Source organism: Mustelus asterias, chromosome 25 (assembly GCF_964213995.1).
Source record: "Mustelus asterias chromosome 25, sMusAst1.hap1.1, whole genome shotgun sequence".
Taxonomy (NCBI): Eukaryota; Metazoa; Chordata; class Chondrichthyes; order Carcharhiniformes; family Triakidae; genus Mustelus; species Mustelus asterias.
This window is the reverse complement of record NC_135825.1, coordinates 13896041-14151285: the sequence shown is the minus strand read 5'-3', so window position 1 is coordinate 14151285 and position 255245 is coordinate 13896041. Positions and strand designations below refer to the sequence as shown.

At 47.3% G+C, this 255245-nt stretch overlaps 2 protein-coding genes across 3 annotated transcripts; both read left to right on the top strand.

Moving 5' to 3' along the window:
• The first annotated feature begins 29900 nt into the window (after positions 1-29900).
• On the top strand, positions 29901-83436 carry LOC144511712 (hyaluronidase-4-like). Its single transcript, XM_078241938.1, has 7 exons — positions 29901-30854; positions 38819-38908; positions 44284-44591; positions 60944-61104; positions 72670-72746; positions 76557-76889; positions 83266-83436. The coding sequence occupies exons 1-7, from the start codon at positions 29901-29903 to the stop codon at positions 83434-83436; spliced, it is 2094 nt and encodes a 697-aa protein (XP_078098064.1).
• A 23149-nt stretch (positions 83437-106585) lies between these two features.
• Positions 106586-202078, top strand: LOC144511812 (N-fatty-acyl-amino acid synthase/hydrolase PM20D1-like). Of its 2 annotated transcripts, XM_078242161.1 has the most exons (13): positions 106625-107103; positions 135077-135185; positions 138532-138764; positions 143175-143261; positions 153793-153926; positions 159154-159273; positions 166752-166827; positions 176314-176375; positions 179422-179500; positions 188895-188966; positions 191367-191532; positions 194514-194613; positions 199612-202072. In XM_078242161.1, the coding sequence occupies exons 2-13, from the start codon at positions 135179-135181 to the stop codon at positions 199739-199741; spliced, it is 1266 nt and encodes a 421-aa protein (XP_078098287.1). In that variant the 5' UTR covers positions 106625-107103; positions 135077-135178; the 3' UTR covers positions 199742-202072. The 2 variants fall into 2 exon arrangements, with proteins under 2 accessions (XP_078098286.1, XP_078098287.1); XM_078242160.1 differs by lacking the exon at positions 135077-135185 and having other exon boundaries at positions 106586-107103; positions 199612-202078.
• Positions 202079-255245: the final 53167 nt, after the last annotated feature.

Sequence of the window (255245 nt, the reverse complement as noted above, 5' to 3'; positions counted from 1 at the left end):
TTACAGCGTGGACGCGGATCGGGCCAGAAGACGGTAAAGTGGGATTTGGCGGTAGGGTTGGGCACGCGGTTCATTAAGTCAATTTAAATGCATGTAAATGCATTTAAATCATTGGGCCGCCCGATTTGGGTGTCAGTAAAGCCGCGATCTGCTCAGAATTGGGTGCAGATCGCGGTATAGGCCCGACACCCAACTTTACTGCGATTGCGCGCCCAAAAGCGGGCGTGAAGTTTTGGTAAAATCGGGCCCAGTACCTCTGACAGTGCAATCCTTGAGTACTATGCTGGAGTGTCAGCCTTAATCTTTTAGGTCTTGGAGTGGGATTTGAAACCACAACCTTCTGGCTTCGAGGCAAGACTGCTACCAACTGATCCACTGCCAGATCTTAATCACCTAAATCTGCAAACTTGATTTAAATTCATTCAAGATTACTGTGATGGGCCTTTGATAGAGCTTCCCAATTAGTCCCATGCAAAATCCTTTCCTCATTTCCCTACGTATAGAAAGATCTTTAGACAGCACCTTCCAAACCCACAACCACTTCCATCTAGAAGGACAAGGGCAGCAGATAAATGGGAACACCACCACCTGCAAGTTCCCCTCCAAGCCACTCACCATCCTGACTTGGAAATATACCGCCGTTCCTTCGCAGTCGCTGGGTCAAAATCCTGGTATTCCCTCCCTAACAGCATTGTGGGTCAACCCCAGAGCACGTGGACTGCAGTGATTCAAGAAGGCAGCTCACCACCACCTTCTCAAGGGCAACTAGGGATGGACAATAAATGCTGGCCAACCAGCGACGCCCATGTCCCACAAATGTATAAAACAAAATTGACTGTCTAAGAATAGCCTTGCTGGAAAGATGTCCAATTTTCCAAGGTGAAACGTTCGGGTGAAATTTTCCAAGTACCTATGAGTGTGTTATCATAGAATTCTACAGTGCAGAAAGAGGCCATTCGGCCCATCGCGTCTGCACTGACCACAATCCCACCCCAGATCCTATCCCCATAACCCCATGCATTTACCCTAGCTAGTCCTCCAGACACTAAGGGGCAATTTACCATGACCAATCAACCCAATCCGCACATCTTTGGACTGTGGGAGGAAACCGGAGCACCCGGGGGAAACCCACGCAGACGCGGGGAGAACATGCAAACTCCACACGGACAATGACCCGAATTGGGAATCGAACTTGGGTCCCTGGCGCTGTGAGGCAGCAGTGCTAACCACTGTGCCACCCCAAACCCAGGTCAACTGCTTGGGAAGCAGCCATGCTCACCGCTACACCACCACCGTTTTGCTTGCCATTTTCAGGTATGTGCTGGGGGAAGAGAGTTTGGTTGCCTTAGGAATTATAAGCATTATTTGGTTGAATTGAGTGATGATTATTACTAGATTTCAACCTGCTATCAGCTAAACTCTTATCCCATGTGAGCACTTGCTTTGATTCTGGAGTGCGTGATATTCCCATTACCAGTTTACCAATGACTTTTCCACACATCCTCTCTTTCTTCTGGAAATGCTGTGGAAACAAACAACAAAGGCACAACCACGCCAAACTGCAAACATAATAACATCTCAACAACTTTTACAGATGCACCATAGAAAGCATCCTTTCCAGATGGCTCCTGCTCTGACCAAGACCTCAAGAAACTACAAAGGATCGTGAACGTAGCCCAATCCATTACACAAACCAACCTCCATCCTTTTACTCTGTCTACACTTCCCACTGCCTCGGAAAAGCAGCCAGCATAATCAAGGACCCCATGCACGACGGACATTCTCTCTTCCACCTTCTTCCATTGGGAAAAAAATACAAAAGCCTGAGGACACGTACCGACCGATTTAAGAACAGCTTCTTCCCTGCTGCCATAAAACCTTTGAATGGACTTACCTTATATTAAGTTGATCTTTCTCTACACCCTAGCTATGACTGTAACACTACATTCTGCGCCCTCTCCTTTCCTTCTCTATGTACATTAAACTTTGTCTGTATAGCGCACAAGAAACAATACTTTTCACTGTATACCAGTACATCTAATAATAATACGGCACGGTGGCACAGTGGTTAGCATTGCTGCTTCACAGCGCCAGGGATCCAGGTTCGATTCCTGGCTTGGGTCACTGTGTGGAGTCTGCACATTCTCCCCATGTCTGCGTGGGTTTCCTCCGGGTGCTCCGGTTTCCTCCCACAGTCTGAAAGGCATGCTGGTTAGGTGCACTGATCCAAACAGGCGTCAGACTGTGGCAACTAGGGGAATTTCATAGTAACTTAATTGCAGTGTTAATGTAAGCCTTACTTGTGACTAATAAATAAATGAATTTTATAAAAATCTTTTATAAAAATAAATCCAATCAATATAAGAAATAGGAAGGGCAGCGAATTCAGTCCCCCGCGCCTGCTCCACATTCAATTAGATCACAATTTAAATGTTCACTCAACAATTCTCCACAGTTTTACAATTCCTTAACCTATATTTTTTTCCATTTACTTCCTCCATTACAGGTGGTAGCATTAAATTCCTTTGGAGATAGTGGGCCCTATTTTGCCTCGTGCCCGTTTTCGGGCGTGAAAACGTGGTAAAGTCGGGTGAGAGGCCATTATCGCGATCCGCACCCGCATCCGCGCAGATCGCCACTTTACCGAAACCCGGGAATGGCAGCGATTCGATTCACGCCCGAAACGGGCGCAACAGCGATTTAAATGCATTTGCATGCATTTAAATTGAATTAATTAACTGCCCGCCCAACGTTATCAGCATTTCCCCACCGTGTTTGCCAATCCGGAACCGCGCCACAATGGACCTGCTAAATAAAAGTCTGAATCGGGCACTCCAGCTTCTGAAGGGCGCGTTCAGTGTTTCCAACGGCTCCCTGACTCAGATCAGTGGAGCGGGGGGGGAGGAGGGAGGCGGGTCAGATCATTCTCTGGTTGGGAGGGGAGTGAGGCCAGATCGTTGTCTGGTTGGGGGGGGGAGGAGGAGGAGGAGGAGGCGGGTCAGATGTATCCCTGGGGAGGGCGGGGCGGCGAGAGGGCCGACTGCTGTCTGGTGGTGGGGGGGAGGGCTGATCATTGCCTGGTGGTGGGGGAGAGGGCCGATGGTTGTCTGATGGTGGGGGGGGGGGGGGGGGGGGGGGGTCAGATGTTCCTCTGAAGGGGAGGGGGAGTGAGGCCAGTTCGTTGTTGTGGGGGGTGGAGGGAGGAGGGAGGCGGGTAAGATGTATCTCGGGGGAGGGGGGGGGAGGCCCGATCGCTTACTGGTGAGGGGGGAAGATGGATCTCTGGTGGGGGGGGGGGGGCAGATGGGTCTCTGGTTGGGGGGGGGCAGATGGATCTCTGGTGGGGGGGCAGATGGATCTCTGGTGGGGGGGCTGATGGATCTCTGGTGGGGGGGCAGATGGATCTCTGGTGGGGGGGCAGATGGATCTCTGGTGGGGGGGCAGATGGATCTCTGGTGGGGGGGCAGATGGATCTCTGGTGGGGGGGCAGGTGGGTCCACTGCCACTCTGCAGACGATCGGTGGGGAGGGGAGGGGGACAGGGGTGGCGATCGGGCTGGGTAGCTTGGGGGGTGGATACGGGGGACAGTGATGTGTGTGGGTAGTGGGGGTGTGGATAAGGTGGACAGTGATGTGTGTGGGTAGTGGGGGGGGGTTGGATAAGGGGGGCAGTGATGTGTGTAGGTAGTGTGGGTTTGGATAAGGGGGACTGTGATGTGTGTGGGTAGTGGGGTGGTGGATAAGGGGGACAGTGATGTGTGTGGGTAGTGGGGGGGTGGATAAGGGGACAGTGATGTGTGTGGGTAGTGGGGGGGTGGATAAGTGGGACAGTGATGTGTGTGGATAGTGGGGGGGTGGATAAGGGGGACAGTGATGTGTGTGGGTAGTGGGGGGGTGGATAAGGGGACAGTGATGTGTGTGGGTAGTGGGGGGGTGGATAGTGGGACAGTGATGTGTGTGGGTAGTGGGGGGTTGGATAAGGGGGACAGTGATGTGTGTGGGTAGTGGGGGGGTGGATAAGGGGGACAGTGATGTGTGTGGGTAGTGGGGGGGTGGATAAGGGGGACAGTGATGTGTGTGGGTAGTGGGGGGGTGGATAAGGGGACAGTGATGTGTGTGGGTAGTGCGGGGGTGGATAAGTGGGACAGTGATGTGTGTGGGTAGTGGGGGTGTGGATAAGGGGGACAGTGATGTGCGTGGGTAGTAGGGGTTGGATAAGGGGAACAGTAATGTGTGTGGGTAGCGGGGGGTGTGGATAAGGGGGACAGTGATGTGTGTGGGTAGTGGGGGTGTGGATAAGGGGGACAGTGATGTGTGTGGGTAGTGGGGGGGGGTGGATAAGAGGGACAGTGATGTGTGTGGGTAGTGGGGGGGTGGATAAGGGGGACAGTGATGTGTGTGGGTAGTGGGGGGGTGGACAAGGGGGACAGTGATGTGTGTGGGTAGTGGGGGGGTGGATAAGGGGGGACAGTGATGTGTGTGGGTATTGGGGGGCAGTGGATAAGGGGGAGAGTGATGTGTGTGGGTATTGGGGGGCGGTGGATAAGGGGGACAGTGATGTGTGTGGGTATTGGGGGGCGGTGGATAAGGGGGACAGTGATGTGTGTGGGTATTGGGGGGGTGGATAAGGGGGACAGTGATGTGCGTGGGTATTGGGGGGCGGTGGATAAGAGGGACAGTGATGTGTGTGGGTATTGGGGGGCGGTGGATAAGGGGGACAGTGATGTGTGTGGGTATTGGGGGGGGTGGATAAGGGGGACAGTGATGTGTGTCGGTATTGGGGGGGGGTGGATAAGAGGGACAGTGATGTGTGTGGGTATTGGGGGGCGGTGGATAAGGGGGACAGTGATGTGTGTGGGTATTGGGGGGGTGGATAAGGGGGACAGTGATGTGTGTGGGTATTGGGGGGGTGGATAAGGGGGACAGTGATGTGTGTGGGTATTGGGGGGCGGTGGATAAGGGGGACAGTGATGTGTGTGGGTATTGGGGGGGGTGGATAAGGGGGACAGTGATGTGTGTCGGTATTGGGGGGGGGTGGATAAGGGGGACAGTGATGTGAGTGTGTGTGCACCATCGCTTCCGCTTTTCGTTCCCGGGCCACTTTCTCCGTTTTCTGCGGCCGGGGAGCGATCTGACACGGGCACGCTTTTCCAAATTTTTTTCCAACTGCGCATGCGCAGTTCAGAGCTCCGATCGTTTTGGCCGCGCTAAGCCCCGCCCACAGCGCAATTCAGACCCGCGATTTTTTTTTCAGGCTGAGAGCGTATGGGGGCGTCTGAAAGCAGATTTCTAAGTCGGATCTGAATTACGCCCAGATTCAGCACTTAGAATAAAAATGGTAAAATCAGGCCCAGTAGTTCATTGCAAATCGGAGGAAGTATTGTTCTAGAAGAACAGAAGGAGTACATCATGTGATGGTGAAGTATTATTCTGCTGCTCAGGCAGCCCTGTATTCCTCCAAAGCCATAAGATCCAAATGCCATGAATACAAATATCATCAGATGAATTAGAGACAAATTTACATAGTTTAAGAAACGGAACAAAAATGGCTGTCTTTTCTTCCTTTCAGAATTGTTCTGCATTTATAACAAAATGGGAAGACTTCAAAGTCTTCAAATGGGCGGCACAATGGCACAGTGGTTGGCACTGTTGCCTCACAGTGCCAGGGACCCGAGTTCGATTCCAGCCTCGGGTCACTGTCTGTGTGGAGTTTGCACATTCTCCCCATGTCTGCGTGGGTTTCCTCCGGGTGCTCCGGTTTCCTCCCACAGTCCAAAGATGCGCAGGTTAGGTGGATTGGCCATCCTAAATTGACCCTGCTGTCAGGGGGATTAGCAGGGTAAATAAGTGGGGTTACGGGAATAGGGCCTGGGTGGGATTGTGATCAGTGCAGACGCGATGGACCGAATGGCCTCCTTCTGCACTGTAGGGATTCTATGAAGTGTGGCAGTCTCAAACCCATGGACCGACAAGACAGAGTGAATAAAATAGAACAGAAAATAAATGCTGGGGTTGGATTTTAGCTCTGGCCAGGGTCAGAAGTGGAAGGAGGTGGATGGTTATTTTGATGACCATAAAGGCCATAGGGGATCATCAACAGATCTCCCAATGGGCCTGGTGGATATGAGCTGCCTTATTGAGGGAATGGAGGCTCACACAATGGGAAGCAGCCAGTGGGGGGGGGGGAGGTTTAATCCCAGACTGGGATTGTAGGTCCCGCGGTGAAGAATGCCTGTCTGCAAGCCACAGGAACGGCCTTTTCCTGTGGTGCACAATAAGGCGACGGGAAACCGGAGTTTGGCTGAATTACTACAGCGGACATTAAACATTGCGCCACAGACCTGCGGGCTGCTTCATAAGCAGCATCTCACTCCTGGGCCAATTTTGTGGCAGGTGGATGGTCCAGCCACTTGAGGACAATCAATGGGAACTAACTGGAATTTCCAGTCTGCCCTTAGCGCAGGCAACAGGAGTCAGCTGAACAGTTTGGAGATGATATCCTGATTGGGGTTAAAAGAGTTTAAAGTTTAAAAAGTTTAAAGTTTATTTATTAGTGTCACAAGTAGGCTAACATTAACATTGCAATGAAGTTACTGTGAAAATCCCTTAGTCGCCACACTCCGGCACCTGTTCGGGTGCACTGAAGGAGAATTTAGCATGGCCAATGCACCTAACCAGCACGTCTTTCAGACTGTGGGAGGAAACCGGAGCCCCCGGAGGAAACCCACGCAGACACGGGGAGAACGTACAAACTCCACACAGCAAGTAGTCTCACAACACCAGGTTAAAGTCCAACAGGTTTATCTGGTAGTACGAGCTTTTGGAATGTCGCTCCTTCTTCAGGTGAGTGGCTCCCCAACACTCACCTGATGAAGGAGCAGCGCTCCGAAAGCTCGTGCTACCAAATAAACACGTTGGACTTTAACCTGGTGTTGTGAGATTACTTACTGTGCCCACCCCAGTCTATCGCCAGCAAACAGACAGTGATCCAAGTGGGGAATCGAACCCAGATCCCTGGCGCTGTGAAGCAGCAGTGCTGACCACTGTGCCACCGTGCCACCATGGTTGTGGGGGTAGTTCTGCAGCAAACCCCACACTCCTTGCATGGCCGCTCTGTAGATGGACTGTTCTCGTCACTCAATGGTGGCCTGGCTGCAAATAAAAAAACATTTTATTAGATTTTTGTTTTCAAAAGTTGCAAAGAGGGCGCCTCCATTTGGCAGCAAGCTCTCCCTCACTTACCTATCATTACAACCGACTGCTTGCTTGAAGTTGGAAAGCCCAAGGATTGACCAGAGGATGATGAGTGTTCATACCTCTCGGGGATATGCAGAGATGACACCAGTTTCAATGGGTGCAAGAGGCTATATTCACTGTACTCTCGAAAATCTACTCAATACGTCTCCCTCAGTCTTCCAGATCTTTCTGCAGTTATTTTTTCTGAGTCCATACCCAGTCTTAACCAACCAAGCACAGTGAGCACCAACAGTAAACAGACTTATTTTTTTAAGGCTTGAGTTTACTCCTGTGCCTTCCTGTCCACCTCCAGATTTTGAGCTTATTATCTATGGACATAAATTGTGATATGTTTGGAGTGTGTGCTTCTCAAAGGATAGAAAAAGCAAACATGATGCTCAAAAATGGGGTCCCGCTACCAGCCTTTATTAGTTATTTTTGCAATATGCTACCATTCAAAAATGTTGGCCCAACATTGAACAAAATCAACATCTTCTGAAGTGAGGAACATGCTTGGCATCTCTTGAAGCTGTCTCAAGTGTACAAAACATATACACTTGAGAACTCGTATCGATTTTGAAACCAGGTGTTCAGCTGTGAAAATAAGTCAGATTTTACAAAATAACAAAAATAGGTTGAAGAGTAAATTCTGCAAAATATTTAGGCAAGCGAGTGTAACCAAACATTCGGTGCGTTAATTGTGATTGAAGAATAACATTTACAGAGGTACTTTAATTAACGTCCAATTTAATAGTAAGGCTCATTTGTTTTTACCTTGCTTAACCATCTCCTTAAAGCAGCCACTTTGCACAGGGTGAGGAGATTTTCTAAGCCATTACCATGGTTATGGATCACCAAGCGTTGCGCTACCTCCGTCACGCTGCATCAGTCTCTGCCTGAATGCCAATGAGGAGTTTAAAGTAAAAAGGTCAGATGTGGCAGGGTCATGCTGGAACCCCGAATCAGAGTTGGATTTTGCTGGAAAAATAATGGCATTTGAATGACGCACCTTGTTGTTAATTTGCAAGTCGGTCAGCAACTTATGGCAAGGAAGGTGTAGCCTCTGAATTGCAAATCGCCACAAATTGCAGGTTAATTTACACTGCTCCATCATTAGCTTTGCAAAATCAGCATCTCGTGCTTAATGCCCTGTGATTATCATCACTTTGCTGCATTTTCACAGTAACTGCCTATTAAACTTGCCACGAAATGCACAGCCTACTAATTAATTTCCTTTCTGTCTCTCTCTCTCTCTCTCTTTTACTTAATCAAATCTTTTCTTTATTTCTCTTTCTGTGCCTGATTTGAAATTGAATTTCTGCACTCTGGGGCGGCACGGTGGCACAGTGCTTGCCACTGCTGACTCACAGCGCCAGGGACCCGTGTTCGATTCCCAGCTTGGGTCACGATCTGTGTGGAGTCTGCACATTTTCCCTGTGTCTGCATAGGTTTCTTCCAGGTGCTCCGGTTTCCTCCCACAGTCCGAAAGATGTGCTGGTTAGGTGCTAAATTCTCCCTCAATGTTACCCAAACTGGCACCGGAGTGCAGCGACGAGGGGATTTTCACAGTAACTTCATTGCAGTGTTAACGTAAGCCTACTTGTGACACTGATAGGCAAACACAAACTTAACTTAATTCACCCTCCTGCTCAGTCCTTCCCATTTATTTCCCAATACTTAAACCTGACTGATGTTACGATCCCCGTACAGACCGATAACTTTTAAAAAGAAACAATTTCGCCATGACTCCAACCAAGATAAGTTGAGGGACGATGAGGCCATTCTTCCATCATGCTGGGAGATTCAAGCAGCGCCCAATGCACGGGATCCACGCTGGGCGTCCCACCCCAATAGCGTCTCCCAACGCCAGATTTCCAGCAACGTCAGCTCCACTCCGGAAATAGGCCCAGAGTTTCATTCCCGATGCAGTATATAATTTCCCTACAATTTAAGTAAAGTTAACAGGCCCAGGACTGAAGTCTCCAGGCCGGCTCGCCTCTCCACCCCCGTCAGGAGTGTTTCACTCCAATATGGTTTACAATAGCTCCCCACTTTCAGGGAGCTGGCAGCCCGACCCCACTGGAGTGAAGGGGGCGCAATCGGGGCCCCCCCCAGAGGGACGGGCGCCGGGGGTGCCCCCTGGGTATTGGCACCTTGGCAGTGCCAGCCTGGGTCCCTTGGAACTGCCCAAGGGGCAAAGGCCTACCTGCATCTCAGCAGTAAGCTGTCTTCCATTCTGTGAGATACCGCAAAAGGTGATAAAACCACCACATGATACCTCAATGGGTTTCTATTTGAGTTTCCCTCTGCATGCCCATTGTATAGGGCATTGGTGAGGCCACATCTGGAGTACTATATGCAGTTTTGGTGTCTTTATCTCTGGAAGGATGTCCTTGCTATAGACACAGTAAGTGGTCTCACAACACTAGGTTAAAGTCCAACAGGTTTTTAGCATGAGCTTTTGGAGTGCTGCTCCTTCATCTGGTGAGTCATATAGTCATTTGCTATAGAGGATGCTATATTTTGCTGTATAGTCATTTGCTATAGAGTCATTTGCTATCGAGGGAGTACAGCGAAGGTTTACCAGGCTGATTCCTGGGATGGCAGGTCTGTCATATGAGGAGAGACTAAGTCGGTTAGGATTGTATTCACTTGAGTTTAGAAGAGTGAGAGGGGATCTCATAGAAACTTAGAAAATTCTAACAGGGTTAGACAGGGTAGATTCAGAAAGAACGTTCCCGATGGTGGGGGAGTCCAGAACTAGGGGGTCAAAGTTTGAGGATAAGGGGTAAACCTTTTAGAACTGTGGCGAGGAGAAATTTCTTCACCCAGAGGGTGGTGAATGTGTGGAATTCACTACCACAGAATGTAGTTGAGGCCAAAACACTGTGTGATTTCAAGAAGAAATTAGATATAGCTCTTGGGGATAAAGGGATCAAGGGATATGAGAGGAAGGGGGGAATCAGGATATTGAATTCGATGATCAGCCATGATCAAAATGAATGGGGGAGCAGGCTCGAAGGGCCGAATGGCCTACTCCTGCTTCTAGTTTCTATGTTTCTATGCTTCACGCCAGCCTATAATCACATGGGCACTTGGAACTGAGATGTTTATATTTTAAGTGGATGGAATTTTCTGATGCAATGATGTTAACAAACTAATGGTGCTAATTCTCTGTAATTTATCATATAATTTTTTAAAATGTGATTCTATGACCCAAGTGCTTTCAGGGAGGTGGGGAAGGAGGATGCCTGTGGGGGAAAGATTTGCAAATCTTGAAGACAGGCCAAATTTAACAACAAGGTCTCTTTGCCCTTTTCCCATTCCATTTCCTGCATGACCGCCAACCAAATCAATCCCACATTATGTCCTACCATCTTTACTAACATCCTGTGACTTTTAGTGACCCCATCCACCCCAACAACCTTTGACAACCTCACCTTCTGCCCCATAATATTTACTGACACCCATTGTACCACACCCTCCTTGCCAAACATCATTATGTGCCATTGTCTTTGGCAACACCCCGTTATGCGCCACAAACTTTACTGATCACCTCCTAAGCCCCAAGATGTTTACTGAGTCCTCCCCCCTCCCGCACCACACATTGCAATCTTTACCAGCACTCTCCACCCCAGGATCTCTGTTTAATTCTCAGGGACTGTCTCCAACACTCCCTTGCTCTGTCAGGCAGCCTTTCATTGTCCATCTTTGGTTGACTGAGTCACATCGGGGGAATTCCACCCCTAAACCCCTCTGCCTTCCACTTCTCTCTGCACCTTTAAGGGGCTTTCCAAAAGCCAGCCTTCAACTGAGCTTTCAGTCGCTGTGTCTGCACATTCCAGAGAAACCTGGCATCGATTCCTTTCTTCACTGCTTATTTTTATTGTTTTCCTCTGTAAAATACCTGATGCTATTCTGTAGGGCAGCACCGAGGCACGGTGGTTAGCACTGCTGCCTCACAGCACCAGGGACCCAGGAACAGGGTTCCATTCCCAGCTTGGGTCACTGTCTGTGCGGAGTCTGCACATTCCCCCCCTGTCAGCATGGGTTTCCTCTGGGTCCTCCGGTTTCCTCCCACAATCCGAAAGTCGTGCTGGTTAGGTGCATTGACCATGCTAAATTCTCGCTCAATGTACCCGAACAGGTGACAGAGTGTGGCGACTGGGGGATTTTCACAGCAACTTCATTGCTGTGTTAATGTAAGCGTACTTGTGACACTAGTAAATAAACTTTATCTTTAATATGTGATGCAAGTTTCTGCTTTTGTTGTTGTGGGCCTGAAAGGTAGCTTGCCTCTTCACCAGCGCTCCACAGAAAAGCAGTCATTTGAAAACATGTAAAAGCAGTCAAGGTGATGTTGTATTTCTGATTTTCCCAATATAACTGATGCGCGATATAACTCACGAGGCTAGAGATGCTCGAGGAAATAAAGGCTTTTATTGACTACTACAATAGAGCTACCATATATAATACACGATCCCAGACTGAGGGGTCCCAGACAGAGCAGTGACCTTTATACCTCTCCCAGGAGGCGGAGCCCGACTGGGATGTACCATAATGTGTGTACCATAATGGGATGTACCACAGTCCATAATGTGTGTACCATAATGGGATGTACCACAGTCAAAAGATGTGCGGGTTAGGTTGATTGGCCAGGTTAAAAATTGCCCCTTAGAGTCCTGGGATGTGTAGGTTAGAGGGATTAGCGGGTAAATATGTGGGGGTAGGGCCTGGGTGGGATTGTGGTCGGTGCAGACTCGATGGGCCGAATGGCCTCTTTCTGTACTGTAGGATTTCTATGATTTCTATGATAATAACTATATTACAGGTAGAACAGCCCAACCCTAACCCCAACAGTAACATGTAGAACAACCCAACCCTAACCCCAACAGCAACATATATACAGACTCATAGTACTGGCCAGACCCTGGCTCAGTACTACCTGGTGGGAACCAACGATGGTTCACCACAATAACCCATGCCCAATGCTAACTCAATGCATGGAGGACCTAAGTTGCAGTTTGTGGAAACCCAAATGTCCCATTACTACCCACATTTTAAGCTTTACTTTTAAGTGGTAAAAGCAACTTCCAAAATGGAGCCCAAAAAAATGCTTGTCTTTCTGGTAGACGCCAAGCATTTTTCTATTTTGTTTTTACGTTAATAGTCAGAATTTTATATGCGCAATTCCATTATTGAGTAAAATTATTGCAGAAAGAAAATAAAATGGAAAATTCAACCGTAGACGCATTCCTTTATACCAGCTAGGTTCACAGATCAATCTTTGCCTTGCTGCTGCCAGACACTTGATGTGTAATCCAGTGCTGACATCATATAAAGCAAGACATCCTTTTCTTGGAAGTAATTCGATTGGCGGAGAACTTCTTTCAGAGGTATTACAAATTGACAGAGAACAGCAGTCAGCTGCAAACAATTCTAGCCACCGCACTCAACTATAGCTTTGGAATGCTGCCTTTTGACTGCATGTCTCCAATTCCTTCATAATGTATTCATTATAATCGTGAGGCAGTGACTGAATATGTGCACCCCGAACATACTCTCTTCCACCTTCTTCCATCAGGAAAAACGTACAAAAGTCACATACCAACCAAATCAAGAACAGCTTCTCCTCTGCTGCCACCAGACTTTGAATGGACCCATCTTACATTAAGTTGATCTTTCTCTACACCCTAGCTATGACTGTAACACTGCATTCTGCACCCTCTCCTTTCCTTCTCCCCTATGTACTCTATGAACAGCATGCTTTGTCTGTATAGCGTGCAAGAAACAATACTTTTCACTGTATCTAAATACAGTGTCAGGGGAGGTGATGGCCTAGTGGTATTACTAATCCAATAAACTAATGTTCTGTTGTTTTTAGCTTTGACAAAGAGTCATCTGGACTCGAAATGTCAGCTCTTTTCTCTCCTTACAGATGCTGCCAGACCTTCTATCATTTTCTCTTTTGGTTAATGTTCTGGGGACCTGAGTTCGAATTCCACCAGGGCAGATGGTGGAAATTGAATTCAGTAAAAAAATATCTGGAATTAAGAATCTACTGATGACCATGAAACTATTGTCGAAAAAACCCATCTATTCAATAATGTCCTTTAGGGAAGGAAATCTGTTGTCCTTACCTGGTCTGGCCTACGTGTGACTCCAGAGCCACAGCAATGTGGTTGACTCTCAACTGCCCTCTGAAATGGGCTGAGCGAGACACTCAGTTCAAGGGCAACTAAGGATGGGCAATAAATGCTGGCGAGCCAGCAACATCCGTGTCCCGTGAAGGAATTTAAAAAAATACATGTGACAATAATAAATCAAACCAAATCAAAGGTACCTCTCGATTAAAGAAGGTGTAATGCAAAGTCTATGTTGGAAAATAAGGAATAATCAGACAGTGACAAACATAAATCCATCAGTCTTGATTCAATCCTGGCCATTTATCTCACTGATGCTGTGGGACAGTGGGCTGTGTGCAAGTTGCTTGTCACATTTTCCTACAACACATCAATGACATTGGATGTGAAGGACTTTGGGACATCCTGAGTTGTGAAAGATGTAACATAAATGCAAATTCCTTCTTTTCTTCCTCAATGTTTGGATCAGACTTGAACAGAAGAGAGGAGGAGGAAAAACTTACAGAATACTGAGAGGCCGAGATAGAGCGGACGTGGAGAGGATGTTTCCATTCGCGGGAGAGACTAGAACTCGAGGGCACGACCTCAAGGTGAAGGGACGCTCCTTTAAAACAGAGATGAGGAGGAATTTCTTCAGCCAGAGGATGGTGAATCTGTGGAACTCATTGCCACGGAGGGCTGTGGAGGTCAGGTCATTGAGTGTCTTTAAGACAGAGATAGATGATCAATAAGTTTAGAAGGATGAGGGGGGATCTTATGGAGACTTATAAGATAATGCGGGGGCTGGATAGGGTGGAGGCGGAGAGATTCTTTCCACTTAGTAAGGAAGTTAAAACTAGAGGACACAGCCTCAAAATAAAGGGGGGTCGGTTTAAGACAGAGTTGAGGAGGAACTTCTTCTCCCAGAGGGTGGTGAATCTCTGGAATTCTCTGCCCACTGAGGTGGTGGAGGCTACCTCGCTGAATATGTTTAAAGCGCGGATGGATGGATTCCTGATCGGTAAGGGAATTAAGGGTTATGGGGATCAGGCGGGTAAGTGGTACTGATCCACGTCAGATCAGCCATGATCTTATTGAATGGCGGGGCAGGCGCAAGGGGCTAGATGGCCTACTCCTGCTCCTATTTCTTATGTTCTTATGTTCTTATAAGGGGATCATGGGTTATGGGGAGAAGGCAAGAGCATAGGGATGAGAATCATATCAGCCATGATTGAATGGTGGAGCAGACTCAATGGGCCGAATGGCCTAATTCTGCTCCTATATCTTATGGTCTTATGGTCTAAAACAGCAATCAATTAAATATTGATTAAACGCCCCAAGGAATGGGGATTAGTGCGCACGGTCTGGGTGGATGGGCAGTGGTGAGATGAACACTCTTCCCCATCCACAGTTATCTTGTAGTCTTCTGAATTGAAAAGTTCAGCTGGGATGTTCGGATGGTTTATAATCAGAGCTCACTTTTTGTACAAATCGCCGATTGTGGCAAGGATGTGCACAGACTCCATACTGGATAAAGGATACCATGGGTGGAATTCTGAGCCCGCATTATCCGTCAGCATAAACCAAGGGTCGGGAAATGAGATTGTCAGTGCGGTTCAGGCGCAAGAGATGCAAGGGTGGGTGAGAAGGTAAGTACCGCTGAACACCAACCTCCAGGGCGTAAGACAGTGGCTGGTCAGTCGCTACCATGGTACGGGGTGGGGTGGGGGGGCTCCAATGGGCGCAGGGTTTGGGTGAGGTCAGGCTGGGCCTAGCATCATTGCTGGTTTGGGGCTTGTGTGGCCAGCATTCTCCCTATCCAGTGACAGACCTCCGAGGGGGTTCCAGAGGTCAAGTTTAAATCCCACTAATGTTGCCCCCTCCACCCTGCCATCTGTTGGAACGGCTCCATGATTTACCATGGACATCCCTCTCGCCAGGCAGGGGTTGTGTCTGGGGGTGTCAGAGGGATTTGAGGATGATGCTGGGTAGTGACTCAAGGTGGACATTCGAGGTGTGATGGATAGGATTGATGCCAGGACGAGACGGGTGGACATTCACCCTTGCAGCTCGAACGAGGTCATTCATTTTCTTCCGGCATTGCGCAGGGGGGAGCATATAAATGCAGCTATCCCTGGTTAAAGGCACACAGCTCCAGCCACTTTGGGCGAGTCGCATGCCTGGGGACTCCATAACGGCGTGTTTCACGGGGAGGCTTGTTCAGTGCACTGAGTGTCGGAAGATTATGGTGTGGTGGCGTGCCAAAATGACCAGAGTTGTTCACTCCCGTTTGCTCATCGTTGTGACACTTAGAAATTTTGTGGGAGAATTCCACCCATTATTCTCAGAATGTGGGTGGCAGTACCAAGATTGCACTAATTGCCCCTCCCTACTTCTGACAATCTGAATTTCACATAGATTAAAGATACTGGAAGTTGGAAAACACTAAGATAAATTGCCTTTATGATGATTCACTTGCATTTTTCCTGGAATTATACTTTCTGTGTTTAATTGGTAAGAGATGAGGAAGTGAATGCATTGCATTCTGACACGTGTGTTATTCAAATGTCAAAGAAACAAAGCATTTTTGAAGCCAAAAGGCAAGTGAGTGTCTCCAGGGTGGACGGCCCCGAGCTGTGCACTAGATGTTCCTGTTCCCTGTGGGTGCACGGGGGCCTCTTGGCTCCTCGATATGACGGAGGGTCAGCTGGAGTGAGATCCAGAAGCCCCGCCATCCACTGGCACTGACACTCATGGATTCCCACAAGTGCCTGCACCATGCATTTGATGCCCTGCACCGCGGAGTTCACACTCTCACCATGGGGGTGTATGACCTGAACCGTGGAATACACATCCCCCACCGTGGAGTACACCAAGCTCTCCGCTGCAGACTCCACCCTCACAGAGCTGGCCTCGTTCCCTCACAGTGTCGGCACCACGTACTTGGACAGAATGCGATGGGACTCCTCCAGGTGACCTTGCGGTCCGAGGAGTCCCTTCCTGGGATTCACAACTCTGCCTTTCTAGCTCCAGCAGCTGAGGGATGACCCAATCTTGGGTTACATCACTCAACCAGGATCATCAGAGTCCGGGGCTCCGGCATCCCTCCGAGTGCCTGGATCCCTGGGAAATCCCTGCCTCCGCCTGCTGTGGATCCTCAGCAGTGAGGTGCTCACCAGATACTGACCCAGCAGCCTGACTACAAGTTATTCCCAGTGAGGAGTGAGTATCTGCACTGGTGGAGGGTGCAGGTGGCAGATGTGATGCCTCTTCAATGCTATGGTCTGAGATATTTCCCTCAGGCCAGTCATGTTCTGAGTGGGTCAGGCTGGTCGACTGATTGACCTGTGGGGGAAGCAGGGTGGCATTAGTGCATGGCAGGGGCATAAGGAAAGAAGAAACTGATCTCACGTGAGGCTGGCACAATGGCTGAATGGGCTGAGGGTTCTCACTTTTGTCTCTTGCCCCCATCTCGCCCTCAGCACAGGTGACGTCCTGCTCCTCGCCAGCCAGCTCTTTCCTCAAAAGGAGTGAGGGTCTTCAACTAGGGCATCATTCGGCTGGCTGTGCCCACTCACGCCCATCGTGCTTGAGCCTGCCCTACGATGAGACAGATGGAGAGAGTGCAGGCAGGATCCATGCCAGGTCAGATGGTAAGGATGCATGGTGAATGAGTGGGAGCGGGGATGTGAGGAGGAGAGGATACACTGAGGGGGAAGAGGGGGATAAAGGAGTGGAGGGGGGTGGGCAGAGCGAGTGGTGGGACCCCCATGGGATGGCTGTGAATGAGTTCCCGTGGAAGTGTGATGGTGTGTACGTGAGTGGGTGCTTGGGGACAAATGAGATGGTTGACTGCACGAAGGGGGTGATTCATCTTTTTCCTGCACTGGATTCCCGTCCTCTTATTCAGAGAGCTGGCACTCACTGACACTGCCGTCGCCTCCCATGTGGGGTGGCCCACCTTGCTGGCAGGTCGTCTGGCCGTGTGAGGGTCAAGGACGTCACGCCTCTGCTGCACCCCATTCAGCATCTTTGTGAGGGCTCCCTCTGAGAATCGTGGGGCTGCCTTCCTGGCTGCCATCCCCCTGCTTGGGGTTAAGACCATAAGATATAGGAGCAGAATTAGGCCATTCGGCCCATCGAGACTGCTCCGCCATTCAATCATGGTTGATATGATTCTCCTGCCTTCTTCACATAACCGTTGATCCCCTCATTTACCAAGAACCAAGCGCTGGTGAGTGCTGGGGAGGCGTTTGAAAGGCGCGCCCCCAATTGTTGAGATCAAGTGATGCCAGAGAGAGTGAACCAGAGGCAGGTCACCATGAAACTCATGAAAGATTATTTTTTAAAGCGGCTGAAGATATGGCGACTTTTCTTACTGAGTCCATCTCTCAAACCAACCTCCCACCCATTGACTCTTCCCGCTGCCTCGGCAAAGCAGCCAGCATAATTAAGGACCCCACGCACCCCGGACATTCTCTCTTCCACCTTCTTCCATTGGGAAAAAGATACAAAAGTCTGAGGACACGTCCCAACCAACTCAAGAACAGCTTCTTCCCTGCTGCCATCAGACTTTTGAATGGACCTACCTCGCATTAAATTGATCTTTCTCTACACCCTAGCTATGACTGTAACACCACATTCTGCACTTTCTCCTTTCCTTCTCTATGAACGGATGTTTTGTCTGTATAGAGCGCAAGAAATAATGCTTTTCACTGTATGATAATACATATGACGATAATAAATCAAATCAAATAACGGCACTGGCGGGATTCTCTTTGGTTTTCTTCCTAAAACTGATATTTTGGAAAAATATTCGAAGTTTCTGCCTCGTGTGCTGTTTGTTTAAGACCAATCTTTAGTGCCAGACTTGCATTTACTACAAATTTAGACCCATAAGCACCATAGAAACTTATAGAGTGGTTTCACTTACTCTAAGGACCATGGGTAAGGAGAGCCACCATTTTGAGTAATGAACCTACACTGCCAATTTGGAGTTCTTAGTCACAACAAGGTCTTGAATTGCCGCCAATTGAACTGCTTTTGAATACACAGTTAACTGACATTTACTAAGTTGTCCTTGCAGAACAGAGGGTGCCACGACTTGGGAGGGAGAGAAATATTTATAAAAAAAACACTTCTCTTGAGGCTGCAAGGTTTGTCTACTTCTGGTCGCTGCTACCTTCCAAACCACTAGGAACATATTTATTGGAATGTTGTGTTATCCGGAAAATTCCAGTAAAGCCTCAGCTATGGATCCAGTGAACTAATTTCCAGCTGCACAAACTTCACATCCTGTGAAGTAAAACTCATCAGAAACATCAAGGAACTTAATAAACGATCTATAATAAAAAAATATGTGTAATAATGTCGTGTAATTTTAGATGCCTGATCTTTCGCAACAGCTGGAGCCAAGTGCTACTAATGGTTAACAGGTTTACAGTCATCCCACACATCTCTATTTAGCAATGTCACACCCGTCATCTAAATGATCCAACTTCCGACGCGGACTGACTCAAAGGGAATTATATAAATATGCTTACAACCTGACTTGATGCTCAGAACAATCTGAAGCAGGTCAACAAACACCAGGAGAGCTCCAAGTGGATACCTTCAAAAGTAGCCAGGGGAAGGTAAATTTAACATTCAATCTGATAGCTCAGTTCTCTGTCATTAAAGGGCAACCGTACTGCAGTTCCCAGTGTTCTTAAATGTGGTCTCTTGATTGATGTGTAAAAAAAAAAGGCTATAGATTGAATACTTTATCGATAGATTGACCTTTTTCAGGGCTAAAATGAAAGAGCAAGTTATCAGGACTAATTGGATGGTTTTACAAAGGGTTGTCCGGGACAGATTGGGCTGAATGGTCGTTTTTTGTGTGTTGTATGCTTCTACCTTTTGATAAAGCTAGCTCACAATTTAAGACGAAATGCGGTTGTATGTTTGGAACTTTTTAATGCAAGCATGAGCTGATCCGATGTATGTACCTTCAGTGGGTCTATCTGTGTATCCTGCGTCTGCACGGTTGAGCCAGTTCATTTACTGAGATGTTCTTCATCACTTTGTGCAGGGTTTTTGGTCGGTTGTGTTCTCAGTCAGAGTTTGAGTTAGTTACAACTAAAAGTTGTGCCCCATGGAGTCCCGGATTTAGTCACTGGGGAATACGTTACTTTGATAAATTTAATCTGTAGTCTTTATATTTATCATTGGTATATAGTGACCTTTTCAGGACTATAACAACAGAGGGATTAATTGGATGAGAAAACTTTTACAAAGGGCTGTCAGGGACACATTGGGCTGAATGGTCTCTTGCTGCACTGTATGCTTCTACTTTTTGACAAAGCTGATTTGGTTTTCAAATGAGTCCCTGCTTTGAAGCAGTACAGACAGGCAGCACTGAGTTACTGGGTGATAAATTAGACTCAATGTCACATGAATTTTGGGTGCCACCATTAGAGTTCTACAAAATTTTTTGTTATTCATTCGTGGGACATGGGCATCGCTGGCTGGCCAGCATTTATTGCCCATCCCTAGTTGCCCTTGAGAAGGAGTGGCTTGTTAGGCCAGACGGCAGTTAAGAGTCAACCATATTGCTATGGCTCTGGAGTCACATGTAGACCAGACCAGGTAAGGTTGGCAGGTTTCTTTGCCTGAAGGATGCTAGTGAACCAGATGGGCTTTTCTGACAATCAACAATGGTTTCATGGTCATCAGTAGATTCTTAATTCCAGATAGTTTTTGTTGAATTCAAATTCCACCACCTGCTGTGGCGGGATTTGAACCTTCAATGGGTGCCCAGAACATTAGCTGAGTTTCTGGATTAATGGTCTAGTGATAATACCACTAGCCCATCGCCTCCCCTTGTGGGGCAAATCAGTATTGGTGCAGGTTTTAGCCTGCACACCTAATGAATGTCTGTTAGATATATGCAGAGCGTATGGATCAGGACAATCAGTCGGGTGCACAACATGGATTTGATGCCAGGGCTACCATTTTTGGAGCTCAATGGCTCCAGTTAGTACTCACACTTAACCTCACACAGCTGAAGTTCAGCAGTAGGAACAACCCCTCAGCAACTCTATTCAAAGTGATTATCAACTGCTGATAGGTTAATTGTTGATTGATTTCTTCTAGTTGTTCCTATGACTCTACAAGTTGCGTTTCTTTCTGTATTTCATAGAATCATAGAATCCCTACAATGCAGAAGGAGGCCGTTTGGCCCATCGAACCTGCATCTACAACAATGCCGCCCAGGCCCTATTCCCGTAACCTCACATATTTACCAATTTGGCATGGTCAATCCACCTAACCCACACATCTTTGGACATTTGTTTCACTTTGCAGAGGTCTACAGGGAGCAGAAACAGAAGGAGTTTTTGATGACTTCAAGGCTCCTGCACAAAACCAGTTGCCCCCAGACGTGGAGGCAGTAGTCAGCATCCCCCTTTGAATCAAACTTAACTTTGGGGAGAGCAGCTGCTGCACAGAACGAGATAAGTTGCAGGAAGAGAGAGGGGAGGTAGGAGAGAAGGACTCTCAGTAAGAAGCAATATCCAGGTACAGGGAAGAGAATTTTCCACCTGAATGTCAGTGAATAATAGTGCACGAGACATCTGCTTTGGTAAGGAGATCCATCGTCTCTTTCCACGATTGCCATAACTGTAATCTCAGATAGAGCAAAAACTACATTGCCGGTGGTTCCGAAGGTTACCAGAGCGATGACCTTTATGCATCTTGCTCTTTCCAGGCTGAAACTGGAGATATTTGTAACATCACTCAATTTGCCATTGGCTGTTGTGTAAAGTATGTCACTTAAAGCTCTCTATTCAAACAGAGCTAACCAGAGATGCCAGTGAGGTTAGGCAGGCAGTGGGAACACAGGGTTTCATTAGGATTGCAGGCTTTCCCTTGTTACAGAGTTCCATTGGCTGCAAGTACATCACTTTTGCAGGTGTTTGCAGCCTGTGGTGCTTTGTAACTTTGCAGGTGCCGCATTTCAACTCTCCCCGATGCTGGAACTGAAAGGGATTCCACCCCCCCTCGCCATCCAGCTGATGTCTGACCACAGACAGCAAATCATACAGGTCAGGGCTGGTGCCTTGGCAGCAGTCAAGTTGCCGTTGCTCTGCACTAGCCCACCCTGCCAGCCGCACTTGAACCACCAATGGTAAACCAGACAGTAGCCACTAGGTGGCGAGGACTATCTGCTGACGACATGGTTGATGACACGAGTGTTGAACTCATGCATGCATGGGCACATGGGAATTGGTTAACAAGCTTCTGCTGCCTGGACTGCTTTGGTGAGCGTTAGCGGGAGAGCTGCAGTGCCCAGCAAAGCATGTGTCCACATTCACGGTGGTCTGCTGTAGGCTGCATAACCTCGGCTTTATGAAGCAATGTCACTTGCCACCTGTTGTATGGGGAGAAGCTGAGAAGCTTGAAACATGGGCAAGAGGAAGAGGAGAAAGATGAAGGGAGGAGACAACCTCCAAAATCCCCTTTTTTGCCTATGCTGCCCATCGGAGTCTGATACTAAGAACAACAAATTCTCACAACCATTCTCGTTACACTGTTACTTGGCCACAATGCAAAAATAAAAAAATCACCACAAAGTAAACATTCCAAACCAAATTTATAAATGAAAAAAAAATGCCACATTGCATCCAGAAGTCAGCAATGATACTTGTGCATTCCCTGAGTGCCTGCCTTCCCTGTGACTGTCTAACCGCGTGCTTCTAGGCAGTGTAAACCCAGTGGCTGCAGCACACCTGCTGACTGCTGGCTTCCAATGGACAAGACTGCAGAGGGCTCTGGAGGGCGACTACCTGGACATTTCAACTCAGAGGTCCTGTGTGGTGAACCATCGTTGGTTACCACTGGGGGTTGTTCTTATGTTACTGTTGGGTTAGGGTGTTGTCACTGTGGGGGTTGTATAATGTTGTTGGGTTAGGGTGTTTACCTGTGGTAAATGTTATTATGGCACATCCCGGTGGGGCCCCGCCTCCGGAGGAGAGGTATAAGACCCTCTGCTCCGGCAGGACCACTCCAGTCTGAACTGGTGTACTCGTGTTAGTTAGTTCCATTGTTTGATAATAAAAGCCTTCAATAACTGAAGCCTTGTTCCACGTGCTTGATTGTCGCGCATCAATTTTATTATCAAACAGAAAACTCTCAACAGTAAAAAGGGAGTATGGAACAGATATTAAAACCAGATCGTCTGGCGTTGGACCCACGTGCGGTCGGTGCCGCTAACACCTTCGACCACTGGTGGAAGTGTTTCGAAGACTACCTGGCAGCCTCTGTAGCTATTACTACAGACAGCGACAAACTCCAGGTCCTCCACGCAAGGGTAAGCGACACGATTTATCTTGCGATTCGTGCGGCCACCACTTACCCGAGGGCCGTCGAGCTCTTGAAGAAACGATACACGAGACCACCCAACGAGATACACGCTCGTTACCTCCTCGCTACACGACGTCGGCAGTCGGGCGAAACCATGGAGGACTACGCCAATGAGCTCCTGCAGCTTGCCAGGGGTTGCGATTGTAAAGACGTATCAGCCGAACAATATATGTACGACCTCGCCCGAGACGCGTTCGTAGCAGGGGTAGGGTCCTCGTACATCCGGCTTAAGTTACTGGAGAAAGGGAACCTCAACTTGACCCAAGCGATGGAGATGGCTGAGATGCTGGAAGCGGCGTCGAAAAGCTTGGCTCTGTACCCCGAGGACCACGTGGAGACAACGTGGCAAGGGCAAGCTCAAATCCCTCCTCGCCCCGCGGGCTCGCGCTCCCATATCGATCCGACGACGGCGGCAGCTCCAGGCGGCCAGCGATGCTATTTTTGCGGTGGGGCCAAGCATCCACGGCAACAGTGTCCTGCAAAAACGGCAATCTGCAGCCAGTGTGGTAAAAAGGGCCACTATGCTAAAGTTTGCAGGTCGAAGTCCAAAAACGGCAGTGCAGCTTGTAACCCTCCAGAGCGGAGACAATCTCCTTCGGCGTTGCAGTACCCACGAGGTCCGACCACGTGCGAATCCAGGACGGCGCCATCGTGGCTGACGGAGGAGGAGGAAGACCACCAGGAGTCGCTACGTTTGGCGCCCTCACCCACGTGCGATTCATGGGGGCGGCCATCATGGTCCACGACGACTAGGAGCGACCAGCAGGGGTCCTCAGCATCAACATCGGCTGCATGCAGTGACGCCCAGGGGCCAACGGTGGCGTCGATCTCCCTGGACCAGACAAAGCACCACAGGCTTGAGAATTCCATGATGAATATCAAGGTAAATGGTCGTACTGTGCATTGTCTGTTTGACAGTGGGAGCACCGAGAGTTTCATACACCCTGACACTGCAAAAAGGTGTGGACTCCAGGTTCTACCTGCCAAGCAGACAATTTCCATGGCATCATGGTCCCGGTCTGTACCGATCCAAGGACGCTGTATGGTAACCCTAGAGGTACAGGGCACAATTTACGAGCAATACAGGCTCCTTGTGTTACCTCACCTTTGTGCGCCAATTCTCCTCGGACTAAATTTTATGGTCCACATGAAGAGTGTGATCCTACAGTACGGTGGGCCACTCCCTTCACTGGCAGTAGGGAATCAGCCGCAGCCTCCAAATTGCCCAAAGCGCCCCGCATGCAATCTTTCCACTCTGAAAATCACCACACCTTCTTTATTTAAGAATCTGGTACCAGGCTGCAAGCCCATCGCTACTAAGAGTAGGCGTTACAGCGCTGAAGACCGGATCTTTATTAGATCTGAGGTTCAGCGGCTCCTCAAGGAAGGGATCATACAGGCCAGTGCTAGTCCGTGGAGAGCGCAGTCGTGGTAGTCAAAAGCGGGAACAAACCTCGGATGGTCATCGACTACAGTCAGACCATTAACCGTTATACGCAGCTGGATGCGTATCCCCTCCCGCGCATTTCTGATATGGTCAATCAGATTGCGCAGTACCGAGTGTTCTCTACCATAGACCTTAAGTCCGCCTACCATCAACTCCCCATCCGCCCAGAGGACCGACAATATACGGCTTTTGAGGCGGATGGTCGTCTATACCATTTTCTCAGGGTTCCATTTTGTGTCACCAATGGGGTCTCGGTCTTCCAGCGTGCTATGGACCGAATGGTGGACCAGAACGGGTTGCGGGCTACCTTCCCGTACCTGGATAACGTCACCATCTGCGGCCATGACCAGCAGGACCATGACACGAATCTCCAACACTTTCTGCACACTGCATCTCGCCTGAATCTGACCTATAACAGGGAGAAGTGCGTATTCCGTACGCGCAGGTTAGCCATCCTTGGATACGTGGTGGAAAACGGGGTCATTGGCCCTGATCCAGACTGTATGCGCCCCCTTACTGAACTTCCCTTGCCCGCTAGCACGAAAGCACTGAGGAGATGCCTCGGGTTCTTTTCGTATTATGCGCAGTGGGTCCCCAACTACGCGGACAAAGCCCGTCCGCTCATCAAGTCCACGACCTTCCCACTCACGCCGGAGGCCCAATTGGCCTTCAAGGCTTTGAAAAGCGACATTTCGAAAGCCACGATGCACGCGGTGGATGAATCCATCCCTTTCCAGGTGGAGAGTGATGCATCTGATTTCGCCCTAGCCGCCACACTAAACCAGGCAGGCAGGCCCGTCGCGTTCTTTTCCCGCACCCTTCAAGGCCCCGAAATTCGGCCCCGAAAGGAGGCTCAGGCCATTGTGGAGGCAGTCAGACACTGGCGCCATTACCTGGCGGGGAAGCGGTTCACTCTGATCACGGATCAACGATCCGTGGCGTTTATGTTCAGTAACACGCAGAGGGGCAAGATCAAGAACGATAAGATCTTGCAGTGGAGAATTGAGCTCTCCACCTATAATTACGATATTATGTATCGTCCAGGGAAGCTCAATGAGCCCTCGGATGCCCTCTCGCGCGGAACATGCGCCATCATGCAGGAGGACCGCTTGAAGGCCCTCCACAATGACCTGTGTCATCCTGGAGTCACCCGACTCTACCACTTCGTCAAAGCCCGCAACCTGCCCTACTCGGTGGAGGATGTCAGGTCAGTGACGAGAAGCTGTCGGATTTGCGCGGAATGCAAACCACACTTTTATCGACCGGACCGGGCACAATTGGTCAAGGCCACTCGCCCTTTCGAGAGGCTGAGTGTGGATTTTAAGGGCCCCCTTCCCTCAACGGACCGGAACGTCTATTTCCTCAATATAATAGATGAGTACTCCCGGTTCCCGTTTGTTGTCCCCTGTGCGGACACGTCGACTGCCACCGTGATTAAGGCATTCAGTGAGCTTTTTACCCTGTTCGGGTACCCCTGCTACATTCATAGCGACAGGGGCTCGTCGTTCATGAGCAACGACTTGAGGCAATTCCTGCTCTCATACGGGATTGCCTCTAGTAGAACCACGAGCTACAACCCTAGGGGTAACGGACAGGTGGAAAGGGAGAATGCTACAGTCTGGAAGGCTGTCCTACTGGCGCTGAAATCCAGGGGCCTTCCAGTCTCCCGTTGGCAGGAGGTCCTTCCAAATGCGCTCCATTCTATCCGCTCCCTCCTGTGTACGGCAACCAATGCTACTCCCCACGAGAGGATGTTTTCATTCCCTCGGAAGTCGTCCTCGGGGATCTCATTACCAGCCTGGTTGACGTACCCAGGACCCGTCCTTCTGCGGCGACATGTGAGGGCTCGCAGGTCCGACCCCTTGGTCGAACCGGTCCAACTCCTCCACGCCAACCCTCAGTATGCCTATGTGGCATATCCTGACGGGCGAGAGGACACAGTCTCCATTTGAGACCTGGCGCCCGCAGGGGACGTAGCAACTCCTGTCGCTCCCGTACCCCCTGTCACGAATCCCCTACTACTTATTTCTTCCCCAGACGTGGCGCGGTCAGCACCGGGACCAGTGCATAACAGTTATACTCCCATGTACAGCTTGCCTGAGACTCGGAGATCGGCGCCACCACAGAAGGTTCCAGGATCCCCTGCACCATCGCCTCACCAGGGTCAACCGGCCCGGGAGTCCTTGAGGGGACAGCCGGACGCTGTTTTGGAGAGTACGCCACCGCAAGCACCTGCTCCGGTTTCGCAACCGGTGTTGAGGAGATCACAGCGACGGTGCGGTCCTCCAGACCGTCTGGACTTGTGAATTTTGTACATATATGACCTGTTTTTTGCACCCCGCCGGCCTTTGTTTTTAAAGGAGGGGTGAATGTGGTGAACCATCGTTGGTTACCACTGGGGGTTGTTCTTATGTTACTGTTGGGTTAGGGTGTTGTCACTGTGGGGGTTGTATAATGTTGTTGGGTTAGGGTGTTTACCTGTGGTAAATGTTATTATGGCACATCCCGGTGGGGCCCCGCCTCCGGAGGAGAGGTATAAGACCCTCTGCTCCAGCAGGACCCCTCCAGTCTGAACTGGTGTACTCGTGTTAGTTAGTTCCATTGTTTGATAATAAAAGCCTTCAATAACTGAAGCCTTGTTCCACGTGCTTGATTGTCGCGCATCATCCTGGTTGCAGACTGTGCCTTCTCGCCTTGGGCAACAGCAGTCGGGGCTCCTTCCCCACAACAGATACAAGACGCCTCTCCTCCTTTCCATCTGCTCCCCCAGGGTTTACCAAAGGAGTCCATTCCCAGCTCAGACTAGCTTGTATTTCCACTGCTCTGGAACAGTGCGGTACCAGACAGGCATCTGCAGCTTGCTGTTTGATGTTAATGGAGCTCAACGTAATGCAAAGAGGTGAGGTTAAATCGATAATCTGCATCGGGGGGGCAAGGTGGCACAGTGGTTAGCACTGCTGCCTCACAGCTCCAGGGGCCCAGGTTCGATTCCCAACTTGGGTCATTGTCTGTGTTTGCACAATCTCTCCGTGTCTGCATGCGTTTCCTCCGGGTGCTCCGGTTTCCTCCCACAGTCCAAAGAATGTGCAGGCTAGGTGCATTGGCCATGCTAAGTTGCCCTTTAATATCCCGGGATGTGTAAATTAGAGGGATTAGCGGGGTAAATAAGTTGTCCCTTAGTGCCCCAGGATGTGTAGGTTAGAGGGATTAGCGGGGTAAATAAGTTGCCCCTTAGTGCCCCAGGATGTGTAGGTTAGAGGGATTAGCGGGGTAAATATGTGGGATTATGGTGATAGGACCCGGGTGGGACTGTTGTCAGTGCAGACTTGATGGGCCCACTGGCTTCCTTCTGCACTGGGTTTCTATGATTCTATGATCATCAGTGATGTACAATCAGGTGACAGCAGAGTACGCTGAGAGATAGTTCTATGTGGAGCTGTGGTGGGCAACACACATGGCCCATCTGGGTTCCAAGTGTGGCCCACAAGACATTTTGCTAACCGTTGCCTATTTGCAGGGTTGCCACATTCTGCTGGTTACTATCCATTTTTTTTCCTCTTGGTATTACTAAAGCGATACGCACATAAAGCAAGGGCAAGTGGAGTGAAGTACACCTTTAAACCCGTAGTCCAGACCCCATCAAGCCAACAGTGCAGATCCCTTCGAACCTGCAGTCTAGATATCCAGCCAAACTGGCACAAAACAAATTCTCGGCCTTGCTCCCAATAACTTTATAGAATCATAGAAACCCTACAGTGCAGAAAGAGGCCATTCAGCCCATCAAGTCTGTACTGACAACAATCCCACCTAGGCCCTATCCCCATAACCCCACATATTACCCTGCAAATCCCTCTAATTTACACATCTCGGGACACTAAGGGGCAATTTAGCATGACCAATGCACCTAACCTGCACATCTTTGGACTGTGGGAGGAAACCGGAGCACCCGGAGGAAACCCACGCAGACACGGAGAGAATGTGCAAACTCTGCACAGACAGTGACCCAAGCCAGGAATCGAACCCAGGTCACTGGAGCTGTGAGGCAGCAGTGCTAATCATGCCCCCAATTTCTCGGATCTCCTCCATTGCTGAAGCTGTATCTAAAAGATATTCAATTTCCTCTTTCATGCATTTCTTACCTCCCTTTGCTCAAGCCAATCATAAAGGTTTACATAGAGGTTTACAGCATGGAAACAGGCCCTTCGGCCCAACTTGTCCATGCCTAGATATGAATCCTAGATATGAATCTCGGTCCAATACACGAGGACACTCTTCCAACACCTTTCTCACAGCCCCTGACAGAATGCAATAAAAAGCTTGACCAGCAACCCATCTCTTACCTATAACTTTCAACATACCTCAGGCATAACCTAATTTAATTTCTTTATCTTATATTCATACTGTCATCCCAGCTCCACTGAACTTGTCTTTATTGCCCCCTCCAAATGTGCCACCCAACACACTCTTCATCATTGCTGCCAGCTCACTGTGTTGACATCCGCTGGAATTTTACCGGCACGCCCGCCCCGATTCTGGGATGGGCGAGGCTCGCAGAACGGCATTCTCCGTTGGCCTCGGGCGGGCGAGGCGATAAAAATCCGGCAATCGTCTCTAACTCTATCTCATGTCATCTAAGTACAGGCAGTAATCGGGTAAATGTCCTCCCTTTTGTCGAACTCATCTGACTTCTATTCCATTGATTGACAAAACATCAGCCTTGGGACCTGACTCCAACCTTGGCTCAGTCCACAACCCTGTGTAAAATTGGACTCTTCAACACCTGAGCAGAGAGTAGTGATGAGGCATTGCACATACAGGAAGAGCAAGCACAATTTTCCAGAACAACTTTACATGCTGCAACCAAAGTAATGCCATACATGTATATAGTAAAGATAGGAATCAGGTCTATATTGCCTGAAATCTCTGCAGTTACGTTTGGGAGAATGCAGGTATGTGGAAGATGGACTTGTGGACTTATGGACATTCCAAATGTGCTATGTTAATGCAAACTTTTTATTCCTTTATATATATACATATATATATATATAAAGGAATAAAAAGTTTGCATTAACATAGCACATTTGGAATGTCCATAAGTCCACAAGTCCACCAACCAGTTTGTACACAGTAAGTGCGACAACTAGCAATGAAATGCAACTTTTTTTTGTCATAATTATTATCATTCTATTAGCTTCTGTTTCTGTCGTGCTGAAAGACTTGAGGTTCTTCCTATATAAACATAGAACAGGCAGGCTTGATGGGCTGAATGGCCTCCTCCTGTACTGTAGGATTCTATGATTTGTATTTATACAGCACATTCTATCATCTCAAGATGTCCCAGAAACTTTCTGAAGTGCAGTCCCCGTTGGGACTATTAATACGAACCATTAATGCACTCAGGCCAAATTATTGCATGTTCTTTCTCCAAGGCAACTATTGAATGGAACGCACGAAAGTTTAATACGAGTACATGTGCCCACAGTGTATTTTGCAGTTCCTACTACTCAACCTCTCATTTGACCAACTGGGAGATTACATTCTTTTGTTGGTATATCAGGCTTGGCAATAAGGGGCAATTTGCTACACAATAATGCCTGGTTTTACATTTCAAATGGGGTTTAATGTGTACATTTTCAAACCATCTATTTTTGTTTCTGCCTACTTTTTCTTTAGGAGCTGCAAGTAAACATTCCCATGATGGACCCATTCAACCTTTTCCGAGGTTTCAGCGGCTGCACTTACGGCTTGGTCACTTTTTGGCACCTCTCGTTTTGTTTCAGCCAGCCCCAACTTCAGACTGCACTTCCACTCAGAGAGGACTTCCCATTCCTCGCGGTGTGGAATGCACCGACGGAGATGTGCACAAGGAAGTTTGGGCTGGCTTTTAACCTGACGTCTTTTCCAATCGTATCGACCACGCGGAGAAGCCTGTTTCAGCAGGATGTTCGGATCTTCTTCCACCATATGTTCGGTTACTACCCTCACTATGATGAGACGACGGGGCAGGAGATGGATGGTGGCATCCCGCAGCAGGTTAAGATGCATGAGCACTTGCAAAAGGCTGAGCAGGATATCCAGGACTTAATCCCGTCCAACAAGTCCAGTGGGTTAGCGGTTATTGACTGGGAACACTGGAGGCCCATCTGGAGCCGAAACTGGCACCACAAGTTAATCTACCAACGCCAGTCCATTGAGTTAGTTCAGCAGAAGGACCTTTCCTTAACTTGGCGAAGAGCAGCCACAATTGCCATGGCACAATTTGAAGAATCTGCGAAAGAATTTCTATTAAGGTCCCTGCAGCTGGGAAAGAAATTAAGGCCAAAACAGTTGTGGGGATATTACTTGTTCCCCAATTGTTACAACTATTTGCACAAGAATAGGAATGGAACCTACACAGGGATTTGCCCACCACGGGCAATATCACGGAACAATGAACTGCTCTGGTTATGGCAAGAAAGCACGGCCCTCTACCCAAGCATTTATCTGTCTAGAATATTCAAGTCTTCCGACAACGCAAAGCTGTTTGTACAGAACCGTGTCCAGGAGGCGATGAGGGTGGCAACACTTTCCAAGGAGAACTATTCTCTCCCGGTCTATCCCTACACCAGAATACTCTACCGTAACTCGATGAATGAAACCCTCTCTGAGGTAAGAAGAAGATAAAGGGTGAGCTAATGTCAGAAGCTAACAACAAATCGGGAGCAGAATTTAATGGCAAGCTTCATGAACAGTAAGAAGTCTCACAACACCAGGTTAAAGTCCAACAGGTTTATTTGGTAGCAAATACCATAAGCTTTCGGAGCGCTGCCCCTTCGTCAGATGGAGTGGAAATCTGTTCTCCAACAGTGCACAGAGACACAGAAATCAAGTTACATGTAGCTTATGGTATTTGCTACCAAATAAACCTGTTGGACTTTAACCTGGTGTTGTGAGACTTCTTACTGTGCTTACCCCAGTCCAACACCGGCATCTGGACCTGGGTTCGATTCCCGGCTTGGGTCACTGTCTGTGTGGAGTTTGCACATTCTCCTCGTGTCTGCGTGGGTTTCCTCCGGGTGCTCCGGTTTCCTCCCACAGTCCAAAGATGTGCGGGTTAGGTTGATTGGCTATGCTAAAATTGCCCCTTAGTGTCTTGAGATGCGTAGGTTAGAGGGATTAGCGGGTAAATATGTAGGGATATGGGAGTAGGGCCTGGGTGGGATTGTGGTCAGTGTAGACTCGATGGGCCGAATGGCCTCTTTCTACACTGTAGGGTTTCTATGATTCTATGATCTCCACATCAAGCTTCATGAAGCCAGTTGGTGAGGTTGTATGGTGCCTGATGTAAAATGACAATGAGTTGCATTTACGTGACACCTTTTAATGTGGAAAGGTTTCAAGGAAGTGCAATCGGTTGAAAGTTAACACTGAGATAAAGGAAATATTGGGGCAGGTAACCAAAGGCTTAGTCAAAGAGTAAGGTTTTAAGAAAGAGGGCATAGGTTTAAGGTGAGAGAGGAGAGATACGAAAGGGTCCAGAGGGCCAATTGTTTTCACACAGTGGGTGGTGAGTGTCTGAAATGAGCTGCCAGAGGCAGTAGTAGAGGCGGGTACAATGTTGCCTTTTAAAAACCAATTAGATAGTTACATGGGTAAGATGGGTATAGAGGGATATGGGCCAAACGTGAGACGAGCTTAGGGGTTAAAAAAAGGGGCGGCATGGACAAGTTGGGCCGAAGGGCCTGTTTCCATGCTGTAAACCTCTATGACTCTATAATTGGATTAGGGAGCAATAGAATAGTGGTAACGTTACTGGATTCATAATTCAGAGCCTGAAGTGATACTCCAGAGACTTGAATTCAAATCCTGCCATGGGGGAAAGATGGAGGAATATCTTAGAATTGCACAGTGCAGAAGGAGGCCATTCAGCCCATCGAGTCTGCACCAACTATTTACAAACTCAATTCCACTCCTAAGTCAGAATTCGGAAGATCACTAGCCCTGACATTCCTCAGAATATATACAGGTGAGGCTCCCTGATTGGTTAGGCAACCATTACCTCAATCAGGGAGCTCATACTCCAAGAGGCCAACCTCATGGACCTCGTTGGTCCCTGGCGCTGTGAGGCAGCAGTGCTAACCACTGTGCCACCATGCCTTGCCAATGATGATCACATGCTGAGAATGAATGAGAGAAAGTTGGAGAGAGATTTTAACAAGGTAAAATGCGGCAGTCATTCAATGAATCCTTGATCCTTGTTTATTCCCCAGTAGACAGGGGAATTCAGTCCCTCCTCTTCTTCTTGTCTCTTACCAGGGAGTGAAGTACAATTATCAGCAACTCCGAGATCCCTACCTTGGGCAGGAAGTCGTGCATGGCAGAAATAAAACTATGGAAAGGGAAGGATAAATAAAACTAGTAGTGGCAACCCATTTCAGATATAATAATATAGGAACTGAATGCCAAAACAAACAGGCTCTCAGGCTGCGGTTTTCTCATTATTGGTCAGCTGGGATCTAGCAGTAAACCCGGGCAGTGTGATGTATTATTTGTATAATTTTCAATTACATCTAAGGTCATCTTCCATGAACTGTGGTGAGATTTCATTTGTACTCTACTTGCTTTTTGATGCCACTGCACAGTGCCAGGGCAAAGGACAGTAACACTTAGCAATGGTAGCAACGTAACAGTTAGTGATTGACAGTGCCAAGGATTACAGTGGGCAGCCAGGGGCAGCCAAGGGTAGCTCTATATAGTGGAAGTGTCCTGTGTCAGGAGCAGGTAACTGGCACTGCCAAAGGACTTGTATTTGACTGGTATTCTTCTGGCATTTGACAGTGCAGAATATTTCAGTCCAGAAAGGCAGGTGGTGAAGGAATAATGCTGGCATTCAGTCTCTCCATTCATAAACTCTTCTTTACAGAGCCATCTCCCCTTCCCCCTTCCCCCTCCCCCTTCCCCTCTTCCCCCTTCCCCCTCCCCCCTTCCCCTCTTCCCCCTTTCCCCCTTTCCCCCTTCCCCCCTTTCCCCTTTCCCCCTTTCCCCCCAATTCCCCCCTTACCCCCCCTTTCCCCCCTTACCCCCCTTCCCTCCTTTCCCCTTCCCCCCAATTCCCCCCTTTCCCCTTTTCCCCTTTCCCCCCAATTCCCCCCTTACCCCCTTTCCCCCCATCCCTTCCCCCTTCCCATCCCTCACCCCCCTTCCCCCGCTTCCAGAGCCATTAAAAACATGCACCTCCAAAACCCAGTCACCACATGTTCAGTCTGCTCAGTAGGGGCACATGTGAATCCCAGTTGATGTCCATCACCTCAATGCGATTAAACCCTCAATTAATAAATGTAATTAACATTGAGGTGTATAAAATACTAAAAGGGATTGATAAAGTAAAGTTAGACCAAGCGTTTCCCCTTATGGGGCAATCTAGAACAAGAGGTCACACGTATAGGTTGAGAGGCAGTAGATTTAAAACTGAGATGAGGAGGAACTACTTCTCGCAGAGGGTGGTGAATTTGTGGAACTCGCTGCCCCATAGCGCAGTGGAGTCTGAATCGATGGAAGGTTTCAAGAAGGAGCTAGACATATTTCTGATTTTAAAAATGGGTGAAAGGAATATGGGGAACAGGTGGGGAGGTGGATTTGAGACCAGGGAGAGATCAGCCATGATCTGATTAAATGGCGGAGCAGACTGGAAGAGCTGAATTGCCTACTTCTGCTCCTAATTCCTATGTTCCTATTGAAGGGCTGAATCTAGTGTTTGACTGTGGTGTCATAGCCCTTTCAGAGGCATTTCCATGAAAGTTTCGTGTGAACCACTGATCCAATGGAGAGCTGAATTGGGGCTCATTTAGACTTGCCTGGACTTGTCCCAGCAGTCGGAGATTTGGGCCTGTGGAGTTTAAGACCCTTTTTCTTGCTCTGTAATGTATATGGTTGTTCTGTTAATTAAACTGTGTTAGTTCACGGATCGGAGTTCAAGCCTTACCTTGTTACACTACATTGACAATACCAATGGCACGGTGGCACAGTGGTTAGCATTGCTGCCTCACAGTGCCAGGGACCCGGGTTCAATTCCCAGCTTGGGTCACTGTCTGTGCAGAGTCTACGCATTCTTCTGTGTGGGTTTTCTCCGGATGCTCCAGTTTCCTCCCACAGTCTGAAAGATGTGCTGGTTAGGTGCATTAGTCATGCTAAACTCTCCCTCAGTGCACCCGAACAGGCACTGGAGTGTGGCAACTCGGGGATTTTCACAGTAAGTCCATTGCAATGTTAATGTCAGCCTACTTGTGACTAATAAATAAACTTTACTTTAAGGAGCTGCACCTGGTAACAGTTAATAGTCCAGACATACAATACTTAGAATTCAGGAAGAACACCAGAAAAGGCAGTATCAAATACTTTACCATACTGTGTGAGGAAAGTAAAACTCTCTCCTTTGGGTTTATATCGCAGAGGTTTTTGATTTGATGAGGCAGCCTTACTGCTCTGTGCAATCAGTTTGCAGGATCCCTCAGGCGGTGCGTTACTATGAGATCGACCCTTTTATTTTCACCTCTTCCCTTCCCGATGCCCATTCCCTGACCACCCACCCACTCTGCAAGTTATTGTTCATATTACCATACTGTGGTCTGAGGTCTGAGTTCCAGCGTTGGCTGGCGCTGAACCCAGTTACCGACATCCTTTTGATGAACTGCGCCAGCCAGTTGGCAAACATTATTCCAGTGTGGAAACACTTAACAACTTCAACCACAGTTGCCATGCCAACAAAGCTGAACCCTTAGTTCTTAGAATCGTATCGTTGGGATGTGCTTTTTTTTTCCAGTCAGTGCTGTCAACCTTTTCTCCGTGAGATAATCAGGGACCGTTTGTTTGCCTGGCGATTATAAAAGATCGAACAAACCCTGGTACAAGAGAAATCCATCAAAGTTCATCCCTCGAGCACATTAACTCATTTCCTTCACATTCAAACGCTCTTAATGATTTTTCCTGTGTTATTCCAAGTTTATTCCAAACATTTAGCACTCCATAAGTATTTTGTTTTCTGTTATCCGTTTGTCCCTGCTTCTCTGGCTTACTTTTAAGTAATATTGTGCATTTATCTTATCTACTTCACTGAATAGGGAGGTCTGGTGGAGCTATAAGTGGCTGACCTGCCTCCCACTTCAGAACTCAATGGCCAAGGTTTCTCAAGCAGCCAAAGAGGCTTAATATCAGCCTGCGAATCCTTTCAACAAGTATCGAAGACAGAGTGAGAGTGATTCCCGGTCAACCACACGATCATAGAATCCCAACAGTGCAGAAGGAGGCCGTTCGGCCCATTGGATTCTGCACTGACTCTCCAACACCGCATCTTACCCAGTCCCTTGACCGCACAACCCCACTGATTTACCCTGTTAATTCCAAAGTCCAAAGATGTGCAGGTTAGGTGGATTGGCCATTCTAAATTGACCCTGAGTGTCAGGGGGATTAGCAGGGTAAATATGTGGGGTTACGGGAATAGGGCCTGGGTGGGATCATGGTCGATGGGCCAAATGGCCTCCTTCAGCACTGTAAGGATTCTATGATTCTCGGGATTCTATGATAATTCCCCCAATCTATACAACTTGGGACACTGAGGGGCAATTTAGCACGGCCAGTCAACCTAACCTGCACATCTTTGGATGTGCTGGAAAGGACTTTGGGCCCCTACCGTCACTATCCATAACTCCAGACTGCAACATGCAGGTAAAATTGTATGTTGCCAGCCAGAGTAATTCAGATTCTTTGTTCACATGACCATACTATGGTTTGAGAACTTAGAACACAAAAGCCGGGATGTGCTGCTGAGGCTTTACAAGACTCTGGTCAGACCACATTTGGAATATTGTGAGCATCTTTGGGCTCCATATCTAAGGAAGGATGTGCTGGCCTTGGAGAAGGTCCAGAGGAGGTTCACGAAATGGTTCCAGGAATGAAAGGTTTGACGTATGAGGAGCGTCTGAGGGCTCTGGGTCTCTACTCAATGATGTTTAAAAGGGCGAGGGGGGGATCTCATTGAAACTTACAGAATACTGAAAGGCCTGGATAGAGTGGATGTGGGGAAGATGTATCCATTAGTAGGAGAGACTAGGATCCGAGGGCACAGACTCAGAGTAAAGGGACAACCCTTTAGAACCGAGATGAGGAGGAATTCTTTCAGCCAGAAGGTGGTGAATCCATGGAAGTCATTGCCACAGAAGGTTATGGAGTCCAGGTCATTGAGTGTATTTAAGACAAGGATAGATAGGTTCTTGATTGGTAAAGAGATCAAAGGTTACGGGAAAAGGCAGGAAAATGGGGTTGAGAAACTTATCAGCCATGATTGAATGGCGGAATGGACTCGATGGGCTGAATGGCCTAATTCTGCACCTATATCTTACGGTCTTATAGACTCTGGGTGCCCTGTAACCATTCCATTAAATATTTTTTGATACATTGGGCGGGATTTTCCAGCCGCCCTCGCCCTGAAACCACAGAATCCCACCCGAGGTCAACAGACCTTTCTATGGTCCTCCCCTCACCCGCTACGATTCCCGTGGCGGGTGGAATGGGAAAATTCACCCATTGAGTTCCACTCTTTAGTTGCCTCTCCCTAATTCGCAAGGCTTGAACTTCTTGAATTTTTCTTTGCAGTTTATCTGCTTGAGACTCTACATGGAGTAGTCTGTCACTCTTTATAGAATCATAGAATCCCTACAGCACAGAAGGAGGCCATTCAGCCACAATTCCACCCAGGTCCTATTCCTGCAACCCCACTTATTTACCCTGCTAATCCCTCTGACACTAAGGAGCAATTTATTATGGCGAATCCACCTAACACGCACATCTTTGGAGTGTGGGAGGAAACTGGAGCACCCGGAGGAAACTCACGCAGCCACGGGAAGAAAGTGCAAACTCCACACAGATAGTGATCCAAGGCCGGAATTGAACCTGGACCCGTGGCACTGTGAGGCAGCAGTGCTAACCACTGTGCCGCCCTGTATTCTCTGTTTGACTCTTTCCAATGCATGCAAAGTGCAGGTTTTATAACCGGCTAATGGTTGGAATGTAGTCTGATTTGGTACAAATGGCTGTGGAATGAGTAGGACTAGAATGCTGTTTTCAATCATGACATGTCGACAGCATGTTTAAATTCCTATTGCGAAAGAGAAAGAAGGGTTCACCAGATGTCTCAATGTGCTTTACAGCTAGTGAAATACTTTTCAACGTGTAGCCACCACTGTAATGTGGAAAACTTGACAACAAAATGCACCCAGGAAACTCCCACAAACAACAATGTGATTGTGACCAGATATTCTGCTTGTAGTGATGTTGAATGAAGGATAAATATTGTTTAAGTTTAAGCATTAGTGTCACAAGTAGGCTTACATTAACACTGCAATGGAATTACTGTGAAAATCCCCTAATCGCCACACTCTGGCGCCTGTTCGGGTACACTGAGGGAGAATTTAGCATGGCCAATGCATCTAACCTGCACGTCTTTCAGACTGTGGGAGGAAACCGGAGCACCCGGAGGAAACCCACGCAGACATGGGGAGAACGTGCAGACTCCACACAGACAGTGGCCCAAGCTGGGAATCGAACCCAGGTCCCTGGCGCTGTGAGGCAGCACTGCTAACTACTGTGCCACCCAATTGGTCAGGGAACCAGGGAGAACTTCTACAAAATAGTATCATGGGACCTTTTATATTCACCCAAACAGGACAGATGAGGCCTCGGTTTAATGTCACCTCCAAAAAAAAGCACCTCTGACAGTGCAGTGCTTCCTCAGTACTTCACTGGCTTGTCAGTCTTTTTGATTTGATTTGATTTATTATTGTCACATGTATTAGTATACAGTGAAAAGTATTGTTTCTTGCATGCCATACAGACAAAGCATACCATTCATAGAGAAGGAAAGGAGAGAGTGCAGAATGTGGTGTTACAATCATAGCTAGGATGTAGAGAAAGATCAACTTAGTGCGAGGTAGGTCCATTCAAAAGTCTGATGAAAGCAGGGAAGAAGCAATTCTTGAGTCGGTTGGTACATTACTTCAGACCTTTGTATCCTTTTCCTGATGGAAAAAGGTGGAAGAGAGTATGTCCGGGGTGCGTGGGGTCCTTAATTATGCTGGCTGCTTTTCCAAGGCAGCAGGAAGTGTCGACAGAGTCAATGGATGGGAGGCTGGTTTGGGTGATGGACTGGGCTTCATTCATGATCCTTTGTAGTTTCTTGCAGTCTTGGGCAGGGCAGGAGCCATACCAAGCTGTGATACAAGCGGAAAGAATGCTTTCTATGCTGCATCTGTAAACTCTGTAGCCTGGGGAGAAACCAACGTGCAATCACTACTTTTATTGGATTGGTTGTTAGGCAGTCAAAGGGTTTTTGTAGGGGCAAATAGGAATTCTTTTGGTTTATGCGGGTTCCCCGGTTAAAGCTGCCTGTTGCGATTGAAGTCACGGCATATCTTTGTGGTGGCAAGGCGATCAAAACACAACATAGACTTTGTAAGTTACGACTTGGAAACTCATTTGTTTTTACTTAAACAGTTTAGAAGCCTTTGCCAAATTGACTTAGTAAAGATTTTCCGTAACGGGTCTCTTCATATTAAGAATTAACTTCATGAAATCTTCCCCAGGCCGATCTTGTAAGTACCATTGGAGAAAGTGCATCTCTTGGAGCAGCTGGGATCATTGTTTGGGAAAGCTCAAACAGAACTCAAAATAAAGTAAGATTTTCTTCCAAGTTTTTCATTTTTCATGATCCATATTGCTAAGAGGATGGTCATAGTTGTATCCTTTTATGTAGTCATGCCAAAGTGAATGGAAATTTGTGATTACATTAACCTCTTCACCTGTAAACAGTCAACTAAACGGAAGCGACCCACTATGGCTCAATAACACTGGGTGAGTAAGTCTGAAATTTGTATGGTAGTCATGGAAAAATACCCTGGTGGTCAGAGTGTGCCGAACATTCACTCATAGAAGGAGGTCACTCGGCCCATCGAGTCTGTGCTGGTTCTTTCAGGGGCAGGCAGTGGTGTAATGGTATTATCATTGTGCGCCCGTAGGACTCAGCGGGACTGTAGGTCTGGAGTGCGTTTGCTTCAATGCAAGGAGTATAACAGGTAAGACAGATTAACTGAGAGCCTGGATTACTGCATGGAATTATGATTGCAATTACGGAGACATGGTTAAAGGAGGGACAGGACTGGCAGCTTAACATTCCGGGATATCATTGTTTTAGATGGGACAGAGGGGGAAACCAAAGAGAGGGGGAGTTGAACTGCTGATTAGGAAGCAGATCCTAGCTATGTTGAGGGAGGATACATTGGAGGGATCTTGCAGTGAGACATTATGGGTGGAGTTCAGGAGTAAGAAGGGTAAAATTGCAATGTTGAGAGTGTACTGTAGACCTCCCAACAGCCCGCTGGAGACAGAGGAGCAGTCGTGTAATCAAATACTGAAAAGGTGTGAAAAAAGCAGGGTAGTTGTGATGGGTGACTTTAACTTTAACTGGTTAGCACTGCTGCCTCACAGCGCCAGGGACCCAGGTTCAATTCCGGCCTCAGGTCACTGTCTGTGTGGAGCTTGCACATTCTCCCCGTGTCTACGTGGGTTTCCTCCGGGTACTCTGGTTTCCTCCCACAATCCAAAGATGTGCGGGTTAGGTTGATTGGCTATGCTAAATTAACCCTAGTGTCAGGGGGATTATCAGGGTAAATATGAAGGGTTACAGGAACAGGGGCTGGGTGAGATTGCGATCAATGCAGACACGATGGGCCGAATGGCCTCCTTCTGCACTGTAGGGATTCTATGGATTATATGAACTTCCCCCATATTGACTGGGAATCCCTTACAACCAGGGGCTCGAATGGAGAGAAATTTGTTAGCTGTGTCCAGGAGGGCTTTTTGGTACAGTATGTTGACAATCCAACCAGGGAGGGAGCCATGGTAGACTTGGTACTGGGGAATGAGTTGGGCCAGGTGATCGATGTTTCAGTGGGGGAGCATTTTGGGCTTAGTGACCATAATTCCATAAGATTTTGGGTAGCCGTGGATAAGGACAAGAGTGGCCCTCAGGTGAGGGCGCTTAATTGGGTGCGGGCCAGTTACATCCAAATTAGACAGGAACTGGGCAACGTGGCTTGGGGGTGGCTATTTGAGAGCAAATCCACGTCCGGCAGGTAGGATGCTTTCAAAGGCCAGGTGATTGAAGAGCAGGACAGGCATGTCCCCGCAAAAATGAAGGATAGAATTGGCAGGTTTCGAGAACCGTGGATGACAAGGGAAATTGTAAGCTTAGTCAAAAGGAAAAAGGAAGCCTATAATAGGTCTAGGCATCTAAAAACTACCAAAGCCCTTGAGGAGTACAGTGTAAGTAGAAAGGAACTTAAACATGGAATTAGGAGGGCTAAAAGGGACCATGAAATGTCTTTACTAAACAGGGTCAAGGAGAATCCCAAGGTTTTATTGCATATATTAGAGCAAGACGGTAGCAAGAGAAAGAGTAGGCCCACTCAAGGACAATGGAGGGAAGTTATGCATGGAACCACAGAAAGTGGGTGAAATCCTTAATGAGTACTTTGTATCGGTATTCAACAAGGAGAAGGACATGATCAATGTTGAGGTCAGGGATAGGTGTGTGAACACTCTAGAAAACATCAATATATCAAAGGAGGAAGTGTTGAGCATCCTAAATTGCACTAAGGGAGACAAGTCCCCAGGGCCGGATGGGATCTATCCCAGGTTGCTGCGGGAAGCAGGGGGAGAAATAGCTGGAGCCTTAACAGATATCTTCACATCCTCTTCGACCACAGGCACAGTTCCAGAGGACTGGAGAATAGCCAATGTTGATCCCTTGTTTAGAAAGGAAGCAGGGATAATCCAGGAAATTATAGGCTGGTAAACCTGACTTCAGTGGTGGGGAAGCTGTTGGAGAAGATACTGAGGGACAGGATATATGCACATTGGAGGAAAATGGACTAGTTAGTGACAGGCAGCATGGTTTTGTGCGGGGAAGGTCATGTCTCACCAACTTGGTTGAGTTTTTTGAAGAGGTGACAAAGAAAATTGATGAGGGAAGAGCTGTAGATGTAGATTATATGAACTTTAGTAAGGTGTTTGACAAGATCACACATGGCAGACTGGTACAAAAACTGAAATCACATAGGATTCAGGATGGGCTGGCTAAATGAATGCAGAATTGGCTTGGTTATAGAAGACAGAAGTAGCGGTGGAAGGATGTTTTTCAGAATGGAGTTCTGTAGCTAATGATGTCCTGCAGAGACCAGTGCTGGGACCTCTGTTGTTTGTAGTATTTGTAAATAATCTGGAGGAAAATGTGGGTGGTCGGATTGGTAAGTTTGCGGATGACATGAAGCTTGGTGGACCTGTGTCAAGGATTGTCAGGGAATACAACAGGATATAGATAGATTGGAGACTTGGGTACAGAAAGAGCAGATGGAGTTTAATCTGGACAAATGCGAGGTGATGTATTTTGGAGGATCAAATTTAGGAATGAATTATACTGTAAATGGCAGAACCCTTGGGGCATTAACTTACAGAGGGATCTGGGCGTGCAGGTCCACAGTTCCTTAAAAGTGGCAACAGAGGTGGCTAAGGTGATTAAGAAGGCATATGACATGCCTGCCCTCATCAGCCAGGGCATTGAGTACAAGAATTGGGAAATCATGTTGCAGCTATATAAAACCTTGGTTTGGCCGCATTTGGAGTATTGCGTGCAGTTCTGGTCACCACACTACCAGAAGGACAGGGGAGCTTTGGAGAGAGTGCAAAGAAGGTTCACCAGGATGTTGCCTGGTCTCAAGGGTGTTGACTATGAGGAGAGGTTGAATAAACTAGGATTGTTTTCACTGGAAAGATGGAGGCTGAGGGGAGACCTGATAGAGGTCTACAAAATTATGAGCAGCATAGACAGAGTGGAAAGTCAGAGGCTTTTTCCTAGGGTGGAAGTGTCAATTACAAGGGGCCACAGGTTCAAGGTGAGAGGAGGAAAGTTCAAGGGAGATATGTGTGAGAGGATTTTCCTGCAGAGAGTGGTGGGTACCTGGAACGTGCTGCCACAGGAGTTGATGGAAACAGGCACATTAGCAACATTTAAGAAGCATCTGGATGGGTACATGAATAGGGAGGGAATAGAGGGATACGGACCGAGTAAGGACAGAAGTTTTTTTTTAGTTAGAGCATCATGATCAGCACAGGCTTGGAGGGCTGAAGGGCCTGTTCCTGTGCTGTACTTTTCTTTGTTCTCTTTGTTCTTTGTAATGTTCTGGGGGCCCGAGTTTGAATTCCACCACGGCAGATGTTGAAATTTGAATTCAACAAAAATCTGGAATTAAAAGTCGAATGATGACCATGAAACCATTGCCAATTTCTCATAAAAACTAATGCCCTTTAGGGAAGCAAATCTGTCGTCCTTACCTGGTCTGACCTACAGGTGATTCCAGACCCACAGCAATGTGGTTGACTCTTAATTATAGTCGGTTGAGCAATAAATGTTGGCCCAGCCAGCAACATCCACATTCCATGAATGAATAAATAAAAAAGGGACAAAACTTCTGTTAAGATTAATGTTGTACAAACCAACATGAACCCTCATCATAGACCTAACGTCTATGTGTCTTCATCTATATATAAGCCGTGTTTGTAAACCCAACTCTCCACTCACCTGATGAAGGAGCAGCGCTCCGAAAGCTCGTGATTCCAAATAAACCTGTTGGACTTTAACCTGGTGCTGTGAGACTTCTTACTGTGCCCCACCCCAGTCCAATGCCGGCATCTCCACATCATTATTAGGGCAGATCAGCTGCAGGCAGTTTGGGCGAGTCACCCGCCTGTTAGAGCATTCCAGCGAGTTTAATGCAGTTTGCCTGGTTACCATGGAGGGGAAGCCAAGTCAGCACTTGCAGGTGTGCTGATGGAGGGGGGAGGTGGATTTGTGCCTCTGTGATGATCAGGGGCAGAGGAGAGGAAGGGCCATGTCACTCAGCAATCGGGGCCAGGGGCTGGAGGAAGAGGCGGGGGGGGGGGCACGTGATGAGGGGGCCATGTGCAAGGAGGTCCGGAGAGGGTGAGGGAGGTAAGGGGGTCCCCAATGTCTGTGAGGGGCGGGGGAGGCTGTATGTGGCCCGGGGGGGGGGGGGGGGGGGGGGTGCGGGGGAGGCTGTATGTGGCCCGGGGGGGGGGGGGGGGGGGGCAGGTTTCTGTTAGGAGAGCTGCTGTTTTTGTGCTTTTTCAGTGCATTCGCAGTTTGTGGCTCCAATCGAGCTGCTGGCTCAGAAAACTTGGCGAGCCAGGCATAGGCCCATTGACCTCGGGTGGGAACTTCCAGCTGGAAAATCCCACCCAATGTATTAACTTGCATCCTTCTGTGTCTTGGTACCTCTCTTACTAAGTATACCGTATCCCCAGTGAAAGGGTGGCTCAGGGGCCTACTCGCTGTTCAATGCTGCCAACATTCAACCGCTTGGGAGAGTGCGGGTATGACCAGTGGTGGCTTCCATTTCCAATTGCTATGTGAATTACTGTGGGGCAGCACGGTGGCACAGCGGTTGGCACTGCTGCCTCACAGCGCCAGGGACCCCGGGCTCAATTCCGTCCTCAGCTCACTGTCTGTGTGGAGTTTGGACATTCTCCCCCTATCTGCGTGGGTTTCCTCCGGGTGCTCCGGTTTCCTCCCACAGTCCAAAGGCGTGCTGGTTCGGTGGATTGGCCGTGCTAAATTCCCCCTTAGAGTCAGGAGTATTAAATATGTGGGGTTACGGGAATAGGGCCTGGGTGGGTCGCAGCAGACTCGATGGGCCGAACGGCCTCCTTCTGCACTGCAAGGATTCTATGATTCCATTAATAGAAGTGTCATGTCGGCATTTAAGGGGATGAATGCATGGTCTACCCTTGCAGTACTTTGGAGCTCTGGTGAGTTGTTCCACTGTCGCTCCCCGCCCCATCAGGAGTGAATGCTCCTTTTTAATTCGGATGTTGAAGCATAACTTGTTGTCGGGGACGTAATTGCAGCTGGCTAGATTTACTGCTTCATGTTGTAACCTTCAGCATGCTCACCAATCTTTGCTGTCTTTCGCAGCATACCTGCACACTGTTGCAGGATCTTGTCGAAAATACCCTGAATGGCTACATCTTGAATGTGACGCACGCGGCGAGACTCTGCAGCTGGGTGCTGTGTCGCAACAAGGGCAGATGCTTAAGGAAGAACTGGGAGTCCAGAGACTACCTTCACTTGAACCCCAACAACTTCAAGATACGCAGGGATAAGAACGGACATCTTGCAGTCATTGGCCAAGCATCGCTGAAGGATCTGGAGTACATGTCAAAGAAATTCACCTGTCAGTGCTACGTGGGAAAGAACTGCGACTCTCCTTCTCCTGAATACTGGTATGATTGAGCTCAGCGTTGATAAACCTGCAATACAGTCTTCAAGGAATGAATTACAATTATTGGGACTTTCAGATGTCAGATTTCATGTTAAAGACAGAGAAGGGATCATTTTCACAAAATACGCTATGGTTCACGAAGAGAGATCAGTTTGTTCAGTGGTTCTGGTGAAAAATAGGTCCGTGTGAATGTGGTACAAATCTTGCATTTATATCACAGTTTTCACTACTACACGTCTCACAGCATGTTACAGCCAATGAGGTCATTTTTGAAGGGTCATTTTTACTGTAGGAAGCACAGCAGCTAATTAGCACACACTCAGCAATGTTCAGGTAACCTGCTCCTTTCCAATGCTTCTTGAGGGATGAATATTGGCCAGGGCACCTGGGATAACTCCCCTGCTCATCACCAGAAGAGTGGCAGGGGATCTTTTACATCCACCTGAGCAAGCAGATGGAGCTTCAGTTTAAAGTCTCAGCCGAAAGACAGCATTGCTGACAGTGCGGCATTCCTTCCGTACTGTACTGGAGTGTCAACGTTGATTTTTGTTCTCCAGTCCCAGATTGTGTCATGTAGAATCCCTACAGTGCAGAAGGAGGCCACTCAGCCCATCAAGCCTGCACCGACAACAATCCCACTCAAGCTTTATCCCTGCAACCCCACGTATTTACCTGCTAATCTCCCTGACACTAGGGGCAATTTAGTATGGCCAATCAACCTACTCTGCACATCTTTGGACTGTGGGAGGAAACTGGAGCAGCCGGAGGAAGCCCACAGACACAGGGTGAATGTGCAAACTCCACACAGACAGTTACCCGAGGCTGGAATTGAACCCGGGTCCCTGGCACTGTGAGGCAGCAGTGCTAACCACTGTACCAATGTGCCACATCTGGGACTGAGAGGTGAGAGTGTTACCCAGTCAGTCAAACCTGCCACTTACACTCCTGTGCATCCTGGAGAAGTATTTAAAGATTTTTGCGTGCACTGTTAAAATGAAAAAGGATATTAAAATAGGCTTTGTTTTTGATACTGGCTTCATTTCATTGTCACTGCCAGTCAAGAAATTAGTTATTAAATTGCCATTCTGATTGACAGAAATAGAAAATAAAATGAAGGCAAATCCTTGAATTCCTTCACATCATTAAATTCTGAGGCAATAATATATATTTCTTAATCTTTTTGTTTTCAGTGTCACTGTAAGAGATTTTGATGGTAGAGGGATCATTTACTGGGTTTGGGAAATGATTCCTCAGAGGCCGTTGTCCATTCACCGTCCCTTTAGGGCAATGGCCTAGTGGTATTATCACTAGACTGTTAATCCAGAAACTCAGCTAATGTTCTGGTGGCCTGGGTTCGAATCCCGCCACGGCAGATATTTGAATTTAATAAAAAATATCTGGAGTTAAGAATCTACTGATGACCGTGAAACGATTGTCGGAAAAACCCATTATCTGGTGCTTCCCTTCATGTCCAAACTACCCATCTCAGGTGGTGCCAAGTGCAAAGGAGACTTATATCGGGCTGTGTGCTAAACACTTCCAAAAGGTTCGCAGTTACTTCCAGCAATTCCTGCCTCTTTTGATATAGACATCTGGAATGCGAATTATTAAATGGTTGCAAGGAGGAGATAACTATATCTCTGATTTTAAAAATGGGTAAAAGGGATATGAGGAACACGTGGGGAGGTGGATTTGAGACCAGGAAGAGATCAGCCATGATCTTATTGAATGGCAGAGCAGGCTCGAAGGGCTGCCTATTTCTGCTCCTAATTCCTGTGTTCCTATGACCTAACATCCGTTTGTCAGCAGTTCTTGGTTGGGAGTTTAGGATGGTATGCCACAATGTGGTAGGGTGCTCCATCTCAGGGAAATAGCTGACGGTGTATCAATAGCGTATTCTCTCAAACAATCCTGGGAGGGCTTCGGGGATGTTCTTCATTTCCCAGAGGTCAGTGAGCAGCTCCAATGAAGTGACCACAGGCAAAAGGTACAGAATGAAACTCTAAATTGGATCTCCTGTTAGACTGATGTATTGACAGTAAGAAGTCTCACAACACCAGGTTAAAGTCCAACAGGTTTATTTGGTAGCAAAAGCCACTAGCTTTCGGAGCGCTTGCTGCTCGTTCGTCCACCTGATGAAGGAGCAGCAAGCGCTCCGAAAGCTAGTGGCTTTTGCTACCAAATAAACCTGTTGGACTTTAACCTGGTGTTGTGAGACTTCTTACTGTGTTTACCCCAGTCCAACGCCAGCATCTCCACATCAAGACTGATGTATGCCATGGTTAGTATGTCCAGTTAACCAAGTTCCTGCCTTGCTTCATTATCCGTTACATGCTAACTAAATGCCTTTCACAAGTTTCAGCAGTTCCCAGTTAAGACTCATAAGAATGGCACATTACTTTCTCGGGGGATTGGAAATGTGCATATACAAAAACAAAGAACAAAGAAAATTGCAGCACAGGAACAGGCCCTTCAGCCCTCCAAGCCTGCACCGACCATGCTGCCCGACTGAACTAAAACCCCCTACCCTTCCGGGGACCATATCCTTCCATTCCCATCCTATTCATGTATTTGTCCAGATGCCCCTTAAAACTCACTATTGTATCTGCTTCCACTACCTCCCCCGGCAGCGAGTTCCAGGCACCCACCACCCTCTGTGTAAAAAACGTGCCTCGTACATCTCCTTTAAACCTTGCCCCTCGCACCTTAAACCTGTGCCCCCTAGTAATCGACTCTTCCACCCTGGGAAAAAGCTTCTGACTATCCACTCTGTCCATGCCTCTCATCATCTTGTAGACTTCTATCAGGTCGCCCCTCAATCTCCGTCGTTCCAGTGAGAACAAACCAAGTTTCTCCAACCTCTCCTCATAGCTAATGCCCTCCATGCCAGGCAACATCCTGGTAAATCTTTTCTGTACCCTCTCCAAAGCCTCCACATCCTTCTGGTAGTGTGGCGACCAGAATTGAACACGATATTCCAAGTGTGGCCTAACTAAGGTTCTATAAAGCTGCAACATGTCTTACCATATGTTGTCTCAGCTTCTGCTGCGTGACTATTAAGAATTTGTTAGAGAGGCTCACAGTTGCCTTGCCCAGCATATCTAGAATGGTGGTTAGCACTGCTGCCTCACAGCACCAGGGACCCGGGCTTGATTCCAGCCTTGAGTGACGTTCTCTCTGTGTCTGCGTGGGTTTCCTCTGGGAACTCCAGTTTCCTCTCACACTCCAAAGATGTATGGAGTTAGTTAGTTTGGCCATGCTAAATTGCCCCTTAGTGTCAGGGGGATTAGCAATGTAAATACATGAGGTTACGGGGATAGGGCCTGTGTGGGACTGCTGTCGGTCCAGGCTTGATGGGCCAAATGGCCTCTTTCTGCCAGGCAGCTCGCCCGCAAAGACTACTTGTATTTCGTGGTGGTGCATTAATGACTGTGGCCATCTGTTGCAAGGGAAGGGAGGAAATCGGAAACAAGGGGGAAGACCCAGAGTGGAACATATTGATTAGGAGAGAGGAACAACCCACTCATGCACCTCCCAGCTCCACCTGGAGATTTTTGTGGCAACTGCGAAGGACCTCATGGTTTCCTGAATGCAGCCAGTCCAGCATTCCACATTCAAAGTGAGGCAATTTGTTGAAGGAAAGGCCTCAAACAGGAACGAGGCCCTTTATCTGTAAATGCAAAAGGTCCTCTAAAGCTTGTTTTAGGCACAGGTCAAGGGCAACGCCTTTGATGTCTATACCAATATGGCAGGTGGCGCAGTTCTGGTTGAGAATGTGCACACACGCCACCCACCATGTTGGACACTATTGATAACTGCCATGTGCTCCATGGGGAATCTCCAATTGATCTGAGTGGGGCTTGTTGAATACAAGTTCCCTTGGTAACAGGTGATGGTCTGCCCAGGTGAAATTCATCACCTGAGCCCTTTATAAGCCCGATACCAGGAAGGGTCTGCATAACTATTGTCCCAGTTAGGACGTGTAGGAAAACTATTGTTCTGGTTGGGACTCGTGTTCCCTAGAAGGTGAAACCCCGGAAAGTGAAACCCCGAAGGCAAAACCCCGGAAGACGAAACTCCGAAAGGTGACAGATAACTTAACTTACAATGGACACCATTTTCATTGGAAGGGAGGTTGTTTGCTGTTGTATTAAGGAAGGTATATTTTCTGTTGACATTGTAATTATATCAGCTTGTTGTTTTAATAATTTATCACTGTGAAATTATAATGTATTTGGATTATAATTTATAATGTATATGGATTGTAATGTATTTGGACTTATTGTTTAAATAAAAAGAAAATTGGGACTTATGTATGTATGCCACAGAGTAGTGGCTTTATTTTGTGTTTTACAATAAATACCATTCCTTTCCAGTCGAGTTTCCTGAGTTACTACAGACACATCGTCGAATTTCTAGCCTACTGTGTCTTCCACCCATAAACTCAATTAAATTTAACTTTAAAACCACGAGCAGAACAAATCTCTCTGCTAAAGGGGCCAATTTCTGAAGCTTACTCCCTCTCACTGTAAGGCAAAGAAACAGAACTGAATGCATTCAGTGTCATTTCTCTGCCAGTTGGCAGCGATGTTGCACAAAGTAAATGAGCTTTGTCATGAGTTCATTATGAACATGTTGCCTATTTTAAATAAATCAATAGGGAGGGTGCTGGATTGTCCAGGTATCACTACAAGAAAGGCCCCCAAGCTGAGAAGGCACCATGATTAAACGTCAAATCTAATCAAAGTGAAAGAAGCACTGTAATTAATTATTACTGGTGTTTGTAAGGCACTCTTGTCCCTATCTGATGTACAATGGGGCCAGCTGTTTTCCTCATGGAATAACATCGTGAATTATTTAGGGGCCACGATCTGCCCGGCAGTTATCTTTTCTTCATTCATTCATGGGACATGGGTGTCGATGGGTGTTCAGTGACTCTGGTTTTTCACCAGAGCCACAGAGTTCCTGACCTTCATTACAGCCTTGGTTCAAACATGGACAAAAGAGCAGAACTCCAGAGGTGAGGTGAGAATGGCTGCACCTTGACATCAAGGCAGTATTTGAGTGAGTGTCAAGGAGCCCTAGCAAAACTGGAGTCAATGGGAATCATGGGGAAACTCTCAACTTACTGGAGTCAGACATAGCAAGCATGAAGGTGGTTGTGCTGGTTGGAGGTCAATTGTCTCAGTTCCAGGACGTCACTGCAGGAGTTCCAAAGGGTAAAGTCCATCTTCAGCTGCTTCATCAATAACCTTCCTTCCATCATTAGGTCAGATATGGAGATGTCTGCTGACGATTGCATAATATTCAGACTTGGGCTGCTAAGTGGTAGGGAAGGTTTGTGCCACACAAGTGTCAGACAATGACCATGTCCAAAAAGAGAGAATCCAACCACCTCACCTTGACATTCAATGGCATTACCATCACTGACGATGGGGAGGGCGATGGCCGAGTGGCATTATCGCTAGCCTATTAATCTAGAAACTCAGCTAAAGTTCTGGGGACCCGGATTCGAATCCCGCCATGGCAGAAGATGGAATTTGAGTTCAAAAAAAATATTTGGAATTAGAAATCTACTGATGACCACGAAACCATTGTGGATTGTTGGGAAATCCCACCTGATTCACTAATGTCCTTTAGGGAAGGAAATCTGCCGTCCTTACCCGGTCTGGCCTACATGTGACTTCAGAGCCACAGCAATGTGGTTGACTTTCAACTGCTCTCAGAACAAGGGCAACTGGGGATGGGCAGTAAATGCTGGCCAGCCAGTGACGCCTACGTCCCACCAATGAATAAAAAAAAAGAATGTCCTACTATCAACACCCCGAGATTTAGCATTGATCTGAAACTGAATTGGAGTAGCCATATAAATACTATGGCTGCAAGGTCAGGTCAGAGCCTGGGCATTCTGTGGGAGTAACTCACCTCCTTACTCCCAAAGCCAGCCCACCATCTACAAGTCACCAGGTCAGGAAGGTGGGGGAATACCTTCCATTTGCCTGGATGAGTGCAGCTCCAAGAATGCTCAAGAAGCTTGACATAACCCAGGACAAAACAGCCCACTTGATTGGCACCCCATTCACTACCTTAAACATTAAACATTCACTCTCTCCAACACCGTCGCACAGTGGCAGCTGTGTGCATCATCTACCAGATGCACTGCAGCAACTCACCAAGGCTCCTTCGGTAGCACCTTCGGAACCCACACCCTCCACCACCCAGAAAGATAAGGCCAGCAGATGCATGGGAACACCACCACCTGCAAGTTCCCCTCCAAGTTATATATAAGGGATATATCAATATTCCTTCACTGTCACTGGGTCAGAATCCAGGAACGCTCTCCCTAACAGCACTGTGGGTGTGCCTACCCAACACGGAATGCAGCGGTTCAGGAGACAGCTCACCATTAACTTCTCAAGGGCAATTTGTGGAACTCTTTGCCGCAGAAGGCTGTGGAGGCCAGGTCATTGAGTGTCTTTAAGACAGAGATAGATAGGTTCTTGATTAATAAGGGGGCCAGGGGCTACGGGGAAAAAGCAGGAGAATGGGGATGAGAAAAATATCAGCCATGGTTGAATGGCGGAGCAGACTCGATGGGCCGAGTGGCCTAATTCTGCTCCTATGTCTTATGGTCTAATTATGGATGGGCAATAAATGTTGGCCCAGCCATCCTTCTAAAGACTAGAGACTGAGAAAGAGATTGTTCATCTGAGGAAAGGGTTTTTATTGTATTGTATCTGGGAGAGAGAACGGCCGAAGTATCCTGCAATGGGGTTGGAGCCCACAGCATCATAGTCAGAGATTGGAGTGCTAAATGGGGAGCTAAGTTTCATAGGAATGTTATTTTTTTTCTGCCAAGTTAAATGGTTCCATCTCAAGGGCGACAGTATAAATCTCCCTGAGCTTGAATCTCACCAACAAAAAGACATTTGTTAAATGTGCAAGATACATCTACAGGGTTACGTTCTGTTTGAGTTACCCACCGCAAACGCAATCAGGAAATCCCATGCACCAATTTTCATCATATTTGGGCAACTAAAAGTTTAAGTTTAAAGTTTATTTATTAGTGTCACAAGTAGGCATACATTAACACTGCAATGTGGCATGGTAGCACAGTGGTTAGCACTGCTGCTTCACAGCTCCAGGGACCTGGGTTCAATTCCGAGCTTAGGTCCCTGTCTGTTGGAGTTTGCACGTTCTCCCCATGTCTGCGTGGGTTTCCTCCGGGTGCTCCGGTTTCCTCCCACACTCCAAAGATGTGCAGGTTAGGATGATTGGCCATGCTAAATTGCCCCTTAGTGTCCAGGGATGTGTAGGTTAGAGGGATTAGTGAGGTGAATGTGTGGGGTTGTGGGGATAGGGCCTGGGGTGGGATTGTGCTCGGTGCAGACTCGATGGCCGAATGGCCTCTTTCTGCACTGTGGGATTTCTATGATTCTATGATGATAATGAAGTTACTGTGAAAATCCCCTAGTCGACACACTCTGGCGCCTGTTCGGGTACACTGAGGGAGAACTTATCATGGCCGATGCACCTAACCAGCACGTCTTTCGGACTGTGGGAGGAAACCGGAGCACCAAGAGGAAAGCCACGCAGACACAGGGGAGAACGTACAGACTCCGCACAAACAGTGACCCAAGCCGGGAATCGAACCCGGGTCCCTGGTGCTGTGAGGCAGCACTGCTAACTAGGATCGATGTTCCATCTCCATTCCAGGACATTTAGGAATAGATTTTCCTCCAATCATACATCTCAGATGGAACAAAATCAGTTCCACACTTAGCAGACAAAATATCATGCCCAGAACATCAAAGGTGGATTTGTCCTTATTGATGAGTGGAAATGGAGTTAAGTATGAATCAACATCACCTATTCAGCTTCTTTATCAAGTTAACCAGTTCCGTGTCCCTCAGTTGTGTGTGACATGTCACTCTTTATTTTCCCCTTAACGCATGTAACTTTATTTTGTTGATGTATTGCTGTAACTCTTGCTGGCAAACCATTACTTTGTGCAGCAACTGAAATGCTGTGACCTTTGAAGTCCGCACGAAGCCAGAAAACTGGGTTAATTAATAACATGCATTCATTCTCCGCGAGTGCTTTTTGCTGAATCAGGGAATCCTTTTTCTTTTGTCCTAAGCAGTTTTAGTCCGGATGTTCCGATAATTAACCTTGTCCGTAATTAATCCATCCACGGACTGTGAGAATGAGTTATGAGACTTCATCTCGTGCTACCCGATTGCGAGAAAGACAGAAATCGCTTTCACCTAAACAATGCAGTGGAGATTTCATGATACACTCTCTGATCATTCATCAGAGCTTTCCTTGGACAAGGTCTCACATAGACACCGGTCGGACATTTCTGTTGATTCTTGTATTTATTTTGGCAGATAACCAGATTTAATCGGAATCTTTTTTTTGGTTTGGGCTGACTTATGATTTGATTTGATTTAATTTGATTTATTATTGTCACATGTATTAATATACAGTCAAAAGCATTGTTTCTTGCGCACCATACAGACAAAGCATATCGTTCATAGAGAAGTGTAGAAAGATAGAAAAATAAAGGGCCACTATAAGATTAGCAGACTCTGCTAGGGTTTTTGTATCATCATCTTAGATGTAGAATTCACTTTAAATCAATGGGGAGCAAGTTTGCTGGTAATTGTAATGAGGTGTTTTAAATACTTTGTAGTTTTAAAGGTACGTGTAATACCTTCAATTAATCCATACATATAAATATATCTCCAAACACAGATCAGCTAGATAGTCAATATCTTTTCCCAAAGGTAGGGGAGTCTAAAACCAGAGGGCATAGGTTTAAGGCGAGAGGGGAGAGATACAAAAGTGTCCAGAGGGGAAATTTTTTCACACAGAGAGTGGTGAGTGTCTGGAACAAGCTGCCAGAGGTAGTAGTAGAGGCACGTACAATTTTGTCTTTTAAAAAGCATTTAGACAGTTACATGGGTAAGATGGGTATAGAGGGATACGGGACAAATGCGGGCAATTGGGATTAGCTTAGGGGTTTAAAACAAAAGGGCGGCATGGACAAGTTGGGCTGAAGGGCCTGTTTCCATGCTGTAAACCTCTATGACTCCATACATTTTCAGAAATTAAACAAATAAACTTTGATGCACAGTTTGATGCACAGCCCCTTTGATACCAAACATATGTTAGATATATTCCTTTAAAGCTCCCACCTGTTGGAATCACAAGGCCATAAAAGAGACTTAATTGCCTCACCAGACACCTTATCAGAAACAAATGATACAAGAGTGAGTTTTAATGAAGCTGCCTTCACAGTTTCTAATCAAAACAGAGTCAGAAAGATATTAATGTCACAGCTAATGAAGAAGTTATGGTAGGGGACTCAGTGGGAACTGACAAGGATTAATGGTAACATGATGATACCCCTGGAAACCGTAGGTTGTGATAAAAAGCTCAGTCATTGAACTGATAAGCAATATATACATGTGTTTCATTATGTTGGCAATAAACAAAACTTATCAGGGCTATAATTGGGAAATATCCTGAAGGCAAGTTGGGTTGACCACATCCCTTAGAGATTCAGTTAACTTCACCTTCAAGGCCATAAAATACTAATGGCTTTTGTAGGCCTCCTTTATCAATTAAAGAATACCCACGTGAGACTGTGTTAGTGAAGATGCTTTGTGAGGCTGCTATCAAAAATAGAGACATGATGTCTGACTAACAGACTAGAGGACAGGCTTAGGGCTGATATATTGGTGTACCCACGAGGTATCGTGATCTCATAGATCAGGGTGGTTCAGTATTTTTCCTATTGGATCAATACGAAAAGTATGTCATTTGTAACACTTTTGATTGGATTGCGTCCAACTGACTGTGAGCTGCAGAACTGTATAAACCAGGATGATTTGGAGTGGTGTCTCTGACCCATTGTATCGAGAAACTACTCCCCATGCTAGCAAGTAAAATAAAGACAATCTGTCAGTTAAGTATCTTGTGTTAATGTGTGTTTGTGTTAAAGTCAAACTCGGAAGTCGAGATTTCGACAGAAGGAAACGAGAGAGTGCAGAATGGAGTATTACAGTCATAGCTAGAGTGTAGAGAAAGATCAACTTAATGCGAGGTAGGTCCATTCAGAGTCTGACAGCAGCAGGGAAGAAGCTGTTCTTGAGTCGGTTGGTACGTGACCTCAGACTTTTGTATCTTTTTCCCGACCGAAGAAGGTGGAAGAGAGAATGTCCGGGATGCGTGGGGTCCTTAATTATGCTGGCTGCTTTGCCGAGGCAACGGGAAGTGTAGACAGAGTCAATGGATGAGAGGCTGGTTTGCGTGATGGATTGGGCTACATTCACGACCTTTTGTAGTTTATTGCGGTCTTGGGCAGAGCAGGAGCCATACCAAGCTGTGATACAACCAGAAAGAATGTTTTCAATGGTGTACCTGTAAAAGTTCGAGAGAGTCGTAGCGGACATGCCGAATTTCCTTAGCCTTCTGAGAAAGTAGAGGCGTTGGTGGGCTTTCTTAACTATAGTGTTGGCATGGGGGGGGCCAGGACAGGTTGTTGGTGATCTGGACACCTAAAAACTTGAAGCTCTCTATGTGATTTCCTGACCAATCAAATGAACGATTGAGAAATCACATCTGATTTTCACTCAGATTTCTGACAGAGAAAGAGTTTGAATTTGTAGAGCAATATCTATATCCACATGGTGACACAAAGTGCTTCACAGCCAATCAATTACTTTAAAGGTGCCGTCACTTCATTGCATAGGCAGTATATGTTCAGAGCAAAATTTCCAAAAGCAGCAATGACCAGCGTACCGGTTTTCACTGAGGCGGTGTCAGGTTAAATGTTGGACGGCGCACAACCCTCGCTGCCCTTCAAGATGAGTCACGGGATTGACTGCATCCAATTTGGTCAGATGGACGTCCCTTTGGAAAACGGCACTAATAACAAACCGGCACCCACTCAGGGCTGCACTGACATGTCGATCTGACAGGTACACTGACAGTTCCATCGCTGGCCAGCCCTTAAACCCTGCATTGATGCCCCTCCGACCGCCCCCCTCAACACTGTCCCCCCTCCCTCCCCCCATCACTGGCCTTCTGGACATCTCCAGGCCAGCCCCAACACCACACCCCAGCACTCCCGACCCCCGGAGACTTCAGTCCCGGGCCCGCTAATGATATTAAAATTTGAATTTAAATATTTTAATCAGCTCCACGCCGATTTCTGGCACGGAGCCACGACGCTGGCAATCCGGGGACCGGAAACGCCTGGAGGCCGTGGCGCCCAGCGGGGAGCCCGCTAAACGGCCTCCGCTTAGGTCTCCCAGCCCATTGTGCTGCTCGAGCAGCGCAGCGAGCTGGGAGAATCGCCCCCGTGCAGGTTAGGTGGATTGGCCATGCTAAATTGCCCCTTAGTGTCCCAAGGTGTGTAGGTTAGGGGGCTTAGCCATGGTAAATGTGTGTGGTTACAGGGATAGGGAAGGGAAAAGGGACTGGGCAAGATACTGGGTCAGAGAGTCAGTGTGGACTCGGTGGGCCGAATGGCCTCTACTGGATTCTATGATGATACTATGATCCCAAATATTTATTTAATTAGTTACATTTGTCTTCATTTATGTGCCTGAGTGTATCACATACATCAGAGCAAAATTTGCAATCAGATATTTTGATTTTCTAATAGTTTCCATTATCCAGCAATGAGATCTCCTCTATACATTGGTTCTCCAGGTCCCACTTTAAACTTTAAGTTCTTTATCCATTCCAAGGCCAGATATAATCTAAGGCCAACAGTGAGCTGGGGTACAGATTTTCTTGTTGATTTTGCTGGTAGATTATGAATCAAGCAGTTTGAGAATTTGAATTAAGTCTTCCAAATCTGGAACTAAAAACCCGTTTTAGTAAAACTGACCACGAGTTTGTTGGATTGCCCTCGGAACCCAGTTGGTTCACACTGCTGCTACTGTGCATTGGTAATGGAGGGAGGGAATATTTAAGGTAGTGGGTGGGATGCCAATCAAGCGGGGCTGCTTTGGCTTGGATGGTGTTGAATTTCTTGAGTGTTGCTGGAGCTGCACTGATCCAGGCAGTGGAGAGTATCCCATCACACTCTTGACTTGTGCCTTGTAAATGGGGGACAGGCTTTGGGAAGTCAGGAGTTACTCTCCGCAGGATCCCCAGCGCCTGACCAACTAATGTAAAATTACAGGTTGACTCTTAACAGTCCTCTTTTTGATTTGATTTGATTTATTATTGTCACATGTATTAACATACAGTGAAAAGTATTGTTTCTTGCGCGCTATACAGACAAAGCATACCGTACATAGAGAAGGAAATGAGAGAGTGCAGAATGTCACGTTACAGTCATAGCTAGGGTGTAGAGAAAGATCAACTTAATGCAAGGTAGGTCCATTCAAAAGTCCGATGGCAGCAGGGAAGAAGCTGTTCTTGAGTTGGTTAGTACGTGACCTCAGATTTTGTATCTTTTCCCAATAGAAGAAGGCGGAAGAGAGAATGTCCGTGGTGCGTGGATTATGCTGGCTGCTTTTCCGAGGCAGCGGGAAAGTGTAGAGGTGTCAGTGGATGGGAGGCTGGTTTGAGTGATGGACTGGGCTTCGTTCATGACCCTTTGTAGATTTTTGCGGTCTTGGGCAAAGCAGGAGCCATAGCAAGCAGTGATACAACCAGAAAGAATGCTTTCTATGGTGCATCTGTAAAAATTAGTGAGAGTCGTAGCGCACATGCTAAATTTCCTTAGGCTTCTGAAAATGTAGAGGCATTGGTGAGCTTTCTTATCTATAGCGTCAGCATGGAGGGACCGGGGCAAGTTGTTAGTGACCTGGACATTTAAAAAACTTGAAGCTCTCGACCATTTCTTCTGAGGCAGCCTTGCAATCCACACATCGTAAGAAGAAACCCTAGCACCCGCCATAAGCCACTTGACAAGGGATGAAGTGCCAGCCTTACCAGACATAGCCACATTGGCAAAATGAAGACATTTTAGCTTTGGATCTGCAGAGCTGTGATATTTAACCGGCATGCTTGTGCCACAAGGACTCTCCAACTGGGCCGTGAGATTTTGTTCTCGACCCGAGCAGTACAATTGCATTTATCCAATCACCTTTCACATAACATTTTCAAAATGTAAGATGTGCCAATCAGAAAGAATGTTGGAGAAGATATCCTCCCTGTGATTGATCCGTTGAATGGAATGACAAGAATGAGCTCAATGGTTACAGATCCCATCCCTCAGATCAAATGTCGGGAGAACATTTTATTACACCGTCCCTCAGCCCCGTCTTTAAATAGAAAGTCGGCTATAAGTGAGGGAAATCCCTTTCAGAATATAATCCACACATGTAATCCAACTGGAAGATTATGAGCCGTTTCCTGATAACGGAATGGGATTTGGTGACACCCAAAACTATTGAACCAGTGGCAGCAAGTGATGCGTGCTACATCTGGGATGAGCCTGACCTGTGACGAAACTGGGGTAAATCGCCTTGGGATTTTGACATGTTTATTAGGAATTGTGGGAATTGTGCCATTTCAGTCTCAGGTGTCTGTTTGGAGTCTGCACATTCTCCCCATGTCTGCGTGGGTTTCCTCCGGGTGCTCCAGTTTCCTCCCACAGTCCAAAGATGTGTGGGTTAAGTTGATTGACCATGCCAAATTGTCCCTTAGTGTCAGGGAGATTAGCAGGGTAGATACTTGGGGTTATGGGTATAGGGTCCTGGGTGGGATTGTTGTCGGTGCAGGCTTGATGGGTTGAATGGCCTCCTTCTGCGCAGTGTGGATTCCATGGATCTCTCCAAACCCTGTGGACTGGAATACGTTGGTCAAAACACTGTACATGTTCTCCATTGGGGAGATATTTCCTTCATATCAACCTGTGGCTCCTAATCAATATCTCAACAATAACCTGTAATTGGAGAATGGAGGAACATCTGACAAAGATTAGCCCAAACTGCACTCTTCATCCATACTCTTTCCCTTCACACCCTCTCTCTCGTCTTCCCTCCACACTCTCCTTCCACACATCTCCTCCACTCTTGAACTTCACAGTCTCCCTCCGTTGTTTCTCCACTCTCTACCTTCACACTCTCCCTCCATTATTTCTCCATGCTCTCTCTTCACTTTCTCACCCTCCGCTCTCCACACATTTTTGCCATACTCTCTCCCCTCCATCATAGAATCCCTACAGTGCAGAAGAGGCCATTAGGCCCATCAGGTCCGCACCGACTCGCTGACAGAGCATCTTATCCAGGCCATCTCGCCCACCCTATCTCCTTAAGCCCACACATTTCCCATGGCTAGTCCATCTAGACTGCTCATCTTTGAACACTTTGGGGCAATTTAGCATTGCCAATCCTAAACTGCAAATCGTTAGAGTATGGGAGGAAACTGGAGCACTCGGAGGAAACCCATGCAGACATGGGGAGAATGTGAAACTCCACACAGACAGTCGCCCAAGGCTGGAATTGAACCCGGGACCCTGGTGCTGTGAGGCAGCAATGCTAACTATAATAAGTCTTTGGAGGCGGAAGTCCATTCACCAAAATCCCTTTATTTACAAACTCGAACAGCCGTACAGAGTGCTATTGGTCAGCAGTCTATCCCCAGGGGTGCCAGAGGAACTGACACTCCCGGTTAATTACAAGGAAAAGACTCCCTGATTGGCCCAACAATTGGATCCTTAATCAGGGAGTTCATACTCCAATAGGCCAACCTCAATGGCCTGATTGAAGTCATTACACTGACCACTGTGTCATTCTCTCTGCGCACTCTCTCCCTCCATAATCTTTCCCAGCACACTCTCTCTCCCTCCACTCTCGCAGGACCTACCAAAAATGTGGTAGGCGCCAACATTCTATCTCCATGGAGACAAGACATCGGGCGGCCCTGCCCCTTGTAAATGATTTACCACTGTCGGTTCGCTACTACACTGTGAGGCGTTTACGAGCAATCAATACAGTTGGAAAAAAGTGGGTGAGCCGTTAGCTTTGTTTATCCCATGGAAATGTGCCATGTTACTGAAAAGGTTGGGAACCTCTGATGTAGAGTGTAAAATAAACTGAGTAACAAGAGAGAATCATAGAGAAGTTCAGGGGAACTCGTTAAGGGGCATGTATTAGAGCAGGGTTTAGTATTCCTGGCACAAAGCTATACTCAACGGAAGCGAGCAGAAGGAGTTCAGGCTTGGAGGTCATAACCCTTTTCACAGTCCATAGGATATTCCCCCCATTAACTTTGATGGATGGGAAATTGGACAGGTCACATTCCAGTTGTGCTAAATTTCACACCCAAACTCCTAATTTTGACTCCTGTCACGCAAAGCTCAACACTGGGAGCACTAAATCCAATCACTTATCTCTCAGAGTTTGTCCACCATTAACCCATGGCTTCTTTTTAGGGCCAATGTTAACTGCAAAGATCCACTTGACCCTTTTGCAAATTACGGTTAGTAGTTCACCAGCAATAGTTGATTTCTTTTAAAAATTGCTAACTGGTTTGATGAACCTCTCCGGACCGCAGCGTTCCGTGCGCTGACTTTGTGGACCAATCTCAGCCAGAGGCGTGAAGCTTTGACCTTTGACCTTGCTAATCTATAATCATGCGCTGAAGCCAGAAATATGTCAAGCGCAGGTGGCGTTGGACAAAGTTACCATGACATCTGGTTGCAAAATACAAACACAAGTATAAAAAGATGCAATTGTAAGCAGAAAAAATAGTTAAAGACATTGCAACAGAACGTAAATGAGGCCCAAGGTGAAGCAACGTGAGGCATTTAACAACAGCTTTATCATTAAAGTTGATCATTGACAGCGTAAAGCAAAACAAGGCAGGGACGCTTTTCTCAGAACTGTATTCAGTTATCGCAGGATGTTGAGTGAATAAATGTACTCCATGTTATGGTATCAGCAGAGCAAGATCTTGTCACATTGTTAGAATGATATAGTACCTTGGGTTTATTTACTGTACAAGACGCAAAGCACCAATTTCTCATGAGGCGTTGGGTAACTGTGTTGTGGGTTAATTTATTAAGACTAGGCACATGATAACATAGGTATAAAGCTTGAAGACTTCAGAGCTGTGCGTGTGTGCTCTGCTCTAAGCAAAAGTGAAACTAAGACTGGACCATCTGACACATTTGCCTTCTAGCAATGTCATGCCGATATCCCTTAAAGACATTTTACAACACCCCCCTTTCTTTTTCAAGATATTTTCCCTCTTCCAAAGAAATTTGACTATTTATAATACATGTTTATGTTTAGTTACCATTACATCGAAGTATAGAACTGATGAACCCATCATTTTAAAGAAAGTGTCTGTCAATTTTCTTTACTGTGCTGCTTCCAGGTCAAAGGTTCTAACACAGCAGAAACTCTGGTTGCGATTCTCCCATCATGACCCACAACTTTTCAGGAGGTGCGCGTCGCCGACCTTGTTTCAGGATTTGCACACACGCCGGGAACGAACAGTTGCCGGTCAGATCACGCTGGAAACCGGCGGGAAGACAGGTAAGTCATCTAAATCGGTTTTAAATGTATTTTAAATATGCTTTCAATCTAATTATCCGGAACTTTCCAGTCCCGATTGAATCTCCCACCCCGCTAGGAGTACTTCATTCTGGCAGGGTTTAGGCTAGCTCCCCACATTCGGGGAACTAGCAGGAGACTCCACCGGATTGAAGGGGGGGAAATCGGAGCCCCCCCCCCCCGGGGGTCGGGCGGTGGGAGGGGTTGGTGCCCCCTGGGCATGGGCACCTTGGCAGTGCCAGCCTGTGCCCCTGGCACTGTCCAAGAGGCAAAGTGCCCATGCCCAGGGGGCACCTTAGCACTGCCCATCAGAGGCAGGGCCTATTGTGGGCAGGGCCTAGGGGCGATCGGTGAGGGTGGAAATTTTTTAAAAATAAATACCGTTTTTAAATTACTTATTTTCCATTTACCTCCGTGCTTTTGTGAAATGGAATAGTTATTGAGGCTCTAACGTTCGATTCACTCGCCTTCAAAATATCCAAGTGACGTTTAGAAATACAACTCAGAAACTGACATCCTAGTGTTGATAACACTACATGTTTCACTTTCATTAACTGCGAAAGAAGTGTTGGATCTCAGTAATTATTTCGCTATGAAAGCATAAACAAAGCTGTGTTAGATCTTTTCTCGTGTTATTAAGCAGTGTTTTCAGACCTAATACCACAAGAAACAAAACAAGGCACAAGCAAACCAGCAGCAAATTATGCAAACACGTTAATGTATAATTCGCATTCCTATAGCTGGTTTACAAATATATTTGTCCTGAGTGTTAAAGGGAGATGTGCAGGAGAAGGTTTTCCACGCAGAGAGTGGTGGGTGCTTGGAACGCGCTGCCAGAGGAGGTGGTGGAAACAGGCACATTAGCAACATTTAACAGGCATCTGGATGGGTCCATGAATAGAATGAGAATAGAGGGATACCGCCCGAGTGAGGGCAGATGGATTCTTTTTAGTTTAGTTAGGGCATCATGATCAGCACAGGCTTGGAGGGCCGAAGGGCCTGTTCCTGTGCTGTATCTTTCTTTGTTCTTTGTTCTCCTTTCATAGAAATCATAGAAACCCTACAGTACAGAAAGAGGCCATTTGGCCCATCGAGTCTGCACAGACCACAATCCCACCCAGGCCCTACCCCCACATCCCTACATATTTACCCACTAATCCCTCTAACCTACGCATTTCAGGCCACTAAGGGCAATTTTTAGCATGGCCAATCAACCTAACCCGCACATCTTTGGACTGTGGGAGGAAACTGGAGCACCCGGAAGAAACCCATGCAGACACGAGGAGAATGTGCAAACTCCGCACAGACAGTGACCCAAGCCGGGAATCGAACCCAGGTCCCTGGAGCTGTGAAGCAGCAGTGCTAACCACTGCGCTACCGTACCGTGTGTGTGTGGTATAAATCTAGTCATGAAGATATGCTTTTATCAAATATTAATTTGTAATTCATTGACTAAAAATAGATTATTTTTCAAACAGACTAAGTGATTTCAAGCCACATGGTCAACACTGCTTTACATTACCATATATATTCCATATTTCAACCATAAGGAGAGGAGGCGGCAAAGACAGTGACCCCCCCCCAACCCACAGCCCACAAGTTGGGATTGTATATAGCCTTCTTCGTATCTTGTCAAAGACACCTATAGAAGCACTTACAGCATTCAACAATTGGAAATGAACCATTCAAATATTAATTGCTTTTGCCAAGAGGACCTCATTTGGAGATAACAAGCAGACTGGATTTAATCGAGCTGTGGTAGGAACATATCATTCGTTTTTGAGGGGGAGAAGTCAGGTTGCAAGCCAAGCCCGCGTTTAAGTATGTATTTTTCAGCAGAACTGGACCAGCAAAGAACAAAGAACAAAGAACTAAGAACAGTACAGCACAGGAAACAGGCCCTTCGGCCCTCCAAGCCTGTGCTGCTCATTGGTCCAACTAGACCATTCGTTTGTATCCCTCCATTCCCAGACTGCTCACGTGACTATCCAGGTAAGTCTTAAACGATGCCAGCGTGTCTGCCTCCACCGCCCTACTTGGCAGCGCATTCCAGGCCCCCACCACTCTCTGCGTAAAAAGCATCCTTCTGATATCTGAGTTATACCTCGCCCCTCTCACCTTGAGCCCGTGACCCCTCGTGCTCGTCACCTCCGACCTGGGAGAAAGCTTCCCACTGTTCACCCTATCTATACCCTTCATAATTTTGTACACCTCTATTAGTTCTCCCCTCATTCTCCATCTTTCCAGGGAGAACAAGTCCAGTTTACCCAATCTCTCCTCTTGGCTAAGACCCTCCATACCAGGCAACATCCTGGTAAACCTTCTCTGCACTCTCTCTAAAACCTCCACATCCTTCTGGTAGTGCGGCGACCAGAACTGGGTGCAGTACTCCAAATGTGGCCTAACCAGCGTTCTATACAGCTGCAACATCAGACTCCAGCTTTTATACTCTATACCCTGTCCTATAAAGGCAAGCATGCCATATGCCTTCTTCATCACGTTTGCAGTGGAGCAAAGTGGAGAGTCCATATCTATTAACGTGACCAGGTCTCCATTCTGCAGTAGATAGAGGGTTTCAATTAAGTGATTCAATTTCTCAGCAGAATCTCCACTGAAGAAGAAATACCAACTATAGATTTTTGAACTGCCTCAGCCTGGATGAATGGACCATTGGATTCTATCAGCAGCCAGTAAAGATCAAGCTACGAACTGTGGACTTGCTTTATTTTTATAAACTCTAATTTAGCCAAATCTATCCTCCTGTACTGTGTAACCTGTATTTGTGTGGGTGTGAGCCTCAAGTGTGTGCGTGTGCGGAAGTATTTATTAGTTTACTGAGATCAGTTTAAGTATAAATAAAGCAAACCACATATTAAGTTGATCTTTCTCTACACCCTAGCTATAACTGTAACACTACATTCGGCATCCTCTCCTTTCCTTCTCTATGAACGGTATGCTTTGTCTGTTATAGCGCGCAAGAAACAGTACTTTTCACTGCACCCCAATACACGTGACAACAATAAATCAAATCAAATCAGAAACAAACCTCTTTCTTTGGTAAACTCAAGAAAATCTGTCGGACTAGTGATCATAGTTTGTAAGCAGTTAAGTACACATTAAACTGGCAAAGACAGACTTACTCAAAACACAAAAATACATGTCGCAGTCAGATGAGAGGGAAAAGAAGGGAGTCCTTGTAACAATAATTAATAATAATAATAAAGTGTTGAAAATATATTACAGAACAAATGAGAAATTTCTGTACACAGAGGGTAGCGAATGTGTGGAATCCACTACGACAAAATATAGTTGAGGCCAAAATGCTGTGTGATTTCAAGAAGAAATTAGATATAGTTCTTGGGGATAAAGGGATCAAGGGATTTGGGGAAGTGGGGATCAGGATATTGAATTTGATGATCAGCCATGATCAAAATGAATGGCGGAGCAGGGCTCGAAGGGCCGAATGGCCTCCTCCTGCTTCTAGTTTCTGTGAAAAAGGAACACAGTTACTTTCTACTATTCTTCTTTACTTGATAATCAAGCTGATGGGTGCAATCTTACCGGCCCTTCACACCATGCTCTCACTGCAGCGAGGTCGGAGAATTTGTCACCCAGCCACATCTCAGTTCACCGCAGCGGGATGGGAAAATCCCACCAGTGTGAACAGCCGTAACATTCCAGATGATGTTGTTTGGGGTTTTATAGACAAATCATTTCTGTAAATTCTCTAAGCGCATGGGATGAAAAATCCCTAAAGGCCTGAACAAAATAAATTGACAACACTTACCTGGAGTATTGTGCAGAGTTTTGGTCCCCGTAGTTGAGGGAAGATGTAGTGTCATTGGAGGCAGTTCAGAGGAGGTTCACTAGATTGATTCCAGAGATGAGGGGTTTGTCGTATGAAGAGAGATTGAACGGTTTAGGCCGATACTCTCTGGACTTTAGAAGAATGAGGGGAGATCAAAGTGAGGTATTCAAGGTGATAAAAGGTATGGATAAAGTAGACGTGGAGCGGATGCTTCCGCTTGTGGGGCATTCTGGGACGGGAGGTCATAGTCTTAGGATAAGTGGTAGCAAATTTAAAACAGAGTTGAAAAGAAATTACTTCTCCCAAAGGGTTGTGAATCTGTGGAATTCGCTACCCCAAAGTGCGGTGGATGCTGGGACAGTGAGTAAATTTAAGGAGGAGTTAGACAGATTTTTAATTGGGAATGGGTTGAAAGGTTATGGGAAGAAGGCAGGAAAATGGGGATGAGGAGCATATCAGCCATGATCAAAGGGCAGAGCGGACTCAGTGGGCCAATTGGCCTAATTCTGCTCCTATATCTTATGAACTTATGAACTTAAATACTTCAGCAAGAAAAATGAATAACAAGCTTCAAACTGTCAAATTATCAGTTCTTCGAGTGCTGCATAAATAGAGAATTATCCAATATTATGAATATACTTTTGAAAAATTCATTTACAGAATTTGGGCATCGCTGACCAACATTTATTGCCCATCCCTAATTGCCCTTCAGAAGGTAGTGGTGTGTTGCCTTCCTGAACCACTGAAGTCCCTAAGGTGTAAGTACACCCACAGTGCTGTTAGGGAGGAAATTCCAGGACAGTGAAGGAACGGCAATATATTTCCAAATCGGGCTGGGTGAATGACTTGGAGGGGAACATCCAGGTGGTGGTATTCCCAGGTATCTGCTGCTCTTGTCCTTCTGGGCGATAGTGGTGGTGGGTTTGGAAGGTCCTACCCAAGGAATCTTGGTGAGTTCCTGCTGTACGTCCTGTAGATGGTTCACACGGCTGCCACTGTTCGCTGGTGGTGGAGGGATTGGATGTTTCTGGTAGGGGTGTCAATCAAGCGGGGCTGCGTTGTGCTGGATGGTGTTAAGCCTCTGGAGTGCTGTTGGAGCTACAGTCATCCAGGAAATTGTAGAGTATTCCATCGCACTTCTGACTTGTGCCTTGTAGATGGTGAACAGGCTTTGGGCGGGGGGGGGGAGAGTCAGAGTTGAGTTACTCGCCGTAAGATTCTTAGCCTTTGAACTACCTCTTAGTCATGTAGACCAAAATAATGAAGCTTAGGTAGTGAAAATTTATGTTGCTATGCCCAACTAGCTTTCTAAGGGTCAATCACTAGAAGTGAGGTTATCTTGTAGGGAAATCTATTTTGATGTACATTAATCACACATTTCACTGAGCTCACCATCCATGTCATTCGCTGGACATTACGTGTGACTCTTGACATTTACACATGTAACATTTGCACATGCTTATTGTTTCTTTCCTGCTTGCTGAGGAAAGTAGCTCGCTCATCCAGTCAAGCAGTGATTGAATCATAGAATCCTACTGTACAAAAGGCGGCCATTCGACCAATCGAGACTGCACCAACCACAATCCCACCCAGGCCCTATTCCCGTAACCCCACATATTTACCCTGCTGATCCCTCTGACACTAAGGGTTAATTTAGCATGGCCAATCAACCTAACCTGCACATCTGTTGGACTGTGGGAGGAAACCGGAGCACCCGGAGGAAACCCACGCAGACACGGGGAGAATGTGCAAACTCCACACGGACAGTGACCCGAGGTTGGAATTGAACACGGGTCCCTGACACTGTTAGGCAGCAGTGCTAACCACTGTGCCACCGTGCCACCCCCCCCCCGGGCTGATGGCACAGTGGTTGGCTGAACAGACTGCCACTATTTCCCTAAATGATGGAACATTTGGGCCCTTTTTTGATTCATTCATGAGACATGGGCATCGCTGGTTGGCCAGCATTTATTGCCCATCCCTAGTTGCCTTCATGTCACGTGGAGGCCAGACCAGGTAAGGACGGCAGATTTCCTTCCCTAAAGGGCATTAGTGAACCAGATGGGCTTTTCCGACAATCGACAATGGTTTCATGGTCATCAGTAGATTCTTAATTCCACATATTTTTTGTTGAATTCAAATTCCACCATCTGCTGTGGCAGGCTTTGAACCCAGGTCCCCAGAACATTAGCTGAGTTTCTGGACTAATAGTTTAGCGGTAATACCACTCGGCCATCACCTCCCTCTAGGATCTGTTTACAAAATATCTGCACTGTCTGCTATAAATCCAAATGGGAAATTTAATTTGGCTGTCAGATCTTGGGATCATTTCAGAATGTTCAACATCCGTAACATAAATGATGAAAACCATTCAATCCTTTCACTTACCTGCACATACATTATTTCCAAAGTCAATATTGATCCCGGAAAGTGAAGCCTCTGCTATTTAACATGAGTGCAGCACTACAGGGTCCAAGCATACGTCCCGCAAGTCTCAAGCAAGGTTAAAGAGTAGACAATATTTCCCCACATGATGATGAGTATTTCTTTTGGCGAAGTGGTGCACACGGAAATAGGTCACCATGTTTAAGAGTCTCCAAATTCCGCTGTTGTGAATGTTATATTTGTCCAACAAGGACACATCCTGCCTAAATTTAGGGAACATAAATTCTGAATGTCAGGTGCTAACGTGCGCACAAGATTCTGCTGGGGTTTAACAAGAAAAACTGTGCAACCTGCCAACGCAAGGGCCATTGGCTTGCAAAGTTATCTGAGGCCAACTGCAAAGGATCTCAGTGTCACTTCCGCTCTTCTAGTTTCCAATAGTGAGCCTGGGCTGCTCATCAATCGCTAACCTTCCACGCCTTAACGACTGCGGAGCAGCCAGGTTTAGCCTTCGTAAGACATTACTAACCAGAAGGGGGCCATTCAGCCCATCCAGTCTGTGCTAGATCTCTGTAGAATAATCCAGCCATTCCCATTCCTCCCATTCTATCCCTGCAGTCCTGCTGGTTTATTTCCCATTGATCAGAAAACGCAGGTGATTGATTGGATTATGGTCTTCCATTGCCAACCAATAACCAATCTGAACTCAAAGAAGCCCCCGTTGCTTATAACCCCCACTGCCACCTGTCCCCTCTACCAAGATGTGGAAATATTTCACACCAAGAGCAGAACACCAGAAAAGGCAAAGGTTGCCAGTTAAGGGCATCGAAATGTTATTATTATAAAGGATGTAGAGAAAGGAACTTCTCTCTCTTTCAACCTCTCCACATCCTGATAGCATGCAGGTCACATTATCGTCTGTTTCATAGAATCATAGAAATCATAGAAACCCTACAGTGCAGGAAGAGGCCATTCGGCCCATCAAGTCTGCACCGACCACAATCCCACCCAGGCCCTACCCCCATATCCCTACATATTTACCCGCTAATCCCTCTAACCTACACATCTCGGTTTCTAATGCTAATTATTCCTGGAACAGGTTTGCTAGTCTGTTGCCAGGGACTTATAGCTTGAGAGGCATTACACCACATCAAACACAGCCGCATTGACAAACTAAGGGGCAATTTAGCACGGCCAGTTCACCTAGCCCGCACACCTTTGGACTGTGGGAGGAAACCGGAGCATCCGGAGGAAACCCACGCAGACACGGGGAGAATGTGCAAACTCCACACAGACAGTGACCCGAGGCCGGAATTGAACCCAGGTCCCTAGTGCTCTAAGGTGTTAACCACTGCGCCACTATGTCACCCAGAAAGGAACTTAGTGCTCCTTAAAGTAGGGTCCCACAAGTGGTAATGAGGAAACCACTTTAATAGAATAATTATAAATAGATGAAGAAGGATTGATGGCTTGAAATATTTTTGCTTTGAACCTTTTTAGATGGCGCGGGGGGGCAGGATTTCACAGCCTCGTTCATCCCAAAACCATAAAATCCCACCCAAGGTCAATGGACCTTTCTATTGTTCGCCCCTTGCCCGCTCCGATTCCAGTGGTAAAATTCCATCCTTGAGTGCCCAATTTTAGCTTGGGAATGATATTAAGCATTCCGTAACAGTTGAAATTCACTCCCCAGTTCGGTATTTATGTAGTTACGAATTGAAAAACTCCCAAGCAAATGCACTATTCAATACAGATCTTTAGACTGCCAATCCATGTTTATTTAGTTATCCTCTTGAGCGCTGGGAGGACATTTCAACCCTCACAACGTGCCATCCACAAAAAAAATGTGTGGTAACTTGGGAAGCAGATCTGTTAAATTGTAAAAGCGACAGATTCATTAATAATGCCTTAAGACATGATAGTCTGGAATTTTATTATATTAGGATTGTTCAGTAAAAGCTGTGCGCAAGACCAAGTATTAATTAAATCTGGGGGCCATTTGGTGTCTTTCATTTATTTTTTGAAGTTGCACTAACTATGATTCTGGCCAACTTGTGGTTATTTGTTCCAGTTGTCACCAGTCAGGAAGGTACAAAAAAATAAATAATGTCTTGACAAATGGGGATTTTTCCCATAACACGTTAGTCTGCGGAGCAAATTCAAGATGTGGAGATGCCGGCGTTGGACTGGGGTACACACAGTAAGGAGTCTAACAACACCAGGTTAAAGCCCAACAGGTTTATTTGGTAGCAAACGCCACTAGCTTTCGGAGCGCTGCTCCTTCGTCAGTTGAGTGGGAGATCTGCTCACACACAGCAAACAGGGCATATAAAGACACAAACTCAATTTACAGAATAATGAATAATGATTGGAATGCGAGTCTTTACAGCTAATTAACCTTTAAGACTTGATTAGCTGTAAAGACTCGCATTCCAATCATTATTCATTATTCTGTAAATTGAATTTGTGTCTTTATATGCCCTGTTTGCTGTGTGTGAGCAGATCTCCCACTCACCTGATGAAGGAACAGCGCTCCGAAAGCTAGTGGCGTTTGCTACCAAATAAACCTGTTGGACTTTAACCTGATGTTGTGAGACTCCTTACTGAGCAAATTCAAAGCAGCCTCAGGTTATCATTATTTTTTATCAAATACCCAGCACGTTTTCTCGCTCATTACTTCCTTTAGTCCTTGTTTTTCCCTGCTCCCGCACAATTCTTCTGGGCTGAGGCTAAAACTGGGAATAAAAGCTTCGACAGTCACAGACATTCTGGAACTAACGTTCCCGCTCCCTCCGGAATTTTTTCAAATTGCAGTACTTGGGTCGCAACCCGCATTATGTGTGGTAAACATAGACATTAATGAGCCTAAACCTTCCCCCCCACCCCCATATATTTTATTCATAAAATGCATAAAAGCACACTCCAAACTATTTCAAATTAAGATGTGGAGATGTTGGCGTTGGACTGGGATAAGCACAGTAAGAAGTCTCACAACACCAGGTTAAAGTCCAACAGGTTTATTTGGTAGCACAAACTTTTGGAGTGCTGCCACCACACTCACCTGATGAAGGAGCAGCGCTCCGAAAGCTCGTGCTACCAAATAAACCTGTTGAACTTTAACCTGATGTTGCGAGACTTCTGACTATTTCAAATTTAAAAATATGATAGGTGGGATTTTACGGCCTCGCTCGTCCCAAAATCGTAAAATCCCCCCCGAAGGTCAACGGACTTTTCCATTGTCCGCCCCTCGCCCGCTCCAATTCCGTGACGGGCGGGGGGGGGTAAAATTCCGTCCGATGAGTGCAATTTTACTCCTAACTGCTGGGATGTTTCAATGCTCTTGATCACCACAATTTACATCCCATGTCAGGCATGCAAGCTGAGGGGTTCTACACAGCATCCAACCCCTTGGGGGACTATGGGTCAAAGGTCTCTGCCCATCGTGTCTCTGCTGTGGCTATCCCAAACTTTAGTGCATCCCCCAGTGTGTGGTCCTGGGAGTATACCAGTCTGTCGTGGTGTTCCCAATCATAGAATCCTTAAAATGCAGAAGGAGGCCAATCGGCCCATTGAGTCTGCACTGACTCTCTCTGACAGAGTATCTTATGCAGGCCCTTTCCCCCATCCTATCTCCATAACCCCACACACTTACCATGGCTAAACAATCTAACCTACAGATTTGGCGACACTAAGGGACAGTTTACCATGGCCAATCCACCTAACCTACACATCTTAGAATCATAGAATCCTAGAGTTCAGAAGGAGACCATTCGGCCCATCGAGTCTCCACTGGCCACAATCCCACCTAGGCCCTATCCCTATAACCCCATGCATTTACCCTAGCTTGTCCCCCTGACACTAAGGGACAATTTAGCGTGGCCAATCCACCTAACCCGCACATCTTTGGACTGTGGGAGGAAACCGGAGCACCCAAAGGAAACCCACGCAGACATGGGGAGAACGTGCAAACTCCACGCAGACAGTAACCCCAGCCGGGAATCGAACCCGGGTCCCTGGTGCTGTGGGGCAACAGTGCTAACCGCTGCGCCACCGTGCCACTCCTATGGGTAATGGTACCATGTCTAATCCACCTAACCTACACATCTTGCAACAATAAGGGACAATTTAGCATGGCAAAGCCACCTAACCTAATATCTGGTGTTATCTTTAAACTTGCAAGTCCAAGGAGTAAGAGCTACGGCTGGGGTGCCACTAATTGGGTAGCTCTCTCATGCACCTAGCCAGCACGTCTTTCAGAATGTGGGAGGAAACCAGAGCACCCGAAGGAAACCCACACAGACATGGGGAGAACATGTAGACTCCACACAGACAGACAATCACCCAAGGCTGGAATTGAATCCAGGTCCCCAGTGCTATGAGGCAGCAATGCTGACCACTGTGCCACCGTGCCTCCCTGGAGTAATGTGTGTAGTTCTGGTCGCCTCACTATAGGAAGGATGTGATTGCACTGGAGAGGGGGCAGAGAAGATTCACCAGGATGGAGCATTTGTGCTATGAAGAGAAGCTGGATAGGTTCAGGTTTTTTTCTTTAGAGCAGAGAAGGCTGAGGGGGGGACCTGATTGAGGGGTATAAGATTATGAGGGTTCTGGACAGGGTGAAAAGGGGGGCAGCTGTTCCCTTAGTTGAAGGATCAATAACCAAAGGGCATAATTTTAGTGTCTTATGAACTTGGATCTTATAATTTTAAGGTGAGGGCAGGAGGTTTAGAGGGGATCTGAGGGAAAACCTTTTCACCCAGAGGATGGTGGGAATCTGAAATGCGTTGCCTGCCGGGGAGGTTGTAGAGGCGGGAAACATAGAACATAGAACATTACAGCGCAGTACAAGCCCTTCGGCCCTCGATGTTGCGCTGACCAGTGAAACCAATCTAAAGCCCATCTCACCTACACTATTCCAATATCATCCATATGTTTATCCAATGACCATTTAAATGCCCTTAATGTTGGCGAGTCCACTACTGCTGCAGGCAGGGCATTCCACGCCCTTACTACTCTCTGAGTAAAGAACCTACCTCTGACATCTGTCCTATATCTATCACCCCTCAGTCTAAAGCTATGTCCCCTCGTCACAACCTTTAAAAAGTACACGGATGAGCAATTGAAATGTCACAACATTCAAGGCTATGGGCCAAGTGCTGCAAAGTGGGATTCGTATAGATTTAGTGTAGTTTTGTCAGTGCAGACTCGATGGGACGAATGGCCTCTTAGCTTCTGTACTGTAAGACCATATGTACCTGGAAAGATGTTTCAAACCTGACTTTGTCCTGAATTGCCAGCAGGTGGCACTATTCTACAATTGGGTGACATTTTGAGAACATGTCTTGCTTTGTCAGAGAATAATCAACAAATTGGAAGATTTGAAAGGTTTAGGGACTTTGGGATCTGCGAAGCTGTTGACAAGATTGCTGAGGTTTGCAGTGTATCTCAAAGATTAATATCGGTCATCAAAATGTTATTTAACCTTCTATAAATCATTGTCAATATTTAGCTGATCTTCCAAACCCCACATCCTCTCCATTACCAAGTCCACTTATTTCACCCAAATTACTCTTCCCCCCACCGGCCCCCCAACCCCCAAGATCATCAACTACTGAAACCCTCATACACAAATCTATTGCCTCCGGATTTGACTATTCTAACACTCACCTGGCCAGTCTCCCATCTCCCAGAAATGTACCCCAGTGCAAAATTCAGCCATCCGTGTTCTGTCATAGAATCATAGAAACACTACAGTACAGAAGGAAGCCATTTGGCCCATCGAGTCTGCACCGACCACAATCCCATCCAGGCCCTATCCCCAGAACCCCACTTATTTACCTGGCTAACCCCCTGACACAAAGGGGCAATTTAGCACGGCCAATCAACCCTAACCCGCACATCTTTGGACTGTGGGAGGAAACCAGAGCACCCGGAGGAAACCCACACAGATACGGGGAGAATGTGCAAACTCCAGCCAGAGAGTGGCCCGAGGCTGGAATTGAACCCGAGTCCCTGGCGCTGTGAGGCAACAGTGGTAACCACTGTGCCACCATGCCACAAGTCAGGCCCGCTGCCTTGGCCTAAACTGAATGACCCACCCAATCCTACTCTTATTATAGTTTTCCTTGCAGGGTGTTGGAACTGAGTGGCTTGCTAGGCCGTTTCAGAGGGCAGTTGAGAGTCAGACACACTGCTGTGGATCTGGAGTCACACGTAGGTCAGACTGGGCAAATTTGACAATTTTCCTGGGTTTTTACAACAATCAGTCATCTTACGGTCACCATCACTGGCGTTAGTTTTTTATTACAGATATATTTAATTAACCTAATTTAACATCCACAGCTGCAGTGCACATTTAGACGACTGTAGCTCTTGATAGACAATGATAGACAATCATCCCAATCTTCAGTGCCGTGCAGGAATGGGAATGCTTATGTCCGTAAAACGTATTGGACGGGATTTTCCGGCTGCGCTCGGCCGAAGGCCGAGATTCCCGTCCGAGGTCAACGGGCCTTTGCATGGTCTGCCCCCGCCCGCTACGATTCCCGCAGCAGGTGTGACGGGAGAATTCCACCCATTGTCCTTGAGGCGAGGCTTTTAAATTGTACAATGTTTTCATTGAAAAAAAAGGCTTGTATTTATCTACAACCACCGGATGTCTCAAAGCTCGGAAGTAACCGATGAGGTGCTTTTTAAGTGTAGTAACTGTTGTAATGTTGGAGAAAAGGGAACCAATTTGTGCACAGGAATCTCTCACTCAGAGGGTGGTGAGTATCTGGAACAAGCTGCCAGAGGTCGTGGTAGAGGCGGGTACAATTTTGTCTTTTAAAAAGCAATTAGACAGTTACACGGGTAAGATGGGTATAGAGGGATATGGTCCAAACGCGGGTAATTGGGACTAGCTTAGTGGTTTAAAAAAAGGGGCGGCATGGACAAGTTGGGCTGAAGGGCCAGTTTCCATGCTGTAAACCTCTATGACTCATTAACATGAGGCAATGCAATAATGACCAGATCGACTGTTCTTGAGATGTTTATTGAGGGATAGATATAGACCAGGACACCCAGGGATAACTCTCCTTGTCTTCTTCTCTCGGGATCGATTATGTCCCCCTGAGAAGGGCTCTCACCTGGAAAGTAGCACACATGCCTTTGCAGCACTCCCTCACTCCTGCACTGGAGCATTGGTTTGTCTGCTCAGGTCCAGGGATGGGACTTGAATCTACAATCTTGTAAATTCGGAGGGAAGGGTGCTACAAAGACTGACAAAGAAGGAAGCGCAGGAAAGGGAAATGGATTTCAGAATGTAGATGAAAACACATTGCTGAATTTAAATTCCGATCACAGAAGTTGGGGGGGGTGGGGGGGGCAGGAGTCGGAAATTATTGAGACGAGGGAATCGAATGCGTGGAAGCAATTTGCTTGGAGCAGCAGTTAGTGATGTAGCACTCGAGTGCTTGAGGGTAATTAGATAAATATCTCAATGGGAGAGGTGCAAAGGGTGAGGTACAGATAGTCAAATACTGTGTGTTTGCATATTGCTTAAGTCATGAACAAATTCTCTGCCAGAAACAACTATTAACAGAAAATGGACCACAAGCGTCATGACTCACGGGGGCACAATGGTTAGCACTGCTGACTCACAGCGCCAGGGACCCGAGTTCAATTCGCAACTTGGGTCACTGTCCATGTGGAGTCTGCACATTCTCCCCGTGTCTGCGTGTGTTTCCTCCAGCTGCTCCAGTTTCCTCCGAAAGTTGCGCTGGTCAGGTGCATTGGCCATGCTAAATTCTCCTTCAGTGTACCCGAACAGGCGCCGGAGTGAGGCGACTAGGGGATTTTCACAGTAAATTCATTGCAGTGTTAATGTAAGCCAGCTTGTGACACTGATAAATAAACTTAAACTCACATATGGGTTATGAAAAATGATGCAAGAACTAAGAGGATTGGGGTGCAGTATATACACTCCCAAACATATTTTTTTTAATTCATTCTACGGGATGTGGGTGTCGCTGGCTAGGCCAGCATTTATTACCCACCCCTAGTTGCCCTTTAGAAGGTGGAGGTGGTGAGCTTCCTTCTTGAACCGCTACAGTCCCTAAGGTGTAGTTACACCCACCATGTTGTCAGGAGGGAGTTCCAGGATTTTTACCCATCAAAAGTGAAGGAACGGCAATATATTTCCAAGTCAGGATGATGAGTGACTTGGAGGGGAACCTCCAAGTGGTGGAATTCCCAGGTATCTGCTGCTCTTGTCCTTCTAGATGGTAGTGGTCATGAGTTTGGAAAGAGCTGACTAAGGAACTTTGGTGAGTTCATGCAATGCATCTTGTAGATGGTACAAGATGGCTGCCACTGTTCATCGGTGGTGAAGGGATTGAATATTTATGGAAGGGATAGCAATCAAGCAGCCTGATTTGTCCTGGATGGTGTCAAACTTCTTGAGTGTTGTTGGAGCTGCACTCAAAGTAAAATGTATTTATTAGTCACAAGTTGGCTTACATTAACACTGCTATGAAGTTACTGTGAAAATCCCCTAGTCGCCACACTCCTGTACACTGAGGGAGAATTTAGCATGGCCAATGCACCCAACCAGCACATCTTTCAGACTGTGGGAGGAAATCGGAGCACCTGGAGGAAACCCACGCAGACACTGGGAGAACGTGCAGACTCCACACAGACAGCGACCCAAGCCGGGAATCGAACCTGGGTCCCTGGTGCTATGAGGCAGCAGCGCTAACGACTGCACCACATCCAGGCAAGTGGAGGGAATTCCATTACACTCCTGACTTGTGCCTTGTAGGTGGTGGACAGGCTTGGGGGAGGGTCAGAAGGTGACCCTCCCCCAAGGTGACCTAGTCACAGTATTTATATGGCTAGTCCAATTCAGTTTTGGTCAATGGTAACCCTCAGGATGTTGACTGTGTGGGATTCAGCTATTGAATATCAAGGGGTGATGGTTAGATCTTCGCTTTTTGGCGATGTTTATTGCCTGGCATTTGTGTGGCACGAATGTTATTTGCCACTTGTTGGCCCAAGCCTGGATATTGTCCAGATCTTGTTGCATTTGTACATGGACTGCTTCAGTAGCTGAGGAGTCGTGAATGGTGCTGAACATCATTACATCACAGTAAAAATAATGTAAGGGCAAATTGATTGCTTACAAGTGTCAAGCTAATTTTCACCATCTATTCTTTTTTCCAAATGAGGCGTTACCTGTCATGTTTCATTTGCACTAACGCAGCCGAGACGGAGTGACAAGGTGTGTGTACGATTCAGCTGCAGGCAAAACCAACAAAAATACCTCAGCAGCAATGAGGAAACCTGTCAGTTAGGATCCTTCTATAACAATGCTCACGTCACATTTCTCAAGCTAAGCTTCATTGCCGCTAAAAAGATTGCACTAATGGAAATGTTGCTGCAATTGCGCAAAGATTTTGGGATGGGGCCCGCAAGCTGTGGGGATTCTCCACAAAAGGCTCAAGTCTATTTAGCCCTGGGAGCCTTGGGAACCCAGGGAACCCTGGGAGCCCTGGGAGCAAAGGAATGGTCAGCTGGCCAAAGTTCCGCTGGTCAGGTAAGGGGAAGAGTCGCATCCTAGTTTACGCCCCGGGTTGGCCGCAGCTGGGATCAGGGATATCCCCATTGTATAGTTCTGGCACATAACAGTCCAGAAAGTACAGAGGGCCAGAGGGACCTTGGAGAGCATGTCCAAAGATCCCTGAAGGCAGCAGGAGAGGTAAATAAGGTGGTTAAGAAAGCACATGGGGTGCTTGCTTTTATTAGCCGAGGCATGAGAGCAGGGAGGTCCGTATGGAGTTGTATATAAAATGCTCATTAGGCCACCGCTAGAGTACTGTGTGCAGTTCTGGTCACCACACTTTCGGAATGATGTGATTGCACTAGAGAGGGCGCAGAGGAGATTCATCAGGATATTGCCTAGACTGAGTGTTTCAGCTATGAGGAGAGGCTGGTTAGGCTGTTGTTGTTCTCCTTAGAGCAGAGAAGACTGAGGGAAACCTGATTGAGGTGTACAAAATTATGAGGGGCATTGATTGAGTAGATAGGAAGAAATGTCTCTCTTTGCTCTTCATAGAGAGGTCAGTAACCAGGGCCCATAGATTTAAGTTCAGAGGCAAGAGATTTAGAGGGAATTTGAGGAAAGATTTTTTCACCCAGAGGGTGGTGGGAATCTGGTACTCACTGCCTGAAAGTCTAATACAGGTGGGAACCCTCTTTACATTTAAGGAGCATTTAGATAAGCACTCGAAATGCCATAGCACACAAAGCTATGGGCCAAATGCTGGAAAATGGGATTAGGGTAGATCGGTATTTAATGGCCGGAGCAGACACGATGGGCTGAAGGGCCTTTTTTCTGTGCTATTAAACTCTGCGACTATGACGCGATGATATAGGGTTAAAATGGAACTGAGTGTAGTACCACCCACACAGTGATGTAAGAAAACATATGACCTGTACCTCGAGAGTAGACAGAGCTGTGTGTACAAGCAAGCTTGGAGACAGCTCCGAGCTTGAATCCTTTACAATGTATATGTACATCGTTATTGTAATTAATAAATGCATACAGTCAACCTACTTAGGTCTACAAACTCTTCATGAAGACCTACTGAACGGTATCCAGAACCCTACTACAGTGCCCATTCGTAGAAAAGTGACAATTCATTCGTTTTCCAGAAAATAAAGTTTCACTAATGTTGCAGTTGTTTCTTTGGTAAAAGACATTGTGGCACAATGGTTAGCACTGCTGCCTCACAGCGCCAGGGACCCAGGGTTCGATTCCGGCCTTGGGTCACTGTCTGTGCTGAGTCTACACGTTCTTCCCATGTCTGCGTGGGTTTCCTCCGGGTGCTCCGGTTTCCTCCCACAGTCCAAAGATGTGCGGGTTAGGTGGATTGACCACGCTAAAGTGTCCTTCAGTGTCAAGTGGACTAGTAGGTTAAACACGTGGTGTTACAGGGGTAGGGCCCAGGTGGGATTGTTGTTGGCGCAGGCTCGATGGGCTGAATGGCCTCCTTCTGTGCTGTCGGGATTCTATGATTCGATGAAATTCTGACACTGACCTACAGTTTTTACCAGCCCCAATATGCTTCATTCATAGAATCATAGAACCCCTACAGTGCAGAAGGAGGCCATTCGGCCCATCGAGTCTGCACTGACAACAATCCCACCCAGGCCCTCTCCCCATAACCCCAAATACTTACCCTGCTAATCTCCTGACACTAGGGCCAATTTAGCATGGCCAATCAACCTAACCTGCACATCTTTGGACTGTGGGAGGAAACCGGAGCACCTGGAGGAAACTCACGTAGACACGGGGAGAATGTGCAAACTCCACGCAGACAGTCACCCGAGGCCAGAGTTGAACCCGGGTCCTTGGCGCTGCGAGGCAGCAGTGCTAACCACTGTGCCACCGTGCCACCCCTCACTGCTTTCTAATTCGGAGTTGCCTTACGAGGACAGGTTGAGCAGGTTAGGCCTCACTGGAATGAGGGATGAACTTACTGACACATGAGGGGACTTGAAAGAATATTTGCTGAAAGACTGTTTCTCATCATGGGGGATTCTAGACTTAGGGGACATCTTTATCAAAGATTTAGTTATCTTAAGATCGACTTCCATCAGGACCAAGGAGCAAATTAGGATAAATTTTGCAATCCACATAGTCCCAGAATAACAGTTCTTCCATTTATTAGGGAGGTGAGGAGAAATTTATTTTCTCAGAGGATTGTGAATCTTTGGAATTCTCTTCCTCGGGGAGCAGTGGAGGTGGGTCATTGAATATACTCAAGGCTGAGGTTGATTTTTGATTTACAAGGGAGGTCAAGGGTTAGGACGATTGGTGTTCAGGCCATATTGGGAGGAACCATGACCTCACTGAATGGTGGAGCAGGCTCAAAATGGCTGACTCCTGCTCCTATTTCCCATGTTCCCATGTTTCCCAGATGGATCCACAGAATACACTGTCCACAGAGGGGTCTGTCAGTGAGAGGTTCATCAAAAGCGGCAGCATGGTAGCACAGTGGTTAGCACTGCTGCTTCACAGCTCCAGGGACCTGGGTTCGAGGGGCGGCATGGTAGCACAGTGGTTAGCACTGCTGCTTCACAGCTCCAGGGACCTGGGTTCGAGGGGCGGCACGGTAGCACAGTGGTTAGCACTGCTGCTTCACAGCTCCAGGGACCTGGGTTCGAGGGGCGGCATGGTAGCACAGTGGTTAGCACTGCTGCTTCACAGCTCCAGGGACCCGGGTTCGATTCCCCGCTTGGGTCACTGTCTGTGTGGAGTTTGCACATTCTCCTCGTGTCTGCGTGGGTTTTCTCCGGGTGCTCCGGTTTCCTCCCACAGTCCAAAGATGTGCGGGTTAGGTTGATTGGCCATGCTAAAATTGCCCCTTAGTGTCCTGAGATGTGTAGGTTAGAGGGATTAGTGGATGGATATGGGGGTAGGGCCGGGGTGGGATTGTGGTCGGTGCAGTCTCGATGGGCCGAATGGCTTCTTCTGCACTGTAGGGTTTCTATGACTCTATCTATGACTCTAAAAGGACAGTGATATCCAAATTGGTCAGTTCGAAGCCTCCCTTATGTGCCCTTGAGATGGCGATGGTGAGTCAGCTTCTTGAACTGCTGCAGTCCTTGTGTTAGGTAGGCCATGGTGCCGTTAGGGAGGGAGGGCAGGATTCTCCAGTCCTGTCAATGGTTGGCGCCATGGCGGGTGATACAGGAAAATGTAAAGGAGGGTCAAAATTCGGTTCTCGGCCGGCGTAATAAAAATTTGCGGTTGTTTACTCCCTACTTTCATATCAGGATGGGGCGGATGTCCGGGGCAGGTGAGGACGGTAGGGAAGACAAGGCAGAGGCAAGAGAAGGGAAGAGGCAAGAGGGGAGAGGCGTGACTGTGGGGCTGGGGGACAACTATGTGGAGGAAAGGGTGCACGCAGTCACATGATAGGGGAGGTGGCCGGGGAAGGAGGGGTGGGGGGGGGGGGGTGGGTTGGGTGGTTAAATGCAGTCTGAGTTTTAAGTTTGTTTACTAGTGTCACAAGTAGGTTCACATTAACACTGCAATGAAGTTACTGTGAAAATCCCCGAGTCGCCACGCTCCGGCGCCTGTTTGGGTAACACTGAGGTAGAATTTAACATGGCCAATGCACCTAACCTAAAGCTAGTCTGGTAATGAAACCTCAGAACTACTATTTGTCAAGCTGATCCAATGACCCAGTTGTAACACGAGCTATGAAACAAGTTGTCGGGGAGGACTCTCAGGGCCTGTGGGTGGAGTAGTCCGCTGCACATGTCACAGAATCATAGAATCTACAGTGCAAAAGGAGGCCATTTGGCCCATCGAACCTACACCAACAACAATCCCAACCAGCTACTGTCCTATCCCCATAACCCCACATATTTACCCTCCTGACCCCCCCGACATTAAGGAGCAATTTAGCATGGCCAATCAACTTAGCCCACACATCTTTGGAGTGTGGGAGGAAACCGGAGTAGCTGGAGGAAACCCATGCAGACATGGGGAGAATGTGCAGTCTCCACACAGACAGTGACCCAAGGCCGGAATTGAACCCAGATCCCTGGCGCTGTGAGGCAGCAGTGCTAACCATTGTGCCACCGTGCCACCCCTGTGAGACATGTTAGGAACAGTCAAAAGGCAACTTTGGGAATGTGGTATCTGAACTCTTGTAACGCATTTGTGTGAGCGTATAAACACATTTTAAGACATGGTAAAATTGGTTTGCAAAGGCCCTTTGACCTTCCAGTGTCCAATGGAAAACCGCTAGGGTCCGAAGGAACCAATAGAAAAGGGGCCATGAGCCCAAAGGCATCTGCCGGATGGCCCTATGACCTCTAACCCTTGCAGCAGACACATTCAGTTTGTGATCTCACCACCCACCCCTCCTCTGGCCCCAACCCCCTCTGGCCCCACCCCCCTCGGGCCCCATCCCCCCCTAGCCCAACTCCTCTGGCCCACCCCCCTCTGGTCCCACCTCCTCCACTGGCCCCACCCCCCTCTGGCCCCACCTCCCTCTGTCCCCAAATCCTCCTCTGGCCCCACCTCTTCCTCTGGCCCCACCCCCCTCTGGCCCCACTCCCCTCTGGCCCCACCTCTTCCTCTGGCCCCATCCCCCTCTGGCCCCAATCCCCACCCCCCCCCCTGCCCCCAGCCCCACCCACCACCTCCCCCAATACCCCCAAAACTCAAAGCCCATTATTGCAAGTTTGGACTCCTGTATAATTTGGGGGATTCAGTCTGTCTGACAGTGCCCCGAGTGAAGTTTCTGCCACCCGGCAGAACTCATTGACATCTAAGCTCCTGTGTTAAAGCCCCGTGAAATGTGTGTGGGTTTTTTTGGGCGGGGTGTATTATCAAAGATCTGGAAGTTTATAGTAATGTGGCAAAGGAACTAAGTGAAGATGCAATGACTGGGATGATAGGACCGTGATAAAGCCAGCCGGGCTGCAAGGGCAGTGGGATTTGCAGCGATCTCCGGATCCTCGCAGTTGCAGGGTGCCATCGACTGCACTCATGTGACTTTAAAAGCTCCCTGGCAGCAGCCACTACAATTCATCAACCGGAAGGGGTTCCAGTCACTAAATGTGAAGCTGGTCTGCATCCACCAGTCTGTACAAGGTACCCTCGAATTCTCCCACGACTCATACCTCTTGTGTCATTCCCAGCTGCGACAGGTATTCGAGAGGCCTGAGCGATGTTGGCTCCTCAGCGACTCGGGCTGTCGGTTAAAAAATTGGCTGATGACGTTTTTTCAGCACTCACAAAGTGCCACAAGGTAATGGGTTGAAAGGCTATGGGTTGAAGGCAGGAAAGTGGGGATGAGGAGCATATCAGCCATGATCGAGTGGCGGAGCGGACTCAATGGGACGAATGGCCTAATTCTGCTCCTATATCTTATGAACTAGGAGAGATACAACGCTGCAACGCATTCTTTGATTGAGCAAACTATTGGCATCCTAAAGGTGCATTTCAGCTGTTTGGACAGGTCAGGCGGCGCACTCCAGTACTCTCCCCAGAGGGTCTCATGCATCATAATGGTTTGCTGTGCAAGGGGGGACATCTTGCCAGAGAGAGAAATGGAAGAGCTGCACATCCCCTCTGACGAGGAGGACGCGCCAGAGACCTGATCTGGATGAGGGCGAGAAAACACTGCCTCCAGAGGAAGAGGCCACAGCGCAGGCCAGTTAATGCAAGCATGTACAGGAGAGGCTTATAGCCAGCAGGTTCCAGGAGGATGACGACGAATAGCTGCTTTGATCTGTCCCTCTCCCATGCTGGGTCCATGTAACCACCTTCAGTGTGATCCCCACCAGGTGAATGCGCATCAATCTCTGAGTGAGTAGCTACACTAGAATCATAAGGACCTCATCAGTGGATGTAATACAGCCTCGCTTGGGAGTTCGTAGCCTCTCTGCAAAGGGAAAGTAACTGCCCAGGGCATTTAGTGAGCAAAGTTCAGATAGTGCAACATCTGCAAGCATCCCAGTAACACTCCACTGTTTACAGTAGCCTTCAAAAGGCAGGAGCAGCGCTGCAATCTTCATTACTCTCGAGGCAGTATTCCTGCATTTACACAAGACGCGTCAAGAACAAGAAGCTTCACTCAGAAGGCTATAAGACCATAAGACATAGGAGCAGAATTAGGCCACTCAGCCCATCGAGTCTGCTCCCCCATTCAATCATGGCTGATATTTTTCTCATCCCCATTCTCCTGCCTTTTCCCCATAACCCCTGATCCCCTTATTAATCAAGAACTTATTTATCTCTGTCTTAAAGGCACTCAATGACTTGGCCTCCACACCCTTCTGTGGCAAAAAGTTCCACAGATTCACCATTCTCTGGCTGAAGAAATTCCTTCTCATCTCTGTTTTAAAGGATCGTCCCTTTAGCCTGAGGTTGTGCCCTCTGGTTCTAGTTTTTCCTACTAATGGAAATTGGTTATCATTGGTTATCGACTTCACATCTCAAGTACATTGTGAATCCACCCTACGGTTTCTCCACAAACAATCGACCGTTCCTGCAAGACAAGTGTCTCTTCATCCTACGCAGTCCAGGGCATGACAAAGTCAACTATAACTCTCAGTGATGGATAAACACACCAGTTCAACTCAGCTCGCAGTGTACTGCGAAAGTTTCAGGAGATGCAGAGTCTGATATACATGAGGCACTCATGACCAGACATCCGTTCTCAGTCTCCCAGTATCCTGTGCTGTCTAGCCGTCGACTGAAAACACTGACACTCCATCTAGGCCTTAAGGAACCAACTCATTGAAAATGGAGAGCGCACACCCGATCTATCGCAGCCTCACTCTGATCCCATCTGAGGGCTCCACTTTTCCATACCAACAATTTTAATTATGTACACCAGGTATACCGATGCCATTGTGAGTGGCACGTTGCCATGTCAATTAACCAGGTGAGAGATGGCAGAGAATTAGTGTCACAAGATGATAGACACGCCTTCTGACCCTGAGCTACACTCTCCATGACAAGTGAACCTTCTGAGGCCTCTACACTCGCATCCTAGGCCCCATGCTTTAACTGTTTGGCAGGAAACAGAAGGAGATCAACATATCTCTCTGGGGTTCTTAGCTCTGAATCATTGAGGTTTACAGCATGGAAACAGGCCCTTTGGCCCAACTTGTCCATGCCGCCCTTTTTTTTAAAACCCCTAAGCCAATTGCCTGCATTTGGCCCATATCCTCCTCTATACCCATACCCATCTATACCCATCATGAAGGTGGAAAGGTGGAGGTTAACATTGGGGTGATATATATGCAGACTGAATTGAATTCAGTCCAGGGTATTACAAATAAAACTGAATTCCAGAGGTGAGAGGCAACATTTGGTTGGTTGTACAACCAATCAACATGAGTAAAGTCAATGGGAATTGGGGAAAACGCTCCACAGATTGGAGACATACCTCACACAACTGAGAGTGTTGGAGGTCAATAATCTCAATCTCAAGACATCCCTTCAGGAGTTTCTCAGTGTCTGTGCTCCAACCATCTTCAACTGCTCCATCAATGACCTGCCTTCCATCGTTAGGTCGGAAATGGGGATGTTCACTCAGAGTTGCACAATTTTCAGCACCATTCGTGACTCCTCAGGTACTGAAGAACTCTATGTGCTCAAGAAGCAAGACCTGGCCAGCATCCAAGTTTGGGCTGATAAGCGGCAAGTAATATTCGGGCCAAACAAGTACCAGGCAATGGCCACCTCCAACAAGAGAGAACCTGACCATCTTCCTTTGACATCTAACAGCATTACCATCGCTGAATCCCCCGCTATCAACATCCTCTGGGTTGACCAAAAACTGCACTCGACAAACCACTTCAATGCCCTGGTTAGAAGAACAGGTCAGAGACTGGGAATTCTGCGGTGGGAAATGCACCTTCTGACTGTCCCTGCCTCCCCCCCCCCCCCACCCCCCCCCCAACCCCCCTCCACTCCCCAGCAAAGCCTGTCCACCATTAAAAAGCATAAGTCAGGAGGCCTGGATGAATGAAGCTCCAACAACACTCAAGAAGCTTGTCAGCATCCAGAACAAAGCAGTCCATTAGATTTACACCCCATCTGCCATGTTAAACACTCATTCTGATGTATAGTGGTTGCAGTGTGTACCATCGACAAGATGCATTGCAGCAACTCGCCAAGATTCCCTTGACAGAACTTTCCAAACCGGTGACCTCTATCACCTGGAAGGACAAGGGCAGCAAATACGTGGGAACACCACCACCTGCAAGTCATACACCATCCTAGCCTGGAAGAATGTCACCATTCCTTCACTGTCACTGGATCAAAATCCTGGGACTCACTTACCTAGCAGCACTGTGGGTGTACCTACAGCACATGGACTGCCCCGGTTCAAGAAGGCAGCTCACAACCACCACTACCTCAAGGGCAATTAGGGATGGACAACATATGCTGGCCTTGATGGTAACACCCAAATCCTCTGAACAAAATCAAAATGATAATCATTATTAATGATATTCTTCAAGAGAAGGGTTAGAACGCCTGATAATTTAGTATAAGTTGATTATAACTCCAAACATCGTCTCAGCTGAGGTCACCTGGCATTCCTTGAGATTGTTTTCTATCCTTGGACTCCCGCCTCATCATTAATGTTTCATACGGCACATATTTTCCTTTTCTTAATCGATTCTGTGTGTTTTAGTTCGAGTCGGTCGGTGCAAACAGGATGAGGCAAGGCAAGTGTATTAATTTCCAGATCTCATTTAGATTTCATGGGCAGGTTTCCCAGTCCAATGACATCATGAAGGGGGAGCTAAGCTTATTTTCCATACTTAATTCCTGGCGGGGCCCCCAGAAATCTATTTGTATAGCATCTCTTTAAGGGCAATCCATTCTGGCAAACAGCCCTGAGAGGCTGCTGCCAACAACACCATCCAGAAATAATTCAGTAGTAAGTCACCAGACTCTTTCAGGCCTCCTTTGATTGAAAGGAGTGAGGGTAACCCTTTGCAAATCTCAACCCTAGATTTACCTGCTCTTTTTATCTTCTCACTCACAGTGGGTGCATGGGAGGCCCCAGCTATCCGCACATTAGCTTCCAGTAGGCACTCACTAGGCATCTGCAAGAGAAGATGGGACGCAGCATAATGAGCTTTCCTGTGCTGGGTGGCTGAGATAGACACAGAACGTAGAAAATAGAAATAGGAGTAGGCCATTCGGCCCTACAAGCCTGCTCCACCATTCATTTTGATCATGGCTGATCATCAAATTCAGAGAAGAATCACAGAATCCCTACAATGCAGAAGGAAGCCCACCAAGTCTGCACCGACCACAATCCCACCCAGGTCCTATTCTCGTATCCCCGCTTATTTACCCTGCTAATTACCCTGAAACTATGGTCAATCAACCTAACCCGCACATCTTTGGACTGTGGGAAGAAACCCGGAGGAAACCCACGCAGACACGAGGAGAACGTGCAAACTCCACACAGACAGTGACCCGAGGCCGGAATTGAACCCGGGTCCTTGGCACTGCGAAACAGCAGTGTTAACCACTGCGCCACTGTGCTGCCCTTAATACCTTGATCTCGCCTTCCTCCATATCCCTTGATCCCTTTAGTCCCTAGAGATATATCTAATTTCTTCTTGAAATCACACAACGCTTTGACCTCAACTACTTTGTGTTGTTGTAGGGAAAACTCCCTTGTACCAGTGCATTCAAGGAAGTCGAGTCTCAAGGCAATGTTCAAAGCGTTTTTCTTTATTGTACAATTACTGGGAACCCAGGGAGACCCCTGCAGCCAGCTTAGAAACAGTGCTTGGCCACGTTGATCTCAATAGCTATACATTTGCTCTGGATATTTATAGGAATCCAAATTCGAGCGGGAACATTTGCTCATACATTTTTACAATACTTATAAAGTGGCCTGTCTGGTCAGGAAGTTCCCTGAGAGACTTGTCAATTTGCATCTGTATGGTGTGTCTCCGTGTTAATGGGACTGCCTGTTCTTGCCCCGGTGTTTTAATGTGTTTCCCATTATCCTCTCGATGTGTCCCCTTATCTAAATCGATCTCTACTGTTTTGTGTCTGTATTCTATGCTTGCGAGATTAGGTGTTAATGTCATTTTGTCCTGCTGTGTGTAGGGGGATTTAATCTAATCTTTTATTCTTTTTATCCTAGTTTATTAAGTTTCTCTGCCTGCCTTGGCCATTTTATTCCTGTAATATTTTATTGACAGTCCGGTTATGCCATATAACCCACTCCAGGTCTTGACTCGCAGATATCCCGATCTTCGAGCCAAAGGCCGGTTTAAAATGCAGCTTCGTGCTGTTGCTGGGCAGAATAAGGATCTTTTGTCGGCTTTGAAATTAAAGGTCTCTCAGCTGTGCAGAGGGGGATTTAAACGAATGTCCATTCGGGTGTTCCCCTCTGCATTGTGGGCACGTTATGAATGGTGCCAATCAGTCCAATAAATGAATATGTTTAATGAGGTGAATATTGATGAGATAATAAAAATATGGCTTTTGGAAAATGGCCTACTTCAGTGTGGTAGTGAATTCCACACATTCACCACCCTCTGGATGAAGAAATTTCTCCTCACCTCAGTCCTAAAAGGTTAACCCTGATTTTCAAGCCATGACTCCTAGTTCTGGACTCCCCCATCATCGGGGAACATTCTTTCTGAATCTACCCTGTCCCTGATGTGGAAATCAGTCACCCCAGCCCCACAACACCCCTCCCCCGTGAAAACTGTATGAACCAGAGACTCTGGGGCTGAGATCTGATCTGTACCAGATAGTTGATTGTGCCCAATCATCCGATTGTAGCTTGCTGGTGAATTCAGACACTTCGAACAGATAAAAGGAAGCAAAGTTTGTCTTATTAAATTTCCATAAGTGTCTATTTCTCTACATTTTTAAGTAGATGGCCCCAAGCAACCCTAATTATTCAGGTAATCTCGGAGTAAGGGGTGGCCCATTTAAGACAGCGATAGGGAGGAATTTCTTTTCCCAGAGAATAGTGAATCTATGGAATTCTTTGTCACAGAGCTGTCGATATTCAAGGCTGAGATAGACAGATTCTTAATCAGTCTGGGAATCGAGGATTATGGGGATAAGGCGGGAAAGTGGAGTTGAGGATTGTCACATCAAATTAGTCATGATCTCATTGAATGGCAGAGCAGACTCGATGGGCTGAATGGCCTACTTCTGTTCCTATGTCTTATGGTCTTAAGGGCATTCAAAGCTTAAGTAGAAATTCTGAAGGGCACAATGTTACCAATTGGACTGAGATTTCACAGGGCGGAGGGTGGCACAGGTGAGTTCGCTAGATTAATAAATGTCTCTGACCCCAGAGTTTTATTTACTCTTTTAGCAAACGGTATTGATAATTGACAATTTCATCATTTTGTTCTCATCCACATTGCTTTGTAGATGATGCCAACTCTTGCTGTGCCACGTGTCTCCCATTGGACGGTATTTCACGAATGCTGGGCCGGGTCATCTCACTCGCAATGCCCAAATCTGGCTTCTCGAAACAACTGCCTTAATTTATCGCAGCAAGAGACCCCCAGGGTGGGGCAGAAGGAATGCTTCTGGGATATTTTCAAAGCATCCCTGAAGAGATCCACTGATCTCCCATGAGGGGCACAGACAGGATGGATAGGGAGCAGCTGTTCCCTTTAGTTGAAGGGTCAGTTACAAGGGGACACAAGTTAAAAGTGAGGAGTGGGAGGGGGGATTTGAGGAAAAACCTTTTTACCCAGAGGGTCCGGAATGCACCGCCTGGGAGGGTGGTGGAGGCGGAATGCCTCACATCCTTGAAAAAGTACCTGGATGAGTACTTGGAACGCCATAACATTCAAGGCTATGGGCCAAGTGAGATTGGGTGGGCAGGTCATAGAATCATAGAGTGCGGAAGGAGGCCATGCAGCCCATCAAGTCTGCATAGATTACAATCCCACCCAGGCCCTATCCCCACAACCCCATGCATTTACCATAGCTAGTCTCCCTGACACTAAGGGGCAATTTAGCATAGTCAATCTACCTAACCCGCACATCTTTGGACTGTGGGAGGAAACCGGAGCACCCAGAGGGAACCCATGCAGATACGGGGAGAACGTGCAAACTCCACACAATCAGTGACCAAAGAATCATAGAAATCATAGAAACCCTACAGTGCAGAAAGAGGCCATTTGGCCCATCGAGTCTGCACCGACCACAATCCCACCCAGGCCCTATCCCCATATCCCTACATATTTACCCACTAATCCCTCTAACCTACGCATCTCAGGACACTAAGGGCAATTTTTAGCATGGCCAATCACCCTAACCCGCACATCTTTGGACTGTGGGAGGAAACCGGAGCACCTGGAGGAAACCCACGCAGACACGAGGAGAATGTGCAAACTCCACACAGACAGTGACCCAAGCCGGGATTCGAACCCAGGTCCCAGGAGCTGTGAAGCAGCTGTGCTAAGCACTGTGCTACCATGCCGCCCACCTTTCATGCAGACTCGATGGGCCGAAGGGTCTCTTCTGCACTGTAGTATTCTGTGATTCTGTGAAATGCATGGGGTTACAGGGATAGGGCCTGGGTGGGATTGTTGTCAGTGCAGGATCGAAGGGCTGAATGGCCTCCTTCTGCCCTGTAGGATTCTATGATTCTCTGATTTATTGGGATCCCTGCCTGCCACCCCCCCAACACCCCCCGCCCTCCCCGCCCGATCTCCTGAAATGGGGAAAGAGCATTTGGCGGAAGGCACCGAGCACCTGGAGAGGCTTTGGCGGGAGTCTGCAGGGGGAAAGTCCAGGCAGCGGGATGGGTGTACAACTCCTCCCAGGGAACTCAGCTACTCACCCTTTCAAACAGCACCCGCTGTTGTTATTTAATCCATTCATGGGACATGGGCGTCGATGGCTGGCCAGCATCTATTGCCCATCCCTGGTTGGCCTTGTTCAGAGGGGAGTTGAGAGTCAACCACATTGCTGTAGCTCTGGGGTCACATGTAGGCCAGACCAGGTAAGGACGGCAGATTTCCTTTCCTAATGGACTTTGGTGTATATGGTACAGTCTGCTGACCACTCATCAGTCTATTAAGCCATCTTCAAACACACAGAACCAGGGGCAGGCAACCCATGATCTTGAGAGACTGTCTAAGAAGAGGAAGAAGCAATGTCCCTGTGCTGAGTGTTCTCCCCTATCCAGCTGCTTGTTCCCAATAGCCCATCCCAGATCGATAAATAGAAACAGAAAATGCTGGAAAAATCAGCAGGGCTGCCAGCATCTGTGGAGAGAGAAACAGAGTCCAATTCTTCATCCGAGCCATCTGTTGACCCCACCTCTGTCGACACTTCCCGTTGCCTTGGAAAAGCAGCCAGCATAAAGCAGCCGGAAAAGTCAATTTAATTCCAATCCCACTCAAGGCACAACTTTCTCCAAACGTTGCTAAGTAGTTAACGGGCAGCATGGTGGCACAGTGGTTAGCACAGCTGCCTCACAGCACCAGGGACCCAGGTTCAATTCCTGCCTTGGCTCACTGTCTGTGTGAGGTTTGCACGTTCTCCCCGTGTCTGTGTGGGTTTCCTCCGGGTACTCCGGTTTCCTCCTACAGTCCAAAGACGTGCTGGTCAGGTGCATTGGCTGGTTAGGCTAAATTCTCCCTCAGTGTACCCAAACAGGTGCCGGAGTGTGGCGACTAGGGGATTTTCACAGTAACTTCACTGAAGTGTTGATGTAAGCCAACTTGTAACTAATTGAAAGCGGAAGCCAAAGTTCTCTCTGAACACAAGAAGCGTGGACCTTTATACATCAAGGTTCCCAATACAAGTCATGAAGCAAAGTCCAGTTTACAGTCCTTGATCATAAATTATAGTTCCTTTAACAGCTTCTGATAGCCTCTAATCATAAACCAGAGTGTAACTGGTATCCTTGGGTCATAAAGCACAATTCACCTGGTAGTTGTAGTCAAGATGCAACCTCTGGTCCCCGCTCGTCCCGCGGCCTTTCCTTTGAAGTGACTGTGTGCGATTGCAGCTGTCCCAGTGGGAGTCCTCCTTCAAAACGGCCATTCTCACACTCCACCATTTGGTAGCTGCTTCCTTTGTTTAAATCATACACAAGCCTACGGAAAAAGTAAGACTTACAACCCTACATCTACATTTAACTGTCTGTTTTATCAGAATGATGTCAACAAGCAAGGGAACCATGAACAAATGGCTTATACTACTAAACGTTAAAGATGAAAGACATGAACAAATGGCTTATACTACTACTAGGAGCAGTATAAACAAAGGGGAGACTAGCCATAAGGAAGGGTTATGTTTGTGATACATTCCAGGTACAAAGTTCAACCTTTTAGGTACAAAATACATTGAGCACAAAAAACATTAACCCTTTCCCCTCTTCACTAATAAATAAACTTTAACTTTTCATAATCAAGGACTCCACGCACCCTGAACATTCTCTCTCCCACCTTCGACCATTGGGAAAAAGATACAAGAGTCTGAAAACATGCACCAACAGACTCAAGAACATCTTCTTCCCTGCTGCCATCAGACTTTTGAATGGTCCTATTAAATATTAAGTTGATCTTTCTCTTCACCCTACCTGTAACTGCAACATTATATTCTGCACCCTCTCCTTTCCTTCTCCCGTCTGTACTCTATGAATGGTATGTTTTGACTGCATAGTGCACAGGAAACAATACTTTTCACTGTATCCCATATATATGGCAAAAATAAATCAAATCAAATCAAAAGATAGAGAATGTTGGGCTGTTTGACTGTGGAAGGCATTGCAGTCAAGTTCATTCCAAACCCACACAAGATACAACTTTCTCCAGAAGTTGCTAAGTAGTTAATTATGGTAATTCCAGTTTTCCCACCCATCAGGGTGGAGTGGGAAGATGGATGTGTGACTAATTGAAGCATCACACCTCGACAGGATCCAACCAAAAAAGTCAGTGTGGACCCAGATTTAAATCCAGGATTGAGTACATTAGTTGCTCAGTACTGTACCCATGCATTTACACATTAAGCCAATATTTTTTAAAAATAGATTGAGATTAATAATTGGGTTCTTTTCACCAATGCCTTCTACACCCCCGTCAGACAAACAGATTAAACTGTTCATCTTCCAATTCATAGAATTCCTGCAGTGCAGAAGGAGGCTATTCGGCCTACCGAGTCTGCACCGACCACAATCCCACCCAGGCCCTACTCCTGTAACCCCACATATGTACACTGCTAATTCCCTGACACTCGGATCCATTTAACAGGTCAATCCACCTAACCCACACATCTGTGGTCTGTGGGAAGTAACCGGAGAACCCGGAGAAAACCCACGCAGATACGGGGAGAATATGCGAACTCCACACAGACAGTGAGCCAAGCCAGGAATTGAACCTGGGCCCCTGGCGTTGTGAGACAGCAGTGCGAACCACTGGGCCACCGTGCCACCCACCATTCATGCGTCGGTGCAGACTCGATGGTCCGAAGGGCCTCTTCTGCACTGTGGTATTCTGCGATTCTGTGAAATGCATGGGGTTACGGGGATATGGTCTGGGTGGGATTGTTGTTGGTGTTGACCTGATGGGCCGAATGGCCTCCTACTGCACTGTAGGATACTATGATTCTCTGATTCATTGAGATCCCTGCCCCCCCTCCCCCGCCCCCTCCCCCTCCCCCGCCCCCCCTCCCCCACCCCCGCCCCCCCTTCCCCCGACCCCCCTCCAATCCCACTCAAGGCACAACTTTCTCCAAACGTTGCTAAGTAGTTAACGGGCAGCACGGTGGCACAGTGGTTAGCACAGCTGCCTCACAACACCAGGGACCCAGGTTCAATTCCTGCCTTGGCTCACTGTCTGTGTGGGGTTTGCACGTTCTCTCCATGTCTGCATGGGTTTCCTCCGGGTACTCCGGTTTCCTCCTACAGTCCAAAGACGTGCTGGTCAAGTGCATTGGCTGGTTAGGCTAAATTCTCCCTCAGTGTACCCAAACAGGTGCCGGAGTGTGGCGACTAGGGGATTTTCACAGTAACTTCACTGAAGTGTTGATGTAAGCCAGCTTGTAACTAATTGAAAGCGGAAACCAAAGTTCTCTCTGAACACAAGAAGCGTGGACCTTTATACATCAGGGTTCCCAATACAAGTCATGAAGCAAAGTCCAGTTTACAGTCCTTGATCATAAATTATAGTTCCTTTAACAGCTTCTAATAGTCTCTAATCATAAACCAGAGTGTAACTGGTATCCTTGGGTCATAAAGCACAATTCACCTGGTAGTTGTAGTCAAGATGCAACCTCTGGTCCCCCTGCTCTTCCTGCGGCCTTTCCTTTGAAGTGACTGTGTGCGATTGCAGCTGTCCCAGTGGGAGTCCTCCTTCAAAACGGCCATTCTCGCACTCCACCATTTGGTAGCTGCTTCCTTTGTTTAAATCATACACAAGCCTACGGAAAAAGTAAGACTTACAACCCTACATCTACATTTAACTGTCTGTTTTATCAGAATGATGTCAACAAGCAAGGGAACCATGAACAAATGGCTTATACTACTAAACGTTAAAGATGAAAGACATGAACAAATGGCTTATACTACTACTAGGAGCAGTATAAACAAAGGGGAGACTAGCCATAAGGAAGGGTTATGTTTGTGATACATTCCAGGTACAAAGTTCAACCTTTTAGGTACAAAATACATTGAGCACAAAAAACATTAACCCTTTCCCCTCTTCACTAATAAATAAACTTTAACTTTTCATAATCAAGGACTCCACGCACCCTGAACATTCTCTCTCCCACCTTCGACCATTGGGAAAAAGATACAAGAGTCTGAAAACATGCACCAACAGACTCAAGAACATCTTCTTCCCTGCTGCCATCAGACTTTTGAATGGTCCTATTAAATATTAAGTTGATCTTTCTCTTCACCCTACCTGTAACTGCAACATTATATTCTGCACCCTCTCCTTTCCTTCTCCCGTCTGTACTCTATGAATGGTATGTTTTGACTGCATAGTGCACAGGAAACAATACTTTTCACTGTATCCCATATATATGGCAAAAATAAATCAAATCAAATCAAAAGATAGAGAATGTTGGACTGTTTGACTGTGGAAGGCATGAGTCAAGTTCATTCCAAACCCACTCAAGACTCAACTTTCTCCAGAAGTTGCTAAGTAGTTAATTATGGAAATTCTGGTTTCCGCACCCATCAGGGTGGAGTGGGAAGATGGGTGTGTGACTAATTGAAGCATCACACCTCGACAGGATCCAACCAAAAAAGTCAGTGTGGACCCAAATTTAAATCCAGGATTGAGTACATTAGTTGCTCAGTACCGTATTCATGCATTTACACATTAAGCCAATATATTTTTTAAATAGATTAAGATTAAGAATTGGGTTCTTTTCACCAATGCCTTCTACACCCCCGTCAGATAAACAGATTAAACTGTTCATCTTCCAATTCATAGAATTCCTGCAGTGCAGATGGAGGCTATTCGGCCCATCGGGTCTGTACCGACCACAATCCCACCCAGGCCCCACTCCTGTAACCCCACATATTTACCCTGCTAATCCCCCTGACACTCAGATCAATTTAACAGGCCAATCCACCTAACCCACACATCTTTGGTCTGTGGGAGGAAACCTGAGCACAGGGAGGAAATCCACGCAGATACGGGGAGAACATGCGAACTCCACACAGACAGTGAGCCAAGCCAGGAATCGAACCTGGGCCCTTGGCGCTGTGAGACAGCAGTGCTAACCACTGTGCCACCGTGCCGCCCACCTTTCATGCGTCGGTGCAGACTCAATGGGCCGAAGGGCCTCTTCTGCACTGTAGTATTCTGTGATTCTGTGAAATACATGGGGTTATGGGGATAGAGCCTGGGTGGGATTGTTGTTGGTGTTGATCTGATGGGCCGAATGGCCTCCTACTGCACTGTAGGATTCTATGATTCTCTGATTCATTGGGATCCCTCCCCCTCACCCATTCCTCCGAAATGGGGAAAGAGCATTTGGCGGAAGGCCCCATGCACCTGGAGAGGCTTTGGCGGAAGTCTGCAGGGGGAAAGTCCAGGCAGCGGGATGGGTGTACAACTCCTCCCAGGGAACTCAGCTACTCACCCTTTCAAACAGCGCCCGCTGTTGTTTTTTAATTCATTCATGGGACATGGGCGTCACTGACTGGCCAGCATTTATTGCCCATCCCTGGTTGGCCTTGTTCAGAGGGGAGTTCAAAGTCAATCACATTGCTGTGGATCCGGGGTCACATGTAGGCCAGACCAGGTAAGGACGACAGATTTCCTTTCCTAAAGGACTTTGGTGTATATGGTACAGTCTGCTGACCACTTATCGGTCTATTAAGCCATCTTCAAACTCAGAACCAGGGGCAGGCGACCCATGATCTTGAGAGACTGTCTAAGAAGAGGAAGAAGCAATGTCCCTGTGCTGAGTGTTCTCCCCTATCCAGCTGCTTGTTCCCAATAGCCCATCCCAGATCGAGAAATAGAAACAGAAAATGCTGGAAAAATCAGCAGGGCTGCCAGCATCTGTGGAGAGAGAAACAGAGTCCAATTCTTCATCCGAGCCATCTGTTGATCCCACCTCTGTCGACACTTCCCGTTGCCTTGGAAAAGCAGCCAGCATAAAGCAGCCGGAAAAGTCAATTTAATTCCAATCCCACTCAAGGCACAACTTTCTCCAAACGTTGCTAAGTAGTTAACGGGCAGCAAGGTGGCACAGTGGTTAGCACAGCTGCCTCACAACACCAGGGACCCAGGTTCAATTCCTGCCTTGGCTCACTGTCTGTGTGGGGTTTGCACGTTCTCCCCGTGTCTGCATGGTTTTCCTCCGGGTGCTCCGGTTTCCTCCTACAGTCCAAAGACGTGCTGGTCAGGTGCATTGGCTGGTTAGGCTAAAATCTCCCTCAGTGTACCCAAACAGGTGCCGGAGTGTGGCGACTAGGGGATTTTCACAGTAACTTCACTGAAGTGTTGATGTAAGCCAGCTTGTAACTAATAAATATACTTTAACTTTTCATAATCAAGGACTCCACGCACCCCAAACATTCTCTCTCCCACCTTCGACCATTGGGAAAAAGATACAAGAGTCTGAAAACATGCACCAACAGACTCAAGAACATCTTCTTCCCTGCTGCCATCAGACTTTTGAATGGTCCTATTAAATATTAAGTTGATCTTTCTCTTCACCCTACCTGTAACTGCAACATTATATTCTGCACCCTCTCCTTTCCTTCTCCCGTCTGTACTCTATGAATGGTATGTTTTGACTGCATAGTGCACAGGAAACAATACTTTTCACTGTATCCCATATATATGGCAAAAATAAATCAAATCAAATCAAAAGATAGAGAATGTTGGGCTGTTTGACTGTGGAAGGCATGAGTCAAGTTCATTCCAAACCCACTCAAGACTCAACTTTCTCCAGAAGTTGCTAAGTAGTTAATTATGGTAATTCCAGTTTTCCCACCCATCAGGGTGGAGTGGGAAGATGGGTGTGTGACTAATTGAAGCATCACACCTCGACAGGATCCAACCAAAAAAGTCAGTGTGGACCCAGATTTAAATCCAGGATTGAGTACATTAGTTGCTCAGTACTGTACCCATGCATTTACACATTAAGCCAATATTTGTTAAAAATAGGTTGAGTTTAATAATTGGGTTGTTTTCACCAATGCCTTCTACACCCCCATCAGACAAACAGATTAAACTGCTCACCATCGAATTCATAGAATCATAGAATCCAAAAAAGTACAGAAGGAGGCCATTCTGTCCATCATGTCTCCACCGACCACAATCCCACCCAGGCTCCACTCCTGTAACCCCACATATTTACCCTGCTAATCCCCTGACACTAGGTCAATTTAGTATGGCCAATCCATCTAACCCACACATCTTTGGACTGTGGGAGGTAACCGGAACACCTGGAGGGAATCCATGCAGACACGGGTAGAAGGTACAAACTCCACACAAACAGTCACCCAAGGCAGGAATTGAACCCGGGTCCCTGGCACTGTGAGGCAGCAGTGTTAACCACTGTGCCGCCATACCACCTGGATTTGGAAATCACTCATCACTATTGTTTGGTCTTTCCGTACCTAATGGCGCATTAAAGCAGACTTTCGTATGTTCCGACACCTCTCCAAAGTGGGAGATTGCGGACAGCACGGCGGCACAGTGGTTAGCATTGTTGCCTCACAATGCCAGGGAGCTGGGTTTGATGCCCGGCTTGACTCTGTGGGAATTTTATGATTCTTCCAGGTGAGGATTGAAATCCTGCCTACTGCCAATCAATGCTCGTCTGAGCATAATAACGGCTGTGGGAGCTGGCAGGAATGCATTCCCGGAACTCTCCGGATGACGGGTGCTTGACTTCCTGAAAATTCAGGCGTTGGAGTTCCAAAAACATGTCACAATTTTCTTCAAGCCTGATCCTTATTTTTCACAAATGAAATGCAAAAAATGAATTCCATCTGGTCCCTCATCGCCAGCTTTCCGTTGTTTGTCATGCTGAGGGAGGGTTAGCATGTGGACCTCCAGCGGCCCACCTTGAACTAATTAACGTTAATCCCAAACCCCCCCCCACCCCCACCTCCCCCCCCCCACCCCACACCCCACCACCCACCACCCGAGAGCATGTCAGAGAGGGCTCTACATGAAGAAAGATGGCAGAACTATTTCTATCGCAGACAAGAGACCCATGAAATCAGTTTTACACACAGGCATCAAACTGTAAAATTCACCCCTTTAAATTCACATCCGCACTAACTGCAATTCCACTTCATCTATTCTTTCAGAGAGAAACAAGTCCAGCTCCTGCAGCAACAAAAAATGTTTAGTTTGAGCTTTAATTAGCCTGTCTAGACCTCCCAACAATTGCAAGAACTATTCCGCCACAAAATTACACATGCTTAATTGACGGGGGGTTGTTTGATGATTTTGCCCAAGGGCGTTGCAGCAAAGTAATTCCATTCAGTGATAAATCACAATTCTGAGTTAGCAGCTGACTCAATATTCAGGTCAGGGGAGACTTCAGGGGTTCATACAGTAAATAATCCCACGGAAATCATGAAATACAGCTTTGTCCTCAAAATTAGAAGTCTCACAACACCAGGTTAAAGTCCAACACCATCCTGATATCATCCTGTATAAGCCCCAAAAGTATGCAATCAAAATAATCAGTCAAAATCAAAGTGGGTGGCACAGTGGTTAACACTGCTGCCTCACAGCGCCAGGGACCCGGGTTCAATTCTGGCCTTGGGTCACTGTCTGTGTGGAGTTTGCACATTCTCCCCGTGTCTGCGTGGGTTTCCTCCGGGTGCTCCAGTTTCCTCCCACAGTCCAAAGATGTGCAGGTTAGGTGGATTGGCCATGCTCAATTGCCCCTTAGTGTTTGAAGATTTGTATATTAGGGGGATTTGCGGGGTAAATAAGTGGGTTTACAGGGATACAGTAAGAAGTCTCACAACACCAGATTAAAGTCCAGCAAGTTTATTTGGAATCACAAGCTTTCAGAGTGCTGCTGCTTCCTCAGGTGAGATTCAGCGCTCTGAAAGCTCATGATTCCAAATAAATCTGTTGGACTTTAACCTGGTGTTGTAAGACTTCTTACTGTGCCGACAGGAAGGGAACACTCCTGCCTGGTAATTGTTGCGCGGTGTTTATCCATTGTCGTAGTGTCTGCATGGTCTCGTTGGTCCAACCTCTTGGACTTTAACCTGGTGTTGTGAGACTTCTTACTGTGCCCACCCCTGTCCAACGCCAGCACCTCCACATCCTCAATATTAACCTTCAAAGTGTTATGCAAATTAACATGCGAATGAGTGATGAAATCACTTGTTTTCAATGATCTCCCTGGTTATGATGACGTGAAAGGATTTTAATTTTTCCTTTATGAAATCCTACAACATTTGAAAAGTAAAACTGACGAAGTATTCACGCAAGGGCATGAGTTCTGGTCACTGGGTAACGGAACCAAGAACAGATTCCTTTATAATTCATTTGTAAACGAGGCATATTTTAAGAGTACAAAGTCTTTGCAACCAGGGCATTGAAGTTGGGAAGTTATGTTGCAGTTGTACAGAGCGTTAGTGAGGCCGCACCTAGAATATTGCATTCAGTTTTGGTCACCTTGCTATAGGAAATATGTTATTAAACTGGAGAGAGTGCATAAGAGATTTACAAGGATGTTGCCAAGACTTAAGGGACTGAGTTATAGGGAGATATTGGACAAGCTAGGACTTTTCTCTTTGGAGTGCAGGAGACTGAGGAGTGATCTTATAGATGTGTATAAGATCATGAGAGGCATGGATAGGTAAATGCACTTTTTCCCAGGATTGGGGAATCGAGAACTAGAGGTAGGTTTAAGTTAAGAGGGGAAAGAATTAATGGGAACCTGAGGAGCAACTTTTTTACACAGAGGGCGGTACGTATGTGGAATGCGCTTCCGGAGGAAGTGGTTGAGGCAGGGACAATTTAGCACGGCCAATCCACCTAACACGCACATCTTAGGCCTGTGGGAGGAAACCGGAGCACCCGGAGGAAACCCACGCAGACACGGGGAGAACGTGCAGACTCCGCACAGACAAGGCCGGAATCGAACCCGGGTTCCTGGCGCTGTGAGGCAGCAGTGCTAACCACTGTGCCACCGCGCCACCCACATATACGCAGCGGCACTTCCATGGTGGTTGCAGGGGGAGGGAGACGGGAACAGGATAAGCACCTGGAATGAGGGTAACTGTTTCGCTGATGAATAAGCACTGGTATGAGAGAATCGGGGCAGACAAGAGAGACACAAAAAGGTTCCTGTTGAGTTTATGAGCCTTGCTTTCCAGTATGTTGATCCTATGGGGTGTTTGCACCGATGAGTAAGCAGTTGGTTGAATAGTTATTATAACATCTTGCTGCAATGTTAAGGTACTGTGTATACTGAATGTAACAATGTTTTCAGCATCCAATCATGTACACCTTGCTGTTTATGATGTATGAATTAGCTGTGACATATCCACAAATGTTGCCATTAATGCAGTGGCGGACAGCTCGCAAGTGATTACATTTTCTGCCTTATTTTCTCAGGTTGGGTCTTTCTGGTCTCTCTTGCGGGGCCTTAAATTAGATTCAGTAGGATTTTGAATTTGTTTTTTGGAGGAAGGAATGGATTCAAGCCCGCCCTGTCCACTCTGAGCACTGGCTTTGTAACTTTAAGGATGGAGTAAATATTTTTTTTTTTAAGTAATTTTCTGTGATTTAAGTATTCACCTGCCTATACATAGACATCTCCCGTTAGACTGTTTCTACCCAGCTGTCAAACAGAAAAGGAAAGGTGATTTAAAGTAACAAGCAGGGGCAAAATGAGGAGAATATTTCTTCCGCAGCGAGTTGTTATGATCTGGAATGCACTTCTCGACAGGTTGGTGGAGGCAGATTCAACAGCAACTTTCGAAGGGAACTGGATAAATTCATGAAAGGGAAAAAAAATCTGTGGGATGGTGGGAAAAGGGGCTGGGAAATGAGACTAATTGGACCGCACTTTCAAAGTGCTAGCACGGACATGAGGGGCCAAGTGGCTTCCCTCACTGATGCATTATTCGATGATTCCGTCAAAGTCATTCTGAAGTGCTAAAGCAAACCCTGATATCATCCCGTATAAGCCTCAAAAGTATGCAATCAAACTAGGTCAAAATCAAAGTGGGTGGCACACTGGTTAGCACTGCTGCCTCACAGCACAAGTGACCCGGGTTCAATTCCGGCCTCGGATGACTGTGAGCTTGCACATTCTCCCCGTGTCTGCGTGGGTTTCCTCCGGGTGCTCCGGTTTCTTCCCACAGTCCAAAAATGTGCAGGTTAAGTGGATTGACCATGCTAAATTAGCTCTTAGTGTCCGAAAATGTGCAGATTATGTGGATTGGCTGTGTTAAATTGTCCCTTAGTGTCCAAAAATGAGCAGATTATGTGGATTAGCTGTGCTAAATTGCCCATTAGTGTCCAAAAATATGCAGGTTAAGTGGATTGGCCATGCTAAATTGCCCCTTAGTGTCCAAAGATGGGCAGATTAGGTGGATTGGCCGTGTTTTGGACCCGGGTTCAATTCTGGCCTTGGGTCACTGTCTGTGTGGAGTCTGCACGTTCTCCCCGTGTCAGCGTGGGTTTCCTCCGGGTGCTCCGGTTTCCTCCCACACTCCAAAGATATGCAGGTGAGGTGGATTGGCCATGCTAAATTGCCCCTCAATGTCCGAAGATTTGTAGGTTAGGGGGATTAGTGGGGTAAATAATTGGGTTTACAGGGATAGGAAGGGGCCTGGGTAAGATACTCAGAGTCAGTGCAGACTCGATGCGCTGAAGGGGCCTCTTCTGCTCTGCAAGGTTTCTGTGAGTGATCCACATGCCCTGCCGCTGCGACCATTTTACTTCCTTTAAGGAATAAGGCAATTTCCTCGGAGCCACACACCTTCTGCTGCTGTAGCTAAAACTCTCTTTGTTTGGTTAGCTGAGATTTCCAGTGAAGTTACGACAGCAGAGCAGGAGCAGCTCAGATGACCTTTATCCAGTGTTTATAACAGGAGGTTAACATTTCTGTAATATGTGGAGAGATAGTTCAGAGTATGTCAATGATAATGTATAGGCAAAAAGCAGTGGGGGGAGGAGAAAGAAAGTGACAGAATTGGGGGGGAGCAATAGGGAGGAATCTTAAGGGAATCTTTGAAAAAGAAAAACTGCATTTATATAACGCCTTTCACAACCTCAGAATTTCCCAAAAACCTTTCAACACAGTGCGATTGTAGCCACTTTTACAATGTAAGAAATACAGTGGACAATTTGCACCCGGCAAACTCACGCAAACGGCAACTGGAACCTGAGGATAAAATCAGTTTCATCGCTATTGATTAAGGGATAAATATTGGCCAGAACCCTTGGGATAACTCCCCTGCTACTCTTTCAACTTGTTCCATGGGATCTTTTACACCCACCTTAGAAAGCACTGTGGCAACTGCTTCCTCACAGGGCCAGGGACCTGGATTCGATTCCGGCCTCGGTGACTGTTGCACGTTCTTCCCACATCTGTGTGGGTTTCCTCTGGGTGCTCCGGTTTCCTACCACAGTACAAAGATGTGCAGGTTAGGTTGATTGGCCATGTCTAAAGATGTGTGTAGGTTTGGTAGATTAGCCATGGTGAATGTGTGGGGTTAAGGGGATGGGGAGCAGGGGGCTAGGCCCAGCTGGGATGCTCTTTTAGAGAGTTGGTGCAGACTCGATGGGCTGAAAAGTCACTGTAGATAAAAACGCGCACGGGCCTTCAAGTTAATGCTGCAACTGAACCTGCAACTGTGCAACATCCCCTTCAGTACTGGCACCGGCCATATCAGCTTCGATTCTTGGGCTTACATCTGGGATAGGGTTTGAGAAGGTCCAAAGATGTGTGGGTTAGGTGGACTGGCCAAGCTAAATTGCCCCTCGTGTCAGGGGATTAGCAGGGTAACTATGTGGGGTTACGGAAATAGGACCTTGGTGAGATTGTGGTCGGTGCAGGCTCGATGAACTGAATGGCCTCCTTCTGCACTGTACGATTCTAAGGTAAGGGTGCAGCAGCAGAAGGGGCAGCCACTGATGTTTCTGTGTACGGATCAGGGAACGAGAGAAAGGCTGGTGTGTGTAGGGTCATAGGTTATGGGGCAAGGCATGGGAGAAAAGCCATGTGAGAAGGACAGAAATAGAGGGTGGAATTTTACAGCCATTCCGGCCAGCTGGACTTTCCAGTCCTGTTGAAGTCAGTGGGCTTTTGAATATCTCAGCACATCACGATGGAATCAGAAAGTTCCAACCAGGTTCTCAGTTACATGGGAAGCCCATGCCGCTCACAATAATAAGCTTAACCTGCTTACTGAATGTATGATTAAGCATCAGTCTCCTTTCGTAAGCAAATAGTCTTTTTAATTCGACATAAAGAAAGAAAAGTGATCATGTACAAACTAAAAAAATGCCTTGTACATCAGGATGAGTCACTGGTGCCAGAGTTGGAAACAATATTTTTGAATAACTGGTTGATCTACTTTGGCTGCAGTTTCACGACGGAAAAACACAAACAGTAACCAAAGAGATTAAACAAAAACAAGCTATAAGACTTAGAACTTATATGACAAATAAGGATGAATATTCAATGTAGGCAGATTAATATGATAGTGTTGCTATGGTGCATTGCTTGGCAACTCTTGAGAGAGAAACTTGGATGAACTGTATGGTACAATGATTAATTATATTAAATATCATCATTTTAAATCTATTACTGAAAATATTATGGTATGCAGACATTTGAACATGTTTGGAACCCAAACAATCCAAATATTTCTTTGTCTCCAGGAGCTGCATTTAACTAATTAGTTGCTCACCACGTCTTGTAAGAGTTTGAAGAGACAGAAAATGCAACCTACAAAGGGTGAGAATCACATAGAATGGGCTGAATATTATTTATGGGACACATCTGCAGGCACTGGGCACTGCCGGCATACCGGCTGCATTTAGATGGCGCCTGCAGTGCAGCAAAACATCTGAAACTGCATAGAATCATAGAATCCCTGCCGTGCAGAAGCAGACCATTTGGCCCATCACGTTTGCAGAGACAACAATTCCACCCAGACCCAATCCCCGTAACCCCACGTATTTACGCTGCTAGTCCCCCTGACACTAAGGGTCAAGTCAGCATGGCCAATCAACCTAACCCGCAGATCTTTGGAGTGTGGGAGGAAAGTGGAGCACCCGGTGGAAAGCCACGCAGACACGGGGATCCTAGCTGACAAAGCTTTTTTTAAATGAGGATGGGGGAGTTTCTGACTGGCCCAACATTGATTGCCCATCCCTGAGGGCATTTAAGAGACCACATTTTGCTCTGAATCTGGAGTCACATGGAGGACGGACCAGGTAAGGATGGCAGATTTCCTTCCCTAAAGGACAGTAGTAAACAAAACAGGTTTTTACAATTGTTTCATGATTATCAGTAGAATTTTGATTCCAGGTTTTTATTGAATTCGAAGTTCACGCTCTACCGTGGTGGGATTTGAACCCAGGTTCCATAGATCATTACTATAGGTCTCCAGATTACTAGTCTAGCAACAATACCACTACTCCACAGCCTCTTGATACCAACCAACAAAGGAGATATTAAGACAAGGCCTTTTGGATAAGATCAAGTCCAAGATAGGGTGCAATGCCTTATCTTGTCAGCTTGGAGCCTTGTTTGTCTTTCTTGTGGGGACCATGAACTGGATTCAATTTGAATTTGAATTTGATTTTTGGAGCAAGCAAGGAGATGGATTTGGGTCCGCCCGGTCCACTCTGAGCATTGGCTTTGTAACTTTAGGAATGGAGTAAAACATTAAATAAATAAAAAATTAAGACAACTTAAAGGGGGAGAGGGAGATGGAGAAGCTTCAGGAGGGAGGGAATTCTGGAGTCTAGCATCCAGACAGCTGAAAGAACAGCTGCCGACGGTGGGAGGAAGACAGTGCGAGAAGCACAAGAGAAAGCAGAATGGGAGGAAGGCAGAGTTGGCAAACGCTTGCGAGAACTGCAGGAGATTGCAGAGTGAGGCAAGGTCAAAAGTGGTGGGATTATGAATCCGTCTGGTTCAGTGATCAGGAAGCAAGTTTGGTGTCCCTCTCTGTCTGGCCCAGCATGCTACTCCTGACTCACAGCTGTGTAGTTGACTCTTAACTGTCCTCTCAAATGGCACTCAGTTCAAGGGAAAATGGGATGGGCAATGAATGCTGACCTTGCTGGCAATGCAAACATCCCACAAACGAGTTTTTAAAAAACTCTTAATCAGCATGGTGGCATTTTTACTTTTACTCATTTGTGGGACATGGGTGTCGCTGGCTGGGCCAGCATTTATTACCCATTCCTAGTTGCCCGAGGGCAGTTGAGAGTCAACCACATTGTTGTGGCTCTGGAGTCACATGTAGGCCAGTCCAGGTAAGGACGGCAGATTTCCTTCCCTAAAGGACATTAGTGAACCAGATGGGTTTTTCCGACAATGGTTTCGTGGTCATCAGTAGATTATTAATTCCAGATTTTATTTTATTGAATTCAAATTCTACAATCTGCTAAGGCAGGATTCGAACCTGGGTTCACGGAACATTAGCAAAAGTCCTGGATTAATAGTCTAGCTATAATACCACTAGGCCATCGCCTCCCCAGCATGGGTCAGGGTGCACAGGCAGGATGGGTGAGCAGGGTTTGGTGGTATGTACTGTCAGGGTGAGTGTAAGGGTGCAGGCAAAAATAGGATTTAAATTAAACTGGAGAAAATTAAGGAGAGGCTAGCAGACAGAGGATGAAATATTTCTTGGAACTGACACAGGAAGTCACTTCTCAAACAAAGAATGATCAACACGGATGTTTGGACAATGCAAGCTTTCAGACTGTAATTGTTGAGTCAGGGAAACAGTGTCAGAGCTGGTGCAGGAAGCTCCGATACAATGTCAACCCTCATCCTAACTGAATGGCAGAGCAGACTGGATTATTCCCGTTTCTACATTCCAAACCCCCGGATAGAGCAGTGAACTCTGAAACTCATTAAGGAAAAAGGTGGATGCCATGGTAAATTAGAAAGACTTGCATTTACATGGCACCTTTCACAACCTCACACCTCCCCAATTCCAGCCAATGCAGTGCTTTTGGAGTGTTGCACTGTGGGAAGTGTGTCAGGCAATTGGCGCACAGCAAGATCCCACTAGCTCGCCGTGGGCCAGCGACCAAATCATCCATTTTTATTGCTTTTGCGATGTTGGCTGAGGGACAAATATTGATGTGGAGATGCCGGCGTTGGACTGGGGTAAACACAGTAAGAGGTTTAACAACACCAGGTTAAAGTCGATCCTCTCCACTTGGAGCCGGCAGTTTGCGGTGTCGATGGTAGTCATGATGTGGAGATGCCGGCGTTGGACTGGGGTAAACACAGTAAGAAGTTTAACAACACCAGGTTAAAGACTTTAACCTAGTGTTGTTAAACTTCTTACTGGATAAATATTGACCAGAACACCAGGGATGAACTTCCTTCCCCCAATAAACCTCAACCCGCTGGCTATCCCCTTTCAGGCAGGAGACTTTCATACATTCATAACATCCACACAGTGCAGAAGAGGCCATTCGGTCCACTGAGTCTGCACTGACTCTCTGACAGGGTATCTTACCCAAGCCCTCTTCCCCTGCCCTATCCCTGTAACCCCACACATTTCCCATGGCCAATTCACCTAATCTGCACATTTTTGGACACTAAGGGGCAATTAAGCATGGCCAATCCACTTAAACTGCACATCCTTGGACACTAAGGGGCAATTTAATACAGCCAATCCACCTAATCTGTGCATCGTTGGACAATAAGGGGCAATTTAATATGGCCAATCCACCTAACCTGCACATCTTTGGACACGAGGGCAAAATTTAGTATGGTCAATCCACCTAAACTGCACATTTCTGGACTGTGGGAGGAAACCGGAGCACCCGAAGGAAACCCACACAGACACGGGGAGAACGTGCAAACTTTGACAGCACCCCCCCCCCCACCTCCCCCCTACCACACCCCACCCACCCTAGCCAGGACAGACGGTATAACATCTGGTCCGAAAGGTGGTCACCACCGACAGTGTGGCATTCCAGTGGGGGTGCCCGCCTTGATTTGTGTGTCTGTTCTTGGGGTGGGCGGGACGGAGGCAGATGGATGGAATAGCCTCCCTGGTAATGAACCAGGCTGAACACTGAACTCTTTAGGCTGACAGCAGGGACTACATAGAGTTCCCACCCAGCACTGCAATGTTCACAGGCTGACTGGCAGGCTGCTGCTGTGTGTGTGTGAGAGAGAGTTTGCTGCTGCACTGAGCATTACTGAGGATTACTCCTGCAGGAACAGTGAGGATTTCTCTTGCCGGAACATTGGGGATTTCTCTGGCTGCTCCAAGTGTTTTTATTTTGGCAAGGGGGGATGAAGGACACTAAGAGGAAAGTTAAAGCCGCTCTGATACTCATGCTGCTCCTTGTGTCTGTGTTTCTAATCTTCCTGAGCGCCCTGCTGATCCGGACTTACACCCTCAGGCCGGCCGACTCCTCCGGCAGTGTGGGCACCGCGGGCACCGCCGCCAACTTCACCCCGGGGGAGAGGACGCAGCTCCTGAGCAACCTGCAAGATTCCCTCCGCATCGTCACCGTGTCCCGCAGCGCCGGGGAGCTGGACAGCGGCGCCCTGCAGGAGTTCGCAGCCTTCCTGCCCAAAGGTAACAGCCCATTCGTTCAGCAGCAGCTCGCCTGCAACTGGGGGGACCAAACACAACCCTGCTGATCCCCTGGATAGATCCCTGCTGATCCCCCTGGATAGATCCCTGCTGATCCCCCTGGATAGATCCCTGCTGATCCCCCTGGATAGATCCCTGCTGATCCCCCTGAATAGATCCCTGCTCATCTCCCTGAACAGATCCCTGCTGATCCCCCTGGATAGATCCCTGCTGATCCCCCTGGATAGATCTCTGCTGATCTCCCTGGATAGATCCCTGCTGATCACCCTGAATAGATCCCTGCTCATCTCCCTGAACAGATCCCTGCTGATCCCCTGGATAGATCCCTGCTGATCCCCCTGGATAGATCCCTGCTGTTCCCCCTGGATAGATCCCTGCTGATCCCCTGGATAGATCCCTGCTGGTCCCCCTGGATAGATCCCTGCTGGTCCCCCTGGATAGATCCCTGCTGATCCCCCTGGATAGATCCAAGTGATCCAAGAGAAACAAGTGATTGGGAAAAATTTAAGAAACAACAAAGAGAGACTAAGAAAGCGATAAAGAAAGGAAGGATAGACTATGAAGCTAGGCTAGCAATTAATATAAAAAATGATAGTAAAAGTTTTTATAAATATATAAAAAGGAATAGAGTGGCTAGAGTGAATGTTGGACCCTTGGAGGACGAGAGGGGGGAGTTAATAGTGGGAAATGAGGATATGGCTGAGTCTTTAAATAAGTTTTTTGTGTCGGTCTTCACGGTGGAGGACACAAATAGTTTGCCAAATATTAACGATAGAGGGTTGGCAGCAGGAGAAATACTTAATACAATTAATGTTACCAGAGAGGCAGTGCTGGGTAGACTAATGGGACTGAAGGTGGATAAGTCCCCGGGTCCGGATGGAATGCATCCCAGGGTATTGAAAGAAATGTCAGAGGTAATAGTGGATGCGTTAGTGATTATTTATCAAAACTCGTTGCATTCTGGGGTAGTGCCGGTTGATTGGAAAACGGCTAATGTTACGCCGCTGTTTAAAAAAGGAAGGAGACAAAAGGCGGGTAACTATAGGCCGGTCAGCTTAACGTCTGTAGTAGGGAAAATGCTGGAATCCATTATTAAAGAGGAGATAGCAGGGCATCTGGATAGAAATGGTTCGATCAATCAGACGCAGCATGGATTCATGAGGGGAAAGTCGTGCTTGACGAACATGTTGGATTTTTATGAAGATGTGACTAGGGCGGTTGATGGAGGAGAACCGGTGGATGCGGTGTTTTTGGATTTCCAAAAGGCGTTTGATAAGGTGCCCCATAAAAGGCTACTGAAGAAGATTAGGGCACACGGAGTTGGGGGTAGTGTGTTAAAGTGGATTGGGGACTGGCTATCCGACAGGAAGCAAAGAGTCGGAATAAATGGGTGTTTTTCCGGTTGGAGGAAGGTAACTAGTGGCGTGCCGCAGGGATCGGTACTCGGGCCGCAACTATTTACCATTTATATAGATGATCTGGAGGAGGGGACGGAGTGTAGGGTAACGAAGTTTGCAGACGACACAAAGATAAGTGGAAAAGTGAATCGTGTGGAGGACGGAGAAGATCTGCAGAGAGATTTGGACAGGCTGAGTGAGTGGGCGAGGATATGGCAAATGGAGTATAACGTTGAGAAATGCGAGGTTATACACTTTGGAGGAAATAATAACAAATGGGATTACTATCTCAATGGAAACAAATTAAAACATGCTACCGTGCAAAGGGACCTGGGGGTCCTTGTGCATGAGACGCAAAAGCCCAGTCTGCAGGTACAACAGGTGATCAAGAAGGCAAATGGGATGTTGGCCTATATTGCGAAGGGGATAGAATATAAAAGCAGGGATGTCTTGATGCACCTGTACAGGGCATTGGTGAGGCCGCAGCTGGAATACTGTGTGCAGTATTGGTCCCCTTATATGAGGAAGGATATATTGGCATTGGAGGGAGTGCAGAGAAGGTTCACCAGGTTGATACCTGAGATGAGGGGTTTGGATTATGAGGAGAGGCTGAGGAGATTGGGTTTGTACTCGTTGGAGTTTAGAAGGATGAGGGGGGATCTTATGGAGACTTATAAGATAATGCGGGGGCTGGATAGGGTGGAGGCGGAGAGATTCTTTCCACTTAGTAAGGAAGTTAAAACTAGAGGACACAGCCTCAAAATAAAGGGGGGTCGGTTTAAGACAGAGTTGAGGAGGAACTTCTTCTCCCAGAGGGTGGTGAATCTCTGGAATTCTCTGCCCACTGAGGTGGTGGAGGCTACCTCGCTGAATATGTTTAAAGCGCGGATGGATGGATTCCTGATCGGTAAGGGAATTAAGGGTTATGGGGATCAGGCGGGTAAGTGGTACTGATCCACGTCAGATCAGCCATGATCTTATTGAATGGCGGGGCAGGCTCGAGGGGCTAGATGGCCTACTCCTGCTCCTATTTCTTATGTTCTTATGTTCTTATGATCCCTGCTGATCCTCCTGGATAGATCCCTGCTGATCCCCCGGATACATCCCTGCTGATCCCCCTGGATACATCCCTGCTGATCCCCCTGGATAGATCTCTGCTGATCCCCTGGATAGATCCCTGCTGATCCCCCTGGATAGATCCCTGCTGATCCCCTGGATACATCCCTGCTGATCCCCCTGGATAGATCCTTGCTGATCCCCCTGAATACATCCCTGCTGATTCCCTGGATAGATCCCTGCTGACCGCCCCCCCCCCCCAATTGATCCCTGCCGATCCCCCTGGATAGATCCCTGCTGATCCCCAGGATAGATCCATGCTGATCCCCCTAGATACATCCCTGCTCATCCCCCTGGATAGATCCCTGCTCATCCCCCTGGATAGATCCCTGCTGATCCCCCTGGATACATCCCTGCTGATCCCCCTGGATCGATCCCTGCTGATCCCAAATAGATCCCTGCTCATCTCCCTGAACAGATCCGTGCTCATCCCCTGGATAGATCCCTGCTGATCCTCCTGGATAGATCCCTGCTGATTCCCCTGGCTAGAACCCTGCCAATCCCCCTGGATAGATCCCTGCTGGTCCCCCTGGATAGATCCCTGCTGATCCCCCTGGATAGATCCCTGCTGATCCCCCCAATTGATCCCTGCCGATCCCCCTGGATAGATCCCTGCTGATCCCCAGGATAGATCCATGCTGATCCCCCTGGATACATCCCTGCTGATCTCCCTGGATAGATCCCTTCTCATCCCCCTGGATAGATCCCTGCTGATCCCCCTGGATACATCCCTGCTGATCCCCCTGGATAGAGCCCTGCTGATCCCAAATAGATCCCTGCTCATCTCCCTGAACAGATCCGTGCTCATCCCCTGGATAGATCCCTGCTGATCCTCCTGGATAGATCCCTGCTGATTCCCCTGGCTAGAACCCTGCCGATCCCCCTGGATAGATCCCTGCTGGTCCCCCTGGATAGATCCCTGCTGATCCCCCTGGATAGATCCCTGCTGATCCCCCTGGATAGATCCCTGCTGACCCCCTGGATACATCCCTGCTGATCCCCCTCGATTGATCCCTGCTGATCCCCCTGGATACATCCCTGCTGATCCCCCTGGATAGATTCCTGCTGATCCCCCTGGATAGATCCATGCTGATCCCCCTAGATAGATCCCTGCTGATCCCCTGGATAGATCCCTGCTGATCCCCTGGATAGATCCCTGCTGATCCCCTGGATACATCCCTGCTGGTCCCCTGGATAGATTCCTGCTGGTCCCCTGGATAGATCTCTGCTGGTCCCCTGCACAGATCCCTGCTGGTCCCCTGGATACATCCCTGCTGATCCCCTGGATAGATCCCTGCTGATCTCAAATAGATCCCTGCTTATCTCCCTGAACAGATCCCTGCTCACCCCCTGGATAGATCCCTGCTGATCTCAAATAGATCCCTGCTTATCTCCCTGAACAGATTCCTGCTCACCCCCTGGATAGATCCCTGCTGAATCCCCACCCTGAATACTGATCCCCCTGAATAGATGTCTATAAATTCCCCACCCCTACTGATTCACCTGAATATATCCCTGCTTGTCCCCTGAATGGATCCCTATTACCCCTAATTAGATCCCTACTGATCCCCCTGAATAGATCACTACTGAACACCCCAATAGATCCCTACTCATCCCTCTGAATACATCCCCACTGAACCCCCACCCTGAATAGATCCCCATCTATACCCATGAATAGATCCCCGTCGATCCCCTTGAATAGATCCCCACTGATCCCCCTGAATAGATTCCTGCTGATCCACCTGAATATATTCCTGCTGGTCCCCTGAACAGATCCCTACTGGTCCCCTGAACAGATCCTCATTGATCCCCCTGAATAAATCTCTACTGGTCCCCTGAACAGATCCCCATTGATTCCCCCAAACAGATCTCTACCAATCCCCCTGAATAGACCCCGACTGATCCCCTGAATAGATCCTTAATGATCCCCCACCCTGAATAGATCCCTATTGAACCACCACCTTGTGACACCATCTATCTTATAATTGAGAATAACTGATCAGGATTAAACACATCCCGACTGATCCCCTTGTCCCCCCTGCCCCCCCCCCCCCAACTCAACCCCACCCCCACTGACTGCAAACCAGAGAATTTATTTTAAAGTTTTCATTTGAGGGTTAATTAAACAAAACACAGGCAACAAAATTCCAATGAATCCGATATATATTGATTTGGTCAAGTTTGCATGAAAAATCTCTCTCTCTGCACCTTTTCCCTCCTGCTGTGGGGGTTGGGGGAGGTGGGGGGTTCTTGAGAATGTGGTAATGTAGTTAATGTGCTTTACAGCCAGGTATTCAGGTATTACAATGTTGTGGGGGCGGGCTGGGGGGTGATGGTGCGCAGTCACTGAAGGGCTGGCTTTGCAATGGAAAGAGCTGCACCCACACATTTGTCTGCAGATGTGTCTCTCTCCCACCCTCCCCATCCGCCGCCACCCCCCCTCCCCCCCCCCCCCCCCCCCCCCCCCCACCCCCTCCACAGTCTCTCGTCATGGTCCCCACTCGCAAAGCGGAGGGTATTTTGTGAGGGGCACTGGGAGGAAACTTAGATTGGGGCTCCTTCGATCAGCTGCAAGTGGTGAAACTCATGAATGAGTGTTCAGGTCAGCATTTAAAGTAGGGTAGGAATTGCATGTCACCCACACTTGTGATGTATCCTGTTTATAACAAACACTTTAAGTATTTGATTACGTTAGGGCATTGTGGTTGAAATATCATGCTCAGGAATATACTTGATTGAGTTCCAGCTGCAAATATGAATGTGCAGAATTACAACTCCAGTCATAGAGGTTTACAGCACGGAAACAGGCCCTTCGGCCCAACTTTTCTGTGCTGCCCCTTTTTTAAACCCCTAAGCTAGTCCCAATTGCCCGCATTTGGCCCATATCCCTCTATACCCATCTTACCCATGTAGAACATAAAACATAGAACAGTACAGCACAGTACAGGCCCTTCGGCCCTCCGAAACCAAGATCAAGCTATCCCACTCCCTATCATTCTGGTGTGCTCCATGTGCCTATCACAGAAGGCAGTCTATTCCACACCCCAACCACTCTCTGAGTAAAGAACCTTCCTCGGACATCCTTCCTGTATCTCCCACCATGAGCCTTATAGTTATGCCCCCTAGTAATAGCTACATCCATCCGAGGAAATAGTCTCTGAACATCCACTCTATCTATCCCCTTCATCATCTTATAAACCTTTATTAAGTCGCCTCTCATCCTCCTCCGCTCTAAAGAGAAAAGCCCTAGCTCCCTCAACCTTTCCTCAGAAGACCTACCCTCCAAACCAGGCAGCACCTTGGTAAATCTCCTCTGCACTCTTTCCAATGCTTCCACATCCTTCTTATAGTGAGGTGACCAGAACTGCACACAATATTCCAAATGTGGTCTCACCAAGGTCCTGTACAGTTGCAGCATAACCCCACGGCTCTTAAACTCAAACCCCCTGTTAATAAATGCTAACACACATTAGGCCTTCTTCACGGCTCTATCCACTTGAGTGGCAACCTTCAGAGATCTGTGGATATGAACCCCAAGATCTCTCTGTTCCTCCACATTCCTCAGAACCCTGCCGTTGACCCTGTAATCCACATTCAAATTTGTCCTACCAAAATGAATCATCTCGCACTTATCAGGGTTAAACTCCATCTGCCATTTTTTGGCCCAACTCTGCATCCTATCAATGTCTCTTTGCAGCCTACAACAGCCCTCCGCCTCATCCACTACTCCACCAATCTTGGTGTCATCAGCAAATTTACTGACCAACCCTTCAGCCCCCTCCTCCAAGTCATTGATAAAAATCACAAATAGCAGAGGACCCAACGCTGATTCCTGTGGTACACCACTGGTAACTGGTCCCCAGTCTGAAAATTTTCCATCCACCACCACCCTCTGTTTTCTATGAGATAGCCAGTTTCTTATCCAATCAGCCAAATCTCCCTCTATCCCACACCTCCTTACCTTCTTCATGAGCCGACCATGGGGAACCTTATCAAACGCCTTACTAAAATCCATGTATACGACATCAACTGCTCTACCTTCATCTACACACTTAGTTACCTCCTCAAAGAATTCAATCAAATTTGTGAGGCAAGACTTACCCTTCACGAATCCATGTTGACTATCCCGGATTAAGCTGCATCTTTCCAAACGGTCATAAATCCTATCCCTCAGGACCTTTTCCATTAACTTACCAACCACCGAAGTAAGACTAACTGGCCTATAATTACCAGGGTCATTCCTATTTCCTTTCTTGAACAGAGGAACAACATTCGCCACTCTCCAGTCCTCTGGCACTATCCCGTGGACAGTGAGGACCCAAAGATCAAAGCCAAAGGCTCTGCAATCTCATCCCTTGCCTCCCAAAGAATCCTAGGATATATCCCATCTGGCCCAGGGGACTTATCGACCCTCAGATTTTTCAAAATTGCTAATACATCTTCTCTCAGCACATCTACCTCCTCCAGCCTATCAGCCTGTATCACACTCTCATCCTCAAATTTCCTGTGCTACCCTGAGGTATCGCAATGAACCACTCAGCATGACTAGTACAAGTAAAACCCATGCCTCCTCTCTCCTTCAACAACCCCCCTCACCCATACATAAGTGAGCCTTATATGGGTGGCACAGTGGTTAGCACTGCTGCCTCACAGCTCCAGGGACCTGGGTTCAATTCCCAGCGTCGGTCACTGTGTGTGTGGAGTTTGCACATTCTCCCCGTGTCTGCGTGGGTTTCCTCTGGGTGCTCCGGTTTCCTCCCATAGTCCAAAGACATGCTGGGTCGGTGGATTGGCCATGCTAAATTGCCCCTTAGTGTTCTGGGATGTGTAGGTTAGAGGGATTGGCGGGTTAATTATGTGGGGTTACAGGAAAAGGGCCTAGGTGGGATTGTTGTTGGTGCAGACTTGATAGACCAAATGGCATCCTTCTAGGGATTCTAGGATTCAATTTCCAATCAGCCCTCACATCACCGCATTTTTTTTTCCCTGCTGAAATGACCACTCTCTGATTAACTTTCACTGCCATTCCCAGCTCCCACCTGTTGCTGTTACCCAAAGCCTCCACCAAATTGTTGCATGTGGTACAGCAGCAGTATTCATAGAATCATAGAATCCCTCCAGTGCAGAGCCTGCACCAACAACAATCCCACCCAGGCCCTATTGCTGTAATCCTACATATTTATCCTGTTAGTCTCCCTGACACTAAGGGGCAATTGAGCAAGACCAATCAACCTAACCCGCACATCTTTGGAGCGTGGGAGGAAACCAGAGCACTCGGAGGAAACCCACGCAGACACAGGGAGACTGTGCAAAGTCCACACAGACAGTGAGCCGAGGCTGGAATTGAAACCGGGCCCCTGGCGCTATAAGGCAGCAGCGCTAACCACTGTGCCACCGTGCTGCCCGCGTTATCCCATTGAAAGGAGACAAAAATATCAAAAAATACAAGAATTTCTTAGAACTGTGGGTGTGCACGGTGCTGCATAGACTCACAGATGGGACAGGAGAAAATGCCTGTGGGAGAGACCATAGGAATGATCTTACGGGAGGAGAAATCATGTTCAGTTGGTAACATTTGGTTAGGTGCATCGACCGTGCTAAACTCTTCCTCAGTGTACCCGAACAGGCGCCAGAGTGTGGCGACTAGGGGATTTTCACAGTAACTTCATTGCAGTGTTAATGTCAGCCTATTTGTGACATGGATAAAAAAATAACCTTGAGAAAAACCCACGGACTCTGCCCATGTACGAGAGCCTGACAATGCCAAGAATTATTCTATTACAATTTTAAAGTTAATTTAACAGAACAATCATTCTAACAGTTATTCTCGTTTTACCCCGATAGAAATTTGAATCCAGTGCTTGACTATTTACATGTATTTGAAAAGCTCATGCTAATTTGAAACGCCTGACACCACCTCATGAGGCAATGTGGTTGAATGTTCTGCACGAACATCTCTGAATTATACATACGGCAGACCTTGCATCGTGCTACTGGTAATGTTTAAGCAAACATGTAATTGAGCATTGCTTCAAGCAAACATGTAGTTGAGCATTGCTGGCACTGCAGCTTCATCAAGTGCATCACAGCTGCTTTAATACATGGAAGGCGTAGCCCTTATTGGCAAGCTGGTCGAGAGGTGACATGGGGATAGAGAGAGAGGTTATAGACATGAACAAAGTCAATAGGGAAACAATGAGCAAAAACAATTAGCCTTATGTACTTTACTTGTTTGTCTATCTAAAGTTTTAAAGTCTATTTATTTGTGTCACAAGTAGGCTTATATTAACACTACAATGAAGTTACTGTGAAAATCCCTGAGTTGCCACACTCCGGCGCCTGTTTGGGTGCACTGAGGGAGAATTTAGCATGGCCAGTGCACCTGACTAGCACGTCTTTCAGACTGTGGGAGGAAACCTACGCAGACACAGGGAGAACGTGCAGACTCTGCACAGACAGTGACCCAAGCCAGGAATTGAACCCGAGGTCCTGGTACTGTGAGGCAGCAGTGCTGCCATGGCAGACGATAAAGGTTCCATAAATGAACTCTAATATGTGACTGGATGCTGGTAGACTTGTGTTCATGTCTTAAAAAAAGGTTTATTTATTAGTCACAAGTAGGCTTACATTAACACTACAATGAGGTTATTGTGAAAATCCCCTAGTCACCACACACCGGCGCCTGTTCGGGTACACTGATGGAGAATTTAGCATGACCAATGCACCTAACCAGCACATCTTTCAGACTGTGGAAGAAAACCGGAGCACCCGGAGGAAACCCACGCAGATACAGGGAGAACATGCAGACTCTGCACAGACAGTGATCCAAGCCGGGAATTGAACCTGGGTCCCTGGCGCTGTGAGGCAGCAGTGCTGACCATTATGCTACTGCCAATTATATAGTTAAGTTTAAGGGTGAACAGGTGATGGATATTGATTGATTAATTGTCTTTGAACGCATGGGGAAAGGGAGACTAGTAATTAGGAGGAAGAGATCTTACCTGGCAGAGGTGAAACCATGATCAGGCAGGGTACGAGGCTAGCCCATTGCACTGGGAGCGTGCTGACGCCTGCGATCATGGTTTGCCTAAGCTAGTGTAGAGTAAAGGCTAAGGGTAGCCAATGAAGTTAAATCGAGGCTTTACCAAATTCAACATTTCAAAGCCATGGTCCTTTTGGCTCAGGTGAAGCGTTAGATCAAGCCCGGGAGGGGGTGCAATGCCTCATCCTGTCAGCTTGGATCTGGTTTGATCGAGCCCAAGATGGGATGCAATGTCTTGACTTGTCAGCTTGGATCTAGTTGGTCCCTCGCGTGGGGACCATGATTGGACTTCATTTGAATTGGCTTTTTTTGATCAGAAATAAGGTGCCGAAAGGTGCCAATAAAAAAAGTTGATCTCCCAGGATGAGGCTAAAAGAAAGAGACCCATAATGCTGCATCTTGTGAATATACCTACTATCAAAGAAGAAATCTGTGTCTTGTTTCAAATTTCACCAGCTGGCTTGAATCCTTCTAATGTTTCAACAGAAAATGGTAAAGGTGAAAGTAGAAACTAAGACAAATATTTGTCCAGTCTGAAGTTTGAAATCTGAGTTACTTTTGAGAAGAATGACTGAAGCAAAGTGAATCGTGTCAAGTTATGATTTCGCATTAATGTTCTCTGAATCTGACTGAACCTTATGCAGGAGTGAAGTTGATATGTACACATGGGTTACACCCATGCTGAAGGCCTTAAAACAATTGTGTCCTAACAAAAGCAGGATTGGGTGTAAAGTATTTTCGGAGCTAGAGGCTCATCAGTTTGGCATTCACATTTATGGATAAATTTATAAGGAAGATGACATATTAGATGCATATAAGTCATGGTCAGACTTTGAGAGATTTAGAAAGATGAAGGAGGGATATATGATGGAATTTAACACACTGTGTACAAGATTATAGAAAGTCTATTTGGGAATTCTTGACCAAAGGTGAAGGATTTAACGCCCGCAGCATTTTGGGACTGTTGAGCTATGGGTTGAAGGCGTCAATGCAACCTGGACAATTAGGGTTGTTTTCTCTGGAGCGCCGAAGACTGAGGGGAGACCTGATAGAAGTCCATAAAATTCTGAGAGGCATAGATAGGGTTGAAGGTCAGAATCTTTTCCCAGAGTTGAAATGTCTAATACTAGGGGGCATGCACTTAAGATGGGAGGGGGAAAGTTCAAAGGAGATGTGAGGGGCAAGTTTCTTGCACAGAAATGGTAGGTGGCTGGAACGCACTGCCAGGGGTGGTGGTGGAGGCAGATACGAAAGGGGCGTTTAAGGGGCTTATAGAAAAGCACACGAATATGCAATGAATAGAGGGATGTGGACCAAGGGCAGGCAGAAGGGATTAGTTAAATTTGGCGTCATGTTTGGCACATCATCGTGGGCCAGAGGGCCTGTTCCTGTGCTGTGCTGTTCCATGTTCTAAATGTTCGATTTCTAACAAGAAATGAGAATGGAGAACTTTTGGCAGATCCAGCAGTCGGTCGGAATGAAGTACTAACAACAAAAGAATGAGCCCCTGGAATTCCCGGGGAATTATTAACTGGGGTTTCAGTTGTGATTTGAAATATCGTGAGCTAAGTTGTCCAAGATGGAGCAACAGGGTCCTTGAGGGCGACGCACAACTTGGAAGGTTCAGAAGGGGAGATGATATTCCTCAGTGTGAGGGAATTGTCCTGGTCATAAGTAGCTTCGGTCTGGTAATGAGTGAACCTGTTGGACTTTAACCTGGTGTTGTTAGACTTCTTAATGAGTGAACTAGTCATGGACTCATTTAATTGCACTGTCTTGAACAGTGGTTGCACATCCACAGTTTGTGGAACGGATTGATTGAAATGTTATTTCATGCTGTTAATACTGTATATGTTATTTATACTGATATACTCAGTATTAAGGACTGAAGAAAAGGAGTATGAAACTTCTACTTGCTTCAGGTTCGGGGATTGCAACTCTTCCTAAGTTTTAAGTTTATTTATTAGTGTCACAAGTAGGCTAACATCAACACTGCAATGAAGTTACTGTGAAAATCCTCTAGTCGCCACATTCCAGTGCCTGTTCGGGTACATTGAGGGAGAATTTAGCACGGTCAGTGCTCCTAACCAGCACGTCTTTCAGATTATGGGAGGACACCAGAGCATCCGGAGGAAACCCATGCAGGTCACTGAAAAGAGTGGTGATTCCATGCAGAATAGCTGGGGTCAGCCACTTTATTAGTATAAATGTAATATCAACCCTGGCTGCCAAACAAGTCATCCATGAAGAAGGCACAAATGAATCTGGACATGGAACATGATAAAGCATTTGTCTTTGGAAAGTCGGTAGATTTATAATTTACCCAAGCCGAATGGCCGCCTCCTGCGCTGTCAGGATGCTATGATTCTATGAAATGGTTGGGAGGGTGTGTGGGGGGCGCGGGGGGGGGGGGGGGGGGGGGGGTGTGGGGTGGGGGGGGAGAGGGGGGGGGGGTGTGGGGTGGGGGGGGGAGAGGTGGAGGGGGAGGCAAGAGTCCGTATCAATTGGTCTCTGAGAGCAATCCAGAAATACTCCTCCCTACCCTGGAAGGAACAACAATTAGTTCCACCTTTACTGCGCGCGTGGTTGCCCTACGCGCGAGGGGAAGGACATTCATCATGGCACAATTCTCAGGAAATATTCGACAAGCCTGACAGCATCAGAGACCAGCTTTAATCCTGGGGATTTGGTATATTATTAATGGGAGGGTCAGAAAGCGTGGCATAGTCTGGGTAAAATGACAGAGTGTGATGGGAGAAAGCAATTCTCCAACATGGCAGTCAAGCTATTAGGGTACGTTCTCCTAGTTAATCCCGCTGCCTCGGAAAAGCAGCCAGCGTAATGAAACACCTCACGCACCCTGGACATTCTTTCTTCAACCTTCTTCCATCGGGAAAAAGATACAAAAGTCTGGGGACTCAACTCAAGTACAGCTTCTTCCCTGCTGCCATCAGACTTTTTGAATGGACCTACCTCACATTAAGTTGATCTTTCTCTACACCCTAGCTATGGGGGCGGCACGGTAGCACAGTGGTTAGCACTGCTGCTTCACAGCTCCAGGGTCCCGGGTTCGATTCCCGGCTCGGGTCACTGTCTGTGTGGAGTTTGCACATTCTCCTCGTGTCTGCTTGGGTTTCCTCCGGGTGCTCCGGTTTCCTCCCACAGTCCAAAGATGTGCGGGTTAGGTTGATTGGCCAGGTTAAAAATTGTCCCTTAGAGTCCTGGGATGCGTAGGTTATAGGGATTAGTGGGTAAAATGTGTGGGGGTAGGGCCTGGGTGGGATTGTGGTCGGTGCAGACTCGATGGGCCGAATGGCCTCCTTCTGCACTGTAGGGTTTCTATGTGAGTGTAACACTACATTCTGCACTCTCCCCTTTCCTTCTCTATGTACGGTATGCTTTGTCTGTATAGTGCGCAAGAAGCATTACTTTTCACTGTATACTAATATATATGACAATAATAAATCAAATCAAATCAAAAATTTGACAGTTTTGAGGAGCAGAACACAGTGGATAATGGGATGGACAATGACTGCGGAAGCAATAGCGAGGCAGAGGACAACTGCTGAAAGTTGGTACGAGGGTGAAATATATCCCTGAAGGATCCAGTGAATAGAGAGATGGAACAATTGTCAGGAATGCAGGAATAGCCACCAGCAGAATTCAAACATTGGCTAAATGGGCAAGAGATGGACTGGAAAAATGATGTGAAAATTTGGAAAACTAATAAACGCCGTGCACATTCTCATGGCGGGTCTGGAAGTGACTCTGATCCTAGGAAAAGTACTGGCAACTTAACCTCTGCATGTGGGAGAGAGAGGTCATGTAGCAGTAGCCCAGAGTGAGATGGGAGATCAAATAGAGGCCATAGTTTGCAAACAAGAGCTTTGAGAACAAATTGCTCTTTCTCGTGCCGTTCCCAAATGACTGGGAGGTTTTGGTGGCCACAACTAATTAGAAGATAAATTGATAAGAGATGTAAAACTAAAGAGTTGGATAGTTAGAAAGAATTTGATGTCTATTGTGAAGTGCCAGATAGGGGTGAAACAGCCTTACCATGCTGTTGAATGTGTACAGAAAATGTACTGCCTGATGGCACATATGAGGCTAAAGAGATACTCGTGACTTTCAAAGGGACACTTGGTGATCAAGAAGTTAGAATTGGCTCCTCCGCTGCCAAAAAATGGATCTTGAAGATTTCATTACCTCTCTCAGCCACTTATTCTTGGGAATTTACGTCCATCGATATAAAAGTCATATTTTGCAAGGTGACAAATATCAAAGGGAAGCGTTTTTGAAACCACCTAAAAAAGCGAGCTGTGTAGAAAGAAAACTGGAAATTAGAATCCCGACAATGCAGAATGGGGCCATTCGACCCATCGAGTCTGCACTGGCTTCCAGTCAGAGCATCTCACCCCACATCTTACCACACATTTACCCCGTTAATGCCCCTAACCTACTCATCTTGGGACACTAAGGGGGCAATTTAACACAGTGAATCCACCTAATCTAGGGTGGCAGCACTGCTGCCTCACGGCACCAGGGACCCGGGGTTCAATTCCAGCCTCGGCTCACTGTCTGTGTGGAGTTTGCACGTTCTCCCCGTGTCTGCGTGGGTTTCCTCCGGGTACTCTGGTTTCCTCCCACAGTCTAAAAGACGTGCTGATTAGGTGCATTGACCGTGCTAAATTCTCGATCGGTGTAGCTGAACAGGTGACAGAATGTGGGGGGGGGGGGGATTTTCACAGTAACTTCATCGCAGTATTAATGTAAGCCTACTTGCGACTAATAAATAAACTTTACTTTAACCCGCACGTCTTGGGAGTGTGGGAGGAAAGCGGAGCGCCCTGAGGAAACCCACGCAGACAATGTGCAAACTCCACACAGACAGTGACCCGAGGCCAGAACTGAACCCGGGTCCCTGGCGCTGTGAGGCAGCAGTGCTAACCGCTGTGTCACCATGCCAACCCTAATTAATTAAAGAAATGTATTTCTAGATTGAGATCAAGGTTATATTAATTTTGCTGAAAGTAGATTGTTCCTGTCTGAAAAACAGTCTCTGCAATGTTCTGCTGGTCTTAAAAAGAGAAACTTGATACACATCAGTGATTGTCCCCGGGGTAGTGCTGCGGAATTTAAGCAATTTGTGACAGGTATGATAAAAGGGAAATTCAAGATTAGAACTCAGGCTTTTGGGGCCTTTAACTATGTAGGGTTAGAAATTAATCATCAAAGTAGGTATGGAACCAATATTAATATCTGGAAAGTGTTAACCAGATGAATGGGCCAGGCCCTTGCAGACAGATGATTTTGCTTCCAAAGAAGAACCCAAGAAGCTTGATTGGGGTGGCACGGTGGCACAGTGATTAGCGCTGCTGCCTCACGGCTCCAGTGACCCGGGTTCAATTCCCGACCTCGGATCACTGTCTGTGTGGAATTTGCACATTCTCCCCATGTCTGTGTGGGTTTCCTCCGGGTACTCTGGTTTCCTCCCAGAGTTGTTTGGCAGCCAGGGTTGATATTACATTTATACTAATAAAGTGGCTGACCCCAGCTATTCTGCATGGAATCACCACTCTTTTCAGTGACCTGCATGGGTTTCCTCCGGATGCTCTGGTGTCCTCCCATAATCTGAAAGACGTGCTGGTTAGGAGCATTGACCGTGCTAAATCCTCCCTCAGTGTACCCGAACAGTCCAAAGATGTGCGAGTTAGGTTGATTGGCCAGGTTAAAAATTGCCCCTTAGAGTCCTGAGATGTGTAGGTTAGAGGGATTAGCGGGTAAATATGTGGGGGTAGAGCCTGGGTGGGATTGTGGTCGGTGCAGACTCGATGGGCCGAATGGCCTCCTTCTGCACTGTAGGGTTCCTATGATTCCTCCCACAGTCCGAAGACGTGCGGGTTAGGTTGACTGGCCATGCTAAATTGCCCCTTAGTGTCAGGGAGACTAGTTAGGGTGAATGCCTGGAATTACAGTGAGGTAGGGCCTGGGTGGGACTGTGGTCGGTGCAGGCTCGATGGCTTCCTTCTGAACTGTAGGGATTCAATGATTCTATGAACAGTTAAACTATGCACCAAGCCAAGACCAGATGCCAACAATGACATATTGGAACACATTAGTATGATGGAAAATGCTACAGTCAAGGAGGTTTTGAGAGCAAATAAATCGTTAAGGAAACTAAATTCAGAGAAATATGCACTCTGATTTCCAGCCTTGGGTGATTCAGAAGATATGAAGTTGGCCAGATGTTTCGTGCTGTTTCCTGGGGGATTGTATGTTTCACAATTATTGCCTGAGGTTGCAGCCCCCCTTTTTTTTTGCAATTTGAAGGGAATGCCCTTCAGCGTTTGGTCGCACTTCAGCCCCACGCTCCTAAACTCCGGCCACCCGGTGGCGGGGGTGGGGGCGGGTGGGGGGGTGGGGGTGCGGAACCTCCTCGTAAGCCTGCTCCTGAGCCTGGCCAGGTTGGCCATTGACAAGTCCAGGCAGCGGGGCGGTCGAGAGGGCTGTCTGACCCCACTTTCCACCCCTCTGCCGCGGCTATATTCACAGCCGGGTGGCTTTGGCAAGGGAGCCCACTGTGCCCACCAGCACGCTTCAGGCCTTCCATGCCCGGTGGGCACTGCCGGGGCTAGGGGTGCATCATCACCTCCATTTTTGGTTTAGTTAGTTAAGTTTCCTTTGAGGTTTTGTTTTAGTCACAGTGCCCCATCAGGGGCTGTCACCGCCCCTGCACCCCCCCCCCCCCCTCAATATTGCTTAATTAATTGATATTATGTTTAATTGAAGGAGCATTAATATAGACTGCTGGGCCACTGGGGTTTGTAGTGAGGCAACAGAAGCCTGTGTCCATATCCAAGAAACCCACGTTGATACATAACCAGCTCCCGTCCTCATACAATGAGCCTGTGACTGTACACAACAAACCTATATCATGCATCAACCATACGGAACTGGTATATAGACCCACTTCACTTTCACTAAACCTTCTTTACCAGGATGTTGCCCGGTATGGAGGGCATTAGCTTTGAGGAGAGGTTGGCGAAACTTGGTTTGTCCTCACTGGAACGACGGAGGTTGAGGGGTGCCCCGATAGAAGGTTATGAGGGGCATGGACAGAGTGGGTAGCCAGAAGCTTTTCCTCAGGGTTGACGAGTCAATTACTAGGGGGCGTAGGTTTAAGATGCGAGACGCAACGTTTAAAGGAGATGTACGAGGCAAGTCTTTTTTACACGGAGGGTGGTGGGTGCCTGGAACTCGCTGTCTGGGGAGGTAGTGGAAGCAGATACGATAGTGAGTTTTAAGGGGCGTCTGGACAAATACATGAATAGGATTAGAATAGAGGGATATGGTCCCCGGAAGGTTAGGGGGTTTTAGTTCAATCGGGCAGCATGGTCGGTGCAGACTTGGAGGGCCGAAGGGCCTGTTTCTGTGCTGTAATTTTCTTTGTTCTTTGTTCTTGTCATCATTTTAACACTGTAGGGCTGTCTAGAAGACCTCATCTTTCTTGCAAGGTTGACTAGTTTCTGAAGCTGGTAGGTATGGGGAAGTTTTATAGATTGTACCTTCCCCTTATTAAATCCCACAGGCCCACAGGATGGAACATTTCATTTCAGCCTAGCTCGCATGCTGCGCAGTTCTAACTGTTCCACTTGACAAGGGGCAAATTCGTGAGAGAAAATCAACAAAATGTTTTGATGAATTGTCATCCTTTTGACTCAAATTGTTGAACTACAAGGTCAAGCAGCAAAATATAAGTTAAAAGAGGTAACAATTACATTTCCTGCACTCTGATTAGACTGTTGTGGTAATCGGACACCAAGTTCCGGTTGTGTGAAATAAGAGAAACGTTGCATAGGCTTTGGAGGCAGTGAGTGCAGAGAAGCAGGGCGAGCTACTCCCCAGAGTCCTCTCCCTGGGTTATGTGGAAAAGATGGAGAGACTGGTGTTAGGGCGGGGCAGGAATTGGGGGGTGGGTGGAGGGGCAGGAGAAAGGATTAGGGAGGGGCGTTGGCACCTCATTTTGCATGTTTTTGGGCCTAAAACAACTTTCACATTGCAACCTCCTACCCAATTAGACCCCGTGACGAATGTTGTGGTTCTTAAATCACTGACATCAAGACCTGCCAAATATATATAGTATAAATCGTGGTATTAATCATGTTCTATTTTCTGTCTTTAGCTCTGACGAAGGGTCATCCCAACTTGAAACATTGGATCTATTCTGTGGCACTGTGGTTAGCACTGCTGCCTCACAGCGCCAGGGACCCAAGTTGAATTCCTGGCCATGGGTCACTGTCTGTGCAGAGTCTGCACATTCTCTCCGTGTCTGTGCGGGTTTCCTCCATGTGATCCTGTTCCTCCTACAGTCCGAAAGACGTGTTGGTTAGGTGCATTGGCCAGGCTAAATTCTCCCCAGTGTACCCGAACAGGTGCCGGTGTGTGGCGACTCGGGGATTTTCACAGCAACTTCATTGCAGTGTTAATGTAAGCCTACTTGTGACACTAATAAATAAACTTAAGCTTAAACTATTCTCTCTCCTCAGATGCTTTCAGACCTGCTGAGCTTTTCCAGATTTCAGATTCCAGATCCGCAGTGTTTTGCTTTTATCCAAATAAAGGTAGTTTATTGCCAGACTCAGCAGCTACATGTAGTGTTTGTGCTGTGCCCGAGATCCCGGGGATTGCTCCCATGCTCCCGCAACGTGACCTCTTATGTAGCTGTGCCATCGCGTTCTCAAGTGACCGCTCGGTCTGTACAAGTGGGTTGGAAGCGGCTGCCTTCTTGGAAGAGGCATTCGCCATTAGGGCCCACAAGCCAGAATTTAACACCATCTGCGGCACGAGATGTAAAGTCCATTCCGTTGTATTCGGTCTTGAGCAGTCAATCAGAAATTCTTAAACGGGGCAGTGGAGATGGGGCATGAGAGAGCCGCAGAACATTTTAAAAGCCATGTGCCATGTTGAAGGCAGTGAGTGTAGAGCGCCAAGGCGGCATGGTGGCACAGTGGTTAGCACTGCTGCCTCACAGCGCCGGGGTCCCGGGTTCAATTCCCGGCTTGGGTCACTGTCTGTGTGGAGTTTGCACGTTCGCCCCGGATCTGCGTAGGCTTCCTCCGGGTGCTCCGGTTTCCTCCCACAGTCCAACGATGTGCGGGTCAGTTAGATTGGCCATGCTAAAATTGTCCCTGAGTGTCAGGGGGACTCGCTAGGCTAAACGCATGGGGTTATGGAGATAGGCCCTGGGTGGGATTGTGGTCGATGCAGCCTCAATGGGCTGAATGGGCTCCTTCTGCACTGTGGGGATTCTATGAATCTATGATTCCTGTGGATCCAAGAGGAGCTGGTGTTCTCTTTTTAACTCCACAGAAACATTTGGGCGGGGTGGAGGGTCGGGGGCGGGCGGGGGCAAGGCAGGTGGGGAGGGGGCCAGGCAGGTGGGGAGCTGGGGGGGACACATGCCCACAACTTCCAACCTTTGCTCACCACCCCACCCACTTTGTCTTAGACCTCCCCCTCCGCCCCGCCACAACCTACCTGCAGACCCTGCTCAACCCTCCTCCAGGCCCCAACCGATAAGTAGCAAAAGTCTCGGAATAATTTCTGAGACAATGCGATGCTTCTTAGTTTGGTGACGGGACGGAACCTCGCTGAATGGGAAACATGTTGTAACGGGCCAAAGGATTTTGTCTGCTTGTAATTATTATTTGTGTGCGGGGAAGCGGTGCAGATGTTCGCTGATACTTTTTGAAGCGTCTGACTTGATCATTTTCCAAAGGAAAATCCATTTCAATTTGATATTTCTATTTCCGAACTATGTGCTGTTTAAAAGAAAAATACTCTTTCAAGGTGACACAGCTGAGAAAACAGCTCTTGCTGTGGTTTGTCATGTCTAAATACATGCTAAAATTGACGTTGTTGCTTTTGCTCCCAGTTCCTCTAGTGTCTCCCATTAAAGAATAGCAAAAGCATTGAATGTATAAGAGACTTTGAAGTATAATTGCTATGCTGTACAATCTGAGGGTTATACAGTCTACAGTTAACAATATGAGTGCAGGCAGTCCTCACACTCTCTCAGCACCATTAGCAAGTTGAAACTTTGTAAGCTGAAACCTTGTGAGACAGAACCAATTTCCCCATTGGAACAATGGTATAAATGGAGGATTGGTTCCTGAACCAAGGCTGGAAATCACTCATGGGGCACACGGCAGTGTTAAATGCTCTCAACTCTTTGCCCCATCGAGTCGCTGAGGCGACAGTTGGTACCTGCATGCCTCAGCCTCGGTTATTATGGGCAGCATGGTGGCACCGTGGTCAGCACTGCTGCCTCACAGCTCCAGGGACCTGGGTTCAATCCCCGGCTTGGGTCACTGTCCGTGCGGAGTTTGCACATTCTCCCCGTGTCTGCGTGGGTTTCCTCCGAGTGCTCCGGTTTCCTCCCACACTCCAAGGATATGCAGATTAGGTTGATTGGCCATATTAAATTGCCCCTTAGTGTCCCGGGATGCATAGGTTACAGGGATTAGCGGGGTAAATATGTGGGGTGATAGGAATAGGGCCTGGGTGGGATTGTTATCGGTGCAGACTCAATGGGCCAAATGGCCTCCCTCTGCATTGTAGGGTTTCTATGATTCTATGATAATGAATACATAGATCGTTGTCAGTTGACTGTTTAACCTTGAACCTCTGTGAGTCTGAGCGCTCATAAAATGCAACTTTTTTAATTCATTCGTGGGACATGGGTGTCGCTGGCTGGCCAGCATTTATTGCCCATCCCTAGTTGCCCTTGGAGGGCAGTTGAGAGTCAACCACATTGCTGTGGCTCTGGAGTCACATGTAGGCCAGACCAGGTAAGGACGGCAGATTTCCTTCCCTAAAGAACATTAGTGAACCAGTCTGGTTTTCCCAACAATCGACAATGGTTTCACAGTCACCAGTAGATTCTTAATTCCAGATTTTATTTTATTGAATTCAAATTCCACCAGCTGCCGTGGTGGGATTCGAACCCAGGTCCCCAGAACATTAGCTGAGTTTCTGGATTGATAGTCTAGCGATAATACCACTAGGCCATCGCCTCACCTTAATAAGTGTATAAATGCATTCAAATCGTGATCGAGAATGAAGAAAAGAACAAAGACAATTACAGCACAGGAACAGGTCCTTCGGCCCTCCAGGCCTGCGCCGGTCTTGCTGCCCAACTGAACTAAAAAGAACAAAGAAAAGTACAGCCAAAATGACAGCCAAAAACTTTTAACAGAATTAAAAAACCTGTTTCCCCCAATCCTAATGAAGACAGTTCAGCCCATCCAGTTGTACCAATGGGTGATACAGGACATCAAAGCACATGTATGTACATGTAGTTGTGGCGTCGTAAAGTTGAAACCGATATTGTAAAAATGAAATAGACTGTCAATTCATTAACATTGTAAGTGCTGGTTGTTATAACCTGAAAGTCATGAAGCTGAGAGCTGCCTGTATTAATGAAGAGTTACTGGATCATAGAATCCCTACAGTGCAGGAGAAGGCCATTTGGCCCATCGAGTCTGCACCGACCACAATCCGACCCAGGCCCTACCCCCATATCCCCACATATTTACCCTGCTAATCCCCCTGACAGTAAGGGGCAATTTAGCATGGCCAATCCACCTAACCTGTACATCTTTGAACTGATGATCAATATCCGCTGGAGGTCACTGACGTATTGCTTTCTTAAAGAAGGCCGCTTAATATTGAGACAAAGTAAGTCTGAAGGCCAATTAAAGGGGGCGGAAAAAGTTGCTCTGACAGGTCACTTGAATGTTGGCAATATGTTTTCACGTAAATCGGTGCTCCTCACGCAGTAATGCAAAGTCAATTCTCTTCATTATTTCTCTAGCATGTCTGTCTGTCGCATGAGGACAGCTGGGCCAGGAGCCAAAGATGACTTAGACGCCCATCAGACAGTGAGCCGCCCAGAGGTCACTAATGGATCCTGACTGAACGGCGGAGGGGGGGGGGGGGGGGGGGGGGAGGAGGGGGGGGGGGGGGGGGAGGGGGGGGGGGAGGAGCGGGGGGGGGGGGGGGAGCAGTGGTGGGAGGGATTGGGCAAGCCATGCTTCACAATGTCTCTCCCTTCTCTCCCCACATTTAACTCCTTCTCACAGCCCATCTCTATCCATACTATAGTCGCCTCCCTTTATTCCCCCCTCAGTTTAAAGTTTATTTATTAGTCACAAGTAAAGCTTACATTAACACTGCAATGAAGTTACTGTGAAATTCCCCCAGTCGCCACAGTCCGGCGCCTGTTTTGGTGAATGCATCTAACCAGCACGTCTTTCAGACTGTGGGAGGAAACCGGAGCACCCGGAGGAAACCCACGCAGACACGGGGAGAACGTGAAAACTCCGCACAGACAGTGACCCAAGCCAGGAATCGAACCCGGGTCCCTGGCGCTGTGAGGCAGCAGTGCTAATCACTGTGCTACCGTGCTGCCCAAATGTCAGCTTCTCTCCTCCTCTGAGAAATCTCCGTGAAAAGGTGCCATGCGAAGACATTACTGTCCATGCACTTCATATTGCGTTGCAATTGCGTGACATGCTCTGCACTCATGCCAATGTTCCACAGCCTCGGCACTTTTCCCAGTCAACATCCTACACCAGAAAGGCAGCTGGGCTGTCGGATTTAATGAAGGATGTGTGGAAACCATATAAATAGCTCTCGCCCAAGAGCAGAGGCTAAAGAAGATTAAAATGCAACATGGGAAATGTCAGCAGGTGGGGTGAATAACTTGTCTTGAAACTGTTGCCTGAAGCTTTCCTTATTGCCTCAGTGTCACTAGTTGACTGAATTTACCAAAATTGGACCGAGAAATGAGGAAGCTTACTTACAGTAAATTGTCCAAATTCTGCCGCCTTCATATTAATTGCATCAGTGAGTCAAATCTTCACACTCGAGGGACGTGTTAACTGCGTCGCTAATTTTACTTGGAATTTGCAAAAGGATTCTGATTTCAAGACAAACAACTTCCCGTAACTGAACTGAAAGTGGCCTTTTAAAAATGAGCCATTGCAAAATATTCATTGGGCGGGATTTTCCAGCCTCGCTAATCCCGAAACCGTAAAGTCCCGCCTGAGGTCAAAGGACCTTTCCATGGTTCCCCCTCCCCCTCTCCTCCCCCCAACGCCCCCCCCCCCCCCCCCCCCTCGCCACACCACCCGCTCCGATTCCCAAGGTGGGCGGGATGGTAAGATTCCAGCCACCTTTTCAACTTAGAGCCAAACAGCCACCTCCATGAGCTCTTGTTTGGGATGAATAAGAGTGCAAAGCTGTTGTTTCTTAATGTTACATATTGATGGAAGTTTAATCGTGGAAAGTCATTTCACAACGATTCCTCACCTTACCTTGTTTCAATCAAAACAATGGCCAGGGTTTTCCGCTCTCGTTTGGGTCGGGCGGCGAGAGCGGAAAGTCTCGCGAGGAGGTCCAAGTTGCGTTTTCTGTCGACATAAAAGCAGGAAGTCATCGTTCCCCCACCACCCCCCTGTCCCCCCACCCCTCCCATTCCCCCACCCACCCCCACTCCCCACTGTGAGTGACTGAGTGGCGTTTCTCACCGTCCAACGTCGTAAACCTCATTGGAATGAAATAAATTAGGGGAGGCGATGGCTTAGTGCTGTTATCGCTAGACTATTAATCCAGAAGCTCAGCTAATATTCTGGGGACCCGGGTTCGAATCCCGCCACGGCAGATGGTGGAATTTGAATTTGATAAAAAGTATCTGGAATTAGGAATCTACTGATGACTGTGCAACTATTGTCGATTGTCGGAAAAACCCATCTGGTTCCTTTAGGGAAGGAAATCTGCCGTCCTTACCTGGTCTGGCCTACATGTGACTCCAGAGCCACAGCAATGTGGTTGACTCTCACCTGCTCTTGGGCAACTAGGGATGGGCAATAAATGCTGGCCCAGCCAGCGATGCCCATGCCCTTTGAATGAATTAAAAAAGAATGATCAGGCCCATACACCGGAATTGTAGTCCCACGTCAAAAAATGCGTCCATAGTGGCCTGATGTCAGAACAGTGCAGTGTACAAGTGGTCTCGGAAGGTGTACAGCTGGCAAGTGGTAGTCTGAGGGGAGCTCAGAGGTGAGCACAGCACATGGGTGGGGAGAGGATCATGCCAGTGTGATGCCAGGGTAATACAAGGGGGTACGAGGGTGATGCTGGGGGTGGGGAGGGGGGGTGGTGGGGTGAAGATGCTTCTTGGTTTGTTGGTTGTGTGCTGAAGCGGCCTTTAAATGTGACACCTTGACCATCGAAGTTGATGGCAATACATCACAGAACGCCTTACTAAGCGCCGCATTATATAGCGTGAAAAGTTGCCATTGCTGTTTTATCCACCTGAGATTGGACTTTGTCAATACAGGAGAAAATCTCACCCAATAGCCAATCTTTTTCTCAGTATAGAATTCCTACAATGAAGAAGGAAACCATTCGGCCCATCGAATATGCACCAACAACAATCCCATCCAGACACTACTAGTGGAACTCCACATATGGGCGGCACGGTGACACAGTGGTTAGCACTGCTGCCTCACAACACCAGGGACTTAACTTCGATTCCCTCCTTGGGTCACTGTCTGTGTAGAGTTTGTATGTTCTTTCCATGTCTGCATGGGTTTCCTCAAGGTGCTCCGGTTTCTTCCCACAGTCCAAAAGACATGCCGGTTAGGTGCATTGGCCATGCTAAATTCTCCTTCAGTGTACCCGAACAGGCGCCGGAGTGTGGTGACTAGGGGATTTTCGCAGTAACTTCATTGCAGTGTTAATGTAAGCCTACTTGTAATTAATAAATAACCTTTTTTTAAACTTTTGCTCATCCCCCTGACACTAAGGGGCAATTTAGCATGGCCAATTTAGCATGGCACATCTTTGAAATATTATTGATTCTGTTGGAACTTCAGAAGGAACTTAATCTTAATACACTTAAGGGGCGGCACAGTGGTTCGCACTTCTGCTTCACAGCGCCAGGGACTCGGGTTCGATTCCGGGCTTGGGTCACTGCCTGTGTGGAGTTTGCATGTTCTCCCCGTGTCTGCGTGGGTCCCCTCCGGGTGCTCCGGTTTCCTCCCACATTCTGAAAGACCTGCTGGTTAGGTGCATTGAACCGAACCGGCGCCGGACTGTGGTGACTCGGGGAATTTCACAGTAACTTCATTGTAGTGTTAATGTAAGCCTTGCTTGTGACTAACAAATAAACTTTATACCCTAACATTTATACACTTTAAAAGCTTTTATTTATAGAGGCATGCATTACACATCACTGAGCTCCAGTCTAACACACAATTTTAGCCTGCTCCAATGTAGATGAGTACAGAGGAGTCACCCAGAAATACTCATCACTTGAGCAGAATTAAACACCCAATTAAAATATCATTAACATGTTCAACGTTAAACTAATTACACTGCGACTGAACCTTGGAAAAGGGTTTAAATCCTTCCTCCCAGATCACGTAGCGTACACTTATCCAAAGTCTGTTCTGATAAGGCATTCTAAAGCTACAGTGTGGAATTTAATGTAGCGTTCACAGCTGTAACATGATAGTCTAAACTTGCATTCCATCTCATCTTGATTCTGGATTTCGTGCCTTAGCAGAGTTTCAATCTATTTGTTTTCGCAACTGATTATTCATATCTACATTGCAGCAGCAAGAAGCAAATATTTAACTCTGAAGTGAGAGGAGCAAAGCAGACCTCTGAAGTCCAATTCTCCCAAAATATTTGGCTGCGATGTTACCACCGTTCATGCCGGCAGGGTTTTCCCATCCCGCTGCAGTGAACAGGAGATTTGGCGCCAGATTCTCCCGCCCTCGCTGCGGCGGGAGCGTGGCGTGAACGGCAGGTATAATCGCACCCAAAGTATCAAATCCAGCGGGAAAATCGATGGGAATTCTGCCGGGTGGGCCGGTGCAATCCAGATTGCAATCCACCCGCACTTAGGCCGGGATTCTCCGACCTCGCCCGCAGCTCGGATTCTCCGCTCCCGCTGAAGTGAATGGAGATTTGGATGAGCGCCAGATTCTTTGTTCTCGCTGGCAGTCGGAGACCGGAGAATTCCGGCCTTAGTCATTACTTTGGAGCTCGGGCAGATTCCCAGCAGCAAAGAGACGTGCCGGATCGAAAGGGACCGGCTTCTCAGAGATCGGGGCGTCCTTTAAAAAGGGATGCCAATCCCAATCTACCCAATCCCTTATGAGAGATTGGTGCCTTTATATCATCATAAAACTACAATGCTATGTCACTTGAGGATCATTAAAGGTTGATTGTGAAGCATACGTGGCACCAAGTTCAAGGTACCTTAGTAGAGAGAACTACTCTACGAAGTGCGGCACGGTGGCACAGTGGCTAGCACTGCTGTCTCACAGCGCCAGGAACCTGGGTTCGATCCCTGGCTTGGGTCACTGCCTGTGTGGAGTTTCCACGTTCTCCCCGTGTCTGCGTGGGTTTCCTCCGGGTGCTCCGGTTTCCTCCCACAGTCTGAAAGACCTGCTGGTTAGGTGCATTGACCCGTACAGGCACCGGGGAATTTCACAGTAACTTCATTGCAGTGTTAATGTAAGCCTTATTTTGACAATAACACATTAAAAAAACTTTAGGAAAGAGGTGTTTTTGGATTGGTTTCTGAATACTGTACGGTTTAGCCATGTCTACAGCTGAAGCTTTGCAGTATGGGAAAGACATCTTTCTAAACGGTTAATTGATATCAATGCTTGATTCAGTTGGGATTGCAACTTTGCGATCCAGAAACTGCAGGGGATGGAAATATTTCTGCTTTCGTTATTCCGACAATCCAACAAATTAACTTTGTTTGGAATCCGTGCCCTTCCTGCCATTCCCTGCGGATGTGCGTCAGTGCAACTGCCTCAAAATGGGAGTGAATCCCCATTGGCTGTGTTTTACATTGAGCGAGATGGATCATGTGCAGAGCGGCTGTATGGCTCACGCGCATGCACACACACACGCACAAACATGCGTGGACACACATGTACACATGCATATACACACACACATACACATGCGCGTACACGCATATATATGCAGAACGGCTGTATGGCTGCATGCACAAGCACGCACACACGTGTGCACACACATGTGCACACGCAAACACACACATGCGCGCACACATATACATGCAGGCATGCACACACATGCATGCATGCACACATGCATGTACGCACACACGCATGCATGCACACATGTGCACACAGATGCATGCGCGCACATACACACACTCGCATGTACATGTGCACACACACATACTCACACACGCACGCATACTCACACATGCACACACACACAAGGGATATTCCATATCATGTGGCCTCCACATCATGTTGCAAAATCAGTCTCCTGGGGTTGGGTGGGGAGCTTCATCCTTCTCTTTCTGCTTCTAGCTGGATACAACATGTGTTTCCCCTGGCCGTGTCATTGTGAAACTTTTTGCTAAATTACAACTGTAATCAGAGCCAGCAATTGATAAAACTGACGCAGAAAGGCTGGAAAGGAAATGGACTTGAGGGAACAATAAACAAGCCACAGATTTCCCAGCATCAGATGTACGTCCCAGCTACCTTATTTCAACAAGTGATTGTGAATTTTGGGTTTGCCCTCCCAAGCACCATTCTCGAGGGCCTGGTTAACAGAACCTTGTTTATTTTTAACAAGAATATGAGCAGCTTTTCCCGATGCTTCCCGCCAGTGGGATATTCCAGTCCAACTGAAGGCGAACCCCTGCGGCAGGTTCCCAAAGTGCCGTAGATATCGGTGGGACCAGAAGATCCTGCCACTGGCCAATGTGGCGGGGCCACCTCCACCGCATGAGGAAGGTGAAAAATCCCTCTCCTAAAAGAACGTCACAACACATTCCAAGATGTACATCACAGTGCAATGGTATTCCAAGTTTCCATGTGGATCATGATGCACTCTGAGGTGCTTCAATATAATTGTGATACGTGTAATATTCACTGCATACTTTCCATGTGAGTCATACGGACTGAGGGGTTCTATACAATTTGTAGCCTTGGTGTACTGTTGCTGACAGGTCTTAGGCAGTGATCTTTCCCCCCTGAGCCTCTTCATTCTTGATTGACGCCAGAGCAAGGCAACTTCTTGCAAGCTATGCCCAGCATACCTTCTAATTCTATCTTTTACTCTCGTTCTATGCTTCTAAAACTTAAATGGGATCAGCGGTTTTGGGGAAAAGGCAGGAGAATGGGGATGAGAAAAATATCAGCCATGATTGAATGGCGGAGCAGACTCGATGGGCCGAGTGGCCTAATTCTGCTCCTATGTCTTATGGTCTATGGTCTTAATTCTAACTCTTTTAAACTCTCTAACAATGCTCGAATTCAATCTCTTACAGATTTGGTGCTTCCCTGCTGCCATCAGACTTTTGATTGGATCTTTCTCTACACCCTAGCTGTGACCTTAACTCTACACTCTGCACTCTCTCCTTTCCTTCTCCATGTACGGTATGCTTTGTCTGTACAGCGCGCAAGAAACAATACTTTTCACTGTATACTAATACATGTGACAATAATAGATCAGATCAAATCAAATCATTAATGGAGTTAATGGAGCCTCGATTTCTTTTAAATTTTATTCCTTTCTCAGGGTTACAAAGCCATGCTCAGAGCGGACGGGGCCATCCATCTCCTTGCTTGTTCCAAAAAACAATTCAAATTCAAATTGGACCCAATTCGTGGCCCCCAGAAAAAAGACATACTAGATCCAAGCTGACAAGGACGGGTGTTACACCCGATCCCGGGCTTGACCTTAACCAAAAGGTCGAGAGGCCTTGATTGTCGGGATAGCCTGTCTTATGAAAGAATGAAAAAGGAAAGAATTGCATTGATATGGTGAGCACAGGACATCTTAAAATACCTCACAGCCAGTGAAGTGTGGTTCAAAAAACAAACAAAGAACAATACAACACAGGAACAGGCCCTTCGGCCCTCCAAGCCCGTGCTGCTCCCTGGTCCAAACTAGACCATTCTTTTGTATCCCTCCATTCCCACTCCGTTCATGTGGCTATCTAGATAAGTCTTAAACGTTCCCAGTGTGTCCGCCTCCACCACATTGCCCGGCAGCGCATTCCAGGCCCCCACCACCCTCTGCGTAAAATACGTCCTTCTGATATCCGTGTTAAACCTCCCCCCCTCACCTTGAACCTATGACCCCTCGTGAACGTCACCACCGACCTAGGAAAAAGCTTCCCACCGTTCACCCTATCTATGCCTTTCATAATTTTATACACCTCTATTAGGTCACCCCTCATCCTCCATCTTTCCAGTGAGAACAACCCCAGTTTACCCAATCTCTCCTCATAACTAAGCCCTTCCATACCAGGCAACATCCTGGTAAACCTCCTCTGCACTCTCTCTAAAGCCTCCACGTCCTTCTGGTAGTGTGGCGACCAGAACTGGGCGCAGTATTCCAAATGCGGCCAAACCAACGTTCTATACAACTGCAACACCAGACGCCAACTTTTCTACTCTATGCCCCGTCCTATAAAGGCAAGCAAGCCATATGCCTTATTCACTACCTTCTCCACCTGTGACGTCACCTTCAAGGATCTGTGGACTTGCACACCCTGGTCCCTCTGCGTATCTACACTCTTTATAGACTGTTGCATTGTGGGGGGAAAAAGCCCACCATAAGCTTCCACCGACAGTGGTGTGTTGATGACTAGATAATCTGTCATTGTGATGATGCTGAACAAGGGATGAATATTGGCCCAGTCACAGGGTATAAATCTAGGGGGGCCTTGTGGCACAGTGGTGGCACCCTTACCTCTGGACCTGAAGCTCCTGGTTTGAGCCCAACACCAGGACTTGTTGGCCACGGAAAGAGTGTTTGACACCTTTCCACAAGCTGATAATCAGCTCGGGAATCCTCCCCCACTCTTCCCCAAACAGGGAAAAAAAACAGTGCGGGTGTCAAGATCTGCTTTTAAAAAAATCTCCACGACAAAAGAGTGCAAGATCTTTTACATTGTCAGTTGTTATAAAGACCCATCTGGTTCACTAATGTCCTTTAGGGAAGGAAATCTGCCGGCCTTACCCGGTCTGGCCTACATGTGACTCCAGGGCCACAGCAATGTGGTTGACTCTCAACTGCCCTCCAAAATGGCCTAGCAAGCCACACAGTTTCAAGGGCGACTAGGGATGGCTGGCCAGCCAGCGATGCCCATGACCCACGGATGAATAAAAAGAAACCTCCTGCTGAGAGAGCAGACAGGGCATCAGTTTGACATCCCATCCAAATCCAGCATCCTTCATCGTTCAGCGCTCCGTCAATACTGGAATGTTAGGCCTGATGTACGTTTTTCCCGCTGGGAGTTGTGCCTTGTGCCTCAGGCACAGAAGCATCACCAACTGAATTGCTGTGGTTGTTTTCATTAGAGGAGAGAAGACTGAGGGGGGGGGGGGGGGGGGGGGGCGACCTGATCGAGGTGTACAGGATTATGAGAGACATGGACAGAGTGGATGAGGAGCAGCCACTCCCTTTAGCTGAAGGGTCAGTCACGAGGGGATATAGGTTCAAGGTGAGGGGCGGGAGGTTTTGGGGGAGATGTGAGGGGAAACTTTTTTACCCAGAGGGTGGTGAAGGTCTGGAATGTGCTGCCTGGGGGGGGTGGTAGAGGCAGGTGTGGTAAACCACTGTTAGCTTATTGCCTGTGTGTGTGACATGCCTGGACACATCCCTACCCAAGACTCCTCCCCCCCCTTGGTCCAGGTATAAAGGCGACTGCTCCCCACCCCCCTGCCTCAGTCTGGACCAGTTCATCGGCATGGGTGTGCTCCAAGTCTTTTGCTAATAAAAGCCTATTTGTTCTTGCATACAAACTAGTCTTTGCTCAATTGATGGTGCATCAGCAGGTTCCCTCAAATCCTTTAAAAAGTATCTGGATGAGCGCTTAGGCACGTCACAACATTCAGGGCTCTGGGCTAAGTGCTGGCAAATGGGATTAGGTGGGAGTTCAGGTGTTTCTAATGTGTCGGTACAGACTTGATGGACCGAAGGGTCTCTTCTGCACTGTATGTTTCTATGAATGCAGCATTTAGTACTATATATATACATAATACAATTATGTGTGTTAGATATGAAATTAAATTGGTAGCATTACTTTCTGTATCCTTTTCTCGCAGAGAGTTTGTTTTTGTATAAATATAAGATATTGGGCCGGTGGTACAGTGGTTAGCTCTGCTGCCTCACAGCGCCAGGGACCTGGATTCAAGTCCGGCCTTGGGTGACTGTCTGTGTGGCGTTTGCACGTTCTCCCCGTGTCTGCATAGGTTTCCTCCGGGTGTTCCGGTTTCCTCCCACAGTCCAAAGATGTGCGAGATGTACAGTGTAGAAGGAGGCCATTCAGCCCATCGAGTCTGCATCGACAACAATCCCACCCCAGACCCTTTCCCCACAACCTTATTTACCCCATTAATCCCTCTAACCTGCACATCCCAGCACACTAAGGGGCAATTTAGCATGGCCAATCAACCTAACCTGCACATCTTTGGAGTGTGGGAGGAAACCGGACGAAACCCCACGCAGACACGGGGAGAACATGCAGACTCCGCGCAGACAGTGACCGGGGATCGAACTTGGGTCCTTGGCGCTGTGAGGCAGCAGTGCTAACCACTGCACACTATTGTTGTATTGTTGAGTTCCTGAACATACGTTTAACGGAATCCTTTTTCCTGTGCCAAGGGGCACACTCAATTCACCAAGATGTTTGTAGTTAGCAGGTCCAGCCTTTCTAAAAACCGGCATCAAGTAATTGCCCGATTGCATGACCAATTTCTTATTTCTTCGCAGTATTCCCCACAGTATTCTCCTCGAAGATTGTGCAGCACGAAGTTATCGCTAACTACAGTCACTTGTTCACCGTCCGTGGGTCAAACGACAGTCTCCAGCCGTACATGCTGACTGCCCACCTCGATGTGGTTCCTGCCACGCCCGAAGAGTGGGAGGTGCCACCGTTTGCAGCGGAGAAGCGGGACGGCTATTTGTACGGACGCGGAGCCCTGGATGATAAATCGTCCGTCATGGTATTGTTGCTGGAAACTCTTGTTGGATACAGCTCACATGGTCTGGAATATTTTTAAAACGAGTTGCCTGATTCAGCTCTGTGGAATGCAGCACTGTGCATGACCAATCTGTAATGTCAGTCCGCAGAATTTTCCAACGTGGAATGTTGGAGAACTCCACGTCATTTTTTTTGTGTCAGAAAAATAGCCGCCTGAGCTTGCCAGTTTGACGGACTCTCTTTTAAAATGAACGCACATTGTGCTGAACCCTTACCAACGCACAACAGGCAGATTGAAAACAATGCGATGCGGCCGGGTCAATACTTCCCTTGCAGCAACTGTTCTGCAATCTTTCCCCGACAAAGCTTTGCCTGTCCGTGATGTGAATTTGATTTTTCCATCAGACAATCAATCATGGAATCCCTGCAGTGCAGAAGGAGGCCATTCGACCCCATCGAGTCTGCACCGACCAGAATCCCACCCAGCCCCTAAATCCCGTAACCCCACATATTTACCCTGCTAATCCCCCTGACACTAAGGGGCAATTTTAGCACGGCCGATCCACCTAACCCGCACACCTTGCGGACTGTGGGAGGAAACCCGGAGCACCCGGAGGAAACCCACGCAGAGACGGGGAGAATGTGCAAACTCCACACAGACAGTGACCCAAGCCGGGAATCGAACCCGGGCCCCTGGCGCTGTGAGGCAGCAGTGCTAACCACCGTGCCGCCCCAGACCTGGAGTAACATGCCTGAATTAAGAAAGGGGGAGTGATGCGCGATTAAATCACTCGGGAGGCTAGATCGTACCCGAGAAATAAAGGCTTTTATTACTAACAAGAATGGAGCATACTATATACAATACAATCCCAGACTAAAGGGTCACCAGGCAGTGCAGTGACCTTTATACTCCTCCAGGTAGGCGGAGCCAACTGGAGTGTACCACAGAACAATACCAACAGGTAGAACACCCCAACCCTAACACCAACAGTGACAACAGTAACATATCTACAAGTACCCATAGTGGTAACCATCTATGGCTCAATGTCAGCCAGACTAGCATCAAATTCGGGTGTCTGCCTGATATCAGTTTCTGCAGCGTGCTATCAGTCACTCTGCAGGAGCTGTGAAGCAGCTTGTTTACCACATCAGTCGTTAGTTTGCTTGAGAGTCAACCTTATTGAGACATCTAAGCTGGAATTTTACCATCCCCCCCTTCTGCCCCGAGAATCAGAGAGGGCGAGGGGTGGACCATGGAAACCGGAAAATCCCACCTGAGGTTAACGAACCTTTCCAAGGTCCGCACCTCACCCGCTCCAATTCTGGTGGTGGGCGGGACGGTAACATTGTAGGGTTTTTCCTGATGCATAATGCTTAATCCTCATGACTCAAGCGTGGTCTGAAATCTATTTAAGGGAAATTTTCCAGGGATGGACAGCTGAACATTCCGGGGTACAAGTGTTTTAGGCGAGACAGAAGAGGGGCCAAAAAAGGTGGGGGAGTAGCGATATTAGTTAGGGAGCATGTTACCGCGGTGCAGAGGGTAGACAACTTAGAGGGGTCATGTGCTGAGTCACCGTGGGTGGAACTCAGAAACAGGAAGGGTGCAGTCATTATGCTGGGGGTGTACTACAGACCACCCAACAGCCCACGGGAAGTGGAGGAAAGGATATGTCAGGAGATTCTGGATAGGTGCAGAAAAAATAGGGTTGTTGTAGTGGGGGACTTTAATTTCCCTGGTACAGACTGGAAAGTGCTTAGAGCTGGGGTTCCGGGCGGGGAGGAATTTGTAAAATGCATACTGGAAGGTTCTTTGGAACAGTATGTAGATAGCCCGACTAGAGAGGGGGCTATACTGGACCTAGTTCTGGGAAATGAGCCCGGTCAGGTCGTCAAAGTTTCGGTAGGGGAACATGTGGCAAATAGTGACCACAACTCTGTTAACTTTAGGATAGTAATGGGCAAGGATGAGTGCTGTCCTACGGGCAGGGTGCTAAATTGGGGGAAGGCTGACTATAGCCGGATTAGACAGGAATTGGTGGACGTTGATTGGGAGAGGATGTTCGAGGGCAAGTTTGCGTCTGGCATGTGGGAGTCTTTTAAGGAACAATTGATAAGGCTGCAGGATAGGCATGTGCCTGTGAAAAGGAAAGATAGGAAAGGTAGGATTCAAGAGCCGTGGATAACCAGGGAAATTGAGGATCTGATTAAAATGAAAAGGGAGGTGTACGCTAAGTCCAGGCAACAGAAAACAGATGGAGCTCTGGAGGAATACAGAGATACAGAGAGAGGAGGAAAGAACTCAAATGGGAAGTTAGAAGGGCAAAAAGAGGTCACGAGATGTTCTTGGCAGGCAGGATTAAGGAGAATCCTAAGGCATTCTATTCATACGTTAGGAACAAAAGAGTTGTCAGGGAGAAAATCGGACCTCTCAGGGACAAAGGAGGGGAATTATGCTTAGAAACCAAGGGAATAGGGGAGATCCTAAATGAATACTTTGCATTGGTATTCACGAAGGAGAGGGACATGTTAATCGGGAGTGTCTCGGAGGGAGGTGTTGACCCGTTAGAGAAAATCTCCATTACAAGGGAGGAGGTGTTAGGTTTTTTAGGGAACATTAAAACTGACAAAGCCCCAGGGCCTGATGACATCTATCCTAGACTGCTCAGGGAGATGAGAGATGAAATTGCTGGGCCGCTGACGGAAATCTTTGTCGCTTCTTTGGACACAGATTAGGTCCCTGAGGATTGGAGGATAGCGAATATGGTCCCGTTGTTTAAGAAGGGTAGCAGGGATAACCCGGGAAGTTATAGGCCGGTGAGCTTGACGTCCGTGGTAGGGAAGTTGTTGGAGAGGATTCTTAGAGACAGGATGTATGTGCATTTAGAACGGAACAATCTCATTAGTGACAGACAGCATGGTTTTGTAAGAGGGAGGTCGTGCCTTACAAATTTGGTGGAGTTTTTTGAGGAAGTGACAAAAACGGTTGACGAAGGAAGGGCCATGGATGTCGTCTATATGGATTTCAGTAAGGCATTTGACAAAATCCCACATGGCAGGTTGGTTAAGAAGGTTAAGGCTCATGGGATACAAGGAGAAGTGGCTAGATGGGTGGAGAACTGGCTTGTCCAGAGGAGACAGAGGGTAGCGGTCAAAGGGTCTTTTTCCGGCTAGAGGTCTGTGACCAGTGGTGTTCCGCAGGGCTCTGTACTGGGACCTCTGCTATTTGTGATATATATAAATGATTTGGAAGAAGGTGTAACTGGTGTTATCAGCAAGTTTGCGGATGACACGAAGATGGCTGGACTTGCGGATAGCGATGAGCATTGTCAGGCAATACAGCAGGATATAGATAGGCTGGAAAATTGGGCGGAGAGGTGGCAGATGGAATTTAATCCGAATAAATGTGAAGTGATGCATTTTGGAAGAGATCATGTAGGGAGGAGTTATACAATAAATGGCAGAGTCAACAAGAGTATAGAATCACAGAGGGACCTAGGTGTGCAAGTCCACAAATCCTTGAAGGTGGCAGCACAGGTGGAGGAGGTGGTGAAGAAGGCATATGGTATGCTTGCCTTTATAGGATGGGGTATAGAGTATAAAAGCTGGAGTCTGATGATGCAGCTGTATAGAACGCTGGTTAGGCCACATTTGGAGTACTGCATCCAGTTCTGGTCGCCGCACTACCAGAAGGACGTGGAGGCGTTAGAGAGAATGCAGAGAAGGTTTACCAGGATGTTGCCTGGTATGGAGGGTCTTGGCTATGAGGGGAGATTGGGTAAACTGGGGTTGTTCTCCCTGGAAAGACGGAGAATGAGGGGAGATCTAATAGAGGTGTACAAGATTATGAAGGGGATAGATAGGGTGAACAGTGGGAAGCTTTTTCCCAGGTCGGAGGTGACGATCACGAGGGGTCACGGCCTCAAGGTGAGAAGGGCAAAGTATAACTCAGATATTAGAGGGACGTTTTTTACACAGAGGGTGGTGGGGGCCTGGAATGCGCTGCCAAGTAGGGTGGTGGAGGCAGACACGCTGACATCGTTTAAGACTTACCTGGATAGTCACATGAGCAGCCTGGGAATGGAGGGATACAAATGAATGGTCTAGTTGGACCAAGGAGTGGCACAGGCTTGGAGGGCCGAAGGGCCTGTTTCCTGTGCTGTACTGTTCTTTGTTCTTTGTTGGGAACCAGAGGTCGCATAAGATAATTGACAAAAACAATATCGAGGTGAGATGGGGAGGTTTTTTTTTATCACAGCGAGTTGATATGATCTAGAATGCACTGTCTAAAAAGGTGATGGAAGCAGATTCAATACTAAGTTTCAAAGTGTGCAGATGTGAAGGAGAAAGAGCAGGTGGGTGGGACTGATTGGATATGTTCCTTTCAAAACCTGGCAATGACATGCTGAAAGCTACGTTTTCTTCTCCCTAGGGAATTCTCCAAGGCCTTGAATTCCTGCTGAAACGGGACTACAAACCTTGTCGATCGTTCTACATTGGAATTGGCCATGATGAAGAGGTAACTCAAAGCCAAGTGAAGAACCGAGGTGCCGCTACACTGTGCAAGCTGCCCTTTTATTATTCATGTGGCTGTAACAAATATTTTGGCTTTTTACTTTGTGATGAGCAAGAGGTTCTACTTTAAAGATGGTTTTTGTTTAATTCTGAGCGGGGAAAAGTTGCCAATGCTGAAAATCTTGACGTTTAAACAGCCATCAACATCGAATAGGGAAAGGAGGGGTTGGCGATTCAGGTATAGACCTTTCACCGGAACTGAAAGATAAGCTATCTCTCCCAGTAGGGTACCCCAGCAGAAACCCCAAAGTGTGTTATGAAGCCCGACTAGACCCCAACAGTTTTTCTATTTTGGCATTGGTGTGACGATACGGTGTTTCACTCCTGTGATGACTTCAGCCAGGCTACTGAAGTGGGCTTGCTAGCGTATGAACTGCCTGATGAGTCCTAATTGATGGTTAAATCAGGGAGCCTCATGCTCCCTATTTAAAGCAGGTGTGTCAGACTCCCAGCCTGCATTCAGCAGGGAGCAACTGGAGAGCTGGCTGTGTGCAGGTGTATGGTGTAAATAAAGTAACTTGGTGACGGGACCTTCGCCTCCGTGGAGTTATTGCAACTCCACGTGTGATTCTAGTGACACACCAGGAAACTTTTATCAAAACTGAATTTATTTAACAATTAGTGTAACTAATGAATTAGCTTAACTTTTGCCAATTGAAATACTTAAACATGACAAGATACAATTCTTAACTGCTAACCCATCTCTATTAGTTCCAATTTAAGCAATATTCCCCTTGTAGACTTAAACTCCTCTTCAAAACTAGTTGGCAAACAACACAGGCATACGTGTTTTTACTTGTTAATAGTCCTAGCACCTGTGAACACTTTTGGAGAGACAGAGAGAACCATTCTTCTGACACTCAAACACCAGCCTGCAGAGAGAGAGAGAGATAGACAGGCAGAGAGACACCTGTCTGCCGACACTCAACAGCAGCCTCCAGAGAGAGAGAGAGAGACACCTCTTGCTTCTTTTAGGATCAGGCAGAAAACTGATTGTTTTTCCCTGTAAGCTTTCCTCCCATTAACACTTGACTCTGTCTTTTGTCAATCAAGCAAATCAAACCTTACTCTGAAAGCTCGGGTGAAAAATATAAATAAACAAAAATGCTTCAACTCAGATTAAAACAAACACCCTATTATCTAAAGCCAATTATTCTGCATTCTCAGCATGGAGCTGCCTGGTTTACAGACAAATCAGCACCATGTAACTCAGAGCTGAATTTTAAACATGCCCCTCACAAGAAACATTTCTTAAAGGCACAGTATCATCATACTTCCAACAAAGGAAACAGCACAAGGACATAAGAAATAGGAGTTGGAGATGACCATATGGCCCCATCTAACCTGCTCTGCCATTCAGAGGGTTCATGGCTGATCTTGGGCTTCAACTCCACTTTCCTGCCCACCCTCAATATCCTTTGATTACCTGAGAGTCCAAAATTATTTCTATCTCAGCCTTAAATGTATTCAATGATAGACGTCCATAACCGCCTGGGGTGGAGAATTCCAAATATTCACAACACTTTGAGTGAAGAAAGTCCTCCTTATCTCAGTGCGAAATGATCGCCCCCCCCCCCCACCCCCCCATCCTGAAACTGTGTCCCCCTCATTCGAGACTCCCCAGTCAGGGGAGACAACATGTCACTATCTACCCTGGCAAGCCCCTTCCTAATCTTGAATGTTTCTCTCAGGTCACCTCTCATTCTTCTAAACTCCGAAGTACATGAACCCACTTTACTCAGCCTCTCATCAGAGGACAACCCTCTCTTCCCAGGGACCAAACTTTTCTTTTATTTATTCGTGGGACACGGGCGTCGCTGGCTGGGCCAGCATTTATTGCCCACCCCTAGTTGCCCTTAGAGAGCAGTTGAGAGTCAACCACATTACTGCGTCTCTGGAGTCATATGTAGGCCAGACCAGGTAAGGATGACAGATTTCTTTCCCTAAAGGACATGAATGAACCAGATGGGTTTTTCCAACAATCAACGATGATTTCATGGTCATCGTTAGACTTTTCCATGTTTTTTATTGAATTAAAATTCCACCATCTGCCAGGATGGGATTTGAACCCGAGTCCCAGAACATTAGCTGAGTTTCTGGATTAATAGTCTAGTGATGATACCACTCGGCCATCACCTCCCCATCTAGTGAACCTTCGCTGCACTGCCTCCAATTCCAGTACATGCTTCCCTCACTATAGAAACCAGAATTGCACACAGAATTCTAGGTGTGATCTGACCAATGCCCTTTAGGAAGACTTCTTTTTGCTTGTACTCCAATCACCTTGGAGAGGAGGTCAACATGCCATTTGCCTTCCTAAATGTTTGCTGTACTCACATGCTAACTTTTTATGTCCTTTGTGTGAGTACAGCCAAGTCTCTCTGCACATTTGTGAGATTCAAGCCTTTTAAAATATTCAGCGTTTCTATTCTTGTGACCAAAGTGAATAACCTCAAACTTGCTTACATTATACTTTATCTGCCACCTTGTAACCGACTCACTTATTCTGTCCATATCAACTTGCAGCCTCTTTGTGTCTTTCTCACACCTTGCATTTCCATCTAGTTTTGTAACATCAGCAAGCGTAGGAGCAAAGGAAGTAGGAGCAGGAGGAGGCCATTCAGCCCTTCTAGCTTGCTGCATCACTCATTATGATTAGTCTGATCCCGCCTTCCCCCCCATCCCCCATCCTTTGATCCCCTTCACCCCAAGCGCTATATCTAGCTCTTTCTTGAAAACATGCAATGTTTTGGCCTCAACTGCTTCCTGAGGTAATGAATTCCTCAGGCTCACCACTCGCTGGGTTAAGATATTTCTCCTCATCTCAGTCCTAAAATGTTTACCTCCTATCCTTCGGCAACGATCCCTGGTTTTGAACACCCCCACCATTGCCGTAGTTTAACCATACCCCTCATAAGAAAACATGACATGAATATATGTACATGAATTGTAAACAACTCAACTTTGATGAGCGACACGTTAGAAGAAAGAGAGATGGGGAAAGGCTGTTATTAGACTCTCTGACTACTTTTCTACGGTAGTCATGATGTGGAGATGCCGGCGTTGGACTGGGGTAAACACAGTAAGAAGTTTAACAACACCAGGTTAAAGTCCAACAGGTTTATTTGGTAGCAAAAGCTTTTGCTATCAAATAAACCTGTTGGACTTTAACCTGGTGTTGTTAAACTTCTTACTTTTCTACGTCCAGTTAAGTGCTGCTTTGTCCTGGATGTTGAGCTTCTTGAGTGTTTGTTGCAGCAGCACTCATCCAAGCAAGTGGACCACATTCCATCACACTCCTGACTTGTGCTTTGTAGATGGTGGACAGGCCTTGGGGAGTCAGGCGGAGAGTTACTCGCCACATAATACCTAGCCTTTGATCTGCTCATTGTAACCACAGTATTTATTTGGCTAGTCCAATTCAGTTTCTGGTCAATGGTAACCCTCAGGATGTTGATAGTGGAGGATTTAGCAATGGTAATGCCATTGAATGTCATGGGGAGATAATTAGATTCTCCTTGGTTGGAGTTGGTAATTGCCTGGCACTTGTGTGGTGTGAATGTTACTTGCCATTTATCAGCCCAAGCCTGATTGCTGCATATTGACATGGAATGCTTCAGTATCTGAGAAGCCAAAACAGTGTTGATCATATAAAAAGATCACTTCTTTGAGGCAATGAAAAGGCTCAAAGAGCATGAATGTAGATGTGTGTTAGCTTGGCTCTGTACGCCCATGCTTCTAAATCTAAAGCTGTTGTTCAAGTGTTGCGACAGAATTGACTATGCAATCTTGGCTGTGGTTAGCACTGCTGCCACACATCGCCAGGGACTCGGGTTCAGTTCAAGCCTTGGGTGACTTTCTGTGTGAAGTTTGCACATTCTCCCCTTGTCTGCGTGGGTTTCTCCGGGTGCTCCGGTTTCCTCCCACACTCTAAAGGTGTGCAGATTAGGTGGATTGGCCATGCTAAATTGTCCCTTAGTGTCTCAAGGTTAGAGGGATTAGCCATGGGAGGGGTTCGGGTAGGGGGTGGGCCTGGGATGCTCTGTTGGAGGGTCAGTGCAGGCTCGATGGGTTGAATGGCCTCTTTCTGCACTGTAGGGATCCTGTGTTTCTATGATTCAGTGCAGTACGGAAGGAGAGCTGTAAATGTCGTAGGTGTCATGTTTTGGGTTATATAGAGACTCGACTTGATAGATGTAAGTAAAGTTTTTAATAGATTCGCTCATGAAGCTAATGTCACTGGTACAAAAGATAACTTTATTAAGACCAGGGGCCAATGAGAGAAATTATTTCGAGGGTCACAGATACAGAATTATCAGCAAAAGATCAACACGGTTATACATTTTCTTTATCAAATTACCCGCCTTCTCTTGGCATAAAATCAAATGATTCTGAAAACACACAAGTCAACAATAAATGCTGTCACATATTTCAGCCAGTCAGCAATTCTAAACAAAAAGTTTATTTATTAGTCACAGATAGGCTTACATTAACACTGCAATGAAGTCACTGTGAAAAATCCCGTCGTCGCCACATTCCGGCACCTGTTCGGGTACACTGAGGGAGAATTTAGCATGGCCAATTCACCTAACCAGCACGTCTTTCGGACTGTGGGAGGAAACCACAGCACCCAGAAGAAACCCACGCAGACGCAGGAAGAACGTGCAAACTCTGAACAGTCACCCAAGCCAGGAATCGAACCCAGGTCCCTGGCGCTGTGAGGCAGCAGTGCGAACCACTGTGCCATGTCCTTCAGTGCTTCTATGTCCCAAGTCTGGACCTGAACTCCTCTGTTGGCAAAACCTCAATTTCCCCGTTACCATGACTCCCAGGAAGGTTATTCTCATGAGTTCGAATTCAGTTCATTGCAAATGCAGACAACAATTGATACCTCGCATCTGGGAAACTTGCCAGCTGAACTACAGTTGAAATATATTTTAAATGTTTCATTTCTCTGCCCTTGAACTAAATTAGTTTCCATGAGGTCTTTCAAGAACACCAGTGTTATACAGCTTTAATTTAACCACCTTCCAAGCATTACAGTTTAATGAGACAAACAAGGACAGTAATTCAATTATTTCTTTATTTAACACTTCTAGTACCAACTCAAACATAAACAGTTCCAACTCTTTACTGAACTTTAACTCTAACTGAACATCAACTTTCAACTGGACTGTAACTCTTAAACTGCATATTAACTCTAACTGAACTTCAATTTTAATTATTTAACTGAAAATAGATACTACTGAGTTTAGGAAAACCTTGGCCAAGAAATATCCTCGATGTAGAATCTGCCTTCTTCTTCTCCGAAGTATCCTTCAGGGTACAAGGTCTTATTGCGATGGCTGTTCTCTTGGAGTTATCGCTGCCAAACAAAGAACTCACGTGTCTTTTATCCACAATTCTCCACTTGCGTCCGGAAGATTCTCTGTCATCCGGCCAGCTGTGTCACCAGAAACTGATCACATGGCTTGAACATCCAGTGAAATTACTTTTGAATGAAGCCATGATGCTTAGCTCATTTGACATGTCCCCACACATAGCAGCCATAAAAATCAGAGCCACACTGTCTCGGTTAACGTAAACAATTTCCCTGATCTGACCAACACAGGAAGCTTCAGATCACAGCTCCCAGACAGAGCCTCTTTACGACATCCCATAGTGGTAACCATCTATGGTTCACCACATGACCTGCATCTGGTTTTAATCTATAAGTTAACCAAAATTCCCAGCATGCTTGGCTCTCAGCCAGAATAGCCATTTTAAAGCCACTATTGCCATTATTGTTGTTAAATCATTGTTGTAGCCGTTCTTTCCCTATCCACACCAGTGAACCTTTTTACCTAAACTATAATTCCCAGTGACTTCTGCTTCTTGGCTGAAATGGCCAATTTTACACTTAAAAGATGCTTCGGAGAAATTTATTAAATCATCTGCTGCATTAGCATGTACTAAATAACTTGCCCTGTTAGCTTCATAAGTCCATTTTGAAGTCATTAACCCTTACTAGTAATCTTGTTTTAAAGTTTATTTGTGAATGTCACAAGTTGGCTTACATTAACACTGCAATGAAGTTACTGTGAAAATCCCCTAGTCGCCACGCTCTGGCGCCTGTTTGGATAACAATGAGGGAGAATTTAACCTGGCCAATGCACCCAACCAGCACGTCTTTCCTGCTGTGGGAGGAAACCGGTACACCCAGAGGAAATCCATGCAGACACGGGGAGAACGGACAAACAGACAGTGACCCAGGTGCCTGGTACTGTGAGGCAGCAGTGCTAACCACTGTGCCACCATGCCGCCCCAAGCCTTAACATCTAAAAATTAAGAAAAATGTGAAATAATCGCTTTCAGTAGGATCGTGGGACTTCTTGAAGAAGGAGAAGGTTCTCCTCGTGTCCTGGCCAATACCTCTCCTTTAGGTGTGGTGTTTAAAAGATTTGGAAAATATATTTCTCAGGAGTTCCTGTCTGTTCCCTCCTTTCCTGCCTTGCTTTGAGTGTGAAGGGCAGTGAAGTATTTGTGGCTTCATTGAGTCTGAGGTCTTCATACTTTCAGATTAGATGTGGATCTTGTGGAGGCTTTGGAGAGGATTCAGAAAAGATTTACCAGGATGTTGCCTGGTATGGAGGGCAATAGCTATGAGGAGAGGTTGGAGAAACTTGGTTTGTTCTCACTGGAACGACGGAGGTTGAGGGGTGACCTGATAGAAGTCTACAAGATTATGAGAGGCATGGACAGAGTGGATAGTCAGATGCTTTTTTCCCAGGGTGAAAGAGTCAATTACTAGGGGGCACAGGTTTAAGGTGTGAGGGGCAAGGTTTAAAGGAGATGCACGAGGCAGATTTTTTTACACAGAGGGTGCCTGGAACTCGTTGCCGGGTGAGGTAGTGGAAGTGGATATGGTAGTGACTAACTTGCCCTGTTAGCTTCATAAGTCCATTTTGAAGTCATTAACCCTTACTAGTAATCTTGTTTTAAAGTTTATTTATGAATGTCACATGTCGGCTTACATTAACACTGCAATGAAGTTTCTGTGAAAATCCCCTAGTCGCCACACTCTGGCGCCTGTTTGGATAACAATGAGGGAGAATTTAACATGGCCAATGCCACACCTAACCAGCACGTCTTTCCTGCTGTGGGAGGAAACCGGTGCACCCAGAGGAAACCCACGCAGACACGGGGAGAACGTCTTGACAAATACATGAATAGGATGGGAATAGAGGGATATGGTCCCCGGAAGAGTAGGGGGTTTTAGTTCAGTCGGGCGGCCTAGTTGGTGCAGGCTTGGAGGGCCGCAGGGCCTGTTCCTGTGCTGTAATTTTCTTTGTTCTTTGTTCTTGTGATGTCATTAAATAGCAGCTTTTCAGGAGGAAGAACTGAGAGCAATTGTGCCTCAGGAACTTCGAGGAAGTAGCCTTTACCAGAACCATAGAATCCCTACTGTGCAGAATGAGACCATGCAGCTTATCGAGTCTGCACCGACCCTCCGACAGAGCATCCCAGGTCCACCCCCCTGCCCTAGCCCGTAACACCACACTTTTACCATGGGTAATGCCCCTAATCTACAAATCTTGGGACACTAAGGGGCAATTTAGCATGGCCAATCCATCTTAACTGCACATCCTTGGACCATGGGAGGAAACCATAGCACCCAAAGGAAACCCTTGCAGAAACAGGCTTCCTCGCACACTCCAAAGATGGACGGGTTAGGTTGATTGACCGTGCTAAATTGCCCCTTAGCGTCAGGGGGACTAGCAGGAGTGGAGTTACGGGGATAGGGTGGGATTGTTGTCAGTGCAGGCTTGATGGGCTGAATGGCCTCCTTCTGCACTGTAGAGATTCTATTGTATTCTAATCCCCTTGGCACTAAAGGACAATTTAGCATGGCCAATTGTCCTAACCCGGACATCTTTGGAGTGTGGGAGGAAACTGGAGCACCCAGAGGAAACGCACACAGACACGGGGAGAATGTGCAAACTCCACACAGACAGTGACCTGAGGCTGGAATCGAACCCAGGTCCCTGGTGCTGTGAGGCAGCTGTGCTAACCACTGTGCCACCGTGCCGCACTACTCTACAAATACTCTCCAACTTTCCTACCCAATGCAGGAGGCGGGGTGGTTTCAAAATCAATTTGCATATAAAACTTAGCTCTATGATCCCGGAACAAAGTGCAGAAGGCAGTTCAAAACTCCTTATCATGCACTATAGATCAACTCTGTCTAAACTGTTGTGGCTCACTGCCACCTTATCAGTTGTTCTCAGCCTGTGTTTGAATTTCACAAGGCGGTAACCCAATATAACTGCCATGCATGTTTCGGTTTGTGTCTCTAACAAGCACAGGTCTATTGGTGTTTGATGAAACTCAACTTTGACAAGTAACTAAAAAGTTTATTTTATTAGAATCACAAGTAAGCTTACGTGAACACTGCAATGAAGTTACTGTGAAAATCCCCTAGTCGCCACACTCTGGCTGTACACTGTGGGAGAGTTTTAGCGTGGCCAATGCACCTAACCAGCATGTCTTTCAGACTGTGGGAGAAAACCAGAGCACCCAGAGGAAACCCACGCAGACACGGGGAGAATGTGCAAACTCCACACAGACAGTGATCCAAGCCAGGAATTGAACCCAGGTCCCTGATGCTGTGAGGCAGCAGTGCTAACCACTGTGCCACAAAAGAAATGTATAGTCACTCAATAGCATAGAACCCTCAATATTGCTGAAAAGAGTGGGATTTGACAAAACCCTTTGCCTTGCTCTCACCATTCTCCGCAAAGAAAGGAATATACGCAAACTTTTTTTGAATTGACTGAGAACTTTGGGAGCCTGTAGTTCCCTCTTGCTTTCTCCGCGGCAATACCTCAGCCAATCAGAGTTGACTTGCTAACCAATCGATGGGGTGAACCAAGCCAAGGTGCTTCACAGGAGCTTACCAGCACCAAGTGTGGCACTGATCGACATCAGGAGATGTTGGGTCGGGTGAGTAAAGAGCTTGGTCAAAGAGGTGGGTATCAACAAGTGTCTTCAAGGAGGAAAGCAAGGTACAGAGGTGTAGAGAGGAAATTCCAGAGCAAGGGGGCCTAACCCCCAAACCACATGGACCAGTGGTTCAGGAAAGCGGCTCACCACCCCTTCTCAAGGACAATTAGGGATGGATATTAAATAGCGACACACACATTTTTGATTTGATTTGATTTATTATTGTCACATGTATTCGTATGCAATGAAAAGTATTGTTTTTTGCATGCCATACAAAGCATACCATTCATAGAGAAGGAAAGAAGAGAGTGCAGAATGTAGTGTTACAGTCACTCCCTTATCCAAGATGGCGCCGGAGCGAGGTGACTTCTTGCAAGCTGTGCCCAGCATACCTTCTAATTCTGTCTTTTACTCTCGTTCTATGCTTCTAAAGCTTCATTCTAACTCTTTTAAACTCGATCTTTCTCTACATCCTATGACTGTAACACTACATTCTGCACTCTCCCGTTTCCTTCTCTATGAACGGTATGTTTTGTCTGTATAGCGCGCAAGGAACAATACTTTTCACTGAATGTTAATACATGTGACAATAATAAACCAAATCAAATCAAAATGGGTGTCGAGAAAGATCAACTTAATGTGAGGTAGGTCCATTCTAGAGTCTGACAGCAGCAGGGAAGAAGCTGTTCTTGAGTCGGCAAACATCCCATGAACAAATAAAAAATTACAATTTCAAAACGTTTATTTTTTAAAGTTTATTTATTAGTCACAAGTAAGGCTTACATTAATACCGCAATGAAGTTACTGTGAAATTCCCCCAGTCGCCACATTCCGGCACCCGTTTGGGTCAATACACCCTAACCAGCACGTCTTTCAGACTGTGGGAGGAAACCGGAGCACCCGGAGGAAACCCATGCAGACATGGGGAGAATGTGCAAACTCCACACAAACAGTGACCCAAGCCGGGAATCGAATCCAGGTCCCTGGTGCTGTGAGGCAGCGGTGCCAACCACTGTATCATTGGCAGTAAAGGCAAGACCAAAGGTTTTTAGTTACTCTTTCACGGGATGTGGGCGCTGATGGCAAGGCCAGCACTTGTTGCCCATCCACAATTGCCCCTGAAGTGAGTGGCTTGCTGGGCCATTTGATAGGGCAGTTGAGAGTCAACCACATTGCTGTAGGCCTGGAGTCACAGGTAGGCCAGACCAGGTAAGGACGGCGGATTTCTTTCCCTAAAGGACATTAGTGAACCAGATGGGCTTTTACAACAATCGACAAATGGTTTCATTTCCAACCTAGCGCACACCAACCCCACCCAACCATACCTGTTGCTGCCAGGGAACCTGCAGGAGGGGGAGACTTCGGTGGGACCGGAAGGCCAGCGGGAAGGGCCAGAATGTCCCGCCAGTAATCATTATCACTGAGACTAGCTTTTAATTCTGAGGTGAAAGATGGTGTTTCAACACAAGCCTTTCTTTCTTTCCTATGTATAGGTTGGAGGAAACAATGGAGCCAGGAACATCGCAGCAGTCCTGCAGTCCAGAGGGGTAAAGCTCTCCTACCTACTGGATGAAGGCTCAGCTTTACTCAACGGAGTCATGCCAGGGCTGGACAAACCTGTTGCGCTGTAAGTACCTCAGCCTCCCATGTTCAAACAACATCCCTTTCCGTCATTTGCCAAAAGTTGTTCCCTTACATGAGCAGCTGATACCTAATGAAACACAGAATGTAGAATTCCTTGGCATCCAATGAGCTTGTAATTAGACCCTTTCCCGATGAACCTGGAGAAGGAAAGGCCTGGAACGCATGATAGTCTGAATAGCTTTTCCAGCTTAAAATCCACAATTTTTCTCTTGTACAAGGCTGTAAATATATACAGAAGTAAAATTTAGTTGCTTGTGAAGGAGCTGACATGGCCACATTTAATGTCCATTCCTATCAGGCATATTTATTCATCACAAAGCCTTTTCTAACTGGATGGAATCACCATTTGTTATTCCGGTCGCTCTGATATTGGAAAGTGTTACAGTTAGGAATGCAGTTACATAAGTTGATCATAGAATCCCTACTGTACAGAAGGAAGCCATTTGGCCCATCGAGTCTGTAGCAACCACATCCCACCCAGGCCCTATTCCCATAACCCTACACATTTACCCTGCTAATCCCCCTGACACTCGGGTCAATTTAACATGGCCAATCAACCTGACCTGCATATCTTTGGACTGTGGGAGGAAACCGGAGCACCCAGAGGAAACCCACGCAGACACGGGGAGAAAGTGCAAACTCCACACAGACAGTGACCCGAGGTCGGAATTGAACCCGGGTCCCTGGCGCTGTGAGGCACCAGTGCTAACCACTGTGGCACCATGCCGCTCCATGACTTGGGACCAAAGGTAAAGTTGCTAAATTTGCTGATGACACAAAGATAGGTAGGAAAGTAAGCTGTGAAGAGGACATAAGGAGGCTACAAAGTGAGACACAGATAGGTGAAGTGAGTGAGCAAAGATTTCGCAAATGGAGTAAAATGTGGGCAAATGTAAAATTCTCCATTTTGGCATCAAGAATAAAAAAGAGGCATTTTTTTTCATTCATTAGTGGGACATGGGCATCGCTGGCTAGGCCAGCATTTATTGCCCATCCCTAGTTGCCCTTGAGAAGATGGTGGTGAGCTTCCTGCAGTCCGCATGCTGTGGGTTGACCCACAATGCCGTTGGGGAGGGAATTCCAGGATTTTGACCCAGCGACTGCGAAGGAACGGCGATATATTTCCAAGTCAGGATGGTGAGTGGCTTGGAGGGGAACTTGCTGCTGCCCTTGCCCTTCTAGCTGGTGAGAGATTGCAGAGCTCCGAGATTCAGAAGGATCTGGGTGCCCGAGTGCATGAATCACAAAAGGCTAGAATGCAGGTCCAGCAGATAATTAGGAAAGCTAATAATAATGTTATTGTTTATTGCGAGAGAAATTGAATATAAAAGTCGAGAAGTTATGCTTCCATTGTACAGGACACTAATGAGACCACAGTTGGAGAACTGTGTACAGTATTGGTCACCTTATTTAAGGAAGGATGTTAGCAGCAGTTCAGAGCAGGTTTACTGGACTATCAGCAGGAATGGGTGGGTTGTAATGTGAGAAAAGGTTGGAGAGATCAGATTTGTATCCACTGGAGTTTAGAAATGTAAGAAGTGACTTGATCGAAACCTTTAGGATCCAGAGAGGTATTGACATGGTGGATGAATCTAGAACTCGGGGTCGCTGTTTGAAAATAAGGGGTTGCCATTTAAGACAGAGATGAAGAGAAAAGTTCTCTCTCCAAGGGACGTGAGTCTTTGGAACTCCCTTCCTCAGAAGACAGTGGAAGCAAATTCTTTGAATACTTTTAAGGCAGAGCGAGATAGGTGAAAGGTTATCAGGGTGGGCAATTTCCACACACAGACCGTGACCCAAGGCCGGAATTGAACCCAGGTCCCTGGCACTGAGGCAGCAGTGCCACCGTTGCCGCCCACCTTGTGTCACTCTTTCAGCGGGAAGTTCGAATTTATTTTTCAAATTATCGGCCTTCGCAGGGATTAGTCACAAAATAACAATTCCACCCAGCCCCTATCCCCACAACCCCACGCATTTACCCCGCTGATCCCTCTAACCTACACATCCCGGGACACTAAGGGGCAATTTAGCATGACCAATCCACCTAAGCGGCACATCTTTGGACTGTGGGAGGAAACCGGAGCACCCGGAGGAGACCTACGCAGACACGGGGGAGAACGTGCAAACTCCACACAGTCACCCGAAGCCAGGAATCGAACCCAGGTCCCTGGTGTTGTGAGGCAGCAGTGCTAACCACTGTGCCACCGTGCCGCACCCAGCCGTAGCAGGAAGGACCTCGAACCTCGGATATCCCGAACAGCAAGTCCTTTGAGAAAAAAACCTGCAGAACCTTCGAGAGAAATGTCCCGACATCGTACGCACAGCAGCTTGGCAACCAGTCAGCAAGTCTTTTTGATGTCAACTGAGTGTAAATAGCAGCTTGGGCCATGGGAATCTGTAATGAGTTATGGAAACAAAGGTTAGAAGCCCAATAATAGCATTTTTAAATAGCTGGCTTAACGGCCATCTTCCTGCTGTGGTGGAGACTTTAACTGCGCCCAGTTCCACATCAGTTATGTACATGCACCAGTTGTGCTTTTATAACTCCTTACACTCCACATGTTAGTCTTCAAAGTGTGGAGTTTGTCTGTGCCTTCAGCCACAGCCTGGAATCACAGGAATGCCTTGGGATGTGTTTCACACATTAATGGGCGAGGTATCTCCACATTATTGTCGAATGTGCAGAACAAGAAAGCATCATTGTAGCCCCAAAGTTCAAAAAAATAATTGGCAGATAAACGTTTCCACTTTGAGCCAGTCTCGAGCTATGCAGGGTTTATTAATACTGGCAAGTCTTCAAACACACAGATACATACCACAAAGTCAACTGCAGATGTTAGGTGGTGAATCATATTGGAGGGGCTCACAATGTAGACAGTAGGCTAAAGTTACCATCTCACTTCAATGCAGCTAAACTTGTGGTAAAAGCTGCTTTATGTGTCTATAATTAAAATGCCTCCCCACCCCACCAGGTCAAATGTACAAGGAGCTACGACATTTGGAAGATTCTTGAAATAACTTCTCAGGGGCCAGTGTCCCTTCACCAGGGTCCCTTTATTTATAAACTCAATTCCACTCCTAAAAGTGCTTCAGATACAGAGTCAGAATCCAGAATGTCAGTAGCCCTGAGGCTCTCCGATATATACAGAATTATAGAATGCCCGCAGTGCAGAAGGAGGCCATTCAGCCCATCGAGCCTGCACCAACAACAATCCCACCCAGGTACCATCCCCGTAACCCCGCATATTTACCCTCCTAGTCCCCCTGACATTAAGGGTCAATTTAGCATGGCCAATCCACCTGACCTGCACGTATTTGGACTGTGGGAGGAAACCGGAGCACCCAGAGGAAACCCACGCGGACAGGGGGAGAATGTCCATGCAGTCACCCGAGGCTAGAATTGAACCTGGTTCCCTGGCGCTGTGAGAAGCAGTGCTAACAGCTATTATATATATATATATATATAGGTGAAACTCCCTGATTGGACAGGCAACCATTAACTCAATCAGGGAGCTCATACTCCAACAGGCTAACCTCATGGGCCTTATTGAGGTCATTGCAATTCTGCTGCTGCATTTTGCTCTTTGAGTGTTGGTGTACAAACAAAAGAATGGACATCTGTAATGAGCAAAATTCCCAGCTTTGTGCCATCTGAAAGTAATCATAGTCACATCCACACCGTTCCCTCCAGAATAGCTCAGCCTTGTATCAGAACAAGCTTTGGGTGTTCTTCATGTCCCATCCTACAGAAAGAATGTTGCCAAAGTGTCAACTGTGGTCAAATGATATGTCGAGCCCCATGATCTCCACCTTCAGTATCCCAGCCATGTACCACGACGGCATTGCAGGATAGACACTTCAGGTCTCTGCAGTGTGTGCACCAAGGGAAACATTCTCTGAATTTCCACAGGGATCTACAGATTTATCTCCATAACTTTGGTGGAAGAGCTGGTGAAACCCCCTCTCCCAAGGAAATTTCAGGTGATGGACTTCATTGGAGACCCTGTCTGGCTAAAAGCCTATGTATACTGCTGCAGCACATCTAATGCCCACCGCATTATGCTAAAATGGAACACTGGTATGTCACAGGTGGCAAGGTGGCACAGTGGTTAGCACTGCTGCCTCACACTGCCAGGAACCTGGGTTCAATTCCCGGCTTGGGTCACTGTCTGTGTGGAGTTCGCACATTATCACTGTGTCTGCGTGAGTTTCCTCCGGATGCTCCTGTTTCCTCCCACAGTCCAAAGATGTGCAGGTTAGGTGCATTGGCCATGTTAAATTCTCCCTTAGTGTACCCGAACAGGCACTGGAGTGTGGCGACTAGAGGATTTTCACAGTAACTTCATTGCAGTGTGAATGTAACCCTACTTGTGACTAGCAAATAAACTTTTACTTTCTGTGAGGATTGAATGAACCATAGAATCCCCACTACGCAGAAAGAGGCCATACAGCCCATCAAAGCCTTACCGGCTCTCTGAAAGAGCATCCCACCCAGGCCCTTCTCCTCGCCCTATCCCAGTAACTCCATGCATTGCTCCGTTTTTGTGTCAATGTTCATTATTCCCAAAGCCCAGTGGACGATATCGTTGATTCTGTAGCAGCCCAGGTATAGCTCACACCTCAGGTAAGGGCAGATAAAGGCAGGTAAAGTACAGGTGGCAGAGTCGGAAAAACGAGGCGCACTTGGAGATGTCAGGCTTAAGCTGCATACCCAGCACTTGGATCTTCTGGTGGCCTCATGGGACTCTTAATGCCAGCTGACAAACCCTCTCCAAGATGGGATATCTTTGAACATGCATAGAAACCCGCTGGGTAGGGGGGAATCCCAAATCTATGTCATAGCACAATACCCTCCAGATGCCCCCCCGCCCATCATGCCACCATCGCCTTGCCAGAGAGGGCATGCAGGGTCAGCCCAAAATATAGCATCCTGGGTTGAAGTCACTTAACCTTAAAGACACTCCTTAAAACCTCCCTGTGCGATGAGGCTTTTGGACACCATTTCCAGTATCTCCCCTGTGGCTCAGTGTGAAGTTTTGCTTGATAACATTCCTCCAAAATGCCTAGGGTTGTTTTGCTGGGTCAAAGGCACCATATCAATGCAAAATGTTGCTGTAGGTGACACATAACCAAATGTTTTCCTTGTCTTGTGTTTAAAATTGATGCAATGCACTGAATTTTAAGTTTCAAATGTGTCTATTTCTCTCCAGCATAGCTACCTCTGAAAAGGGATATGCGACCATTAGCCTGAATGTGAGCTTGGGCACCGGACATTCTTCCATGCCACCGAAGGAGACCAGCATTGGAATCTTGGCAGCTGCAGTGTCCAAGTGAGTGAGGGACTGGTGCATGGCACTAAATCACTTCCTTCTCTTTCAATAGCTTTGCTACAGTTGGGGGTCGGATTAGCTCAGTTGGCTGGACTGCTGGTTAGTAATGCAGAGCGACGCCAACAGCATGGGTTCAATTCCCATACCAGCTGAAGTTATTCATGAAGGCACCGTCTTCTCAACCTTGCCCCTCACCTGAGGTGATCTTCAGGTTAAATCACCACCACCAGTCAGCTCTCCCCCTCAAAGGGGAGAGCAGCCTATGGTCATCTGGGACCATGGCGACTTTACCTTTACCTGTACAAGTAACATTGGTGCCACACACGTGCCAGGCAATGATCATCTCCAACGTGAGAGGATCTAACCATCGCCCCTTGACATTCAATGGCATTACCATCGTTGACTCCACCACTATCAACATCTTAGGGGTTACCATTGCCCAGAAACTGAACTGGAAGAGCCATATAAATAATGTGGCTACAAGAGCATGTCAGAGGCTTGGAATTCCGCAGCGAGTAACTCACCTCCTGATGCCCCAAAGTCTGTCCACCATCTACAAGACACAAATCAGGACTGCCACTTGCCTGGATGAGTGTAGCTCCAACATCATTCAAGAAACTCTAAACCATCCAGGACAAAATAACCCCAGTTGATCGGGTGCCCCTTCCACAAGCATTCAATCACTCCACAATCGATGAACAGTAGCAACAGTGTGTACCATCTACAAGATGCACTGCAGGAACTCACAAAGGCTTCTTAGGAGCACCTTCCAAACGCACGATCATTCCCATCTAGAAGGACAAGAGCAGCAGATACATGGGAGCAACACCACTTGGAAGTTCCACCCTAAGTCACTCACCTTCCTGACTTGGAAACAAATTGTTGTTGCTTCACTATCACAGGGTCAAAATCCTGGAATTCCCTCCATAACAGCACTGTGGATGTATCTATACCTCAGGGACTACAACGGTTCAAGAAGGGCAGCGCAGTGGTCAGCACGGCTGCCTCACAGCGCCAGGGACACAGGTTCAATTCCAGCCTCGGGTCACTGTCTGTGTGGAGTTTGCACATTCTCCCCGTGTCCCCGTGGGTTTCCTCCGGGCGTTCAGTTTTCCTCCCATGCTCCAAAGATGTGCGGGTTAGGTTGATTGGCCATACTAATTTGACTCCAGTGTCAGGGGGATTAGCAGGGTAAATATTTGGGGTTATGGGGATAGGGCCTGGGTGGGATTGTGGTTGGTGCAGACTCGATGGACTGAATGGCCTCCTTCTGCACTGTAGGGATTCTATGATTCTATGAAGGCAGCTCACCATCACCGTGTCACGGGCAACTAGGGATGGGTAATAAATGCCCAGTCAGTGCCACTTGCATACTGTTAATTAATTTTTAAAAACACACCATCCAATGCACTATTCATAACAAAATCTTCAACTATCTCAGCCCTACTTTCTGGAACTGCTTCACCCAACCCATCTGTCCCTCTGCTTTTAAAATCCATCTCCTTATATGCCAACAACAGTCATTTCTCTGACATCCTCCAGGAAGGATCAGTTTCTAATTTTCTTTCTCTGTGAAACACATTGAGTTATTCATTATGGTTTGGTATAAGTTGTCCTGCTGCTCTGTCATAGAAACCATACAGTGCAGAAAGAGGCCATTTGGCCCATCGAGTCTGCACCGACCACATCCCACCCAGGCCCTATCCCTGTATCCCTACATATTTACCTGCTAATCCCTCTAACCCTCATATTTACCCGCTAATTCCTCTAATCTACACATCCTGGGACACTAAGGGGCAATTTAGCTTGGTTAATCAACCTAACTCTCACATCTTTGGACTGTGGGAGGAAACCAGAGCACCCGGAGGAAACCCACGCAGACACGGGGAGAATGTGCAAACTCCGCACAGACAGTGACCCGAGCCGAGAATTGAACCCAGGTCCCTGGAGCTGTGAAGCAGCAGTGCTAACCACTGTGCTATCGTGCCGCCCATCTCTTTTGTGTCCTCTTTTGTGTCCTAGACAGACATCCTGGGCTGGGCCTCTCTCTCTCCACAATATCTTTTCCATTCATGTGGGGAGGTGCCTGCTCTCAGTCACACTCCCCGTTGAAATGACTTTGCCCCGATGGGAAAGTCACCGCCAGAAATTGAAACACAGATGAAAAAACACCTTTTTCAAGGTCTATTATTTTCTCCGCAGTCAATATCAAAATGGATAGAGAATTATACCCAAATGAACAAAAGATGGGCAAATAATGGTCCCTTTTTATCTGTATATATGATCCCTTTTTATCTGTAAACACTGCTGCCTCACAGCACCAGAGACCTGGGTTCGATTCCCAGCTCGGGTCACTGTCTGTGTGGAGTCTGCACGTTCTCCCCGTGTCTGCATGGGTTTCCTCCTTGTGCTCCAGTTTCCTCCCACAGTCTGAAAGACGTGCTGGTTAGACGCATTGACCCGAACAGGTTCCGGAGTGTGGCAACTCGGGGAATTTCACAGTAACTTCATTGCAGTGTTAATGTAAGCCTTACTTGTGACACTAATAAATAAACTTTAAAGATTTTAAACTTTGCTAACTGAGCCAGAACTGATAGACAAAATGGGAAGAATGGGCAAACATGGAATGTATCCAGACATGTTTTATTAGTTTATTTATTAGTGTCACAAGTAGGTTTTCATTAACGCTGCAATGAAGTTACTGTGAAAATCCCTTAACATCCTCCTGTGTCAGCGAGGCAGAACTGCGTCCATTTGCAGACATATCCATTCACGTATTGCCATGTGACAAACTTTGGAGAGACCCAAGTGGATTGTGCTAATGTCAGTATTCCTCCTCTCCCTTGGTCTATCCAGAAACAAAACCTTTCTGTATCCCAAGCACAAATCTCAGTGAAGAGAATGTACTTGGTGTACGATGTACATTCGGGCAAGTCCCCATTGTCAAACTGTTACTTTAAAGTTTTAAAGTTTATTTATTGTTGTCACAAATAGGCTTACATTAACACTGCAATGAAGTTACTGTGAAAATCCCCCAGTTGCCACACTCCGGCACCTGTTCGGGTACACTGAGGGGAGAATTTAGCATGGCCAATACACCTAATCAGCACGGCTTTCAGGCTGTGGGAGGAAACCGGAGCACCCGGAGGAAACCCACGCAGACAGTGACCCAAGCTGGGAATCGAACCTGGGTCCCTGGCGCTGTGAGGCAGCAGTGCTAACCACTGTGCCACCGTGCCGCCCGTGTAATTCTTTTACTTCCCACTGAGGAGGTTGTGGTTTCAAGGCCCACTCCAGGATCTGAGTGCAAAAGTCGAGGCTAACACTCTAATACATTGCAGAGGGAGTGCTGCACTGCCAGAGAGATGAGATGTTAAATCAAGGTCCCCGACTACACTCTCAGCTCGATATCAAAGCTCCCATGACACCATTTTGAAGAACAAAGATGTCACCCCTGGTGTCCTGGCCAATATTTATCCCTCAAACAGTGTCACAGGAACATATGATCCAGTCGTTATCACATTGCTGTCTGGGCGAGTTTCCTGTGCTTAAACTGGTTACTGCGTTTCCTACATTGCAATAGCGGCTGCACATTGGATGTAAAGCAGCGACGATGTTGGCGCTATATAAATGTAAGCCTTCTTTTTCTGCATACAGTCTGGCAATGGTTCAAATTCACCCAGAGCCATTGACCTCCCCCTCACTGCGTCCACCCTCCACCCTCCTACCCCCCCCCCCCCATCCCCCCTCCACCCCACCCCACTCCAGTTCCCTGGGTAACTGTAACTCCGTACCACCAGCCGTGTAACAGTTTGTAAGTGAAATGATAAGTATTCTGTCTTCCCCTGAGAACGGTGGAGGAAGGGTCATTGCATATTTTTAAGGGAGAGATCGATCGATTCTGGACTAACAAACAAGCCAATGTAGCCATAATCTGTCACAAGGGAGGCCAAAATAGTATCACCTTTGCTGGCTAGTGTTAAACGTGAGCTGATTAACACCCCTGTGGGGTTATTTTATTGCGTTAGAGGTACTATATAAATATAAGTTGTTGTTGAAAAGGCAATAGTTGAGTATTGTTTTATTTACCTCTGGGGAAAAAGGTTTTTCCTCACATTTCCCCTAATCCTCCTGCCCCTCACCTTGAACTTGTGTCCCCTTGTGAGTGACCCTTCGACTAAGGGGAACAGCTATCCACTTCTGTCCATGTCCCTCATAGTCTTGCACACCTCGATCAGGTCAACCCTCAGTCTTCTCTGCTCCACCGAAAGCAAGCCCAGCCTACCCAACCCCTCTTCACAACCTAAAGGTTCCATCCCATCCTGGTGAATCCCCTCCGCACCCCCTCCAGTGCGTTCACGTCCTTCCTATAATGTGGCGACCAGAATGTTGATTTGAAGCCACAATCAGATCAGCCATGGTCTTATTGAACAGCAGAGCAGACTCGGGAGGCCAGTCCTGCCCCTGGTTTGCATGTTTGTGTTAATGTTGCAATCTCTCAATTTACCAAAAACTCAGCTGGTTTACATCCACAATACAGCGTTGAAAATGAACAGATGTTTATACTGGCGGGAGCAGAAACCACAATAAAGAATTGGAGCCCTGTGAGGAAGTGAAAGACCTGTCATGGAATGAGAGAATGACTTGTAGGGTCAGGGATCAGCATTTCACTTGGCCCTGGCTGCGTTTTTTAAAAAAAAGGTTTTGTTCTCATTTCTGCTGCTCTTACAGTGTGAAGTGGTACACTTTGGAAGGAGCAATTCGACAAGGAACAGGCAGGGCAACACGGTGGCACAGCGGTTAGCGCTGCTGCCTCACAACGCCAGGGACCCGGGTTCGATTCCCGGCTTGGGTCACTGTCTGTGTGGAGTCTGCACATTCTCCCCGTGTCTGCGTGGGTTTCCTCCGGATGTTCTGGCTTCCCCCCCCCACAGTCCAAAAATGTGCGGGTTAAGTGGATTGGCCATGCTAAATTGACCCTAGTGTTAGGGGATTAGCAGGATAAATATGTGGGGTCGTGGGAATAGGGCCTGGGTGGGATTGTGGTCGGTGCAGACTCGATGGGCTAAATAGCCTCCTTCTGCACTGTAGGGATTATCATAGAATCATAAAAACCCTACAGTGCAGAAAGAAGCCATCTGGCCCATCGAGTCTGCACCGACCACAATCCCACCCAGGCCCTACCCCCTTATCCCTACACATTTACCCGCTAATCCCACTAACCTACGCATCTCAGGACACGGAGGGGCAATTTTAGCATGGCCAATCAACCTAACCCGCACATCTTTAGACTGTGGGAGGAAACCGGAGCACCCGGAGGAAACACACGCAGACGCGAGGAGAACGTGCAAACTCCACACAGACAGTGACCCAAGCCGGGAATCGAACTCAGGTTCCTGGAGCTGTGAAGCAGCAGTGCTAACCACTGTGCTACCGTGCCGCGGATTCTATGAAAATTCTATGGAAGTAAACAATGGATGGCATGACACTAGTGAGTTCTGTGGAACAAAGGAACCTTGGTGTGTTTGTCCACTGATCTCTGAAGGCGGAAGGGCATGTTAGTAGGGTGGTGGAAAAGACATATGGTACACTTAGCTTTGTCAATCGAGGCATAGATTACAAAAGCAGGGAAGACATGTTGGAGTTGTATAGGACTTTGGTGAGGCCACAGCTGGAGCACTGTGTGCAGTTCTGGTCACCACATTATAGGAAGGCTGTGATTGCCCTGGAGAGGAGATTCACCCGGATGCTGCCTGGGATGGAACATCTAGGTTGTGAAGAGAGGTTGGATAAGCTTGGGTTGTTTTCGTTGGAGCAGAGAAGACTATGGGGTGACCTGATCGAGGTGTACAAGATTATGAGGGACATGGACAGAGTGGATTAGGAGCAGCTGTTCCCCTTAGTTGAAGAGTTAGTCACGAGGGGACCAAGTTCAAGATGAGGGACAGGAGTTTTAGGAGGGGATGTGAGGAAAAATGTTTTTACCCAGAGGGTGGTGACGGTCTGGAATGCGCTGCCTGGGAGGGTGGTAGAGGCGGGCTGCCTCACATCCTTTAAAAAGTAGGATAAACGCAAAATACTGCAGATGCTGGAATCGGAAACAAAAACAGAAAAATGCTGGAAACTCCCAGCAGGTCTGACAGCATCTGTGGAGAGAGAATAGAACCAACGTGTCGAGTCTGGATGGCCCTTTGTCAGAGCTGAGACGAAGGGTCATCCAGACTCGAAATGTGGCTCTATTCTCTCTCCGCAGATGCTGTCAGACCTGCTGGGATTTTCCAGCATTTTTCTGTTTTGGTTCCTTTAAATAGGTACCTGGATGAGCACTTGGCACATCATAACATTCAGGGCTATGGGCCAAGTGCTGCGAAATGGGATTAGGTGGGAGATCAGGTGTTTCTCACGTGTCAATGCAGACTCAATGGGCTGATGGGTGTCTTCTGCACTGTATGGTTCCGTGATTCTGTGAGTCTACAGAGTTTGCTCTACAATACAGTGGAAGACAGGGAATAAAAACGAAACTAAATACCTGAAAAGCCCTGAGTTTAACTCAGGCTGAAGTCAGGCCCACTTGGGGCTCAGCTGAATGGTAAACAGTCTACCCATCCCACACATCACGACTTTGCCAATTAATGCCTGGCCTTCACCTACCTGCTTCTGACTGAGCTTCTCGACCCTGACAGAGAGCTCCAGCAGGTCAAGGGGCAGGAACAGAACTCTGGGCATCAGGAGGTCTGATGAAGGCTAAAAGTAATTTGTTACGAAAATGACACTGCAAATCACGTGAACAGCAAAATGAAATACTTGCATTTATATAGCACCTTCCATGACTGTTGAAGCACTCCACAGCCAACAAAGCACCTCTGAGGTGGAGCCACTGCAACAATGTGGGAAAAAGAGCAGCCAGAAATTGTAAGCTTCCCATAAACAGCAGTAGGACAATGACTGGACCATCTGTTTCTGTGGTATCCATTGGGAGCTAAATATTGGCCAGTACATCAGGGGAACTCCACTACTCTTCAAAATAGTGTCACGGGATCTTTCCCTCTGACAGTGCAGCTCCCCTCTATACTGCACTATCGTGTCAGCCTTGTCTCCCAGGTATAAGTCCTGAAGTGGACCTGGAACCCACAACCACCTTGTGAAGAGGCAAGAGTGCTGCTCACTGAACCATGGCTTACACATATAGTGAAAGCTCCAGCAAATACAGACAGCTAACCCAAAATTTTATGGGAATTAATACTCAAAGACTTTTATAGACTAAACTGAACTCCACAATAATAAAATCAACGGGAAATGTAGACCGACTTGGATACTCCCTCCATTGACTGACTGGTGAAGTCCATTACCCTCTGCACTGTCAGAGTTACAGGGCTAGAGATTCCTAGCCATCGAGGAATTCTGAGTAGAGAAGGGTTCACAAACATTGATAAAAGCACTTTGCAGTAACGACTTATACTATTTCTCTTTATCTCCAGATTGGAAAAGAACCCAATGCCCAGGATGTTTGGACAGGGACCCGAACATGCAATGTTTGAACACCTGAGCTCTCAGGTATGGGGCTCCTATCTGTCAATCGTGCTGCTCAGGTACACGGTGGAAGGACAATTCCTTCATGCTTAAAACAGGGACATTCCTGTATCAAACATTTTAGATGGACAAGCTGATTTAAATATAGTTTTGGGGGGAGTTTTCCCATCCCACCCCCCCACAGGAATGGAAGCGGGATGGGGTGCGGACCGTGCAAAGATCCATTAACCTCGGGTGGAATTTACTGGTCTTGGGGCGGAAAATCCCGCTCTTAAAGTGAAAGTATGGTTAAGAGGCGTTTTCTTAACTTTCATGGGAGAAAAGCAATATATAAAACTGTTTGTCTGTTGTCCACACCAGATCTTACCATTAGCCTCTGATGTTTGCAGACGGGGTGGGGGGATGGGCGTGAATGGGGATTGAACCATTGAAGTTGACCGCCATTTGACCGAGAGCAGTGAGATGATGAAAAGCGATAGTTTATTCTCATAACTGCAACGTCACTGAACTTTCACTCTGGTCCAAGTTCCAGTTGTCTTATCTCAGCCATCGCCACATGGGAGGCCAGTAAGTTGTGCATCAGATTTTTTCAGAATGCCTTAGAACAAAGAACAAAGAAAATTACAGCACAGGAACAGGCCCTTCGGCCCTCCAATCCTGCACCCACCATGCTGCCTGTCTGAACTAAAACCCCCCACCCTTCCGGGGACCATATCCCTCTATTCCCATCCTATTCATGTATTTTTCAAGACACCACTTAAAAATCACTATCGTATCTGCTTCCACTACCTCCCCCGGCAACGAGTTCCAGGCACCCACCACCCTCTGTGTAAAACACTTGCCTCGTACATCTCCTTTAAACCTTGCCCCTCGCACCTTAAACCTGTGCCCCCTTTTAATTGACTCTTCCACCCTGGGAAAAAGCTTCTGACTCTCCACTCTGTCCATGCCCCTCATAATCTTGTGGACTTCTATCAGGTCGCCCCTCAACCTCCATCATTCCAGTGAGAACAAACCAAGTTTCTCCAACCTCTCCTCATAGCTGATGCCCTCCATACCAGGCAACACCCTGGTAAATCTTTTCTGTACCCTCTCCAAAGCCTCCACAGCCTTCTTGTCTGTACTTCGAGCTGCCGAGTTGAGGTGGATGGAGTGAACTGAGGTGTGTGTGGATTATAAACATTACAGACGGGCAATAAATCCTGATCTCACCAGCAATGCCCACATCCCACATTAGGACGGCATGGTGGCACAGTGGTTAGCGCTGCTGCCTCACAGCGCCAGGGACCCGGATTCGATTCCCAGCTTGAGTCACTGTCTGCGTGGAGATTACACGTTCTCCCCGTGTCTGCGTGGGTTTCCTCCGGGTGCTCCAGTTTCCTCCCACAGTCCAAAGACGTGTGGGTTAGGTCGATTGGCCATGCTAAATTTCCCAATAGTATCGGGGGACTAGCTAGGGTAAATGCATGGGGTTGTGGGAATAGGGCCTGGGTGGGATTGTGGTCGGTGCAGACTCGATGGGCCGAGTGGCCTCCTTCTGCACTGTAGGGTTCTATCCCGTAAAAATGAATTTTAAAAAAACAATGGCCTGCTTCTGTGCTAGATATTCTGTATCATTCTATATAATGGGTCTTCCTTCTATCTCCAGGTCCTGCCCTGATTATCAGTAAATAAGGCAGCAAAGCTAATCTGTGATGTTATTGCCCATCTAGCATTTCAGTGGAAATGCAGTCTAAAGATTTTTGACCCTGTGTCATTTGATTTGATTTATTATTGCCACATGTATCGGGATACAGTGAAAAGTATTGTCTCTTGCAAGCTACACAGACAAAACATACAGAGTACATAGGGGAGAAGGAAAGGAGAGAGTGCAGAATGTAGTGTTATATTCATAAAGTTTTAAAGTTTATTTATTAGTCACAAGTAGGCTTACATTAACACTGCAATGAAGTCACTGTGAAAATCCCCTAGCCGCCACACTTCGGCGCCTGTTCGGGTACACTGATGGAGAATTTAGCATGGCCAATCCACCTAACCAGCACGTCTTTGGACTGTGGGAGGAAACCGGAGGGCCCGGAGGAAACCTACGTAGACACAGAGAGAACGTGCAAACTCCACACAGACCGTGACCCAAGCTGGGAATCAAACCAGGGTCCCTGACGCTACAAGGCAGCAGTGCTAACCACTGTGCCGCCTAGCTAGGGTGTAGAGAAAAGTCAGCTTAATATATGGTAGGTCCATTCAAAAATCTGATGGCAGCAGGGAAGAAGCTGTTCTTGGGTCAGTTGGTACGTGATCTCAGACTTTTGTATCTTTTTCCCAACAGAAGAAGGTGGCAGAGAGAATGTGCGGGGTGCGTAGGGTCCTTGATTACGCTGGCTGCTTTTCTGAGGCAGCGGGAAGTGTAGACAGAGTCAATGGATGGGAGGCTGGTTTGAGTGATGGACTGGGCTTCATTCACAACCCTTTGTAGCTTCTTGCGGTCTTGGTCAGAGCAGGAGCCATGCCAAGTTGTGATGCATCCGGAAAGGATGTTTTCTATGGTGTATCTGTAAAAATTGGAGAGAATCGTAGCAGACATACCAAATTTCCTTAGCCACCTGAGGAAGTAGAGGCGTTGGTCGGCTTCCTTGTAGTTGAATTGCTATGAAAATCAATTATCTTAACCCTAGTTACTTCTATATCTTCTGTTTATGTTGTAAATATTTAACCAGTAAATAAACCTAATTATTAATTTTAGCCTGAATAGTATAGTCCGACTACATGATAATCCCCCTTTTGATTTGGAAAGGTGAATGCAGTGCACAGCGTCATAGTTTCCATTGCAAAATGCCATGGTAACAAGACAGCAATTAGATCTGTGTTTTTTTTATATTCTTTCATGGAATGTGGGCATTGTTGGCAAGTCCAGCATTTGTTGCTCATTTCTAACTGTCCTTGAACTGAGTGGCTTGCTAGGCCATTTAAGAGGGCAGTTGCTATGGGTCTGGATCATATGGAGGCCAGACCAGGTAAGGACAGCAGATTTCCTTCCCTAAAGGGCGAGTGGCTTTTTACAACAGTTGTTTTGATGATCATTTCATGGTCACCATTACTGAGACTATCTTTTCATTCCAGATTTAATGATTAGGTGACACGGTGGCACAGTGGTTAGCACTGCTGCCTCACAGCACCAGGGGCCTGGGTTCAATTGCGGCCTCAGGTCACTGTCTGTGTACCGTTTGCACATTCTCCCCGTGTCTGTGTGGGTTTCCTCCGCGTGCTCCGGTTTTCTCCCACAGTCCAAAGATGTGAGGGTTAGGTTGATTGGCCATGCTGAAATTGCCCCTTAGTGTCAGGGGGACTAACAGTGTAAATTTGTGGGGTTACGGGGATAGGTCCTGGGTGGGATTGTTGTCGGTGCAGAACTCGATGGGCCAAACGGCCTCCTTCTGCACTGTTGGGATTCTGTGAATTATATGAAATTCCTTCAGCTGCCAGGAACGTGAACCCAGTTCTCCAGAGCATTAGCCTGAGCCTCTGGATTATTAGTCCAGTGACATTAGCACTTCACCATCTCCTTGTCCTATTCATGTAAATCAAGTCGTGCATTTCTCACACACAAATTAAACTAAATAGGTGACTAATTAGTATCGCCGATGTACAATAGCTGAGTATATAATGTTCAATAACAGCCCTAGATTGTGCCAAATATAACCTCTGAACTTTTACTCACTAGTAATGTGACTCTTACACATCAAATCATAGAATCCCTAATGTGCAGAAGGAGGCCATTTGGCCCATCCAGTTTGCACCGTCTCTTTGACAAAGCATCTCACCCAGGCCCTAACCCCGTAACCTCCTAACCGCCACATCTTGGAACACTAAGGGGCAATTTAGCATGGCCAATCCATGTAACCCGCACACCTTTGGAGTGTGGGAGGAATCCGGAGCATCCAGAGGAAACCCATGCAGACACAGGAAGAACGTGCAGACTCCGCACAGTGACCCAAGGCCGGAATTGAACCCGGGGTCCCTGGCGCTGTGAGGCAGCAGTGCTAGCCACTGTGGCACCATGCCGCCCATAAATGACTTTCATTTGCCGATGTTCCTCCGCCGTGGAACACGTGAATAAAACCACATTCGTTAAACGGAGCGAGCTGTGACCCTGGCCATGCACTGAGCTGTGGCACCAACTACAACACAGAGTGAAATACCCTGTGTGAGTTCAGGGCAGGAACAAATCTGGAACAACTTTTATAGATTGGGGTCCATTTACGGAAAGTGCAGTTTTTTTTTGTGGTTAAGAGAGGGTTATAGTAATAGCCTCAGTGTTTATGGGCAGCGCAGAAGCATATCTCCTCACAGGATGAGACCCTGCTATCAGCCGTGCCATCATCGAGATGAGACATTTCCCAGAGTGAGAGACAGTAAACCAAGTGGCCAGTGCTTAGTCACAAACCTGTAATCGTGTAACTTCCCCATCGATCGGGTGATTGGGATATCCAAGATGGCGCCGCAGCGAGGTGACTTCTTCCAAGCTGTGCCCAGCAGACCTTCTAATTCTATCTCTTACCTATTCGTTGAGTGATTGTTTTTTGGTTCAGAAAGATTCATTCTGCACCCTCTCCTTTCCTTCTCCCCCATGTGCTCTATAAACGGTATGTTTTGCCTGTACAGCGCGCAAGAAACAATACTTTTCGCTGTATCCCAATACATGTGACAATAATAAATCAAATCAAAGACCCGGGAGAAAGAAAATGAAAGAAAAATAAGTTTGACTCCCGCTGGGACACCAGGGGGTTGAATTTTCATCCAACTTCTCATGCCACCATTTCGGAAGTCAGAGAAGCCGCACCATCTGTGGCAGTTTTTTCAAAGTTTACTTTGATCTCCCATCAAACGTACAAGTAACATCCAACAAAAAACAACACAGAGGTCCCACATAGCCTCAAAATAAGGGGGAGCAGATTTAGGACTGAGTTGAGGAAGAACTTCTTTACCCAAAGGGCTGTGAATCTGTGGAATTCCCTGCCCAGTGAAGCAGTTGAGGCCACCTGAGAATCATAGTACAGAAGGAGACCATTCGGCCCACCGAGTCTGCACCGACCACAATCTCACCCAGGCCTTATCCCCATAACCCAATGCATTTACCCTAGCTAGTCCCCTGACACTAAGGGGTAATTTAGCATGGCCAATCCACCTAACCCGCACAACTTTGAACTGTGGGAGGAAACCCACGCAGACAACGGGGTGAACATGCAGACTCCACACAGACAATGACCCAAGCCGGGAATCGAACCCGGATCCCTGGAGCTGTGAGGCAGCGGTGCTAACCACTGTGGCACCATGCCGCCCCCTTGTTGAATGGTTTTAAGGCAAAGATAGATAGATTTTTGAACAGTGAAGGAATTAAGGACTCTGGTGAGCGGGCGGGTAAGTGGAGCTGAGTCCACAAAAAGATCAGCCATGATCTTATTGAATGGCGGAGCAGGCTCGAGGGGCCAGGTGGCCTTCTCCTGCTCCTAGTTCTTATGCTCTTATGTCCTCCTTATACTGGTTTATTTTTGTTCTTCCACTGATTTAATTTTTGAACTGACTGGGATTCTCAGCATTATTAGATTTTGTAGTTTACTTATGTGTTATAATATCGAAGCTTTCGGTGAGAAGCGCTGATCCATTTTCTGGCATGTTGTAACATGCCACTGCGTTAGGAATCGGCTAACTTGAATTAGGAATAAAATTTAAAAGTTTATTTATTAGTCACAAGTAAGGCTTACATTAACACTGCAATTAAGTTACTGTGAAAATCCCTTAGTTGCCACACTCCAGCCCCTGTTCAGGTCAATGCACATAACCAGCATGTCTTTCAGACTGTGGGAGGAAACCGGAGCACCCGGAGGAAATCCATGCAGACACGGGGAGAATGTGCAAACTCCACACAGACAGTGACCCAAGCCGGGAATCGAACCCGGGTCCCTGGTGCTGTGAGGCAGCGGTGCCAACCACTGTGCCACCGTGCTGCCCCTAAAACCCTGTAAAAACCGAACACCAGAAAATTGAAAATGAGTTCAATGAGAGTCTGAGGACTAAGCTGCTGAATACTCCTATTTGTGCCAGAAACTCGCATGTTGTACATTCCGAAAACTTACTGCATTCTTCTTGAGGTTAGGTTCCAAATATATGTGGATGTTTTCGAACTGATGTACATTGAGATCAAAAGCAATATTTTCCTTGAACTGCAATCTCCATAATTTATCTGAATAGTTTGTGTGTTCTTTCCAACAAACTGCAGTTCACAGCTGGTCACTAAATACCATCTGCTTGTGTCCAGGGCATTTATTTCTGTGAATAATTGTAGGAAATGGTTACGCAAACACTTGTGCCTCAATGGCCCCCTCAGTACTGGCTCATTAGATATGTTTTTCATCCCAGTCTACACAGACCTTGCAACCAGAGATGAAGGTGGCACAGCAGTTAGCGCTGCTGCTTCACAGTGGCAGGGACCTGGGTTTGATTCCCACCTTGCGTGACTCTCTGTGTGGAGTTTGTATGTTTTCCTCATGTTTTCCTCCGAGTGCTCTGGTTTCCTCCCCCAGGCCAAAGATGTGTAGGTTAGATGGATTAGACATGATAAATTGTCCATTAATGTCAGGGGGATTTGCAAGGTAAATACATGAGATATGGGATAGGGCCAGGGGAATTGTTGTTGCAGCCTTGATGGACCGAATGGCCTCCTTCCGCACTGTAGGGAACAAAGAAAGGTACAGCCCTCCAAGACTGCGTCGATCATGATGCCTGCCTAAACTAAAACCGTCTGCACTTAGGGAATCCGGATCCTTCTATTCCCATCCTATTCATGTATTCGTCTAGTTGCCCCTTAAATGCCGCTTTCGTAGTGCTCCCACCACCTCCCCGGGCAGCGCGGGATTCTATGATTCTATGATAAATGTGTGGGGTTATGGGGATAGGGTCGGTAAAGGGCCTCGGTAAGATACTCTGTCAGTGCATCAGTCGGAGTCAGCGCAGACTCAATGGGCCGAATGGCCTCTTTCTGCACTGTAGGGGTTAGATAGATGTGGAGATGCCGGCGTTGGACTGGGGTAAACACAGTAAGAAGTTTAACAACACCATGTTAAAGTCCAGCAGGTTTACTTGGGAGCAAAAGCCACACAAGCTTTCGGCGCCTTAAGCCCCTTCTTCGGGTGAGGTGAGTTCTTCACTCATCTGAAGAAGGGGCTTAAGGCTCCGAAAGCTTGTGTGGCTTTTGCTACCAAATAAACCTGTTGGACTTTAACCTGGTGTTGTGAGACTTCTTACTGGGGTTAGATAGAGTCATAGAGGTTTACAGCATGGAAACAGGCCCTTTGGCCCAACTTGTCCATGCCGCCCTTTTTTTTTAAAACCCCTAAGCTAATCCCAATTGCCCACATTTGGCCCATATCCCTCTATACCCATTTTACCCATGTAACTATCTAAATGCTTTTTAAAAGACAAAATTGTACCCACCTCTACTACTACCTCTGGCAGCTCGTTCCAGACACTCACCACCCTCTGTGTGAAACAATTGCTGCTCTGGACACTTTTGTATCTCTCCCCTCTCACCTTAAACCTATGCCCTCAAGTTTTAGACTCCCCTACCTTTGGGAAAAGATATTGACTATCTAGCTGATCTATGCCCCTCATTATTTTATAGACCTCTATAAGATCTATGATTTTGTCTCCAGGTCAGGTGCACAGACACAGGAGAATTCCTAGCACCGTAACTACAGTATGTGTTACAGAATATGTAACAATATATGTAATCGTAAGAGTAAAAGCAAAATCTTCAATTACATATTTTGATATCATGATACAATATTTTACAAGATTTTTCAAATCCCTGTCAGATATTTGCATTATTTTTTACTTCTACGATCCTGATCCCATTTCCCATGATCCATTCACCTCAATATATCACCCCCTTTAGAGACAGAGTGGAACTTCAGTTACGCTGAAATGTTAATTTAGTTTTTGTAGTGTCCGAACTATGTTAGGTTGTGGGTTCTAAACAAAAAGAAAAAGATGTGATATGGACATGTTAAGTGTCCAAGTGGGGAGGTGATGGCCTAGTGGTATTATCACCAGCCTGTTAATCCAGAAACTCAGCTAATATTCTGGGTTCGGATCCCGCCACGGCAGATGGTGGAATTTGAATTCAATAAAAAAGTATCTGGAATTAAGAATCTACTGATGACCATGAAACCATTGTCGGAAAAACCCATTCATGTCCTTTAGGGAAAGAATTCTGCCGTCCTTACTTGGTCTGGCCTACATGTGACTCCAGATCCACAGCAATGTGGTTGACTCACAACTGCCCTCCAAGGACAACTAGGGATGGACAATAAATGCTGGCCAGCCAGCGATGCTCATGTTCCGTGGATGAATTTTTTAAAAAGGTGCTTCAGCTGACAGGGGAAGGATGCTCCTCTACGCTAAGGGGTTGAGAATGCTCTCCTTGCCAGTGGAGGTCACCATTTCCATTGTGAGGGGACCTCTCTGCGACGACAGAGATCAGGGTGCCGTTTAAAAATGGCGCCTGATCTCCATAAAGCCAGGCTGGCTGCCCTATTTCCCACGATGCATAAACTTGCATCGTTCAGGTGGAGGAATCCCACCTGGGTGGCGCTGCAAGCACCAGCGGGAAACACTTCGAGTCCCATCGGGGGAATCGCGGCCAAGGCTTTCACTGAAATAAACTTTGCTCAGACCACTATTTTCTTGCAAGTGCCTCACAGTGCCAGGGACCTGGATTCGATTCCTGGCTTGGGTCACTGTCTGCACATTCTTCCCGTGCCTGCATGGGTTTCCTCCGGGTGCTCCGATTTCCTCCCACAATCGGAAAAACGCGCTGGTTAGGTGCATTGGCCGTGCTTAAATTCTCCCTCTGTGTACCCGAACAGGTCATGATGTGGAGATGCCGGCGTTGGACTGGGGTAAACACAATAAGAAGTTTAACAACACCAGGTTAAAGTCCAACAGGTTTATTTGGTAGCAAAAGCCTATGCCCTCTAGTTTTAGACTCCCCTACCTTTGGGAAAAGATATTGACTATCTAGCTGATCTATGCCCCTCATTATTTTATAGACCTCTACAAGATCTATGATTTTGTCTCCAGGTCAGGTGCACAGACACAGGAGAATTCCTAGCACCGTAACTACAGTATGTGTTACAGAATATGTAACAATATATGTAATCGTAAGAGTATAAACAAAATCTTCAATTACATATTTTGATATCATGATACAATATTTTACAAGATTTTTCAAATCCCTGTCTGATATTTGCATTATTTTTTACTTCTACGATCCTGATCATATGTACCCGAACAGGTGCCAGAGTGTGGCAACTAGGGGATTTTCACAGTCACTTCATTGCAGTGTTAATCTAAGCCTGCTTGTGACACTAATGAATAAATAAAATAACTAATAAATTTGTCATTTTACTGGTTCAGTCTGTACGGTGTATGTAAACATCCCTTCTCCTTTTGCAGCTTCGCTTCCCTCTGAATGTAGTCATGGCCAACCTGTGGTTGTTCTCTTCACTTGTCAGCAGGTAGGTGATGAGGAAGAAGTGTCACTAACCTCTCAGTATATCGATCTCCTTGTAGTTCAGCAAAAGGTCAGGGACTGCTGACCTGACCTGGAAGCGAATGGATAAAACCAGAGTATGGACACTGGCTGGGTTAACATGCTTTGATAATAAGGTTTTAGGGTATTTTTTAACTTTTATTTTGTTCCCCCGATACATTTTCTCTTTATGTCGTCCACCCTCTTTCCATCTTGTGTAGGTGAGCCGCTGCTCCAGCTCCTCCATGTTCCCCAACTGCAGGTTTTGAATGGCTCTTCTCTGAGACCATCATCCATCTCAGGGTCAGCTGTGGCTCAGTGCTAGCATTTTGCCTTTGAGTTAGAACGTTGTGAGTTCAGGTCCCACTCCGGAGACTTGGCTGTTATTCCAGTACTGAGGAAGTGCCACATTATCAGATGAGAAATTAAAACGTGACCTGAACTGCCCTTTTAGATGGATGTAAAAATTCTGTGATTTCACAGAACGATAGAATCCTGCACCGACAACAATCCCACCAAGGCCTGATCCCCGTAACTCCACGTATTTACCCTGCTAGTCCCCCTGACACTAAGGGGCAATTTAGAATGGCTAATCAACCTAACCCACACATCTATGGACTGTGGGAGGAAACCGGAGCACCCGGAGGAAACCCACGCAGACACCAGACATACAGTGACCCGAGGCCGGAATTGAATCCAGATCCTTGGCGCAGTGAGACAGCAGTGCTAACCACTGTGTCACCGTGTTCACAGAAAGACCAGGAGTGACCTCCTTGGTATCCAGGCCAATATTTATCCCTCATCATTAACATCAGTTAACATTATTAAAACTGAGTAACTGGTCGTTGTCACGTTGCTTTCTGTAGGTGCTTGGTGTGTGAAAACTGACTGCTGCATTCCTTAAACAACAACAGTGACAAACAAAGAACTTCATTGCTGTAACACACTTTGATATATCCTCTGGTCAGAAAAACTGCAATGTAAATCAGAGAGTCATAGAATCCCGACAGTGCAAAAGGAGGCCATTTGGCCCATCGAGTCTGCACCGACAACAATCCCACCCAGGTCCTATCCCTGTAACCCCACGTATTTACCCCACTAATCCCTCTAACCTACGCATCCTGGGACAATAAGAGGCAATTTAGCATGGCCAATCAACCTAACCCGCACATCTTTGGACTGTGGGTGGAAACCGGAGCACCCGGAGGAAACCCACGCGGACACGGGGAGAATGTGCAAACTCCACACAGACAGTGACCCAAGCCGGGAATCAAACCCGGGTTCCTGGAGCTGTGAGGCAGCAGTGCAAACCACTGTACCACCGAGCCTCCCTTAATATATGTCTTTCCTTCCTTGGAGATAATAACTCCTTTATCTTCAGCACACAAAAGTCTGATCATCAATCTGCATCATCATTCGAACCACTGGTTAGGTTGATTGGCTGCGCTAAATTGCCCCTTAGTGTTTGAAGATGTGCAGGTTAGGGGGATTAGCGGGGTAAATATGTGGGGTTTACGTGGATGGGGTCTGGGTGGGATGCTCCGTCGGAGGGTCAGTACAGATTTGATGGGCCGAACGGCTTGCTTTTGCACTGGAGGGATTCTACGATACTGCCCTTGTGAGTCGACAGATCCTGGGATTAACTGTCATCTTTCCATCTGGGTGTAAAATTCGAATTGCCGATTGTTCAGCCGGTATCATAATCACACGATTCGCATCCACAAGAGCCAACGTGCCTGCTTTAATCTCGGGCAAATGAACAAACTACTCCTGGGCCGGGATTTCCCAGTCCCGCCCACCGCACGATGGTAAATTCCCATCTAAAATCAACAGACCTTTGGCTGGTCCGTCAAATTTTCCATCTCCCTGCTGCCCCCTCCCACACCCCCCAGTGATGAGTCCCACCTCAGGTTCAAGCATCTCAGCCTGGGATTTTGCTCACTGATTTTTGAAGAGGTGTTCAAGTCTATAAGCGGAATATTGCTTGAATTGGAACTCATAGGGATAGGTTAGCAGTTAAGAATGAGGACTTCTTTACCTCAGAGGGCTGTGGGGAGCTCAGATGTTGAACAAATTCAAGACCAAATGGATCAATTTTTCAACACTAGGGGGAAATCGAAGAACATGAGGTTCGGGCAAGAAAATGAAACGAGTGTAAAAATTGATCGGTGATCTTATTAAACAGCGGAACAGAGTCAAGTGGCTGAATCACCTGTTCCTACCTCTTACATTCTGTCTACACTTCCCGCTGCCTCGGCAAAGCAGCCAGCATAATTAAGGACCCCACGCACCTCGGACATTGTCTCTTCCACCTTCTTCTATGGGAAAAAGATACAAAAGTCTGAGGTCACGTACCAACCGACACAAGAACAGCTTCTTCCCTGCTGCTGTCAGACTTTTGAATGGGCGGCACAGTAGCACAGTGGTTAGCACTGCTGCTTCACAGCTCCAGGGTCCCGGGTTCGATTCCCGGCTCGGGTCACTGTCTGTGTGGAGTTTGCACATTCTCCTCGTGTCTGCGTGGGTTTCCTCCGGGTGCTCCGGTTTCCTCCCACAGTCCAAAGATGTGCGGGTTAGGTTGATTGGCCAGGTTAAAAAAATTGCCCCTTAGAGTCCTGGGATTAGCGGGTAAAATATGTGGGGGTAGGGCCTGGGTGGGATTGTGGTCAGTGCAGACTCGATGGGCCGAATGGCCTCCTTCTGCACTGTAGGGTTTCTATGATTTCTATGACTTACCTTGCATTACGTTGATCTTTCTCTGCACCCCTAGCTGTGACTGTAACTCTGTACTCTCTCATTTCCTTCTCTATGAACGGTATGCTCTGTCTGTATAGCGCGCAAGAAACAATACTTTTCACTGTATACAAGTGACAATAATAAATCAAATCCAATCAAATATCCTTATGAGGTTCTGCAATGTTCCCTGCAGTTTATACTAATTACTTGCTTCCCTGGTGGATGGACACAGCTGGAGAATATGCAGCAGAAAGCAAAAACAAACGTGTTTTTTACTTTATATTTCCTGGTTGTAGGATGCTGGAGAAGGAACCAAGTACCAACAGTATTGTGCGGACCACCACTGCGGTGACAGAGTTTCATGCTGGAGTCAAGGTAAAAGATCAAGTGTTTCATTGCACAAAATCAGGCATTCTATGATTCTATGAGAGGCCAGGTCTCTGGGGGGTGTATGTGGGAGGGAGGTTGGCCGGGGGGGTGCGGGGGTCGGGGGGGATGGTGTCACATCAGGACACCTTCTGAATGACATCCAACCACAGCTTTCAGCACTAACTGTGCTCGGACTCTCAGCAGTGATTCCAACACAAATAGCTGACTCCTGTGTCATTAATCTCATTTGGCACGTGCTCCAGAACATATCATCTTCCTGTCAGGCGCACGATTCCCTGCGGGGGTGGAGTATGGTGTCTCGGGATTTAGTCTCAGGTCAGATGCTCATAACTGACATTGCTGGAGGACACAGTAAGAAGTTTAACAACACCAGGTTAAAGTCCAACAGGTTTATTTGGTAGCAAAAGCCACACAAGCTTTCGGAGCTCTGAGCCCCTTCTTCAGGTGAGTGGGAATTCTGTTCACAAACAGAACTTATAAGACACAGACTCAATTTACATGAATAATGGTTGGAATGCGAATACTTACAACTAATCCAGTCTTTAAGAAACAAAACAATGGGAGTGGAGAGAGCATCAAGACAGGCTAAAAAGATGTGTATTGTCTCCAGACAAGACAGCCAGTGAAACTCTGCAGGTCCACGCAACTGTGGGAGTTACAAATAGTGTGACATAAATTCTGATTCTAGGATCGCATGATAAAGACTCAGGAGGAAAAAAGCAGAAATATTTATGTGAAATAGTGTGACATAAACCCAATATCCCGGTTGAGGCCGTCCTTGTGTGTGCGGAACCTGGCTATCAGTTTCTGCTCCACGACTCTGCGCTGTCGTGTGTCGCGAAGGCCGCCTTGGAGAACGCTTACCCGAATATCAGAGGCCGAATGCCCGTGACCGCTGAAGTGCTCCCCAACAGGAAGAGAACAGTCTTGCCTGGTGATTGTCGAGCGGTGTTCATTCATCCGTTGTCGCAGCGTCTGCATAGTTTCCCCAATGTACCATGCCTCGGGACATCCTTTCTTGCAGCGTATCAGGTAGACAACGTTGGCCGAGTTGCAAGAGTATGTACCGTGTACCTGGTGGATGGTGTTCTCACGTGAGATGATGGCATCTGTGTCGATGATCCGCACGGGACCTTCAACCGGTGCTATACACTAGATACATCGATGACATTTTCTTCCTTTGGACTCATGGTGAACAATCACTGAAACAACTCTATGATGACATCAACAAGTTCCATCCCACCATCAGGCTCACCATAGACTACTCTCCGGAATCGGTTGCATTCTTGGACACGCGCATCTCCATTAAGGACGGTCACCTCAGCACCTCACTGTACCGCAAGCCCACGGATAACCTCACGATGCTCCACTTCTCCAGCTTCCACCCTAAACACGTTAAAGAAGCCATCCCCTACGGACAAGCCCTCCGTATACACAGGATCTGCTCGGATGAGGAGGATCGCAACAGACACCTCCAGACGCTGAAAGATGCCCTCATAAGAACAGGATATGGCGCTAGACTCATTGATCAACAGTTCCGACGCGCCACAGCGAAAAACCGCACCGACCTCCTCAGAAGACAAACACGGGACACAGTGGACAGAGTACCCTTCGTTGTCCAGTACTTCCCCGGAGCGGAGAAGCTACGGCATCTCCTCCGGAGCCTTCAACATGTCATTGATGAAGACGAACATCTCGCCAAGGCCATCCCCACACCCCCACTTCTTGCCTTCAAACAACCGCACAACCTCAAACAGACCATTGTCCGCAGCAAACTACCCAGCCTTCAGGAGAACAGTGACCAAGACACCACACAACCCTGCCACAGCAACCTCTGCAAGACGTGCCGGATCATCGACACAGATGCCATCATCTCACGTGAGAACACCATCCACCAGGTACACGGTACATACTCTTGCAACTCGGCCAACGTTGTCTACCTGATACGCTGCAAGAAAGGATGTCCCGAGGCATGGTACATTGGGGAAACTATGCAGACGCTGCGACAACGGATGAATGAACACCGCTCGACAATCACCAGGCAAGACTGTTCTCTTCCTGTTGGGGAGCACTTCAGCGGTCACGGGCATTCGGCCTCTGATATTCGGGTAAGCGTTCTCCAAGGCGGCCTTCGCGACACACGACAGCGCAGAGTCGTGGAGCAGAAACTGATAGCCAGGTTCCGCACACACAAGGACGGCCTCAACCGGGATATTGGGTTTATGTCACACTATTTCACATAAATATTTCTGCTTTTTTCCTCCTGAGTCTTTATCATGCGATCCTAGAATCAGAATTTATGTCACACTATTTGTAACTCCCACAGTTGCGTGGACCTGCAGAGTTTCACTGGCTGTCTTGTCTGGAGACAATACACATCTTTTTAGCCTGTCTTGATGCTCTCTCCACTCCCATTGTTTTGTTTCTTAAAGACTGGATTAGTTGTAAGTATTCGCATTCCAACCATTATTCATGTAAATTGAGTCTGTGTCTTATAAGTTCTGTTTGTGAACAGAATTCCCACTCACCTGAAGAAGGGGCTCAGAGCTCCGAAAGCTTGTGTGGCTTTTGCTACCAAATAAACCTGTTGGACTTTAACCTGGTGTTGTTAAACTTCTTACTGTGTTTACCCCAGTCCAACGCCGGCATCTCCACATCATTGCTGGAGGAAGCCAGGATAGTAAGGGGGTGAGAGAGGGAGGACACAGAGAGAGGACAGGGAGAGAGGGAGAGAGGACTGAGAAAGTGGACAGAGAGAGGGAGAGAGGACAGAGAGAGGGAGAGAGGACAGAGAGATAGAGGAAGGGGAGAGGACAGAGAGAGTGAATAGAGAGAGAGAGTACAGAGAGGGAGAGAGGACAGAGAAACAGAAGAGAGAGAAAGTACTGAGAGAGAGGGAGAGAGAAAAAAGGGAGGCTAGAGAGAGACAGAGAAAAGGAGAGAGAACAGAGAGGACAGAGAGAGAGATAGAGGAGAGAGAGTACAGAGAGAGAGGACAGAGAGAGAAAGGGAGAGAGAGTACAGAGAGGGAGAGATGACAAAGAGCGAGAAAGAGGACAAGAAGAGAGAGAGAAGACAGAGGGAGAGAGAGAGAAAACAGAGGGAGAGTACAGAGAGAGAGGGAGAGATGACAAAGAGAGAGATAGAGAAGAGAGAGTACAGAGATAGAGGGAGAGAGAGGAAAGACAGAGAAAGAGGGAGAGAGGGCAGAGAGAGGGAGAGAGAGAGGGAGAGATGACAAAGAGGGAGATAAAGAGAGAGTACAGAGATAGAGGGAGAGAGTAGAATGACAGAGAGGGGGAGAGAGGACAGAGAGAGGGAGAGAGAGTGGAGAGAGAGAGGGGGAGAGGAGAGTGACCGGAGAGAGGAAGTGAGTGGAGAGAAGGGGGAGAGAGAGGGATGGAGGAAATAGAGTGAGAGGAGAGAGAGGAAGAAGGGAGAGAGAGAGAGAGAGGGAGCGGAGAGAGAGGAAGAAGGGAGAGAGGGGGAGAAGTGAGAGAGAGAGAGAGGGAGGGGAGAGAGAGAAGGAGAGAGAAAGAGACTGAAACCATTCTGTTATTTTGTTCCTACATTTCACATGGTGGGATCTTCCCCTCAGACAGGGACCAGTCCAACTCACTGTCAGAGACACAAAGCGAGTGGGAACTCAGATCTGGCAGCTTGTGTAAGGGAATATGAAAGAAGTCAGCGGAAGTACCCAGAGCAAAATGTTCTAGCCCATGAATTTTGGTGAAATGTTTATCAGTCTGTTCCCTGCGTGACGTGAGGTGGATTTGGTCAGAATCCAAGATGATAACGAGTACAATCACAAATTAATGAGCAGAAACACAAGGGCCAGAACTTTCCGGTAGTTCATGCCGGTGGGATTATCTGATCCCGCAGACAGTGTGACTGGCCCTGCCTCAGGATCCCCAGTGGCGGAGGGTGGAGTCAAAGGGAATGGCAAATTCTTCAGATAAATTAAAAGCAAATCAATTGCCTCATGATGGACTATATGCTTTAAAAAAACATTTGCATGAAGCTCCTATCAAATTTGACCAAAGCCAAACATGGAAAACTTTTCTATGCAGAGGGTGGTGGGTGTCTGGAGTTCACTGCCCGAGTTGGTGATGGAGGCAGTGACCCTAAACTCTTTTAAAAAGTACCTGGATCAACGCCCTAAGTGCTGTAAGCTACAGGCCGGGTGCAGGAAGGTGGGATTAGAAAGGGCACATGGGTGTCCTCAGGCTGGCATGGACTGTGGGAGGAAACTGGAGCACCCAGAGAAAACCCACGCAGACACGGGGAGAACGTGCAAACTCCACACAGACGGTGACCCAAGCTGGGAATCGAACTCGGGTCCCAGGCAGCACAGTGCTGACCACTGTGCCGCACAAATGGATACATTAATGTTAACAGGATATGTAATGGAAAACATTTCTTTAAATGATCTCGAGACTGTTGTCCTGGATGAGCCAAATGGCCTCCTTCTGTTCCGCAACTTTTCAGGTCAGCGTGTCACTTTCTCCAGCGTGGGGGGAGAACATTGACTTTCAAAAAAATGTTCCACTTCCCACATTCTCAATTCCCTCGAATGGCTGCGAGGTTAGGTGTTGCTGAGAGACTTGGGCTGGATGGTGATGGAAAGAATTACTCACAAAGCGAAACTGAGCCTTGTCATGAGAGGAATCTATCAGGGATTCCATTCACTGGAATTGGTTAGCTTTAGGTTTTTGTTTTAACAGTAGAGTAGAAAAAGTGCGAAGCCTCACGGAATACTGGGACAAGCCACCCGTGAGAGAGCAAAATCATTTCGATATCTGATCCATTGTCAGTCTTTCAACTACAAACTTAACAAGGTGTTGACGTGTTGACTTCTGACTAAATCTGATTGACAGATGAGCTGCAGATTGTAATAGATGATTGCCAGTAGAGATTTGTTCAAACATGTAGCTGTCATCAGTTTTGAATCAAAACATGACACTAATCCCAGTGTATTCTCCTGTTCTCGTGCTCTCTCCCTCACTCTCTCATTTAGTCCTCTCTCACTCGCACTTTCTCACTCTTTTGCTGTCACACATTCTCGCTCTCATTATTCTCCCTCGCTTTCACTCACTTCCTTGACTCACTCATCGCTCTCCTTCACAAGACCCTTGTTCGGCCTCAACTGGAATATTGGGCGGGATTTTACGGCCCTTCCTGCCGGGGGGGATTTTCCGGTCCCGCCCAAGTCAAACCCTGGTGGGTGTCCGCCCGGCGGCAGGACGGGCGAGCTCTGCAAATCGCCATTGGCTTTGGTGGGACTGGAAGATCGTGCCAGCAGCCAATAGTGAACATCTGCCCTCAAGGTGGATAGTTTCCTGGGGTAGAAGTGTCATCACAAAAATAGAAACCCTACAGTGCAGAAGGAGGCCATTCGGCCCATCGAGTCTGCACCGACAACAAACCCACCTAGGCCTTATCCCCGTAACCCCACATATTTACCCTGCTAATCCCTCTAACCGACGCATTCCGGGACACTAAGGGGCAATTTAGCATGGCCAATGTTTTTTTTTAATTCATTCATGGGACATGGGCATCGCTGGCTGGGCCAGCATTTATTGCCCATCCCCAGTTGCCCTTGAGAAGGTGGTGGTGAGCCGCCTTCTTGAATCGCTGCAGTCCATGTTCCGTGGGTTGACCCACATTGCCAACAATGTACCTAACCCACACATCTTTGGACTATGGGAGGAAATCGGAGCACCCGGAGGAAACCCACGCAGACACGGGGAGAATGTGCAAACTCCACACAGTCAGTCACCCAAGCCGGGAATTGAACCCAGGTCCCTGGAGCTGTGAGACAGCAGTGCTAACCACTGTGCCACCCTGTGAATTACAAGGGGGCACAGGTTCAAGGTGAGAGGGAGAAAGTTTAAAGGGGATGTGGAGGGGAAGTTTTGCATGCAGAGAGTGGTGGTGCCTGGAACACACAACTGGAGGAGGTGATGGGTGGGATTGTAGTTGGTGCAGACTCAATGGGCCAAATGGTCTCCTTCTGCTCTATAGGATTCTATGGATTCTATGATTAGCAACATTTAAGGGGCATCTGGATGGGTTTATGAATAGGCAGGGAATAGAGGGATACGGACCGAGTAAGGACAGAAGGTTTTTTTTAGTTTAGCTAGGGCATCATGATGGCATGGCCTTTGAGGGCCGAAGGGTCTGTTCCTGCGCTGTACCTTTCTTTGCTCTTTGTACCTTCCGGCCATTGTATCCAGTTCTGGCCACCGCAGGTTAGGAAGGATGTGAGGCATCGGAAAGCGTGCAGAAAAGATGTTTTGAGAACGGTTTCAGGGTTGAGGGACATTAGTTCGGTAGATGGGCTGGAGAAGCTCGGATTGTTCTCCTCATAGAAGGGCAGGTTAAGAGGAGATTTGGTAGAAGCGTTCATCAGAGAAGATAGAGAGAATATTTTTCCATTGGACCAAGGACCCAGAAAAACAGATTTCAAACATTTGGTAAAAGGACCAAAGGAAATATGATGGGCAGGATTTTATGGCCACGCTCGAGCGAGATCGGAATTCCCCGCCCGAGGACAACGGACATTTCCGTTGTCCACCCCTCGCCCACTCCAATTCCATGGCTGGCAAGGCGGTAGATATCCAGTGGATAAGTCTTCTTTCCAAGCTGCAATTTGCTCCAGTCCTGAAGCTTTTGGCTCTCGATGTCAGCACAGCTCCATTGATGTCAGTGGCTCTGCACGCAGTACATCACTTGAGTAGTCATTCGTATATGAGCTATTCGACTGCGGAGGTTTTTCCAGCAAGATACACTCATTCAATAATCAGAAACCTGATTGTGTACTGGCCCCTCCTTCCCCAGACCAGCACTGAGGCCCATTATTACATGCAAATTGAGGTGTTAGTTCAGCAAAGACATGTTGTTGACCCTGAGTCATTCTGCATTGGATAGCTTAATATTGTATGACGCATTGTCTCCAACCACTAACCCATAATTTTCACCGGTAATCAGCGGTAACGCAGTTCTCAATCAAACTGTGATCATTACATCAAGGTACGCCCTAATGCTTTCATATAATTGAATAAAGGTCCAGACTGTTTGTTGTAAATTTAGCTTCTGTGGTTTTGAATCTCATTTGAACATTTGACTTATTTTGCTGTCTTGAAAATCAGTCGCCACTTGGAATCACTGAATCGTGCAAGAGCAGGAGGAGGGACTCAACTTTGTCAAAGAATCCCTACAATGCAGAAGAAGCCCATTCGGCCCATCGAGTCTGCACCGACCACAATCCCACCCAGGCCCTATCCCCGTAACCCCACACATTTACCCTAGCTGGTCCCCCTGACATTAGCTTCAATTAAACATGGCCAATCCACCTGACCCGCACATCTTTGGAGGGTGGGAGGAAACAGGAGCACCCGGAGGAAACCCCACGCAGACACGGGGAGAATGTGCAGACTCCACACAGACAGTGACCCGAGGCCGGAATTGAACCCGGGTCCCTGTGAGGTAGCAGTGCCGCCCCAACTTGTGCTGGCTTCCTGGCCCTGAATCTACTGAAGCTGCAAAGATTAGAGAGAAGAATGGTTCATAGAATCATAGAATCCCTACAGTTGCAGAAGGAGGCCATTCGGCCCATCGAGCCTGCAACAATCTCACCCAGACCCTATCCCTATAACCCCCTTACACTGAGGGGCAATTTAGCATGGCCAATCTGTCTAATCAGCACATCTTTGGACTGTGGTGGGGGGAAGGGGAGTTCCCTGCTTTTTGCGGGCGGGACAAAGGGGGGGGGTACCCATAAAATAGGGTGGGTGTCCACCCTACCACCTCCCCGCCTATCCCCAAGCTCTCCCCTAATGCAGAGGGGTTGGGGTGGGGGGGGGGGGTGGAGGACACCAAAATCAGCCTGCCTGCCATGTTTAAACAACTAATTAAAGGTTAATTAGGCTTATTATCAATACACTGTCCACTCCGTAAAACATTATGCAGAGGCTGGGAGCGGGAAACCAGATTTTTTTAACTTTAAAGGGTGAGAAGGAAAGGGGGGGGTTCACTGTCCAGCGGCTGCCCTTTGCCGATTGTGGGGTGCTCCCCCCTGTCTCGGTTGAATGCTCCCCCCCTTCCTCCCTACCCGCTTGCGCCCTTAAAACCCAATGCCCTCTCCGCCCTGCCCCATGTTCCCAGCTCAGGATCAACTGTGTGATCAAGGTGACTGAGCTGCCGTATCTTAAAGGGGTGGCTTCACCTTTAGGGTGGAGCCTTGTCTTAAGCAGTGGGTTGCTACTGGAGTAGACTTCCAATCATAGATCCCAGCAATCACACAGCGGGCATTCGGAGGGATTGGAAACGGGAGATGGGCCAACCCTCAGACCGGCCTTGCCAAATCACAGCTTGGGGCCGGGGCACCAATGGCTAAATGCAAGAGCAAAACACCGCGGATGCTGGAAATCTGTACAGAAAATGCTGGGAGATGGCTGGCAGCGTCTGGTAAAGGTCATCGACCTGAAACGTTGGGCGGGATTCTCCGGCCTCCCCTCAGCCTGTTTCCCAGCGGGGCAGCGGAAGGCAAATCGCCGTCCGCTGGCAGCGGGATCCTCTGGTCCCACTGCTGTCCATGGGAATTCCAACTGAAGCCACCCCACCTCGCCGGAGAGGGGGACATCGCCAGAGAATCCCGCCGGCGGGAGAATTCCGACCGTTAACTCTTCTTCTCTCTGCACGGATGCTGCCTGGCTTGCTGATGTTTTCCAGCATGTTCTGCTTTCGTTAAACTGCATCGTGCCCGTTAAACTCCACACTGGATGCGGAGTTCCAGTAACTACAGCTGGGCTGACTCAGTGGCTGGAGACGTGGTGCTGCCAGTCTCAATCAAGTCTGCCTACGGGCGGCACGGTGGCACAGTGGGTTAGCACTGCTGCCTCACAGCGCCAGGGACCCTGGGTTCAATTCCTGGCTTGGGTCACTGTCTGTGCGGAGTCTGCACATTCTCCCCATGGGTTTTCTCCGGGTGCTCTGGTTTCCTCCCATAGTCTGAAAGACGAGCTGGTTAGGGTGCATTGGCCATGCTGAATTATCCCTCAGTGTGCCCGAACAGGCACCGGAGTGTGGCGACTAGGGGAATTTCACAGTAACTTCATTGCAGTGTTAATGTAAGCCTGCTTGTGACTAATGAATACACTTTAGTTTATTCCCATCAGTTACAGGAAGAATGAGGAACTCGTGCTCTGTCCTGAGTGCTGCGTGATCCAGGATAGCTGAAGGGTCGGGACAAATCCTGTTTTGCCGATCCATGCTTTTCAGTACTCTGGATAAACAGTCAGGGAGGAGTTTGGCCTCAGTCCTTTCTGTTCTCTATACCTTCTCTCCTTCAATTATTGTCTGTTTTTATTCTCTTTAGGAGAACGTGATTGCTCCTTTCGCGAGGGCAACTGTGAATTTCCGTCTTCACCCGGCACACACACTAGAAGAGGTATTTCCAGGATTAATAGAGGGGGTGGGGGTGGGGAGGTGGGAGCGGGTGGGGAGGGGGGGAGATGGTGGGGAGGGGGGGGTGGGGGGGGAGGTGGGTGCGGGTGGTGGGGGGGGGGGCGGGGGGGAGAGATGGTGGGGAGGGGGGTGGTGGGGGGGGGCGGGTGAAGGGGGGGGGTGACTCTAAATGGGATCTCCTTGTCTCACTTTCCATTCAGCTGCAGGGCTGGGATTGCAGGCTGAGGGGGCAGCAGTTTTCTATTAGCAGCCGGTGGGTCGGTCTGTAGCCGTGGTCTGCCCCCAGACAAATTTCCACGGAGCAAGGACCAGCGGGGAGGATGATAGCTACCTGCCCGCGTCCCCATAGTGCCGAAGGAGGCCATTCAGCCCATCGAGCCTGCATCGACAATAATCCCACCCAGGCCCTATCCCCGTAATCCCACATATTTACGCTATTAGTCTCCCCAACATTAAGGGGCAATTTAGCATGGCCAATCAACCTAACCTGCACATCTTTGGCGTGTGGGAGGAAACTGGAGCACCCGGGGGAAACCTACGCAGACACGGGGAGAATGTGTAGACTCCACACAAACAGTGACCCGAGGCCGGATTTGAACCCGGGTCCCTGGCGCTGTGAGGCAGCAGTGCTAACCACTTGTGCCACCGTGCCGCCCCTGATTAAGATGAGCCTATTAATGCCAGTCTGCAATTGCCAGCTGAAATACAGGGAATGGAGGTGGCAGATGGTTGGCAAGGAAGGGCAGCAACCTTCTGCCCCCATTCTGCACTTACCATAGCAGAGGGGGCCTCTGACACGGCTCCTCCATGGGTTGCAATAGACCCTCAGTGATTTAAAACACTTGTTAAAGCTCTGAAGGCAGCATCTCCATCTTGAGGCACCCACTTTTACCCACTGACCTCAGCAGCTTCCACCTCCCATGGCGGGGCTGCCAATCTCAGTGCTGGTAGCGCTCCTATCGGGCCTCCAGCCTCCAGAGCCCGCCCACCATCCTTAATTGGATGTAGCTCACTCAAGCAGCCACTTAATTGGTCACTTTCTCCGAGCAGTCAAAAAAGCCCCAGAACCAGAGACAGAACCAATCCATGTAATGTCCACCATTGCAATGTTAATGTAAGCTTACATTATTACTGTGAAAATCCCCGAGTCGCCACACTCCGGCGCCTGTTCGGGTACACTGAGGGAGAGTTTAGCATGGCCAATGCACCCTAACCAATACGTCTTTCAGACTGTGGCAGGAAAGCAGAGTACCCAGAGGAAACCCACGCAGACACGGGGAGAACGTGCAGGAGCACATTGAAAGACACTGGCCTTATGGGCATCACAGTCGCACAGTGGTTAGCACTGCTGCCTCACAGCTCCAGCACACCTCGAGGTAGAGATAGAGACACTGCTAGTCTCTAGCTACTCGCTGGCAGACTACTGACAGCAGCATTCTCACTCCATTGAGAGAGACAAGAAACAGCGCTTTCGGTCTGCAGTCCAAATAACTTCTGACCAAGATGAAACTAAAACCCTGAACTTTACTATGAAAAAAACTCCATGCAGGCATCACCTGATCGGCCAATCGTTCGCAAATCGAAGCCCAAGCAGCAATCCCAAAAGACCATAAAACTCCAGGACACTGCATTAGACATTGCTTCAATTATCCTGCTTCAGCAACAATAAAAGATACCGGTTACAGACAGCACGGCATCAAAACAAAAAGCTTTGAAAAACCCTGCAGAAAACATGACTAAATTACATTTCTTAAAGATACAGGGCGGAATTTTCTGACCCTGCTGGTCTAAAAGCCGGCAATTCCCGCCCAACCATCAATGATGTTTCACATTCTCTGCAACCCGCCCGCTAAAATTCCAATGGCGGGTGAGATGGGAGAATTCCAGCCACAGTATTGTCACACTGTTAGAGTGAATACAACAACTTTCTTATTATATTCGTTCATCGGGTGTGAACATCGCTGGCTGGGCCAGCATTTATTGCCCATCCCTAACTGCCCTCGATTTCAGAGGGTATTTAAGAGTCAACCACATTGCTGTGGGTCTGGAGTCACTTGTGGGCCAGACCGGGTAAGGACGGCAGACTTCCTTCCCTAAAGGACATTAGTGAACCAGATGGGTTTTTCCGACAATCGACAATGGTTTCATGGCCATCAGTAGATTCTTAATTCCAAATTGTTCTTGAATTCAAATGTCACCATCTGCCATGGTGGGATTCGAACGCGGGTCCGCAGGGCATTACTCTGGGTCTCTGGATTACCAGTCCAGTGACAGTATCACCGCCTCCCGCTAGATGTCTATGAGACGTTATCACAAGATGTTTCCATTTTCCGTGTTGTCAATGAAAGTTAATGAATTGTGTTATCTCCAACGTTCTCTCCAGCTTCTCCATCAAGTTAAAAATACTATTTCGGATGATCGAGTGAAGATTGAAGTTCTAAAACATTTTCCCTCGCTCCCATTGAGTTCTTACGATGACAGCTCATTTGGGTATCAGGTCATCAAAGAGACAATTGGAAATCTTTTCCCTGAAGCAGCCATCGCTCCAAGTAAGAGAAATTCCTGAACCAAAGGGTTTTCTTCACATTTGAATTAAAACAATCAGAATGAGTAGCTTCCCACGAGATAAGGGATATTGGCCTGCTAGTTCCCCGACTCCTATAATGCTGAAAGGTTTCCTTGGCAACAGCTGGGTTTTCTACAAAGTTTACAACCGGAAAAGTATATCATTGCCACCTTGACTTGAGATTAAAGTATTTATGGAGTTTAGATTGGTGGATCATAGTCGTCTATTGCTGTGGAAACATAACCCATAATTTTTTTTATTTGTACATGGGATGTGGGCGTCGCTGGCTGGGCCAGCATTTATTGCCCATCCCTCAGGGCATTTGAGAGTGAACCACTCTGGAATCATATGTAGGCCAGACCGGGTAAGGACGGCAGATTTCCTTCCCTAAAGGACATTAGTGAACCAGATGGGTTTTTACGACAATGGTTTCACGGTAGCCAGGAACCATTCTGATGATCATGACTTTTAATTCCAGATATTTTTTATTGAATTCCAATTTCGCTATCTGCCGTGGTGAGATTTGAACCCGGGTCCCCAGAGCAGTTCCCTGGGCCTCTGGATTACGAGCAAATGTGGAAAAATATCGCAACTGGTTGAGGCCCAGCCTGATCGACATTCAATCCAGTCTGGGAAAAATGGGGGTTGATGGCGGCACGGTGGCAGAGTGGTTAGCACGGCTGCCTCACAGCGCCAGGGATTCAGGTTCAATTCCGGCCTCGGGTCACTGTCCGTGTGGAGTTTGCACGTTCTCCCCGTGTCTGCTTGGGTTTCCTCCAGGTGCTCCGGTTTCCACTCACAGTCCAAAGATGTGTACTTTCATCTTTGTCTGTCCTCCTAAAATAGATTACTTTGCAATTATCCACATTAAATTGCATCGATCACCATTCCACTAACCCAGTTGCCTTCCTGAAACATAGAACTAGAAACATAGAAGATAGGAGCGGGAGGAGGCCATTTGGCCCTTCGAGCCTGCTCCGCCATTCATCACAATCATGGCTGATCATCCAACTCAATAGCCTAATCCTGCTTTTTCCCCATAACCTTTGATCCCATTCGCCCCAAGTGCTATATCCAGGCACCTCTTGAATACATTCAATGTTTTGGCATCAACTACTTCTTGTGGTAATGAATTCCACAGGCTCACCACTGTTTGGGTGAAGAAATGTCTCCTCACCTCCGTCCTAAATGGTCTACCCCAAATCCTCAGACTGTGACCCCTGGTTCTAGATTCCCCCACCATCGGGAATATCCTCCCTGCATCTACCGAAATATCTTACGATTCTTTCCACTGCTTTTATATCATCATTAAATTTTGAGATTTTCTCTCTAAGACCACAACCAGATGATCGACATACACCGGGAGCAGCATCGATCCCCAGCACACCATTCCCAGTTGTTTCAGCATACATTTACTCTAACACTTTATTTTCCCCTCTGTCAGCCATTTCCTATCCATGCTGCCATAATCCTCTGATAATATATCATAGAATAGAATCTCTACAGTGCAGAAGGAGGCCACTTGGTCCATTGAGTCTGCACCGACTCTCCGATAGAGCATCTTAACCAGGCCCTATTCCCCGTAGCCCCACGTATTTACCCCACTAATCCCTCTAACCTACTCATCTTTTGGAACACTAAGGGGCAGTTTACCACGACCAATCCCCCACCTAACCTCCACGTCTTTTGGACTGTGGGTGGAAACCGGAGCACTCGGAGGAAATCCACACGGGGAGAATGTGCAAACGGGGAGAATGTGCAAACTGGGAGAATGTGCAAACTCCACGCAGATAGTCACCCGAGGCTGGAGTTGAACCTGGGTCCCTGGCGCAGTGAGGCAACAGTGCTAACCATTGTGCTACTGTGCCGCTCCTACTCTTGGATTTTTCTAACAGGCTACCTACAAAGTACCCAATCAAATGGCTTCTGAAACTCCAATAGGGTTTTGAGATTGTAGATTTGTGGACATAGATAGGGGAGATCAGAAGAAACTTTTCCCCTTAGGAGAGTGGTCAATAGCCAGGGGGCAGAGAATTAAGGGAAGGGGACAGGAGGTTTAGAGGGGATTTGAGGAAAAACTTTTTCACCCAGAGAGTGGTGGGAATCTGGGACTCACTGCCTGAAAGGGTGGTGGAGGTGGGAACCCTCACCACATTTAAGAAGCACTTAGGTGAGCACTTGAAACATCATGGCATTCAAGGCTACGGGACTAGAATTGATTAGGTACTTGGTGGCAGACGCAACACGGTGGGCCGAAGTGCCTCCTTCTATGCCTTGAACCTCTGTGACTCTGCGACTCTATTGTTCTCCTGATGATTGACAGTAATGTAGTGGAAACATTTTGAGAAAAAAAAGGGCTATTTTGTCCAATTTTTGGCTGGTTTTCCATGGGAGCCATTAATCTCGGCAGGGTGGCATAGTGTTTAGCACTGCTGCCTCACAGCGCCAGGGACCCGGGTTCAATTCCTGGCCTCGGGTCACTGCCTGTGTGGAGTTTGCACGTTCTCCCCATATCTGCGTGGGTTTCCTCTGGATGCTCCAGTTTCCTCCCACAGTCCACAGATGCGCGGGTCAGGTTGATTGGCCATGCTGAATTGCCCGTAGCTTCAGGGGGACTAGTAGGGTAAATGTGTGGGGTTACAGGAATAGAGTCTGGGTAGGATTGTGGTCAGTGCAGACTCGATGGGCTGAATGGCCTCCTTCTGCACTGTAGGGATTCTATGATCTGCCACCAAAGTGACAGAGTAGATTGGGAAAACACCCCTGGAAGTTTCTGGGGAACACCTACTATATTCATCTCTCCAAACCTCACTTCACCAAAAACAGGTGTAAGCGTGACTTCCCTTTTACAAACGGGTGCGAAATATTGTCCAGTGTTTATGAGTGAAAGCCAAGAAAAGTAAGGGAAGCATAGCCTGGCACTTTGCTAATTATTTTCTTCCTTATCCTCTGCTTTGCCATTAGGTCTGTGTATTGCAAACACAGATACCAGACACTACCAGAACCTGACCATGGAACTCTATAGATTTACACCAATGATATTGAAAAAGGAGGACCTATCTCGGTAAGGAGTGGCAACAATATTAATGATGTGGATATTAATGATGTGATTAATATTGGAACACTAAGGGGCAGTTTACCACGACCAATCCACCTAACCTCCACGTCTTTTGGACTCTGGGTGGAAACCGGAGCACTCGGAGGAAATCCACACGGGGAGAATGTGCAAACGGGGAGAATGTGCAAACAATATTAATCACATTTTAACCATTCCCTTTTTGAACCCTGTGTCTAGCTAGATAAGTAAGTCTTGGCCATTGCCTTGTGTTACGTTGCTATGCTGAATGGGTTTGCCAGGCAAGGGTGTTTTTCCCAACCTGGTGGTGAGTTAAGGTGGCAGACAATGAGTTAAGGTGGCAGACAGTGAGTTAAGGTGGCAGACAGTGAGTTAAGGTGGCAGGTGGGGAGAAAGAGGTCATTATGGGTGGCACGGTGGCACAGTGGTTAGCACTGCTGCTTCATAGCGCCAGCGACCCGGGTTCGATTCCGGCCTCAGATCATTGTTTGTGTGGAGTTTTCAAGTTCTCCCCGTGTCTGCGTGGGTTTCCTCCGGGTGCTCCGGTTTCCTCACACACTCCAAAGATGTGCGGGTTAGGTAGATTGGCCATGTTAATTGCCACTTACTGTCAGCGGGAGTAGCAGGTGGGTTATGGGGTTAGGGCCTGGGTGGGATTGTGGCTGGTGCATACTTGATGGGCCGAATGGGCTCCTTCTGCACTGTAGGATTCTATTATCGCCTTTTTATGATTCCATGCAATGGCAGTTTCAAACCTGTCATCTAATCTGTCTTTCCATTCCTGTTCTTCATGTTTCTAACACATACTGAGCCAACTTCGTTTTTCCAATTGAGTTCTCACCTCTCAATGCACATTTTCCACTTTAAATTCTGAAGCGGGCCGTTCTACTCCCCGCCTGCTACCTTAACTCAATGTCTGCCACCTTAACTCACTGTCTGCCACCTTAACTCACTGTCTGCTACCTTCACTCAATGTCTGACACCTTAACTCACTGTCTGCTACCTTCACTCACTGTCTGCTATCTTAACTCACTGTCTGCCACCTTAACTCAATGTCTGCCACCTTCACTCAATGTCTGCCACCTTAACTCACTGTCTGCCACCTTAACTCACTGTCTGCCACCTTAACTCAATGTCTGCCACCTTCACTCAATGTCTGCCACCTTAACTCACTGTCTGCTACCTTCACTCACTGTCTGCCACCTTAACTCACTGTCTGCTATCTTAACTCAATGTCTGCCACCTGTACATGCACAGTTAGCCCTGCTTCATCATACCTACGGCAGTGACTCATTTTCTAACTTTGTACGAAGAACACGGGACAGATTAGTTTGACGTACAGCGTGTTTTACACACCGAGGATTTTCTGGACAATTTTGGTGCAGTGGGCAGCGTCCCTGCTTCCAAGTCAGAAGCTCCAAGTTCGAGTCCCACCCCAGGACTTGATGGACAAGAAAAGGTACGACTGAACACGGTAGTACGGCGGCACGGTAGCACAGTGGTTAGCACTGCTGCTTCACAGCTCCAGGGACCTGGGTTCGATTCCCGACTTGGGTCACTGTCTGTGTGGAGTTTGCACATTCTCCTCGTGTCTGCGTGGGTTTCCTCCGGATGCTCCGGTTTCCTCCCACAGTCCAAAGATGTGCGGGTTAGGTTGATTGGCCATGCTAAAAATTGCCCCTTAGTGTCCTGAGACGCGTAGGTTAGAGGGATTAGCGGGTAAATGTCTAGGGATATGGGAGTAGGGCCTGGTGGGATTGTGGTCGGTGCAGATGCGATGGGCCAAATGGCCTGTTTCTGCACTGTAGGGTTTCTATGTATGTTTCTATGAACAGGTCTGAGCAGGCCGATTATCAACATGCAAACCTTTCCCACACGCTGATGGCTGGAGGGAAGAGTGGGACAGAGCCCTGGTCACTATACTTGTTGCAGAACCAAGCCCCTCATTGCTAAAGCCTCTGGCTTCAGGCCAGCAACCTGTTCCAGGAAAAACAAGCTGTGAAAACAGATGTAAACAGGTGTGCACCGACTGACTCATACACCTGTAGGTACAGGAAGCTATTTGAGAGCGCGAGAGAAAGAGATCATTATCTCCTTATGATTCAATACAATGGCAGTTTCAAACTTGTTTACTGAGCCATCTTGGTTTTCCCAATTGAGTGCTCGCCTCGCAATGCACAGTTTCCACTTTAAATTCTGAAGTTCTACTCCCCATCTGCCACCTTAACTCATTGTCCACCACCTTAACTCACTATCTGCCACCTTAACTCTCCCCCACCACCTTAATTCTCCACCTGCCACCTTAACTCCCCCACCTGCTACCTTACCTCTCCACCTGCTACCTTACCTTCCCACCTGCCACTCTAACTCCCTGCCTGCCACCTTAACTCCCCACCTGCCACCTTAACTCCCCACCTGCCACCTTAACTCACTGTCCATCACTTTAACTCACCGCCTTCCACCTTAACTCATTGTCTGCCACCTTAACTCTGCCATCTTAATCCACCACCAACCAGCCCCCGGCAAGGCCAAGGGGTTAAAATACCCCCTATAAATTTGAGGAATCCTAGTTGCTGGAGCCCTGAAATATTAAAAACATCTTCCTTTGCCACATTTGCCCCCTTGCTCTTCTAGAAGGTTTTGGTTCTTTTCTGGAGCATGATCCAGAGCTGCAGGACAGGCAGTGAAGTGAAATCAAAATAGAAAATGCTGGGAAAACTCAGCAGCTCCAGCTGGTTCAGTGCGGAGAGAAAAGGGGTTCATGTTTCGAGTCCATGAGCTCTGGAGAAGAGACGGGCACACATGTAGCAGCTCTCGCACCCAGGCAGGTAGGGAGGAACTCTGAGTCTGCCTGGAGTTCTGGCTTCCTGGGTCTGGGCCCACCTCCAGATAAGTAAGCTGGCCCTCCACCTTCCCCCCCCCCCCCCACGAATGGGCTCCTTCTGCACTGTAGGATTCTATTATCGCCTTTTTATGATTCTATGCAATGGCAGTTTCAAACCTGTCATCTAATCTGTCTTTCCATTCCTGTTCTTCATGTTTCTAACACATACTGAGCCAACTTCGTTTTTCCAATTGAGTTCTCACCTCTCAATGCACATTTTCCACTTTAAATTCTGAAGCGGGCCGTTCTACTCCCCGCCTGCTACCTCAGGGATGTCAAGGCGGACTGGAAAATCCCAGTCGACTTCCTTTAATTTTCCCCTTAATGAGCTGTTCATCTGCCCATTGTGGGTGGTCGCAGAAGCAGAATGGACCCAGGAACCACCACGCTGGCTGGTGGGGCTAATTTTAGCTCCCACCCTCCTCGGTTCCGGACCCCTGGCTGGCCTCCTGTGTCAGTCACCTGCCTGATGGGAAAGCTGAAACATGTGTTCCCCCTGTTTGTTGCTCTGGTGTTATACATATGTAGGTCTTATGAGGAAAGATTGAGGGAGCTAGGGCTTTTCTCTTTAGAGCGGAGGAGGTTGAGAGGCGACTTAATAGAGGTTTATAAGATGATGAGGGGGATAGATAGAGTGGACGTTCAGAGACTATTTCCTCGGGTGGATGTAGCTGTTACTAGGGGGCATAACTATAAGGTTCATGGTGGGAGATATAGGAGGGATGTCCAAGGTAGGTTCTTTACTTAGAGAGTGGTTGGGGTGTGGAATGGACTGCCTGCTGTGATAGTGGAGTCGGACACTTTAGGAACTTTCAAGGTTATTGGATAGGCACATGGAGCACACTAGAATGATAGGGAGTGGGATAGCTTGATCTTGGTTTTGGACAAAGCTCGGCACAACATCGAGGGCCGAAGGGCCTGTACTGTGCTGTACTGTTCTATGTTCTATGTATAAGATAAAGGTGCACGGTGTTACGGGTAATGTATTAGCATGGTTGATTCCAGAGTTGAGAGGGTTGGCTTATGAGGAGAGACTGAGTAGACTGGGGCTATACTCATTGGAATTCAGAAGAATGAGGGGAGATCTTATAGAAACATATAAGATTATGAAAGGAATAGATAAGCTAGAAGCAGGGAAGTTGTTTCTACGGGCGGGTGAAACTAGAACTAGGGGGCATGGCCTCAAAATTATGGGAAGCAGATTTAGGACTGAGTTGAAGAGGAACTTCTTCACACAAAGAGTTGTGAATCTGTGGAATTCCCTGCCCAGTGAAGCAGTTGAGGCTACCTCATTGACTGTTTTTAAGGCAAGGATAGATAAAGTTTTGAACAGTAAAGGAATTAAGGGTTATGGTGAGTGGGCGGGTAAGTGGAGCTAAGTCCACAAAAAGATCAGCCATGATCTTATTGAATGGCGGAGCAGGCTCGAGGGGCCAGGTGGCCTACTCCTGCTCCTAGTTCTTATGTTCTTGTAATAGAACGACCCATTCCAGCTGTCCCTTTTGTAACCTTGGCATTGGTTCATTCTATCTTTTTAATTTTTTTTGTAACAATAGATGTTAAGATAATAGTTGCCCTTCGATGTTATGGACGGCACGGTGGCACAGTGGTTAGCACTGCTGCCTCACAGCACCAGAGACCCTGGTTCGATTCCCGGCTCGGGTCACTGCCTGTGTGGAGTCTGCACGTTCTCCTCGTGTCTGCGTGGGTTTCCTCCGAGTGCTCCTGTTTCCTCCTACAGTCTGAAAGATGTGCGGGTTAGGTGGATTGGCCGTGCTAAATTGCCCCTTAGTGTCCCAAGATGCGTAGGTTAGGGTGGCTAGCGGGTTAAATACGATGAGGTTACAGGGATAGGGACTGGCTAAGATGCTCTGTCAGATTGGGTGCAAACCCGATGGGCCGAATGGCCTCGTTCTGCACTGTGGGGAATTCTATAAATTCTGATCAAAGAGATGAGACAAATGGGGGAAGTGAATGTAATTTCGCAGATATGATATCAACGTACATTTTGGAACAGGAGGAGACCATTCCTCCCCTTCCGCCATAATGATTTTATTAAACTGCACTTCTTTTCATTCTCTCTATTTTTCTCCTTCTTGCAGGATACACGGTGTGAATGAACGCATATCCGTGAAGAACTATGAAGAATTTGTTAAGTTTTACTTCCAATTGATTCAGCTTTCCGATCTTTGGAGTCCAGCACTTCCTCACTGTACCTCGAATGACTTGTAGTGAGGACATCCCCAGATTGACACGACCTGCTCCATCCCTGAGGTTTCCCAACATAACTCATGTGGGAATAGTTGTATTCATGGAAAATCCAACCGCGAATATTTTTCCCCTCTTCAGCCTTTTTAGGAGATTGTGTCAATTTTTCATTCTTCATGGACTTTCCTTAAGGGTGGGTGATGAAGGCATTAACGTGATTAGTACAAGAAATAAGAATACTGAAAGGCCCTAGTGACCCAGTGTATGAAACAGGGGGTTTATCTCTGGACGATGTTGAGTTGGTTTAGTGTGCTTAGACCGGGAAAGGTAAGGGTAACGGTGGAGGGGCAGCACCGTTAGCACTGCCGCCTCACAGCACCGGGGGACCCGGGTTCGATTCCCGGCTTGGGTCACTGTCTGCATGAGGGTTTGCACGTTCTCCCCGTGTCTGCGTGGGTTCCCTCCGGGTGCTCTAGTTTCCTCCCATAGTCTGAAAGACGTGCTGGTTTAGGTGCATTGGCTGTGCTAAATTCTTCAGTGTACCCGAATGGGTGCCGGATTGTGGCGTCTAAGGGATTTTCACAGTAACTTCATTGCAGTGTTAATGTAAGCCAACTTGTGACACTAATAAATAAACTTTTAACTGGTGTGCGGGGGAGGGAAATCAGCCTGGGTAACCTGTTCAGAGTGTAATGCAGCAGAGCTGAACTGGAAATGTTTGTGTGTGGATGGCAGACGCAGAATGTTGGTCAGGTGGACTCACTGGGCGGGATTTCCTGCGCGCGGCCCCGCGGTGTGTTTTCCAGCAGCAGCAGTGAAGGCGGCTCGCCAGCGGAATCTTCCAGTCCCGCCGATGTCAATTACATGGGGCCATAGGTTTTATGGTGCGAGGGGCAAGGTTGAAAGGAGATGTACGAGGCAAGTTTTTTACACAGAGGGTGGTGGGTGCCTGGAACCCGCTGTCAGGGGAGGTAGTGGAAGCAGATACGATAGTGACTTTTAAGGGGCATCTTGACAAATACATGAATAGGATGGGAATAGAGGGATATGGTCCCCGGAAGGTAGGGGTGGCAAGGTGACACAGTGGTTAGCACTGCTGTCTCACAGCTCCAGTGACCCGGGTTCAATTCCTGGCTTGGGTCACTGTCTGTGTGGAGTTTGCACGTTCTCCCCGCGTCTGCGTGGGTTTCCTCCGGATGCTCCAGTTTCCTCCCACAATCCAAAGATGTGCGGGTTAGGTGGATTGGCCATGCTAAATTGCCTCTTAGTGTCCCGGGATGCCGAAGTTAGAGGGATTATCAGGGTAAATATGGGGGGTTACGAGGATAGGGCCTGGATAGGATTGTTGTCAGTGCAGACTCGATGGGCCAAATGGCCTCCTTCTGCACTGTAAGGATTCTATGAAGGGTAGGGAGTTTTGGTTCAGATGGACGGCATAGTCAGTGCAGGCTTGGAGGGCCGAAGGGCCTGTTCCTGTGCTGTAATTTTCTTCGTTTAATGTCTACGCGGCTTTATGTAGCTCACCCACCCCACCCCGCTGCCGGGGAACATGCCGCAGCGGGGGAGTGGGGGTGGGTGGGTCACTTTTGGCAGGAACGTATGATCCTGCCATCAAGAAGTGCCAGAAAATCCCGTCCACTGGCTAGAATGGCGAAGAAGAACCAGAGAGACTGGAGAAATACTGCCTCCTGTGGGACAGTGCTGTAACAGCAACCACCTTCACAATCCATTCGGACACAGAGAGGAACATTGAAAAGGAAATGGAAAGGGAAACACTTCTTAAAAACATGAAAATACCTACAAGTTACCACTGGGCTGATCACCTCAAATTTTTTTAAAAATTTTACATTTTGCCATCTGGCCCAAAGAGAATGTTGAATACGTAGGCCGGAATTAACCGACCTCACCCACGGCTGGGATTTTCCAGTCCCGCTGCAGTGACTGGAGATTTGGCTGAGCGCCAAATTCTCCGTTCTCGTTGGCCGCGGTAACGGGGCGTGCGAGACTGGGGAATTCCGACCATAGTCTTGTCTGGATTTATCTGCTTGGCAAGTATTATTATCAAACATCTTTCAAGCTGTGCGGTTTGTGGATTTAAATTTAATGAAGTATTTTTAATAATGTTGTTCCCAGGGTAAATATTTATGCTTGGTTGCATCCCTTTGTCAAAGGCAGCAACACAATGAAGAGTATATATTTAAAAAACTATTCATACATAAATTATAAGGTATGGCTTGAGGCCCTACATGCTGGAGGTATTCTTCCACGCCATTCTTATGGCTTCAAAACACTATTGTCCGTTTTACCAGAATAGTATTATAATTATTGAAATAATTAATAAATAAGCAGATATTTGAAACCAAGTTATGTTGCTCTTTTATTCTCTGAAACAAAAGGGAACAATCAAATGTTGGGTGGTGGAGGCGGGTTGCCTCACATCCTTTAAAAAGTATCTGGATGAACCTTTGGCACATCGTAACATTCAGGGCTATGGGCCAGGTGCTGGCTGATGGGATTAGGTGGGAGTTATTAATAAGAATATGGACTCCATAAATGCATACGGTTTTAGTTGAGGCAGGCATCATGATCAGCACAGGCTTGGAGGGCCGAAGGGCCTGTTCCTGCGCCGTAGTGTTCTTTGATCTTTGAAGTCCAAAGATGTGCGGGTTAGGTTGATTGGCCAGGTTAAAAATTGCCCCTTAGAGTCCTGGGATGCGTAGATTAGAGGGATTAGCGGGTAAATATGTGGGGGTAGGGCCTGGGTGGGATTGTGGTCGGTGCAGACTCGATGGGCCGAATGGCCTCCTGCACTGTAGGGTTTCTATGATTTCTATGATTTCTAAGTATAGTCATTGTTGAAATGTGGGAAGTGCAGCAGCCAATTTGTGCACAGCAAGCTCCCACAAACAACATTGTGATAATGTCCAGATTACCCGTCTTCGTGATGTTGGGCGAGGAATAAATATTGGCCAAACACCAAAAGACGGCATCTGACCTGGATTCAGTGTTGATGATGTGCTGGAATCTCTGGAGTGGGATTTAAACCCACAGCCAGATGACTCAGAGCATGTTACCAACCGAACCACAACTGATAGCTTAAGTATGTTATAATGGCTTTTAATTACATAACACTCCCTTCATTGAAAACAACACAGCCTGAACAATGAGCAGTGAGCCGGTGTAATTGGCAGCCACGAGCAACACACGGGATTAACTGTTCTGGCAGCTGTGATTGGGCAAGAGACATCGATACCGGACCGATATTGAAATTATCAGACAAGCAAAATTAATCCAATCCACCAGGGGATTAATGCGGACTATGTTGATGCAACAACTGGAGGCGATTCGTTGTGGCTCTAACAACAAGAAGGGTTTATTTAACTGCGATAACTACTTACACACTAAGGGTGGGATTTTCCAGCCACACTCGTCCCAGGGCCAGGAAATCTCACCCGAGGTCAATTTATCCATGGTCAGTGTCCCGCCCGCTACAATTTCCATGGTGGGCGGGACGGGAAAATTACACCCTAAGGATCTGACATAGAACATAGAACATAGAACAGTACAGCACAGAACAGGCCCTTCGGCCCACGATGTTGTGCCGAGCTTTATCTGAAACCAAGATCAAGCTATCCCACTCCCTATCATCCTGGTGTGCTCCATGTGCCTATCCAATAACCGCTTAAATGTTCCTAAAGTGTCTGACTCCACTATCACTGCAGGCAGTCCATTCCACACCCCAACCACTCTCTGCGTAAAGAACGTACCTCTGATATCCTTCCTGTATCTCCCACCACGAACCCTATAGTTATGCCCCCTTGTAATAGCTCCATCCACCCGAGGAAATAGTCTTTGAACGTTCACTCTATCTATCCCCTTCATCATTTTATAAACCTCTATTAAGTCTCCCCTCAGCCTCCTCCGCTCCAGAGAGAACAGCCCTAGCTCCCTCAACCTTTCCTCATAAGACCTACCCTCCAAACCAGGCAGCATCCTGGTAAATCTCCTCTGCACTCTTTCCAGCACTTCCACATCCTTCTTATAGTGAGGTGACCAGAACTGCACACATAAACAGCGCACAGTGGTTAGCACTGCTGTCTCGCAGCGCCAGGGACCCGAATTCAATTCCTGCCTCGGTCACTGTCTGTGTGAAATCTGCACGTTCTCCCTGTGTCTGTGTGGGTTTCCTCCGGGTGCTCCGGTTTCTTCCCAAACTGCAAAGATGTGCAGGTTAGGTTGATTGGCCATGCTAAATTGACCCTAGTGTTAAGGGGATTAGTGGTGTAAATATGTGGGGTTACGGGAATAAGGCCTGGGTGGGATTGTGTGGTCAGTGCAGACTCGATGGGCCGAATGGCCTCCTTCTGTACTGTTGGGATTCTATGATCCCATTAACCTTCTGCTCTTCCGGATGACACGAAGATGGCTGGAATTGCGGATAGCGAAGAGCATTGTCGGGCAATACAGCAGGATATAGATAGGCTGGAAAATTGGGCGGAGAGGTGGCAGATGGAATTTAATCCGGATAAATGCGAAGTGATGCATTTTGGAAGAAATAATGTAGGGAGGAGTTATACAATAAATGGCAGAGTCATCAGGAGTATAGAAACACAGTGGGACCTAGGTGTGCAAGTCCACAAATCCTTGAAGGTGGCAACACAGGTGGAGAAGGTGGTGAAGAAGGCATATGGTATGCTTGCCTTTATAGGACGGGGTATAGAGTATAAAAGCTGGAGTCTGATGATGCAGCAGTATAGAACGCTGGTTAGGCCACATTTGGAGTACTGCGTCCAGTTCTGGTCGCCGCACTACCAGAAGGACGTGGAGGCATTAGAGAGAGTGCAGAGAAGGTTTACCAGGATGTTGCCTGGTATGGAGGGTCTTAGCTATGAGGAGAGATTGGGTAGACTGGGGTTGTTCTCCTTGGAAAGACGGAGAATGAGGGGAGATCTAATAGAGGTATACAAGATTATGAAGGGTATAGATAGGGTGAACAGTGGGAAGCTTTTTCCCAGGTCGGAGGTGACGATCACGAGGGGTCACGGGCTCAAGGTGAGAGGGGCGAAGTATAACTCAGACATCAGAGGGACGTTTTTTACACAGAGGGTGGTGGGGGCCTGGAATGCGCTGCCAAGTAGGGTGGTGGAGGCAGGCACGCTGACATCGTTTAAGACTTACCTGGATAGTCACATGAGCAGCCTGGGAATGGAGGGATACAAACGATTGGTCTAGTTGGACCAAGGAGCGGCACAGGCTTGGAGGGCCGAAGGGCCTGTTTCCTGTGCTGTACTGTTCTTTGTTCTTTGCTCTTCCCTCCCCGCCTCCAACTGAACTCCTCCCAGTCCCCGGCATGCACGCCCTCGCTCCTCCCACCTGGCTTCCCTTCCATAGGGTGCAGCCCGATCACATGGCCTGTGGAAGATCGCCCCTTAAAGGGGCCACGTTACCACAGTTGGATATTTGATAGTCTGATATTTGATGTCCGCAATGACTCAAAATGCAAATTGGATCCCGCAGGGGGGGAAATGGTGCTGTTTGTATTAATATATTTTGTGCTTCGTTTTATGCAAGTATTCCTTGAGCAATAGCCATGAAATGCAAGAATGGCAACAGATTGCTTCATTCAGTTAATCAGGACATTCTCCTCATGTTTGTGTGGGTTTCCTCCGGGTGCTCCGGTCTCCTTCCACAGTCCAAAGATGTCTAGGTTAGGTGGATTGGCTGTGCTAAATTGCCCCTTGGTGTCCGAAGATGTACAGGTTAGGTGGATTGGCTGTGCTAAAGGTGTGGGCTTACGAGGAAGGGGGAAAGAGCCTCAGTAAGGCTCTTTCTGAGACCCTGTCAGAGAGAGTCGGTGCAGACACATTGGGCTGAATGGCCCTCTCCTGATCTGTAGGGACTGTAGGGACAGTCTCACAACACCAGGTCAAAGTCCAACAGGTTCATTTGGAATCATGAGCTTTCGGAGCGCTCCTATCACCTGATGAAGGAGCGGCGCTCCGAAAGCTCATGCTACCAAATAAACCTGTTGGGCTTTAACCTGGTGTTGTGAGACTACTTACTGTGCCTACCCCAGTCTAAGGTCGGCAACTGTTTGTTACTCACTACAATGAATAAGGATCTTGGGGCGGCACGGTGGCACAGTGGTTAGCCCTGCTGCCTCACAGCGCCAGGGGCCCAGGTTCGATTCTGAGCTCGGGTGACTGTGTGGAGTTTGCACATTCTCCCCGTGTCTGTGTTGGTTTCCTTCCAGTTGAAACATGTGCGGATTAGGTTGATTGGCCGTGATAAATTGCCCCTTAGTGTCGGGGGATTAGGAGGATAAATAACATGGGGTTAATGGGGATAGGGTCTGGGTGGGATTGTTGTCGGTGCAGACTCGATGGGCCAAATGGCCTCCTTCTGCACTGTAGTGATTCTATGATATAAAGACATGACAACAGCCCTAAAGATCAGGCTGACAGGTCAAAGGTGAAAGCAGGGATGTAATGCCAAATTTTGAGGTGCGGCAGTTGAGAAAATGTGTTGGGCATATCATTATTAAATCTACTATTGCATTGTTTTCCTGCGCATTGGTAATTCAAGTCTCGAAATGTCAGTAAAACTGTGTTCCTTAAGTGAAAAATATTAGTGCCGGTAAGCATTTTATTTGAAACCATGTGGTCTTTGCGATCATTAGTCGTTGGCCTTGCAGGAATTTCATTACACAACAGTTTAATTATTTAATTCAAGCCTATTAAAAACATAAATTATGGAAAGCTTTACTAACTTCTGACTGAGGGGGTGTGATATGTGGAAAGTTAACTGGTCTTCCTGATTTATACTAATGACCCAGACCAGGCTGTACAGGAATCTTCATTTCAAAAACTGAAGATGACGCAAGACTTTGAAGTATTGTGAATGATGAGGAGGACAGCGATAAACTTCAAGAGGATATGGACAGACAGGTGGAATGGACAGACATGCGGCAAATTAAATTTAATCTAAAGAAGCGTGAAGTGATCAATTCTGATCAGAAGAGGTGACATAAAATAAAGTGTGCAATTCTAAAGGAAATGCAGGATCAGAGGGTCCGGAGTGTATATCTTTGAAGGTAGGTTGAGAAAGCAGTTAATAAATTGTACTGAATCCTGGTTGTACTGAATTGTACTGAATCCCGCAAGTCAGTTACGGACCTTTGTAGAACACTGGTTCAGTCCTAATGGAAAGGTTGTGAAGGTTTTAGAAAGGCGACAGAAAAGATTTATGGGAATGGTTCCAAGGACGAGAGACTTCAGTCATGCTTAAAGTTAAAGTTTTTCAAGTTTAAAGTTTATTCATTAGCGTCACAAGTAGACTTACATTAACACTGCAACGAAGTTACAGTGAAATCCCCTAGTCGCCACACTCCGGCGCCTGTTCGGGTACACTGAGGGAGGATTTAGCATGGCCAATACACCTAACCAGCACATCTTTCAAACAGTGGGAGGAAACCGGAGCACTCATAGGAAACCCACGCAGACACGTGGAGAACGTGCAGACTCTGCACAGTGGATAGATTGGTGAAATTGGGGCTGTTCTTCTTGGAGAAGAGAAGGTTGAGAGGAGATTTGTTAGACGTGTTCAAAATCAGGAGGTGTCTGGACAGAGCAAATGGGGAGAAATTGTTCCCATTGGTAGAAGGTCACTGGTGGCACAGTGGTTAGCACTGCTGCCTCACAGCACCAGGGACCCGGGTTCAATTCCCCACTGGGTGACTGTCTGTGTGGAGTCCGCACGTTCTCCCTGTGTCTGCGTGGGTTTCCTCCCACAGTCTGAAAGATGTGCTGGTTAGGTGCATTGGCCATGCTAAATTCTCCCTCAGTGTACCCGAACAGGCACCGGAGCGTGGCGACTAGGGGATTTTCACAGTAATTTCATTGCAGTGTTAATGTAAGCCTCCTTGTGACACTAACAAATAAACTTTAAAGGTCGAGAACCTTAAGATGATTAATAATGTCCCTTAGGGAAGGAAATCTGCTGCCTTACCTGGTCTGGCCTACATGTGACTCCAAACCCACAGCAATGTGGTTGATTCTTAAATACCTCCTGAAATGGCCCAGGAAGCCACTCAGTTGTATCAAATAAAGTCAATGAACAGGAATAAAACCGGACGGACCACCCGCCATCAGCCTAGTCACCAGAAACAACAATGGCAAACCCAGCCCTGTCGACCCTGCAAAGTTCTCCTTACTAACATCTGGGGGCCTGTGTCAAAATTGGGAGAGTTGTCTCACAGACTATTCAAGCAACAGCCTGATATAAACACACTCATGGGATCCTATTTTACACATAATGTGCCAGACACCACCATCGCCATTCCTGGTTATGTCCTGTCCCACTGGCTAACAGAGCCATCACAGGTGGTGGCACAGTGGTATACAGCAAGAGGGAGCTGCCTTGGGAGTCTTCCAACATTGACTCTGGACTCCGTGAAGTCTCATGGCACCAGGTCAAACATGAGCAGGGGAACCGCCTACTGATTACCACCGCAGCTGATGAATCACTCTTCCTCCATGTTGAATACCACTCGGAGGAAGCACTGAGGGTGGGAAGGATGTACTCTTTGTGGGGGGATATCAATATCCATCACCAAGATGGATGGATATTGATGTCCATCAAGAGTGTCTCTGTAGCACTACCACAGACCGAGCTGGCCGGGTCCTAAAGGGCATAGCTAGACTGGGTCTGTGGCAGGTGGTGAGGGAACCAACAAGAGGGAATAATATATTTGGCCTTATCCTCACCTACTAGCCTGCCTCAGATGCGTCTGCCCGTGACAGTATCGAGGGGAGTGACCACCACACAGTCCTTGTGGAGACAAAGTCCCATCTTCACATTGAGGATACTTTCCATCATGTTGTGTGGCACTGTCGCTGTGCTAAATGAGGTAGACTTCGAACAGATCTAGCAACCCAAGACTGGGAATCCATGAGGCACTGTGGGCAATCAACAGCAACAGAACTGTACCCAACCACAATCTGTAACATCATGGCCTGGCATGACTTTCACAGTAACTTCATTACAATGTTAATGTAAGCTGGCTTCTGATGCTAATAAATAAATATTCCTTAATCTACCCTTACCATCAAGCTAGGAGGGAATGCCAGGAGCAGCACCAGGCATACCTAAAAATGAGATGTCTACCTGGTGAAGCTACAATGCAGGATTATTTGCTTGCCAAACAGCAACTGATAGAGTTAAACAATTCCACAACCAACGGATCAGCTCTGCAGTCCTGCCACATCCAGCCGTGAATGGTGGTGGACAATTAAATAACTCACTGGAGGAGGAGGCTCCACAAATATCCCCATCCTCAATGATGAAGGAGCCCAGCACATCTGTAAATGTTTTTTACACAGAGGGTGGTGGGTGCCTGGAACTCGCTGCCGGGGGGAGGTAGTGGAAGCAGATACAACAGTGACTTTTAAGGGACGTCTTGACAAACACATGAATAGGTTGGGAATTGAGGGATATTGTCCCCGGAAGACTAAGGGGTTTTAGTTCAGTCGGGCAGCATGGTCGGTGTAGGCTTGGAGGGCCAAAGGGCCTGTTCCCATGCTGTAATTTCTTTTGTTCTTTGTTCTGTGTGTGCAAACAGTAAGGCTGAAGCATTCACAATAATCTTCCGTCAGAAATGCCAAGTAACTGATCCATCACGGCCTCCTCTGGAGGTCCGCAGCCTCACAGATGCCAGTCTTCAGACAATATCCAGGCTTGGGCTGACAAGTGGCAGGTAACATTCATGCCACATGTGGTGGACCTCAGTTGTGCCTTTGTCCTATATGGACCACCGTTGTGTGTGTTTGTCATACCTGGACACATCCCCTTCCAGTTTGGTTCCTCCCCTCAGCACCTAGTATAAAGGTGGCTGTCTCCTCCCCCTTGTTCAGTCCAGGTCGGTTATTTGTTGGGATCTGCTCCTGATTCTGTTGTGAATAAAAGCCTACACTTATATTGGCATATCGGTAGTCTTTCGCCTTATTGATAGCGCATTACCACACAAGTGCCAGGCAATGGCCATCTCCAACAAGGGAGAGTCTAACCATCACCCCTTGACATTCATTGGCATTACCATCGCTGAATCCCCCGCTATCAACATTCTGGGGGTTACCATTGACCAGAAACTGAACTGGACTAACCATATAAATACTGTGACTATAAGAGCAGGTGCAAGGCTGGGAATCCTGGGGCGAATAGCCCACTTCCTGACTGCCCAAAGCCTGCCCATCATCTACAAGGCACAAGTCAGGTGTGTGATGGAATACTCCCCACTTGCCTGGATGAGTGCAGCTCCAACAACACTCAAGAAGCTCAACACCATCCAGGCAAAGCAGCCCCGCTTGATTGGCACTCCTCCAAAAACATTCACTCCCTCCACCACTGATGCACAGTGGCAGCCGTGTGTACCATCTACAAGATGCACTGCGGGAACTCACCAGGTTCTATAGCACCTTCCAAATGCCTGAACATACCATGTAGAAGGACAAAGGGCAGTAGACCTACGGGAATGTCACCACCTGGAAATGCCCCTCCAAACCACACACCATCCAGACTTATTTATTTATTATTTATTAGTCACAAGTAAGGCTTACATTAACACTGCAATGAAGTTACTGTGAAATTCCCCTAGCCACCACACTACGGCGCCTGTTCGGGTCAATGCAACAACCAGCATATCTTTCAGAACGTGGAAGGAAACCGGAGCCCCCGGAGGAAACCCACGCAGACACGGGGAGAATGTGCAAACTCCACACAGGCAATGACCCAAGCCGGGGATCAAACCTGCTTTCTTCAGTGTCACTGGGTCAAAAACCTGGAACCCCCCCCTTCCCAGCAGCTCTGTGGGTGTACCTACAACATATAGAGACTGCAGCGGGTTCAAGAAAGCATCTCACAGCCACCTTCTCAAGGTCAATGAGGGATGGACAATAATGTGCCAGCGACGCCCACACCCCGTGAAAGAATTAAAAAGAACCAGCAGTTGCATGAATAACAATTTCTTTGTTTGGATCTGGAACGCACAGCTTTGGGTGGGAGGTGGAGACAGATTCAATTATGTTTTACAAAGAGAGCTGGATAATAATCTAAAGAGAGAAGATTTTCCAGGGCTGCAGGGAAAAGGTGGAGGATTGGAACAGGCTGAGTTACTGTTGGAAAGAATTAACTCAGAGACAATGGGCCCGATTTTCTCACCTCGCTGCACAACTCGACCAGCGTAGCAGGACAGGAAATTTGAGCGAGACAGAAAATCAGACTGGTGCCTGTCGTCTGGCAGGTCGTGATCTTCCCGGGCCACGTTTTGTGTCATGATCGGCCTCACGCCATTCCTCAGCGTGAGGCTGATTTAAATGTCCAGCAACTCATTTCAATGTGTTTAGTGAGCTCCGGATGCTATTGCCCGGGTTCATTTGGCTTTCTGACCTCATCGCTGGAGGTCCAACGGGGAATCACAGCTGGTCTCCAGCAACAAGGACCAGACGTGATGGCCTCACCAGTGTGACTGGTGGCCATTGAAGTACCCCCGAGAGGTGAGAGGCAGGGGACGGCAGTTCGCCTTGGGCAGTGACAGCCTGGCATTGCCAACTGGGGACTCTGGCACTGCCAGCCTGATACACTGGCAGGCCCACACCAGGGCTTACTGGGGCAAGGCCTCATGGGGGGGACAGAGCCAGATGGGGGTAGGTAGGAGGATAGGGAAGGGGGGACGCTGCATCGGGGGGTGAGGGCCAGTGGTGGGGTCGATGAACGAGGTCGGGGCCAGCGATCAGGGGTGTGGGGGCATTGGGGAAGGATCAGGGCCAGCGATCGGGAGGCCTTGATCTGGTGGTGGTGGGGGGGAAGCCATTCCCATGTGGGGGAAGGCCATGTCCGTGTGGTTGGGGGGATGTTAACCGATCTCCAGTATACTGGGAGGCCAGGCGCATGCGTGATGGCCCCCTGAGCACCCTGCTGTCGGCGTCACTGGTGAGATTAGGCACCACCTCCCCCCTCCCCCCCCCTCCCCACCGCTCCCCCTGCCCCCCGCCCCCCCCCCCCCCCCTCCACTGCTGTGAATCTCCTGACGGCCTCCACATTGCACAGAGTTCCATAAATAATCAAGACTCATCTCGTTGAGAAAACCATTGGGAAAATCTCCCGTTTACCCATTTGTTGGACAATTAGAATTACTTTGCAAAGGTCGCCCTCAATGTTCTGAATGGCCTCCTCCTGCACTATAACCGTTCTATAATTCTAATATAGAAACATTCAAGGAATTTGATGAACACGGAAAGAAGATGGAGGTTAACCTGAAGGTGTGGTTAAGAAGGGTGGGAGGAGGCGTGTCTGAAACATAAACACCATCATGGATGAGATGGGCCCAATGGCCTTATTCTGTTTTGTAAATTCAGTGTAAAGCACGGAATATAAGCACTCAGGGCGGAATTCTCCAGCCGCTCTGGCCTCAAAGCCGGACATTCCCGCCCAACCGTCAATGGTGGTTCACATTCTCTGCAACCCGCCCGCTAAACTTCCAGTGGCCGGCGTGAAGGGAGAATTCCGGCCTATACTGTGTTTCACATCCTCACCCATCACAGCCCAGGAATTAGTGCTCAGTTGGCTAATGCGGCAGGGTGTTTGGGGATATTGATGCTGTTTTAGATCCCTCGAATCTGGAGTTTCAAAGCCCCTGAAATGGTCGTTGATGAGAAAGCTGTGTGTTGGGAGTTGTAAGGTCTGTGTTTATTTTACAGTCAGGGATCTGGACAGGACAGTTACAGCTACTGCTCCCCATTGACTCAGAGACCCAGCAAGAGGGCGGCACGGCAGCACAGTGGTTAGCACTGCTGCCTCACAGCGCCAAGGATTGGGGTTCAATTCCTGTCCTTGGGTCACTGTCTGTGTGGAGTCTGCGTGTTCTCCCTATGTCTGCGTGGGTTTCCTCCGGGTGTTCCGGTCTCCTCCCACAGTCCAAAGATGTGCGGGTTAGGTTGATTGGTCATTCTTAATTGCCCCTTAGTGTCAGGGAGATTAGCAAGATAAATGAAGGTTACGGGAACAGGGCCTTGGTGGGATTGTGGTCAGTGCAAACCCGATGGGCCGAATGGCCTCCTTCTGTACTGTAGGGATTTTATGAGACCCAGCAAAAGGCCCAGGACACTGGGCTCAGCCTTCTCTCCCCCACCTCTTAACCTCCCCAGGCTCAGGATCCTTCAGACCACAAGCTCCGGACATTCCAGCCAACTCTTACCGTCTCTGGCCTGAACTCAAACTCCAGGAACGTGTGGCCACACTTGCCCTTGTGCCCCACACAATAACACAGGTAGAATTCACTCTGTGGTCCCCAAGATGGCTGCCCTCTGTGTCACAATTCACACAGCCCCAGCTGCTGGTGAGAGGATTTCCCTCCAGTTCTGGTTGTCACCATCACTGATCCCAATCCCCCTGCATGTGTGTGGTGAACCATCGTTGGTTACCACTGTGGGGTTATTCTAATGTTGTTGTTGGGCTAGGGTGTTCACACTGTGAGGTTGTTCTAATGTTGTTGTTGGGCTAGGGTGTTTACACTGTGGGATTAATACACCTGTGGTGGTTGCTGTTGTGGCACATCCCGGTCGGGCCCCGCCTCCTGGGAGAGGTATAAGACCCTCTGCTCGGGCGGGACCCCTCCAGTCTGAAATGGTGTACTCGTGTTCAAATAGTTCCATTGTTAGACAATAAAAGCCTTCAATTACCGAAGCCTTGTGTCTTGTGCTCGATTGTCGTGCATCAATGTGTTACCCCGGAAACAAGGAGCTTCAATAGTGGAGTCAGTGAGGATTCAAATCCAGTCAGACAGAGTGGATAACACTGGGACCAATGGAAAGGAAAAGCAAGTGGGGAGTATAATAGATGGCCAATCAGCAAAGGAGTGTCCACCATTTGGCAGCGAATATTAAAGACTTTAAATAGAAGATGGAGGAATGACGCTCTGGTACACTCCGACAGCACCACCCCACCCCCACCGATAAGTGGGGGACAGGAGTGAGACAGCAGCAGCGCCTTTGCCAGGGTGTGGAAATTAGTCTTCACCAGACACTGCAATGTCCAGAGCTCGTGGTGTGGATGTGAGTCCAGAGCTCGGGGGGGAAAGTTAAGAGATGTTGACCAAAGGCCCAACTCAGGTTCATAAAGTAAAGTTTATTTATTAGTGACACAAGTAGGCTTACATTAACACTGCAATGAAATTACTGTGAAAATCCCCTAGTCGCCACAATCTGGCGCCTGTTCGGGTACACTGAGGGAGAATATAGCATGGCCAATGCATCTAACCAGCATGTCTTTCGGACTGTGGGAGGAAACTGGAGCACCCGGAGGAAACCCACACAGACACGGGGAGAATGTGCAAATTCCACGCAGACAGTGACCCGAGCCGGGAATCGAACCCAGGTCCCTGGTGCTGTGAGGCAGCAATGCTAACCATTGTGCCACCAGTCTGTACCCCTTCTCTCACTGCCTCGTTCTTGTTGGAACATACAAATCTAATCCTTTTTTTCAAAAGGCCACTCTTTAGGTAAGATAAAGGACACTATTCTAAACCGGGCTGCAGGAGTAGAGGGACTTGGATATAGTTGTGTGTAAGTTATTGAAGGTGGCAGAACAGGTTAAGAGAGCAGTTAATAAAGCATGGGCTTTATTAAACAGGAGCATGGAGTACAAGAACATAAACTATTATTCCAGAAACTCAGCCAATGTTCTGGGGACCCGGGTTTGAATCCCATCGCAGCAGATGGTGGAATTTGAATTCAATAAAAAATATCTGGAATTAAGAATCTACTGATGACCATGAAACCATTGTCAATTGTCGGAAAAATCCGTCTGGTTCACTCATGTCCTTTAGGGAAGGAAATCTGCCATCCTTACCCCGGTCTGGCCTACATGTGATTCCAGAGCCACAGCAATGTGGTTGACTCTCAACTGCCCTCCAAGGGCAACTAGGGATGGGCAATAAATGCTGGCCCAGCCAGCGACGCCCATGTCCCATGAATGAATAAAAAAAGGTTATGTTGAACTTAGACCATCGCTGGAATGTTGTGCCTAATTCAGGGCGCCTCAGCGGAAGGATGTGAAGGCAGAGGAGGAAGTGCTGAAAAGATTCATGGGAATGTTTCCTGGGATGAGGAACTTCAACCATGAAGATAGATTGGAGAAGCTAGGACTGTTTTCCTTGGAAAAAAGAAGTTTGAGAGAAGATGTGAATGGATGTGTTCAAAATCATGAGGGGTGTGGACAGTGTATAAAACGGAGAAACTGCTCCCATTAGTGGAAGGATTGAGAACAAACAGCGCAGATTTAAAATAATTGATAAAAGAAGCAAAAGTGACATGAGGAAAAATGCTTTTTATCATAGAATCATAGAATCCCTACAGTGCAGAAGGAGGCCATTCGGCCCATCGAGTCTGCACCGACCACAATCCCACCCAGGCCCTACCCCCACATATTTTACCCACTAATCCCTCTAACCTACGCATCTCAGGACTCTAAGGGGCAATTTTTTTTTTAACCTGGCCAATCAACCTAACCCGCACATCTTTGGCTTTCACACAGCGAGTGATTGAGGTCTGGAATGCACTACCTGAAAGCGTGCTGGGGCAGGTGGCATGGTGGCACAGTGATTGGCACTGCTGTCTCACAGCGCCAGGGACCCAGGTTCGATTCCTGGCTTGGGTCACTGTCTATGTGGAGTTTGCACGTTCTCCCCATGTCTGTGTGGGTTTCCTCCGGGTGCTCTGGTTTCCTCCCACAGTCCAAAGATGTGTGGGTTAGGTTGATTGGCCATGCTAAATTGACCCTATTGTCAGGGGACTAACAGGGTAAATATGTGGGGTTACGGGAATAGGGTCTGGGTGGGATTGTGGTCAGGGCAGACCCAATGGACCGAATGGCCTCCTTCTGCACTGTAGGGATTTTATGATTCTCTGAAGCATTCAAGGAGTTAGACCAGTATCTGAAAAGAGAGAATGTTCAGGCTTATGCTGAGAAGGGGCACAGAATGGCAGTAGATTAATTGCTCATTTGGAGAGTAGGTGCATGCATGATGGGCTAAACGGCCTCCTTTTGCGCTGTAACAGTTCTGCGATTCAGAGCCAGGACAATGAGTGTTGGCCAACCCTCCAGGGTTGCCCTGGAATCTTCAGGAATCGAAGATTATTTTCCAGATACCGCTGCAAGCAACCTCGGAGAGGAAAAAAAAATCACTGGGGTATTCAAATTATCTCCTTCACTCTTTAGTCTCTTCCAGGGATTAGGGGTTTAGCAGAGTAAATATGTGGGGTTACAGGAATAGGGCCTGGGTGGGATTGTGGTCGGTGCAGACTCGATGGGCCGAATGGCCTCCTTCTGTACTGTAGGGATTCTATGATTCTATGAAACACTTTCCTATGTCAGTTATAAAATATTGGAGATGGGGGAAGAAACCTATTACCTTGGATGGAATGGTTGGAGGCTAATTTTTCCATAACAAATCCTTCAGGAATCACATCTAGTGGAATAGTTGGCAGGTGCATTCATTTTATTTATTTTTTTCCGACATATTGGAAAGGTTGGCATTTGTTCAGCCAATTTCTATTTCTCTGAAACTGCTAGTCTAAAGCATTGTTTATCAAACTGAGGTCCCTTGGACTTTGTCACCCTGTTCACCCTGACTGGGATCCCTTGGATTGTACCACCCTGTTCACCCCGACTAAAGTCCCTTGAGTGTGTTACCCTGTTCACCCTGATATTTGTCCCTTGGACTGTGTCACCCTGTTCCCCATATTTGAAGGCCTTTGCTCAGGGTGCACCATTTTGTAATATCACTACCTTATACCACCCTCTAGTGGTCTAATAGAGTACTACATGCATGTCAAAGCTAATTTTAAAATATGGTTGTGCACCAAATAAAGTAATGGAGAGTTCGGCTCACATTTCTCATTACTTTTCATTGAATACCGTACCTAAATTTAATATTGAAACCAAACTAAATACTCGTCATGTACCCAAATAATTGCTCACTCTTATTCAGATGGGATCCTTACAATATCTTGTTGTGTTCCACACCGGTGGCCCTATCTTCAGTTACCAAGGGCCTAAGTTCTGGGATTCCCTTTCTAAACCTCTCCTTGCCATCACCTCTCTTTCTTCTTCTCTAAGGCCTTCCTTAAAATCTATCTCTTCAACAAAAGGGCGGTATGGTGGCCCAGTGGGTTAGCACTGCTGCCTCACAGCACCAGGGGCCCGGGTTCAATCCCAGCCTCGGGTCACTCACTGTGTGGAGTTTGCACGTTCTCCCCGTGTCTGCGAGGGTTTCCTCCCACACTCCAAAGATGTGCAGGTTAGGTGGAATCACCATGCTAAATTGCCCCTTTAGCGTCATTGGGTTCATAAACATGTATTTTTTTTTATTCATTCGTGGGACATGGGTGTTGCTGGCTGGCCAGCATTTATTGCCCATCCCTAGTTGCCATTGAGAAGGTGGTGGTGAGCTGCCTTTTTGAATCGCTGCAGTCCACGTGCTGTGGGTTGACCCACAATGCTGTTAGGGAGGGAATTCCAGGATTTTGACCCAGCGACTGCGAAGGAACGGTGATATATTTCCAAGTCAGGATGGTGAGTGGCTTGGAGGGGAACTTGCAGGTGGTGCTGTTCCCATGTATCTGCTGCTCTTGTCCTTCCAGGTGGAAGTGGTCGTGGGTTTGGAAGGTGCTGTCTAAGGATCTTTGGTGAACTGCTGCAGTGTATTGTGTAGATAGTACACACTGCTGCTACTGAGCGTCGGTGGTGGAGGGATTGAATGTTGGTAGATGTGGTGACAATCAAGTGGGCTGCTTTATCCTGGATGGTGTCGAGCTTCTTGAGTGTTGTTGGAGCTGCACCCGTCCAGGTAAGTGGGGAGTATTCCATCACACTCCTGACTTGTGCCTTGTAGATGGTGGATAGGCTTTGGGGAGTCAGGAGGTGAGTTACTCGCCGCAGTATTCCTAGCCTCTGACCTGCTCTCGTAGCCACTGTGTTTATGTGGTGAGTCCAGTTGAGTTTCTCGTCGATGGTAACCCCAAGATTGTTGACAGTGGGGGATTCAGTGATGGTTACACCATTGAATGTCAAGGGGCAGTGGTTAGACTGTCTCTTATTGGTGATGGTCATTGCCGGACATTTGTGTGGTGCAAATATTATCTGCCACTTGTCAGTCCAAGCCTGGATATTGTCCAGATCTTGTTGCATTTGAACGTGAGCTGCTTCAGTATCTAAACATGTCTAATAGGACAGTATTGGCAAATTAGAATTTTTTTTAATGAGGTGATTTTTCTGGGACATAACCCAAAAACAGCGCTGCCTTCATCAATGGGTGGAACCTTCTGCCCCAGAGGAGGTGAGGGAAGAGGTAGTCTGGCCTGAAGATTTAGTGGTTTGGCATCAAGACCACTACTCACAGCCTTCCTAAGTTCTGGGAGGAAGGCCCAATCTCGGCCTTTCTACCCCATCTCCATTTGATACCTTCAAGTGGTCAATTTATGACCACTTAAGGGTCTCTTCCAGACTCTGCTGAAACCTTCTCAGCTCCAGGCTGGTCTGTTGATGTGCGGCCTACATGACTGGTTAAGCTGTCCGGGCTGCATGTCAGCTGAAGGGGGGGAGATGGAGGAGTGGGGGGGGGGGGGGGGGGGGGCGGGGTGGGGGGGGGAGTCAGTGCGGGTCTCTCACCACTTTGTCAGGCAGCGCACAAGACACCCACCAAGAAGGCAAGGTTCCACCCAATGGCTAGAGCATATTTTTGGTTTATATTAACACCGCAGTGAAGTTACTGTGAAAATCCCCCAGTCGCCGCACTTCGGCACCTGTTCGGGTAACACTGAGGGAGAACTTAGCATGGCCAATGCACCTAACCCCAGCACGTCTTTCAGACTGTGGGAGGAAATCAGAAGACCAGGAGAAAACCCACGCAGACATGGGGAGAATGTGCAAACTCCACACAGACAGTGACCCAAGCTGGGAATCGAACCCAGGTCCCTGGTGCTGTGAGGCAGCAGCGCTAACCCACCGTGCCACCCTGGATTCTGGTCTTAAATGAACTGAGAGCTGCATGCCGCCAGTACACTGCAGTTGTTTCCTTAAAGCCTTTTTACAGCACCTGGCAACGGCAGCAACAAGCAGGTTTTACCATAATCCTCTTGTTAACAATGTGCTTACCCCAGCACAATGTTTCTTTTACTTATTAAGCGAAATCGTCTGTCATGTTAAAACAAAATCTCTAATCCAGCTCACCAGCAGAATTTAACCTCAGGATTATTCGCGGCATGTTGTCTTTTCAATGGGTTGAAGGCGGGGGTCAAAGTGGGTTAGAGATAATATTCACCAGAGCTGTGAGAACTTCCAGCCTTCTAAGAAACAGGCCAGGGGAGGTGTTGCTTGCTGCGAAACACACTTGCAAAAACACATTGGTCACTTTCTGATGAAAGGTCACAAGTCTCAAATGTCTCACTCTTTCTCTCTCCACACACCCTGCTGAAGCGTTTCCAGCGTTGTCTGCGTTTGATTGGGTAGAACACAATGGTAGCTGAGTCAGGACAATCTTTTCTTAAAGTAAAGTTTATTTATTAGTCACAAGTAGGCTAACATTAACACTGCAATGAAGTTACTGTGAAAATCCCCCAGTCGCCACATTCCGGCGCCTGTTCGGCGCAATGCACCAAACCAGCACGTCTTTCAGACTGCGGGAGGAAACTGGAGCACCCGGAGGAAACCCACACAGACAACGTGCAACCGCCACACAGTGACCCAAGCCAGGAATCGAACCCAGATCCCTGGCGCTGTGAGGCAGCAGTGCTAACCACTGTGCCACCCTGCCGCCCAATCTTCGAAACTCGCAGGAGAGATTGGTCGGGGATGGACAGATCCTCTGGATTTTTGCTTGGTCCTTTTTCGAGCTCACGGGATCTACTTGCAGAGCCAGTCTCCTCAATACTTGAGATTCTCAAATAGGTGCCGGAATTCTACCGGCCCGTCCATCGCGGAATCGGAGCGGGCGAGGGGTGGACGGTGGAGACGTCCATTGACCTCAGGCGGGATTTTCCGGTCTTGGGTAGAGTGAGGTTGTAAAATCCGGTATGGGGGTCTCTAACCAAAAGTCTAAAGTGTGAAAGAGGTCAGTTCTTTTGGCTCAAATTTCTCACCACTGCCCCACTCCCTCCACGGCACACTTTGAGGATTGTGAATTTAGTCATGATCTCCGTCCTTTCCCTCAGGAGATTAAAGAATCTCCTCTGCGCGATGAAAGGGAAGCATAGAATCGTCATAGAATCGACTAGAATCCCTACAGTGCAGCAGGAGGCCATCCGGCCCATTGAGTCTGCACCGACCCACCTTTTCTTTGAATCTTACCCAGACCCTATCCCCATAACTCCATGTATTTATCCTGCTAATCCCCCTAACCTACACAACTTGGGACACTAAGGGTCAATTTAGCATGGCCAATCCACCCAACCTGCACATCTTTGGACTGTGGGAGGAAACCGGAGCACCCAGAGGAAAGCCACATGGGCACGGGGAGAATGTGCAAACTCCACACCCAAGGCTGGAATTGATCCCGGGTCCGTGGCGCTGTGAGACAGCAGTTCTAACCACTGTGCAAAGAATCATAGAATCCCTGCAGTGTAGAATGAGGCCATTCAGCCCATCATATCTAGTCTGTGAAAGGAGCAGACAAGACATTCCAAATTATAAAACAACAGGAGTCATTTTTATGCTGGTGCACAGGTCGATTACTGCGGCCTGGGTGAGGTTATAAACCCAGACTACCAGGTGCTGGGTTTCTGTTGGAGCCATCACTATTCCGAGCCTCAGACAGGTCAGCATCTGAGCAGAGTGCCACGTCAGCCATCTGATATTGATTGAACAATTCCACTGACTCAGCCCAAGAGATCAGGCAAGGTTCACCTGGGAAACACCTCCATGTTGAATGGGTGACGGCAGCCCAGTTGGATCAGCAGACTAACACGAGTGTCAATCTACTTGCCCCCCTGACCCCAGGTACCTTGACCATTTGTTGGAAAATGAAGAAGATGCTATATAAACATGGCTGGAGTCTGCAGAGCATCCTTCACCTGCTAGCAACCTGCAGGGCAAGGTGATGATCAGCACTCATGATGGAGGCTGACATTTTAACAGGACCCTATCCCTTTCTTGTAGTGGTCTTTAGAAGGTCCAAGCAGCCATTACACACTACTTTCAAATAGAAAGATATAAAACAAAGCCTCGGGAGATTGTCTGTGTGGACTTCACACGTTTGCCCCGTGTCTGCGTGGGTTTCCTCCGGGTGCTGAACTGAGAAGCCATCCCCTCTTTCCAGTGGCTCAGATGCAAAGGCTAAAGAGGCACTTTGCAAGGTGGCACAGTGGTTAGCACTGCTGTCTCAGAGCGCCAGGGACCCAGGTTCGATTCCCGGCTTGGGTCACTGTCTGCACATTCTCCCCATGTCCGCATGGGTTTCCTCCGGGTGCTCTGATTTCCTCCCACAGTCCGAAAGACGTGCTGGTTAGATACATTGGCCATGCTAAATTCTCCCTCTGTGTACCCAAACAGTTGCCGGAGTGTGACGACTAGGGGAATTTCACAGTAACTTCATTGCAGTGTTAATGTAAGCCTACTTGTGACACGAATAAATAAACTTTAAATGAAGGTTTGATTGTTTTTGACAAATTTAGTTTTTGGCAGTAAGTTGTTTAGAGATGTCGAATAGTTATCCTGGTTGATCCTGCTGTGTTTTCAGTGGTACTAATTGATAAAAGTTCAGGGAGGCTCCGTTTCAATTCCAGTTTCAATAAGTTGATCTCTGCTAGGTTAGCCATTGGATTGGGGTTTGGGTCCCTGTGCTGGGAGCAGGAAACTGTGTTCTTGTTGATTGCTATCCACTTACACTGCAAACAGAAAGCACACACGTGGACATTGGAAGAGATAGGCTTGTGAGCAATGCTGTCACAGAGAATGGCCAACACCACACTCACTGTTTAGGCTGCCACATGAAGAATGCAGACCTTGGTGAAGTTTTGGAGGATTTCTGTCACCCTGTACCCTGACAGCAATCACTCAGGGAAGAAGAGGAAAGAAAAGTTCATAGAATCCCTGCAGTGCAGGAAGAGGCCATTCAGCCCATCGAGTCTGCACCTACAACAATCCCACCCAGGCCCTATCCCCATAACCCCATGCATTTACCCTAACTGGTCCCTCTGACACTAAATTGCAATTTAGCATGGCCAGTCCATCTAACCTGCATGTCTTTGGACTGTGTGGGAGGAAACCCACGCAGACATGGAGACAACATGCAGACTCCACAGAGACAATTAAAGTGAAGTTTATTTATTTGTCACAAGTGGGTTTACATTAACACTGCAATGAAGTTACTGTGAAAATCCCCCAGTCACCACACTCTGGCTCCCTGTACCTGACCAGCACGTCTTTCAGACTGTGGGAGGAAACCGGAGCACACCCACGCAGACACGGGCAGAATGTGCAAACTCCACACAGACAGTGACCCGAGCCGGGAATCGAACCCGGGTCCCTGGCGTTGTGAGGCAGCAGTGCTAACCACTGTGCTACCCCATCTAATACAACATCTCTTCCAGCAAATGTGAAGACTCATCAGAATCTGAGGACCCCGTGGATGCAGTCTTCTCTTCGTTGGTGTCTGAAAGCTTGAATCCATCTTCCTTTCTGAAGTCTTTAATCAGTTGGTCTCCCTTTTCTCTTTATTGTGTGCTCTCTCTTCTCATGCAGCTTATTTTAAGCTGCTGGGCTGCTTCCTACGGTGCTTGGCTTCCCCCTTTTGTCAGCAAGGCTTTGTTTACGGAGCAGGCAATACTTCCAGAGGCTTCAGAACTCCAGCTGTCAGGAACACATGGGATGTGAAGCTCTTGACTGCTTTTCCCCCTTTCAATAAAGCTCTTGAGCAGAGTGTCAAATCTGGTGACCTTGGAAAAGGTCAATTGCCTCATTTCTAATTGTTGAGTTGATAATTTGCCTGTTTGCTTCTTATAATTAATTGCATGACTTAACTTACTGCCAGTTATTATATTACGTTAGTAAAAGTAAATGAGCTGATGTTAATACTTGGCGTTGCTACCCTTAATTAATTGCCCAAATACCAGTGTCAACGTCAGCTCCAAGGTAACCCTTGCAATGTTCAGGGAACCACCTTGGTTTCAATCCTGAGCCTCTCTGGTGCTCATTTGATTTTCACCAAAAGTTGAAGGAGTTCCAGATCTACAAGGAATGTTTTTATTTAACAGGACTCCGGATATGAGCGGCAATAGAACAAGGGGGCACATGTTCAAGGTGAGAGGGGGAAAGTTTAAGGGAGATGTTTAGGGGAAGTTTTTCACGCAGAGAGTGGTGGGTGCCTGGAACGCGCTGCCAGAGGAGGTGGTGGAAGCAGGCACATTAGCAACATTTAAGAGGCATCTGGATGGGTCCATGAATAGGGGGAGAATAGAGGGATACGGACCAAGTAAGACCAAGTAAGAGACTTTAGTTTAGTGCGGGCATCATGATCGGCACGAGCTTGGAAGGCTAAATTTGTCAAAAACAATCAAACCTTCATTTTTTTATGTCACAAGTTGGTTTACATTAACATTGCAATAACATTCCTGTGCTGTACATTTCTTTGTTTGTTTTTCGTAACCAACAAGCAAACCCAGATGCTGAAACATTCTTGACTGATGTTTACCCAGTTTTGTTTCACAAGTTGGTGTAACAAGTTCAAAATTTTGATGACAGTGCCTATTGGGTCACATGATAGATAAGTGGTCACATTCCAGGAAGGAATATATGTCCAACAGAAAGCAGACAGGGAGTGATAGACAAAAGAGAGACGGGGAGCAAAACGCATTGGTTCATTAGGATAGGTGATGCGCGTTATCACACACGAGGCTTGAGATGCTCAGGAAATAAAGGCTTTCATTTGCTGTAACAATGAAGCTACTAATTATATACACGATCCCAGACTGAGGGGTCCCAGACAGAGCAGAGACCTTTATACCTCTCCCAGGAGGCGGAGCCCGACTGGGATGTACCACAATAACTATAATACAAGGTGTAACAGCCCAACCCTAACCCCAACAGCAACAAGTAGAACAACCCATCCCTAACCCCAACAGCAACATATATACATACTTGTAGTACTGGCCAGACCCTGGCTCAGTACTATCTAGTGGGAACCAACGATGGTTCACCACAATAGGATTGGGTCCAATTAATGTGGACTCACCACATTTACCTGATTATGAAATCTTTGTTGCTATTTTTCTACTGTCAGGGTCTGGCACATATAGAGTTAACGTGGGACTGAGTAGAGTACCGCCCACTCAATGATTCTCCGACCTCGTCCACAGCTTGGATTCTCCAGTCCCGCTGCTGTGAATGAAGATTTGGCTGAGTGCCAAACTCCCCATTCTCGCGTGCGGGACCAGAGAATTCGGGCCGGAGTCTGAGAGAATTCAGGTGAACAGCAATTTGTATTTACATGATGCCTTTAACGTAATTAAACATTCCAAGGCATTTCACAGCACCATTCTAAAGCACAGTTTGACACTGATCCGCATGAGTTGCTGAGAGTTTAGTCAAAGGGGTAGGTTTTAAGGTGCTGGTTAGAAGATGAAAGAAAGGAGTAGAGTTTTAGGGAGGGAATTCCATGTGGAACATGTGGCGGGGAGGCCGATCGGGACAAATGTGGAGTCGTAAGCTCATTCCCGCTCCTTTTGGCTCCATAGTAAGGTGTATAAAAATAGTCTTACCCATCACTGGTGGCCCCACAAGGGGGTGGGGAGGGGGCAGGGGGGAGATGCTCAAGAGTTCTGAGCAGAACAGACCCAATTGAACGTGGCAATGGACATGACACACAGACCTTGGGTTTGCAAGTTTGATACAAAGTGTTGGGCAAACCAACGCCTACAAAATGGCAATGGAAGAAGGGAAATTAGCAACAAAAAGTGTTTGTAAAAACAGCAGAATAAAAGGCACACTCATTAAGAGAAAGAAGAAATCAAATTCAACAGAGAAATAGAGAGAAGAAAGTGAAACATGGCACAACAGAAGGATAAAACAAGTTGGAAACCGTTCCATACACATCACTGTGTCAAATAAAAGGAAACTACAGTGGATGCTGGAATCTGAAACCAAAAGAGAAAACGCTGGAAAATTTCAGCAGGTCCGGCAGCATCTGTAAGGAGAGAAAAGAGCTGACGTTTCGAGTCCAGATGACCCTTTGTCAAAGCTAAAAGGCATGGAAAGTGATTTCAGCTTCTCTGCCGTTTGGCCATTGTAAGAAGCCTCACAACACCAGGTTGAAGTGGTTACCTCAAGCTTACTGCGCCCAGTCCAATGCCGGCATCTCTACACATTTGGCCATTCACACCTTCTATTCTCTCTATAGATTACCATTAGCACCTCTTAGCCTTTTCCCTTGTTTTTTGTGGCTATGACTTATCTTTCATTCCCTCACCCTAAATATCTCCCACTTTCTGTGCCGTTTAGCTTTGACAAAGGGTCATCTGGACTTGAAACGTCAGCTCTTTTCTCCCCTGACATTACTTTGCCATTGGGGTTTCCAAATGTAAGCTGCATTCTGTTTCGCGATTGGCATGCAGGCAATCACCATAGATTTACAACTCTTAACGTGACAATTGTTCCTATTCTTGTCCAGATGCATTCTCACTTGTACATGGTCACAACAAAATATATTAGTAAACTGACAAGGAAATACAGGAAAACGATTGTAATCAACAGGAAAATAAGTCTGGTCACGATCGGAGGACACATGAAACGTGATTTCCTCTCAACACCATCAGATTTCTTTCACAAATAGACTGGGTCAGAATTCTATGCATGTCAGCTCAAGATTCACTCACCGAAAATTCATTTGTGTTGCAAGGACACTGAAATCAATGATGTTACATCGGCCGGGATCCTCCGGTCTCAAACACCCCGCTACCACTTCTAGCGAGAATTTGGAACTCAGCCAAAACTCTATTCACTGCAGCGAGACTGGAGAATCCCAGCTGCAGGCGATGTTGGAGAATCATAGAATTCCTACAGTGCAGAAGGAAGCCATTCGACCCATCGAGTCTGCACCGAACACAATCCTACTCAGGCCTTATCCCCGTAATCCCATATATTTACCCTAGCTATTCCCCCTGACACTCAGGGGCAATTTAGTGTGGCCAATCCACCTAACGCACACATCTTACGACTGTGGGAGAAACCGGAGCACCCAGAGGGAACCCATGCAGACATGGCGAGGACGTGCAGAACCCGCACAAACAGTGAGCCAAGCCAGGAATCAAACCCAGGTCCCTGGCGCTCTGAGGCAGCAGTGCTAACCACTGTGCCACTGTGCCACCCTTCACATACAGCATAGAGACAGGCCATTCTGCCCAAAAGATCCTTGCTAGTGTTTGGGCTCCGCACAAGCCTCAACACACCCTACTTAATCTAACCCTATTAGTATATCCTTCAATACTGTTCCCCCTTTTGTATTTATCTGTGTTCCCATCAAATGCATTACTGCCATTCGCCTCAAGCAAGGGGCAGCAATGGTGTAGTGGTATTGTCACTAGGCGAGTAATCCAGACGCTCAGGACAATGTTCCAGGACCCTGGTGCAAATCCCACCATGGCAGATAGTGAAATTTGAATTCAATAAAAAGCTGGAGTTAAAGGTCTAATGACCTTGGGGCGGCACGGTGGCATAGTGGATAACACTGCTGCCTCACAGCGCCAGCCTGGGTTCAATTACGGCCTGTGTGGAGTCTGCACGTTCTCCCTGTGTCTGCGTGGGTTTCCTCCGGGTGCTCTGGCTTCCTCCCACAGTCCAAAGATGTGCAGGTTAGATGGATTGTCCATGTTAAATTGCCCCTCAGTGTCCCAAGATGTGTCGATTAGGGTGATTAGTGGGGTAAATATATGCGGTTAAGAGATAGGGCCTAGAGAGATGCTATGTCAGAGAGTCGGTACAGACTCCATGGGCCGAATGGTCTCCTTCCTTCCAACAATCATTGACTTTTTTTAAAAAAGCTCATCTGGTTCATTAATGCCCTTAAGCGAAGGAAATCTGCTGCCCTTACCCGGTCTGGCCTACACAGGCACGGTGGCACGGTGGTTAGCACTGCTGCCTCATAGCGCCAGGGACCCGGGTTCAATTCCAACCTCAGGTCACTGTCTGTGTGTAGTTTGCACGTTCTCCCTGTGTCTGCATGGGTTTCCATCGGGTGCTCCAGTTTCCTCCCACAGTCCAAAGATGATTGGTTATGCTAAAATTGTCCCTAAGTGTTAGGGGGATTAGCAGGGTAACTCCATGGGATTACGGGGATAGGGCCTGGGTGGGATTGTTGTTGGTGCAGGCTTGATGGGCCGAATGACCTCCTTCTGCACTGTAGGGATTCTATGATTCCATTCCACATGTGCAATATGCTTGACTCTTAAATGGCCTCTGAAATGGCCGAGCAAACCATTCAGTGCAAGGGTAGTTAGGGATGGGTAAGAAACATTGGCCCAGTCAGATGACGCCCACATCCCATGAATGAATTTAAAAATGTGGTAGCAAGTTCCACAAAACTCTGAGTAAATCATTTCAGAATACTTCACTGAATACAATCAGGGACTTTGTCTCAGGTTTTCACAATTCTGATGGCTGGAAATCATCTCCAACTCCCACCGGACTTAATAAGTCACCTTCTAACTCACTGAAAAGCAAGTACATGTCAACAACATTGTTAATGCTGCGTCTGAGGTTGCTCTAAACTTTAAAGTAATTTCCTCTCTTAAAGTCGGGATTCACTTTTGGAAATGGGCCTGTTGGCCTGAGCTTGATCTATATCTTTATGCAAGTCCATTTATCTGCGCGGCACGGTGACACAGTGGTTAGCATTGCTGCCTCACAGAGCCAAGGGACCTGGGCTCGATTCTCGGCTTGGGCCACTGTCTGTGCGGAGTTTGCACCTTCTCCCCATGTCTGTGTGGGTTTCCTCCGGGTGCTCCGGTTTCCTCCCACACTACAAAGATGTGCGGGTTAGGTGTATTGGCCACGCTAAATTCCCCTTTAGTGTCAGGGGGAACTTGCTAGGGTAAATGTATGAAGTTATAGGGATAGAGTCTGGGTAGGATTGTGACTTGATGGGCTGAATGGCTTTCTTCTGCACTGTAGGATTCTATGAATTTTCACTGAACCAATTAATTGAGCAAGTGTTATTCATCTGTAAGCACTGATTCAATGTGCAAACCTTCCCTGATTTGTTTTTCTCCTCTTATTGTTGGCCTCCCTTAGGCATGAGCACTGTAAGTAACTGAATTAAAGTTTAACGTTTATTTATTAGTGTCACAAATAGGCTTACAATTGAGGAGAGTAAGGTTGTGCTCTCGACAACAGCGACCCTCTTTGATGCCTCTAACACAACAAACAACCCAGGATAAATCATTGTTGAACATTAGAAATGTTTTTTTAATTCTTTGTAAACATCCCTGACAAGCTCAGCCATGGTTTCCCATCCCTATTTGTCCTTAAACTGAGTGGCTTGCTGGGCCAGTTCAGTGGGGCAATTAACAGTCAATTACATTGCTATGGGTCACTTGTTGGCCAGACTGGGTGAGGATGGCAGATTTCCTTCCCTAAAGGACATTAGTGAACCAGATGGGTTTTTAAAATTGCAGTTAATGATAATTGCCATGGTCACCATTACTGAACACGAGCGAGCTTACCTGATCGTCACGCTGGTCAAGCACAATAGCGCCCTCTAGCAATCTGCAGCCGGCTTCCTGGAGTGAACAGATTCCATCCACTCCCCCTATTGGCGAGAATCACACTTTGCCTCATTTCTTTTTTTCTAAGCATCACAAGATTTAATTTTTTTCTCTCGACGACAAAATGGGTCTGAACCCCTCCCATTTTCATGCTCGTTCAGCACTTTGAATTTTTTTTGGTAAGACCACCCCTTACCTTTTTCAAATCCCAATTTGTTAAATGAATTCAAATTGCACACCAGTTGCCGTGGTGGGATGTGAACCCACATCCTCAGAGCATTAGCCTAGCCTCATGGGTTACTGGTCAAATGGCATGACCACTTGGCCACTATCTCTCCGTTCAGACCAAGATAAAGCCTTGAGATTGGTGGACATTTTTAAAAGTGATTTTCATTGTTTCAATATTGACGGTTGTGCTTTTTGTTCCCTAGCCTGGGCCCCGGATCTCTAGAATTCCCGAACTAAACCTCTCCACTTCTCTTTACTCCTTTAAGACACTCCTTAAAATCTTTGCTTGAAAATGCTCCTTGGGAATGTTTTACCTTATTAAAGGCGTTCAGCAGGATTTTCCAGTCTCGCCCAACAGTGAGATTTACCAGTGCCGCCAAAGTCAATCGACCATTGGTGGCTCACGGTTTGTGGGACCCGTCACTGCAAGGCCAGGAAATCTTGGCCATTAGATAAATGCAAATCATCTTTGACATTGGGCTGCCCGTGGAAACTGGTATCTCTGAGAGGAAGGAAAAAGGACAAGGAAATGGTGTTAAAATGCAAAGCAGATCCCTTCTGAAGTAGGTGGAAGTGGAATCATACCAGGGCAATGCCATGGAGCTGGAGAATCGAGGAGAGGATGGCAATGGCCTAGTGGTATTATCGCTAGACTGTTAATCCAGAAACTCAGTCAATGTTCTAGGGACCCAGGTTCGAATCCCACCACGGCGGATGGTGGAATTTGAATTCAATAAAAATATCTGGAATTAAGGATCTACTGATGACCATGAAACCATTGTCGATTGTCAGAAAAATCCATCTGGTTCACTAATGTCCTTCAGGGAAGGAAATCTGCCGTCCTTACCTGGTCTGGCCTACATGTGATTCCAGGTCCACAGTAATGTTGTTGACTGTCAACTGCCCTCCAAGGGCAACTAGGGATGGGCAATAAATGCTGACCAGCCAGCGACGCCCACATCCCGTGAATGAATAATAAAAAAAGGAGTTGGTACAGGATGGTAAGGTGAAGAGAGGTCAAGGAAGATGTCCATGGACAAAGGATAGGATAATGGATAGACTGAGTGGACCTACACAGGAAACAAAAGGAATGTCAACGGACATGTGTGTTTAAAGGCACCACACAATGAATAAACCTGTGAATTGAGGTGAGCATTGCTGCAGCCAAGTAGCCTCTTTAAAGTATTTCTCCCCCACCGTCAGCTAGGCTATGAATGTCTTGATGGCAACTCCATCAACTACTCAGAAAGTGACACACGCACAACTAGTCCTTACCTACAGAAAATAGTGTTATTTAGGCCGGAATCCTCTGACCTCACTCGTAGCTGGGAATCTCCAGTCCCGCTGCTGTGGATCTCCAGTCCCGCTGCAGGGAATCTCCGGTCCCGCTGCTGTGGATCTTCAATCCCGCTGCAGGGAATCTCTGGTCCCACTGCTGTGAATCTCCAATTCTGCTGCAGGGAATCTTTGGGCCCGCTGCTATGAATCTCCAGTCCTGCTGCAGGGAATCTCCAATCCCGCTGCTGTGAACCTCCAGTCCCACTGCAGGGAATCTCCAATCCCGTTGCTGTGAATCTCCAGTCCCGCTGCAGGGAATCACCGATCCCTCTGCTGTGAATCTCCAGTCCCGCTGCAGGGAATCTCTGGTCCCGCTGCTGTGGATCTCCAGTCCCGCTGCAGGGAATCTGCAGTCCCACTGCAGGGAATCTCCGGTCCCGCTGCTGTGAACCTCCAGTCCCGCTGCAGGGAATCTCTGGTCCCGCTGCTGTGGATCTCCAGTCCCGCTGCAGGGAATCTGCAGTCCCACTGCAGGGAATCTCCGGTCCCGCTGCTGTGGATCTCCAGTCCCGCTGCAGGGCATCTCCAATCCTGCTGCTGTGAATGGAGATTTGGCTGAGCACCGAATTCTCCTGTTTCGATGCTAGCGGTAGAGAATTCTGGCCTTAGTTCTTATCTGTCTCCAGTAAGAAACAATAAAAAACAAGCTGGTACAATATGTGTGTGTGTTTCTTTTTGTTAAGTAGCAACAAGATGCACCTCCCACTTCACATTGATGGGCCAGTAATTCCAGGGACTAGAGAGTGAAGCAGGTCGGTACATAGGTTAGAGGCCTCTTATTGGAAGACTATACTGATAGTTCCCAACCCTTCAGTTTTGGTGTTGTCCAATTTTCTAATACAAACCCCTTAACGAACCCAGGATAGGATGAACTCAAAGAGTTAGTTTGTTTGCATACACACAAAATGCAAGGGAATGGATGTTGTCAAGTAACTCCCCTGTCACTCACACAATGCAGGAAGAATAGAAAGGTTTACAGGGCAAGAAATGCAGAGAAAATAATTATTGTGTCACATGAGTTCAGGGTAGAGGTCCAATGAGGTGTTCCTTCACGGAGGTTGGCAGGTCGAAAACCAATGCTGTATAATTCACACAAGGGGGCAGATACACATAGATGAGTCAGTCTTCTATACAATGGGACAGATGTTCCAGTAGAAATAGTGCAGATGGGGTCAGGTATTCAATATGGGTGGTGCTCCTTTTCTGTGCTGATGCTTGTCGCTGTTAAGGTGGCAAACTGAGTTTTCAGTACAGGACCAGGCAATATAACTGGCTCCCCCAGCTAGAGGTTCATGTCACATGACTCTCACCTTTCCACGCTGGCTTTGACAAGAGCTGCAAATCCCTTTGTCTTGGTCCCTCAGATTGTTAAATATTCCAAGCATTAAGACTTGAAAGGGAGGTTGTGGGGTCCTTTATCCCAGCAGACGAATAGGCTCCAATTGGCTAGGCCCAGTTTGTGAAATGCAGGCAGCCTTTGTATTTGGTCTTTGAATTTGGTCTGTGCATTCCACAGGGGATCATTCAGAGATAGTGAGGTGTAACATTCTACGATACTGCCATGGTAGCTCCATTTCGTTTGAGGGTCACATACATACATAAGAAAATAAGAACTAGGAGCAGGAGTAGGCCATCTGGCCCCTCGAGGCTGTTCCGCCATTTAATAAGATCATGGCTGATCTTTTCATGGACTCAGCTCCACTTACCCACCCGCTCACCATAACCCTTAATTCCTTTACTGTTCAAAAATGTACCTTGCCTTAAAAACATTCAATGAGGTAGCCTCAACTGCTTCACTGGGCAGGGAATTCCACAGATGCACAACCCTTTGTGTGAAGAAGTTCCTCCTCAACTCAGTCCTAAATCTGCTTCCCCTTATTTTGAGGCCATGCCCCCCGTTCTAGTTTCACCCGCCAGTGGAAACAACTTCCCTGCTTCTATCTTATCTATTCCCTTCATAATCTTATATGTTTCCATAAGATCTCCCCTCATTCTTCTGAATTCCAATGAGTATAGCCCCAGTCTACTCAGTCTCTCCTCATAAGCCAACCCTCTCAACTCCGGAATCAACCTAGTGAATCTCCTCTGCACCCCCTCCAGTGCCAGTATATCCTTTCTCAAGTAAACTGTACACAGTACTCCAGGTGTGGCCTCACCAGCACCTTATACAGCTGCAACATAATCTCGCTGTTTTTAAACTCTATCCTTCTAGCAATGAAGGACAAAATTCCATTTGCCTTCTTAATTACCTGCTGCACCTGCAAACCAACTCCTTGAGGTTCCTGCACAAGGACACCCAGGTCCCTCTGCACAGCAGCATGCTGCAATTTTTTTACCATTTAAATAATAGTCCATTTTGCTGTTATTCCTACTAAAATGGATGATCTCACATTTACCAACATTGTACTCCATCTGCCAGACCCTCGCCCACTCACTTAGATTATCTATATCCCTTTGCAGACTTTCAGCATCCTCTGCACACTTTGCTCTTCCACCCATCTTAGTGTCATCTGCGAATTTTGACACACTACACTTGGTCCTCAACTCCAAATCATCTATGTAAATCGTGACCATTTGCGGTCCCAACACTGATCCCTGAGGCACACCACTAGTCACTGATCGCCAACCAGAAAAACACCCATCTACCCCCATGCTTTGCTTTATGTCAGTTAACCAATCCTCTGTCCTTGCTAATACATTACCCATAACACCGTGCACCTTTGTCTTATGCAGCAGTCTTTGGTGCGGCACCTTGTCAAATGCCTTCTGGAAATCCAGATACACCACATCCACATGTTCCCCATTGTCCACTGCACATGTAATGTTCTCAAAGAATTCCACCAAGTTAGTCAAACATGAACTTCCCTTCATGAACATAGATTCAGCCATTTTTAAAAGGCTTTTGTCCAATTTTTGAAATGTTAAAAATTAGCCACGACAATTTCTATATATATTTTATAAAAGTTTAGAGTGCGAGTACTTAGTCTCCTGACAGGTTAAAGATAGTTGACGGACTCCAGGGCGAGGTTTATCAGAAATGAACGATGCAGTTGTTGGGTTTTCCCCACTCAAGATTCTTCAGTGGCTCCCACGGCTGCCAAACCCAGGTAAGAGATTAAAAATGTATCCATTAGAAAACCCAAACATTGGAGCCAGGAGAAGCAGGATAACCAACCCTGTACTCCCACCCCAACCCCCCCCCCCCCCACCGCCCCCCCCAAACTCCACAGAGGTCACGATCGTAGCACCCATTCCCCCACTCCCCAGAATCCATTCCAATTCGCCCACCTCCTGTTTCATATAACCATAGAATCCCTACTGAGGAGAAGGAGGCCATTTGGCCCATCGAGTCTGCACTGGCCACAATGCCACCCAGGCCCTATCCCCGTAACCCTACTTATTTACCCCACTAAAACCCCTGACACTAACGGGCAATTTAGCATGGCCAATCAACCTAACCCGCACACTTTGGACTGTGGGAGTGTTTCTTACTTCTCAGCTTCTGTTAGCAATGTCGGCAGCCCAGTGTATATACCAACATATATACCAATGTATATACCAACATATATACCAATGTGCATACCAATACTCAAGGCAGCTACCTATGGAGGTGCATCCAGTGTCTGTGGTTTATGAGCATGTTAGTGTGTACTAAGCATCAATTTACATTCATCCACAAGTCCCTTGATTTGGGCTCACATTAGTCATACAGAACCAACGTGGCACAGGGGTTAGCACTGCTGCCTCACAGCGCCAGGGACCCGGGTTCAATTCCGGCTTCGGGTTGTTGTCTGTGTGGAGTTTGCCCTTTGTTCTGTCCCTTTCTCCCCGTGTCGACATGGTTTCCTCCAGGTGCTCTGGTTTCTTCCCACTTTCCAAAAATATATGGGTTAGGTGGATTGGCCACGCTAAATTGATCCTAGTGTCAGAGAAATTAGCGGGGTAAATGTGTGGGCTTATGGGAATAGGGTCTGGGTGGGATTGTGGTCGGTACAGACTCGATGGGCCAAATGGTCTCCTTCTATACTGTAGGGGTTCTATGATTTCTATGAAAAATACATCAAGGCAAGTATTTAGGACCCTATGCCCTGAAAATGTATTTTATTTCTTTGAGTTCCCTCATTACGTCTCATTCTGTGCCCTGTACATAACATTTCTATCAGTTAACCATCTCCAGTAGTGCACTTAAGCACTTTAAGATTTTTTATTATTTAAAATACACTTTAAAATAGCACTACTCCTATTCCCATAGTCCAAGGTTCATATATTCATATGTAGGGATCTGCAAATGGAAAGAATATGGATTGTGTCTTTTTCAGATTAAACCAAAACATGTGTGGTAGCTGTTATTTTGTGCATTCTTCATGGTAATGCCTTTAACATTGAGTGTCAACCTTCATGTTAATCAGAACTCTTCTCACACAGTATGAATTGTTGTTCCTTTGACATGCGGCATTCTTGCTTCTGCCCTGTGTGGCAGTTGTGTAGTTCTTCCCATTGCCCCTGGTTCTGTCCCTTTTCTGCAGCTGTTCATTTTTCATTTCTCAGTTCTAAAGGAAGGTTTGATATCCACGATGTCAGCTGACTCCTGTTCTCCTGCGTGAAAGGTTACCTGGCCTCCTCAGTGTCTCCAGCATGTTCTGGCCTCCTGAGGTGTTGCACAATGCTTCAGCATATATTAGCGCGTCACCAAGGAGATGGTTAAGCTCTGGTTAATGTTTGCAGTTACTGACGATCAAGGTTCTTTCCACATGTTACTGTGCATTCCAAAAGTCAAATAACACAATGCTTTGAGAACATTTTGCCCTAAAAATTATTTCATTTCACAATAACTGCGATGTCCCATTCTGTACCTCTTATCACTCTTGGCCAATTATAAATGACATCTGAATCTACACTTGGGAGAGGCGAGGTATATTTAATGTGACATGAAGGTGTGTTTCTCCATCAGAAGAATTCCGATTGCCAATATATGAGCAATATATATTGGGGCGGCACGGTGGCACAGTGGTTAGTACTGCTGCCTCACAGCGCCAGGGACCCGGGTTCAATTCTGGCCATGGGTCACCGTCTTTGTGGAGTTTATACATTCTCTCAGTGTCTTCATGGGTTTCCTTAGGGTGGTCCGGTTTCCTCCCACAGTCCAAAGATGGTAAGGTTCCATAATGTGAAGATGCCGGTGTTGGACCGGGGTAAACACAGTAAGAGTTTTAACAACACCAGGTTAAAGTCCAACAGGTTTATTTGGTAGCAAATACCATTAGCTTTCGGAGCGCTGCTCCTTCGTCAGATGGAGTGGAAATCTGCTCTCAAACAGGGCACAGAGACACAAAATCAAGTCACAGAATACTGATTAGAATGCAAATCTCTACAGCCAACCAGGTCTTAAAGATACAGACAATGTGAGTGGAGGGAGCATTAAGCACAGGTTAAAGAGATGTGTATTGTCTCCAGACAGGACAGCCAGCAAGTCCAGGAGGCAAGCTGTGGGGGTTACTGATAGTGTGACATAAACCCAACATCCCGGTTTAGGCCGTCCTCATGTGTGCGGAACTTGGCTATCAGTTTCTGCTCAGCGACTCTGCGCTGTCCATAGGCCATAGGTTACCATAGCCATGGTAAATTGTCAGGGGGATTAGCAGGGTAAATATGTGAGGTTACTGGTGTAGGGCCTGGGTGGGATTGGGGTTGGTGCAGACTCGATGGGCCGATTGGCCTCCTTCTGCACTATAGGATTCTATGATTTAATATACATATCTTTCCACAGACAATAAAACAATTTAGGAACAGGAACTTCCCTCGTTATTTTCCTTACCCACACAGTGCTTACCCAAATTAGAAAGTCGGAGCAAACAATTTCTAGCTCCCAACTATCGCAGCTCTTTTGAGACCAAGTAGAGCCAACCTGAATTTGCCAACTGCGTCTTTTCAAACCATCTTCAGGTATCCAGGCTTTGCAAACTTCCTATTTCACAAGTTTCGAGAAGAGGTTAAGGAGGTTAAGGTGGTGAGGTTTGTCCTCTTTGGGAATGGAAAGTCCTTGAGGTGACCGAGTTTATTTTTAAGTTTAGTTAAGGGAGCTAATCCGAACATAATGTTGCCGAGGGAACCAGTGGATGCAATTTACAAGGTGGAAGCGAAAGTGAAACTAATTTTTCCGGGCTTCTTTTACACTTTCTCATCAAATGTTTATTTTCTATATTTCGAAATACCTGAGGTGCACCCTAGCTCCATATGTCCTTGGGAATGTTCCCATTTCCCCTGAAAACTGATTAGGGAGCCACATGGCACAGTGGTTAGCACTGCTGACTCACAGCGCCAGGGACCCGGGTTCAATTCCGGCCTTGGGTGACTGTCGGTGTGGACTTTGCACATTTCTCCCAGCTGGAATTTTACCGGCACGCCTACACCGGAATCAGGGCGGACGAGGGCTTGCAGAACGACATTCTCCGTTGACCTTGGGCGGGATCTTACAAGCATTGGGCGGACAAGGCGGTAAAATAGCGGCGCCCGTGTCTGCATGGGTTTCCTCCAGGTGCTCCAGTTTCCTTGCACACTCCAAAGATACGTGGGTTAGGTGGATTGGCCAAGCTAAATTGCCCCTTAGTGTCAGGGGGATTAGTAGGGTGAATGCATGGAGTTACAGGGATAGGGCGTGGGTGTGATTGTTGTTGGTACAGGCTTGATGGGCCGAATGGCCTCCTTCCGCACTGGAGGGATTCTATGATTATTGTATTGAAGTAATGAACAAAAACCATTTTAGCTAACTCCAGCTAGCTACCAATTTAATCTGTGCCTCCATGCCTTCCTTGTCTCTGAAAGAGATGGAGCATCACTACACCAGATTTTTTTTTTGCCTTTAACTGCCAAGCAAATTTATTAAACATTAATCGAACAAACAGATAGTATCAGCAGCGTGATATTATTTTACGACAGTGGTAAAGCTTTGCTACCTCTTCATAAAGGAGAAAATAATAAACTCTGCACTAAAATTACTTTTTATGTAGTGATTCCTCAGAAGTTGTCTGACCTGTGGAAATGGGGACTGATAAATTCCTCTCAAACTGTAACTGAGGCTTCGTGAGGAGACCTAAAGAAAGACTGGCATTTATAAAGTACCCCCTCATTACCTCAGGATGTCCCAGAGTACTCTCCAGCCAATGAAGCATGCATAATGTACCTGTGGTGAACCATTGTTGGTTCCCACCAGGTAGTGCTGAGCCATGGTCTGGCCAGTACTATGAGTCTGTAGATATGTTACTGTTGGGGTTAGGGTTGGGCTGTTCTACCTGTTAATATAGTCCTATGGTACACCCCAGTTGGCTCCACCTCCTGGGAGAGGTATAAAGGTCACTGCTCTGCCTGGTGACCCTTTAGTCTGGGATCGTATACTGTATATAGTAGCTCTGTTGTTGTTGGCAATAAAAGCCTTTATTTCCCGAGTACATCCAGCCTCTCGTGTGTTATTGTTTCTTAACTTTGTTGCACTTGTGCACAACAACAGCTTATGCGTTCGTTATACCGTGCCTTCAACAAACTCACCAACTTGCCTGAAACTATACAATCCCTGCAGTGCAGAAGGAGGCCATTCGGCCAATCGAGTCTGCGTCAACCACAATCCCACCCAGCCCCTATTCCCCTCGTAACCCCTCATATTTACCCTGCTAATCCTCCTGACACGATTCAGCATGGCCAATCAGCCTAACCCGCACATCTTTGGACTGTGGGGGGAAGCCGGAGCGCCCGGAGGAAACCCACGGCGACATGGGGAGAATGTGCAAACTCCAGACAGACAGTGGCCCGAGGCCGGAATTGAACCCGGGTCCCTGGCGCTGTGAGGCAGCTGTGCTAACCACTGTGCCACCGTGCCGCCCCTATCTGAAGAATGAGTGCACCTTTCAGGTTGTACATGTAAACAAAGTGCATTGGTGCTGCCAGAGAGGCATGGAGCATGGAGTATTAGACAATGCTCGGCACAGTATTTGGACACAGTCTCTTTCAGATCAAGGCCTGCACCTGCAGTTTACCCGGAACTGCAACGTTTCTGTGTAGCTGTTTTTATTTTAGGTGTTAAAAAAAATAATAGCTTTGATTTCCTGTCGCTGAGGCACATGCAGGAAACATTTGTGACGAGTGTGGCTTCCTCTTCGCTGCGCTCCGTGTCAGTTACCTTGTGGTTACTTGTAGACCCAGCCTGTGTCAGAGAAATACTGACAGCTTAATCAAACCTTGCTCTGATTGCTTTTCTTTCATTCATTGCAATTGAATGCATTCCATTCTCTCTCCTAGGAATTTCCTGATTGGAAATGATCATAATAGTTTACTTCGACGTGTGAGTGTTGGGTGATTTCTCATGGGCCCGCGTCTGTCCTCTTCCATATTGCACCTCCCAGCCTTCTGACAATGTAGCCACACGTAGATATGGCTCCACTTGACAAGACCGGTTGATTCTGTACCCAGTGTGATTATACATCAAAACTTGCATTTCTACCTGTCACACAAAATCTTTTCAATGCTGCAGCCCCTGTTCCCGACAGGCCGGCGCTGTTCGGCTTTACCCAGCTTCCAACAGCCAGCCACATCCCGCACCGCCAGCCCCCCCTCCCCACCTCCCCCCCCACCCCCCACACCCCCGCCCACGCTTCCCCTTCCCCCACAAAAAAATCTTGAAATGTTCAAAGTCAAGATCCCAGAGAGCTCCTTAACCAACCTCCGACTCTGTCTACACTTCCCGCTGCCTCGGAAAAGCAGCCAGCATAATTAAGGACCCCACGCACCCCGGGCATGCTCTCTTCCACGGGAAAAAGATACAAAGGTCTGAGCTCAGGTACCAACTGATTCAAGCACAGCTTCTTCCCTGCTGCCATCAGACTTTTGAATGGGCCTACCATATATTAAGTTGATCTTTCTCTACACCCTAGCTATGACTGTAACATTATATTTTGCACCCTCGTCATTCCTTCTCCCCCATGTAGTCTATGAACGGTATGTTTTGTCTGTATAGCGTGCAAGAAGCAATACCTTTCACTGTGGACTAATACATGTGACAATAATAAATCAAATCAAATCAAGACCCGGTCATATATTACTGATCTTTCTCTACGCCCTAGCTATGACTGTAACACTATACTCTATATTTCCTTCTCCCCTATGTACTCTATGAACAGTATGCTTTGTCTGTATAGCACGCAAGAAACAATACTTTTCGCTGTATATTAATACATGTGACAATAATAAATCAAATCAAATTAATTATGTAACGCGCCCAATTAAAAATGTGGGCAATTCCATTTCTCCGTCCTCCCCCTGCCCTTTCAGAAATCATGATGTGGAGATGCCGACTCTCAGAGATCAGCAGGGCTGGGTCCAGGGGTCGGCAGAATACATGGAACACACTGGGCCATTTTTGTTTGGCTGCCCGTCTTCTGGCTGACCTGATTCGCTGCGTGAAAATTCGGGCCCTGGAGTTCACAGATACAAATTTATGAAAGCGGCATGGGATATTAATCAGGCTGTTAAAAAAGCAACTGGGATCTTTGAGGTTTAGGGCCAGATTTTTCCCTTGAGGCAGGACATTTCCCAATATTGCGATCCTGCCTCCCGAGTGGCCATGACTCCGTGTTAGTTTGATTCGATTTGATTTATTATTGTCACAAGTTTCCTGTGAAACTTGTGGCTCTTTCACAAGAAACAGTGAGAAGTATTGTTTCCTGCACGCTATACAGACAAAGCATACCGTTCACAGAGAAGGAAAGGAGACAGTGCAGAATGTAGTGTTACAGTCATAGCTAGGGTGTAGAGAAAGATCAACTTAATGCGAGGTAAGTCCATTCAAAAGTCTGACAGCAGCAGGGAAGAAGCTGTTCTTGAGTCGGTTGGTACGTGTCTTCAGACTTTTGTGTCTTTTACCTCAATGGAAGAAGGCGGAAGAGAGTACGTCCGGGTTGCATGGGGTCCTTGATTATGCTGGCTGCTTTTCCGAGGCAGCGGGAAGTGTAGACAGTGTCAGTGAGTGGATGGGAGACTGGTTTGCATGATGGACTGGGCTTCGTTCATGACTCTTTGTAGTTTCTTGCGGTCTTGGGCAGAGCAGGAGCCGTACCAACCTGTGATACAACCGGAAAGAGTGCTTTCTATGGTGCATCTGTAAAGGTTGGTGAGAGTCATAGCGAACATGCCAAATTTCCTTCGTCTTCTGAGAAAGTGGTAATTTTCATGGTGGGGTGGTGGAGATAGGACTACTGTATCCACAATACAGACCCAGGGTGCCATTAGAGGCTGGCAGATGCCAGGTCGGGCAGGTTAGAAGGTTCGCCTCCATTCACTGGGGCATTGACACAGTTTTGTCCACCAGTGTTAGGCACTCTAGACCTCAGCATCCCTCATCACCCATCCATCACCCCACTCTCCCTCATGAACCCCCCACATACTTGGCCCCCCCCCATATAACCCCCATGCCTCTTCAAATTGTCCATGCCCATTCATCCAGTATCCACTATGGACAGAAATCATGAGTTGTGTAATAACTTTGGAAAGCCTTTGAGATGCTTATGAAACTGTCTAAATAAACAAACAACTGTTCCAAATCTTCTTCAAAAATCATTAATCCTATTAACTGCTCATAAAACTGCCAATCCGAATAAATATCACAATCTCCTTGACTGTTGCATCAACAATCCCAGCTGAGCTGAATCCATTAATGGGATTTGGGATTCAGCCAAGCACTCATAATGGGATTCCATTGCACAGTTGTGTCAACAATGCCTCCAGAATTGAATACATTAAAGTCTTTAAAATAGGTCATTTGTTCTACTGCTTCAGAGGTTCAGAAGATGGCCGGACTGTGAATCAATGTAAAGATTAAAGCGCAGATTCGAAATGACATAGCTTAATACAGTTGGATGCAGTGAGCACTTTATCCAATGAATAAAGTATCCTAGTTCATTTGAACACTTTCACAATGCTTGTTAGTTTAATGGTTATTTAGCCCTATCACAAATCAGTACATTAAAAACACACTTAAATTATCATGCAGCAGCTAATAATGACCTGTGAAGTTGCAAACAACTTCTAAACTTAATTCCCAACTCCAGAACAGAGGTCCCCCCCACCCCCCGCCCCACCCCCACACCTCCCCAACCAATGGTTAATGGATCCTCATATCAGATATGGTTTATCTAAGCATCAGAAACCCGCACACCTCGCTAAAATTTTCGAGCTCTATGAAATAAAAATTGAGGTTGGCAGCAACATTGATGTTCTAAAGTCTGCTTTCCTGCACATCGACTCACGACATGTCCGATTTCCCAACTTCTCAAAATGACAGTTAATGGAATCAGGTGGAAATTTCAGAATTCCGCACCCCCCGCACCCCCCCCCACCCCCCCCCCACTCCCCCACCCCCCACCCCCCCACCCCACCCCGCCAGCTCCTTTTCCCTCTCCTCAGTGTGGGTTTGGGTTTCATCAGGACATCAAAATCCGACCTGTTTCTCACAGCGCCAGGGACCCGGGTTCAATTCCAGCCTTGGGGTCACTGTCTGTGTGGAGTTTGCACGTTCTCCCCCGTTTCTTCCGGGTGCTCCAGTTTCCTCCCACACTCCAAAGATGTGCGTGTTAGATTGATTAGCCTTGCTAAATTGACCCTACTGTCAGCAGGATTAGCAGGGTAAATATGTAGGTTTATGGTAATAGGGCCTGGGTGGGATGGTGGCCGGTACAGACTTGATGGGCCAAATGTCCTCCTTCTGCACTAGAGCGATTCTATGATTCTATTCTATGAAAACAAAGGAGTAATGCTGAACTATAATAAGTCCTCAGAGGCGGAAGTCCCTTCACCTAAATTCCTTTGTTTACAAGATCCAACAACAACACGATACAGAGTGCTCTCAGTATGCAATCTGCATCCGGAGTGCCAGAGGAACTGACACTCCTGTTTAAATACAGAGCAAGAGGCCCCTTAATTGGATCATCAATTTGACCCTTAATCAGGGAGCTCATATTCAAGCAGGCCAACCCCAATTCCTGATTACAATAGTTACATAAACATTGAGAGATCAGTGGCTGACCTCAGCTAGGGCGACATGTTCCACTTCTGAGACCACACCTCAGGAAGAATGGCAAGCTCTTAGCGTGGCTGCTGACTAGATTTACCAGAAGAATACTAGGGATTAGGGACGCCACGTACACAGAAAGCAGAAGACGTTGGAGTTGTTCTCTTTAAAAGAAAGAAAGATAAGTGGAAACACAATACAGGCTTTCAGTATTGTGAGGGCTTTTGATAGATGCAGTAAGGAGGGTGTCACAGGTTTAAAATTATTGCCACAAAAAATGAGGGGCGGCTGAGCATTTTGTTTATATCCAGTACATTATTATGAACTGGAATACATTGGCTGTAAATCTGTTGGAGATTGAATACACTAACCTCTCCAGCCCAGGATGTTTAAAACCAAGTTGCTTCTGGACTCTGCAATTTTTTGGATTATAGAACGATATTGGAATGACGAACGACGAGTGTGTGAACCGGAAAACTCTGTAGATCTAAACATCCATGTGAAACAATAAACAAATAAAACACTGCAAAGCAGTAATAAAAATGGTTTCACTTACTAAAATACATGTCACTGCTCCCAAAGTACTGTAATAAAGTGATCCCAATGATATTGAGGGACCTGCCTGACACTGTTCAAAAGACGTCCGGATAACTAGTGCTTCCAGATAATAGAGTGGACAGGGATGTTGTGGTACAATAGCTTTCACAAGGGAATTTTTTAATGTTCTTCATTAGTGTTACAATTAGGTTTACATTCGCACTGCAAATGAAAATCCCCTAGTCGCCACACTCCAGCTCCACACTGAGGGAGAATTTAGCATGGCCAATGCACCTAACCAGCACGTCTTTCGGAATGTGGGAGGAAACCGGAGCACCCGGAGGAAACTCATACAGATCTGGGGAGAACGTGCACCCGGAGGAAACCCATGCAGACAGAGAGAGGACGTGTGGACTCCAATCAGACAGTCACCCAAGCTGGGAAATGAACCCAAGTCCACCGCAGTGTGAGGCAGCAGTGCTAACCATTATGCCACTGTGCTGCCCTACTAATTTGCAGGACTACAGAGGAAGAGCAGGAGGGTGAGACTGTTTGGATCGCTCTTGCAAAGAGACAGGACAGTCACAATGAACCAAATGTTCATTTTCTGCGCTGGAAGATTTTACGATTCTGTGATTTATAAGAGGAATAATAAGTTCTCTCTCAGCTTCTACCAAAAACAGGTTCATTGGTCATTCTTGTCCATGTCTGTTAAATTTTGCAATGTGCAAAAAAAGCTGCCATACATCTTTATCTAACTATCATTGCTCATCAAAATAATTCATTGCACATGAAAGTAGGGTAGAACGGTGGCACAGTGGTTGGCACTGCTGCCTCACAGTGCCAGGGACCCAGGTTCAATTCCCGGTTTGGGTCACTGTCTGTGTGGAGTTTGCACATTCTCCCCGTGTCTGCATGGATTTCCTCCAGGTGCACCGGTTTCCTCCCACACGCCAAAGATGTGCAGGTTAGGAGAAATTTCCATTGCCCCTTAGTGTCCCAAGGTCTGTAGGTTAGGGGGATTAGCAGGGCAAATACGTGGGCTTACGGGGATAGGGCCTGGGTACCATAAAGAAGTGGGTTAGTACAGACGCGATGGACCGAATGGCCTCCTTCTGTGCTGTTGCGATTCTATGGAATGTTGGGAGACATTTTTGAGAGGTGTGATGAGGTGCAACCCAAAAATCAAGGCTTTTCACATTTTCACATTGAGTCTTTCTATTTGAGGTCTGTGTGTCTGATTTAATGGATGACAAGACATGCTTTGTGACTGCTTAAATACCATACTCAAATATTGATTAAAAAAAGAAGCTTTTCCTAGTTAAACAAATGAGCTCTTGTAAACAGGAATAAGAGTTGCACCACATGAGAACACTTCAGAGTTAGTCAGTGGAAACAGCATTAGAGTGCCAACAAACTGTCACTGTCTGTGTGGAGTTTGCACGTTCTCCCCGCGTCTGCGTGGGTTTCCTTCGGGTGCTCCGGTTTCCTCCCACAGTCCAATAGATGTGCGGGTTAGGTTGATTGGCCATGCTAAATTGCCCCTTAATGTCAGGGGGACTGGCAGGGTAAATAGGTCAGGGTTGCGGGGATAGGACCTGGGTGGGATTGTTGTCATTGAAGACTCGATGGGCCAAATGGCCTCCTTCTGCACTGTAGGTATTCTAGCTATTCTAGGTAAACAGTGGTGGGGGTGCCAGGGGACGGTTTGGGGGGGAGGGGGGGGTGGGGAACATGAACATTTATGCAAAATAAAGCAATTCAATTTCTCTAAAGTTTTGCATCCTAAACTGAAGGCAATCTGTTATATGAATGTAACTCTCTGGTGAATCAAAGAGTGTTCTGTGACTTTCAGCACATTGTACAAAGACTCTCTCTCGGTCCTTGGAGGGATCATTTCTTGTGCTGTAAGTTCAGAAAGCCCACACAAGGTCAGTAACGTACTACTGCCGTGTAACTGTGACTTTGACCCAGCAACATCGGAGCTTTATGAATATTTATTCCGGGGTACTTTGGTTGAGCAGTTTATTAAATCCACCTGCTGTTTTGTCTGAGTCACATTCTGCTTCCGGCCCTGATGCATTTATGAAACGAACGCTGTGTGTAAAGTCGCCAATGCTTCTATTCCTCTCCCTGCCTTCCTCTTCCTCCTGTAATAATCACAGTATTTATTTCCTAACCGCAAGTCACTTCCTCCACCAGACAGCACGGCCATGAATTTCCCTGGAACTGCTCCCACTCCACAGCCCAAACCAGGTCGGGAGTTTGGCACAAATCTTCAGTTTCAGTGTCACATTGGTGGTGGATGCCGTTCGGGGTAATTCCAAAGAAATTCCTGGAAATTTCCAAACTGCCCCTCAATGTCATCAAGAAAGGTTTTGTATTTATATAGTGCGTTTGTGGCGGCACGGAGGCAGAGTGGTTAGCACTGCTGCCTCACAGCGCCCGGGACCTGGGTTCAAATCCAGGCTTGGGTGACTGCGAGGCACGCAGAACGGAAATCTCCTTTGGCCTCAGGCGGGATTGTACGATCTCGCCCGAGCGAGTCGTAAAATCCCACCCGTAGTGACCAAGATGTCTAGGTTAGGGGGATTAGCCGTGGTAAATGCGAAGGGTTACAGAGAGTTGGTACAGATTCGATGGGCCGAATGGCCTCTTTCTGGGGAGGCATGGTGGCACGGTGGTCAGCACTGCTGTGTCATAGCGCCCGTGATCCGGGTTCAATTCCAGCCTTGGGTCGCTGTCTGTGTGGAGTTTGCACATTCTCCCTGTGTCTGCGTAGGTTTCCTCCGGGGGCTCCGGTTTCCAACCACAGCCCAAAGATGTACAGGTTAGGTGGATTGGCCAAGCTAAATTGCCCTTTGGTATCAGGGGGGTTAGTGGGGTGAATACATGGGGTTACAGGTCTTGGTTGTTGGTGCAGACTCAATGGACCAAATTGCCTCTTTCTGCATTGTCGGGATTCTACGATTCTATGATTCTCTCGCAACCTCAGGATGTTCGAAAATTCTTTATAGTGAATTGAGCACTTTTTGAAGTATAGACATCGTTGTAATATAGTGAAACACAGCAGCTAACATGGACATGGCAAACTCCCAGAACCAGCTGTGACATGATTCGTTTTAGTGATGTCGGTTGATGGATAAAATGTTGGATGAAGACACCAGAGCTAAGAGCCTCGCATTTCTTCAATTGCTGCTGTGGGATCCCTTGTATCCACTTGTCTGAGAAATCAGCAACTCAGTTTCAAGCTTCATCTCAAAGATATCGCCTTCATCAGAGCATCGCTCGCTCAGTATAACACTGAAGTGTCAGTGGAGCTGCAAATCTTACCGCTGAGACAGTGCTAACACCTAGATATTAATCAGAACTATGTAATTTATATGGAACTATGAACAGTTTTAGTTCCCTTAGCTGAGGAAAGATATACTGGCATTGGAGGCAGTCCATAAGAACATAAGAACATAAGAAATAGGAGCAGGAGTAGGCCATCTAGCCCCTCGAGCCTGCCCCGCCATTCAATAAGATCATGGCTGATCTGACGTGGATCAGTACCACTTACCCGCCTGATCCCCATAACCCTTAATTCCCTTACCGATCAGGAATCCATCCATCCGCGCTTTAAACATATTCAGCGAGGTAGCCTCCACCACCTCAGTGGGCAGAGAATTCCAGAGATTCACCACCCTCTGGGAGAAGAAGTTCCTCCTCAACAAGTCCAGAAACGGTTCACTTATTTGTTTGGATGGATTTTTTATGAGGAGAGGTTGAGTAGGTTGGACTTGTACTCATTGGAGTTTAGAAGAACTAGAAGTGACCGTATTAAGGTATATAGGATTCTTAGGGAACTTGATTTTGATTTGATTTGATTTATTATTGTCAGATGTATTAACATACAGTGAAAAGAATTGTTTCTTGCGCGCTATACAGACAAAACATATCGTTCATAGAGATGGAAACGAGAGATTGCAGAATGTAGTGTTGCAGTCATAGCTAGGGTGTAGAGAAAGATCAGCTTAATGCAAAGTAAGTCCATTCAAAAGTCTGACAGCAGCAGGGAAGAAGCTGTTCTTGAGTTGGTTGATACGTGACCTTTTGTATCTTTTTCCCAAAGGAAGAAGGTGGAAGAGAGAATGTCCAGGGTGCGTGGGGTCCTTAATTATGCTGGCTGCCTTTCCAAGGCAGGGGGAAGTGTAGACAGAGTCAATGGATGGGAGACTGGTTTGCGTGATGAATTGGGCTACATTCACGACCTTTTGTAGTTCCTTGCGGTCTTGGGCAGGGCAGGAGCCATACCAAGCTGTGATACAACCAGAAAGAATGCTTTCTATGGGTGCATCTGTAAAAGTTGGTGAGAGTCGTAGCTGACATGCCAAATTTCCTTAGTTTTCTAAGAAAGTAGAGGCATTGGTGGGCTTTCTTAACTATAGTGTTGACATGGGGGGCCCAGGACAGGTTGTTGGTGATCTGGACACCTAATATTTGAAGCTCTCGACCCTTTCTACTTTGTTCCCGTTGATGTAGACAGACAGCGTCATGTTCTCCTTTACACTTCCTGAAGTCGATGACTATCTCCTTCGTTTTGTTGACATTGAGGGAGAGATTATTGTTGCCGCACTAGTTCACCAGATTCTCTATCTCATTCCTGTACTCTATCTCGTCATTGTTTGAGATCCGACCCACTGCGGTGGTGTTGTCAGCAAACTTGAAAATCAAATTGGAGGGGAATTTGGTCACACAGTCATGAGTGTATAAGGAGTATACAGCCTTGTGAGAACACAGCGTTGTGGGTTATCGGTGTTGAGGATGATTGTGGAGGAGGTGTTGTTGCCTATTCCTACTGATTGTGGTCTGTGAGTTAGGAAGTTAGTTAGCAGAGGGAGGTGCCGTGGAGTTTTGTGGAAATAATAGTATTGAAGGCTGAGCTGTAGTCAATAAATAGGAGTCTGACACAGGTGTCCTTGTTATCTAGGCATTCCAGGGTTGAGTGCAGGGAAATGGCGTCTGCTTTGGACTTGTTGTAGCGGTAGGCAAACTGTAGTCGATCCAAGTAGTCCAGGAGGCTGGAATTCATTCGTGCCATGACTAACCTTGCGAAGCACTTCATAATGATGGATGTCAGACCCATTGGCCAATAGTCATTAAGGCATGCTGCTTGGTTTTTCTTAGGCATCGGGATGATGGTCACCTTCTTGAAGCAGATAGGGACCTCAGATAGGGAAAGCAGATAGGGAACTTGACAGGCTAGATGCTGAGAGGTTGTTTCCCCTGGGAGAGTCTCAGACCAGAGAGCATGATCTCAGAGTAAAGGGTCACCCATATAAGACAGTGATGAGGAGGAATTTCTTCCCTCAGAGAGTAATTAATCTGTGGAATTCTTTACCACAAAAAGATGTAGAGGCTGGGTCGTTAAGTATGTCCAAAGCTGAAATAGACAGATTTTTGATCAGTTAGGGAATCAAGGGTTTATGGGGATAAGGCAGGAAAGTGGCGTTAAAGATTATCATATCAGATCAGTCATGATCTCATTGAATGGGGGAGCAGCGATTCACCAAGCCTCCTTCGACAGCACTTTTCAAACCCGTGACACCACCACCTGCAAGTTACCCTCCAAACCCCACACCATCCATGATTTGGAAATATATCGTTGTTCCTTCACTGTTGCTGGGGACGATAGCCTAGTGGTATTATCGCTAAACCATTAATCCAGAAACTCGGCTAACATTCTGGGGACCCGGGTTCAAATCCTGCCACGGCAGATGTTGGAATTTGAATTCAATTTTAAAAAATCTGGAACTAAGAATCTACTGATGACCATGAAACCATTGTTGATTGTCAGGAAAACCCATCTGGTTCACTAATGTCCTTTAGGGAAGGAAATTTGCCGTCCTTACCTGGTCTGGCTGACATGTGACTCTAGAGCCACAACAATGTGGGTGACACTCAACTGCCCTCGGGCAACTAGGGATGGGCAATAAATGCTGGCCAGCCAGCGACGCCCATGTCCCACGAATGTCCCATGTCCCAGGGGAAATGGCCTACTTCTGCTCCTATGTCTCATGGTCTTATGGTTGATAAGCATAGTACCTCAGGGTTTTATACCTTCTTCGCTGTACTACTGCCAAAATAGTACAATCTCTGCCTACTGAACAAGTCCAATATTCCTTGTGCAGTTTCATTGAATACTCATTGAGGACTCTCAGCAACAGTACCTACACTGAGTTCTGAAGGGAGAAAGGCAAAATTAGGTAGTTCAAAGAGCCATGGGAGCCAAGGGGCATGGCTTATTGTGATTGCCAAGGCTGGTTCCCCCTTTAGAATACCCAGCCCACAAACTTTAGTTTAAGCCTGGATTGCAAAGAAGGGTGCAGGTTTTGGGCCTGAGGGAGAGAGGCCCACATGGATAATGATCCAAGCCTCACAATCTTGCCAGTGAGTGCCACATCTGGGAATTACCCCATGGACAATGAATATTGGTCAAAATTAACTGTCTTCTCCCAGGCAGACAAGATAACACAGGCTTACCTTGTACCAATCCACTGGGAGTGTGACTTTTCCAGATGTAGCGATCTTAGAACCATAAAATGATACAGCATAGAAGGGGACCATTCAGCCCATCTTGTCCATGCCTATCCAAGGACACCCAGGTGCCTTTTCTAATCCCATCTTCCTGCATACGGCCCATAGCCCTGCAATTTGAAGTATGTAATAGAGTTTAGGGCCTCTGCCTCCACCACCAACTCAAGCAATGAATTCCAGACACCCACCATCCTCTGCGTAAAAGCATTCTTCCTCATGACCCCTCTAATCCTTCTGCCACTTAGCTTGAATCTATGATCCCTGGTTTTTGAACTCTCTGCCAAGAGAAACAGGTTCCTCCTGTCTACTCTGTCCCTGCCATTCTCAATTTTGTACACCTCAATCGTGTCACCCCTCAGCCTTCTCTGTTCCAAGGAAAACAACTCCAACCTTTGCAATCTCTCCTCGTAGCTACAATTCTCCCGCCCTAACAACACTCTGGTACACCTTCTCTGCATTCTCTCCAGAGCAATGAGTCCTTCCTGTAATGTAGTGACTGGAACTGCACACAATGCTTCAGTTGTGACCTCACCAGTGTCAAATACAGTTTCATCATAATATCCCTACTTTTGTATTCTATACCTAGCACAGGAATAGGCCCTTCGGCCCTCCAAGCCCGTGCCAGTCTTGAGGCTTGGATCATTATCTATGTGGGCCTCTCTCTCCCTCAGGCCCAAAACCTGCACCCTTCTTTGGGTTCTAGGCTTAAGATGAACAGTCCCTTACCAAACTAAAAAAAAACCTTCTGTCCTTACTCAGACCGTATCCCTCTATTCCTTCCTTATTCATGTACCCATCCAGATGCCTCTTAACTGTTGCTAATGTTCCTGCTTCCACCATCTCCTCTGGCAACGCGTTCCAGTCACCCACCATTCTCTGTGTGAATAACTTCCCCCACACATCTCCCTTAAATTTTCCCCCCTCTCACCTTCAACCTGTGCCCCCTTGTAATTGGCACTTTGGTCCTGGGAAACAAGCCTCTGACCATCCAGCCTGTCTATGCCTCTCATAATTTTGTAGACCTCTATCAGGTCTCTCCTCAGCCTCTGTCTTTCCAGTGAAAACAATCCTAGTTTATTCAACCTCTCATAGTCAACACCCCCGAGACCAGGAAACATCCTGGTGAACCTTCTTTGCACTCTTTCCAAAGCTTCCACATCCTTCTGATAGTGTGGTGACCAGAACTGCACGCAATACTCCAAATGCAGACTATCCAAGGTTTTATATTGCTGCAATTTGCAAATGCAATTTTTTTATAGCTCTGACAATGAAGGAGAGCATCCCACATGCCTTCTTTACACCCCTATCTACCTGTACTGCGACCCTCAGGGACTTGTGCACTTGCACGCCAAGATCTCTCATTTCATCTCTCCCTCTCAGTATCTTTCTGTTTATTGTTTATTCCCTCTTACTATTTGATCTCCCCAAATTCATTAACCTCACACATATTTGAGTTGAATTCCATCTGCCACTTCCCTGCCACTCCACCAACCTATCGATATCATTTTGGAGATTATAGCTATCCTCCACGCTAGCCGCCACACAGCCAACTTTTGTGTTATCTGCAAATTTCCCAGTCGACCCCCCACCCCACCACCCCCCCCCCCCCACCCCGCCCCCCCGCATCCCCATGTTCAAACCCAAATCATTAATATATAAAATAAACAGCAGGGGTCCCAACACTGAACCCTGCGGAATACGACTTCCATTCATGACAGCAGCTATCGACCATTACCCTTTGTTTCCCATTACTAGGCCAACTTTGGATGCAATTTGCCCCGTTACCCTGTATCCCATGGACTTGTACTTCTTTGACCAGTCTGCATCGTGGGGCCTTGTCAATTGCCTTGCTAAAATCCATGTAGACAGCACCCACCGCACTACCGTCATTGAGTCTCCTGGTCACTTCCTCAAAGAATTCAATCAAATTTGTAAGGCACGACCTTCCCTTAACAAAGTCATGCTCTGATTAGGCCATGTCTTTCTAAGTGACAATATATCCGATCTCTCAGGATTGATTCGAACAATTTGCCCACCATTGATATAAGACTAACTGGTCTGTAATTGTTTGACAATTCTTTTGTACCCTTTTTAAACAACGGAACCACATTTACATTCCTCCAGTCCTCTGGTACCTCACCTGTGTCTAGTGAAGATTGGAAAACAATCCCCAGAGGATCTGTTATTTCCTCCCTGACCTCCTTCAACATCTGAGGGAACAATCCATCCGGCCCTGGCAACTTTTCCACTTCCAAGGATTCCAACTCCTCTAACACTTGGGCGGCACAGTGGCACAGTGGTTAGCACTGCTGCCTCACAGCACCAAGGACCTGGGTTCAATTCCAGCCTCGGGTCACTGTGTAGAGTTTGCACGTTCTCCCCGTGTCTGCGTGGGTTTCCTCTGAGCGCTGCAGTTTCCTCCCACACTCTGAAGATGTGTAGGTTAGGTTGACTGGCCATGCTAAATTGACCCTAGTGTCAGGGGAATTAGCAGGGTAAATATGTAGGGTTACAGGATGGTGGGATTGTTGTCAGTACAGATTTGATGGGCCAAATGGCCTCTTTCTGCACTGTAGGGATTCTATGATATATTCTATGACTTCTTCACTCGTTATGATTATTTTATCCAATGTTTCACACACTGCGCCCCTTGGATTGCTATATCTACATCATCCCTTTGTATAAGGAGACAAAACAAATGATTTAAAACTCTTCCCATATCTTTTGCATTTTCACACAAGTTCCTTTCTTCATCTCTGATAGATACCACATTTTCCTCATCCTTTTGCTCTTGATATACTGGTAAAACATCTTTGGGTTATTCCTTATTCTTGCTTGCTAATATTTTTTCAGACCCTCTCTTTGATTTTGTTATTTCTTTTTTTACTTGATCCCTGTACTTTGTATAATCCTCTCGGCTATCTGCAGTGTTGAGGTTTTTGTGAGTATCATAAGCGTTCTTTTTCTGTTTAATCTTTCCCTGTATTTTTCTAGACAGTAAGAAGTCTCACAACACCAGGTTAAAGTCCAACAGGTTTATTTGGTAGCAAATACCATAAGCTTTCGGAGCACTGCTCCTTTGTCAGATGGAGTGGAAATCTGCTCTCAAACAGTGCAAACAGACAGAATCAAGTTGCAGAATACTGATTAGAATGCGAATCCTACAGCCAGCCAGTTCTTAAATGTACAGACAATGTGGGTGGAGTGAACACTAAACACAGGTTAAAGAGATGTGTATTGTCTCCAGACAGAACAGCTAGTGAAATTCTGCAAGTCCAGGAGGCAAGCTGTGGGGGTTACTGATAATGTGACATAAATCCAACATCCCAGTTTAGGCCGTCCTCATGTGTGCGTAACTTGGCTATCAGTTTCTGCTCAGCGACTCTGCGCTGTCGTGTGTTGTGAAGGCCGCCTTGGAGAACGCTTACCTGAAGATCCAAGGCTGAATGCCCGTGACCTCGAGCTGGATTTTCCAGTTTCGGGGCAAGCGAGGCTGGAAAATCCTGCCCAAAGAGTATGAAAAAGGAGATGTATTCTGATTGATCGGATGTGATTTGTACTCAGGTTTCCACCATAGAGGATATATTAAAGAACTGGATGAGAGAAGAACGAAATTTACATTAAAATTGGCAGATTCCAAGGCAATTGGAAACACTTAGTTATGTAGATGGCAGCGGGAAATTACGAAATGACAGGGACGGACTAGCGAATGGGAAAAAACTGTGGCAGATGGAGTTCAATATGGTGAAGTGTCAGTGATCCATTTTGGACTTAAGAAAGATAAATGAGGAGATTTTTGATTTGATTTGAGTTATTATTGTCACGTGTTAACACACAGTGAAAAGTATTGTTTCTTGTGCGCTATACAGATAAAGCATACCATTCATAGAGAAGGAAATGAGAGTGTGTACAATGTAGTGTTACGGTTATAGCTAGGGGTGTCGAGAAAGATCAACTTACTGCAAGGTAGGTCCATTCAAAAGTCTGACGGCAGCAGGGAAGAAGCTGTTCTTGAGTCGGTTGGTACGTGACTTCAGACTTTTGTATCTTTTTCCCAAAGGAAGAAGGTGGAAGAGAGAATGTTCGGGGTGCATGGGGTCCTTAATTATGCTGGCTGCTTTGCCCGAGGTAGTGGGAAGTGCAGACAGAGTCAATGGATGGGAGGCTGGTATGCGTGACGGATTGGGCTACATTCACGACCTTTTGTAGCTCCTTGGGGTCTTGGGCAGAGCAGGAGCCACACCGAGCTGTGATACAACCAGAAAGAATGCTTTCTATGGTGCATCTGTAAAAGTTGGTCAGAGTCGTAGCTGACATGCCAAATTTCCTTAGTCTTCTGAGAAAGTAGAGGTGTTGGTGGGCTTTCTTAACTATAGTGTTGGTAATGCGGGAGCCAGGACAGGTTGTTGGTGATCTGGACACCTAACAACTTGAAGCTCTCGACCCTTTCTACTTCGGCCCCATTGATATAGACAGGGGCATGTTCGCCACTATGCTTCCTGAAGTCGATGACAATTTCCTTCGTTTTGTTGACATTGAGGGAGAGATTATTGTTGCTGCACCAGTTCACCAGATTCTCTATCTCATTCCTGTATTCCGTCTCGTCATTATTTGAGATCCGACCCACTAAGGTGACGTCATCAGCAAACTTGAACATTGAGAATTTCTTTCAGCTTTGAAAATGGGTTGAATCGTAGCAAAAGGGAATCATTGAAGAAGTAGATATGCCTGAGAAAGCTTGTTCGGCTGTTAAACGCAATCTCAGAAGCAAAGGCCAGAGCGAAATGTCGAGTATTCAACAACCAACCAAGGGAAAAGGGATGCAGAAGGAAACGGTTGCGATGACATGGTCCTACAAAAGCAAGGTGGAGTCAGTGACTGGGGTAGGTTGTACATGGTTAGTGAATGGAACAACTTGGATGGAGCATATGAATTTTACTCATTTTGTGGTTTTCAATTGCCTCAGGAATTTGTGAAGTTTGTCTCAGTTAGCTACAGGGATTGGCAAATTTGAAAGGGGGGGTCTCCTCGGCTGCTTTGAGCACCTTTAGGTGAGTACAGAGAGGAACTGTTTCAGGTCTGTGTAACTGTTTACTTGGGGAGACAGACTACTGATTCAGTGTAAATATCATGCCATTAGTCTGATACTGCAGACTTGAGAGGCACACCCACCAAGTGTGAAGGAACGCCTTGGCCAAAGTTTTACCGCCCCGCCCACTGCGGGAAACTGAGAGGGCGAGGGGCGGACAATGGGAAGGTCCGTTGACCTCGGGTGGGACTTTATGGTTTCGGGACAAGCGAAGCAGCAAAGTCCCGCCCCTTATTGAACCTTTCCTGGGAGGGCGGAAAGCATTAAAAGGTTCAAGCTTGGTTTCCCATTATGTTTTTTTTTAAATTTGTATCACTGAATGTACCCATTGCTCTGAGGCAGTCGTACTGAAGCCTGGGCTATGGCCACAAGCCCTCAGTTACTTGTAGATGGCAGGGGAAACGGGTGCTCAAGGTGGGCAGCAGTACTTCCTGGTGGGCCTTTCTTTAGGACTGAGCTGTGGTACCACCCACTTTGCTCTCTTAAATCTCACAAAAATGCCCAAAAACAGGCAGCTCCAGGAAACCCTGAAGTTTGTCAAGGGGTTGTACCAGAACTTGACCTGACCATGACTACTGTGGCATGAAGAGTTTTAAATGTTAAAAAATACAAGAGTCATTCTGGTTAAACTTTTTTTTTAAGCTCAGGGTTCATAAATCCATTGAACCATATCTAACACCACAACAGATGGAAAGGGTCACCAGGATTCATACCTGTTGCTTATATATGTATTTCTGATTTTGCTATACCTTCTGCACAAATGAACTCTCCTACCTTGGTGGTGATATAGCTATAGGTGGATATCTAAGGAGGGTTGTCACAGGAAAGGCTGGCATTTATTGTCTAGATGCCCTGGGAAGGTGACAATACAACCACGTGGATTAATGGCAGTTATCAGTCAGC

Excerpts from the sequence above, each read along its gene's own strand:
- LOC144511712 (XM_078241938.1), top strand. The coding sequence starts at position 29,901 with ATGATGGACCCATTCAACCTTTTCCGAGGTTTCAGCGGCTGCACTTAC. Across the intron at positions 61,105-72,669 it reads GGAAACCGGCGGGAAGACAG|AGAATAATCAACAAATTGGA; the intron begins GTAAGTCATCTA and ends TTGCTTTGTCAG. Across the intron at positions 72,747-76,556 it reads CTGTTGACAAGATTGCTGAG|CCGAGACGGAGTGACAAGGT; the intron begins GTTTGCAGTGTA and ends GCACTAACGCAG.
- LOC144511812 (XM_078242160.1), top strand. The coding sequence starts at position 106,815 with ATGAAGGACACTAAGAGGAAAGTTAAAGCCGCTCTGATACTCATGCTG. Across the intron at positions 166,828-176,313 it reads TTGAACACCTGAGCTCTCAG|CTTCGCTTCCCTCTGAATGT; the intron begins GTATGGGGCTCC and ends CTCCTTTTGCAG. Across the intron at positions 194,614-199,611 it reads AAAAAGGAGGACCTATCTCG|GATACACGGTGTGAATGAAC; the intron begins GTAAGGAGTGGC and ends TCCTTCTTGCAG.